This window comes from Synchiropus splendidus, chromosome 1, assembly GCF_027744825.2.
Source record: "Synchiropus splendidus isolate RoL2022-P1 chromosome 1, RoL_Sspl_1.0, whole genome shotgun sequence".
Classification (NCBI taxonomy): Eukaryota; Metazoa; Chordata; class Actinopteri; order Syngnathiformes; family Callionymidae; genus Synchiropus; species Synchiropus splendidus.
In genome coordinates, this window is record NC_071334.1 from 23,576,479 (window position 1) to 23,807,607 (window position 231,129).

Here is a 231,129-nt window from a genome sequence, read left to right on the forward strand (position 1 = left end):
TTCTGACATTCATCTTTCGTTAAATATTCACGTTAATAATTGCAAACTTCTACAACCATGTTTTCTGAGATGCAAGCGTGTTAATGGATTTAACGAGTTGTGTCCTGGTGCATCTAAAAAAACATAACTTTATTGTTGTACTTTCCGACAAAGCGCTTGCACAGATGCACTAGACAACGCCCTCTAGTGGACATTAGCGTGCCCGCGTGGACCGCCACAGAGAAAGCACCTCCCTCAGAGCGCAGCAACAGACGGTGAATGTTTGGGCTCATTTCAGTGCCGCAATAGGTTTTGATCGGTGGCCCGTGTCGCTCTGCCGGCACCAACAAGGCGTTTCATTGGGTTTAATGAAGTGAAGCGGGCCAACAGCCAGAACCTCCCCACGTGCTCGCGAGCACAGAGCCCATCGCGTCGGTGAGGATCCTTTCAGGGTCCTCCGGGTCAAATGACAGGTTTTGTCAAGAATCTGGACCGGCAAAGTTTTGGCACATCGCTGCGAAGTGACAGTTCCAGCTCCTCTCGCCGACTTTAATTAAACCCAAATGAACCGAACAGCTGGAAGTCAGCGAGTCAGTAACGCGTCAACGCATTTGTTGTTGTTTTTATTTATTTATTTTTTTTTTTATTTCAGTGCGTCTATTTCTTATGCGTTCAACTTTTTTCGATGAACACACTTGCAGGCTTCATTTACATAAATAGTTGTTTAGAATGCTCTTTGTTTGTACCAAGTTTTTCCTCGTATTTAAAATCCCGAGCATCGTTGGGCGAAATGATGAATCGTCCTGTTCCACAAATCGAGATTCTGTGTCACAGGAACCAAACCTAAAAGTTCCCCGCCCCCGCCCCCTCACACACACACCCCTTTTCTCCGGATCACTGAGACGCGTCTAATCCCCTTTTGATGAACTTGGTTAATGGACCTCTCTGCGGGAGGTTCTGGCTCCGCTATCGGACCCGCACACGACCCAATCCACGCCCCCTCGGGCCCTCGCACTTAAATGATGCTCCAGAGCTGAGCACTTGGTGACAGGTCCGGTTCATCGGGCGAACAAATGTCTCCTCGCAGAACTCTCTTCACATCCTTCATCACTGCGGGCCGGGACTCGGTACTGGACCGGGTCACTCCGCCTTTACTCCACGAAGACTTGCATGCTCTGTTGCAACGGGACCGACATCGAAAGGAGCCCCCCTTGGGCGGAAGCGACCCTCCGTGCGCGATCGTGGAGCTCCGGCTCAGACCTGCATCCAGGGACGCACTACACTTCCTGCAGCCGGACCAGAGCGCCGTGGAGCGGGCACAGCGGCGACGGAGACTCGCAGCAAACGCCCGTGAACGAAGACGAATGCTGGGCCTGAATGTGGCCTTCGACCGACTACGGAGTGTCATCCCGAACCTGGAGAGCGACAAGAAGCTGTCCAAGTCCGAGACCCTACAGATGGCGCTGATATACATCGCTACGCTGAGCGACATTCTGCGGACGCCAACAGACTCTGACCCCGCAGAGAAGACTGGAGCATCGGAGAGTCAGGAGGAAAGCAGGGGGTTAGGGCAGGACGTGTGGGAGAGAAGAAGCGGCATCAAGTGATCGCCTTCCTCCAGATCTGCCAACGCTGATGAACATTTTAATGTGAAAACACCTTACTGAAGCCTGTGTTTCAATGTTTCATACCGATATATTTAAAATAAAACGTCATTTAAAATGTCACATTTTCTTCCAAAGACATCAATTGTGTCCTGACTTTTTCATGACGAATTATTATGAATCAGTTGTTGTATTTTAACTATTTAAACAAAACCATCAAGACACCAGACTTTTTCAAGATGGAAACCTGCAACAGATCCAAACTTTAAGGTACTAAACTATAGACCTCAGAGGTCAAATTTGACACCTTTACGCGGGTTGTAGGAGACTACTGGCCAAGACATGAATTTGTTTCTGCATCGCTGTAGCACGTTGGACAGCAAGTAAGAATGAGGTGAAATATTTAGTCAAAGTATCAATTTTTATTATCTTAAAAGTATTTACAAGTAACAAAGACATAAACGTACAAAGTTTCTCTGCAGGATCACCAGATTCAGTCCAACGAACTCCGGGCCACTTACAAAATGAAAAATAGATTCAGAAAAGCTTACGTGTCTAAGAGTCAACAGAACCCCACTGATCCCACCCAAAGAACACTCTGTCCTCTGCTGCTCCCTCCCCAAGATCAGCTCCAAATTCATATACAACTCTGTACAAAAATTCAACCCATCACTCTAACCATGTTGGATAAAGCTGTAAACTTTGACCAGGTGAGTGAGTGTGCGTGCGTTGCCTAACGTCAGCGCAAGGAAGAAACCGAAACTGCCATATCTTATTTATAGGTTGTTGGTTTAACTTCTCAATAAATTAATTTAGTTTCTGCGGACAAAGTAATACAAGTGATTTAAAGAGTGTGTGTGTGTGTGTGTGTGGGCTCTAGCAGTGCTCCAGGTAGTCGATGACCCGTGAGATGGACTTCTGCCCAGCTGAGCCAATATCACACTGCGGAAACACCAGAGGCCAAAGGTCAGATGATTCATTTCTCTACAGAACCCAATCCTTCAGTTTCGATCGTGGACTGGAGAGTCCAACTCACCGTCAGGTTCATGAAATTGAGGAACTTCTTGAGCATCTCCGTCATGACGGAGAAATCTCCATCCGGCAGGTTGTCCCTGACAGTCTCCACGATCCCCTGTAGGATGAGAACACAAGGATATCACAACATTGTGGGGTGAGGGAGCCAAAAGGTTGTGAAGGGAAGCCTTTGTATCTCTGAACTGACCGGGCTTCCCTGGCAGAGGCTGCCCAGCAGCAGTGCCGTGTAGGATGCCACCATGCTGTCCTCCATGTGCTTCCCTGCGTGCTGCAGAGCTGCAAAGGAACGAAGAGGACCATGAAAACCAACAGCAACATCAGCTTGCGGCTGTTGTACCTTTGTTCAGGTCCAGCTCCTCGTGCTCCTCTTCCTTCTCGTTCTTCTTGGACTCCTCCTGTTTCTCGGAGACGTCCTTGGCCACCCACTGGATCTCGCCCCCTGTCTCCTGCCACTCACCGCTCTGGTCTAAGGCAGGTTTCGGCGGCTCCTTAATGAGGTCATCAGTCTGCGCCTCTGCAAGGACGGCGGCTCGCTCCCGTTGGACGAACAACTGCAGACACACACGCGCTACGTTTAATTCAAGTGCTCATTCACGTTCATGAGAACGAGCCTATTGCTCAAGGAAAGCAGACTATTAAAAAAAAGAAGCATGAGCAACTACTTTTACCCCTCTTAACATTTAACTCAGTATTAAATTAATTTGGTGTATGCAAAACCCCAAATAAATAATATCCTACCAAAAATTCACATGTACTAGTAAGTTGGGTGTGTATCTACCGTCAAAGATCCAACAACATGTGTGTGTTCTAATGTGGCCATGACTGGGGCTGCAGTTGTGCAGGTGCATCGTGGGTAGTGCCTGGAGCCTTGTCCATGATGTGCTTGTGCCAAATGAGCACTGTAGTGTGGCTAATGCCTTCTTTGGCCCAAGTCATATGATCTAAATGTTGTGAGATTTCCCCTGTCTCCTCCTGAGGCCACCGTAGTGAGGGGGGTCACTACTGGAGGCGCGCTGAGGAGCACAGTTCATGACATAATGGTTGAGAGAGTACAACTTGCTGAAGTTGCTGCCCCTGACAGGATAAATATTTAATGTACTGAGTAGATGAACGATGAAAATGACCCAAAATGTAGTTGAAAGTGACTGGCTGCAGGGAATTCATAGTGAAGCAGTTCAACTACATGTTGCTAAGGCTCTGCAACACTTCTCTCACTTAAGAATAACTAAAGACCCAGACCTGTACAAGGGCTGCAATAGCGCAGAGCGGGCCGGTTCTGATCGTGTCATGGTTCTGTGGGTTGGGCAGGATGGTGGAGTCACAAGGACCTTGACCTTCCTCCATCTCCATCTCCATCAAACAATACTTGTTCCTGGCACTGTACTCCACCAGATTGATCAGCAGACCCAGACCCTGGACAACATCAGGTATTTCAGTCCGATTTCTCACAGCCTGAGTTCAGAACTCATTGTTTAAAACCCATGGGTGCTCACCAGGATGCGGATGTCAAACCTCTTCTCCGGAGGAAAGTACTGGGGGACTCTGAAAACACACTGGAGGGCTGTGAAGATCATGTCGGGCTGCTCGCCGGTCTTGGTGCTGCCCCACTCTGGAGAGCACAAAGTTGTCATTACTTCTGTGAATGTCTTTGTGCTTGCATGTGTGTCAGCACTGACCGTTGTCGTGCGTCAGGTTGACCAGGACCATAATGATGGCCCTCATGCTGTTCTCCAACGCTTTACCCACCACAGCTCGATCGGGGTTCTTCTGTGTGCTGTAATGTTGGATCATCTCCTCACACACCTTCAGTGCTCTGGAGGAGGGAATACGAAGAGTCAAAGCAGAACACGGAGATAGACTGTGTAAACCAGCGACCTCAATGTGAAAATAAATAATATGACCTCCACTGAGGATTACTGCGGTTCAGCCCAGACCTGCAGGCTTGTTTCTGATCATTTTCAAAAGACGTTGAATGCAGATCCATCAGATCCCTGTCAAATCCACAGCATGTGCCAGACAACTGAACTCAACTGAATTTTGAACAGAAACAAAGAGATGTGGAGAGGACCAGTGCAAGGGACCTTGAATTTGGACCTAATACTGTGTGTGTGGCCACACACCCCAAATTTAACCCGTAGGTTTCAGGGGTTAATCCAGTTATCGGAGAACAGCTGGAGGTTCAGACTGCGGCTGGTGTTGCTCTGCAACACAGTCTGTCTTTGTTGATCCGTGCTCACTCGACGGGACGACAGTCGGGTCACACAGGAGCAGAATAAATCTAATAATTGGGCTTACTGTGACCTTGTCCTGCTCTTACAGCAAAATCGCTTTCACAAAGTAAAATCCATGGCAACTCTTTTTACTCACAGTGAGAGAAATATTGCTGTGTTGTAATGGAAAACTGTGCCTAACTCTGAGCGACATATAGCTACATCAGAACATGAGCCTAACCTAAATATCACAGTCAAAAACGGTTCTGCGGAGACAAAGACAAGCGCTCAAATAGAGAGAGAGAGATGGGTCACTTTCACAGTGGACAGAACAATCTCTATGTCTCCGTGTTCAGCTGCAGTGCTGGGTCAAAGGTTGCAGCTGTGACTGACAGCAGGAAATTGAAAGATTTGATCGGGAGAATAAGACATGCACACATTAACAACGAATATTGCCTCAGCCTTTCAATCATATGACTCTCTAACAGTGAGCACTAACACTTGGTGAGAACCAGTCGAACCAAAAAGTGTCATTCCAATGACTCACTTGGCACACGACACAATGAGTGAAGAGTCCTTGTAGGCAATCAAGTAGCTCTGATTCTCCGGGTTGTGGACTGTCACCTATTCAAAGAAAATATGGTTTGCATTAACATGAATTGACAGACCTTTTCATTTGTGTCAGCACCACGTCACACAAAAGAACCCAGGCAAAGAGAAGCTCTCCATCACACTTACACTCTCCAGAACTCTCAGGCATCTCTCAGCCCCCCACAAGGACGACACCAGCTTCTCTTCACTGTCTGCCCTCTCCAGGTTGTCCACACACTCTTTCACTGAGCAGACAAGCAGTACACGTTAAATCTCACCCTTGATGAGATCTTGTTCTTGTTCACCAAAGAAGAACCAAGCCTGACCTTTGTCAACAATGTGGTCCAGTCCTCCTAGTAGTCGTAGTTCTTCTTTAAACCAGTCTCCTGCTCGTTTGGAGGTCAGAGACAATAACGTCTCCATGGCTAAGTGACCCGTCTGAAGGAGGGATGAAGAACATCATGACATAAAGAACTTCCAAACATTGTTCTCAACTCCTCACAGTCTCAGCAGTCACGTCACTATTTTCAGTCCCTCAACCGAGATCTTCAAACGGACAACATAATGTTCTGGTTCTTGTTACCGTGATGTTCTGCAGGTCCAAGTGCTTGTTGTGCACAGTGTCGCAGAGCTTCCGGATCTTCTCCTTCATCTTAGCAATCTCCCGTGCACTCAGCTGAGAGGCCGAGTCTGTCACCGCTCCGCTGCTCTGGTCCAAGTCCAGCTCCAGTAAGCGGATCATTAAATCCAGACAGGACCGGTCCAGATCCATATTCAACCTATCCCGGCTTAGGATGTACATGAGGGAGGCAGTGCACATTGCCAGGTTCTGAATCAAAGAGAAGATGTCATATTGAATAATTCATTTTTTTCCTAGGAATATGTGGGGAGTTTTTTCCTCAACTGACCGGATGCTGAGGTGCATCGTTGAGCGTTTTAAAGACTTGCGCCACCTTCCCTCGGGCACGGAGGTGCATTCTGAAGCTGGGCATGGCACACCGAGTGGCCAGACTGATAACACTGCACAGAAACAAAAAAGATCTTCAGAAACAAAGTTAGGAATTATTCAATGATGAGAGGTCACGGTGCCTGACCTCAAGCAGCGAGTATTCAATGGCTGACCACTCTTCAGACCAGTAGCCAGATACTCAAAGTCGTCAGTGAACTCCTGGTTCTCGCCGATCTCCACAACATCGTTGAAGTCCTTCACTTGTCGAACTACGGTGTACAGCTGAGGCACAAAAGATAGGTTAGTGGCTCTGGTTCGGGACCTTCAGTGTCAGAATATTAACAAGCACCTCTTTTCGTTTTTTGGGGCACTTGAGAATGGGGGCACTGTCAACCTTGGGGATTTGAGGTGGAGGGGGAGGCGCCTTAAAAACTCCATCATCCTTGTTTTGGTCGACAGGCTCTTCAGTAGACCCCCCGGCCGACGCCGGATCCTGCAGATGTAACAAGTTCAGGTTTAACTGCAGTTCTGAAGCAAAACAACATGCTGCAGATTTACCGTAATCGTCTGAGACCCAGAGGAAAGCGGTGTTGGCGTCTCCTCTTCAGCGACGAGCGTCCAGTGTCTGGCATTGTACACAGCTTTTGTGGGAGACTGTGAAGTAAACAGAGAATGAACTGATCTTAACAGGTTATGCAGCACAAGTGTTAACTGACTAGGTTCACCGGTTAATATAGTGAACTTGCAACAACGCAGTTGCTGACAACACCAAAACACATCAACTACAAAGATCTGGAGAGGAGCAGGAGTTTGTTTCTACAGATCCACCACCTCTGTGGATGCTAGCACAGAAGTCAGCGCTGGACCAACCACCTGAACAATCTCCTCTCTCCTGATAATTACCATCAAAGGTTTCAGTTGCTAATAAGCCAAAAAGTTGTTTTTGCCAGATTTCGTTTCACCAGCTTTATGATGCACAAATATGGCCCTAGGGAGGCATGCATGCACACACGGTCATCCTCTGTTCATCTCCTGTGTACTTTGCCAAACCTGTGGTTGGTGGTTGCCACAGCAATAATAATATGAGACAAAAGAAGAAGCGATTTGGGGGTAGTGGCTTATAGGGCTTGGGGGTGATGCACGGCTGGATTGATCAACAGAAACAAAAGCAGAGTCCTTGGACGAGTCAGCCATCTATGGTCCCCTATGGTTACTGAATACTACAGATGGACAGCAGCTCAGTCCTCCAACAGCTCAGCAGTGTGGGGTGGATTGAAATGAGAGAGGCCTGTGCCAAGCTCAGCACACTTCTTGCCGGGACAAGGAGAGAGGAGCATTGTGGGCAAGCTGTTAAGGGCAAAGTGGCATTTGACCTTGCATCATAACCCGTTATTTGAAGAGGGACGGACGCATGCATGATGGAAAACTGGCAAGTACCTGTCTTTAACAGACTGGAGAGAAGTTACAGTACTATGACAGGATCAGAGAAAGTTAAGACAAACATGTCTTAAACTAGGGCCAAAACAATTCAATAAGTGAAATAGTTGATTCAAGACAGATGTTTCACTCAGACATCACATCTGTTCATAGCGCATTCGCTACCGTCAACAGATTGAGTAAAGGGTGGGGGAAAACTTGTTGCTGTCATGACTTATAAAAATATCACAGTATTCATTGCCACTCATGTGACATCACGTTCCGATGACACAGGGCTCCGTAGTTTGAGTTCAAATACTTGATCTACACGTTCTCTAGATTCTGAAAGATTCACAACATGAACACCTTTTAACTATTCAGTCACAGACTATGCTGCTCCTTTAATCTCAATATCATCCATCCCTTGACTGAACGCTGACTTTGTTAACATGGATGTAACTATGAGTACATCAACTATGAGCATCATGTCAAACGTACAAGTAGATGATGATTAACTTCATAACACTGCATAATACTGAGGTCAAACTATTGTGAGTTTTTTGGTGATGACAAGTAACGGACAGAATAATTGACAGAATACTCAAAAAGTAAAGTAATTGATTGTGCCAGCTTGATGTTAAACACTGTTTACTAAAGACAAAGTGCTACACTTCAGGCTTCATGGTGACTGGATGGAGCAGGTAAAAACTCATGTATAGGCTCAGGCTAAGTCAAGAGAGACCTTTGAGTTGACCGACTCAACTGGACAGAAACTCTGAGTTTGAGTTGTCCACTGATGAGCCCAACAGCAGAACAACCAACGGCCACTCTAGACAGAGGAGTGTCTTCCCAACTTTCCAGACAAACTTGTCATCCTCAATCTGGACCAGTGCCATCCCTCTCGTCTGATATCCCCCAGCGCGCTCACTGTAATTGCATAGCAGTTTCAACAACTGCAGTAGGTCACTAGTGAGGGTTATATTGCTTTTATAATAAAGTGAGTCCAGTCGGAGCTGGCAAGCCGGCACAGATAGCACGTATATTAACGAGACGAGCGGTAGGGAAAAGCAGACAGGAGTCGGCGAGAGACAAATTATTCTGCTGCGAGGAAGAAATGTTTCTGTGAGAGGAAATGAGATGCATTGGCATATTACACTGACACACCCGCAATTATCTGTCAGCAAGCGGGACGCAAACCACCGACTGAAACTGTTCCAGGGCTGATGGTTTGTTATTGTAAAAGTCTGCTGCATCAGGGCTGAACGCTCTCAAAAGTAATGAATGCAGAGGAACAATTAAGCAGCCATTCCAAAACAAGTGCATGTAATTCTGAGTGAGTGAGTGTGCGTGCGAGAGACTTTTTTTTTTATTTGGGGGTACATGGACAGAGAAATGACCAAGATAGTTCCCCATCTGCAGTAAGCTTTAGACAGACTGTTGATGATATATGCGACGTTAACGCCCCCTAGTGGTGCAGTACGATTTGTTACAGAATTTGGTGAATGTTCTCTGTGATGTTGGGCAGTTCGAAAATATAGGATCGCCATGTTTGGAACAGGATAATGAAGGCTTCTGCTTTACTCAACCTAACACTTGTTGACAAAGCGCAAAACACTGTACACACACACCTGAGAAGAGCCCACACTTTCACCAATCAGGTGTCTGACTGACCATTTGATCAGTTGCTTGTTGGGTTGGAACAAAAGCCTGCACCCATAATGGCCCTTTTGTGGATCAGTTTCAGACCTATGGTCTAGACAACAAAAGGCTGCTCGCCACTTAGCAGATCAATACACATATAAATGGACAGGACATTAGTGCTCCAGTGAGGGACCGAGAAACAGGTCCATCTGTCTGTTTGAAAACTCAAAGAGACACACAAAACACAAACACTCATGCACACATTATGTTCCTGTTACCTTCTTATGGGCACTGAAGATCCTCCTGAATGTGTCAGGATTCTTCTCAACTGGCTTGCTCGTGGGCGGCCTTGCGGTGCACCCAGCCAAAACCTTGAGACCCTCTTCTGAGAAGTCCACTACATCTGAGGACAAAGTCATCAGCAGCAGTTCAGAGCAGATGTTGGTATGTGGTAATGATATCTGCCTCATACCTGCTGTCGTCTCTTGTCTCGCCACAGAGTTCTTAGTCTCCTTCGGTCTGGGCGGGTCTGAGTCCTGCAGTCTCTGGAAGCAATCAACTGGCTGGTCAGTGTCTTCAGCTAGCAATTCCTTGGCGGCGGCCGCCATCCTGTCCTTCCTCCTCTGTTTGCAGCGCCCGTCCTTCAGCTGGTCGCCGACTGCAGTATCATCATGGTTCGTGTCGTCAAAACCAAAATATTTGTTCTTATAGGTGGAGGGCCAGTCAGAGTTCCCCTCTGTGTTGCTACATGAGTCTGACTCTTCAAACCCAAACAGGTCGAGTTTACTAGTCTTCCTTGACTGGCTCTCACAGGACCTGGAGGTGAAGCAGAAACAAAGACTAGAATAAGTTCCCAGAGCACCTTATGACTCACTGCCTGAAAAATAATGCTTTTCCTTTTCAGTTTCGGTTACAATTCATACATTGATGCTGACACATCAAAACAAGAGCTGAAATACGCTGTGATTTCTACAGCACTCGCTCTAGTTTCCTGTGAGGCATACACTGCGATTTCTGCGTCGTGCTTCAAGGCTTGGAGTAAGACAATCTGCCTGAGTTACCGAAGCAACCTAAAAGCCACAACCACAAAACCTACATCCCACGGTCAACATGAGGTTACATAATGTATTTCGACTAATAAAGGCCATCTAGTCTAATCTACTAATCACACTTTTGATACCTTTTTTGTTGTTTGTAGGATTATTATGATTTTGATATGCACTTTTGAGATACACTGCAATTTTATAACGATAATGATAACTGATAATTAATATTTTTACACAGCTGATGTCACTGATCAGAAAGAAGTTGGAGCACAATCGGCCACAGCATACTACAGAGCATTGTTTATAACTCTTGCCAATTCCAAAAATAATATAAACCCTTACACCACCTCAGGCACAAACAAGGGAATATCTCAATACAGTCACATGAGCCAACCACACTCTTCAAGCAACAACTCATTAGCTTGAAAAGAGAAATCTACATCTAACATCTAACTTCGACCATCATTTTCAGGGTCACAGCCTCACGGGAGCAGGTGCTCATGCAGCACACGGAGTCACAATGTTCTGAAAACCAATGATGATTTGGAAGTGGAACAATTGCTCGCTCTTAAACGAGTTTTATAACCAAAGGAGTGACTTCAAAGGAGCGTACAAAAATGACATAATGTACTTGAAAAGTGACATTACATCTTAATAATCAGAACGTAATACAAACCACAGGATTATCACTGTTGATCAATTGGTGCTTGTAGAGTGCAGAAATGGAGTTTTGATTTCAATATAAACCTTTGTATCAGGTGATCAGTAAAACCAGAGGAAAGTGTAGATCAAAAACAAGTCTTTAAGCTTAGATCAGTTACTATTAGAAGAGTTTAAAATGTTTGGCTGCTGTTAATGTATGATACAGTATTGAGAAAAAAATGTTAATTCTATTATCATCTCAATAAATACATTGTATACATTTTGGTTGTTTATGATTAAAAAGAAACACTGGCACTGAAATAAACAGTAAGTTATTATTAAAAGGATTCCCACAAATCACTATGGAAAAAAACAGAAGGACCTTTGAACAGCAAGGTTATTTACAGGGGTCTAACATGAGGCATTTCAGATAGCATCTTTGGACCCACCTTTTAAGCTACCTTTGAGAGCTTAAAATGTATTTAGCATTAAGTAGCACGGACTTAAGCTTTACTCAATAACCAGCAGGAATGTGTATTTGAAATCTTGTATTCATTTGATTACTCATGCGCTACAATTTGTAATGCTAAGAATTCAAATTCTTATAATAAATAATTGCTATTTTGGTGACCTAAAGTAGATATGACATAAATGCCATTAATTACATTAATTAACTACAAATCCTGTAATCGATTAGTCCTATCTTAATCGCCTGACAGCACTACTTAAAAGTGCCATAGTTCTACGAAAGCCTTTTACCTTTGATTCTCGTTCTGTTGGTCCGCCTTCTTCCTCTGCCAACTTGACTCCGTAGAACTACCAGAACTTGCAGTGCTGACACTGGAGGGCGCACTCTCATTGGGGAATTCTGTCGAGCTCCGACCCTGAATGGTGACGTTGAACATGGACATCGAAGACGGATGTAGAACAGTACAGTCCCTGGTTCTTCCCTCTGTTGTGTTATTATTGCCCGAGCCAAACATGTCTGCGCTGTTGGCTGAACTGGAGAGGCCGCAAGAGTCTGAAGTCTTGTTCTGCTTGTTGGGCCTCCGGTAAGTCCGGCAGTTAGAATTCCTTACAAGTGAGGTGGAAGAAGATGTCTGAGTAGACTCAGATGTCTCCATATAGTCTAGGTCATTATTAAAGTCCTTATTCTCAATAGGGGTGTGCAGCAGTGAAGGAGAGGGGGACTTCTGAATTTGAGTTGCTACCCGGTCCCAGCTGCTAGATCCAACACTAGCTGAAACCCAGGAGAGAGTGGGGGCTGGGTTGCGGGGTTCCTGGTCAGGAGAGGGTGAACGGAAAGCCATAATAGCATCCCAGGAGTCATAGGTGGACTCTGCTTTGGGCCCAGTCTTCAGGGTAGTGGTCTGGGCCAATGGCTTTTTGTCGCTTTCAGAGGCATTCTGGTACCAAGAGTAGCTGTGTTGGTTCTGAGAGAATGCAGAGGAACTCTGAGTCGGGCCTGTTCAGAACCAGAAGAGTTACATTAGATTTCATTTATTGCAGCGAGAACAAATTTACAAATGAATTGAATGTAACTGCACCAAACGTGTAAACATGTACACAAACAAGCATACATCGATTGGCTTGAGCACCTGTGTGAGCAGAACTACTGGTGAAGAATCGACTGGTGTCTTCAAGAAGCCAAGACTGCTTACGGCCGCTGTCCAACCACGATGGTCCCTCTCTAGAACCTGGGTTGCTGAATCCTCCCTGAAGGTTGGACTTACTCCCTGTGTCTACAGACACAGTCGGCCTCTCCGCCTGTGGAGGCTCTGCCGGCTTGACTGCAGAGGACTTGGCGCGTGAAGACACAGGCTTTGATTCCTCGTCACTGTCGAAGCCAAAAGGGTCATCTGCTCCATCGTCGCAGTGTTGTGGTCTTTTGCAAACCTCCAGGAGCGAGTCATTTTTGGGTGTTCCAGCCCTCTTAGAGCCCACCTTGGCTTTGTATGTGGTGGCTCCCCATTTAGTACTGAGGGTGCCCCTCTTTGAGGACAGGACTTCGTCGAACTTGGATGTGCCCTCGCCTCCTTTTCGGCTATAGGTTTTACCAAATCTGGACGTCATTGTTGCTTCTGGGTCATTTCTCTGGAAGAGGATAACCACAATCAGATGTTTTATTACATGTAATATTTGAAACGACTAGAATAACTTCTATGACTCATCATCAACATGATTGGTCAGATTTCACCCATCAATTTAAGGCATGAATGAAGGAATGAGCATCGATGTAATCACTAAACATTTTTGTTTTTACTTATACACGTCACTGTATTCACTTGTTCCTTTCTAAGGGCCACTGATCAACTCTGACCAATCGCAAAACAAAATATATAAATAAATCAATCTGTTATTTCAGTGTGCAACAAACTGACCCTCATGTATCAACTGACGTCAACATAACAAGCGGACTAAATGACAAATGTTAAACTCACACAAACATTTCATCTGCATTATAATTACAATGTGACGTATCAGACTTTGTCAGAAAGACAAACAAATCTTACATCATCATCACGACTTGCATGATCCAATCATCCAAACACATTGACGGATCTGGGCCTTGTGACCACACAGGGTCTCAGAATGACTATGGGTGGCCACATGAGGTTAATCCCAAATTCCAATGAATATCGTCCAAATAAACATCAAAATTTCCATTCAGACTCAGATACTTAGACAACACATTTTCCCTCAAAGATGCTTCACAAGATTCAATGACTTTGTTGACATTCACTGGGAAAAAGCATGTTTGTGTTTGATCTAAATAGTGTTTATAGTCATTAAAAGTTTCATAACATTCCTTTCTATCATTTCTTCTATCATCCCTATTTCTTCTTATTAATATTTCTTAGTGAAACACATTTTTCTTGGTTGTTTAATTGAGCGACATTACATCCACTCAGACTTAATAAATATTATCATAAAAAATATTTATAGCATACTTCACCCAGATTTCTGTCCTTCACCCTCAATTTAAATATTTTAATATATTTTTCACAGATATGTCATGGCAGCATATGAAGTAAATAGCAATATTCTCCATAAAAATCGTCCTCTCCTGCCATCATGTTTCAACAATTTTCAACTGATAACGTCGCACAGCGTTACAAGAACAGTCCTGAATGCATAACGCACATAATCGTGTCAAGTTATTCCGAATGTGTGAATGAATAAGCGAATGTACGAATGAATAACGGTTTCTGTAAGTGCTTCACGTATTGTGATAAAAGACACCGGGTAAAAGTACGATGCTATGGCTATTATTTCATTGTTATAACTGAACGTAAACGTATCATAAGATGTAACCGTTAATCGCGAAATGTGACTGTCACGATGAGCATCATAATAACATTGCACGGTTCATTTAAGTATCGCTGTATTATTATTTCAACTAAAGGTATTAATGAATGCCATTGTAGTCGCGATAACGTCCGAGCTTTCTTGACAGCAGTAGTTTTCAACAGATTCATTGTCAAAACATAGCTAACAGCTAGCTTACCAAGCATTGCCGAGTTACACTATTACCACAAATTAAAGAAAATCGACAGAATGGCTCAAAGAGAAATTCAAAGAGATTCAGAAAGTGACTAAATTTCGTTAACATCAACGTTCTCGCTTTCATTATTTGGTTAGCTTTAGCACCGTTCGAATCACCGTAGTCCCATTGAGATAGCCGCTAGCCACCAGCTAACAATAACTGGTAGCAACGTTTTAGGAAAGAAAGGCCAACAAATGCTTATAAACCTAAAAAGACACCTACTTGGCGAGATAAAGCGTCGATCCAGACAGAACACGCTCCAGACGAGAAGCAGCGGTTCAAACTCTGGGCCTTGCTCCCCGATTCGAGCTTCCCTTCTCGGTATAAACAAGGCCGCGACGCCGGCTAGTGACAGGGATGGACCAGCGCAGAGAAACCCACCGGTGAGGGTTGTTGTGGGGAGGCGTGGGGAGTTAAGTCAAAACAAACAAGATCTTCTGTTATTTTGACGGTAATTATCATCCAATTGTCTCCTGCGGGCTGCAACGAAGCTCCATTGGACTGAGCACTGTCAAGAGACAGGAGTTCGTTGACAACTGCGGAAACAAGTTACTATGCACTTCAAAGTAAAGTGAAATCGTTTGTCCCAAATTTCTGTAATACAATATCTGCGAGTCTGAAATGGGCCAGATTTTTTTTAATTTTGATTTGACATTATACTATCTAAACGGTACCTTATCGCACAAGTATTTCTGTTGGTCTGAAATTGTATATTTTTGTACAATTTAATCCGGAAATTGCGTTAAGACTACATAAATCAACTTTACATTTCAGATTCATTTACTTGCGCACCAGTGACGTAAGGGCCAGAAATCATAAAAATAAATACTATAGCCAGCCAATCAAACAAAAAGCAACAAATTAAATAACAAAAATAAATTGGTACTTGGTCCGCACCAACGCCAGCACTCAAGAGCATCCTTTGAATAAAGCCAGTAAATAATTAGGTTCTCTGGTCTTGGCAAGTCCTGGTCATGTCATTCAAGTCTCCCTGGCTCAGGTCCTCACATTGACATAGTCCATAAGTGCCTGTCATCTTTAATCCCGCTGTAGTCTTGCCAGAGGAGTGAGTGGAGCAGCAGGAGTCCAGCACCAATGGAACAACAAAGACAAGCGCTTGGACATCCATGCCAAACGCTGCACGGGTCTGGCAGAACCAAGCATTGCTGCGAGGAGCAAACTGGTGCCAGATTTGGCGACAGTGGTTCTCGTCTTTGTGGACAATCAGGCAGAAAGAACAGTTATTATCCAAGCTGCGGGAAGTCCAACAGCCATGTGGTCATGGTGATGCTGTTGCCATGACAACAAGATAAGGGAAATCTCTGCGTAAATGGAAATTTTGGGGTAAATAAGAAATAGGTTAAGCAAAGGATGGCTGTTGTAGATCTTTTAGATCCCCATACTCAGGTGACACTGGTTATTCAGTTGACCAGTAACTTCTGGGCGTTGAAAAAGGTTCGTCACATTGTTACCTCAGCCAGACTGTAATTCTCACATCTCCAATAACAATGACAACATAACAGAGAGAAGGGATATCAGACCATGCAGGTTTACGCGACACTTTCTTGTTTAAAATTACTGCATACATCCCATGGTTAGAAAAGCCCTGTATTTGTTTATGCTACTGTTGAAGAATAGAATACTCATCAGTGTGTGCAATTATCTATAAGTATAATGAAAGTAGTTCAACATAGTTCCCTCTGACTCCAGTGTTGTTTTCTTGCATGGAAATATCATGGAAATATTTGGATCCATTCATCAAGACAGTCTACGTAACGTTTGTAAAGTGATGCGTCGCTTGAATTAGCATACCAGTCAAGTGCGTTCTTGTCTACTAATCGTCAGCCCCTTCGCCTGAAATGCACGAATTACACCGGAAATACTTTTAATTTGAAAGCGCAAACCAGAAGCGTACTTTTACATCGCCACAAAACTTGATGCTTCTGCTTGGCGTCATGGTCTTGGCTTGGACCCCAGCCGAAACCGGACTAAGTAAGTATATCAGCCTCTGTCGATGGTATTGTGCTGTGGGCTAAATATTTAAATATGAATTTGTGATTTAAAAATAGTTTAAGTAGATGTGCCGACGTTGGAAGGCGGAAGTCGCTCGTTGATGAACGATTCACTTTGGCGTCTGTCGAGCTTCATCGTGGAAACGTCGATAAAACTCAAGCTGTGTATCTGTTCTGTTTTTGTAACGTTCCATCGCAATACATTGCTTTGTAGTTTTTGCGTATTTTTGCATCTGGAACCAAGTGTGTCAAACGCAGAAGTTGTCTGAGTGACGCCTCTAATGTTCCAGTGGAATCCTTGGATTGCGTTTGAAATACACTTGTTTTTTTCATTCACCCTTTTGTCCTGCTACGTGTTTGTTCTTGCAGACATGTTAATGCATAAGTCAAAATCAGTATTTAAAAACAATTTCTCATCATCAGCTTTATCTACATGACCACATGCGACAATTATTGAACTGTTGGCTTTTAAAAAAAATATGTATGTTGAGCGAGCTAATGTCTTTAAATGTTAAGATGATTTAAAGTTGACGGTTGTAATTATTGTTCTAATTCAAGAAGATTAGGCTAAAATCATATTTCCTCAAATAGGACCCCTTTGACACCCCCTGGTGGGGAGGACTGGATCACAATGCCGTACGTGGACCGACAGAAACGCACTTGCGGTTTCTTGGATGTAGAGGAAGTTGAAAACAGTGGGAGATTCCTGAGGCGCTACTTCATCCTCAACACACAGGAGGGGGCGCTGATGTGGTTCATGGACAACCCTCAGGTATACTGCTTCTTAACCTCCTTCTCCTTGAAGCCACGGCTCCTGTGTACAGGACCATTGGTCAAACTGGTCAGTCCTACAGTTTTGTCACCATCCCTGTGAAGTCTAATGCTGTCCCATTCTATAATTTGAGCTGATGCTCTCAGGTTCCTCACAGAGGCTTGGCTGGACTTCATACTTGCAGCTGAGCCTTGTGCACAGAATGCCTTCTTATGGTTGTGCTGCCAATATTGTATTCTGATTAAACCCAATTGTCTTCTCTACATTATTACTGTTTAGTGTTACCATCCTTTTTTTCTATGTCTTGTGTTAGAATTCTGAATAAAAATGTTTTTTGGTCAGAATCTTCCTCAAGGCACAGCGCATGTTGGATCACTCAATCTTTCGTACATCTCCATGGTAAGACACATGGACGAACAGCGGAACGCACACCCACACACTTCTCATGGCCTCTGTCGTTCTCCTGCAGGTCAGTGATGCCTCTAAACTGCGGCCAAAAGCAGAGTTCTGTTTTGGTGAGTTTTGGTTCCTCTGACATTTTGAATTCAACTCTCATAAGAACAGTGAGTGTCAGGCCTGAAACAGTGTTGTTGTTTTTGATGCAGAGTTGTCGCCTCCCTGCATCTTCTGTAGTCAATATCGCCTTTGTCTCTGCAGTCATCAATGCAGCTGGGAGGAAGTTCTTTCTCCAAGCAGATGATCAGCAGGACCTTGTGGAATGGATTGCTGTGCTCAACAGTGCTACGAAGATCACGGTGAGCACCAAAGCGTGTGTCCAAACATCTCCTCTCGAGCTGCCCTGCTGATCTACTCATTTCTAATCCTGTCCTTTCTACTCATTCCCAGTGAAAATCTTATCTTTAATTGTAACGCCACGTCTTGACTTAGTGTCAGAGCTAGTGTCACTAAACCATGCATCATAGCAGGTCTCACTCCTGTCCTCAGACTTCACTTTCTCTCTTGCTGCAGCTCTCATGTCACAGATCATCCCATGATGTTGAACATTACACCCTCCAGGTACCAAAAGTGGGCGATGGTGCAGTCGGTGCATCTGAGTCTCAGCAGGATCCAGGATCTGTAATGCAAGGATCCTACAAGACTGAGATAGTCGGCGGAGTCCCCATTACCACCTGCACACAGGTGAGCTTACACATACACACTCTCTCCAGAGCAGTGGACTCGTCTGGACCTGTTGGGGTTGGAATGTCTCAGTTTTGAGATTCTTATACTGAGGTTGTGGTGTGTTTCAGGCGTCAGGAGAGGGCCAGACTGAACCAGCATCGAACAGCTCATGGCGGAACCAGAACCAGTTGCCATACTTTCTTTCCAGAGAAGTTCAGAACCAGTCTATGATTAAGGCTGGCTACTGTGTCAAACAAGGAGCTGTGGTGAGACGTACACACAAAACCATTAACCTGTGCGCATTCGTTTTTTTTAATCTTTTAATGTTTAATCCAACCACTTCAAATGGACAATTTGGGAACAATTCAAATACATTGATCTATTTCTGTGAGTCTGTTATTTCACTGGCAATGAACACTGTTCATCTGTAATAATACTCTCTGTGATTGGTGGAGGTTTGGCAGAGGTAATTCCCCTAAAGGCACATTCAGTCATGTGTCCAGCACTGGTTAAAATAGGCAAAAATGGAACTTCTTCTTTGTCCTTCGTCTTTTTCTGTAACAGGTTGCAACAGGAAGTCAGTTAAAATCTTAATCATCCTCCTTGGTCACGCCTGCCCTCTTCATGAACTTCCAAACCTCTGCATGTGCTGTCTCTGTTCTATACTCGTTTCTAGTCTTGTCCGTCCTAGACACTCCCGATGAAAATGTGACCAACCTTATCTTCTCATCTTCTCGCTCACCTCAGATCACCATCGTATTCCCTAATCTCATCCAGCAGTCTGCCCATAATAATGCGAAACAAGAATGGGCTGAGAGCTGATCCCCAAGCGACACGTACTCTCACCTTGAGGCCCTCCATCACTCTTACAGTACACCTCAATCCCTGTCTTACTGTACATGTCTGATGCGCCTGACTTCCATAGACAATACTACACTTCCTCTCTAGGAACTCTGCGAGGTTTTCTTCACATCCACAAAGGCAGTGAATCTCCTACCAACCTTCTCTGTGCTTCTCTATCAACATCCTGTGGTGATTTTTCTCAGCATGAAACCATACTTCTGCTCACTGATGCTGACTTCTCCTCTGAGCCTGAACTCAGCCACTCTTTCCCACACCTTCATGATGTGACCCGATAACTTGATCCCTCTATAGCTGCTACAGCTCTTTAAAAAAAACTCCAGCATCCCCACAGCTTTCAAGAGTGTGGTCAGAAAGTTCACTGTTCACTCTCCTAACACTTTCACACCTTTGCCTGTGCCAACCGCCTTCCCACTCTTCTTAAAACAGGCAGGAACCAGTCGTATTGATTTAATAAAGAAGACGTGCAATTAAATCAGTCTAATAAATCATCTTTCTTGTGACTATAGTGGCAAAATGTGGATTTATGAACATGGAGAAGTTTTTCTTATTCATTTCGTCCAGAACAGCCTCTTCTTCATTTCTCTAATATGTATGTTATAGGAACTTTGGCGTTGCTGTCATCTGCCGTCAGTTTGAGCTAATTGCACTCTGAATATTTAACACAAAATATAGTTATTAAATATTATTGGTTATTGGTTTAAAAAAATGCAGTGTGTATGCAAATGAGTGGCTTAGTGGAGGTCTGCACCGTCACACAGCCACTTGAGTACTTATGTTGAACATATCAGTCCTTCTCAAATAGTGGAGCGGGCCCCCCTTGGCGGCCGCGGAGCGATGCTGCTGGGGGGGGTGCATGTGACCTTGGAACATACTTTTTTGCCATACTAGAATAAAGTTTAATTGCACATCCACTCATGTTTTTGTTGATGCATTTAAGGTCTTTTTACTTATAATAATTTTTTTAAACAAATGATGCTATTTACAGAGGCAGCGGAGAGTTGGGGGAACGCAACAGAAAATAACTGAGAAGCACTGACTTATATTAAGATCTTATGTGAGTCCAGTAATAGATTAGAAGTCCTTTATTTGTCCCACAGGTGTAGGTCTGTGTGTCTGTTCATGAACTTGTGTGGTAATGAATTGTAAATTAAAACTGTGCATCTGCTGTGCTTTCAGATGAAAACCTGGAAGAGAAGATACTTCGTACTGGAGCAGAACTCTCTCAGTTACTACAAGTCAGACCTGGTCAGCAACCATGTTCTTTCATACTTTTAGCTGAGAAAAAGAAGCTTAGATTGCAGGTCATACAGCTAATCTCAAGGTTTGGGCCTCTAGGAGCGAGAGCCTCTGAGGGTGATCCCGCTGAAGGACGTCCAGAATGTCCAGGAGGGGACACATAGGTCGGTGTTCTGGGCTGCTGGTTTAGAAAGGTGAAGAATATGTAACACTTTCATCCTCCTGCAGTGACAACATGGCGCGGGACAATCTATTTGAACTGGTTACCTCATCCAGAACCTTCTACATCCAGGTCCAAAACATTCCACTCTATGTAATCCTTCATAATCTCCCTTTTGGCATCCATGTTCTTGTTCTTTCAGACGGACAGTCCAGAGGAAACTGCCAAATGGATCAGCTCCATCACTGCAGCGGTTGCAGCTCAAAGAGGTTTGGATTCTGTGAGTACATCACTATTTTACACACAACACTCAGCGATTCTATAAATGTTTTTCATTCTCTTCTGTCTTGACCCTTCTTTTGCCTCTGCCTCTCTCGACAGGAAAACAATGATGTCTCCTACCAGGTCTCTGACGAACTTCATCACTCAGAGTCCTCTGTCAGATCTGGTTCTGGACTTCAGTCCTCCAACTCAGCTGCTCCATCCTCGGCCGTGAGCACTCAAGGCCCTGGAGAGTGTCAGGAAGTCAAAGCACCAGGCAGACACCACAAGGATGATGGTCCGCACCAGGATAGTCCTGACCTGCAGATGACCCTGATGTGATGGGATATTCTTCAGACCCAAAATGTTGTATTGGTTAAAAAGATTCATGGTTTAAAAGCTATGAACCAGTCAGTGTGTTAGCTGAAAAATAGTCTTACAGGTCTGCTCTAAAAATACCTGGACTCTCGAGACGTTGGAGACATGTGACTTCAGGTAAATTGGTTTCGCGCAAAGGAGTTAGCATAGCTTCATCCAAACCACCTCACATTTGATTATTTTCCCCATCGTCGTTCAATATTCCTGTCAGTTGTTACCTCATCAAGTCTGCGTCCTCCACTTTAACCTGTCATGTGCATTTTCCCTGGTCACACCACTCCTTTTCATGTCCTTCTTTATCCATGAACCTCATTGTAGATGCCAAAACTGATTTTTGTCATCAACTTTTTAGCTGTACCGATTATGTTGTTGATTATGAATAATAAGTTCTTTTTTAAATAAACGTCTTTGCTTTTCGCATGATAAACTTGGTTACTTTCTTATGAGGATTTTTTTAATTATATTTTAAAATGTTTGTCTTATTGAGTGCATGAATATTCCTCCATTTATTTTTGTAGCAGTCTAACATTGGGAAACGAGTCTTGAAAAAATGTTTAGAACAGATGCACCTACTTCTCATTTCATTGAAAAAAAAGATGTTATTATTCATACAAAATAATGACGTTGGGGTTGCATGAGTGTAAGTTGGGAAAAGAGGTTGTGCTCCAAGGAAATAAACTATAAGGTTGGATCAAGTGAGAACATTTTGTGGGTTATATTGTTATCTCATACTTATGAGTCATAGTCACACACTGTAAATCACACCTCGACCAGATTAGAGGCACAAGTTAAATTTCCTGTTGAATCACAGAGAAGTTGTCAATAACACATTTTTACGTGAAGGAAACCATGACAAGCCTCTGAAGTTTCTCACTCTCCGGGCTGAACTGTACATGACTGTATTTTGTTTCAGTGTTCTGTCAGCGCCTCCGGACTCCTGAGGTTCATTGAACGGACAGGGTGGAGTCTTGGCCTGAACCTTCTCCAACAGTCATTCTGTCTATGTGAGTAAGGCAGCTCTCACTGGAGTGGGTGCGGGGACTTACAAGGACAATGTAGAGCTGACTCGAGATGCCGACAGCTGGAGTCCCGTAAGCAGGCGACTTGAGATGTTTTCAGTTATCAAGTGATGCCGTAGACTTGCATTCAACAGCAACTCATAGCAAGTAGATGGTCTTACATACGATGGACATGACTGGACGGTTGATAGAATAGACCTAAGCCTGTGACCTAGGCCGAGAGGTCAGTTGACTTCACTATAGTTCTTTACATGACTTAAGTTTGTGAATGGGAGTTCATTATGTGGATGATTCAAGTTTGTTTCCAAAACTTTGACTGTGAGGACAAAACTAAAAAACAGCTTTAAGTAGATCTACGCACTTGAGACCTCTGGATGGAGGTAGCCTTAAATTGTTCGGTGATCAGAGTTTTGTCTATGCTGCAAGCAATTTGATGACTTAGTTTAAGGACGTGAGTTTGTTTGATGACCCTTAAGTCTGTCGAGGACGCGTCTCGGTGGACAGGGCTGGGACAAGACTTCTGCTTTTGGACTCACTTTGGGTCTTTTAAGTAAACCAGGCACTGCTGCAAAGTTGGCCTGACTCAGTGGATGGAGCCCAGCTGGACAGCTTCGAGGCAGTTGAGAGAGCTGCCACGGCTGATTTCCGGCTTCTCCTTGTGAAGCTGCGGTTGCTCAGGATCTTGAGGATCCAACAGTCCAATGGCTACCTCGGTAACCAACAACCAACAACCAAATAGGACACGCACCTAACACTTTATGCTCGGCACTCTGAGTTAGTGCTGTTTGCTGCGCTCCCTTAGGGCAGGTCCTGATGCCTGAGTGGCGCACACCACACCCAGGCATGTCGATAACATGTTTCTGCTTCAGCTGGACCAAAGGATTGTCAGGGTGCATCAATAGGTGACCTGATGACGTCACAGATATAGAGTGATGATCGTCAATACTTTCAGTGAGAAGATCGATCACACCAGCAAGCAACTCCAGAGAACTGAAGTGGCAGATGTGGTTCTGACCCAAATGTACAGGTCATCATCAAAACTGTTACCTCATCAATTACATAATTGTAAAGTTATTCCTCCCATCAGTGACGTCACTCTCCCCCTCCAATCGGCACAATGTCCTGCAGCTCTTAAACCTCCAGGCTCATTCAGTTTCTCCTCAAACTTTCTTCCTGCAGCTTTTGCCATCATCCAGTCGGATCCACGAGCGCACTATGATCAGGTTTTTCCTGCTGACCCTACTGGTCTGTCTCGGCCCGAGTGATGGCCGGGTCACCAAGCGCGCTGCCATCGGGTGTCCAGAGAGGTGCGACAAGTCCGAGTGTGCTCCGGTACCGGATGATTGTATGTCCGGTGAGGTTCTGGACCGCTGCGACTGCTGTTCGGTCTGCGCGTCTGCTGAAGGGGAACCCTGTGGTGGTCCCGAAGACCAGGAGTGTGGGGAGGGACTGGACTGTATGGTGACCACAGGGGTGGAAGCTTCGGCCACGGTCCGCAGAAGAAGCAGCGCAGGAGTGTGCGTGTGTAGCGGAACCGAGCCTGTATGCGGGAGCGACGGAGTCTCTTACCGGAACATCTGCGAATTAAAGTTGGCCAGCAACAGAGGCAGTAAAGTTCTGAAGCCGCCGGTGATTCTGATCCAGAAAGGAGAGTGCGGGAAAGGTGCGTGCGCACGGAACTCTGAAATTGACTCTACTGACCCGAACAACTTATACACGCAATGGATACAGACGCGGGCTGCGAAGGTTCCGTTAGACCCACTGGAATTCAAATGTGCGTCACACAATAAAAAAGATCAGAGTGTTACTAGATTCCACTACCTGATTCAGTGCCGTCTAAGGCCCATTTAAGTGATAGAGTCACCTGAGTGTAGCTAGAGCGGCAACATAGCAGAAGTGCAATGGATGCAGTTGGGCTATGTTAAGTGGGTGCTGATGGAGCTCATGAACCGCCAAAGCTCACATACTTGAGGTGCTGATGTCACAGCTAGGAAGAAGCCACCTGAGAAATGCCCTTAGTTGAGACAGTAGTTACGATGATGATGCTGGAGTTCTTTTGTAGCTCATGTTCTCTTTAAAACCAACGGAGTTGGTTCAGATGTCAAAACAGTTTTTTTTTTAAGCTTGGTAACTATGTTGCAAAACGGAATGACCCACAGATGTTCTTCTGGGTCCTGGTTTCCCCAGAGGGGCGCTGGGGCCAAGCCACAGATGCTGTCGCAGCTGCCTGAATATTCTGCATCTGGATTACATAACAACATTTCAAAATCCGGCTCACACACAAACACAAGAACACTTAACACTCATTGACCCTAAATACAGTGTTTAATCTCTGCCACCTAGCCATGTGTGTGCCTGTGTTTTTGTTGGTTGTTGTGGATGATGATGATATTGTGTGTTCATGTGTATGCGGGACTGCAGGGGCATAACATACTGACATATTGTGTGTCCAACAGCCCAGCAGAATCCTGAGAGTCTTCGCTACAAGTTCAACTTTATCGCAGATGTTGTGGAGAAAATCGCTCCTGCTGTTGTCCACATTGAACTTTTCCGCAAGTAAGAAACTGATGACTCTACCAAGCTCTGCCTATTAATGCTGTATTTTACCCATTTAGAGCTACCGACTATCTACAGTACAACTGACTATAAAGCATCCATGAGTGTCCCTGATCATCCTGGCCCTCAGCTAACCATCTATTAATACTGACAATCCATTGTTGGTGCTGTCACTGTCTATGACTTTTGAGGAACATCTGCAACTGCCCTTGACTGTCTACTAGTATGGAGTCTTGTCCTTAATTCTGTCAATCTTTAAACTCTTGCTAACTTCCTATGAATGTCAGTGGACCTTCTACGACTGTATGTATCTAATGTCATGTTGTGTGTATGGCTGTGTTCAGGATGATGTTCTCTAAGCGGGAGGTTGCGGTTGCTAGCGGTTCTGGCTTCGTGGTCTCAGAAGATGGCCTGATTGTGACAAATGCTCATGTGGTGGTGAACAAACATCGTATCAAGGTATCTGAACATCCGTACGCTTAGTTTTGATGCAGGAAAATCATTGACCCTGCTGCCGTATTGTTTTTCTTTAGGTGGAGCTGAAGAGTGGAGCAACGTACGACGCCAAGGTCAAAGACGTGGACGAGAAGTCCGACATTGCACTGATCAAGATCGATACGACGGTGAGACATGACATTGAGAAGAGAAAAACATTTTGTTTGTGCGGCAACATCATTTACCACTAGGGAGGGAGATGGAATATAATTGTCAAAGAATAATGCAAATTATTCCGAGTGCCATTGTTCGAGTCCGAACCTGAACTCCAGAGCCTCCTCCTCGCCCCTCCTTCCTCCATCTTTTCTTTACACAACTTGAAAAAGTGGGTCATGTGATTCTCATTAGCTAACAGCGGAAATGTGTTGCATCTGGGATGAAGTAGGTCATTGGACGATCTTGTTATATGTTTGAGTCTTTACTCAACAGCAAAATGTTGCGCAACAGCTGGAGAAGATCCAGAACCTCAGGTGGTTCTCGCTCCTCATTTCCTGCAGGATGTAACTGCTGAATGCGAACATTATCATTGACAACAAATTGCAACCAACTGTGCTGTGGCTGACTGGAGAACTGCAGTGCCACTCACACTTGAGTATGAGCTAGAGCCTGTGTTAAACAGGCTCTAAATGTTATACACAAAGGTTTCAACCAGAATTTCTTTCTCTGTTTTGGATCAGACCAAGTTGCCGGTTCTGATGCTTGGACGTTCATCTGACCTTCGGCCCGGTGAGTTTGTTGTTGCCATCGGAAGCCCATTCTCCCTCCAGAACACAGTCACCACAGGCATAGTCAGCACGACCCAGAGGGGTGGAAAGGAGCTGGGCCTCCGTAACTCTGATATGGACTACATCCAGACTGATGCCATCATCAACGTGAGATTCAGAGAAGCTAGCTTGCAAGCTACCAATGTTAATTTTCTGTTACATTCACTATTTTGTTTGTTCTCAGTATGGAAATTCTGGAGGACCGCTGGTCAACCTGGTGAGTGGACGAAGGTCACATGACTCTCACTGATCTCTCATGTAACAGATGATACCCCTTCAGGGGTGGCCACAGCGGATCATCTTCCTCCATCTCACCCTGTCCTCTGCTTCTTCTTCTCTCAGACCTACAAACCTAATGTCCTCCTTCACCATGTCCATAAATCTCCTCTTTTTTTGGCTAAAATATGCAAATCAGAATCTTGAGAGAGACATTAATGTTCTGGTTAAGATTGTTTCATGTCCTGGAAACTTCTTCCACAGCTGATTCTCATTATTCTGTTTTCATCCTCTGCGAGATCCGGGAACAGGACCAGAACCTGGCTAAAGAAACAAGAAACTTTAGAAGAAATAGAACACTTGAGCCTCTTAAGTGCTAAAGTGTGCAGTTTATATTTTGAGAGGAGACAACATAGGACAGTTTTATTGTTGTAACTATTGAGCAACCACAAGCTCTACATGAATGTGTGCGTGTGTGTGTCTGTGACCTGTAGGATGGAGACGTCATCGGCATCAACACCCTGAAAGTGACTGCAGGAATTTCTTTTGCAATTCCATCAGATAAGATACGGAAGTTTCTGGCTGAGTCATATGGGCGACAAGCTAAAGGTTCGCTGACACATGCTCACAATCACATGCAAAATATGATACTTAGAATATTCAATGCTTTAGCTGTATTTAAGTATGTTTTCTGCTATTTAAGCGTGTCATAATCTTAAAATTCAGCTGCGTTCCTTCCTGTGACTATATTCATGCCGTCATGGCAAAAGAACAGAAGAAACAGAATCTAAAATTTACTCTATTTGTGGCATTAATAGAGTAAAAGAGGAAAAGTGAACCATGCTATGGCATTATATGTTCATTAGCCTGTTCTTCAATTACATGTTACGTCATTTCATATGAAGATTCTAAATATAATCATCAATATCTTGGTGACAGAAAGCTGTGTAAAACGTGGAGTGATAATTGTGATTTTAGAAGACCCTTTATTCCAAGTTTTTTTTTCAGAGTGTATTCATTGTTTATATTTATTTGAGGGAATAAATTAGTCTTTAAAGAGCATTATATATTACAAGAATCTAATTCAGGAAGAAAAAAGAAAGGAAGAAGTTTATAAACCATTGAGAAAAAAATATATATATTAAAAAAAAATGTAATTTCAGCTCAAACCTCATCAGGGTCACATGAATGCAAATAAAGGGCTGTGTGCTTTTCAGTGTTAGGGTTGAATTAGCATTGAAAAGATTAAAAAAAGTTATTCTCTTATTCTTTTCTTCTTTCAAGACTAAAACCCATAGCAGTGAGAGCAGTGCTTTCTTGAGAGCAAAACATCATCCAATAAATAACCCATTGTTATACACAATTGGACTGTTGAAGACTTTGCTCCTCTTCTAAGAATGAGAATGTTATGCATTCTCTTCCATGCAGTTTGACACTGGCGCTACCGAATGCTGCCGTGCTTGTCATTAGATCAATAATATATGTGCAAATATTTTCAGTCTCATGACATGACCAGTGTTTCTTCACGTCACAGGTGAGACTTCGATGAAAAGGAAATACATCGGCGTGAGGATGATGAGTCTGACTCCCTCGTAAGTTCTCTTATTTATATATATATATATGAAGGAGCACAAATAAAGTCATCAGCTGATGATGCGTTTGCAGGCTGGCAAAGGAGCTGAAGGAACGTCAGTCAGATTTTCCCGATGTCACCTCAGGAGCGTACGTGATAGAGGTCATCAGTCACACTCCAGCTGAAGTGTGAGTCAACGTCTTGGATCATATAACCGCCAATGATTCTTGCTTGCTGTTTGTCTGTAAATTCAAACAACTGTCTCTGCTTCAGTGCTGGCCTGCGCGAGAGCGATGTCATCATCAGCATCAACGGCGAGAGAATTACCTCAGCCAACGACGTAAGCACTGCCATCAGAGCAGGAGAGCCGCTACAGACGGTGGTGAGACGAGGAAACGAGGATGTGATCCTGACCATCACACCTGAGGAAATCGACCCTTGACCTCTTGGTTAGCAAATCATGAACTGTTTAAACATTTGTGTGGACATCAGGGAACTTGACTAAACACACATACACATTTGTGGCTCGGTACCAGTTTGTAGATTCAGTTTTTACGCGGGTAGTCTGTTAATCTTGCCTTCAACACTTTTTTGTAAAGATATGTGCACTACAACTCATGACTTTGCGTCACATATGTGTCGCTCACACCGACAGATCCTGCTGTTTGTTCTGGCTTTCACTTTAAAATAGAAATTAAATCCATTTTCAATTTGGAAAATGAGGGGGATTTTATCCAGTTTCAAAAGAATGTTTTTTTTTAATGACTTTTTTTATTTCTCTAGATTTCAGTGTTCATATTTTCTTCTCAAGTTTATTAATACAATGGGTTTTTTGTTTGGGATTTTTGTTAATACAGTCTCGTAAGTCCACGGGCAGCTTGTGGTGGTGGCTCCTCCTCTGCTGACTCAGCAATTCCTCTGTAGTGAAGCGGACCTGAACATCAGGTTCTGATTAGTCCTAACTCTTTCCTGCTGACTGGTCGGGCAGCTCCACAATGTTCTATGATTAAAATGAAACTAAACACAGACAGCTTGTGATAAATAGTCTTTAGCTTGTTAAAATGTGTTTTACAATCTCATTGCAAACATTTCCAGAAAACTGGACCATACCAGAACTGGTGATAGATGAGATGTAACAGCACAGTAACAACCGAGTTAATGTGGGTCAATTCAGGACATGTTTAAATCACCTTCTGGAGGAAAACAATAAGAGGTCCAGTCCAGAACTGTAAGCAGCAACTGAGCCTTACAACAAGGTTATTCAGCCAAGTCTATTTAGCTCTGGATCAATAAACCATGATCCAAACAACTAACCGTATCAGCTCCCAAAGCTGGATTGGTGTTAGTTTCCACAGGCAAGATGAAACACGCATAGCCTCCGGGTCCGTATCAGGTTGGTATCTCTGCCTTTTGATCAGACGTTCTGTCGGCTCCTTCTCCAGCTGCTGACATTGGACCAGTTTGGTTGTGCAGTAGATTCTTCACCGCCACTTCCAGTTTGTGCTCTATAGCATCCAGACGTCGGTCCATGTGGTCCCGCAGCCTCTTCTCCATCTCTTCCAGGCGGCGCTCCATCACCACATCAGACCTAAACATCAGAACCATGAAGTAAACGACAATGACAAACTCAGAGTCTGCTTCACACATCACACCAAAACAAATAAATAAATTTGAGAAAACACATAATTACAGAAAACTCCTTGGCAGTGAAGTAGCAGGCCCAGAAGTCAATGACTAGCCGTGGGTCTAAAGAATGTCGACTGGTTCAGACGGTTCTGGAGAACAGAACCGCCGTTGTTTCCCAGCTCAGCCCACCATGATGGTACAATGACCGAACAGAGACGTGACTGACTGTTTGTTCACAAACTTTGATCCAAAAGTCATTAAAAATGACATTCAGTTTGAAATGAGAGCTGAAAATTTTGAAACAATTAATTTTATCAAGATGAATACGCTGTCAACAACTTACAACAGTATGACAGTTTGTAGGGGAAGTTTGATGTTAATAAATCATGTCTGTATTTCAAAGAGAAGCCAACTTCCATCCACATCAATTCAGTGTGAATATTGAATCTGTTCACAAAAGGCATCCCTAGCTGGAGGTTTTGTCAGTCTTTGCCATTTGGCATATTTTTTGGGGAATATTTATATTTATATAGAGAATATCTTTGGAATATTCTCTTCAGAATGTGCTTATTCAGGACAATCTCTTCCTGACCTTAAGCATAGGTGTGGTTATGTCAAGTACCAAATTGGAAAATCCAAATGTCACCCACTGCAAAAGTAAAGTGTAGCCTTTTCCACAGAGTGATGCTTGTGTGGGAGAAACACACTGCCATGTCTACTTCCATCTGTGGTGAGTGTGTGTAAAACTCACCATGAGCCGTCCGTCCTGACACTGTTCTGGGCTTCGCCCAGTCGCAGTTGCGTCACATGACCACAGATGCTCTGTAGAAGCTCCGCCCCCTCTGACCCTCTCACAAAATGTGACATTATCTCTGACCACTGGCTGGGGCTTCCACTGCTAGCTGCTGACATGGGTGACACTGATTAGCTAACGACACGTAGACAACTCACATGATTGTGGCGCACAGCATTTGGTACCTGAGATGTCAGAGTGAGGCTCCTCAGGTGGAGAGACAGAGTCAGAGGCTGGTGATGTCACTCCATTCTGAGACGGAGGAAGGTGGTGTGTCAGGGTGGCCAGGTCTCTCAGATTCTGCCGGCATAAATGTATATATCTCCAAAACACAGCAAAGCAAAGGCTCAATAATAGTACAAAGCCTTACTTGAACAGATTGTTCCACGTTTGTGTCAGCAGGTAAGCCACCTCCTCGTGTCAAAGCCGATAAGACCCCTCCTCTCATCATAAGAGGAAGAAATCCGCCAAGGGTTGATGTCTGGTTCTACGAAGACACACAGAAATGATTTCACATTTGTTCCTGCAGGAGGAAGTGTCACAGTACACGCGCTTACCTGCTGCTGGAAGTGGATCATGTCCAGAAGGTTCTGGGCTCCAGGTGATAGACTAGCTCCCATCTCTTCTACCATAGTTTGGACCTGCTCCAGGTCAATACCGGGTGGACGATCCAGGGGGTTTGAGGGTGGAGGGAGAAGACCCACGGTCATTTGATGGACAAGCACACTGCTGCGCCCCCCCAAAGAGAGCAGCTGTAGTGCATCATCAAACAGAGATGTTACCGGTGAAGCTGTGGGTGTATAATCACAATGTGTGTAATAAACAATAGGCAGCGCTCACTTTGATGTCACATGATGATACTGGACTTGGAATAATCAACTGTTTTCTGTAGAATGGTCCACGATCAGACCTGAGAAAGCAAAATAATAGCATATCCCTGTAATACACCAATAGATGATGGACAATTAAAATGGCAAAAAAAAAAAAAAAGTGTCACATTTACACACGTACTACTATTATGATAGCAACATTATAACATTAACATAATTAACAGACTAATAAAAAGTGCAATAACAAACCTAGAGGTCTGTACTTCACACCTTTTCACATGTACTTGCGTGTCTGCTTCCCCCCTCACCGTCCCACAGTACTCCCCATGTTGATCATAGACTTCTAATGTACGAGCTTCGCTGACCAACATCAGCCGACCGATGATGGCTGGTGAGTCAGTGCTACTGCGCAAGGTCAGGACACACGGTGACCCTTCCTTCCGCTGCTCCAACATAACTGGGCTGCAAAAGGGGACAAATGAGGTAGAGTTAAGCTAGTTTTTCCAGGCAGTGACCAAGGAAACTGATCTAGGTGATTCTGACCCATGTGATATGTCTGAGTCCGGCAGTTCTTCTCCTTCATTTTTGAGTTGAACCAAAACAAGGATGTCGGACAGTTGACTGGCAGTTTCACATACCCAGGCCTCTCCACTCTTAACAGAAATCTCCACCATGATTTTGGACAGGTCAGCTGAGTCAGGCTGAAAGATCAGAAGCTATAAATACATTTCCTTAGTCAGGTTACCACCATCTATCACAAAGTAAAAAAAAAAAAATCTCACTGAGACAGAAAAGTTGACTAGATGAAGAATGCAAGGAATATACTCCCATAAATAAAATAATATAAGAAATAACTTATTTATAACGGACATAAAGCACACTGTTGTTGATAGCTGTTTTTTCTCACACAAGGCATTACTATCTGAACTACTGACCTTGCAATACACCACCGGTTCTGTCCAAATACGAAACGAATCTCAACATTACGAGGTTGAGTAACACAACGGTCATTTTAACACACGAATCTCTCAGAAACGTCGCCGCGCAATAAATGACTCTGTCATGTTCTCCGACAACGTGTCCAAAATATCAGCGACTAACGCAAACAGAAATCCGAATTTTTACTCCAGATAATGAGTAAACTGACACAACGGAGCCGAATCACATAGGTCCACACAGTTTTTCTTCTTTATAATAGTTTCAGTCAAGTATGTGCAACAGTGCCACCTGGAGTTCAGGAGACCAGATTTTTGATGATATTTGTCACGCCAGTATATGTAATAAACCGCAATGTAGAGCCTGGCCTGGTTGGAATCACACCAAAATAAAATTTTTCCATTGATGCTGGAAGAATGAAAGTAACTTTCAAGAAACTGTGAAGGCGATATGGAACAGATTCTCCAAAGTGTAGTGACTGCTTCAGTCGATAGAGGCACCATGTAGCATCGCAGTTTTTCTCATCTCAGAAGAAGACGCGTAGACACCGAAAACAGAATTTGAAGTTACGTGGAAGGCGGGGATGTAGTGGTTACCAGGGATGGATTTTACCGAGTGTTACCAAGACACCGTGTCTAGTGTAGCAGCAGCGGCTCGCTCTGGCAACCGCGCCCACCTGCAGCAGTTGATCCGGCGGGGGTTCAGTGTGGAAACCCGTGACAACAGGGGTTGGAGTCCGTTGCACGAAGCTGCTGCCGCCGGGAGCATCATCTGCGTCCGGGATATTCTGTCTGCTGCTGCTGGTGAGGCTCCGGAGGGAAATACATTAGGAAACCGAGGGAAAAAAATCATTAAACGTGTGTTAACGAAATTAAAACAAGAAGATGAATTGTTCTAATGCTGTGTTCTTGAGTTGCAGAAGTTATATTTTATAAGTCAAATCAATAGATATTATGTGTAACAGGTGACACAGCAACTCCCCCGCGACACTTCGTGAATTCTCAGACGCACGAGGGCGAGTCTGCGTGTTTCCTGGCAGCGAGGCATGGCCATGTGGACGTGGTCAAACTACTCTTGAGGGCTCAGTCTGACATTGACCAGCTGACCAATGACCTCTCCTGCCCTCTTTACACTGGTACAGACACAGACTCACCACTGCCATCATCGCCATCATCATGACAAACTGATGGTTTTGTTTTCAGCTGTGGACTCCGGACATCTGAACGTGGTGAGGCTGTTGATAAGACGAGGAGCTCAGGTGAACAGAACCCATACGGAGTCCTGCTGGACCTGCTTGCACCAGGCTGTTTACAAGGTGCATAGACCCATGACACACATCTACACAAGATCCATCATGATGAAAATGCCACATTGTCAAAGAAGCAGAAATCCCGAGTTGTGTTCGTAAAAATCATTTGTATGAATAACCTTGCAAATAATGCTATAGTGATGTGTTTCTCAGATAAAATAGTGATATTTAATGCTAGAATTGAGTTTGTGTTGAACGATGACAAACTGAGTAGTTAGCACATCTGAGTAAGGTGTTAAAGGAATGAATTTTGTGACAAAGCAGGTGGCTATTACAAAAACAGTGATGCATTGGTCCAATGGATTACTTAAAGGGTCATCTGCATTTGCACATCAAGGTATAAGATAAAAGATGTTTGAATTGCATTGGCCTTGGTGCCTTAAAAAGTGTTCTCTACTATTTGCTCACTTTTATTTGTTTTTGAGAGAAGTCTGCCAGAAATAAACCAGTCTGACAGTCTCAGTTGAAACTGTGTTGTTGTGTTTTAGGGTCACAGTGGAATTGTGAGACTGCTGGTGAAAGTCTGCAACCTGGAAGCTCGTGACGACCACGAAATCACTCCTTTGTTTGTGGCGGCTCAGTATGGGAGACAGGAATGTTTGGAAATCCTCATTAAATCAGGTGAAGACTTAGTTGTTTATTTGTAACCGTCTAAACTGATGCCATATTGAAGACGTGACAGGCAGATGAAAATGGTGTTCAAATTGCGGTTGGTATACCGCTCAAATACCTATTGTGGAACTGTCAGCGAGGGTATCAGAGGTTTTGGTAATGTCATTATTATTATAATAATAATGTAATCATGAATACTTCACTTCCAGGTGCCGATGTAAACGCTCAGGCTGCTGACCTTGCCACCCCACTGATGATCGCCTCTCAGGAGGGTCACAGTGCCTGTGTGGACCTTCTTTTGGATCAAGGAGCTGACCCAAATCTGGCTTGTAGTCTGGACTGGCCTCAGTTACCCATTCATGTTGCGGCTCAGTGTGGACACCACAGGTAAAGACACTCAAGTGTTCAGACCACAAATAGCTTGGACACCAAAGCTATTGAAATTTTATTCAAAGACTCTCACGGCTAAGTCTTAAATGGACCTGAACATTTGTTAGAGAACAAAAGGGAACGTTTTTTATCAAGTGGTCAGGATGGCAGTTACTGCAGTTTAAAATTGAGTTGGGCTAATTGTCATAAGAATAATAGAACTTAAATTTTTATTTTTAGAATCCTCAGTAGACTCGTCACCCTCACTGACCGGGCCTGCGATCATGGCACTGGTCAGGTGAGTCCACTGTACATGGCGGTCCACAAAAATGAGAGTGTCTGTGTGGAGCTTCTTCTGAAAAAAGGTTTTAGTCCTAACGCTCAAGACTGCACCGCGACTCTGGGCTTCCGGTCTCCACTGTCCCTTGCCCTCATTTGGACCTCACCTCTCAGGTTAGTGAGGACCTTGGAACACCAGATTGAGTTAGTATTCAGAAATTCTGACTGAGAGTCTGAGTTACAGTGCGTGCGTGAAGCTGCTAGTGGCGGCAGGAGCCACTTTCCAGGAAGAGGACTGGTCCTTTGCACTGGGTACGGAGGATATGGACCTCCTGAAGCTGGTTTTACACCACAGGTGGATCCCAACTCCTCCTTGTGCTAGTGTACACCCGGGTCCGCATCCCGTTGGTAAAATAGCACTGATGCCAGCAGAGGTGGAGTCGTTGATCCATGAGGGTCAGAGACAAGTGGCGTTTGCCTCCAGGTGGCTTCCTCTGGTTTTGCAGGCTGGTCTAGACCCTTCACTGTTGCTCCTGCCAGATGTGTGAGTGTCCATCCACACTATTACTTTTTTTTTCACTTCTGATATGCTCATTTGCTTTCCATCTGCTCCATTGTTGCAGACTAAAACAGGTGGATGGGGAAGTGCTGAATCTATTACTAGAGTTTGTCAACTGGTCTACCATGTCAGCACATCTGACGCACATTCTGAATGAGAGGCGGCAGGAACAGAGCTGGACACCTTCTCCATATTATGGTATAATGGCCTAACAGAATTAGAGCAGTGTTGACATGCTTATAGTCACAACAGTATTGGAAAAAATATCTCTAAAAATGCTACTTCAGTACTTCTTCAAATAAAGTTTTCACCTATTTTTCTAAACATTCTTTTCTCAGACTCCCCACCACCTCTCCTCCACCTCTGCCGGCTTCAACTAAGAGCAGTATTTGGAGCCAGCATTCTGATGAGGAGCAGCGTTGTCCAGCAGCTACCTGTCCCCTCACTACTGCATTCGTACTTGCAGTTCAATGACATTCTATCCTCGTTCCCATCTCCTCTTACCCCCTCCACTCACTTGTGACAATGAGTCCTGGCGAAGAACAAGATACCTGAAGGAAATCCATACAGCACCTGTAGCACAATAACGATTGTTGTGTTTTTACTAAAATAAGGCACTAGTTCTGATCTACACTGCTGACTCAAACCAATTATTCTGTTTAAAAGTATTTGACAGATCCAGTATAAAGGAGTGTTTAAAATTTTACAAATAAACAATTGTCAACACACAATTGTCTGACTTCTTGACAAACACCAGGTGGCGCGCTTGGCGATAACATCCGACCACAGAAGAAGTCCTGAAGTCACTGCTGGTCAAACCCGAATTCTGCTAGGAAGAAAACCGCAAGGAAATGAAATTTTATTTTTATCTCCGGCGGGAACAATATGCGTGAATGAATTTTATACGTGAGTTTTCTCAACGTCTATTTTTTTGCTGAAAAGGTTTCGTTTTAATGAGCTAATGCTGCTAGCGAACTGCTAATGACTTGTAAATAATATTCCCCTCATGCTCAGACAAAACATGTGTTTGCTTTTTATGGTGAACGATGTATCCCCTTGCAGTCGCGGTCATTTCTAAAACGTCGAGATGCGTGAAACTCGTGATATTCTAGTGAAAGTGATGTAAACACAGCAGGTAACCACAGAGGCTAACGCTTTAGTGGAGGTAAACAGGTGAGCCCTGGACCAGGACCTGTCACGAATACAAGATTGAGCCTGAATCGCATGTCCAGCTGAACCGCTCTGGGTGTTTTTCGGGGTGACATTTTCGGGCTCTTTTTGCAGCTGATTGCGGTAGGAGAGAGGAGACCGCCGGTCCAGACCGGGTCCAGATGAGGAATGCAGTGAGCATGCATCTGCCCAGGGCCAGCAGAGACGCCGGGATCTGGACCCAGACCCGCAGTCTGCTTCACAAGAACCTGCTGATCAAATGGAGAACCAAGCAACAGAGTTTACAGGTCAACTTTGAGCCTTAAAAATAGTTGAATTTTTATTGTTAAAAATCTACGGAAACTGTCTCTTTTGACCTCATTTTAACATTCACGTTTCCTGTCGGTTGACATGTCATTTTTCCTTGACAAGTTTGTCTCATCAGATGATCTCTTTTGTTTTCCAAACTTCACTTCACCTGTTTCTTTGATTGATTTTAATCTGTTAACATGGGTTAGGGTTACAAGAAAACACTTTTCTAGTGACTGTATATCACATGAATGCTGCTTGTTTGCCGTGTTAGTGTAGTATTGTCCTGTAATTTAATCTGCTTCTTTGACCATTGTCATCTTTATCATAGGAGGTGGTGCTTCCCCTGATGCTCCTGACTCTTCTCATCCTCATCAGCTCCCTAAACCCTCATGTCTACTATGGTCCCATCAGCACTGTGGAGCTAGAACCTGATGACCACTTCCTCTTTCGCGGTCTTGGCTACACTCCCATCACAAATGTTACCAACCACATCATGGAGGAGGTTGCGCAGCAGATGCGTAAGGATGTTAAATCTTGAAGCCTGTCTCATTTGACTCTAAAGTAAAAAAGAGTATTATGTTTTCATCGATGGTGTACTTTTCTCTCAATTTTACTGAAAAAAAAATTCAATTCAGATTCAATCATATCAACTGCAATTCACTTTCAGACCTGCAGGACCATCTGGAGATGTTTGCCAGTGAAGAAGACTTGGAGAATGCCAGTCTCTATGAACCCTCCAGCTATGTGGGAGTGGTCTTCACTGACAGCTCTGCCATGTCTTACCGGCTACGATTTCCCTACAATCAAGTGCCACTGCCTAGTGACTTCACTGAGTCCATTGGTAAAGTTGATTAGCATTTTTCTCCCATGCTGGAGGTTTCTGATGGAGTTTCTTTGCTGCCTGCAGCAAGCTGCTTTTCGGGCTCCATTAATTGTCAAGCTGCAGACTACTGGTACTCTGGATTCATCCGCCTGCAGAGACTGATTGACGCTGCAATAATCCAGGTGAGGCTAGGAGACTCTCACCTGCCTTGTGATATATTTTGGCTGTGTTGTGACTCATTCACAGCTAATTCTGTGTTTTTGTTATTATCGTTGTATGTTGTATCGTATTATGATGACTTTCTTAACATCACAACTTAATTTTGAAATGTGGAAAAAATGTGGCTTCAGTCTTGTTTGCATGAAGTTGCCAAAGGTTTTGGCACCTTTTCTCATTGTTTGTGTTTGACTTCATCTTGGTGAAAATGTTAAGTCTTTAAAAAAAAATCCAATCTGGCATTGTACATAACGGAAGTCCAGGAACGTGGAATGTTTTAAGTTTGTATGGTGTCATCCCTGTTGTTTTTTTTCCTTTTTACCAATTTTATATTTGAGTGAGTGAAACTGTAATCAAGTGATATGATAAACTGACAGCAAATTAAGCAAAGCCTCGTCACATACCAATAATTGCATAATGACTCATTATATTATCGAGCCGCCTAAAGCAGCTTATTCACTCACAAGAAGTCTTGGTACCTTTTAAATGAAAGTAAGCTTACTATCACATTTCTAGCCTGTGCATATGTTTTTGTCCTGTTTCGTTTATCACTGAACAATCTCTGTTTTCGGGTCCCTCAGATGCAGACTAAACGTTCTGTGAGGAGCGAATTGGATCTGAAGGTGGTAATGATGGGGCAGCCTGGTTCCGTGGAGGTCCAGAAGTTCTCCCATGCTCTCATTTCCATCTACCTTGTTCTGGCCTTTACACCCTTTGTCACCTTCCTCATCGTCAACGTGGCTGCAGAGAAAGAGCAACGACTCAAAGATACCATGACAATGATGGGTCTCTATGACTCCGCCTTCTGGTGAGGAGTGGAACAACGCCTGTTAAAAGCCTACTGTTTACCATTGCTGACGTTGTGTGCTCAGGTTGTCTTGGGGTCTCCTCTACGCTGCCCTGGTAACCACCATGGCCCTGTTGATGTCGGTCATTGCCACTTGCACCGCCCTGTTTCCTAACAGCAACTTCTTTGTGATCTTCTTCCTCATCTCGCTTTATGGAATATCGACAGTGAGTGTATGACCGAAAATCTCTGCTTGTTGGGTTTTGGAGAGGATTAACTGTGTGTGTATGTCCCTGCAGATCTCATTCTCTTTTCTGATGACCCCGTTGTTTAAGAAGCCAAAGTTTGCAAGCTCTGTGGGCTCTATGCTGACAGTTCTTCTAGGTTGCCTGTCCCTGTTCACAGTCCTGATGAAAGACTTCCCTCAGCCACTGGTCTGGCTCCTGTGCCTGTTTTCTCCCAGTGCCTTCTCCATTGGCATTGCCCAGGTGAGACCCATATTTTCCTGGTGCATGGATCCCTGGCTCACCATTGTGTGTTTCAGGTGGTGTACCTGGAGGCTCAAGGTGAAGGTGCTGTGGTCTCCTCTCTCACAAGTGGACCTCATCCTCTTTATGTCCCTCTGATCATGCTTCCATTGGACTGTGTGCTTTACTTATTGCTTGCCCTTTACCTGGACCAGGTGCTGCCAGGTGTGTGTATACGCATGCACACTTGATCTTTTCACTGTATGTTTTGCACACACAAATATGCCTCAACTACTTAGGGTTTGTACCAGTCATTGAATGGCACTTATGCTCATATCAGTGACATATTTTTGCTTTTTTTTGCTTGTTGCTTTCAAGAAAATATGATTCTGTATTAGATTTTCCTTGCTGCTTGCCAAGCATTCTTCTCCTGTCTTTTTAATAACCTGTGGTTCTGTCTATTTTGCACAGGTGAATTTGGATTGAGGCGGTCAATGCTGTACTTCCTTAAACCATCGTACTGGTCCAGACAACGTGAGAACTACGTAGAAGTGACTTCAGTGTATGACATAGAGGTGAACGGCGCCCCCGCTGGTGGAGACGAATCAGTGGAACCGGTGTCACCGGAATTCAGGGGGAAGGAAGCGATCCGGTAAAATGCCCATCATACCCTGAAACGTAGACATTTTTGTCATTGTATCTGACACATATGTTGTGGTAAATGTTGTAGCATCAACAACATCAGCAAAGTGTACTCTGATAAAGATGACAAGGTGGAGGCGCTGAGAGGTAGAAAATCACACACATACACACAAATCAAGCAATTCATTTATAAATAATGTTTGTCATTGTAACTTTCTTCAGTCTCCTGTAAAATGAACTAATTGAGACTTCATTCTTGTCTAAACTCACCCCAACCAGGCTTGACCTTTGACATCTACGAGGGTCAGATTATGGCTTTGCTGGGCCACAGCGGCGCTGGAAAGTCCACTCTGATGAACATCCTGTGTGGGATTTGTCCACCTAGTGGTGGTTCAGCCACAATCTATGGCTCTTTAGTGTCAGACATGGTGGATGGCGTGGATTTGAAGCAGCTGGTGGGGATTTGTCCCCAGTTCAATATTGTCTTTGATGTCCTCACCGTCCAGGAACACCTGAACATTTTTGCGGCCATCAAGGGGATTCCCCCAAACCAGGTTGAGGCACAGGTATGGATGTCCTGAAAGCAGACACACCGTACCATACCATACCATACCATACCATACCATATTTATTTATATGAAATACAACAAAACAAAATTGTCACTAATAACAAGATAAAACAATAATAATAATTAATAATAATTAATAATAAATACAGACATATATTGAGTTAGAGAGAAATAGAATTAAGACATAAAAGGCAGCAGAACTGTTGAGACTAAAAACTGCAGAGATAAAATTACTAACAAGATCAGCTGCGTGGTTGTACAAAAGCCAACGAGTAGAAGTGCGTTTTAAGAAATGTTTTAAAAATGGACAGTGATGGTGCCTGTCTAACATGAGGAGGGAGGGCATTCCATAGCCGGGGGCCACAGACTGAGAAAAGACCAGTCTCCTCTCACACGAGCCAGTAACGTTGAAGGTGCCCTCCTTCATTTGTGAAACGATACTGAGAGTCCTGTGTATGATTTGTTAAAAAATATTCTGGTCTAATAGGTTAGTAAAGTTCTGAAGGACTTGGACCTGGAAAAGATAATGGACGCTCAGGCCAAGAACTTAAGTGGTGGTCAAAAGAGGAAGCTTGCAGTTGGCATTGCCATCCTGGGAGACCCCAAGGTACTTGTCTAACCCTTACAATCTCTTAGCAAAAGCTGTCTCCGATTCTGGACTGCTGTGCATGTGTTGGGTCAGATTCTACTTCTGGACGAGCCCACTGCAGGAATGGATCCCTGCTCCCGACATCAGGTGTGGACGCTGCTGAAGAGCATCCGAGCTGGTCGTGTCATCGTTCTCAGCACACACTTCATGGACGAAGCAGACATATTGGCTGGTACCCACCCTCAGGAACCCTCTCTCTGTCACTTTTGCATACAATTTCACTCTTATAACCACAAGACTGTCTATCACACTAACCAACCAAGCTTATCCTCACGTGCACAGTAGATGCTCAATAGTTTCACATGTTTTATCAACTAATTTTTTTCTAATCTGGTCCACAGATCGGAAAGCAGTGATCTCCAATGGGACACTCAAGTGTTTGGGCTCTTCTATGTACCTTAAGACCAAGTGTGGAGTTGGTTATCACCTGAGGTCAGGACTGAATCTTGATTGAATCATCTGTCCTCTTTTTGTTCATCCACGCAGTCACCTATTGACTAATTCATCTATCCATCAAACTATAATTTGTTTCTATATTGTTTATCCCTTTTTTCCTTCTCATTGTATTATGGATCTATTGTTTTATCCATCACTCATCCATGCATTCAAAGTATTTGTTCAGCATGTTTTTCATTAGTTAATGATTTCTCATCTCCAATAAAAGTATTTTACAATCCAGCCATCTATGCATTCTGCTAGCATGCACTTACCTTACAGTCATTCTTCCCTTCATTTATCGCATCATGTCCGCACCAGTCTTGATCCTGTTGACAATATGTTGAACAAAGCAGCTTTGTCTTTTCTCTGACAATTGTGTGATAAAACCTTTTTTTGTAAATGATTATTGACACACAAGTGGTGAAGGTTAAAATTATTATTCTTTGTGCCTCCAGGATGTCCATCAATAAGCACTGTGATCCAGACCAGATCTCCTCTATGGTCCAGACTCACGTTCCCAAGTCCAAGTTATCAAGGCAGCACGAGTCTGAGTTGACCTTCACTCTACCCTTTGAGGGTGTTAACACATTTCCAGGTTGGCAGACGAGTGAAACAAAATATTTTATTCTATTGCCAGAATTTATTGGCACTAACTCATTCCCCCCACATAAAAGAGAAGAAAACTGATTTTCTTGTCCTACAGGTTTGTTCACACAATTTGATACTCAACCTCAGCTTGGAATCGTCAGCTATGGTGTTTCCTTGACAACACTCGAGGATGTGTTTCTGCGCCTGGAGTCAGAGACAGGCGTTGACCAATCGGGTGAGAGACTGATCATAAATGTAACAGTAAAAAATGAAGTCTAGTGATGTTGAACAGTAATATGGTCAAATGTGTCTCCAGACTATAGCGTGTTTAACCGGCCTGAGGTGGAAGAGGACTGTGAGAGTGTGTCTGTGGATGACACTGATCAGCGGCTGTTGACGTTCACCGACAGCAGGTCGGACTTAGTGTCTGGCCAAGCTCTGTGGCGGCAACAGTTCAGCACCATTGTGTGGCTGCATATGCTGAACATGCTGCGGGAGAGAAAGGCCTTCATCTACACGTAAGGGGGGAAACCAATGTTCAGTTGATCTGAAATTATCGTTCCTTTGCCCTGAACCCAGTCTCTCTCTAGATTCTGCTTGTTCCTGGTCTTCCTGACTGCTGTCCTCGTATTGTCTCTGGTTACTGGAAACATTCATATCCACTCCCCGGACCTGCAGTTCCGACCTATGTACCTGCTGCGCAGAAACCAGCAACCCCACCGATATGCCACAAGCCTGCTGGTGCAGAACTCTACTGGTAGGTCTGCATTCGTACTAAAAGTTCATTGGATCTGCAAGTGTTTGACTTCCCTGTCTGTGGTCTTCTGCAGGCTCTGACATTTCAGACTTGATCCACCAGCTGGAAGCCCAGGACCTGAAGGTGGAACTGATGAAGCAGAACGACTACATGTCTGCTGCTCCTCACAGCGCTGCCATCAACGTGACTGGATCTGCCAAGGTGCTGCTCATTCTGCTCATCACTAAGTCCTCTGTTTTCCTCACATTTCACCCCTATTTTACTGACCTTCAACCTCCTACTCACAGTTTTCTCACCTTCATAATTATCATCTTCTATGAGGTTTTCCCACCTCTAACAAACAGTGCAGATTTTGGTAGCTATTTGCAATTCTACTTCATCAACTCCCTTTTTTCTGTCTCTTCCCCACTTCCTTTCTTTTTGTTTCTTTCCTTTCCTCTACGTATCTTTATTCTCATTCTTCATACTCTAATCTTCTTTGTTCCCCAAAGGTCATTTCACTTGTCTCTTGTTCACTCTTGCCCCTCTCTTTTTTTAGGACTTGAGCTTCATTGTAGCATTCAACAGTACAATGATTCACTCACTGCCGATGGTTGTCAATGTTCTGTCAAATGCGCTTCTGAGAGGACTTAATGGTTCTGGACTTATTCGGACCTGGACCAAACCATTTGACCATGTGAGTGGAAAATTCATTTTATTTTGTATAGGAATTCTTGAATGTCAGAACAGTAACTGAAATTTGCTTTGGTACCATTTCCTCAGCAAATCTCAGACTCTTCGACCAATGACATGATCTCCATCGAGGCAATAAATCTGGGGATGCTAGCAGCAGGGATGCCAGCTTACTTTGCCATGGACCACACTCGAGACCGTGAGGTAAATGTTACGTGTGATGTTAAGATCAGGTTCTAATGTTTTCAATCAGCTGTAGGTCAGTCTTATGTTTCCTTATTCAAAATCATCATGACAGTTTAAAAAAAGTGATGTAGACAAACTTCTGAACCCTGACTTGGCTCCAAATGTGGCTTTGTTCTTCAGATCAAAAGTCGCTCATCTCTGCGGATCTCTGGTTTGTTCCCGTCAGCATACTGGTGTGGTCTTGCCAGCGTGGACATACCCTTCTTCTATCTGATTCTGACCTGCATGACCACCGTCCTGTTCTCCTTCCACTCTGGAGACCTGATGACCACCAGTAACCTTGTAGCTGTGGTGCATATTCATTTTAATCATCTCAATTTGGATAAATTCAAATGTGTTGTGTTTATTGTGATATGGTAAATAGTTACTGTATGTATGGTTACCGTAAACCCATTCTGATCCTACAGTTTCTCCTGAAGTGTCCAGATGTCTGGACCTCATGCTCTTATATGAATTGTAATCGGGTGTCCTTCCGATTGTTCTCTGCCTTTAAAGACCGCAAACTGGTTCTGTTGTTCAGGTTCTGTGCATAGTGGGCTTCGGTCCGGCTGTGATCCTCTTCACCTACGTGTTCTCTTTCGGCTTTGCCGGGGTTCAGAGCAACAGAGATTTCTTCTCTGTCATCTGTATGATGGTGAGTCAGGTCACATGAGCACAGCGAGTTCAGAGATCAGGGTCTGGACTTACCCGTTTGTTCGGCAGGTGTGTGTGGTGTCGTCTTTTCTGGTCCAGTTGTTTGGTGATGATGCTGTGAGCCGTTACCTCCACAACATCTTGTGCTGCATAAACCCGCTGTACCCGCTGATGGGATGTCTGACATGCATCACCAAGGTACCAAGAACCTGGCAGTGTTTGTTTATTTATAAGTAATGTCAGAAATGTGCAAACATAAAAGACATATGCTTGTGATGTGTCTAATGCAATGTAAGCTAATGTAAGTGCTTGAGAGAAAGTTGTTGAATCAACCAATGTCTCGTCCTCAGGCCATGTTCCTCTCACCTTCTAGTGAGGAAACCTTCAACTGGGGCAATCTACTGTTTGCAATCATTGCTGTGAGTTTTCTGAACAGTTGTTGCCATTACAATTTCAGCACAATTGTAAAAATTACGTTGCGTTTTTGTGTGTGTCAGCCGTACTTCCAGTGTGCTGTGCTGATTTTTCTCCTACGGTTGCTGGAGCGACGTTATGGGGGTCGTACAATGAAGACGGACCAATTCTGCAGGTGAACAACTAGAACAGTGTGTTTTCTCTAGTGTTGCACAAGCATACTTTTTTAAAGTCTTAAGTATTGCTCTTTTTTTTTCTTTTTTCCTGATATTCTGTTATTTGACTTTTATATTCACTCACATTTGTATTTGATTTAATACAGAATTTCCTATGATTCCAAACCAAACCTGGAGAAGGTCCTGGATGAGGGTGAGAATGAAGATGAAGACGTTAGAATGGAGCGAGCCCGTGTGAAGGAGGCGCTCACATGTCAGTCCTGTCAGCAGGTGCGTGCAGGGGGCAAAACATCTCTTAAAGTGCAGTTGTGCATTTTTTGGTAGCAATTACATTCCAAAAACTAGAGCAAGAAGTCACAAGCATTTTCCACTTTTCTATTGTCGCGCTGATTGTCTGTTCCTAATGTTTCTTTGGTGACTGATCATCTGCTGTATGGAGCAGAAACCTCTGATCGTGGTGGACAACGTGAGGAAACGGCACGAAGGAGGAGGTGATGGTTTCTCTGTCAACAAAAACAAGAAAGAAGCTGTCAGCAACGTCTGTTTCTGTGTCCGCAAAGGTGAGAAACACCTTTCTAGGTGCAACACTTCCTTTTGACATGACCAACTCTTAGTCTGAAAAGTATATCAAAAATTAAGGGAGACATTGTTAGAAGTATGTTCTATAATTTTCTGGTAAATGCACATGAACGCCCCACAACCAAAGCATTATCTTGCCTTAATTCCTCAGGTGAAGTTTTCGGACTGCTGGGTCCTAACGGATCAGGGAAAAGTACCATCATGCACATGCTGGCGGGAGACTTGGAACCCTCCGCTGGACAGGTATCTTGGTTTCTTAAATCAGCGTTTTTTCAACCGGGGTGAGAGAGTGTCAAGTGTGCCATGGGAAAATGATCCAGTTTCACCTCATTTGTCTGGATGACATTAAATCGTGACAATTAGAATGTGCTAACCAGCTACCAACGTGAGGAGATCGCATGGACTCGCTGACAATCTTTCTATACACTATACTGTAGAGCTACAGTGCAGTCAGTCAAAGTAGCGCTGCTGTGGTGCACGACGCTCCTCTTCCCACACACTCACAGCGAAAAAGCAGGTCAAATGCGGAACTTCCAGCTGTTTATAAACCTGTGCCTCCAATTTGACCACACACACCTTCACAGCTGAACGATGGAGGGAGGGATCCTAGTCAGACCCGCAACGCCAAAGATTGTCTGCACTGCTTTCGCTCTGCAGTCAAAACTTTATTGATACTCCTAGACTGAGGTTTGCTTTGTGGTTCAAAAGTTGCCGAAAAACTAAACACATAACAAAATAAATGTGCTCCAAAATGTGAAGAGAGAAAGAATAATTCTTTTTATGAAGCATGTTCAGGAAAAGAATGCTAAGGATTTCTCTGGAAACTCAAAACTACAATAAAATCCTGCAAAAGAGAAGTGATAAAATCTTATTTAAAGTAAGTAAATAAATAATTCATGATATATTTTGCCACCCCATTCTGGAGACATTTGACAGAAATACATTTTGTGCAGTATGTTTCTGCCAATAGCATGGCAAAGTAACAACTGAGTGTCAATAGCTACAGTTTTTCATTTCCATTTTCGATAGGACTTTAAGCACAAGTGCACTTTGGGCGAAGTTCTTTTGGTGGTGTGCCTCTGGATTTTTTTTTTCAATGAACTAAGTGTGCGGTGGCTTGGATAAGGTTGAAAAACACTGATCTAGGGAAGCACAGAATATTCAATATTCACTTTTGAGCCATTTTCGACTGATTAGAGACTATTACCACCAAACAACAAAATCGGATGTTTTGGTGACACAAGCAAAACCACGGCCAAAACGCTATTGCCTGGCTACAGCTAACTGGTCTGCAGAGTGAAGGTATTTCTGAGAAAGACAGACAAACAGTGATATAGAAGATGTGTGAAGCTGAAATTGGGGGCACATCTGCATCTACAAATCTACAAATGCTGGAAATCCTCTGTGTGCTTCATTCACTGCTGGTGAGCTCTTGGCAACATTCACAAAAGTGGGTCTTACTTGAGAACTAGGGATAGTTTTGACATATTCATGTTCAACTGTTCTTTTTACTTTGTGTGTCACAGCACGCATCCCACCACAATGTACATATTTTCTAGATCTACAGTATCTAGACTAAACTAAACTGGACTGGAGCTGGAGAAAAACGTACTGTCAGTCTTATGTTGTGCTGCTGTTCCCAGGTTCTGATGGGGGACTATAGCGCTGAGTTTGGACCACAGGACACCAATCTGGACCATGTGGGCTATTGTCCTCAGGTAAACCCACTATGGCCCAGAGTCACTCTGCAGGAACACCTGGAGATCTACGCTGCCATCAAAGGGCTGCGAGGGGACGATGTCCCGGGGATCATTGAGAGGTCAGTCATCATGACTTCATTCATTCAATTCCGCTTATCGATTCTCAATTAGTTTAGGAGTTGTTTGAAATCAGGTAGTCAGTCAGTCACAGTTATGCTTTAATGTTGAACATCAAACATTTAAGTCTCCACAACTGTCAACATAGTTTACCCATGTTAGTTCACATGGTGACGATAATGAAAGGAAAATAGTGGAATAGGGCTGAGTGATATGATCTCTCCATCTGAAATGGTCCTGGACACTCTTAAGTGCCATTTGGAACCCATCAGAAGGTTATAAGTACTGTCACTACGTCTTCCACTTGCTGTCACCCCAAACTTCTGCATGATTCTGTATGTGCACAAACATCTATCAGTTGTGAATCATTTGTATTTGAGTCAACACTTATTTTCCTTTAAGTATTCGTCATGGCTTCATAGCCGTAAAAACAATTGACTATAGACTAATATCTATGCTGGTCAGGGTTGTGGGCGCTTTGGAGCTGAAGGACCACCTGAACAAACGGACCAAGACCCTGTCAGGTGGACTCAAGAGGAAGGTAAGAGACATCTGCTCATGATGTCACAATGATCTGCTCCCACATCTGTCATTGCTATTGTTTACAGTTATGCTTTGCTCTGAGCATGATCGGCAACCCCGAGATGATTCTGCTGGATGAACCGTCGTCAGGGATGGACCCAAAGTCCAAACAACGCACGTGGTGAGTGGTGGTCATGTGACTGATGTCGTGAGTGATTTGATAGGAGACCAAGAAATTCTAATCTTCATTCTGCACAGTAGGTCATGAAGTGGGTTCTGAAGCTGTGGATCTTGGCTCTGAACTCTATTTCCTTCATTTCTTTTGGGCCAAATTGACACATTTTTTGTGAACATTAATCCTGACTACAGTTGTCCAGGTTATGCGTATGACAGGCTGTCTATATCCCCACTGTGGTTCCGAACCTTGTTGGTTTTGAACTCTGGTTTTGGTTATTTGTCTAGATTCTGGACTGGGGTTCAAGAATGTGATATCACATTTTCGTTGCTAAACATTTCCTGTGCCCAAGTTTGGGACTGTGAATCAGCAGTGGAGCTGTTGTGACGGTCTTATTGGAGTTTGTGTCTGGGAAACGTTTCTAACTCCATGAGATGCTCTGCTGTTACAGGAGAGCCCTCCGATCTGCCATCAACAGTGGTCAGCGCAGTGCTGTACTGACCACCCACTATATGGAGGAGGCCGAGGCAGTGTGTGACCGGGTTGCCATCTTGGTGTCAGGTCGACTAAGGTCAGTGCTCATGACAACGTGATCATGTTGTTTTGAAGAAATTACAATAAATGGCCTTTATTCTTACTTGTCTTTGTCACTGATAAAACATGAACCTTTCTCAATTGTGCTGTGTCGGTATTTTATCTCCATTGATTGCTTTCATTGTTGTGTCATGGCTCAGGTGTATTGGATCCATCCAGCACCTCAAATCCAAGTTTGGCCGCGGCTACTGCCTGGAGATTAAGCTGCAGGAGACGGCAACGAGTCATCAGGTGGAGCAGTTGCACGATGAGATTCTGAAGATGTTCCCCCATGCTGCCCGACAAGATAGGTGTGTGTACGTGTGTACGTGTGTACGTGTGTGCGTGTGTGCGTGTGTGCGTGTGTGTGTGTGTGTGTGTGTGTCAAAAGGAAGTATTAACTACTCTCTCTGTCTCTGAAGCTTCATGACTTTGATGGTCTACAAGATTCCTAGTGAAGATGTGACAAGTTTATCCAAGTGTTTCTGTGACCTAGAGACTGGTGAGACACACTTGCTCTTCACGCAGCTACTCAAATGAACTAGAGCACACATCACAGCCTTGTTTGTTTTTCAGCCAAAAACAGTTTCCAGTTTGAGGATTACAACTTCTCTCAGTCTACACTTGAGCAGGTTTGTCCAGAACTGTCCAGAAGTCACGTGGTTGTCTGGCTCTCCCACTCTCTAACCCTGTGCCCTCATGCTGTTACTGCAGGTCTTTCTGGAATTTGCTAAAGAGCAGGAGCATGAGGACCAAGAGGTGGGTTCGCTCAGCACCACCTTCCAGTGGCAGAGGCTCGACTCAGATGGCACCGGTCATCGTACGAATGACAGCATTGTGCACCAGCTTTGAGACTGGATTGGTACCAGGATCAGTCTGCCCAGAGCTCCCAACTGCACTTGTCTACTTTGGATTGGACCTGGATAGCAATGACCCACTTTGAACTGACCATAAGTGTGCCTGTATCCAAGCGTGTGATGGGCTCTGAACTGGCTTGTGTGTGTGCTGACACTCTGGTGCTCCAGGTTTTTCACCTCACTCCTGCTACTTCCTCTTTCATCTGTGTTCTGGACATCCTTGAACACTCAAATCATCAATTGCCTTTTCCAAAACTAGCTGGAACTAAAACGCAAGGCTTTTTCAAAACTTCAGTGGTTTTGACACACAACGTTCACACACCAACTGTGTACAGCAGATTTGAGCCTGTTGAGTCTGTTTTTTGGAAAGTCTGGAAAGGAAGGGATAGAAGGACAGACATTTGATAAATGTTTATCTGTTTATGTCGGCAGTTGGATATCCAGAGGAAATTGGTTAAATGAGTGATGTGGAGGTTTCTCTCTCGTACCCAAGGCAGGGCCTTTTATTTTTCTTTCATTCATCTAATTTTCAAGTAATGAGTTTTAAAAATGTTACTCTTGCTAACGTGACGTTTTAAGAGGTAAATAACTTCCACGCGGTGGTAAGAACAGAGTTATGGAATCTTCATTTTAAAATGTTTTTATCAGATGACGGCTGTCGCCTTCAGGCCCGGACTTTGTTTTGTCTCTGAGACCTTAACTTAAGCCAGCAGTTGTAACATAATCCACTGGGTTATAAAGTGCTACCGTGACCTCCTGGAATTCATGATGAATTATCATGTCATTATTTGTCCTGTAGAAAAAATGTAAACAGAAAACACAATGTCTTAATGATAAAAATGTTCATAACTATACCAAATCAGTTAACGAAATAGTGTTTCTTTTGTTTTTATTTGTTATTGTTATTTGAAATGTTTGGAACGAAATACAAACTTAACAGCTTAATTTAAGTTATGAGCAATGATGGTCCTTCTACACGGGTACTGTACTGGAGATATTTGTCATAGACAGAAAGTGACATGCCTTTTGTTTTTATTTTTTCAGTGGTTTTTCCGAGACGTCTCACAGGCAGCTGTTCTAATTCACATTGTGTTTTTGAGACTTTTTTCACTCTATGTTGTGTCTTCGTGTGAACAAATGGAACTTGTAACTGCGCTTCGTGGGTGAGCGGAATCAGGGGTGTGTATATTGTTTAACTGTATTCTTTCTGGTGCAATGATTGGAAGTTTTGTGGCAGTTTCAGTGGCATGTAGCTTCAACCATTTTCACATCAAGAAAAACCAAAATTCTGCTGTAGGTTTTGGGAGTGTTTTGGTGTCGAAGAAGGTCCAGTTTGTTGGTGGCGGAAACTTGCACTATTTTGGGGAATTTTAGATTAGTTTCTTTAATATGCAAATTCATCCAAAAACTGAATTTATTTTTTACTGTGTGTTGTTTTTCGCATTAACCGATTATTTCTTGAATAAATGTTAACAAAAAAGCTTTGCGTTTCATTTTAGTTGTAGCTCTGTCACAGGACTCACAACCAGGCATTTCCATGGCAAAATGTACCCATCGTCAAATGTATCATCTTCTTTGCACTGCAGAATAAATCTACAAAGTAACCACTTTTTTCTCTTAGACGAAATTAAGAAAAGCAACATTAGACTCGATAAGGCTGAACAAATGTCACATTTGCCATGTATGGATTAACAAACACATGTCCCTGAAAATGTATAACGTAATTTTCAGCGTATAGTTTGCTGTTTTTGTTGATAGACCATTTGTACAAATGAAATCTAAATGTTTAAAAACAAAGCTATTTGAAATATTCGTCAACACGCCAACTAAACCGGTACCGCCCAGCTTGTCCGTGTTCGGCCTCCGTCCTTCTGTCTGCGGGCGTGGAGCTTGCGCCTGCCGAGTACCAGAAACGCTTTCGTCTCCTAAATCTTGTGGTTCGGGTCGCCGGCTCGGCTGTGATGCTGGGTCAAGATGGGAAACTTGTTCGGGAAAAAGAAGCAGAGCCGAGTGACAGTGCAGGACAAGGCCATTCTGGTGGGTGACGTCACGGTGCTAACAACATTAGCTGTGTTGCTAACGGTTACAGCCCCGTCCTGAAAAAAAAGACAAGTTCGGCTCAAACTACGTCTAAAAATGATGACACTGCTGTCAGACAGCACAAATCGACGATTATTAAAGTATTTGTCAATCATCTTCTTGTTGTGATTTTTTTTTTCAATTGGAATCTCCAAATGTACATAGTTGGGTCTGAAAGTGTTTATTAAACTTATATCTGTATTGATTAACCGCAGTAGTTTGATGTTTTTGGCAACAAATAATCTGACCAAAGTTTAAAGAACACATTGTTTTCGTAATGTTCACATGAGTATTTACATTTTAATTCTATTTGTACGGCCATATGTGATTAACATTGTATTTTGATAAAACGTTGATATGTGTTAATTTGTTAGTTAATGTATGATTTTGTTTCTACAGCAACTGAAGCAACAGAGAGATAAACTCCGCCAGTATCAGAAGAAGATCAACCTTCGACTGGAGACAGACCGACAACTGGCCAGGCAGCTGCTACGTGAAGGAAAGAAGGAGTGAGTACACGGTCATGGAATATAATATGCTGTATATATGTATAACACATAGAGGGTTGCCTGATATTTTCCTCTTGTAAAATGTGTGTGATTGAATAGAAAAGCGCTGCTGCTGCTGAAGAAGAAACGCTACCAGGAAAATCTTCTGGACAAAACAGACAACCAGATCAGCAACCTTGAGACAATGGTGAGGAAAACCTACTGACCAGGTGGTGAACACATAAAAACACAATAAGGAGTCACTGAAGAGCCATTTGATGACAAACACACCACGTCCAATGTGACTGAATGACAAAGACAAGCTCTGCTCCCTCTTAGGTGCAAGACCTGGAGTTTGCTCAGATCGAGATGAAAGTTCTGGATGGCTTGAAAGTTGGAAACGAATGTCTGAAGAAAATGCATGAGGTAAACAAAGACAAGCTCTACATCTCTGCTGGTCAGAAACTATGACATCATCACTCACTCTTTCCTCTTCCAAGATCATGTCCATTGAGGAAGTAGAGCGAATCATGGATGAAACTCAGGATGCTATTGAGTACCAGCGGGTGAGGCGTCTTTTGTTGTTTTCCATCTTTCCCTCTAATAAATACCAATGTGTGTGTGAATGAAAATAACATTGTTTTGGACAACATAAAACCAGTTGGTTTAAAGTACAATTAAATACAGTATTTAGTTTCGAGACATGCTCAAACTCACCTCACATGTCCTGTTTCTCAGCAAATCGATGACATTCTAGCCGGGTCCTTGTCTCAGGACGACGAAGATGCTGTCCTGGCCGAGCTGGAGGCCATCACACAGGTCAGTCACGTGACCATCAGGCTCACCTCGCCGTCCTGTCAGAGTCTCATCTCCTGTCTTTTGCAGGGAGACGTTGAACTTCCAGACGTTCCCAAAGAACAGCTTCCCGAGGTTCCGGAGCATCCAGAGCAGGAACCAGGTTTGTTGCATTATCGTCTTTGATCACATGACCTGTTTAGACTTTCAAATCTCAGTCTCTTGATGCAGCTAAAATTATTCCCAAATGAAATGTATTCTCATGTGAAAGAAAGTGTCAGAAAGTGGCTGCTTTTGTTAATGTGCAATTTTGTCTCAGCACGAGAACGTCGAAAGAAGAAACCGGAGCGAGAACTCCTTGCAGCGTAGAACAGCCAGACCTCAGAGGCTCCGTCTACCACTGTACCACAAACATCTCCTGTTGGATGAGTCACATGACTGTGCCTGATGATTTGCAAAACATGAACTTTATATGGTTATTTTTTGTCTTAATGTTTTAAGTGTGCCTGCACCCTCGTGGCTAAGAACCAGTCCAAGAAGAGATGAAATCATATTTGTTCTTTTACTATTAAAGTGTTTTTAATCAACATACTCTTGTGTATTAACTATAGACAGCCACTATGTGGCAGTGCATGATCACAAGTCAGAGGAAAACCAGTGTAGGTGGAACAAAGGAACTTGAGCAAGTAGAAAATGGGGTCATACCCTGGGGCGGATCATGAACTTTGCGTGTTAAGGTAGCGATCATAAAGAGAAGTAGAGTCACAGCCGAAACTTGTTTCACTCCCGAATCAGGTTTGTTATTCTTCATTTTATTGTTCGTGTCATCACATCAAGGAAGTGTTCGGTTGTTTCTGTGCATCTCCGTGACTCGGCAAACATCAACTCTCTTTCTATACATAAAAACATGTCACACTGCTTCGCTCAGGTGACTGGGGACTTCAGTCCATGCCTAGTTGAAGTTGTCACATACAAATGATTGACAGCTTTATTTAATCGGTGACTCAGACTTGTCAAAGATATTGTGACATATTTGTGCATCAGAATTAGACACATAATTTACACTTCACCTCCAAAACCTGGAGAATTTAAATTAAGTGCAAAGAGAAGAGTCGCAGAGTCCCAGTTCCACTTGGCCCGTGTCTGCAAAACTGTCACGCAGAACATTAAGCACCCTATAATTCATCCATCACAGGTACGAGACCGTTTCCTTAATTCGGAGACCAGGATTACTCGGAATAATCCAGCTGGGCTCAAGTGGAAGTTCCTCGACCAGCCTCCAAGAGGCGCTGTGGTCACACTAGCGTGTCACTGTGACGACATATCAATCACATTTATGTACAGAGTAAACACAACGGTCATCTCTGACCTCACGGGTAATAATGATGTCATCAACTGTACATTCCCATTGAGATTGAATATATTCCGATTAAATATGTGGCGACGAACATGCAGCAGGGACGACGTTCCAGACGGCGATGTCACAGATCAAGAAGCAGGTGTGCCAACAGTGAGTGACGCAGAAGTGCTGGCGTCTCTTCACACCGTGGAAATCAGTTTTCCTTCTGGGGAACTGTGTGTGAAGGAGAACATTCTCAAGTCACCAAAAAGCTGCCAAGTGTGGTCTCACATGAAGCCACACACTGCACACAAATGTCTTTACCTGGATGGAAAATGAGATTCGTACTCGTCGCTTCCCGGCTGATGAAAACATGAAAACACAAGATTAACTCTCAGATTGACAATCTGGGAGAGATAATATCTTTTTAAGTGGTCTCACCTGGGAGAAACCAGGCACGGCGACACTGTACGGCCTCTGCTGCTGTCTTCCACCAGCGTGTGGCGCTGTCATACGCAGGTTATAGTCGGGATCAGGAAGCTCTTCCCGGTCCAGAAGGTTGCCGGTGCTGCTGCTTCTCCCATGCTGAAGGCTGAACCACACAGAGTCTGTGACTCTCTGCGACTCTCACAGTAGAAGCAATCATGTGCTGACCCACTTTTTTTTTTTTCTGGACTTGCACTTGGCAGGTATTTACAGCTTTAATTGATTTCTACTGCCCCCATCTGGTTGTCATTTGGAGCAACCTTTGATCTTGCTGCCAATAACTGGATCACAGCAAACTTACTTGTGCACTCTGAGCTGCTTGCTGGACTCATCCTGAACATCAGTGAGGACGCGGGTGTAGGAGAAGGGGAACCAGCCGCGCCTGAATTGGGGAAACCACACACGTATGTGAAGAGGAGCTGTGACCAGATCTAGACATGATGAGTCGAACCTACATCCGCGTTTTCTCGCTTTCCCCGTAATGCCAACCATCCCTCGCCTCCGGCACCAGTAGCACTACGATGTCGCCCTCATTAAAGCTAAGCAGCGTGCTGTTGTCTCCAGCTGCATGAGAGAAGACGGCCTGGACACGGGTGCGGCCATTCCGCTCCAATCCAGCAGCCATGGAGCTGGACCGGGGAAGGGTCCTGGTCTCAGCTGGAAGACACACGATTCCAGTGTCAGGTGCAGAACCATAACAACAACACATCGGGCTTCTTTCATCATTCATTTCCATTTGGATAAAAAATATAACTTAATATATGTTTTTTTTAGATGTTTCTCCCCCCCTCCCACCCCAAAATTTATTTATGTTTATGTAGTCATATTGAAATGTCACACCTAATTGGATTGTTTTTTACAATGTTTCATGTTCCTCAAAATTAGTAAGTAAAATAAATAAGTAAATAAAAGACATTTCATCATAAGAAATTTCACCATAACGCATATATATATATATACCATATAGTGTTTTTTTTTAAATTATTGTTATGATTGTTTTTGACAGCACAAAGCACTTTCCTAGTAGGTGGGCAGCTAGTCAGCTAATGTGAGAGTGAAAACCAAGGGCAGAACTGAAACATTTTCTCCATCGAGTCAAACGCTGAAACTTGAGTAGAAAACCATTCTTACTCAGTGTGGCTTTGGTCTTGGCTGGTGCCACCTTGCGGACAGGAAGTGTGTTGGAGTAAACTTCGCTGGCGTGTCTCTGGCTCTGCGATGAGACTTTGGCATCAGTCCACTCGCGATAATCTTCCGCTCCATGAATTGTTCCGTTAACCGCTGGCATACCGCCGTCTGCAACTGCCATGAGCCGCTGCTAGACAGTAAGTCAGAAGATGCCAGCGTTACAAACTATGACCACATCTAATGAAGTCAAAAAGATCTAGGAATCTGTCCAGTCCTGCTTTTTTTAACTTCGTTTAACTAAGTTACTAAAAGAGGAAGAACAAAGATGTTTCTTCGTATAATTCGAAAAAATGCAAGGTAGTTACTGTAGTCGTCTCAAATGCAGCTGTGAAATGAATGCCCCATCATGATGGATATATTGTTGATGCCACCGAAAGCCATTAAATCTAGAGGCGTGCGCGAAGACTTTTCGACAGAGGAGCAACTGACATAAATAAGCAAACAAAAGTAGTAGATCTTCCACAGGTGTGTTTTCTACCCTCAGCCTCTGCGTTTAACATATTACGTTTCAATTTCAGTTGTTTCATTAGTGTTGTAAGAAGAACAGCGGGACAAAGTTCTGAGGTCTCCCAGACTAGAACCCACCTGCTGACCAAGACCTCCACTCGACCTCAGACCGGTCATTTCAGAGGCACCAGGTAGTGCTTTGGCACCGAGCTGAGGGCCAGCGGCTCCCGACGTCATCTGTGGGGCCAGGAACATTGCCCGGTCTGCGAGCTTGTTTTGCTCCGCGCAGGCCTGCTGCCAAACTGGGATCTTCTGGGCCAAAAGTTCTTTGCTCTGAAATGGAAATCCAGAAACACAGTTGGCAACAACTCATTTTGGGACAAGTGAGGAGCGAAAGCCGGTATTATATGTCGTCACTCGACAGTCATTAAACCACGGTGTCAGAGATCTGCCGGGTCCAGTTCTGACCAGAGGGAGAGTGGGTGGAACCTTCACGAGCAGAGACACTCACACGCGTTAAGGAGGACGGCTCGTGGTTGACGGGGCGGTGTGGGGGACGGTGTGAGGCAGAACTGAACTGTTGCTATTGACCTACATCTCCAGAACTGAGGTCCAGAGGCAGCGTGGGAGTGAGAGAACGACAGTGAGTCAATAGAGTCTTGGATAACCATGAGTCAGCGAGAGGCTGACACAGTGACATCGCCAGCCTTAAGCTGTCAGTCTTCTCAGATTCACTCTGGAGGACTGAGGCGCATCAACGACTCAAAGTGAATCCAAGGGTGGACTCATCATCGCACCACTCTGAGTGTCACGTTGAAAACGATTCTAAAGAATCACTCCTTGAGCCAGTCGCATTCTCACCTTGCCATGGTACTGGCTGGAGCTCCGGGCAGCCGCACACTGACGGTCCACCAGGAAGCAGAACCGTCTTCGTTCCTCAGACAGCGCGTTCTTATATCCTTCAGCGATGTAGTCGTCTAGCTCTCCCTGCTGGTTACTGATGGCCTCCACATACTGAGGAGACAAGACCAGTTAGTGTCCATATGCAGTGCTCCCACTGGATCAGAGCATAAACAACGCGGTCTTTTTCCATTGAACTGTTCAACCTCTGTTTATAGAAGACAAAGTCACAGGGCTCGTCATTGTTTGCTGAAGCTGGATACTGTCACTTTAATAATCTGCAGTGGTGATAGACAATTGTTATGTCCCACCCACTTTGCAATCAACCAAGGCCTTGAATATAGGCGTAACACCTGCACACACCCACTCAGATGAAAGACATCTCTCTGTTTATCTATCTCTAATGAGATACATTTGTACTTCATAACTACTGCATAAATAACTCATTTACAATTAGCAATTACATCTTGGTCCATGAAAATGGTGAACATTGATTTATGGTGTCACGAAGGGCAAAATTCCCGCTGTCACAGCTTCCCCAACAAAATATGAATGATTTCAGACATATTCATATTCATTTTCTTGGCGAAGCTAAAATTTCACCAACCTGCATTTCTTTGTCCCCGAACTTCACCGGCGGTTTTCCTCCCTGACTTTTCCTCCGCAGCTTCTTCAAATCGGAGCGACTTTTCTCCAAACCCTCGTGCTTACTCTTGTGTTCCATCTGGTACTTCTTAAGAGCAGCCTGCAGGGGGCGCAGACGGAAGCAACTAAGATTTGCGGTTGTTTTCGCCTCAAATAAATGTGTCACATTTATTAGTAAGCAGAAATAGTGACTCAGTTTGTGCCAACACAGTCAGCACAAACATGGGCAGGCTGCTCCATGGACGTGGCACCAACATTGCCATGTTAAGACGTCTCACAAGTCAGTACTTGAGGTGCCACATGTGCTCAAGTGCAGTGAAAGAACCAGAGGGCAAGTGTGCACCGCTAAAGAGGTCAGTGCAAGTGAAAACTCACGTTGAGATAGCGTGCGTCCAGCTCCACCTTCTTCTCCAGCTCTGTCAGCAGCTCATTATGGAACGACCTTAGCTGAGGACACAAAGACATCACTGTTGACATTCTGCTCGATCGCTCTCAGCGCTGATCAAGACCGGTTCTGCTCTATGATGGCAACTGTTCACTGCCATCCAGCAGCTTCATCATTGGTCCATCACCCGCTGACATCACTGAAAGATTCGACTCTCACAGACAGTGTTCATCATTGAGATTGTTTTGTCCATATGTCTATTGGTTCTGCCACCGGTTCTGTGTTGTACCAAAAACATGTCACGGTTGGTCATTATTTCACCGTGAGGTTCTCAGTTAATGGGTTTCGTGACGGACTGATAGAAGATCCAGCTGAGTCTCACCATCTCCTCCAGCTGGATCTGAATCTGACGATGGACCTCAGCCATCTGGAACAGAACCTCCCCTGCAGAGTGGAGAAAAACGAGAGGAGAATAGGACTCTTGAGTTGATCCTCACCTTCTGTCAGCGTTTCACACTATCTGTTACTAAAACAAACAGGAACATGCAGTGACAAGGAGGAGACAGGAGAGTAGGAGGAATAAAGTTGAGAAGTTGTGCCTGACTGGACATTTATGAGGAGGAAAGGAAGCAGAAAAGGGAATGGAACGAGAGATGTGAGGGGGAATCGGGTCGTCGGGGTGGGCGAGGAGGTGGTGAGGAGATGGCTGGGATGTAAGGAAAGGAGCAGGGGATGGGATTCTTCCATCGTCTGAGATTAAAATACAAACAATCAAAACAAATGAGGCAGAAAAACAAACCAAAATCCGCAGAGACATAAATAATCGTGAATTTCTGTCCAGGTTATTGGAGGGAAAAGGTTTTCCATGTCATTAAAAAAAACAATCGTTTCATGTTTTATGGTTTCGCATCAGTTTTACAGCTGAGCTGAAGTAGAAATAATTTCAGGCTCAGTAGAACGCTCAAATGCAAATTAGCTGAAGCACAAGCCTCACATCAGCGCTAAGATGGTTGACTTCATGGGAACACAAACCCAAATGGTGAAAGTTGCTGTAGTCAGATGCTGAAGCATCAAAAACTTCTGTCTTTGAAGAGTTGCAAGTGTCGTTTTGTGCGAGTGCTCTCTGTGTGGCCTGTATTACGGTATTTCTAACGCTCAAATGGCAGTAGTGTACATTATTCACATACAATATACTATGTGTAACAAAGGCTTTGAAATTCTGCCCAAGTACTAATGTAGCTAAGGTGCAGTGACATCAAATCATACGAATCATGTGCTGTCATGGTGATGGATACAATATGACTTACTGACAACAAGGGTTTGACTGTTGGAGCCTTCCTCAGATTTTTGTTATTTTTCTGATCAGGAAAATCCAGCTGTGATGTTTCAAACCGTCATTTTCAGCAAACCTTGTTTGTTGTTCTGAGCACAAACCCTGATCTCTTTTCTACGACCTTCTGGTTAAGAGTTTTCTCTTCCTGGAAGGCAAAACCAGTCGTCTTGGGGCATCATTATTAGTCGAGAGCAGCGAAACACGGGTAAAGATTTTGTGATCATATGACAATGATCTTATCATGTGACCATGCTGTGACCATACTGTGAAGATGAGTAATCACGAACTTGATCATGTGACTCATGCAAGAAGTGAGAGGTACATACACGCTGCTTCTTCTGGGAAAGCAAAGGAAAAAAACAAGTTGTGTTTAAGAAAAGACGATAAAGAAACGGGAACCTTTTGCGAGAACATGACAACGCCAACATGTTTTCTAACCAAACGTCACCGCCCATAGCCCTGTCGCCTCCAACTCGGCCTCGCTATTTAAGATTTTCAGCAGGAGAACTCTTCATGTACCACTTCCTGTTTTAGCCCGAGGTTGTGGTGGAACACTATCTGACAGGTGTGCAGCAGAAGCGGGAAAACGGAGTTACTGACGGATCACCAGGACGTCACCGGCAGAATGGCTTCCACACTGACATGCAAATCAAAATCTAATTTCAGAACTTAGTCTATGTCCCAAAGTCTGATCCGAATACCTTGACCTTGTTAAGCAGAACAGCTGCTATTGTTTCAAGTGGCTCTGAGGTTTAGTCCAGGAACAAAGATGCTTCAAGAACCAGGCAGGAGCTTCTGTTCAAAACTCATCCATTGATGAACTAACTCAATGTGAATCAGGAGCCACTTTCTGGAAACAGGACTTTATGACACTTAAATATGAAAGACGTGAAAATGGAACATAAATAAACACAAGAAGATGCTACTAAATGTAGATATTTTTAGGTTAATTTCACTCCTTTTCATTACAACCATGAGATGTTTATTCTTTCTCATCATCATTATTCTCCCTCCATCCTCCATTACGATTTAGGTCAGCGATAAAAGTGAGTTCTAGCGCCCTCTATTGCTCCATCAGTTGAAATAACAGCAGTCGCTTCCTGTGGTACCCTTTTTTGGCAGCGGCAGGGAGAGCAGCGTGATGACATCACCACCCACACGACCATGTTTGGACTGTGAGCCGAGAAGATTACCGGCTCTATATTTAGACGCCAGAGAGAGAGAGCTCTCCCAGAGCTCACACTCGACTGCGGAGGGCGCCGCAGACACTCCAGGATGAAAGAGTGAGTGGGAGTGGGAGGCAGCAGGAAGTGATGAAAGAGGCGAGAGGCATCACCCCAGTTTTCAGCTGATCATGATGTGTCTGACAGCAGATCTAACCATGAGAAGACTCACAGCAAGAGTCCACTCAGACTTTTTATTTGTTACATTTGTATAGTACATACTGTGCAACTAATCCTGATCATTAACTAACAGGACTCATCGTCACTGACATGAAAAACATAGCTGGATAAATTCAGTACACTAATGGTTGTACATTTGCAAATAAACATGGACATAGAAACCTGAGCTTAGCCACTGGGTACCATAGTAATAATCACAGTTTTTTTTTAGTAAAAAAAATCCAGATGACGAGGACGACGAGGAGCGCAAGTTCGAACCATTTGTTTTCAGTGCACAAAGGGAGGGAAGGATAAGTTTAGAATGTGAATGACCACATGAAGTACTGCACTATGAGTGCCCTCCTAATGGACTACATAGACCAAGCTATTTCAAGCCTAAAACAAGTCACAATAAATAAGTAATAGCATTGAAGTAGTTTGAACTTCTTGTTAGTATTTTTGGGTTACAAGAACCCAATAACTCCAGAGATGTGTGGGAGGTGAGTCAGCTCAATGTTTCACCTTGCGATGTCACACTTTGTGACAGTTTTGTCAAGTTCCACTTGAAACTGACAATAAATCTCCAGCGTCAGAGACAGAGGAGGTTTGAGTGACAGGTGATAACAAACCGGTTTTGTGGTCAGCTCAGTGTCAACTCGTGGTTCAGCTCCTTAAGAAATGAACGTCTCTCTCCGCCCCTGACCAGCAACCTCCGCACCACCTGGGACTCACCCACATCCTTAGAGCCACGACTTTCGCTCGCCATCTCGCCCATCCGCACCAGAGCGTCGAAGTAGCCCTTAGCAGCGTGAGTGACACCTGCAAACATGAAGCAGGTGGGGTCAGATGTGAGACCAGGCAGCGCCCCACCCACACTGCTATCCCAGCCCAGTGACAGGCGGAAATGGAGGCAGGAAAGAGGAAGCTCTTCGGAGTCGGGAGACAGGAAGCCAAGAAGCAGCTGCCGGTTCCATCACAGATCCAGCTCACCAACCAAAGAAGGTGAGCGCCGTAAGCCAAACATCTCATCACAATGTGGCAACATGACAAATGTGTGCTAACACAACAGTTAGCAGTCAAGCATGCTAGCTTCTCCATCAGCAGCAAAGCACGCCAACCTCTCAGCCAGTAGCCAAGCATGCTAACTTTTCATTTGGCAGCTAACCATGCTTGAATCTCAGTTAGCATTGAAGCGAATAAACAGTGCAAGATTAAACTCACAATTTCACATTGTGATCATTTCAGTGGCAATTCTGTGTGCATTGATTGTCGTGGGCTAATGTGAATTCTTAAAAGAAAGTCACACTGATCCACAAACGGTACACAAGCAGTGAGCTAACATGGTGAACAACGGATGTGTTACAGCTGTGAAATTAGGTGCTACAACCAGCTAATTCTTGTCTGTTAGCAGAGGCTAAGTAAGTTTTTTTTTGTTAGTTTTAGTGATGCATTTTGTGCTATTCCGCCACTTATCATGAGGATGAAAGGGTCAAGGATAGCATTTTTTCCGTTAAAAGCAGCATGTTGTTGTCGGCAGTAACAGCAGAAATAAATGAACCACTCTCGTCATTGGGGGTAAAAGGTTAGGGTAACATCACTGACAATTTAGGCAGGTGTCAAACTGGTGTTGAATATTTCCAACACTGTCCAGGTTGCAGGCCAAATACGAAAATAGATAAATAAATGAAATATTAAACAGCCTGTATACTGCATTTTTAGTTAGGTTAAACACAATCTATGGCAATCAGTGTCCATTTTAAAAATTGTAGACAAATTTTAACACAAAGCTTCAAAAGTCGTCCTCCACCACTGACTCACAACACACGCATTGAAGCACACGCATTCGTCAGCTTTCCCATCTGTTTCAACGAATTCCATTTATCTCCGGCAGTTTGTCGGAAATTTCCAGGACATTTCTTGACTTTTATAATGACTTTGGCAGCTTTTTAAAAATGATTACGGACCAATAATGAACAAATCGGTATGTTTCTGTTCACACAAAACTCTATCATTTCAAATATTTACATAAAATAATGTGCATAATCCCCACCCATCGCAAACGCTTTGTTCCCAAGTGGCTGTGATTGGTCAGGAGGAAGCCTTCAGCCTGCGTCTGCGGGAGAGTGTGTGTCCATGCGCACACACGACACGTGTTCATTAATATCATTACAATGTGAAACGCTGTGCTAACTAACTGAAAACACCATCACATCTCTGATCTGATGCGCAGCGGACACGTCTCTGCCACGGCTCGGTCTAATAAGGAGGTGGACGGGTTCAAGGCTGCACTGGAGGCACAGTCAAGCCCACTGTGACATAATAATGCGCTTGACTCTCATAACCTCTCCTTCCCAGACATTTCACACAGGGGAGAAGTTTATAAAGCAATAACCTGAAAAGCATCTATCTGACAAGGGACCGACTGCATCACGGAGAGGAAGACTTTCCCGTGTAAAACATGTACCTGAGTCAGGAAAGTTTGGTGCTCTATAAATCACAGCTACACCTACACCCTGACTAACTTTGATTTATACGTGCAAACTTTTGTTGTTCAAGCTTTAAAAACTGGACATAAATTTATGATTGTTTTATAGCATACTCTTGAGGCACTCAATAATGCGTTTAACATTTGTATAGTGGCTCATACTGCCACCGTCTGGACATCGTTGTTATTTAAAATTACACCACCATCCACCTTCACTGCGTGTATTTGGAACCCATTTCACTCCAATTAGTACTTGCTCTGGTTTTTCCCGGGGCCCAGTGGGACAACTCATGTTCTGCTCCAGTTTACGTATCGTCTTTGTAACAGAGGCTTGATGGGACAGTGAGATTCGAAAGAAACCACAAAAATGTTGAACAAAAACTTTTGTGTGGGACAGACAGCTAAAGTTTTAGATGCTGAGTCGTACAAGAACCAGAAGCAGGAAGACAAAGTTGGCCAGACACAGGAAGGAGAGGACAGAGCCGGGACACCAGGTACTCACTGGTCAGCGCCTTCTCATAGCTTTTCCCCATTGCGATGAAATTACGAAGGCAAGGATTGAACTGCTCCATGATGGACTGAGGAAAGAAGAGAAGAGCTGGTGAGTGGGATACACTGAGGCACACCGAACAGTTGATTCATTAGTGCTCTGCAGGAAGATAAAAAAAAAAAAAAACATATTTCATTTGGCATCATTATGGGGATGCATGAAAACAACAAAAACTGGCTCAGCTCTTTTTCAGGTGCATTAATGGTCTGCTCAAGTTTGGCTGTTCACCTACAGTTTATCTTTCAGACAATGGAGCAGACAGTTCAAAGTGCTTCTATTGATAACTGGGAAGGTACAGATTTACAAATACCTCGTCCTCCTCCGGACTAGGTGTGTTCAGCTGACTGGATTTTGTAAATGGGGCGGGATTCTGGTACTTCTTGTTGGAGGGCAGCCTCCACCCTGTTCTGACACACCTTTGGCACCATGCCAGACATCCTTCTATCAACCTCATGGCCATCACACCTGGCTTAAGCCTACAATCTGAACCTTTCCTGAGACCGACCTCATCCGTTCTTTGCCTTTGTGCAGTTTTCTCAGCTCCACTCTGACCTGTACCGCGCTCATTAGATGTTGAATTGAGACAATGAGCAGAAGGCATCAGCTCCATTCTGAGGACGCTCTGTCTGCTCTGAGGATTTTCTCAGAGCAATAGAAAGAAAGCTCGTGTCGAGCGTCTTTGTTCAGTTTCGGGGACAATCGCGTCTATTTTTACTTCGGTCTCCTCGTGTCCCACATATGAGATTGCATAAGCCCAGACCAGGACCGACAACCACTCTGCCTGTCTAATTAAACTGAGAAGAGTTATGCAACTGGACCAGTTTTGCTTCATGACTCACATTCTTCTGCACTGTCACCTGAGAGTTACCCACACAATCACTCCTGCACAGACAAACTCTCTTTCATCCTATATCTATCACATTTTAAAGAAAAGCTAAATGTGCAACCAGGCATCCCTATGAAATGAGTGGACCAGTTAAGTTAGTACGCACACATGTCCTGAGCTTTTTAGGAAACTCTGTATTATTTCAATTCACGTTCCCTACATTCTCTAAACACAAGTCATTTTGCAGGTGTGATCTAGTTTGTGTGGCAGTCACAGCCCGAAAGCTTGTCCACCAAATTCGAAGCAAACATGACGCACATTTCTGTCTAAAGATATTTCAGCTAACCAAACTGAACCGACTCAGAACGATAGTTGCGTGTGTAGTTGTCAATACGCTGCTGACAGACACACTTGCATAGATACGCCAGGTGAGTGAAGCGACGATGCCACAAAAATGTGACTGACTAGAAGCAGTTGCAGCCAACAATAGTTCTAAAAAATGAAATTTAGTGCACTTAAGTTAGCAGTATTGCTAATAATAACTAGTTTAAGTCAACGACTGAGTCACGACAGCTGTGTCGCTGTTTGCGTTCTCCCTCCATGACTTCGCCCACCTGATAACATCCTGGAAAACATGGCTGACCCCTGGCAGCAGCCCAGCTTTTCAGGTTAGGCCAATTCATTTGCACCACAGCGGGATAGGAGGATGACGCTGTGTGTGAGTGTTCACACAAGGTCGCACAGTTCCTGCACGGTCTTGTCTGCTGACGTATCGACAATGATGTCGTTGAGAATTTGCCTACATGTGTAGATGGAGTGTGGATGTGTGAGCTGTTTTTGGTATTTATGCGCATTATTTTGTGCCCTGCTTGTCTTTTCTTAGATGCTCTGGTTATAGTTTGGTTTGTGTTTTTTAGTGATTTCAGTGTGTGTGTTCTTTCATGCGTTAGTGTGACATCTTGAATTTTGGAAGGTCACCAACACCCTTAGTATGATTTACACGTCATCAGGGAAACAGTTGGGATTTGACCACCACTGATGTGTTTGGTCAAGGTGATCTCACCCGCTGTGTGTGCGATCTTGTACTCCTATCTTTGTGAGGACGTGAGAAGTTTTTAATAGAGTCAGGACATTTTACACTGAAAACAAGATCCAACGTTTGAACTTAGTTTTCCACACACACAAAAAAAAACAAGTGACAACTGACATTGAAGGAGAAACTGAACATACCAGTTTTGCTATTGTTATCGCTAATACACGGTTGCTCTTGTAATTTGAAGCTGTGTATCTTGAGTTTTTGTTATCATGATCATCACATAAGCACAATTATTAATCGCAGTGTTGTCTACAGTGAGTTTAATGTTCAACCAACAATGAGTTCTTCAGCAACTGCCCTTATTTGCTAAATGTTGACACAATTGTAGCGACAATTGTAGGATCATAGAAGCAGTCAACTACTTACTATGGATAACATGGAACAGCTAGAGTGTCTGCTATAATGCAATTTGGTGTTTTTTGGGAGCATAAAATGCAAATGAACATACATCCTAATGTGTGTCCTCTGCTATCAGGTAGTGGATGTACATGCCAATTGTATCTGCCAGCATCACGCAGGCAGCAAGGACTCATGGTTTCACTTCCACACATTCTAGGTTTGGTGCAAGAAAAACAAGTCTGTCTTCAACGATACTCTACTAGCTCATAATCATCCTTCTTGTCTGCCATGGTATCCTTTGTTTTGCTTTACCTGACAAACTTACCAGGATCAACAATCCTGGGGAGCGCAGGATCTCACAGCGATAGCAGAATGTGAGCAAAATTGCTTAACAGGGATCAAAACTGTTTGAATGAATGAGTGTTTGAAGTTGTGAAAGTTCAGAAAACCATCACAGATGATACAACTATGTGCGAATCTTGCATACATATATGAAAGCAGATGAACAAAACTGTAGACTCGATAACTCGTAGTAATAGAAAGAATCATTCTAAAAATCTGTTGTTGTTTTTGGGATTAGTCAGGGTCAGTCGAGTAAAACAGCTGCCCAGGAAACTGCATCTGAAAGTGTTACTGTGGCAACAGCTTCTGACTCCCTCTCTGCTAACGTTTTTTGACTTATGCGTTTGTTGTTTATCGAGCAATTTTTGTACAAATAGTGTTTGTGCTAATGTTTACAGCTTTTTTTTTTACAAAGCAAGTTTTTGCGTTTAGGAATGGCTTGGGGGTGGGGTTATAGGCTGGGGGCGTGGCTTTGGACACCCTGTTTCAAAGTCCAAGCTAAAAGCCTGCTCGATACCTTATTGCTTAATATATTAGCAAGTTGCCAAGGCCTTCACTAATACCAACGTCATCAACATGTCCTGTGCTCCAACACACTTTGATTTATACGTGCAAACAGGGCGATTAGAAAATAGAAAAAAGAAAGGTAAAATGACTCGCAAGTGGATTTAAGGAATTATAGTCGCGTTACTATTAAAACAATTTCCTCGTCATTTATTGTCTTTTTTTGGCTTCAACCGTCTGTGTCATGAGTGTTTGTTTGTAGAAGGTCACGGCAGAAGTCTGATTCCAAACAGTCAAGGTTCCATGAGCCGTTCGGAGGGAGATGAATGAATTATTCACATGTCTATGATCTGCCATTATTGGTGGGAATGTCGTGGGCTGCGGTGTAGGTGGGGACGGTACAGTCAAAACCTGAATATATTAAACAAGGTTTTCATATTCATGAGGTGAGTCGACTTGAGAACAGAAACCTCCCTGCTGCATGTGACACTGCTGGCGTCTGCGAGTGTTGTGGTTAGATAACCCTCCTCAGTACAGCAGAGGCAGCACCCCCATTCTGCAGCTTTTGCTTCCTGAGACAATAATAAAATGGGGGAGGTAGATGCTATGACTTGGACTTCCTTCACCATATATGGATATGCTGGAATCCCCCCCCCCCTTTTGTTATCATGCCAGGACACACCATCTTTATTCACCTCACACTGCACAACACAAGAAAACAGGAGGGAGGTGGGGGTCTCACAGTGACGCATCAGATTCGGATACACCAATCAATTACCCTTGAAAACACCATCCTGATGACAATAGCGTGTGTTGCATGTGTTTGTGTGTGTGCACCTGCATGCACGTTGTGTATTCTTGCACATCTGTTTATGATTGTGCCTCTCCTCACACAAGCTTGATTCGTCTCATCGTCTCACTGACTCACTGCCCTGCCTCCATCAAGTTAGATAACACTGCAGCGCGCACACACACACACACACACACACATCTGTGTTGATATAATCTTGATCCTGAGGGGGGCGTTGCTGCGTCTTGCACCTGCAGCACCATCTGGAAATGGTCTTTACATCCAGCTGATTCAACACTGCTCACTGAGGGACTCCAACCCACAACCTTGCACATGCACGTGTGGCTAGAAATGCGTGAAGAGGGTCTTAATCCTCTGATGTAACATCATCATCCTCGCTTCACCGGACAGACCCAAGATGCAGAGCTCACATGAGCATCATTCAAGAGCATTCCGGGCTCAGCGTGACTTAATTAACATGATCCTCCAGGTCCAGGCCCCTCACCACAGAACAAAACCCTCAGGACTCTAGATGAATTGCTTTTGAGAGACTCAATACACAGTCAAGGACGTGACCAGGTTTTCTGCAAGATTCATCACTGATCATGCAAGGACATTCAATCCGACTTCTCAAAGGCTGCCAAGCTTATAATGTGGACGCAGAAACTTCCATGGAACAGAACTGCTACAGTTTAACAAAAAATAAAAATAAAATGTATGGTCATTTCATCTTTGGTTCTATAGACTTTTGAAATGTAGCACACCGACTGACCTTTTCTTACATGTGTCCTTGTGTACACATCTGTACAGGTAAAGCCTGACGTCACAGGACACACTCAACCAGACACCGACGCGCACACAGTCACCCACACACACCAGGGTTGGCACCGTCACCTTCATTAAAACTGAATGCAGCACAGGACTCCAACACCCACTGTGACTGGAACATTTCCCTGACATTTGCTTTTACACTTCACAAAGTGATTCTCTGGGAAGTAAGTTACAATCCTCAGAGTTACAAAATAATATCTGTAAATGTTGGACTCAGATTTACAAAATAAATCATCACATAAGACAGAGATGTCACAGCACCACATAACAGTGTTATCAAACTATACTGTAGTTCCTGAAACTGAAAATGATGTTGGGGAGGAGATTCACGCTTCACCTGTTCTGAGATCACACTGGGTTTTTTTTAAACTCTCTCTTCAGTTGTTCCTGAAATGACACTGTATATGATTTAGCTGCTCCATCTACCAACATAACCGAGAGTCTGGACAGCACCACCTTCTGGCAAGGGACAACATGCCAAGAACAAAGTCGACGCTAAGTCTCTTTGTTGAAATGACTCCAGCACTACTGTAGAATCACACCAACATTCCCCAAGGTTCCAAATTCAAGCAGGGGAGGGAAGGCACTCCAGAAAAATTGGTGAGAACTTGACTTTTTTTTTTTAAACCTTATCTGTTGTTTGTGTGTTACAACATAATCGTTGAAGTTGGAACACTGGTTTGAAAAGTGTCGGGTCTCTGCTCGGTCTTCGAACCAGACTTTGAACCCGTTGACCCAGCTGCAGTCGCCCTTAAAATCAGTGTCATAGCTGAACCTGCCAAATGTAGTGGATGTCGGCACAAAAGACTCGATGATCTCCTCAGAGGTCACAGTTCACACGCACCTGTCCCTCGCAATCACAGGCGGGCTCACCTTGTACACGTTCTCCGTGATGCGGTGCACCTCGTCGGTCCGGGACATCCTGGTCGGCGCGTGGCTTCCAACCATACAATAGAAAAGGGTCCAGAGAATGAATGCAGGCGGTCCGGGGTGTTGGTGTTCCTCACTGTGCGGAACCTCCGGGACTGCCGAGGATCTCCGGAACTCTGGCACAATCGGCTGTTTGAGAAGGTGACACTTCTTTAGGGGCGGATCTCAAGGTCCAGATGCGTCCTCTGAGTCGGATGCTTTTCTTTGGTCTATGATGGTTCTTTCAGTCAGGATCGATGTTCAAGGTTTGGGGGGGAATTGGTGACCGATCTTCAGTGAGTGCAGTGACAGTTATCCGGTCCGTGGCGGTCCTCGTGGCAGGATCTGAGATTCACAGAAGAGACTTCTATAGAGCCTGTGAGCGTGAGAATACCTGCTCCACCGTCAGCCACCAAGCTTTATAGAAGCGGCTCCCCCGCAGACCTGCAGCCCCGGTCTGAGGGCGGTGACGCGTTTTCGGAGGATAGGAAATCATGCTGCTGCAGCTCCCGCCAAAAGAGCGAAGAACTGAAAAGGCACATTTTCAATCATAAATCCGCAGTTTTAGTCAATAAAATCCGAAATTGTTGTTTTTTATGTTTACATCATATAAAGCAACGTTGTAGATATGTGATTATTTACAGAACGTATTGTAAATTGACACACCCCTTTCAATGAAGTCTGTATCAATAATGTTTATAATGCGACATCAGAGTTTTTATAATTTGTTCGTCACGATTGAAAAGCGAATCATTAAAAAAACCGATTGTTCATGAACGTTACACACACGCCTCCTGGAGTCGTTTTCAGATTCAGTTTATCAAACATTATTTGTGTTATAACGTCAGAGTGTGAGAACAAAATGATGTTAAAGCTTTTACCAAATGTATTTAGAGATTTGTTAAACATTATATATATATATATATATATATATATATATATATATATATATACATATATATATATATATGTAACAAACGAATTAGCACATTATATATATATATATATATATATATATATATATATATATATATATATATATATATATATATATATATATATATATATATATATATATATATATATATATATATATATATATACATATATTCACAGAATGTGATAAGTGGATTGTATTTCTACAGTATCTGGCTTTAAATAGTAAAACGATGTTTGTCTGTCAATTTGAAATAAATGGGTCAACCTGAAGTTGCTCTATTTTTATTTTTTAAATATTCCTCATGAAATGTAGTTATTGTCATCTAAGAACACTGAAAAAAGAAACTGTGATGGCCATGGATGTGCCCACTGTTTTTAAAAAGACATGACCTAGAGAAGATGAAACATCTGGGACAATAGACACTTTTTATCCAGCAGCCTTGATAAATTTAGAGCTTTGGATGTGTAGGCGCACGCGCACACACACATACACCTACTCGTCTTCTGATCCACATACGTGATTCATCAATTCTCCCACGTTACCGTGGTGATGGCTCCTCTTCATTGAGAGAATCTCCACATTTCTGACTCATGAATCCTGAACCTCTGCGTGGAGAAGATGGAGGTGGAGGAAGAGGAGGAGAAAGAGGATGAGAGGAGAGTAGGAGGAAGAGGTGTATCGGGTTCACTGTTTGTTATACACTGCCTCAAGGTGGCGCATTATCTGCCTTACCAAATTCTCAGTCTCGGACAAAAAATTCAGAGTCAGTGGAATTGTGAGCCACCGCTCTTCCCTCATGAGAAAATGACAAACCAATACTTTTCCTCATTTTGAAGCTCCGCTGGCTTTATCAGGGCTCAGGTGGAAGTTACTAGTATGGGCAGTCAGGGTATGAAGTAAATCTTGTAGTCACTGTACATGGGTCACTGACATGAAGGTTGAGATTGTTGCTTTTTAACTTTGTTTATACAAGGTATCAATTTTGATGGTATTTGACTTTCAATTGACAACGCAGACAAGAATAACAGACCTGACAAAAAACTACAGAGAACTGTGCTGAATGATTTAGGTGAGGAAATGGAACAAACATCTCATTAAAACAGATTTAATTTTGACACAAAACACATCTTCAGAATTGGATGTAGTCCTTCATATCTTTTTCAGGCTTGTGGTAACCGGGTCGTATGCAGCAATGCATTGACCGAACCAATGTCAGACAATCACCGTCCTAAAATGACATCAGTCTGCAACAAGACTTTAGTGTTCTCACGTGTGAATGTCTGGGTACTGGTGTCACAAACCACAAGCCTCTAAGTGTCACAACTGAACCCTGGCCTGTCCCAACAAGAGGAGAAAAAGAGGAAGCGGTAGCACTTCTCGAGATTTGTTCTGGGTTTTATTCGGCGCAGTGTCTTGCAGGGGTGAAACTATTTGCTTGATCCTGACATGACAACTCTGTGGGCCAACTTCAATCAGAAGGTGAGATGTCTCAGTCTTCCCCGCTCCCTGCCGAACAAAGATAAATGTCAAATTAATTCTCATTTGAGGTGCTATTATTTATTTGATGCCAAAAACATGGAGGCTGACCTCCTACTGAGTCCAGATCGGAATCGGACACAGGTGTGATGGAGAACCGGGAAACGCTTGTGGGTGAGATGGTGAAACGGGAGAACTGCAAAACTGTTTTCGCTTTGGTGGCAGTGCCAAGGGCACAGTGGTCATTGGGGGCCACTTCCAATGGCATCAATGGAAACATGTCCCCCCACACCAAGCCTGACATGAACAATAAAGTTAAGAACTTCTGTTTAGTCAGTTGGGTCAGCGAGAGAACAAATACATACCATCAACAAAGTCAAGGTCTGAGTCTGGTGTTTCGGAGGGGGTGACATCAAAAGGAGATACATGCATCACAGGTTTAGGCTCCTTCGTGGGCTTAACATTCAATTCCACCCCTGAACCTTAAAACCAAGGACAGTAGTTTTGGCTAAAATATGCGATGACCTAGACTGCTGACTTTTTGAATGAGTGGACTTACTCTCCTCAGACATGAGCTCATCTGAACTGTCGTCACTAATGTTGACTCCGTCCAGTGAACTTTGAGTCTTGGTGACTGAAGACAAACTTTGCTTCGTCAGCTCCTTGGTGGGGATTTCCTGCAAGACAAGAATCTAGAGTGTAAACAGACCTGGGAGTCGTCTTATGTTAGCTGTGAGGGGTCGTTGCTCTCACCCGATCAAACAGATACACTGTCACATCATCATAAAATGACACCGACTTCTTGCAATTGAACTTCTCATTGTGGCCATCACTCACGAGAAGAGGAGGAACCTTGAGGAGACTTCGTAGATTGTTGGCTTGGCTATTGCTAAGAATGATGGGCACCCGACAGTTGCCACTGTCCTCCATGTCTCTTTGTTTTGGCTCCATTAGCAGTTCCTCGTCTGAGTCACTGGTGTCGCTGTCATCCATCTGAGAAATGGTTGCATCCTTCTTAGGAAGTGAGGTAGGAGAAGTGGAAGGTGAGGGTGTCAGAAAGGAGGAGAAGCGGCGAGTGTTGGACATGCGCAAAAGTGCCACCTCATCCTTGGGCAAGGTGTGAACCGCATCAGATGTCTCTGTCAGCTTGCTGTGGCTCATTTTGACCGCCAGCTCGACAGAGCTCCCCGAGTCTTTTATTGTCTCACCGTCGGCCACTGCTTGGATTTTAGGATCTCCATTGTGGACCCCAAGTGCCTCCTCCACGGCATCCACTGCTTCGACTTTCTTGTCACACAGGGAAGAGGTCTCCCGAGGAGACCATTTATCCATTATCACCTTGGAGAGAGGGAACCCTGGGGCCTCTTCCTGTGCACAAACCACCATCTCTGGGACACCAGATAAGTCCTTCTCAAAATCTTTCAATCGCGTCTCCACCTTTACCTCCCCCATAGGGGACTCCTCACCTTCATGCTCATTTTTATATTCCGGGAAAAACACAGAGGCCTTGTATGAAGTTTTTTCGCTGAGCGGCAAAATTATGTTGTTGCAGGGATTTGCGGATTCGAAAGACATATTGGATGACGGGGAGGATCATTCTCTGCTAGAACCACAAGAGACCGCTCTTCGTCCACAATATTTAAAGAGAAAATATCATGCATGCATTACATTCCTGAGGACAAAAGATAATAAATCAAGAGTTAACAATCATCATACGCGGGAAGACTTGTCTAGACAGATACCTAGGCCACTTATATCACTAAAAAAGCATGAAATGTGATGGGACCAATGCATGAGCTCATATCTAAAACAAGCTCACAGAAATGTAGCAAGCTAGCTAGGCTATATAAGGTTACCGTAATGCCATTTGGAGCTGTGCTGCCTCACGATCAGCACGTTAGACTTCATATTTTATTTGTATTTGGCAGGCTCCCCCGTTGGTGAACACATGTGCTGCCTGCTTGTGTTTACAAAGCAGGGAACGTCCAGGGGAGTCAGCCTTGAGCCTCAGTAAAGCGGTGAGTTTTCCTTCCCCTACCTTCAGAGAGAAAACAGGCTAATCCAGGGAATCACGTCGGGTGACTAGTGTTTGACGCAGGAATGTTTAACTCCAAAATGGCTTTATCGTCAATTAAAATGAGGATTCTGGCACACGCCGCCACCTTCTACAAGGTCTCCGCATGTGAATATCTCCAGCTAGTCGCGATCATTGATACTTATATAGCCTCTTACTTGATTGTTCATCATGTCTTTGTTGCATCAACTGTGTCTCCATAGTGACTATAACTGTCCATCATCATATACCGGACCGTCTACTCTAGTTGTTTATTTATTTTTGTTCTAGTTTTAAAATTAACTTGAAGTTTTGACCTTTTAGTGTAATAAGCTGCCAGTGACCTAATGTCAGCCCATTGATTCTTTTATTTTATCACATTTGGAGCCCTTCATTATTCTCCATATATGCGGATGCTTTGGGGTAGTAAAAGTCTCCCCGATCACGATACCCTGCAACAGACGTGCGCAGGTGTGTGGCTTAGATCTTTGGTGCTGTGGCTCAGATCTTCTGTGAGGCAAACTTTTTTTTACAAGGGTTTCTGGACTTTGATGACCCCTGTGATGATCTAGTAACTGTAAATATTCTAGAAAAATATTTTCAGATGATTGCATTTGTTTACTTGGTGAATCTCACACAGCATTTGTTACATAACATTACATTTAAAATGTCACATCAAGAAGCATCTCGACCCAACAGCCAGGAGATGCTTAGCCACCTGCGCCAGTCAGAAACACAGGATGAGAGAAGGACCATTCCAGAGTGGCTGATAGGGCCCACTTCATCCAGCCCTCATAATTCTTGTATTTCCCCTACAGATGTGCAGCGTATGCACCCGACCGTACCAGCAGCAAGCCCCATACAAAAGGTGCCGTGCCATCATGGCACAAATTCATTTTAACCACTAGAATCGTGTTCTGTATCCGTTGTTGCCCAGCAGTCCCCCTATTCTACGATGAGACCAGTGACTTGAGAGAACGCACCATCAATCATAATGCACTGATCTAAGGAGACGTGATCTCATTGATTCAGGTCCACAAATATCCAGCGTTGCACATACTGGTGGCACCATCCCTCACTAAAAGCTCATCCAACATTTCTCCAGAAGTTGCTGGAGGTCTGTGACCCTCATCACAGTGACCATCCTAAAGGTTTTGGGCGCAGACTTGGTAAATCAGTTGTCCCAGATTCTGGATACTGGTCCTCTGTCCCTTTGCTCCTCTGTCCCTACGCTGGCTGGGAATTTGGCCGAAAGCAGCCTGCGGCCTGACGCTCCTCCATCAAGTGAAGGGTAGCCATGCACAATGGTACACAGCCCTGCTGCAGGTGGGAGGCACGGCAAGTGAGAAAAACATGATATTGTGGGCACTGCAGTGTACACTGGCCAGAAAATTAAAATCCCGTAGGCATTAGAAATGGAACTGCTCTGCATGATTACAGCAGGTACGAGAGGAAGTCCTACGCTGCAGAGATTGAGGGACAAATCTTTCCATGACAGTGAGACCACACACTGGCATTCACCAAGTTGCCTCTGATTTACATGGAGTTTCCAGGTGCCTGGAGGAAAGCAAACAAAGACACCTGTCCAAATATGTCATGCAACAGTGAGGTAAATAATCCTTAAAATGAGCTAAGATTGTACAATGTTTTTCTTAATATTTATAACTTCATTAACAAAGAAAAAAATTGTAGCCCGCTTTATTTGGCACTTATTTTTTCGGCTGAAAATATGCAAAGCATTCTGGGTAGTCTGTGTAGTCCAGCAAATTTCCTCGATCAGCATCAAAATCTTTCCTCAATCTTGCTCCTCAATTTAACTTCCTGAGAATCGGAACAGCCCCTGCACATTTTTTATGTTGAGGACTGAGGTTAAGGATTAAGGAAGGAACTGAAATCTTACTTTTATGTCGTGGCCTTTTGGCTATCTTCTTCTTCTGAAGTGTCACTTTTACGTAATGCCGAGCCCCACATTCTGAGGACAAACCTGCACTGTCCACACACAGCCATTAAGGCTCGCTTTTGATGGATAACGTTGAGGGTTAAGATTGAGGATTGGGCACTAAAGGGGGAATTGGAATTCAATTTCCAGGCTCAAGTTCACCCTCAGTGGCAATATATCAGAAAAATGGTGACACAGATGAGGCTTGCTAGAGTCATCCAATCACGTAAGAGATCATATGCTTCTTCCGTTGTGATTGCAGCAAAGAACCCTGCGTCACTGAGGCTGTGTTTCAACTTTGGGAAACTAGACCCCCATTTTCGAAGGCCTGGGACAAGCCATTTGAAATTAAAACTTCAACCCTAACCAGGTCAGGATACCTAATAGCTATCAGTTACAAGCATAGATCCACATTTCCATTGTCATATTAGTTTGAGGTGTAAATCTGGAACGGAACGGTGACAGTAACTGCTCACGCCCGATTTGGTGGATGCAATTTCGAGATGCATGCAACTTATGGGGAAAAGCCATTGCAGCAATAGAGAGATGTGGAGCTTTTATGTGATAAAAAAAAAAAAAAGATAAAATTGTTGGGGTTGCAGAAGTATATCGCTGAAATCTCAGAAGTGTAAAACAGACTTTATTGTTTGAAGAAACAGAAAATTTGACAGACCATGTGACTCAACCTCTATAACAACCTTTGCCTCTAACCCAGAAAACAACATTTCTGTGGCAACTATAAATCAAACTTTCCAACAGTTATTGTTGTCTTTCTGGCGCTGTGAAGCAACTTCAGTCACCTCGGACGTCAAAAACCATTTGACACTGACAGACTCATCTACTTGTCCCAACATAATTTATATCATATCAGAGACAACGCAGCGTCCAAAGCTTAGTGACATCCAGAACACGCATGAGCATTTTTGTATTTAGAAAATCGATAAAATCTTTCTAAGTTTCTTTTTTTTTATAAATGAGTGAGGTTTGTTCTTTCAGATGAGAAAACACCAGCAATGAAAAGCGTGAATCTTTAAAGCTCATGTACAGCTGCCAAATGAACCCTCTTCCTGGTTTACAAAATGGTTTACAGCATCGGAGCCGATCGTACTCTGATGCTTTTGTAGAAAAGTTTGATCTGATCCGATTAAGTTTTAGGCAACAATAACGTTTCACTAAAATTGAGATGCCTAATTCTCTCTCTGAGGCATGAAATTAATCGTTGTAACCAGAGATCATGCAGACGTCTGCCGACGAAGCTTGTAGTGTTCATGTTCCTGAAAAGTCACAACTATCCTGTGTTGTAATAGGGTCATTTTTAAAAGCACTATCTGCCGTCTTGGCCAAGGTTTAGGACCACGCCACTGATGATGCCGCGTTTTCACCTCATTCCTTGGATGTCACAGTGATGTTACCAGCGGACACTGTAAACTGTCCTGCATTGACAGACCAGTATATATGCATTGCCCAAAGATGTGAAACGGATGACTGAAAATCGACATGATCAAGTGCTGGTTCTGACCCATGTCTCATCCTTATTCAAATGTTATTTTCAAGGGGCAAACAAATTACAGATTAGACAATGATATGCTGCTAATACTCATGTAGATCTCACTCATACCATGTCTCCTGTATAACTCCAGTTGTCGGAGGTCAGACTGAGGATCCTGACGTGATAATAGGCATCAGGCTAAGTGTCCATCACCTGCTAGCCTGCTGTTCCTAGAAAAAGCACACATGGTGGGACTCAAATGGAAATCAAAGTCTGAAAAGTCCTATAATTTAAAATCCATAAAAGACGACTGGATCTTGCAAGTGAGGAGAATCGTAGTTGAACAAGGTGATAGCAAACAACAATCCACCTGTGTAAATGCTAAACCTTGGGCCAAGACTGATGACTTAATTTAAGTAAATAAATATCCTATTTATGCATATTTTTGAATTAATAACTTAAAAATCTTCAATCAATTTTCACATTTGCCATGAATTTTAACAGTCATTCACAATATATAAATGAATAAATTAGTAAATAAAATCTTAAATAAACGGCCGTGCATCCTCCGTCCAGTTCTTCCCCGGGATCCACTGTAAACAGGATTACAAAATCCCTTGTCGCAGTAAACTCGGAACTTCCGTCAAATCTTTTGAATGTTTGGCAAGTACCAGTTCTGCTGCAAACATCCATTATTACTTGTGTGATTGGAAAATACATAGAATTCCACAAACAAGATTCCCTGGATTTAAAAATCTTTAAATATATCTATATATTTATATAGAGTAATATTTTATATAACATTTCAATTCTTTGTGAGTGTTTTTGATCAGCTTATTTCTGTTGTGAAGTGTTCATGCCCAAAAACTGAAGCAGAAGTTCAGCTTTGAATCTCCCACTGGTTAGTTTTTGTCTCCGTCCTCACTGCTTCCTGCAAAACAAATCCAAAATGCATCACGCAAAAGTCAGGCCTGTACAAGTAGTGATGTGATAAACAGAAAAAATTGAATATTTATTAAGCTTCGCCGCACAATAAAATTCTGTGAATTCGGCAAAAGGTGGCTGACTCACCGTCCACACAGTCTGCGTCTGTGATTTGAGTGATGGAAAAGCGCGACACACTGGAGGGGGAGACAGTGAAGCGGGAAAACCTCTCTGCTGGTTTCGGGTCTTGATTTCTAGAGGTGGAACGATGTGGAGGTGAGAAGTCGCTGGATGTTGGTAATGGCAGCAGCGAGAAATCATCCTCCCACTCGTACCCTGCGCCTGGAAAAGACACATACGTAGCCTTAAACACTGGTGATGATTATGCTTTTTTCATCTCAAGGCAATTTTGTACTCAAACATAATGGATGGAAGGTGAAACCTGAGCTGCGACTGCAAAGTGACGTCTCGATTGTAGTGTCATCTGATACTGCATGATTGAGAGTTGCTCTCACTTTAGAACTGTCAATCCCATTCGGGTTCTCCAGCTGTCCCTCGGGATTGAAGTTCAATCGAGCCTCCAGCCCTTGTAGTTGCAGTCCTCTACACAGTTTCATGATTGTTTACGGTATCGAGCACTATTCTGTGTTTGGCGCAGCATGACACAGGCAAGACTGACTTTGGCAGCACATGGAACGCCTAGAAAGTCCACTTGAAAATAATGGCCTTTTGAGTGAGAATGTGTTGCTCAAGAGCCCAGCAACTTCTGGGGATAATGAAATCTAATGGTCGCACTGAGGTCACTCCCGTTTCAAGAGCGGTTCAGCCTTTCACACTCACTCAGGCTCCTAAACACATCTGTACATGTGTGATAGTAGTTTTCAGTTTCTATGTTAAAGTTGATTTTTAGGCGGATCAATACCACAATTGTTGCTACATACGCAGTTTGTTGAGATGTTTTTTTTTTTTTTTTTAAGTTAGTAGCGGAAAAACCTCCAGTTACAGTTGAGATTGTAGATGGCTGATCGATGAGACCCCAAGAGTTTTGTTAACTTACTCTCTTCTGAAATATTCCCATCTGAGGAGTCGTCTGACGTGTTAGCCTTCACCTGGACTTTACTCTGGGCGCTTTCATGCTCAGTTCCCAACAGGAACTTGTGCTCCACCAGCTCTTTAGTTGGACTTTCCTGTAGAGATACAAAATGGTGGTTTAAATACAGTATCTTGGCTCAACTTGTAGACGCAACAAATGTGGGATGAAAAAGATGGTCCTAGAGGCAAGATATCATTTCATCAAACCTGCACCACCACTTGAACCATGGCAATTCAAAATCTATGCTTGGAAGGAAAACTCACCTGATCAAATAGGTACATGGTGACGTCATCAAAAAAAGACACTGTCTTAAGTGTCCTGGGCTCCAACCCGTCCTCCAGGTTCTCCATATTCAGCAATGTCGGGATCTTCAAGAGGCTTCTCAGCTGGTGCGCTTCACTGTTGTCGCTGACCACAATGGGCACAGGGTAGCTCTCTTCCTCACTCTCCTCACATTCACTGGGCTCCTGTAAGCTGTAGCTCCTCAGCTCCTCATCTGATTCGTCACTGTCATCAGTTTCCTCATCCTCATCTCCATCACTGTGAGACAGTCTGCGCTCCGTAGAATGGTTTTTAACAGCAGGGGGGGACTGTGGGGGCGGAGAGGATGAAGAGAACCGGTGGGTACCACACATGTGCTGCAAGGCTACCTCGTCTTTGGGAAAAGTGTTACAGATCTCTGGTTTATTCTCTGACAGATTGGGGTTCTCCTGGGCTGTTGGCTCTCCAGGATTCTCCAAGTCCTCTGGATCCTGTATTGTATGGTCCACATTCAGGGCACCTAGAGCCTCCTCCATGGCTCCCACCACTTCTGCTGCCCAGTCCCCAAGAGATGAGTTCTCCTCTTGGGATGGCCATTCATCCAGTGCATCCACAGACAGCGTGGCTTCTAATGGAAGGCCAGACTCTGTTGCACAGTACCCTTGTCCTGTATGCTCTTTTATTCCATCCTCATCAGTACTGTGTCTGTCTTCATCTTCATCCTCCTCTATTGTTGTCTCAGGCACTTGGGCACTTTCATCCCTGACTCGTTCATTCTCTTGGTCAGAAAAGTATGCAGAGTCCCGATGAGGAGTCTGTTCACTTAGAGGCTGGAGAACGCTTTCGCACGATTGGGAGGTTTTCAACGACGCGTTTTCTTCCTTTGTAGGTGTCTCCTCAGCTTTAAGCTGCTCTTCCACCTTGAGACCGATGTCAAGAATCAACTTTCCTGGACTCTGATCTCTGGATTCATGGGGTTCTTTGGGGACAAACTCTGGGCTCTCGTGGTTTTCAGTATCGTAGCCGCTGTCCATGGCTTTGGGTGAGCAGGAAGGCTGCGACGCCGGACTGAGGCCGTCACAAAACGCAGCAGCGGATGGCAGATCTATGGAGTCCACGGAGTCTGGAGTTCCTACCTGCTTCTGAAGTGACTTGAAGGCTGAGGAAGCAGTCGCCTCACTGGACTCATCAGCAAAGATCCCAGAAGTTACATCAGTGATGTCATCCGTAATGTCCTCATCATCCTCATCGTCATCGCTGCAGTCCAGAATGTCCACAAGACTGATGGTGGAGTCGCCCGGGTCCATACCACTGTCAACCATGTGGCTCACTTCTGACTGTGAATCGGTGTGGGCCACCATGACATGCATGTTGTCAGAGGGAGGTGGAGCCGCGTTGTACTGTGTCATCCTAAAATCCTCTGCTTTTGGCTCAGCGCAACTTTGCAATATAAGATTATCCTTCACCTTATTTGCCTTCTTCTCTTTAAATGGCGACTCATTAATCATGAGATCAACATATTGCTCTCCACTGGTCTCTGGCCAGATCTTGACTGGCTTGGCCACAATGGGACCACCAGGAGCTGGAGACAGATTGAGCATCTCTTCACATCCTTGTGTGTCTGTAGCCTTATCTCTCATGTAGTGTTGAGGACTAAAGTTATAGCCGTAGCTGCTGTTCTGGACGAGCAGACCTGTAAGAGGTTCCATAAAATTTGAATGGTAACACTCTCCTGATGGGGGCACCTGAGTCTCTGCATCCTGGCACAGGTAGATGTACGTGTTGCAGTTGTCTGCTGGAACTAGTGGGTGATGTTTTGTCAGGCCCAAGCACGCACTATTGTCACTGACCTGGTGGGTTTCCAAGTAGTCAAATGTTTTGGGAAGAGTGTGGAAGCTGTGTTTCTCTGGCCAAGAATCTTCAATGTCAGTACTTGGCATGGTGTAGTTAAAATCTACGTAGGCATCTTGCCTGCAACTGTGGCTTGCACGTCTGTGATGACTTGCATTGCCGTGTCGGTGTTTTGAGGGCCAAGTATTACAATTCTGTCTCTCCACAAATATGTCCACATCTTCATCCTCTGTGTCACTTTCCCTGCGTGCGATGAAAAGTGGCCCCTCTGTCTCCATGCTGATATTGACAGAGGTACTGTCATGCACTGTATGGCTTGGCATGGTCTTCCTCAAGGACCCCATCATGTCGTAGTAGCCTCCAGTCATGTGATTGCCAATGATGGAAGTCTGACCAGTGTCCAAATATGTCTCTCTATATCCCTGTTGTGGTGGACCGGAGGCAGTCGGGGATCTCCCAAGAGGGTTGTCGAGCTCACCCAGTGCCTGTCGAAGGCTCCTAGATCCCCAGCTTTCATGGCGGTGTTGACTAAAGAGCTGCTCTCTCAGCGAATAGTGATCCAATTGTGTTGGTGACGAATGCTCGTAGTAGTAACCACCATCCCGGTCCTTGTAGGACACATAGTGACTGGATTCCCAAGGCCTGAGGGGGCTGCTGTCGGTTCCTTGACCCAAAAGAGGCTCCATCGTCAAGGAGATAGCCGGACTTGAGTCATTAGAATCATAAAGCTCTGACTTATGGACGTCTGCAGCCCAGTAGGGTGCGATGTTCTTCGCAATGCACTCGCCAGAGTCGACACTACCCGTCAAGAAGCTTCCGCTGCTGTCCTGCAAGTCTGGACTGTAGGTGCACATTGTATAGTCTGGGTCAATGTTGCTGTCAACTGGCTCTTCAATGCGGATGTAGTACTCACTGCTCACTGAGGGACTGTGGGCACTAAGGACAGGAAGGACCCCAGGAGCATGCAGGTGGTTTGTCTGATAGTAAGAAGGAGACACTCCATGGGTGGGACAGCCACCTACGATACCACCTGGTGGGTAAAACGCTTCTTGACAGTGATGATCGACTTGTCCTAAAGTGTTAGAGGAGACTGGGCTTCCAAAAGACTGCTCTGCCTTTGCTTGCTCCCATTTATACTCAAAGTTAAGGCCATGGCTGGTCTCTGTAATGGTGAGGACGTCATCACCAGACTCAGAATGGTATCCCTCTGTCCCTGAAAACTGCTCAAGCAGCGGGAAGGATGAGGAGTTTGTCGAGTGCTGATCCAGTGAAGTTACAGAAGCAACACAGTGGCTGCTGTGTCCAGGATTTGGACACATGGAATTCCAGCGGCTCTCAAAATCCTCCTCGGCTTCACTGGCCCCTTTGGCACATAGATAGCTAAGAAGCAGGTGGACTTCTTCAGCAGTTGGTCTTTGATCTGGTTGAAGCCAGCAGAACTGCATCACTTCGTACCTGTGGTGAGAAGACAGAAATGTCAAGTGTGACCCATGGAAAATAATGACATTTTTAGGAGGGGTTTCCAACACTTTCTCACCAGCGCTCAGCTAGCGGCACCTTGAGCAGAGGTTTGGGAAGTCGCAACTGCTGGTCCCTCACAGCGTAGGTCAGGACTTGTCTGTCGGAGTAGTGACGGTACGGCTGGTTCCCCAATTCGAACAACTCCCAGATTGTCACACCCAGAGTCCTGCAAAGTAGGAAAATGAAATCGCCATGAGAGTTGATAAGACAGATGTTTTCTGCAAGTTTATTTCTTGTACTGAGCCAGAGTGAATCACCAGATGTTGCTTTGCTGCGTCTGACTGCCCACTAGAAGATTCCCATGCATTTCATCGAGCAGCTCGGGTGCAGTCCATCGCAGTGGAATCAACGTCTGATCTGACATCATCATATAATCGTCCTGAAGGCAGAAGGAGACAATTGGCTAACAATATATTGGACCCTGGTGTGTTTTCGTTATGTTTCAGAGCTATTCCAACCTTGTATTTGGTGCGGGAGAGACCGTAATCGCCGATCTTCACAGTGACGTCAGCAGTCAGCAGACAGTTCCTCAGCGCAAGATCACTGTGTACATACAATAGCAGAAAAAAAAGTTCTTGGTCTCAAACCAAACTTGGTGGCGATGACCAACACACCTACAGAGTTAAAAATCTGTCAGAAAGTTTTGTTTACATTTAAAAACAAAAGGTCAATTGATTTTATTAATAAAAGATTAGCTGGTTCTCCAGGAGTGAAATAGTGAACATCTGTCCAGGTGAACAGGAATTGAAGTCATGTTTGTTGCCATTGGCGACCGCCTGCAACAAAATCACTGATGCTGGAGTCGACCTGAACCACTCGGGCAGCACCAGGATATTGTTGCAGGAGGAGAGCCCAGAAGGAACCAAGAAACAAAACAGTTAATGTAGTGGTAGATTGAGAGCGCCACCTGAGGGTGAAGTTGTGTTGGTGCAGGTGAAGCAGTCCAGCGGCAATGTCGCACGCCATCCTCTGGAGGACCAGTGGCTCCGGGGTCAGGGTGTCAGCTGACCTGCAGCTCCTGAGATAACCTTTGACATCACCCTGATTGAAAGGTCAATGGTCAGAATTGTTCATAAACTGAATTACACACACATGAAATTAAAACAAAAATTCATTCCATAAATGTTGCCAATGTTTAATGCACAAACGTAAAATAACACTACACAAAGCTCTTGGTTTTACACAATTTGTTCACTGACAGAATTTTTTTTGGCCCCTAAGGGCTGCGCTACGAAGGCTCTGTGGATTACATTTGTTTTTAAGATCGTGGCAGCAGAATGGTTCGACTGAACTCTCCCACTGAACTTGTTGCTCTTTCTGTTTTTTTTTCAGAGTTTTGGAGCGAGGCGGCCATTTTGTGTACTTAAACTATAACTTTGTAAATACAAGCATTTACATTTTAACCGAATGCAAATGTACTTTGCACGTTTGTGGCTTTCAATTACTGAAGAAAAAGGCACTGTCGGGCCCCTTTGAAAATCTGAACAAAACATTTCTTTACCCTAAAACACACTACAGGTATCTCTCATTTTGCCATTTTGTCTTACACCTCCTTTAATTCAAACGGACATCGATAAACTAGAACGTAAAAAACCCAAATGTACTTGTTGGATGTTTCATTTGTGGTGATTTATGCAGCAGGTGACGCCAATGTGCATCTTACCAGTGGACAGAACTCCATGACCAGCAGGTAAGGGGTCACATCCGTGCACTGTGACAGACACCGGAGCAGAGATGAATGCTGCAGCACACTGAAGGAAAAAGGTCGTGTTACTGTATGTTTTCTGTCCTTACTGCAGATTGAAGTCGACACATTGTACTTCAAATTCACACGTTTCACTTTCAATGTTAGTTACTTACACCTTCGCAAGCTATACTTTTAGCTATCAATGCATTTTCATGTGTTGCATTACACATTAATGTATTTAGTCATTCATTCACCTTCTCATAAAATAAATGAAAATTCAAACTGTTTAATATCAATAAAATGTAAATCTCTGAAACAACAGTAAAGTTCCATCCTTATCCCGTGGAAGGCATGTGCGTGTCTGAACCACCAGGTGGCGCCCTTATACGATGCTAACATTTTTCCAAAAACCTCAAACTCCAACGTGTGAGGAACATGACATTAAAGAGAGCAATGCATTTTTGGGTAAATGTAAAATGGAGCTCCGCGTGTTCTGCTGGTCGCTCAGAGGGCTGGATAGGGCAAACAACTGGGACCGTAAAGCAGCCACTTGGTTCTAACAGGTTTTTGTCTTTGATGAACACACTGATGTATAAATGAATCAGAAAGCGTTCCAAAACTGCGTCCGTACCGGAAAGGTTGAGCTTCTTCCAGGAAATGGATCTGGTCCAGAATGCTAGCGCTGGACTTCAGCTCCTTCACCACAACCTGAGAAGTTCTGAGACCCTGGTTGACCTCAGCCAGCAGAACCTGAACCAGAACACCGGGATACACACAAAGATATATTCAGCTTTGATGCTGTCATTTACTCACAAAGATCATGATTTAAAAAAGGCACGTACATATGACCACGGGTGCACATGACCATGAACAGACACACAGGCAGATAGAAATGAAATTCAAAAAAACAGGCCAGACAAGTACACACAAATGAAACACGAGTTAATACATTGTGAATGACAACACGTACCAATGAGGAAGAGGATGGTGATGAGTGACGTGTATGAGCAAAGACACACAAATGCAAGAACTTGTTAGCTACATAAATTAAGGAGCAACATCATCAGTAACAGAAACATTCATGTGACTTTTGTGACCCCGCTGAAGATCGCTGAGACCCACCTTTCCAAACCAGCCACTGCCAATTTCCTTCAGGTAGAGAAGATCATGACGAGTCACGTCTGATGATTTGGTCAGCTCCACTGGAGAACCCGGAGAAGATCGTCAAGTTTAACAAGCTTACGAACAAAGCGGTGAAATAACTAAACAATCATCAGCTTCTTCGAGACAAGAGTCCGAATAAGTGCTTCCCACACGACCCGACAGAACTGTCATGGCTAAGATCCAATCTATCCCCTCCCACCTCCTTAAGACCCCACAAGCTCATATATGAGTTGGACTCTTCTCCTCTGTCATTCCTGACGCCCACTCTGGCCCCCTTAGGCAGAATCAGCCCCATTGTCTGCTGGACATGAACCAGTCAAGACCAGTTAGTTCAACACACTGGGACCATTATCCTGCGTGACATCAGCACCAGGATGGCGACAACTTGACAACAACCTTTTGGTTTTTACTTGAGATACACAGCTGAATGCATGGATCGCTAATATCCAACGCTGACTTTAGTTCAGATCACACAAATGGTACGGAAGCGTTGAACGAGAATTCGTACGGTACTAGTTCTCAAAATGCCATTATTGCTGGTGCATGTATGTTTAGCTGCTAATATTCAGATGTGTTCCGGAGTGGTGTAGGCCAGTGATTCTTAACCAGAGGGCTGGGGCTCATGGTTGGGCCGCGAGCGCCCACTAGAGGGCCGCTTAAAGTTTTTTGTTTCACACATTTGGGCTGTGAGGCCCGGGAGATGCTCAGTTCTAATACATCAGCCACGTATGATGGAAGTAGAGTGTCACTGAATTGACTTGACTGCTGCAAATCTGTGATAGTTGACAACAATGGAGGAGTTCTTGAAAAGAAAAATTGACGAAGAAAGTGATGCTGCTGGCCCCAACAGTAAAAACTGTTCATAAAAGAAAAATTAGAACATTTTATGACAGTTTTCCAATTTCTTTCAACAGTTTTCATCAAGTATATATTTTTTTTCTTTAGCAAATTTGATGAATATTACTAGCCCCTGGTTCTGCTGCTGGATGGACTTTTTGATGACAAATATCTTTGTGACGATCACATGGTTTCATGTCATTTCACAAGGTTTTGTTTTTTTACATGTAAGTTGAATGAATATGGTTAAAATGAATATGGTTAAAATGAAATCAAGAGTAATGAATCAGTTCTATTGAATGGGTCCCGTCCCATTTGTTCTGTGAAAAAACAATGAAAAAAAGTATAAAAATACATATATAAATATATATGTAGCTGATTATTATACAAAAGAAATATTTCCCCAAAGCATGTTGATTTCTTCCAAAAGAAGTGGTTTCTATGTTGTAATTCATACTGATATCACCATAAATAAATCCTTTGTGGCCTCAGTTCTAAATCTGATCCTGATCATGTTGTGTAAGACTATGACCCCATTTTACAGAATAGTGAGAGTAACATGGTTGTTAGATTGATGATCTTGTTTTGCTCCTGTTGTACGTGTTTCCCCCGACGGTTGTTTGTATTGTTGCTGAGTGCCCGGCAGCCGTAACCTGAAACCAGACTTTGGGCTGCTGCGTGGTCCGTGTGGACAGGAAGTCTGAAAGCATTCCAGATCACTCAGACACAGTAATGGAATTCCCATCATCCACTTAGGAATATGATGTTCCAGCTCCTGTGTATCTTTACAGTCATCAACGCTGCATCAGGCTTGAGCATATGCGAGCTCAGTGTTTGCAAAGAACAGCTGTGTTAGCGGGTCAGGTCTCCAGAGACTCCAGAGACCTTCGCTGGTTACGATCAGCTGACGAGGTAGAAGACTAGCAGGGGTGGCAGGACTGACTGAGCCTTTAGACATCAGGGATGACTGGGTTTACTGATGGAAGTCAGTGCAGCAGGGATCACTCAGTCAGCTAGAAACAACCTTTTCAGATGACTAAAATAATAAAAAAAATAGTAAGCATTTATGGTTGACTTGAACTGTGGTTGTCAAGCGCCTCCAGCCAAATCCCATCAGGTTATGCGTATAATAGCTCTCAAAAAGAGGACATGCTGAAGTGGGTTAGACTGAAGACAAAAGAGTTGACTCCAGGTGTCTGACTCCAAAACATTTCATGAGAGGGAGATTCTTATCTAAAATCTATTAGACCTGGTTAAATACAGTTTGCTTATTGTAGATGGTCAACAGACGCATGGTGTGATATTGACAGTCATTGCCTGAATTTGTTGTGATCATGTGACTCCAAATGGTATTTGGGTGCTCGAAGTTTCACATACTGTTTGTAATCCGACAATTTCTGAAACCATAAGACTCACCTGACCGGGTTGGTTGCTTGGCAACTGGAAGCGACACCTCGGTGAGTGGCAGGATGTAAACATCTGGACCGCCAAGCGACACAGGTGAGGAGGACACATCCACGTGGAAGTCGTCCACATTGCGAAATTCCTGGAATAGAGTGGCAAAAATATGTCAGTCAAAGAGATAAATGTTATTACGTTGAGACGCACAGGGCTACGAGATAGAGAGGAAGAAGAAGGCGAGCACAGGGTGGGAAAAATGGATAAGACAAGTAAATATAAAATAGGAAGGAAGCAAAGGACAAAGCATGAAGATTACAGTGAAATATATGGTGATGGAAAGAGACAAAAGAGGAGGAGCTGGATGGCAAGGATGAGACTGGAGAGACTGTAGTATTAGGAAGAAAATAAGAGAATGAAGACGAAGATAGAAGTCAGTCAAGGGACGAGTTACAGGAAGCAGGAAGGTCATGTGATACATAGAAAAAGAGGAAGAAAAGAATATTCTAAGATTAATAAGAGCACAGATTAAGGTTGAGTCAGTAGGAAAAAAAGGAGGAATATGAGGAAAATAAAAAGGAAGGATGAGGCACAGGACTGCGACTGCCAGACCGGATGTCAATGAAACTGTCTTCGTCTCTTTAGTGGAAAAATGCGACCCATGACACCCCCAGCATGCAAGCGCACACACACACACGCATTCTGAGTGAGTGAAACCACATGTTCAATGAGGGTGAAAGGATCATGTGAAGACTTGTGTGTGCGTGCGTGCATGTGCATTAGTGCGTGTGAGAATTTTTGTGCCCTAAAATGCAAATGACAGATTAAGAGCTGAAAAGAAAAGCATGTTTAATCTCTCACCGTCACTTGAATCTCCTCAAATGTTCAAAAATGATCCAGACACCGAACTCTCAACAACAAAGTCCATGTCAAAAAGAGTAGAAACGCTTGCGATATTTTAGTTCTAACTGAAGGTGAATTTTGTGATATTTAACGCCAAAAACGTAATAACTCAGCGTTGGACCTCTGAGGCCTCCCTCAGGAGGGCGCTGCATCCCCCACTTACCTTCCCTGATCAGGTGAGTTGATGGAGGACACAGAGAATCACCTCCTCCTGCGGGCACCAAAGGGCCCCCCCCACCGCCCCTGCGCCCCCACAACATGAGTACAAGCTCGGAAGTCTACATCCTGAAGACTGATGGAGTCCAGAGAGGAGCAGAGGCTTTGTAGTGGGGGGGGCAGGGTGGTGTGGAGGTGAGGGGGGAAGAGCTCACACAGAAATGTGAGGGAGAAAAACCCCAGTGAGAACGGAGGGTGCAGGAGGGGTCACATAGTGAAGCTGTGACATCACTTGATCTGGAGCAACTTCTCAACATCTGCAGGGCCTCGCCCCACACACACACGTATGCACACCCCAAATACACACTTGTATGAGATACACTAAACGTGGAACACACATGTGCGTGCCTCGCTCACATGTACACGGACATGTACCTTCATATGGACACAATTAATCAACGCATACTCACACACACACTTTCACATTGACACTATCTCACACAGAAAGTCTCCCAGTTTTTGTTTTGTTTCAGACAAGGAAATATTTGACAACAATTCAGAGTAGGTCCGAGTAGGACGAAGAATTACGACAGATTCTGTCAAAAATGGCCATTTTCAAAGCTGCCTTCATTTTCGGTTCCATTTTAATGCCACGCTATGTATTTGCATTCCGGTGAAAGGCCTATGCCGTTTGCAGCATGTCCATCACGGCGCTGCTGGATAGTAAACTCCATCATAAGAGATGTTCCAGTTACCATGTCGTGTTGCTCTGCAGGAGGACTACAACTTTCTGGTTTCCTCAGTACTGCAGCTGTGACTGGCCAGATCCTTCCACTCACCATGAAATGAGTTCTGCTACACTGCCCTGCCACGACCGATGATTGACGTTAATGTGAAAAAGCGTAACTGGGTGCACAAAGCAAGAGTTTGCCAGCTACTGAAACAAAGTGGTGCAATGTGGCATTGTAATTGCATAATAATGGAAGAAACCACTGCCAACTGTGCTGGCTCGCCCCAGTAGTGCTGCCTGACTCTGCTCGTACCCCAGTCTACTAACAACGCTCCAACGCTGAGGTCCGGTCCAATGTCATCTGAAGTTGACAGGAAGTTGCTTCACTGTCAGATACACAAAGCTGCTTCTCTCTCTTGTTGTTTTTCCCTCAAATTCCATCATCCTGCTCTGGGAGTGCCCGGCTTCAGTTCCAGATGGAGGCCGGATGCACTAAGGCCTCATGGGTAAACCCCCCTCCGACCCCTCCTCCTCCTCACATCGGTCGTCGGACACACCCCGACAAGTCTGACCCAGACCACTGATCCGATCCACATGGATGCCATTAACATGAACATGGTACGGACCCAGGTACTCCATGTGAGTTAGTCTGTGACATCATCACCTTGAATCCTCGTCGTTGCTTCCTCTTGCAGCAGATGCAAGCCAGCGTGAGGAACACCAGGGAAAAGAGACCAGCCAATGAGACTGCCACCACAGCCAGGGAGGAGGACCAGGAGAGGTCACTGAGATGAGCCCCATCTGCAGGACACACAGAATCACAGCAAGTCATAAAAAAGACTGGCTTTGTCCGCACCACGCACTAAATACCGAGTATTGCTTATTGAAGATGAGTTAGCCATGAAAACCAAAAGACATGCAATGAATTGAGGCAGAATACAAGACAAAAGATGTCTATGACAACAAGACACACAAGCCATAACGCAACCAAACAAGACACTTTGCAACCAAACAAAAATATTTACAAGACATAATACGAAAATGACAAAACAAAGCACAAGAAAACAAGGTCAAGATACAAGTCACAACCTCACAAGGGATGTCAGGATGAGACAGAAGAGCAGGACAAGGTAGACATGGGACAACAACAGACATACAGTGGAAAGCTAGATCACAGCAGCTATTATTAAAAGAATAACACGTACAGGACACAATAGTGTACATAAATGCAAGAAAAGGCACAAACATAATTGGTTCTGGTTTGGTGATGGTTACTAGTTTCACAGTTTCACATTGTAAAAGTTTCACATTGTAAAGAGTTTTCCATTATTGAGAAGCACCTGCTGTAATTATCATCAAATATTCATGTTGTTTATTTAGAGACCCCAGCGATGTTTTTCTCCAGGCGGTTGCTTTTCCAAAGTCTCGACTCACTCGCAGAGGAGTGAATTCTCTGAAATTGATTTACTGACATAAATCAACATCAACATATATATATATAGTTTTTTGTCCACATCTAAGTGGAGACTTAAAATGGTGTCTATGATGCTATGAAGCATGTCCTCTGTTGAAACTGAGGCTATGCTAGCCCCTCTAACAGTCATTCTAACTTTAACTAACTGTGAGATCCAACTGGAGGCTTTAATAGGCAACATGTTGATGACTGAGTGTTTTATCAAAGCTAGGCAAAGACAAATCTAGACCAAAATGGATCAACACAGGAATACCTGGCCCTAGCAGCACAGGTTGGAGTGACCTTGACCACAATCCAAATATAATCCAGATCCACAAATAATCCTGACTTTGTTCTGGACAGAATATTTGACTGCTGCTGCCGCGGATGTTGTTGCCATGGAAACCATCTGAGTGACAGTTGCTAAGCAACTGATGCTAGGATGTCCGTCTACACTACTAAAATGTAAAAATACGAGAAAAAAAACTTTTTTTTCAATGCGTTCTCTTCCACTCCAGTGAGTGTGCGTGCAATATATATATATATATATATATATATATATATATATATAGAGAGAGAGAGAGAGAGAGAGAGAGAGAGAGACAGAGAGAGAGAGATACGCATACAACTGGGGTGAAGGGTGAACATATATATTGTTATGCAATCCTCCAGTGGTTCGCCAAACACGAATTTTGACATCAGGTTTTACTAAAATACGAATTCGTATCTGACACTCTCTGTTTTTGAATGTGGTTCTAACCATTAATCGACGCTTTACATGAATAGCCGCCACTTCATTTGTAGATGTGGACGTCGATATATTTCATTTCCAGACTCAAGTTTCACAGTCAAAATATTTGTTCCAAAAACCTCTGACACGGCGGCTGTTGGCGATGACGTCATCGATCATGACTAATTACGGGACATTAATTGAATCGTGATTCACAGATTGATCTGTGCATCTTTCGAGACTCACCCGAGTTAAAATGAGAATTGAGGGCGAACCCCGGTCCGATCATCAGAAGCAGCAGCAGCAGAAGCAGCAACAGTATCTGCATCTCCATATTCATCCTCATCTTCATCAGCAGGAGAGAAAAACTGCCTCTAGACCTCGGTGTGTCCTGACATCCTCCTCCTCCTCCTCTTCCTCCGGGTCCGGGTTCCGTCTGAGGACAGTGGAGAGACACGGGCCTGCGGAATCTCCTGGCGCTTGAGTTCCGGTACTAGACTCCATGGGTCTGCGGGACGGTTTGAGGCAGAACTGTCCGAGGTGCTGCCGACAACTGCGCCATCTTGCTGCGTGAAGAGATGGAGGCGATTTCTGCAGAGGGGGGAGGAGGGGGGCGTGAGAAGGAGGAGGCGGAGGAGGTGGTGGGAGACGACGAGCGTGAGTGGGGGGCGAGGTGAGGAGAAGAGCAGGAGTCGAAGGAGGAGGAGGACGGGAAACGTCTGGAGGGTTTGGAGCAGACAGGCGGTCAGCTGACCTGAACCCAGGTGGAATGCAACGCTTGTGTGCACGTGACTGTGGTTGGGTAGGTCCCGCTTGAGGACATCTGCCAGGAGACTGAATGTTAAGGAGTCCAGTCTGGGTCACGGGACCACAGACGCACCACTACATCCAAGTGTTGGAACATCTGGCGCTGCGTACTGCACCACCACTACTATACAGGAGCTCAGCTCCTATAGTACCTGCAAACAGCAACACTGCCTCTGCTGGCCTGAAGAATGGCTTCTGTTTGGTTTCTGTGACATCGACTAAACAAGTATTTCCTCCGTTCCACAGCTGTCATGTGACTTGTGGCAGTCACATGTCTGCTCTTGGTCTCCCTTGTCCATCTCTTCTTCTATCTGACCTTCCCCATCTGTCCCCTTTTCCTGAACTCATCCTCTTTCTGATCAGTCATCCACTTCCTTTTCCCTGAGGAAATACTCATCTCCTTCCGACTGAGCATCATGTCAGCCTCCTCTTCAACCTTTCTTCCTCCTGACTCTTCCTCCTTCACGCATCCTGTCTCCTCCTCCTCCTCACTACTCTCTTCCCCATTCTGTCTGTCTAACTCCTGCTTCTTCCTCCTTCTCAGAAGCTTTGGCATGGTGTTTCCATGGCAACAGCAGCCCATGCAGAGGGAGGGGTCCAAGCACTATTTACATGGGAATATTATAGGTTAACATCACAACAAATGATGCTTGTCCCACGATGCTTTATTTACAGCTAGGTGTAAATGTACAGGCAAACACACGGATGACGCCATCGTTACATGAGCGACGTGTTTGACGTGGAGGTTTGTCAATCTTCATTATAAGATATAGCACCACGTCTGCCTTCAGCCTTCAGTCATAAAAATGATTTCAATAAACAATAATGACGCATTTTAAACAAACACATAACCAAAACCCACAACAATAATTATATCATTATAAATCCGAAAAAAGCTCTAATTCAATGCGCTGGAAGTCAACATAAATCATGACACACCATCAACCAAAGTACAATTAAGACACTAGAAAAATACAGCACAAAGGCGATTTAATAATGTCTAGTGTCCACAAGAGGGCGGTATCACACAGTCCGGAGTCACCGCGTAAATGGCAACCATTTAAGAAGAGCGCTTTCTCTTGTTTGGAGGGTCAGAATGCTGGATTAAATTGTGAAAGGGTGTTATAAATAGAAGATATCCAACTACATGAAATAGTTGGATATCTTTCTGTCTACAATTTTGCAAGGGGATTTTTTTTTAATAAATGAGCGCAGTGAGGTAGTTTCACCAGCAGATGGGGCCATTTCTCCCCTCTGACGATGGAACGGCATTCCAACTAAGAGGATACTCTCTCCATGGGGAAGAGGTTGGATACAGGGGGACTGTGGCCAAGCTGTTATCCATGATGACCAACCGGTCTCACCCTGACGGCACTGGACAGCACCTTCAGTGGCACTAGTATCTACTTATACCTAAGTTATTATTTATATAATTATCATTATCTATGTATGTTCTATTTACTTGTGTTTTATTTGTTTTATCATGATATTTGATTATATATTATGGGTTTTTATTGTTTCATAGCTTGTGACTTCACTTTTTTTTTTTTTGCTGAAGCTTTGTGGACGTCTCTGTTTGTGCATCTTTGATATGTGTCAGTGTCATTATTGTCATTGGCTGCTGTGACATGTTGAAGTCCCACTGTTGGACTAATAAAGTCAATCTAATCTCATCCACAGATAACAGACTGAGAAATCATAAACGTGATTGAGACGACCTACTAAAAGGGAAAGTTTCGAGTGTGCAGAGGAAAACGTTCAAAAGATTTTGGATTAAGGCGCCTTGGCTTTGAGAAATATAAGAATTGGCGGGCAAAAGTGTTGAAAAATGCTCCACTTCTCTTGGTTGTGGAATGAGGTGTGTCGACGTTCTTGGATGCGTTCCGATGACTGAGCTCCTCTCTTTGTATCTGATCATTACGGTCGGAAAAATATCAAGGTTGTTTACTCTCAGTCTTCTTAACACCACTAGGGCAATCATTTATCGACTTTGAATACTGCTGGTAAATAACACACGGATTTCCTAAAAATAAAAAAATAAAAAAATTTAAAAAACATTACAAATATTAAATTAGACAAAATACCAAGTCTTTGTGGGTGAAACCTGATTTTTGACAGTTGACAGAACGTAATTATTCTTCCCCATGTTGGTGGTCAAAAACATTGTTTCAAGTTAAACATTAATACCAGTAAAACCAAATGGAGTGAAGGTGCTCCAGCCTCTTAGCAGGCGCTATTACCTCTTAGCATGTCAAACAGCAAGAGATCTCACAATTCAATTAAAAACAAATAATACAAATGACCACAATTGTCTTTATTGTGAGGATGAAAACGCCTAGAGCAAAACGAATCTTTAACTCACAGTTCAAGTGAAGATGTTTTATTTCAAGAAACAAAATTGCACTGTAACCACTGACCTCAGCGATTATTCACAAAGTTAAGACAGACAGCGTTCCCTGATGAAAATGTGGCCGTGGGTCGGTTCTGGTGAGCAGCGCCACCAGAGATCAAGTGATACAAAAATAAACATTCATTCATCTCTTCAATTAGAACTAGAAACATTTGCGTGAGAATGGAAATTGACTGCATGATCGCGGCGCTCACATGACCTAAAGGCACATCCAGGATGCATCAAAGCTCATTCGGAGGAGATTGTCAATAGCATAGTCAATCCTACACATGCGTGGAGTGTATCTGGGCTGGGTGTTGGCACCGTGGCCTGAAGAATGACTGAACCTCAACCTGCTGTACCAGTCACTCAGGTTCAAAAGAACATTCTGTCGGCTCTGGATGTCAGCAGTTGTCTATGATAAGATGTATGACGCTTCAAACACAGACTGGGGCTGATGAGTCCAAAGTGCTGCTCAGTCAGAGCTCTGACGTTGAACTTGAGCGTCCATTCAAGTAACCAAGAGATATGTTTCAAGACGAAGTGGCTCGAAAGTCAGCCCGGAAGCAGCAGAACAACGACTTCATTCGGAAAATGGGCAGAGTCTTCCAAGAGACTCGCCCCAGAGGTCAGTTTGTGGTGGAGGCGAGAGGTTCGGCACAAAATCACTGGAGCCTTGTCAGAAGCAAAGTACGAAGTAATAAATATTTATGTATAAAATTTACAATCATAAGTATTCAAATGATTTTAAATTAAAACAGAAAGAAGAGGAAAAAAATCATAAATACTTGATTTAATAAATAAAGAGGTTGAGAAAGATCTGATCTGACAAAGTACTATGTGGAACTGTGCCGACAGGGCTCCAGCAGTACAGTAATGTTAGATGTGGTTTTCTCAAGTTCCCAAAACCTGTCAGCTCCAGGTTAGGACTGGTGCCAGCCACAGCATCATTTCCCTGTGTAGAGGTGAATGAGTCCAGCCTCGTTCAGCTGCTGCCACAGAACCATTTCCAGCTTCAGGTCGTGGTTGGCGAAGAATCCCACCTTGTGGAAGTTTCGGTCGTAGTAGTGGTCTGAGTAATTCCCATAGTTGGAGGTCATGAAGCCGTAAGCCGACACCTAGGACACACACACACACACACAAAAAGAACAACTTATCGATGTGTATTTGAATGTTTGTAAATATCATAACAATACAGCGATATTGTGTGGAAATTCCAAAACTCAGAGGCAGCGACCAGGTGGGTGCGATCATGACAACATCAAATGAATCTTACCTGGTCACAGGTGTGAAGCGCGGCAAGCAGCATGGTGGCGCCGGTGGACGGACGATAAATGTTCCGGTACCTACCCTTTAGGATTCTGGAGCGCAGAAACCTATCGGGAGTGAAGAGTTAGAACCAGGACCTGAGGTGAAGCACTCATTCACGCACCTGTTCCTGATGTAGCGCACAAAGTCAGGGTGAAACATCTTCAACTTCTTCTTGGAAACATCGTTGCCAAAGAGTTTCTTTGGACTACAGAGGAATCAGAGAGTGAAAGGGAGGACTAAGAAGAGGTGAGTGAATGAATGAATGAATTCTTTGCACTCACTCTCTCCCACGATCACGTCCTCGCGACACTAAAGTTTTAGTGGCGGCCGCTTTCATCAGAAGATAATCACGATCATGGTCTGGTAGAAAAACATAGCGAGTTTCCTGTCGGGGAACAAACAGCATTTCAGTGGGGAAAAAATCTGTCTAAAATGCAATGGTTGAAACATGGTTTTCCTGCAGACCTCAGAAATGGGGGGCCCTCGGAAGCCGACCCGCGAGTACGTGGCCATGGAGTTACGCAGCGTATTGGTGGAAAAGATGTAGTGAGTCGTGCGAGAGCCAACATCACTCTCAAAACCTTTGGTGATGGCGCCATTGGTCCTGAAAACAGACGTAGATGTTGAGATGTCCGGCCGCTAAGGGGATGGCTCACCAGGAGATGTAGCTGGTTGGTGTCATGATATGTCATTTAAAATCCAAAACCATGAAAAAGTCTCCAATGTAAAAAAAAAAAAAAAGCATTCATCCAACAATATTGGTGTGACGTGAGGAAAGTGGCAAAAATAAGCCAAGGCTTGTATTCAGAAATTTAAAAAAAAGTTCTTATAAAGTTCTTATTCTTAGTTATAGGCAAACACAGATATCAGGCCCTGAGACGCTGGAACAGCTGCTTGTGAGCAACACTTCAACTAAGTACGCTGAAACTATGATTCCACCAGGAAAGCACAAGACATGCACAAACCAAGCCAGACCCACATTAAAAAGGCTAAAGCTAAATATTAGAATTGTTACAACTATAACTCCACAGTGCTGTGAACACAGTATATTGCTGTAATTTTTGACTCCCTACTGAAATTGATAATATTCCTCAACAACATGTGGGGAATTCTATCAAATCTAGTCCAAAAGTCTTTTAAAGTCATGAGAAATTTGAGATGAGAAGCCACGTTTCCCATGGGAAATTGTGAAACGTAAATTGGTCCATCGTCCCCTGGCACAAAGTTTGTCAGTCTAAAGTGACGTGTTTGTTTCACAAAATCACTTTTATGATACGAGTGAAGAGGCCCTCAATTTAGACTAAGAATTCAGGAAAGTCCATCCTCAAGCTTCTCAGATTTTCTTTTCTGGCTTAAAAATCACCACCCCGTCCACGGCCCAGATCCTATGGTGCTTTTCATTCAGAGGCACTGAAATGGCTTATAAAGGCGTCGCAGAACTGGAGCAAACCTGAACACATAGTCATGTCGATCGATCTCGGATCCTTTCCCGGAGCCCTTGAGAATCCCTCCGTTCCCGACCACAGCACAGCGGATGCACTGGGATCGGTTGCGACGTTCTTGCCAGTCGTCGAACATTTGCGAGTTTGCGGTGGAGTTGAGGAACGAGAGGGTGCTGTTCAGATCTGCACAGAGCAGAACACTGTCAGAACCCTGAGTGGCCTGGTCCGGTCTGGTACTCACCCTCAAAGCTGATCCCTCCCCAGCCGTGCGTTCCAGGGTACTGCCGCAGGCGTTGATGCAGCTCCAGGGACACATGTTTGGCCCACTGTAGGACTGGAATCCTGTCCAGAAACCGTGCTCCAAACTCTGTGGCTGATATTCGACTTCTGATTCTGTTGCTGCAGTTCTGCACGAGCAGAGAATGTGTGAGAGAGGAAGTGATGAACCATGATATGAACTTTTTTCCACTGATTTTTTTTCTTCTTCTAACTTTTGGGAACCGGTGGGAATGGGCTTCCATAAACCATTCACAGAAAGTTGCCCAAGAAAAATATTTTTGCAGATGTTAATCTCAAAAGGAATTTGAGGAACACGAATACATATTAAAGGGAAAAAAAACCCCTCACTGTTTGTGTCGGAAGATCCTCGCTCATGTATGAGTCTCCGATAAATGGAGGCTCAGTGAGAACGGGCGGCTGCGGCTTTGGTCTGTCCTTCCGTGGGGTCACTGTCGTTGTGGTCCGGTTCATTCTTGACAGAGCACTCAGGTGAGTGGGAGGAGGCATCGGAACCTTTGAGTCTAGCGTCACGCTGAGAGACAGGCAGAAGGCTTTGTTTGAGCTAATGTGAATTCAAGCTTCAATAATCTGGGTGTGGGTCATCTTTCCTCTGGTGCGTGAAACTGTATTTCCAACCTTAACACAGTTGAACGAATAGATGAGAAATGCAAAACTGAGGAGTTGTATGTCCACAGCAGGTGCGCGCGCTCGACAAACACGGTGACCACACCTTGCACGCTGTTAATCTCCAACAGGGGTCAAAGGGCGATCATTACACGTGTCACAACCGTGAGATGAAGAGAAGGGAAAAAAGTGTTTTCACTCAGTCTTTCCGTCTTTGTTTTCTGTAGCTGAAACCTTCACCCCATTCAATACAAGACACAAAGGAAACTCACCTGAGTGTACCGCTTGTCCGTAGTCCGACTAGTGTCCAGGACGAGGTGGCTTTCCTGTACGTGATGTAGACCCCAAACACGGAGCAGACAGTCAGCACAACCAGCACCAACTTCAGCGACGGTGCCATCCTTCGTCACATAGGCTCGGACACAAGTTCTCCTGGGGTCTTAAAGACCAGGTTAGGGGTCATGAGTCTTTTGGTTCGGACTGCAGGATGAGTGGAGAGACGTGGCCTCAGTTATTGTGAGCATCGAGCGCTCGCTCCTGTGAGGTGCCTCCTTCACTGCTGGTGTCCCCTGGATCCAGGACCAGGACCCGCTGCAGGAAGAAGGAAACAGGATGGGGCAAAGACTGGGCTCAAATCAGGATTCAGACCAGGATGCAGGCATGAATAGGCACCAGGACGAGATCTCACAAGGAAAGCAAATACGGTAAGAAAACGTCTTCAGTGGAAGACGAACAGCAAGTAGAGAGTAAAAACTGTCAGGCTCAGTGGACACGAGGAGGAAACGCTAGAACAGGAAGTGCAGACTTGTCACAGTTTCGCTTGAGTGCTGAAAAAGCAACAACATAGTTTCGATATTTATCAAACGATGGTCTTTCACATAACATTTTTAATTTGCGATTCCAAAAAGACATTTTTGAAAATCAAAAATATTCTCCAAATAAGCTGATGAATCAGAGCAATGTAAGTAAAATATGACTTGAACCAAAATAAATATTAGCATTTACAGTGAGTCCTGAGACGTTTGGTTTGAAATCATTGCTTACAAAGGGCCTCAGTTCACAGCCCTCTATTGTCAAGGCGGTGGCCCTCAGGGGTCCTCCTTTGTGAGGGCCCCGCAGCCTCAGGCAATGCACTCGTTTCTCATGTTGCTAATTGTTTTCAAATGAGTCGCCACTTTCTGATATTGACTGTTTTTGATGGATGAATGTGAAGTGGGTGAAGTGTACATACGTGCAGGGCTTGCTCTGAATGTACAGTCACATATTGTAAATCACTTGTTATTAAGTGATTTATTTTTTAAGTTTACGTTTTTTCTTTTTTTTTTCAATGGCAGTGAGTCGTCAGTTTAACATGACTTGCTATGTTACATGTTTTGAGGAGAACCACTCAGGCCCAGTCAAAGATGTGAACTGCCATGTCAGAATGTGTGCCGACAAGAATGAGGGACAAACATATGACCTGAGGGTGAAAGAGAACATCTCCACCCACTAACAGCAAGAGCGCTCCTCTTATCAGTGTGTGAGGCGTGGTGTCTTATGTCTTACTTATATCTCACCAGTATGACACTTGAGTCAATATTACCAGAAACACACTGGTCTGGTTGAGCTGCTGCAAGTGCTCCGGTGATTGGCATTTGTCATCTTCTGAAAGCAGCGGCCCATGGACACAGCGTGTCGCCTGTTTGTGTAGTCCTTTGGCGATCATTCAACATAAACATAGTGTTTGGAGCGAGGCAGCCATTTTGCAAATGTGAACTTTTTATGACTTAAAGAAGCTCAATACAAACATTGAAAATGTTACTTTAATTTGAAGCTACTCCATTAGACGTGATTACAGACTGAAGAAGGACAATTGGTCTTGTTTACATGGCTGGAGTTCTAACCTTTAATTATTGGCCCTCATGATTTGAGCATTTGATCACTTGGTCCATCCTCATCTTCCAGGCTAGTTAGATCCCTTAACTTAAACTGGTGTGATATAACTTGTTATTTCAGATATCCAAATCTGTTTATTAAACACTTCCATTTGGAACAGCACGGTGGTGTAGTGGTTAGTGCTCTGCAGCAGAGAGATGGTGGTGCGTTTGATTCCAGCTTAAGGCATTTATTAGGGTGCATGTGCGTCCTTGTGTTTGCTTGGGATTCCTCCCACAGGACAAAATAAAACATACATGACTCAATTGCTGTGTCTTATCCAATGTGCTCAGAGACAAGCCAAGTGGCCCCTGCTCCTGACCCTGACCCTGAGGCTCACTGTCCCCAGAATAATATGAATTATTATTTTCTATTGGCAAAAATCCAGGTTAGTTAGTTGTTTGCAAACCCTGAAGTACTTCTTGAAGATGAGAAGTTTTTGACAATTGTAAAAGGTTATCTTAGCTTTAATCTGTTTATATATTCACAACACTCCATGAAAGTGGAGTATGACCAAAAAAGGGTCCATTGGTCAATTAAAGACTATGTTTGTTATTTCTTCTTCAAGTTAGGTGTTAGTCGAGTTCAGCAGCTATTGTGTTTAAACATGTCTGTCACTCTTTCTCTCTCCCACACACACTTATACACTCACACACAGAGGGAGAGACACAGTTTTGGTGGAACACAAAGGGGGATAAAGAAACTTGTTCTTACAGTTCAGCGCCTCCTCTTGTTCCTCCTCCCACCTCCTCTCGTGACCACCACTCTTCACGTCCTTCTGTCGTCAGGGCGACTTGTTCCTCATCTGGTTAGTGGAGCTCTGGCGGCGTGTGAGATTGCTGCCAGGCGTCAGGCGCAGAAGGAGGAGCAGAAGGAGTGGTCTCACAAGAATGAGCAACAGCTGCTGGCAATAGGTGCCCCTGTCCCTCTCCACACCCCCCTGCTGCTCCTCCCTCCTCCCACTGACATAGTCACTACGGGGGAGGAAGTCGACGGCTGTAAAGTCACAGACATGAGCAGGCAGAGCAGAAATGCTCAGAATGTGGAGCACCAATACTCGCCACCTGAACTGTCCCCATGCTGAGCTTATTTCATCGCCGGAACAAGTGATGAAGGGGAACCACAGCTTTATGACCGAGCCCTCGCTTTAAGACTGTGTTTAGACTGTGTGACCAGCTCACACAGTCTAAACACAAGGAGGACAGAGAAACAACAAGAGGATTCTGCCTCAAAACTGTTCAGGACATTGCACAACGGGTACTTCCTAGAACATCATTCTGTTGGGCAAATGGAAATGTTGCATGTAAGAGAACAAAAGGATCTTTATTATTCGTCGAGCTTTCTACAGAAGTTAGTGCCAAAGATCAAAGAGAATCTCCTATTCCCATGGACCAAGGTAAACTGACACCCGGGGAGACATGGACTCTCATGGCTACTCACTCCACTTGCACTGGGCTGGTCATCTGCCCTACATCGGGCCGGCACTAGTTAGCAACATTAGATAAGAGCATTTTCCCCTGACTGGCTGATTCACAGCAGACTAGTGGCAAGAATCCACCGCAGGTTCTCTGCTGATAATCTGAGTCGTTGGTCTCTCAATGCTCTGTTGCGACTCATCTCTAATACTGCTGGGTAAGTCCAGTTGGGGCAACCCTGGGGCCCTGCCAGTCGAACCTGGCAGGTGGGATCATGTGTGGTTAAAGGCTAGTCGGTGAAGAAAGATGACCGAAACGTGCCCCAACGGGCCTCTGGTGTTAAAGGACACATGGAGTTTTTGGCATCTACTCGGAACAGCTGAAGTGACGGAAGTGAACACTGTCAGATCAGTTAAGGAGAAAAGTCCTGCTGGCTTCAGGATGAGCTCAAGGAAGTTTGATCAGGGAGAGGTGTTGGATCACAAAACACAACAGTGTTCACACATTTCTTTTATTTCCTCCTCAGACCAAGTCGCGCTGGCCACATGTCATGTGATCAGAATATTCCCATCAGAAAGTCTGACTGACGTTACACCTCCATCGATATGGAATACAAAAACATTAGCAAAACAAAACATGGCAATAAAAGTAATTCAATGAAAGAAATGGAACTTTCTTTAACAATTTCCAGTTAGGAGACAGCAATCCAGCCTAAATTACTTCAAGCATGGCGGCAACACCCTGACAGGATACCAGCATGACACCACACTTTTTTTCTGACAGGACAAGCATTAAATGTCCCAAGGAAACCGGAAAATTGGCAGCTTTGCCCGTTTTAAAAAATGCTTGGACGAGACTACTGTTTTGGAGTTTTGGCACACTCAACAGCATCGGATGTTATGTACATGTAGTTAGAACCTTGGTGAGTCTAGCTGACCTCCATGTGTTCTTTTAAATAATTTAACCAATTTTTCAGGAAACAGCTGTGGGACATGGTGCAGCTGTTTTACCCCGACAGTATACTGAAGTCCCAATAAGTTAAACCTCAAATCACTACAAACTTTTCATTGATTACAAACATTTGACCTCATCCTGTCGGTTTTGGACACCAGGTTATGCTGTAACAGGTCTCCACCCTCCAACCAGCTTCTCTGTAACTGCAGCATGGAATGATTTGTTAGTTGTTATATGTCCAGCCTGTCATGGACCAGGCAGCTGGACAGACCATGGGGCGTTTTCACCAACCCTCTGACTCAAACTGATGAGATCACATGTGACTTAGAAACACTTCAGTGGATCTGTTTCAGCGCTAGATCCTAACTAAGCAAAAGTTCTAGGGAAAATGTTTCTACAGCCTGATATTGAATTTCGCCAGCTGCCTCCACTGAAACCTGAACCACTGCAGAAGCCTGTGTTTCACTTCAGAGAAGACATCGGAAGAATAAGAGGAAAAAGTGTGAGATTTGCACTGGCACTCGGCCTGTCGACTCCTAGAGTTCCCGCTCTTCTACATCTGTTACACGTTACTTTACCTGCTCACACGTCACCAAATCTTCCCTCCATCAGCTCATTTGTTACATCACTTCTTGCAATTCCTTCTTAGCATATCAGGGCTCTCTCATATCCTCCATCAGGTCCTTCTTCACATCCCTCTCACCTCTTTGTCACATCCTCTACAGTTCAATCTCAAGTCTCTACTCAGTGTCAGTTACCTCTAAGGTTCACTGGAGCGGGTCCTCTGGGTCCAGAATCTCAGACGGGGGGGTGGCGGGGGAGAAGAAAAGGGCTGGCCCACATTTTTGTGTGTTAAAGTGGAACTCAGCAGCTTGTGGTTTATGCAACATCTGGAAATGTTCACTTTCCTCTGGAGGGGAGTGCAGTCACATGATCCTTCTGTCGGAGTTTTATTATGCTCAGTCCTTCCTGCAGCACACAGGTACAAAGTCCACTGCCTTAGACCCGGTCCCAGCCCTGGTCTTGGTGCTGGACCTGGACCTTCACTTCTTCAGCAGCTGCCTTCTTTGCTGGTCCCACAGCGCCTCCAGGTGGTCGGCCCTCTTTTCAGCAGCCTGCAATTGAAGGGATTCATCAACAGGACTCCCCAACATGCTTTATCAAGACCTACTTTTCTACTTTTTATTATTATTATTTTTATCAAGGTTCTACATCTCACTCACCTCTTGCTGCTTCCGAAGATTGTTGACAGCCTCTTCTTTTTTTAAGATGGCCGACTTCACTCTGGGGAAAAAAAAGAGACAGGAAAAATGATTAAAGGGAATCATATCGCTTCACAAAAACAGAGCGTCTGACTACCAATGTTAACATAATCGACTCATCTGAAAATAAATTTAAATCAAGTATTTCATGTCATGGCGGCTGACAGTTAGTATGATCCGCTCATCTGAAACTTCTCTGCTTCTCTTGGTCTTTCATAAATCTGTGTCCAACTTTTGTTTCGTACATGCATGCTGAGGCACCAAGACACATCGGTGCAGTGGCGTGGCAGAGTGAAGCGCTGACCTTTGGTGGACTTGTGCCAGCTCCTCCTCCTTCTCCCTGGTGACTCGCTCTACCTCCATCTTTAGTCTCGCTCGCACCTCTGAAACTTCCAGCTTCATCCTGTGGTTCTCTTCTTCAGTCGCCACCAACCGGTCTGCAAACTCCTGTCGGATCACCTCGGCCAGGTTGCTGCGCTCGCTCATGAGCTGGTCCCGGGCCTGAGTGGACCGTTAACAAAACAGATTTAATTTCGGGGAACTCCAGCTTCGAGTTTTCAACAAGTTTCAAAAGTCACCTGAGAGACTTGATCCAGGTCCTGCTCCTTCTGTCTGAGCTGGTTCTGAAGTCGGATGAGTTCTCCCTCCGTCTGCAGCTGCAGCTTCCTCAGCTCTTGTAATCGCTCCACGGTCTCCTTCTCAGACAGCTCCATCTCCTTCAGTTCAGCCTCGTATTTCTCTCGCACCCGCTTCACCCTGAGGAGATACTGACGCGTTGGTGAGGATGCTCAGGTGCAGGTCCAGTACACCACTTGCAGTGAAAAGGCATCGCACTTGAAGAACCCAGCAGATGATTGTGGTCACCTTTTGTCAGCAGCTCGCTCACACTCGTCCTTGTCTCGACTTGTCTCTTCCTCCAGTGTCCAGATTGCTAACTCTATTTCTTTGTCTCGCTCTCGCCGCAGCTCCTCTCGTAACTCTCGCTCGCGATTCAGAAGCCAGGTTTCCTGTGCAGAAGTTCACCAAGAGTTTAACAAACCACTACTGCTCTTACTCTTTTTTGTGACGTTTTCATTTTACTTGTGAGATTGATTCATTGGCATTGGCTGAACAAACCTCTTTCTTCTTGTAGTTTTCTTCCCATGTTTGCTTGTGTATCTCCAAACGTTCCTGCAGCGTCTTCATTTCAGCCTGGAGGTCAAACGTGGTCATGTCAGTCTGCTGGTAAATTCACTGGTCCAAATGCAAACTAGGACTCTGCTCATCACCTGGTGTCTCCTCTCCAGCTCTTCCCGGTTCTTGTCCAGCTCCTCTCTCAGAACTCTTCCTGAGACAGAACTGCTCTCCTCCAGCTGCCGACGCAGCTGTTCCAGCTCAGCACGTTGCCTGAGGCACACGGGAGAGAGCTTGAACTGGCAACCCCAAACAACAATCATAAGACATCATGTTTGAAGCCTCATCCCTTTCACAGTGACCATCGAAACACTCTTGGGAATTGCTAAAGACAACCAGGGTAGAGACCTCAATGTTGCCAGACCTCTATGGGAAGGTTGTGATCTTTGACCTCACCTTCCAGCCAGCTGAGCCAGTCGTTCCTTCTCCTCTGACACTTCCTTGTAGAGGCGCCTCCTCTGCTGCTGGAAGGAAAGCTCCTCCTCCTGAAGCTGCTTCTCAAATCTGTCAATATAAATACTGGTGAGCAACAGAAGCAAAAATGACAAGCATCAAAACACCATAACAGGAGGAAAACATCACAGAGGTGAACATGATTATTGTGATTTTCCGCATATCTTTAACAAAAAAAAAATCCCAAAAGAAACATAATAACTGAAGTTCAATGCTTGTGGAACTGCAGTCACACATTGCAATGGACACTGGCAGAAAATACTGATACTGATGTATCCAACACACAAGCACATAGTCATTTAGAAGGTGTTGACCTCTGCTTGATCGTGTCTCTCTCCCTCTGCAGCAGCACTTCCTTCTCTTCCTGCATCTCTCGTCTCAGGTCCTCACACTGCTGGAGGCAGCGCTGTGCTGCTCGCTCATCGGCCTGCAGCAGCTCTGACTCATGCAGAGTACGAAGGTTCTTCACTTCCTGTTTGTGCTTCAAGATCAGCTTCTGGATCTCTGGCTCCAGACCTGAGAGAAGGAATGGAAAAAGGTTTAGGGAAACTAGGTTTAGCAAATCCTTGTTTGAAAAGACAGTTCTGCTGAACTTGGGATGTCCAGCACCTTTGACTGTGATCTCCTTGATCTTTTTAGTCTTCTCATCAATCCACTTTTCTCTGCGGATCTTCTCGCTGGCACTCATGAGGTCTTTCAGCTTCTTGATCTCCTGTTGAGAGAACCAAAAGGTCAGACTATTTCTTGACATGACTGAAACCTCCAACACTCTCCATGTCTGCAAGAGAAAAAAGGGGGATAGGCAGATAAAAAGACGGCTGGATTGACAGGTGCGTGGATGAACAGGTCGATGTTTGATGGATGAAACAAAAAGGGAGGGACAATTCAATTCAAATTCAAGGACAATGGAGATTGTAGCAGTACTGTAGCTGGTGCTGGTGACCTCTGACCCTGTTTAGCAAATCGAAATGTTAATGTAAACTGAATGAATGAGTGACATGTTGTCTGACACACCTGAAAGGTAGAGACACAGAGGAAAAAAAAGGCCAGATGGGGACAGTGAGAAGCAGAGGAAGGGTTACCTCACAGAGTGGTCCCAAAATTTGCCAGACCTGAAGCCGGACAGAGCCGGAGACAGGAGAGAAGGAGGAGCAGACAATTAGAACAGAGGGGCAGATGGTAAACAGAAGGGTCTGGAGGATCCTCACCATGTCATGCTGCTCCTGCATGTGGGAGATCTTCTTGGTGTACTTTTGGTCCACCTGCTTAAGCTCCGCCATCACAGCCTCACAGCGCTCACTCAGCACTTTCTTATCACTGATCAGCTGTGAACAGACGCCGTCATGTGAGATTCTTCATGATAAGGACCTTTGAGGCCACAAGACTTACCTGGTCGATGAAGGACAGGTGTCTCTGGATGGTGGACTCGTACTGTTTTTTCTGGACGAGAAAGCTTCTGTTCAGTTCTTTCTCCGTCTCCTTCACATGTCGACTCGTTAGCTCCCTCTGTTGAGCCTGAGTGGTAGCGACAAGACCAGATCAGTGCAGCAGCAGCAGCAGCAGCAGCAATGAGAGCAGAGGTGAGCTCAAAGTTTGTGTGAGCCTGTCAGCCTTGTCCCAGCAGGCCAGTCAGAAAAATATCAGTGTCTACAGTTAGGTGGAGGGGGACAGATTTTAACCAGCTTCAGAACAGCCTGAAATCTTGTCGACAACATTCGGACATCAATTTGCTGCACACGAGCGTCACAAACTGCTAATGCAGTTCATGAAAGCAAATATATTTTATGGACTACGCTCCAGTTAGTCTTTATGTTTGAGCGTTTGTATGCGCATATGTGTGTGTTAGAGTGGCGTGGCCTCACCAGTGCCCCCTGCAGCATGTTAACTGCACGTTTCTTTTCCTCCAGTTCTAATTTGATTCTTGTCATGGAGCTGCTGAGCTCGGCAGCAGTGGCAGAAGCAAGTTCTGGGCAGACCAGGTCTTCCTCAGACATGACCCCCTAAAAACACACAGGCAACACTGTCAATAATATTTGTCAGAGCAAGGTGATGTTAGAAACAAACAAGAAAGGCTGCATGAGGAAACAACCTCACAGCCATTCCGTTCCCCTTGTAGATATCTTTTAGATCAGTGGAGCAGGAAACTGTTCATTAAACAAGGTTAAAAATCCCTTTCATAAATTTGGTGTGTCAGACAGATAGACAGCATGGTCAACTGGTTGGATAAAAAAACCCAAACAGTCAAACTTGCATAAGTTTTTCACTTAATTTATTAAAAATGCAATCAAATTTAAAACAGATTTCACTTGAAGGATGCTCTGACCTCTCGTTGCGACCCTGAGGTGACCGAGCGTGGTCGCTCCTGCTCCGACTTCTCCATCTCATCCAGGAAACTCATGATGCTTTGCAGCTTTGCCTCTGAGAGCAGAGCGCCACCATCAGACAGAACCAGTGCGCGACTGAGCTGACCATGGCGTTCGAGGTTATCAGTGGTCAGGGAGTTGGACTCTCCATCCTTTGGTGAAATAGATGGAACATCAGAGACCGTCTCAGTCGCAGCAGGAGATGATACACCTACCTGGTCAATCCAAGAGTACTTATCCTCTTGAGGACTTTTCTTTGACTCCACCGGGTGCTGGGGTACCTCCTCCAGCAGTTTCAAGGTCTCCAGCAGATCGTGAAGAGTCGTTTTTGGCGACTCAACTTGTGGCTTCTCTTCCACACCAGCAGATCTCTGAAGCAAAACAGTCAGACACTGAGAGAAGTGTCGCCAGATGGGACATTCAATTGTGTCTGGGTGTGTACCTGGGAACACTGGGAGCCTCTGTGATTGGACAGTGCAGGGGAAACAGCTCTGAAGTCCAAGAGTTCACTCACCTCACCTTTTGCTCGAGAGTCTGGCAAAAACACACCTGGGTTAAGATTGTCTATTATTGTCTTAAACACTGCTTATCGAACAGCCGTCATCATCATGATCATGGTGGTCAATTGACGAACCATTGTTTTTGCCTTTCATTTCAGCCGACGACATCATGCTATTGTTGCTCGGGGATGCAGGACCTTGGCTGATCGGAGAGAACCGTGGCGTTCTGAGGTGAACCAGTGAACTGTGCCTCAGGTTCTCCACCTCCGTCTCTGACGCCCCAAGTTGGACTCTTTGCTGCTGCAGCTCCTGCATGCCACAAGTGGAGGGAGACTTGGATAAGATTACTACACTTAAAATGAAAGATCAATACAGTCATATAATTAGATTTTTTTTTCCAACCACCGTCCAATTTTCTGAAAAACAGTGACATCAGTTCAGTGCAAAAGTATACCACTACTGTACTGTCATCTTTCAACACACAATCTACTTAGCATATGGTTCATGACAAGTGACCATGAACACTGCGCAGCTAGCTTTGAGCGATTCGGCAATACATTTACAGTATCTTAACATCCCATGGCCTTAAATGTGTACACTACTTTTTTGATGTATTTGGAAATAAGCAGTTTTGATACTTCCACTTCAGATTTCCTTAAAGCTTCTCACACAAAATCCGTCTCATAATTTAAGACATTATGAGAGACCAAATCGTTGAAAAATATGAATTTTGACTGTGGATATAACAAATTCCGCTACAGTCTTACCTGGGACGCAGTGAGTGGGGAAAGACGTGTTTTTTCTTTCCGCGTCAGTATTCCGTCTGATTCCTGATGTGGGCACCCACTAAAATCTTCTGCATTGTCAGTCGGCTCCTTCAAAAAGATAAAAAAAAAGGTTGCTAAACTGAAGTACAGCTGATCGATTTGCACCTTTGTGGGTGGGTATTTACCCGAGAACCCTGAGAGCCAAGGTGATTTGATAGTGCAGGCGATACGGCTCTGAACCCCAAGAGCTCACTAGACACAACATTCAGCTGGAAATCTAAAGAAAATGAATTCCAGTCAAACAAACATTCAGGTTTAGTTGATCATTTACTTTAAGCATTAAAAGAACACATTTCTGTCTACATACAATTTTCACTGTGTAATGTGTTTTACGTTGATTTCTATTCATGTAAAATGCTACATTTTTTAATGAATTGAAATCAACTGGTGAAGTGAATAGAGACATGACTGAGTAGACTTCAGTGCTTTCACACCAGACTAAAAGTACAAATATAATGAATACTGGCCAGGAAGCCACTTTTACTTCTTTGCATGACAACTATTCAATCTATCGGAACAACACTGACCTGTGTTCTTAGCTTTGTGGTCTGGGGACACAGGACTGTTGTTAGCAGAAAACAGCGGACTTCTAATGGTGGGCGAGACCCTGGGAGGCTTTCTAGTGCTGGAGAAAGCCAGAGGACTCTGATTTCCCAGCTCCAACTCGGCTGACTGGTCCAGGACAGACCGGTTCTGCTGCAGCTCCTGTCACAACAATAGGGGGAGACAGAGTCACTGAGATTGAGACCTTAGTTACCAATTCGACCAGAATGCACCTTCAACGTGGAATTTAAAACAAAATGCATATTCTGCTGCTTCATAACAACGTTGTTTCACCTGAATGGCCGAAAGGCGGGCCAGACGAGCCTTCTCCTCACGGATCTGCTTCCTGTCGTCATCCTTCTTTTTCTGATGCAGCAGCGGCTCAAGAGGGGCGGCGCTTTGTGCCTGCTGCTCCCAGTCCTGCAGGGATGTCCTCCATTAATACAACAGAATCACGGATTTTCTCTAATGCCAAGCTCAGCAGATTCTGTAGGCATTACCTGTCTGGTAGTGGCAATGCTGCGTCTCAGTCGCTTCTGAGTTTGATGTCGGTACCAACACTGGATGGTGACTGCGGCCCTGTTCACTTGCTGAATATACCTATGGAGAGAAGATTCAGAACTAAGAATTGCATTGTTCTGTTAACATCGTCGCCTTCTTCATCTGCACAGACTCCTAACCTCTCTGCCTCCTCTTCAGAGACCTCTCGTCTCTGTGGGAGGACTGGGCTGCTGGCCTGGGCCGAAACGGAACTCCTATTGTTGGAAGAAGAGGAGAAGTTCTTCTGGTACTTGGTGAGCGAGCCATGGTCCAATGAGACATCATCGTTAGCCGATGCCTTCAGGAGATTACTGCAGCAAAAAAGAGTGTTGTTTATTGAGCTATTCATCCAACCACTGAACCGATGCAACAGTAAAAGATATCTTAGTCACAGGCATTTAGAAGTTGGCTTCCACGTTTTAGATTTCGTGAAGCCATGAACAGCCTGGTGTTCTGAAATGTGTTTTAGTACGGCTTATAGGTGTGTACAATGGCTTTGTATATAGCCAGTCTTTCCGTCTTTGTATCTCTGGGCATGAATTTTCAGAATCTCTATGTCACCACTTCTATTCTTCAATTCTGTCAATCTCATAGCTAATGTAAACTGCTCCTGTTAAACAACTGAGAAATTCTTAAACTCAGTCATTGCACCTATAAGATAAGAAAGTCCTTTATGCCAATGGGGAAACTCTAGTAAATAATATAGATAATACCAACAACAGCATTGTTTGTTGACTAGAACTCACTTGAAAGTGGGCTTCTGGTTGGAACTTTTAGGTGTCAGAGGCTTTTCAGAGTAGTTATTGTGGAGGATGGTGGTGACCGAGTTCCCCACTGCTCCTTTGTTGCTCCTGGACAGGAAAGAACCAGAACAAGGCACAGATTGGTGTTAACACTTTACCCAACTTTGGTTACTGACCAAATTTCCACTTTGCAACCAGTCTTATGCAAATTTAGCCAATGCAACTTGCCACAGTAAATAGAGTCTGAAGAAGCACGAGATGAGCAGGTGCGAGGGTGCAGGGCTAACTCACCTGTTGTTAGCAGTGAAGCTAGCAGCCAGAGAGATTCCCACCTCTCGTCTCTTCTGGCTGGTTGGAGAGTCCACACTGCTGTGAGAACTGCTGTGTGGGTGAAGCACCTGTGGCTGATCATCCTAACAGATGGGACTCGTTCAGAACACATTTCAATAACATTTGCAGGCTGGTCCTAAAATACCAAGATGTTCCAGGTGGTTCTGTCGTGCGATGTTTTGCTGAGTCTTGAGACGTCAGGGCTGTGGTCTAACACAGTCAGGTAGTCTCCATTCTGGTCCAGACTGAAACACAATTTCATCTCTTTAATGCAGACCAGAGGATTCAAAGCAACAACAGGTAGAACAATGACAATGTAGCACTGAACAGCACTGCTCTTCACTAGAGTTTAATGTTGAGCTTTAGAGTTGAGAAAATAAACTGCCATCTGAACAGTGGAAGAATTTGCGATGGGCAAACCCACACACTACATTAACTGCAGACCAGCTGACCAGATTTTAAGAACATCTGCCTTGCCTCACTGTGACCTCTGACCTTCATGGATATCTGTGTCTGTGCAGGCGTGTGTTCGGACAAAAGCAATCTGACACTATTCAAGCAGCACATTCCTCTGCTTGTTCACATGAGTAACGGAGTGTGTGGGGGAGTGGTCTGCTGACAGAAGTGTGGGCATCTGGGGGTTAGGACTTTTTAAATTTAAAAGTCGGGGCTATTGTGTGAGCGGGTGTGTAACATGACCTCAGCTCCAGCCTCCCCCTCCAACTTGGGAACAAAGACTACCCTGCACCCAGCAGGAGCACGGCAGCTATTGTCCACAGATGCAACAGGACCAACAGCTGCTGATCATTCAGTGAGTCCGCACACATTCATGGGGATTCTATCCAGTCTGAGCGCTCATCTTAGTCTGTCTGCGTTCAACACACAACAGGCTGCTTACATGAGACTGAATGCGCACTATGAACCATAATGGGTTTTGTGTTTACCTCGAGGCAACATTGGTTGGCTGGTTCACCTGGGTGGTGCTGTTAGACCGTCTCAGGTTCTTTATGGAGCGAGATCCACTGAAACTGCTGTCGCTCTGTCGAGACAAAATTTGACAGCAAGTCGTCAAGCCACTCATCCTTTATGTATTCAACAACACACAAATATAACACATTATAGGCATACCTTCAGTCAGAGTGAAAATGAATATTTAAGTGGGATTTATTTACATTACTCACTAAAATGATAACCGTGACTTATATTGGGTTATAACGTGTATTTCTCACACTTAAATTGATTTGAACCAAACACACCTGTTGTCCACTGTGTAAGTCAATACTTCTAAATCATAATAAAGGAAGAGGAGATTCACCAGTGTATTGCGTTTCCCTCGTCCGTCGGTGGCCACAGACACGGACCGGGAGAAATACTTTCCAGGCGAGGCACTGCTCGGACGTTTGGACATAGCGAGCGAAGTTCCAGTCAAACTGAGGTCCAAAACCCCCCCAGGAGGAGCCGAGGGAATGGATGAGGGGCTGCGGGTCGCATGCATCATTTGAAAACCTGCCAGATGGTAAAAGCAGAGATGAAGACAAAAGGCCGCAGCTATCGCTTCCCACTGGGAGTTCAACTGATGTGGGAGGAACGGACACTTTCACTTAGGCTGACGGTCGCCCACGGCTACCAAAAACACTGTCCTCACAGCTGACTGGTCTGGACTACAACGAACAGCACACATGCATGAAATCGTAATGGGGGAAAAATGACACGCATTTCACCAGATATGCTTTCTTACTTCATAACAAACCAAGTTTCGTAACTGGTACTAGCAACGCTGTCATGTCAAACGACTAAATATACTCAAAATTCGAAACACAATTTGGGGCTGACGTTTTCAAACGCGACTTATCAAATGAAACTTCGATGTCTGAATCCGCTTTCAAAAGTGTCAGCAACCCGTAAGATAAGATAGAAGTTTGAAAACGTTCGGAACGACGTGACAACGTCGGAGCTCGTGTAAACCCGCTATGTTGTGGCAGGTGTTTGTTAGCGCATAATGCTAATATACATCGAACACCAAAAAGAATCCGTAGAAGACGATGAGCGGTTATATTCACTGGAGCAACATTGACCGTATTAATGTGAAAATCATCGTTAACGACCTAAGTCTGTTATTGCTAGTTTCCCGCAGTGAAACCAACACATCATAATTCGCGCAGGAAAAATCGGTAAATCTTCAAGACAAATACTGGCAAATGATTTCGACATAACTCGCGGCTGACGCTTTTATCAAACTGTAGGCGTCTCAGGACATAAACAAATCCACAGTGGTTCAGCAAACGCGGCGCAGTCCTGTATTTCAGCACCTCGCTAGCTAGCTACTGCGGCCAAATCATCCGCATGCAATGGGTGGACAACAACAAATTTACACGAATACTCACGTTCAATTCACAGCTGCATCGTAGGCGATAGGATCCAGCTGTTCACTTGTCCACAGTAACAGCAGTTAATCTCCAGATCGAGTGAATCCCTGCCTCAGTCAGTGCCTCTTAGGTTAGAGCGAATGCAGGAGAGCCAGTCATTGCCCCGCCCCTTAACATGCACGACTGGTGGAAAGACAGCAGGAAGAGGACACACGCGCTGCCGATAGGACGAACGAAAAGTCTGTCAACGTCTGAAGTGCAAGTGGGTGTGGCCACAAGAGTTCACGCTCTGGACCAGAGGTGGGCAAAGTGAGGTCCGGTGGCCACATGGGGCCCTTTGCCAGTATTCATGTGGCCCTCCTCAGGTTAGAGTAAAAGTAAAATTACTTTCTGAATTAGATTCTCTTCCACAGGCAACGCTCATTTTTACAGCATTTTTGACCCTTAAAATGAATAAATACAGAAGAAAACACCTTGAATAAAGTGTCTTCACTAAATCATATTCACATCTTCACCACTTACGATATATATTGACTAGTATTTAAAGAAAATGAAATAATATGCGATGACATAATATATTTCATATTTAAGCATACATTTTATAAAAGTTTTATTTAAGATTATTTTTGAGTTGATGTGAAATACCCTGGAACACAACATAGGATTTGCTATATATTTCTGCATATTTAAATTAAATACAGTTAAACAAAAGCGACAGCAAATGTTTAATGACTAAAATTCTCTTTATTCAACAGGAATGTTCCCTCCAACAAGCTAAATAAAATAAAAATCACACACATTTTGAATGCAGGTTTAATTACTGTGGTCAGCTAAGCTTTGATTTCAGCACATGACGATCAAAAATGGGTCCATCACTTTAAGACTCGACAAGGACCCAGCCCGTAATTTACTTAATCCTAAAGTCCACAGCTGTTCTCCACACATCGGTCCCTTGCCCCAACAAAATCTCCTGAGGAAACGACTCCAGTCCCAACAGGGGCGAGTGGTCCTTCTGCTCCAGATGTACCTCCATGGTTGACTTGATGCTGGAGACCAGAAAGAGAAGACAAGTTTAGCGTCTTTGACTGGCAGCTGCTGCAGACCAGCAGATGGAGAGGTCATGGTGTGGTTCAGGAGTCAAGTCTGTGATAAGCCGGAGTCAGCCCAATGTGAGACCCGCATATCTCAGAGTTGGATTAACACAGATAACTTCACAGTCACAGTGGTTCCAAAAATAGACACACTTTGTGCGTGAAAAAAAGGTACTAAGTATATTTGCTTGAGTCCTTTAGATGCGGCCCAGAACAATGTGCTACTCTATACAGCAATATCAATATATATTACATTTTTATTTCCTGAAAAAAAACCGACCATAGTATAGGAATAGATAAAAAAAACACTCATAAACACACTTTTGAGGAGAAAAAGCTGTGAAAAAAATAATGTCCAATACACATTTAAGGCAGAAAATGCGACGACCAATATCCTACATGCCTCAAATGTAATGTAAATACGGATCTAAGAACCAACATAGAGCACTTACTCCCAGTGCGGTTGGTACTGCTGGTCTGGATCCATGTTGTTGGTCTTCAGCAGCAGAATCTCATGAAGCTCTAAACAGAATGTTTCTACGTCTGTGAGACCAAGAAATGCCTTGAGCTGCTTCCTCTGATCCCCTTTCAGCTTCTGCTGGAACTCTTTAGGAATTCTTTGAAACGGATCCTACAATAGTTGTGGAGAAGAATTGGTATCAAAACAAGCAGAAGCAAAACAATGTGAAGAGTGGATGTAACATGTGTCCAGTGTACATGCACAGTATAAACCCGTCTGATTTCGATCACAGTCAGTGTCTAAAGCCACAATGTTGGAGTTGATGATATAATTTTGACTCCCTGTAATTTTACAACACAATAATAAAATGTGGCGAAACAGGTGCAGCACAGAAGAGATATGAGTGAGGGCATAAGTTCTATCAATTCGGGATGAAACTAGTTTCCTTAGGAAACCTTAAGAAACCAACACTGACCTGATGAGGTTTTGAGCGAAAACACAAGCATAGACATGAAACATTAGAAGTCGGTAACCTGCTGCTACAGAGCTGCTGGAATTCCTGCACAATCCAGGCAAATTTATCAAAATCTTTTTATTTTTCCAACTACACCATCGTAATTAACACATGTATGCGTATGAAAAATAGATAATCAAGATAATAAAATATGCCTAAAATGAAGGTACACCAAAGCCATGTTCCGATTCACACCATTGTTAATTATTTGTGGTTTTAATTTGAAGCAATACCATAGCAACAAACAATAAACTCTTCTAAATTCTCTTAAATCTGAATATTCATCATTTAGATAGGATGTGATCTGAATGTGAGTGAAAACATTCTTACTCCCGAATTTATAGATTTAAATTTGAGATCCTTGGATCAGAGCTGTCAATAGCAAAACATGTGCAACTCAAAAATGTACACGTAACATCTACATTTCATGCCACTGGCATAAATAAATGAGTGAAAATATTTCATGTAATAAAAATCTTTGGTTTGTTGAAGTAAAACTCTGACCTGATCCCTGCTCAGCATGAGCTCAGACTTCCAGCAGGTGAGCAGTTGCCAGGTGAAGATGCTGTGTTGCAGTCGGCTCGCTCTCAAACTCTAAAAAAGATTGTGCCGCAAGTTCAACATCGCAAATGAAATGTTGTAATGTAGGACAGTTAGGTCCCTGTTGCCATGGATAAAGGTACTTGTTGTTTACCTCTGCAACAGGCGTGGAGATTTGAGCTCTCATCTGCAGCGAATCGGCCAAGAAGGTTTTAAGCCCAAGTTCCCGGTCGCCGTCTGTTTTGGCGAGGAAGCGCAACCCAATCTCCAGCAGGTGGACGGCCTCACACACGTCCGTATAGGAACGCAGAATTTTCCTCACAGAAGCACTGACAGAACCCTTCAAAGGCTCTTGCGGCACTTTCTTTCTGACTTCTGTCAGAACCAGGGAGAAGTCTTGCTGGTGTCTGTTCTGGAACCGAGCTGGGTCCTGGAGAAAGGGCAACAATGAATAGGGACATTCAATAAGATTCAACATTTGTCTGCTGTGGCTTTACCGCTTTGATCAATGGCTTCCCGGCAAAGAAGCGACGAATCATTTGGTTCTGGATCGACTGAAGGTCATAGACGATGTCCATCTCACCACCCTTCTTCAGCATGTAGTGACAATTAGCCAACACAAGGGGCAGCAGTTCACGCTCAGGCTGACACAGGGTCAGCTGCGTCTCTGAGATCCTGTCCAGAGCAACGCTGAAGTCGCTGAAAGAAATGGTTGGATCAGGCTTGTTTCACATTTGAAACTCAGGCAAGGAGAAATGTTCTTGCTTATTTCATCTTCAAAGAGTTTTGCCCTGCTGTATATACCAATTTCAGACACATAATAATTGAACCAACCTGTTGTCGTTTTGACTCGTCTTCCGCGACTCTCTCACCAGGCTGTTATGAGTCTCAGACAGGAAGTCCACCAGAATTCGGAGACATGAACCAGGTCCAGTGCGGCTTGGTGTCAGAAACTCACTTGAACTTTTCATCGTTAGTTCACTGTCGCACAGTCGAACCTCCAAACCCAATTCTGGTGCTGCTCACACACACATACACACACATTTGTGTTCAATAATAAGCTCAATGAACTCAATAGCTCACAGTTGAGCAAAGCAGCGAGTGCACAGTGGTATTGCAACACTTGTAGTGTCCATTAACATACATTAGCTGAACACATGCCAAATGATGTAGGACACAGAAGTATGCTCACTAGTGGAAAGATTTATTCTTGCCATACCGTTGTTCACCAGATCAGATCGTAAGAAGTTCCATGCACTCAGGAATCTCTCCACCGTCTCCTGTAGCTTCTTCCGCAGGGGCCCTAAAACACGATTAAAACCATCATAGAAGAACCAAGGCTAACAGTCTTTTGTGTCCAGGAACACAAACACACACACACATGCTTGTACCTGCTGGTATCTTCTGAATCTTCTGAATGACAGTATGTGGAGTGGAGTCCAATGAGGGCGGAAACAACCGGATCAGGTCCGAATGAAGAGCAGCAAACGCTGGAAGGTGATGTAGCTGTCTGACACACTTGATCTGTCACACACATGCATAGTCGCACACACACACACACACACATGGAAAGATGGAGATGAGGACACTAATGACGATGGCGAAGACAAATAAAGACGATGACGTGGTCAGATCATCACCTTCCTCAGGAAGAGGATCAGCAGAGGGAACATATTGCGTCCGTCACCTTCATCCACCAGTTGACAGAACTTCTCAATTGTCAGAGTTTCAGGAAGAGTCCAAAAAGTTGAACTCTGCGTGGGGCCGTCGGAGGGCAGGGACAACATTTCCGCAGGGTCACCAAAGATTACTGTCATCAATGGACTCCTGCATACACTGTCGTCCGCTGTGATCACCTGCTGAGCTTCTAGCAACCGCTGTTGCTTCTGACAACAGGAGATAGACTGAAGCCACTGTCCAAGATTTCCAACATGCACACATCAGTGCCCAAAAACACACCTGAGAAAGAACGGGGTTGATGGCAGCTCTACAGACCAGTTCCTCCCAGTTTTCACGGCCACTTCGGGTAGACAGATCCTGTTGGCCTCGGCCTGAATTTGAGCACAAACCTTGAGTCTCCTACTGATCTGAGAGGACAACAGCGACCCAGCGAGCAAAGCCTCACCTCCAGTAGATTCGCGAGCAGCACTGAGGATCAAGTGGACAACCAGGGCTGTGTAATCTTGGTTCTGATCCAGACTTTTCCCCAAAACTGCCAAGTCTGTCTCCAAGTGACTCCATAAGAAGCTGACAACATGTTGTGGCTCAGGATGAATCAGTTGGCCCATGTCCTGTGGTCAGTGATACAAGAGTAACAAAACTGTGACATCACACTCAGAAGTATCTTGGTAAACTCCTCCTGACCTGATGGTTTTTGGTGGCGCCTTGCATCATGGCGAGGTGCAGCAACATGCGCAAGACACACGACTGGACGTATGTGAGCTTGCGCTCCGGAGCCTCTGACCTGCCCGCTGCTGCCCCCAGAATGTGGCCAGTCCGAGTCTGGTCTCTGCAGTGCAACAAATGGTCAGCGCTCTACACATTTGGTGGTGAAAACAACTCACATACCCGCGTGTGTTCTCAGTGAATCCTACAACTGGTGTGTGATTTGTTCCACCAACTGGAGCTTTGCAGTCCGGACATCGAGATAGCACCATAGGTTTTCCACACTGGAGCAGATAAAATATGTTTGTGAAAATGAAAAAAAAGCTTTTCCAAGACATACACCGTCATACATCTTTTCTGGATCACATTTTTTCGGATATAATTTATACACGTTGACAACGGCCATAAAAAGGCTATGGTTTTTTTTTAAAGGAAATCTATAAAATTATATTAACATCTAGTTATGCAATAATTAGTTACACAAAACCAATATACACAGAATGACACAGAAGATCCTTTGGATGAATTTTGTAGATTCTATTGCTTGTCCAAGCAGTTACATGCTACAAAAGGCCATGTGTTTTTATCAACTTTCCCCAAAAATAAACTGAGAAAACAATTGATGCAATGGGAAGCAAAACCTCAGTAGAACGGGTTCTTACCTCCCCAACAAAGCACGGGTGATCGTTGACACAATCTGGAAGAAACAAGGAAGGTTCCAGGCACGTGTCTAAAGCAGCAAAATTCTCAGCAATTAAAAGTCATAAAACAAAAACTTACAGAATGTGCGGAGGCTTCCCCTTTCTCCCAGCCATTGGCGAGCCTCACTAGTCCGGTCCTCTGGCATCGTTGGCAGGAAGAATCTCTGAGAGATGTAGAGAAGAGTTTTGGTATGCGCTCCATTTCACAACACTCTCAGATAAAAGTTGAAGTGAAGACAGATATTACTGTGGGGAAAATGTAAAGTTTACAAATTGTTATTACTAAAATAACCACAATAATAAACAGAACTGAAATGTTAAAGTCTCTTTAATAATGAACAAATGAATGCATTCATAGTCATAAAATTCTATTTAAACTTTGGTGCGGTCCTAAGAATAAAAAAAAAAAAATCGAATTGACCACGCACCGTCATTAACTGTTGATAAATGTGATGGATTGTCCATTTACATGCAAAGGTACAGTGTAGAAATAAATATATTCAAACTTGGTGAGGGAGATAGAATGTTTAGCATTTTTATCTTTATTATCCCTCTGACTTTGAGAAACTGGTTGGCACATGCTTCAGCAAAAACAGTTGCAAGAGATAAGATGTGCGTTTGGTGACTGATGTCCAGTAGTCACCAGTGCTGTAAGTCAAAGCCAAGATAAATAAAGATAAATAAATGTGTTTTTCACAAACCACAGTGCCTGTTTTAATCATTCCAAGGGGAAAACAATTCCTGTTACAGACACCATACTTGGAAACAAGGGGCCATTTTAGCAGCTTCAAACATGGAACCTCTCGTTCACTAGAGCAGCTCTGACATGTTACCTCACCTGCTATGTCACACCAAGACAGATCTCCATCCACCACAGCTCATTGAGAGTAAAAGTATCAAGTGATTAACTTGCTTTTTCACATTAACACAGACAGCCCTGCGTAATTCATTCATTTGAAAGTCAAAATACAAATATTCATTAATAAAAGGAGTCACAGAAAAGATACTCACGGTGGCGCTGTTGGTCTGGAAGGCAATCAACCTCAGAGGATCCAGCAAAGAGTTCCTACTGAGCAGAACTGAGTCCAGGTGGACTAGCAACTCCAGCAGCTTCAGTCTCTGAGAAGAGAGACTTGGCTCCACTCGCAGACTTGAGCTCCGTCCACCCAGGCTGTTGTCCAGCAGCGATGAGCAGAACTCTATAACCTGGTCTGCTTTGACACGCTTCAGCAAACGGTTCAGTCTGGACACTTCCTGTGGATCCACTCTCAAGGTCAAGCAAGCCACTGCGTATGTATGAGCGCTTGACGACTCACCTCTGGTGAAGGATGCACTTTAACATCAGCAGACCTGAAGCGACTCGTGATCCGACTGAACAGAACCAAAACCAGCAGGCCTATCCTCGGACCCGTCAGGTTCTTTACAAGAATAAAATGCATTGATGTAAGTGTGGATGAGCTTGTAAATCTGAGCAAACAATCTGTGCCTAAACAATGATGTGTGATGAAGCCAGGAGGTACAACGCATGGTGATTAGATCAGATGTTCCTGTCAACAATCTGACCTGGATCTCCATCAGGAACCGGTCTGATGGCCTTTGTAAGAGAACCAGGTCAAGAGCATCTCTCAGAGTCCGGTACTGTGGCCCGCAGCAGAGGAATAGGTCCATCTTAAAGGCGGACGACGATTTCTGATAACACAGACATTGATGTATAAAAAGTGCAGTCACATGATAATCTATTTTCCATCCTGGGCACCTGCAATCGTAGCAGATGAGGCGGGAAGATCCACCTCCGGTGGGGTTCGTTCATCAGGGTCAGTACTAGGTCCTGGCTGGCGCACTGGTATAGAGCTCTCAGTAGGTAGATCCTGTTCCAATCGTTCAGTCCAGACTCACACAGTGCCTTCACTTGGTGGAGGAACTGCATCGCTTCACCTCCATTCACTATGAAGCACCAGAGGAGGACCATTGTCATATATTTGCTTTTTATCTCCCACATCCGCACATCTCCCTCAACTCCTTGTCTGTTCTACCTAACCGCTGTGTCATGTCCTTGCACATACACCCAATCCATCCCATTGATTCCTTAGCTGTGTCTCCTCTGTCTTTCAACCACCTTGTAGCCTCATAATAACATCAGGAAATTGTGACCAAATATGTGCTGCTGTGTTGTAAAACATCAGCATTGGTCAACATTTATCTCCTTTGTTGCTTCTCTTTACCTTCATCTTCGCTTTGCTCTTTCAGGATCTCAGCAGCTGAGTTCAGACAGATCTTCAGTCTTGCAATATTAAGTAGGAACTCAGCTGGATCCTGGTGCCTGTCTGCAGTCTGCTTCCGGATTAGTCTGCTGAGGAACATGGTATCGGACCTCAGCTTTTCTTTCAAACTAGGGGGCTGGCCTCTGGCACTGGAACACACCAGTGAGTCCTGAAAAAAGAAGTAGTTGTTGAAGCATTTACATCGTCACCCCAACCTAAGACACGGTCACTCAGATACTTGGAAGCAGTTGGCGAAGAGCAGGTAGAGTTTTGTGTGGTCGTCTGGGTTCAGCAGGTTCTCTCTCAGGTTCTTCAGGTACTTCTGGATGTGGATCTTCGCCTCGTCAAAGCTAGTGGACAAAAAAAATGTTCATTCCGTGGTTGCTGCGACAGACATGTAGTGAACAAGATTTGTCTAAAAGAAGTGTTGAAAGGAGAAACCACCTTTTGACCCTGTGGTGGTCAAAAGCCCTCAAATTGACTGACATTCATTAGCAGGGACGTAGTAGTCTTACCTGTGTTGGAGCAGCAGCTTCGGCAGAACAGAACGGACCACTGGACTGGTGTCAACACACCCCAGGAATGGTGTGAGCTGCCGGGTCTTGTAGACACCACCTGAAAGTGAAGGAGAGGGAGTGACAGGAGGAGGCAGGGACGCAGCAGGTGCCTATTTATGATGCAAATTCCACTCAGAAAATCAAATTACTCAAGTTGGGATTAACGATAGTATAATTTGCTTTAGTTGAGGGCTGTCGTAGTACACCTGTATTCACAACATAAAACAGAAAAAAATTCGGTGTCAAATATTGTGTAAAAAATGTGTGCAAAAATTGTGTAAACGACATTGACTCCCATGTCTTTTTGTTGTGGATGCAGTGCTTATTTTACACTGGTTCTGGTGCCATCGTGCTCACTCCCTGCCAGTGCGAGCCTCGATCTTCTACTCAAAGTTTTATTTCCTCATCTATGATCAGCTTCTGAACACTCCTCATCACCAGCACGACACCCACCAGTGAGTGAAAGCTCGTTCGGATGACAGAAAACCTGATGTGCGGCGGCAACTGTGTCATTTATTCATGCTACATCATCCACAACTCATGAGAGTCAAACAAGGAAGTGACTCTGTGTCTTCAGTTCCTGAGTCACAGGCCAGCCGTGCCAACTTCAGACCAGAGGCAGCTTTGGAGCAAGGTGGAACGTTGGTCTGTTACAACTGAACAGTCGGCGGCAGTTCCATTCTATAATCTGATTCAATTCAAATGGAGGTGAGCACATCTCTTGTGGCTCAGAATATAACCAATCAAATCCAATTTAACTCCAAATCAAAATAAAAAGATAGGCAAAGGAGACTTTGGGAAAAAAAAATGAACTGAAGACGAAGAAAAGAATTTAAATCAGATCAGAGGAATAAATTGAGAACTGATGTCAGGAAAGGAGAGCAGGAGGGAGTGTTAGTTCAATTGGGACATACCATCAACTGAGACTAAAATGGAGAAGAGCTCCTCAATCACGCCCTCTGCTGGAGTCTGTCCGTCACATAACCAGAACCTTGACACCACATCCAGGAAGAATCGGTTGCAGACCCCTCTGACGTCCGATAGTTGTTTCAGCGACATTCTGGCAGCAGAAAAGAAATGTGAAAATTGAGTGAGATAGTTTGCGTCCGACTGTTGTTTATATACATTGGTCCCGATGTATTACATCACCCTAGTCTTGAGGCCCATCCAGACAGTTGCACTCGGTTTTTTAAAAGCTCAAACTGCGGAATTTCAATTCTAGAATGTTCACTTTGTTTATGCAGATGTGAAACATGTTTCTGACTGCAGCTGTCCAGCGTTGGGCACAAGCTTGCTGAGCATTCACTTGGATTGTTAACATAACACGTAAGGGCTCCTACACAACTATGCCAGTGTTATCATGAGATTACCAAACAAGACCGCGACCAAGGATAAGACTCACTGGACACTGGGGTTTATGGTCGGCTTGAAGTCATTTGGCAGCTCCTTTCGACACGTTGGACAGGAGAGCCTCTGTTGTCGGACAGATTCTTGGACACATGACAGACAGACAGTGTGTCCGCATGGGAGAACAGACGGGTCTCTGAGCTCCAACAGACAGACAGCACAGGATGTGCCAAACCTGCGTGAAGAAGAATGGCGAAAAAAATGTCACTTTTCATCTTAAATTGTCTCAATATACTATGTTTCTCCACAAATGTTGTCTGACCTTAGATTCCGGCTGACGGACTCGTCATGAAAAGAATTGAGGATGCGGATCAGCTGGCAAAGTGCGTCCACGCTGTGGAGGTCAGGCGACCCCCGTGAGAGCTAACAGGAGAACAATGTGGTCAGTATAAAACCTGTGGTTTCCACCATAACACGATGCACAGAGGACGCACAAAAACCGCAAAACACCAGCAGGTGAAGACGGGCTGATGACGTTCATGGAGCTGTGTTGTCATTTCACTTTAAGTGGACTCTGACTTTGTTAAACCTCCGGATGTGTGCTGACTGTTGGTGTGTTCACCCAACTCTTTCACGCGCAACACAAAGTGTGTGATCTTCTTTGGTCTTCCAGAGTGACACTTCCTTCTTGTTTATGAACAGTGTTTGTCGCAGATGTTTCCATGGAAGGCAGGAATTTAGCCTGACATTCTCTGATAAGGAAGTGACGTCACTTACACCGAGGAGTAGGCAGCAGTGTTTGAGTGACAGCTCCTTCAGCTTCTCTCCATGGTCTTTCACGTTAAATACCACGTTCTGGATGAAGGAAGCCACCAAGAGGAGACTGGACCACAAGGACCTGCCGGGGATATGATACATTAAAATCTAACATTGCTCCATAAATAATCCCAGCAGACTGACCGGAGGGAGTCCAGGCGCTGAAGGCTGGCAGGTCCACAGAGAGCGCGGTACTGCTGAGCAAAGGCTTGGTCCAGACAAGGCTGCAAGAGGTCCACTCGGCTGATAAATTCCTCGCACTCATCCAGTGATTGCACTGTCAACAGTTTGGCTTGTTCCACACTGATGCCCAGAGCCACGATGTCCTCCATCTTACAGACAAGAAGACATCATGCAGAGGAAACACTTATGGAGCCAAAACACACATTAAACTCCAGTTCAACTAACCACAGGGTAACTGGAGCTGAAGTCAGAACATAAATACACACCAACTGGTGAATGAGTAAAGATAGAGCAATAGTTCTTCAGTGTTGACACTGACACAGTCACTAACCAGGTATTCAGGTTCCACCTTTGTTGAGCTTTGCAGAGTCACCGCTGCTGCCACGGACGGCTGCAGGGCCATCAGTTGGCACAGAGAGTCCAGTCGAGGAGCGAAATGTTTGGCAGCTGCTGTGATCCAAGCAGGGGAGAAATCGGCAGCGACACCATGCGAGTGCTGGAGCTCAGAAACACAACCCAGCACTGCTGTGGAGAGCACCTGCAAGTGAGCATGAGGAACCGTGGTCAGAGGGGAGTCTGCAGGGAATATCGCCACATGGGATCACCTGGGCCTCCTCATGAGAGTTGAGCTTCATTGAGAGCAGCAAGAAATCCTTCAGAAAGCGAGCAAAGAAATCACGCTGCTCCTCATCAGAGAGCTTTTGTAGGTGCTGACTCAGCATGCTGCTACGAAAACTGCTCATGAAGCGCAGAACACGCTGATCGGTACCGTCGGTGACTAAAATGGGAATGATGGGAAAGAGCAATTACAACTTTAAAACACAAGTTGTAATGTGCTGACGCAGTTCTATCACGACTGTTTAATTTTGTGACTTGTAAGTAGGAAAGCAGACCCAAGTTTGGAATGAAATCCGACTCCTCCCACAAGGTTTCCAGCTGCAATTTGATGAGCCAGCTGAAGGGGGCAGCACATCGTTCCTCCACACCTGACAATATGAAATAGTGCTGCACCAGCACCTCTTGATCTGTGCCACTGCACCAAAAGAAAATGATACAACACACTTCTGTCATGCAACACGTCATCACAAAAACACAGGAGACTGATGTCACCTCAGATTTGGGGAAGGAGTTAGATCCAGGCTATGTGAGTCTCCAAGGAGGTCCAACCACATGACCACCAGTCCGGAACTATTGTTCTCTTCAAAGAGATGGTCCAGGTTAGCATAGCGGTCGATGACCTCCAGGATGTTAGTCAGGATTGGTGTGATCATGGACTGAAGGTGGCGCCACAGCGTGCGTCTAGAGACAAAGACAATGACTCTCAACTAGCCAGACTTTCAACATTTATGCTCATTCACTTTGGTTTCAGTCAACAAGACGTTCAATTAATCGAAGGATAAATAGTACAATACCTGAGGGTCCCCCCCTCCTGAAGCGCCTGTCGTTTCTTAGCTTGGTTGCTGACCCAATGTTCTGGAGCCTGCATTCTTTCTTCCAGTAGTTTGAGCTGAGTAGACAGACGCTCTAACAGTAATCGCTGGAAGCGATCTAGACCAAAGTCAAAGGACATAAGTAAGACAAACAAGACAAAGACCAATTTCAAAGCTTCGTTTGATGCAGTCCAACCTGTTGAAATAAATCGAGTCCATTACCTGCTGTGCTTCCTTGACCAGGACTCAGGAGCTTCAGAAGAATGTGCATTCTCTGCATGCTCCGAGAGGAGACATTGTCCGGGTCCCTCAGCAAACCCACTGCCTTCTGAACACACGACCGAACTAGAGACAGGCTGTCGAGGTGGGGGCTCCCATGCTGGGATAAAATACCACCAGTTTGTTAGATTCCTGCAAACTAATTTGATCAGGGACTAGAAGTATTAGTTGGAATGTACCTTTTTAGTCAGTGCTCCAGTAGCTTCCTGGTTCTCTGTAAAAGGTCGACATATATGTCAAGTCTTGACTGCATCCACAGAAAGAGTGCACTACCTGATGGTGATGTGCTGAGCAGGTCACTGATCAAAGTCCCACAGTAAACCAGAAGGTTTGGGCTCATGTCCTTTGAGTCCTTCAGGTCGTCAATGTGCACAGAGTGCCAGACACCTTTGGGAAAACAGTTTCTTTATTGTTAACTTCCCCAAAGGGATAATACAGAAATGACCAAATATTTTTTAGATAGTTGAAACTTTGTCACTGGGGACAAATAGTTGCACAGTAGATCAAACCGAAGCCTTCAGGGGAGCTTCATCTTCTTACGAACCTCCTTGAAAGCCGATGTATTGGGACTGACTTGTGATTCTGGAAACTTTGACGATGAAAATCACCCAACACGTACAGTTCTGCAGAGTCATCACGTGATTCATGGTGCAATATCTGCAAGGCGACATATTGATTTCAATGGAACATTTTACAAAGTGCTACAGCACTGACACACGGTTTATGCAGAGTTTCCCTACTTTGCTGTTGCTATGAGCTCACTGCTGCAGTGAGACTCCTCAAGGTCCACCTGGATCAAAAGGACATTATGGCAGTTGACGCTGTCCGACAAGAAGCCCCTTGAACACAAATTGCATGGTTAAAAGTGAATTGAAAAACCGTGACACTTCTTTAAGATACCTGATTTTGGTGCGGAAAGACACCTCTGTGTCAAACTGATGGAGGGACAGCAGTAGAATATTGTCTATTTCCAAACCCAACAATTGAGCAATCGCTTTTATGTCTGCTGAGGTCAACACGCTGGAGAACGTTGTTATCTGTTTAAAACACAAGCACATCAGGTGAAGTCAAAAAAACAAGGTTGGCAAAGAATATGGGACATGTCTGTAGTTACCTCCAGGAACTTTGTGGACGAAAGATTGTGGTCTTTAAAGTCCTGCAGGAAGTCTCGAAGAGAGTGCTGATGATGCTGCTCAAAGTACATTCTTTGGAGTTTTCCCCTCTCTGACTCTGTAAGACCTGAAAACTTGAGTCTCATCACAGCGTCAGGAGAAGAAGTGTTGAGCAGGAACATTTTGGCTGATTGGAAAACTTGGGCTTCCAGGTCTTCCTCTGCTGATCCGTCTGTTGGTTTGTTTTCTAATTCTTCTTCACCATATTGTTGTGAGGAACTGTCCTCAGCTTTTTGATATGACGCCGGTTCAACCGCCATGTCTGTCACTTCTGTGGTAGAACTTTTGTCTTTTTTCTCTTTATTTTCTTGCATTTTCTTTTCCAGAGCCTGGAGGAGGGCACTTGCACAAGCATCTCCATGAAATCCAACAAAAACATCAGACAGTTGGAAATCCTCCAGCGAAGCACACGTGAACTCCTTCACCCACTCTGTGAGTTTGTGAAGGACTCTGCGTTGCCATGGCTGCAGATCTGTGCTGCGGTCTACCTTGTGTTTCTCAAGTCTGTTAATGAGAGGAACTGGAAAGTGCTCGTAGACCTTCTTCTGATCCTCCACAACAATCAGTCTGAAGTTTGTGTGGACTCGACATTTGACTCTGTGGGAGCCGAGACCCAGATCAACGTACTGCTGCTTGCCGAGGTAGACGTAGTACTGGTTCAAGGCATCGTAGAGGCTTTCGTAGAGATTTTGCATATTAAGTAGGACAACGGTTCGTCCAGTCTCCATGCAAGTTTTCACTCGGTTCACATTGTGGCAGATGTGGGCATATTCCTGGTCTTTTGCAAATCCGGAGCCGAAAATGATTTCAGGCTGAACACGGTCTCCCTTGGAGAAGATTTGCTGCTGGAGAGTATGAAGGGCCGCGCTGTTTGTAGTGAGCAAAAGCAGGTAGCGGCTTTCCTGCTCAGGTTCATGCTCAAGATTCTTCTTCACCATTTGCAAAGTGCTGGGCCTTTGAATTTCATTTTGACTTTGGAGGACCTCATGAAAAAAACTGACTGGATCAAAGCCCTCAGGCTGCCCACTGAAGTTTCTCAGGATTGCCTCCACCAACTGGCTGTCATTTGGCTCCTGTTGTGAGGACTTCACTGCGGTGAAGATCATCTTGATGAGGCTGTAATAATCGCGGAGACCAAAGAACTGGTTCTTTGAGGTTTTCTCACAAATCGCCAGAAAAGCTTTTGCCAAACTTGGGAAGAGGTGTTTTATTTTGAGAAGAATTTGTCTGGATGACGAACAGATGCCCTTGGCTGTTTCTACAAGCTCATCCTCGCTGGGATCCCATCTGGACACAAATATTCCTCTGTTCATTTTTGCTGGGTCCAAAGCCCAGTTGGAAATTCCGACAAAACCAACCTTCATGTGTGGGTCAGGTTGGTCGTCAATACTTCCGTCCTCTAAAAGAGGATGAAGAGTCTTCAGGGGCATCTGAGGTGAGTCTTCTGCTAGTCCAATCTCATCAAGCACCACGACAGAAACGTACTCATCCATGTTTTTGTCTTTCTGGAACCGGGCACAGTTTCTGAATGTTGCAATGATGCCCTCAGGACTTGAGTGAGGACTGCACTGGAAGGACACCATGTGAACCTGTTTCAGTTTCTTGAAGAGTTTGCAGTGAGAATTCTGGCCCTGCATGGCGTCAGCTACCACCGTTTTAGCGAGGGACTTTGAACTGCCTGGTTTTCCAACCAGGAAGAGTGGAATTCTGAGCTCAATGCAAACCACCATGAGAAAGACATTCTCCTTGAGGGCAACATTTTTGGCAATGGTCTCCCTGGTTCTAATGTTTTTAAGGAAGAAGTCTTGACAGTTGGAAATTTCTTCCTGCAGTGATACTGAGGAAGAGAAGGCGACTGGAAAGAACCGGCAGATTGTGGTGAGATACTCCTCTTTAGCTACAAGGGACGGATAATAGCAGACCCCAACAGCAAGAATCAGACACTTCAGAGTTTTGTCACCGTTGGTCAGATGGGAGTGGTTGTGAAAGAAGTCCTGGCTGTGCTTGTAGAACCACACCAGCACCTTCATGGACCTTTCCACATCCCTCAAACTCACAAAACTGCACTCGTCTTTCCGGCTCCTCATGTATTTCTGTGAGGCTGACAGAACCTTTGACACTACGTCCCAGCAGTCAACAGGTAACTGATGGTCTCTCATGGCCCTCAAAACAATCTGTTGGATGTAGGAGTACTCAGTGGAGTCACTGAGCTGGCCAAAGTCCCAAACCAAAGCAGCCATGCTGGGTGGTAGAGGGTGGACCCTGTAGACCAGTTGTCTCAGGGGGACGTTACCAATGCGATCAGCTGTTTCTTCTGCTTTAACTCTGTAGCCTAATCCTGCAAGTTCCAAACGTTCTACCATTTCTGGTGAATGCTTTCTGTACGGGTTGCAAGCAGCTATGATCTTCAAACCGCTCATCTTTAGTGGGTTGCCTCGGACTGAGCGATCACACAGGACTTCTTTGATGGCGAAAATATCTTCGGTGGTATTTGCCTCATCAAAGAATAAAATGGTGTCAATTTTATGGATGCGGGTGTTTTGCTCAGCAAGCAGCTCAGCCTCTTGCACCTTTCTGTAGATCATCTCTGCTGTGGTTCCGCCATGGACCTTGACAAGTACCATGTTCTGTGTGGGTCGGTTATGCCTCTGCAGTGCACAGAGAAAGCGTACTAACCGGGTTTTGCCACAGCCAGTCTCTCCCATGATGACTACTGGAATTCCGCAACGCAATCTCATGTGAATGGCGAGCATCTTCATCACATTGTCAGCTGTCAGTTCATACGTAGGATCTGGATCAAAGTCTTGGTCTGTCTTCTCTGCACGGACAACGCACGAAATACGCCTCAGTTTGTCTGGACGTGGCAACTGGTCAAAGTCCTCCGTCAGACAAATTCTTTGCCGCTGTAAGTCCTGGAAGAGCTTCTGTGACATCACGTTCACGAGAAGAACATTTTTGCTGCGGGGATCAACAGCGCAGAGTGAGGTTTGTCCTCTCGGAACCATCACATGGAAGCCCAGAAAAGACATAGATATTCCATCAGCATTGAAGAAAATGTAGGGGTGGGACTCAGTCTCCCAGCGTTTACGGAGCGTCAGGCCAGCAAGAACCTCCTCCTCGAGACCTTCATCGATTTGTAGCCGGGAACTTTGGTCTGATGAGTTCAGAGAAGGTGAGGCAAAATCTCTTGCCATCAAAATCATGAACTTGACAACGAAGCCTTTGAACCCTGCCATCTGGCCGGCTAGAAAGTCGGGATCGCAGTAAACTGAGTTCTCACAGTCTTTCAGTTGAACATTAAGGAAGCGAGAAAAGTTCTTCAGCTCAGACCAGGAAGGATCTTTCATGCCACAGTGTTGGAGAAGGTGTGTGAGGCAGTCGACATGACTTCCTCTTGTGACTCCTTCCTGATAGTTGAAACGGTCTAAGTTCTGGTTTTGTCTGTACATTTTCAAATACTGGTATGGTCTTTGAATACCCTCACTGCTGAACTCTGTCCCATCAATCAAACGATGGGACCCCATTTGTTGGTTCCCTGTGGTCAACAACTGCTCCACCTCTTTCGGAGCTTGACATTTGACAGTTGGTAGAACATCCAGGAGAGTCCCATTGGTCTACAGGAGATAATACCAACAATACTCAACAGCTGTCCATCAAAATCAATGACGTCAATGACATTGGGAAATTTTGATGGTGGCAGAAAGTTAAGGGACATGAAGGGTTGTCTGTTAGTTTTCAAATGCTTCAAATCAAGGAAAAACATTACAATAAGGCTGAAACATTTTTACTGTACTTTACTTTTTTTCTATGCTATTGAAGAACTAAGGTTAGAAAACAGTGACATCTGAAAGTCAGCTTTGGAGTTTGTTGACAAAAACACAAATATAGGTTGAAAAGGATTCTAAGAAGCTTTGTACCTGAGAGGAGTCAGACCTCCTGTGGGGTCTCATGACCTCGATGATAATCAGGTGTGCTGGGTTTTTCCTCCAAAGCATCCCGTATCTGTCGCTCAAACATCCCAGTACCAACAATTGGAACACGACCTCCTCTAGTCCAGAACGGACCTGAAATGAAACAGATGAGGAAAAACCCTCTCTTTCTTTGTTTATTTTCCTTTCTCCGTTTGAAACCACTATGAGTTCAGTGCTCACTCTCCTAAACACTTCCACACCCCAGTTGGGATGTACCATGGGTAGAGTACTCTCCCAGGAATAAGGTAAAATAATCCTTTGTTCGCCCGACAAAGAGGACTTTTTGAAAGACATGTATAGAAAATGAACATTTGGTGGATAGAAGCCCTTGTACTTACCACTGCCGTGTCAATGTGTAGCAAAACAGGATCCTGTTCCCTCGACACAGTCAGCTGTCCCAAAAGCATTTGGACAAATGAGTCAACGCTGATGTTTGGTTCTGTGAGTCTGATGGTGATGAGTTTCGCCCTGGGACGTTCCAGCAGTTCTTTCTCTGCCAACCGTTTCACATAAAGAGATTTTCCTGGGGACAGACAGGACACCTCCACATGAAAACACTGATGTCAAAAGTGAAAAGGGAATCCATCACATTAAAAGGAGAGCTTCATCAGAAACACTGCACCTATTAACCACACATATCAAAGAGAAATGAAGGAAGACATAACCAAATGATCAACCGCACGTAAGAACAAATGGGCTCTCTGCGGCCAGCTGGGTCTCACCTACGGCAGGACGAGTAGATGACACCACCAGGACTGAGAGGCGGTCCATCGACACTGGTTGGACCGACCTCTGGGAGAAATGATGTAGCAGATACCTGTGGACCTCAGCGGCAGATGGATTGATACCCATCTGAACCTTGTCACTGCTGAAGAATGAGGGTACGTAACGGTACTGGTGGTCCACTGGGCTGACGATAACCAGCCGGTACTGTGTTCCAGCTCTCTGCTCCAACTCTTCATAGAGTTGACCCAGAACAAAACCCACGTCATAACACAGCAGCCCTGGATTGACAAGGCAGTAGATCTTCTTCCAATTCTTCCCAGAAGCTGGGCCCAGGGCTCGTCTGAGGAATAACTCCACCTCCTCAGCTGTTGTGTCCTCACTGCAGAGCATAACCTCATCAGACGAGGGCAGCGGCTGGTCTGCACTAAAAGCAAACAGGGTCAGGACCGTGGTCAGAACGTCTGTTTTGGCACAGAGTACAAGATTTGGTTTTCCCTCCTGCAAGACTGCTGGAAATCTCCTGAAGGCCTGTAGCTGATTCTGGTCAGCCAGGCAGGACAGGAAGTGCGCCAGAGTACGAAGGTCCAGGTACTCTCTCAGGAGTAGTGGCATGTTGGCTTTGAACCTTCCCCAGAACTCCTCAAGTGTTTCGCCCTTCTCACTTATGACCATTGATGAATTGCCTGGGTCTTCATCTTCTGAGGAGAACTCCATCAAGTCCTCCTGTCCAGACATTTTGACATCTTCCTGGTCAGCCTTTAGCCGGGAGACAAGACTCTCTGCGCAACTATAAGCATACCTCAGGTCTGCAAGGTTGCACTGAGGTTTGACAGGATGTAGCAAGAACCAGAGCTGCTGTGGTGCCGGGCTCTGCTGAAAACAGACCCGGTATAACCAGTGACTAAGATAGACCAGTTGCTGACAGGTGAAGTGGTTCATCAGATGGAACCGTGATCGCATTAGCTGGATGTAGGAAGTCCAGTCCTTGTGGCAGAGTTCCAGAGTTTGGGCAAGTTGCTGAATGCAGCCCATCGTGGTTCCAGAGTAATGGAACTCCCGGCGAGTTGAAGGGCTGAACACAATCCTGATTTGAAGGAGAAGTTCTGGACTGCATTGGACTTGCATCTTGCATTCCCGAAACAGAAAATTGCCAGATATTTGCATCTGGTAGAGGATGGAGGCGAGACGCTGGACTCCCTCGAAGACCTACAGACAACAAGACCAGCCGTGAAACTCACCACTGTGAGCTGATATTATATGTTTTAGGTTCCTTCAAGTATCTTTGTTGTTTTTTGACATATTCATGCCATAACGTCTTTGAAACACCAAGTGAGTCCATGACTTACCTCAGAGAAGGTGTCGACCTGATGGTGGTGGCGTTCGCCTCGTGATGACATCAGCATGAGTTTGTTCTGGAGCTCCAGCAGTTCATCCAGTCTCAGAGTCTTCACCTCCTGATCCCGGGTGAGTATGAGGCGAACCATGTTTTGTAGTCTCTGCTGTAAATACAAGAGAAAGAAGTCAGCAACTCTGTGATCAGTCCTAGTTATGATCGCCACACATTTAGACCTTCTGTGTGTTTTGGTCTGAACAGCAGATGTGGAAGACACCACGATCAATGATGGCCGCCACAAGCGACAACGACGACTCCTCCACCGACCCATGAGTTTCCTTCAGAGATTTCAACCAGTCAAGCCAGCGGGTCGATTCAACCTGTTGACCAAAACCGATGTTACTTTCTTACACTTTCAATCTACATCGATGTCACAAAACTCGTACCAGTTTGTCCGCAAGTTTGTCGTCACGTCGCTGCATCTCCCAAACTCTTGCGGCCATCGACAGGAACTGGTCCAGTCCAGTGTTGGGAGGAAGGGAGTAGATGAGCGGTCCGTAACCAAGGACAGCGTCATGGAAACTTACTACCCGGTCAATCTCAACACCGTTGTCTCCAGCTGAGATACATGCTAGTTCCACAAATACTTTCACATGACTCTGGTCTGATGGAAAATGAGAATGAGGGTCAGACGTTGCTTATTTTCTATCAATCATTATTTTTTTGTGTAGTGAGGAAGTCGAACATCTCACTCTCCAAGTTCCTTTTAACCCAGTGGACCAGAACCAGACTGGACGCGAACGCCTCCAGACAGAACCGCTGCTGTTCAGACATGCCAGCAAGTGGTTTTTGGGCTTGGATGAGGTGGTCACCGATGGAGCCCAGCGCCACTTTCTGAAAACGATCTTCTCTCTGTTAATACAGGCAGGTTTTTCTTACTCCATGGTGCCAATGGATCAGGTTTTTCAGTGAAAACGTTCAGGGATGGAGAGAGAACTATACCACTTGTCGTAGTGATTGGATTTCGGAGAAGTCTCCAGAGAGCCGCAGTCCCTCCACGACGGTCAGGATGGCATCAGCGGCAGCTGCTGCATCTCGCAGCACTAGATATTGGTCGATTTGAGCGAGGCGGTCCTTGACCCAGTTCTTGTTCGCATCAAAGTGTGCATTCTCAGAAAGGGATTCTGTCATCATCACCAGCTCTTTACGCAGCACCCCACCTTGACCCCTATCACCCGTCTCCAGCAGAACCTGCTGCAGCTGCCCAACAGTGATGTTGGCAGTTGACATGGCAACAGCTAGCTGCAAGAATTCTGACATGATCGGGGTCCAGACATTGTTGCAGATCTGCACAAGAGTAAGTTGGAGTTGCTTTGACCTGGAAGACGAAAGGTCTGAGAACCTTCTGACCCAGGAGGAAAGGACAAGACTGCTATCCTTCAGTTTGAGCATTTCTGTGGCCATCTTCAGTGTACTGATGCTGGTGTTGTACCACAAAACCTGGGACGGACCTCCCATTGTCCTTTGTTTGCCTTCCTTGTCAAAAGAGTGGATCAAAACCAGGTTGTTGACGGGCATAGAAGAGATATCTGCACTGTGCTGCTCGTCCAGGGCCTGGAGGTCAGGAACTGAGAAAGAGTTGTGTCATCAGTCAACACTGCCCTCTTCAAACAGAACCACCAGGAGTAATGAGTCCGGTCCTCCTCACCTGAAACACAGTCCGACACCTTTGCTATCATCTTTATCAGCACGTCCATCTGCTGCTGTCGCTGCTGGAATGAGTTCAATTCCCTCTGCCTCTGAGCTAGAACCAGGTCCAGATCCACCGAACTCATAGCAGGTGAGTTCTTCTTGTCTGTGAATCATATGCGCAGATTATGAAATTGTTTCCACTGAATTTTTTATTATTTTTCATCAAGTGTTGTTTTTTTGTCCACACTACACTTTTGTTTTGAAATGTCACATAAAGGTCATGATGTAAGTTGGAGTTTATACACAGCTGGTGGAGTCTCCTTAGCTCCTCTGAGTACTTCAGGCATGTGAGGAGGTCTTTCAGGGTGACATGGCCCTGCAGCAGTGAGTCCAGCAGAGATCCAAGTGTGTTCACACCACGATGGACTACTGCTTCTGCTGCGTCATCCACAGGGAGGGACCGCCAGTCATCTGAGGACAGAGGTTCAAGATCATGTGACCAAGTGTTGGATGACTACACAGACTCTTTTTGGGATTTTTAAGTGACATCCAATTCCATTGACTACAAAGTACCAAGAGCAAGACATACACACAGTTAAAGCTAGAAACATGGGATTGTGGTTCAGTACCGGTGGTAGTCAGCAATACATGAAGAACAGACTGTCCATCTAGCAGCCAAGTGACAGAGTCGTGCATGAATCTCTTAGTAGACTGGATGAGCAGTTCAGACACGACAAACTGGGAGACATTCTTCACTTTGGAGTTCAAGGTTTGCATCAGGTTGCCTTCTTGTGCCCTCTGGAGAAGCACAGACATGAAGTCGACTTGCAATCTGCAATTCTTGGTAGTTTATGTAGCATTAGCTAGTGAGGGCAGATCAAGCTTCATACCTGGCATATGGCAGCGATGGCAGTGCGACATGACTCATAGAAACAGGACTGAACCCTGTCATGACTCATCTGGATGGTCTTCAAGGACGGGAGACAGCAGAGCAAGACCTGCTCTTGATCACTGACCTGCAGAGTGCATGCTCTTAGTCCACAGTAACAAACAAGAGAGAAGAATGAAAAGTAGATGCTGCTGACTTGAGAAATCCTCTTCATCAGGTCCTCACTCCAGTCGTGCCTCCACTCAGATGTAACTTCGTCTAATGTACATTCGATCTTCATCAGGGAGTCCCAAATCTGAAGACATGCAAAGCTTGAACACATCATTGCTACTCATTGATGAATTCTCAACTTCCTCTACATGCTGATGAAAGGTGCCTGGGAGGCTATTTTGGGGAGAGTTGCTGTCAATGTCACACTTAAGATTCAGGAACATATACAGTACATAGCCATTAAAAAAACTACTTATTCTTATCAGCATATTAGTCAGTCATTAGTCATTATTAAGCACTTGCTAACTTAAAAAAAACAATCAGTTTCATGTAAAGACTTACCTTTTTCCTATACTCATTTGTTTAGGGAAATAAAAGTGTAAATAGAAATTTCTCATGAAAACCATTCGTCACCTGGATTTCTTCGGGGTAAGTGAACTCCCCTGATGATGTCAGCAGCTTTTTCTTCAGCAGGTCTAGTCTCCAGTTTCGAATCAGCTGTTGCACCTGACTCAGGTCCTTCTTGAGCTGCCCAGGCGCCAGGTCTTCATTGGAGGTCTGAAGAAACGAATGTGGTGAAACATTCTCAACAAATATGCAACAACATCCTTATTTTCACTAACACTAACACCACTAACTCATTGTTTACTATGGGGAAAGGTATGAACATCTCTAAGATCAGATTGAGTAGTGAGTACAAGTCAATTGAGGAATGTCTAGAGTCCAAGAACAGGACGGAATCCTTACTGACACTATTCCATTTGACCCAGCGACAGATTATTGGTGGACAGAGAAAGAGGGAAGATATGAGAGTTTGGATCTGCTTCAAAAAGGGTCAAAACAGGAACCCAGACCTCCTCCTCAGTCACAGCACAGATCTCTGCAGTTCTCAGCACCAACTGGTAGCAGCAGACGACAGCAGTGTACATCGGAACCAGGCGTGCAGTGGCACAGGCGGACTGGAGCAAACTGACGGTGCTCTTGAAGACATGGTTTATGTTTCCATATAGTCTGTAGAAAGACAGAAAGTGTGAGACAAGATGGAAGGTGACAGCAGGATCATGACAACAGATCATTTCCTGGGCTACTCACAGTCCACTGTGGAAATAAATAATCACCATTCCTGCATAACTTCGACTGATCCTCATCTCAACTCTCACCCCTCTCATCGTCTGCCCCAAACTCCTGCCGTTACCACCACCTCTGGATCACCAAGTAACCTGCTTCACCATCACCCGTGCAAACTCCACTCACATCTGCATTCAACACCAGAATTACATTTATGACCAAACCTGCACACGTGACAATCACGCCTGTTGTCCAGCTTCAGCAAGATCTGGTCAACAGTTCTCTTCGTGTCCTGGAATGGCAGGTTGGTTCAGAGGATCAGAATTAAAACCAAGAGTCCTTTCACAAGTGTTCTGGAACTTTGTAAACTATTTTTCACACAATGCAAGATAGCTAGTTAAACTGTTCAGCATAACTGGTTTGAAGCTAAAACAGCTATGTAATTTAAAGAAAACAGTTCAATTATTTGCTGGTGGCGGTGGGAGCTGGAGACTTTCCCAGAGAGGAAGCACCTTGACAAGTGTTTGGATGGTGATGGGAGACCTGCAGGACCTAGTCCCATGAAAATTCAGCCTTTATTTGTTCACCTGGGAGAATTTTCCCTCCAACCTTTAAGATCAAAGGAACTATTCCTTGACTTTGTGATAATTTCAATTATTTCAGGGGAGAAGGGTTTACGCTCTCAAATGTCACTTGAACTTCAGGGATTGTTGCTTGCCTTTAGATTCTCCTCAACCTGCTTGAGAACTGTTTCCTCCCGACATCTTCGCAGTCGGTACATCAGGCCTTGTATCAGATGTTCGACTTGGATCCCTGTCAGTTTGGCGTATGCAGGAAGATCCGGGAACGGGACCAGGGCAGAGCAGCTGATAAGGAGTAGCTGCTGGGGTTCATTCACATTGGACACCAGAGTTTGGATCAGGCGCAGAACCCTCCTGCGGGATAAAAAAAAATTCTGACAAATCCAACAGATGCAGTTGACTGTGGTACAACAATGATTTCACTTAATCTACAAAACAACACATTTAAAACCACATACGATCGTTTATCTGGATGGTGCCGAATAAGGTCTCTGAATCTGTAAAAGTCAACTCCCTCCAGCCCACACCAATTCTTCTCCTCCACAATGGGTCCGAGCATGGCGGCGTGAGCGTCCGCCTGTCTCACAGCCAACAGCAGGCGCAGCAGAAGCACCACCTCAGGCACAGCCAGTTGTATGCAGCGATTGATGAGAGCGAGAACCAGGCTGAAGGAGGCAGTGGCAGAGGGGTCAGTCTCACGTTGACACAGTTTATAGCAATACCTGGAAAAAGACGGCTCAGTTTGGAACGTTAAACAGGAATCATTCCACTCACACATATCAGTGCTAGTCTCTAATGTGTTTTATCTAACAGTATATTTACTAACAGCAGGGTGCTATGTTGACAACAGCTAATGGCCTGACAGTGACTCTGTGAAATGTGCTAACGTTACAATCAATGCTCACTGTGGGGTGATGATGCCATAATAGCGCAGAAGCTCCTCCAGCATTTTGGGGTGTGAAGCCTCTTCTGATGACATCCGAACACAAAGTTCTGCAAAACCAATGATGCCAAGTGAGAACTGGAATTGTGTTGTCACCCGGAACACCTGGCAGCCCAGGATAAGTGGATTTGAGTTGCTGAAGATTCTTGGGTATTTGTCAAGTTGCTCTCCTTTCAGGATCTGGACCAGACACTTCGAAACCAACTCATCCACCTAAAAGCAAACAGCATTGACAATTGGTCAGATTCACGGATGAGGGGGCTGTTTCTACATGATCTGTGACCTGGTGGTTGGTTGACATAAAGGCTGTAGTGACTAGTAACTACAACTAAAGTTTGCTTTTCAACTTGACTCCATTCATCTCTAAGAAACATTTGCTTCCTAAATTGTGAACCTCAGCTTAAAACGCCATCTGGCTCACCTTTATCACTGGGGATGAGTCGTGGGGGTACGTCACTCGGTCCGGTGCTGAGCCCAGATCCCTTAAGAAGTATTGCAGGTGGCTGTAAAGTGTCTTTGTGCTCTCTGGGTCAGATGGGATCCATTTCTCAAAGATGGTGTCCAGAAGGAGTGCAGCAGACGACTGCCAGCATTCAAAGAGTTCTTCTGCCCGAGGCCCGATGAGGCTTAACATGCTCATCACACTGCTGAAGTAGTTTACTGAGCGACCGATGAATCCTTCATATATGTGCAAGTCTGACATGACAACAGTTGAGGTCAGCGGAGGAAGACTTTAAAATGGTTATGTTAACGTACCACTGATGTTGGTGTTATATGGAAGGAAAAATCCTCGTGTTGCACTTTCGTGAAATTCCCTCTGATGCCGCCTGACTCTGTAATGGTAGATGAATCTTGGTCCTCTCGTCAGGTGGCGTTCTTCCACAGAGAAACTCGCTTGGATCACAATGCTTTTGTCTTTCTGAAAACTTAACGTCATACATTAGAAGTTGAGCGCATTCAGTGCATGAATAAAGACAAGGACCTCAACCACCATGTTAAGCCCAATTTGCCACTCCTAAACTGTGATAACCTGCCTTTACATGCTGGTATTCATTTTTCTATGTTTATATATTTCACATTGACCTCACAAAGGTCAATATACTTTGTCCAGCTCTCTTTTATGTATCGTTTGGTTTTTGTCTCTCTACATTTTTTAACCTAAAGACCTTTTATTTAAACTATTCTTTACACACAAATGTGTAACACCTTTAAATCAAAATGCAAATTTTTCCAGTTTTTGGTCAAAATTGTGACAAAAAATACACAAGAAACAACCAATGGCCAATTTTTTAAGTGCTAAATAGATGACCCTATAATGTGGCTCCTTTGAGGAATTATTTTCCGACCCGATTTGAAACTTTGCGATAGGCTTTAAAATGTCACGTGCCTCTCATGACCACACTCACCATGAACTCTCCAATGACACTGAATAGGCTTGGCCCTCGGTGTAAAACACCAGTGAGTCTTCGTCCGGATTGAAATTGAACTTCTTGTCCAGAAGTGCGTACAGGTGAATACGGATCGTGGAGCCACTGAGGGGCACCATCTCAGCGCTGCGATGCCTGAACAGTAAGCAATAGTTTGTCACCTTCAGTTCAAAAACGAGACGACCTGAATGTAGATTCCTCCTATGAATTTGTGTCATTTTTCTTACGATTTTTGGTTGGATGTTTTCTCTAAGTCATGTGATGGACTCTTCAACCCTCCTGACACAGCTCTGGCATATGACACCGGTCCTCCATGCTTATCTTGAGGTAGTGAAGTGGGGCTGGGCCCGGAGGGATTTCTCTGAGCAGGCTTTGCTTCAGCTGGATCCTGCAGTGACCTTGGCGCCACCCCGTGGTCACCAGCAGAACTACCGGAGTCTGGTGGATTCTGGGTAGAGTCTTCACTTTTCACATCTGTTGATGTTTCTCCAACATCAGTTTGTGTCTCCTGGGTCTTTTGGACCAAGACTGGTGTCTGAGTTTCTTCGTGACGCACTTTGAGGTTCAGGGTCTGTGTTTGAGCTGTGACCAGTCCACCCCCTGCTGGTCCAGACGAGTCGACCTGTCTCGGACAAGTGTCCTCCGTCTGGCAACTCAATGACTGCACATTGCGTGGTCCTGCATCCTGACCCACAGTGGCATTAGAGCCTGCTTTATTCTTCCTTCTCCGGGTCCTTCTCTTTCTGGTTGTCTCCCTCTGATTCGTCACACCGGGACTCCCCAACCTTTGAGCCTGAAAAAGATTTAGTCTCTCAAAAAGTAGGTTCTTTGTTGGTAAATAAATGTTTTTTGGACACATTTTCATTAGAATAGGTTCGGCCTTTGTCTATAACGTGATCATGAGTTGAGGTAGCTGATAGTCTTTATGATCCTAGTCCAGACCAGGTCAAGCACAAGTCTAGACCAGAGTCTTAGTGTACATGGTGTAGCTTCACTCCAAACACGAATGCCATTTTTGGCTGCATGAAAGATCCCCAGATCCCACTCTTGCTGGCCACACCCCATCCCCATTTCTTAGTCCTTCTGGAGTTGTCACAGTGGCACACAGCTGTAGCTCAGCACCGACCCAATGCCATGTAGATGATAAACATAGCAGCGATCCAGAATTATTAATTTTTTTTTTTTTATGTAGCTCTTGGCGCCTCCTAACTGCCACTGCGTGGTGGCCAGAGGGTGGCCAAAGCCATCCATGGCCACCATGTTGTGCCGCCACTGCCTTCAGCCCTGAATGTCTCAGGCTTGTTCATGTTATTGTTTGTTCACGATGTGCTTCAGCCATGACTAGTTGACTTGTGCTCATTTAAGTACTGGTCCTGCCTTTTTCTCGACACCCAAAGATACTCAGTCATGAACCACAGGACATAAAGTCTGATCATTTTTACCTGGTTTCGCCTTCTTTTGTTGGCAACACCTTCTGTTTTCCCTGAAGTTGCAGATTCCTGATCCATCTCCAGGGTTGGAGTTTTCCATAGGAAAACCCCTGACTGCCTTGTTAGCGGTCAAAAATAGGGAAAATAATTAGTTTGTAGTAGCTAGCTTAAATGCTTAACGTCCCTGAGAAAGCTTAATTTTCATACAAACTACATTTCAGACAAAAATAAACTTCTTTGTCTCTACTTTTCTGCGCTTATTGTGACGTATTTATTATCATGTTTATAATAGTACTTATTTCAGTTTAGAAGAAAGCATTTATTTATTGTCTTGGGAAGTTATCAAAGAGTCTTCTGTCACAGAGGGAAATAAACAGACATAAATTATGTAACCGTTCGATAGCACTTATAGGGAAGAGCTGCTGAGGACATGACACACAATGTAACTAAACTGCTATCTTCTGTAAGAAATAAATCAATTCAAACCAAGTATCAGTATAACACAACCACTAGCTGCTAGCGGCAAAATATAACACAGTTTGTTCTGCAGTTGTGACCCAGAGTCCATGGTTAAAATACAATGTTTTTTGTCAAAACACTATTGTGATGTATCATCATAATGCAAGGTAATACACCGCGCAATAAAACACAGATTCCTCTATGTTTTTGCCTTATTAACAATTCATCAACAATCCAAAACCTTGTACTGGGAACAAAAAACACCATGCATGTTAATTCAAAACGTTTCAAAAGTGAAGTGAAGTTAACTTTTATGTATAATTGACAGACATGTGGCAAAACGTACATTTATCGAACTGATGTTCTAAAGAGTTCATGACCAGTTACATTTATACTTGTCTAACATTTAAACGCCTTGGCGAATGCTTTAAATAGCAATTCAGTTGTATTTTAATGCCAATAATGAAAAACACATCATAATATTTGCTCACCTTTTGTTCGCACTTCTCACTGTCGAGCTACAACCAGGAATGGATGGAGGCATAACTTCAAGCTAAGTCAACGCCTCTCGATTAAGGGATCACTAACAAGTGGCGTGAAACTGAAATCAGAAAAATTACCAAATTCTGATAAACCAAACGAATTACCACTAAAAAAAAATATGGTAAATCATAATACAATATGTTAAAGACCAAATCCCTATTATAAAAGTCAGTAGATAAACTAAAGAAATTTTCACATTAATTTCCCCAGGACTGCTTTTTATGACTGTCTCTAACGACAGAAAGGCGACTACTTTCACTTTCGTTTCTCCGTAACTTTAACTAACGCTTTTACTTTCAAAACCCCATAAACGATGATCACATTGTTCCTGCATTGTCATACATTACAATTCTGTTGATAGCATATTTTAATTTTAATACTGAAGACCAGTCATTTCATTCGTAATATAAATTGACGCTCAAATATGCGGTTAAATATAACAAAAATAATTCATTATTGATATGTTATAATAAGTAAGGCGTCTAAAGTTTCCTCAGGGTCTTTAAATGGCACAATCCAGAAATAGTGAGTTGAATTCAAGTCCTCGTTGAAGTCTTTCTGACCCCAAACTCCAACCTCTCTCCCTAATTTTTAAATCGGTCAGTCAGACAAAATAATAATTAAAAAAAATAGAGGATCAAAAACAAAGTTGGGGGACGCAACAAAGACCCGCCCGAAGGAGCAGGTTGGTCACAACACCTTACAGAAAAGACACTTAGGGCATATCTTTTTCACAGGAATTCATTTTTATTCGCTTTTTTAACATCAGGGATCTGACTCTTCTTTATCTCAAGTTTGGCTTCTGGACCCGTCGGATAACGACTCGGGTCCTCCTCACTGTGGGTCGGGCTCCAGCATGGCTCGCACCAGCTCTCGAAGGAGGGTTCCGTCCAGAACGCATGTCGTCCACGAACCCCTCCACCGTATCGAAGTGGGAGGTCATCAGTGCGAGACGTTCCTTCAGGGTGTTGAACTCTTTGTAGAGGTCAGCCAGGGCATCAGACAGGGTTTGGATTCTGGGGAAACGCATGGTCCAGTTAGGATGCTGGAGACCACCGGAGACAGACAAATGGAGGTCCTCACCGTCCATAGTCAGGCAGTACTGTACTGTGGTCGTGCAAAAGCAGGTCCTTCACCTGGGTCAGGATTGCAAACTTCCAGTTGTCCAGAACAAGGGTAAGGTTAGAGCAGCCTCTAGCGGGCGTCCTATCCGCTGCAGCAGTAACATGCAAAGCACATATTGAAATAACTTTACCATGTCAACATGGAAACTCTAAAATATATACGTTGCTTGAGGGGGCATTTTCAGATTATATATTGCAATACAAAACTTGGAAAACTGGGATCAATCTAATCATTAAAAATTCATAGGTTACTAAGGCAGAAATTTGAGAAATCATCAGAAGTGTTTCACTCATTTGGGTAAAAACGCGAAGTTGGAATGCAACTGCATTAGTCAACGTCATGTCTGTAAACCTCTGAAAAAACGACACCCAGTTTCACCCAAGAATGCTGAAGTATGATCAGGCTCTCAAAGTTAGGATTTTTCACGTGTTTTGACATACATTCATTTACCTGCTCAAGATTAAAATGTTAAACTACTGCCCTAAGACTGTGCTTGAACACGTTAAATAACATGGAACCCAACTGAATTTGATATTTTTAAAGATGTGGTCCAGGATCAGGAAACAATTACATCCTACCGTCATATTTTTCGCTCCATTCGGTCCTTGAACCAAAACATTCCTTTTGAGTTGCATACAAAGTCCACATGACGATCAGAACCACCGTTGTCCTCATCATGGAAGCAGAACTTCGTTCAGTGTTTTCACACAGCACAATGCCAGCTCCAGATTGAGCTTGGGGACGAGAGCCAGCAGGATGATATAATGATGTTTTATGGTGGACCTGCACATTCCGGGTCTTCAGCTGGCATTGATTTGTTTCGGCTGGACTCCACCTTCCCTGCGTGTTTGTGGGTGTACATCAACTCCATCAAGGGAATCTTATCTACCCTTGACATCAGCTTGAACATGGGTGAAGAAAATAAAACCACATCAGAATGTTTTCCTCTTGAGTTTATTTCTCTTAAATCCATGTTGTACAACTCTCAGGTTGCCGGTTAAAATCCCGGAGGAGACCTGTGCCGGTGAAGGAGCATGCTTGCTCAGCAAACTGCTCCTGTGTCAGTACAAAAGGAAAAATGTTACCGCTCAAAGTCAGATCTGTTCTTCTGCCGTGAAGGCGCACACTCACAGCGGAGGTGAGGTGCGAGGCTGAGTGATGCCAGCGAGAGAGGAAAACACATCAATCTTTATTATTTTCAATCTTTTTTTCTTCTACAACTAAAAATAAATTCTCACTCCAATGGAATTATTCTCACACGTCTCATAAATAGAGTCCAGGGCCCGACCCACCCACCCCCTCACTGTCCTGACTGTCCCTCCTTCACCTAATGGGCTTGATTAATGTGCCAGTGGAGAAAAAAAAACAGTCCCAGTTAGATTCCCAATACTCTCAGCAAGGATTAGGATTCTTTAGTTAACCAACCAAAACGCTTCAAATCTACTTTTTTGGTCCTAATTCGGTGTGAAGTCAAATTTGAAGTGGCAGAGTTTCAGTCACATATCGCCCAGACTCAAATTTAGCTGTACAACTGGAAGCCTTGGTAAAACCTGCTTGGAGGCAGATAAGGTATTAATGATCTCTTGATCCTCACACAAGCACATCCCATACAGCTCTGCCGCTCTAGAAGGGAGCAATGGGACCAATGGGGGCAGCCCAAAGCAGCATCTGGCCGATCTGACTAATGACAGAAGTTGCTTCTTTGACAAACTGATATTAAAGGGAAGGTTCAAGCCATCGAAACCTGAACACCAGGAGTAGATCAAATGGACCAATCTAGTCAAAGTGCCTTATCAAAACAAACCACAAACTGTGTTGAGATTCCATCTCAGATGTTCAACCACCCGTCTTTTAGTTAGATTACAGAACAGCCAGTGGGGGCCCTGAAATACTCGGTGAAAAACAGACAGTGGAGGGGCTTCTGACAAAAAAAGTGCTTGTAGCGACTGCTGCACTCCGGAGTCACCAGGAGGAGGAAGCAGAAAACACACAGTCTGATCTTGTTCATGTAAACGAGCTTGTCGCCTCGCAGCAGCGCGTCGCCTCCTGATGATGTCACGGTGAGGAGATGAGGGGGCAGGGCCACAGAAGAGTGGGGGGAGAGGGGCTTTAACTGCGAGGCAGGCTGCACATTTCGCAGTGCTCAGTGCCGTGCTGGTTCATGTAGGTGCAGTGGAGACACGACCACATGGCCGAAGAGGAAGGGGGCGCAGACACATCACTCATGGCGCCGTAGCCCAGAGAGCTGGAGGGCTGACCCCCCACCGTACCTGGAAAAGTGTGACAGAGAGTTACCACATGAGAGGGGAGCCTGACTGAAGCGTTTGAGGTGATGGACTCACTGCAGAGCTGCTCGATTGTTGCCCACTGTTCTGACTTCTTCCAGGTCTGAGCAAGGTCCTCATTAGATGTTCTCACAGCGTCCAGCAGCAGCCCGATGCTGTCCTGAAGATACCAATGTGAAGGACGGCTATTGTCATATCATACAGCTGAGAAACAATGCTAGTAGCCCCAGTAACAGTGTAGGAGCTATTGAGTAAAGCAAGAGGTAATCATCTTACTCCCAATTTACATGAAGACGGAGGCGCGACGGTAGAAATGCGTGGAGTTAATAGAAAAGAATGAATTGTGTTCATTCTGTCAATTGATCCGCCCGAAACTGGCAACAGTTATATTTTTCCCATTCAGCCAACGTGACTCACAAAGCTTGGAGTGCTTCAGACAACATGGATGATGAGGCTTTCATATCAGAAGTCGTGTCTCGGCCGATTTATGACACACAAAAAAACTACAAAGATGTCAGAAAAGAAAAGAGCCTGGGCCGAAATTTCCCAAATGGGAGGGACTGACAGTGGGTATCAACTTTTTCTGTCCATGAAATGTTTTCTAGTAAGCCCATGACTGAACATTCTCAAATGTAATAACATTGTACGTAAAATACAATACGTGATTGAGAGGAAGCACGTCGCGCACGGGTCGTATTGAAATGGGGTACAGCAGGACTGACAATTCTCATGAGACAGAGTGAAGAGCAACCTGCCCCGCCTCCATTCCTGGTGTAAATTGGGGTTACTCTCAAGGCTCAGAACTCGATAGTGCAAGCTTGGTTTTTAGGGCATAATGGTTTATCAGAACAGACAGACTCCATCTTCAGACAGACTACTATGGCCAGCCTCAAGAATAATTGCTCTGGCTGAAGTTGTTAAAAATTAAATAAAAATTCCACTGAATATTCTTGTGATGACAAGTTATGAACTGCTGATGAATGCCATAAAGAGTGAAAACCAGATGTGGACTCACTCTGAGCGGCATGACTTCATTGGTGACGAGAAAGAGGAGGAGATGGAAGTCGGACACGATGTTCAAGAAGGTGGTGGGGGAACACTGGGAAAGGTAGGATGCTAAACTGTGGAAATCCTGTGGAGAAAAGGAGAAGACTTTTAAATTGAATAGTGGGAGCTTTTCCCGTCAGATTTCGACACCTGCAATTGTTCATAAGAAAAAATCAACTTGCCTTATTCAGTTTGCATCATTGTATCAGTACCACACCATCATGAGATGGATCTGGACAACAAGTTTGGCTACACTGTCTGTACAATGTTTAAACCTCCTCAGACAATTCATCAAGATGCCCACTGAACAGAAACCTTACGTCTTCTGATTCAATAGCTGTTCAAAAGCTTAAGAGAAAATCACTTGTGTTTCTCCGAGGACGTCCCGGTTCTCTATGGGGAAGCGTTGGGTGGAGCAGAATGTGTACTGGGGGTCTTTTGGGAACGTTGTGGTGATCTGCAGTTGACAAAAAGATTCAGTCAGATTAAATTTAACCTTTGACGGGAGGCATGGTGTCATCAAACCAGTGTTTCTTTTTCTTACGTCTATGATGAGATACTCGACAGGAAGAGGCCGGGCCAGAAATGTGACGTCATTCCCAAATTTATCCTTGTCCTAGTTGGGGAGGAAAAACAGAATTCATTATGCTGCATCAACAAGTTTACATTCAACCAGGTTGTATACCCCTCCTGGCCCTGAATGTTGTGGAACAAAGAAAGCCAAATACCACTTCTACATGAACGAACAAACAAGTGATAACTCAAGTATTCATGTGTAGCAATTACAGCAGAATAACGACTGGCTGCTTCATCTAGTTTAGTGACCAACAAGCCGAACAAGCAGCAGATGTGGGAAGGCTCCATAATTGGAAGGAAACAGGACTGCATGGAGATGACTCTTCAAAAATTATGAACACCATGTCCAACCCCCAACAGTCAGCACTGAATGCCTCCGACATTCCTTTGAGCCAAATGCCATTTGACTAGGACAGTGTTGGCATTCCTAAGTACATGAAGTCTTCTACAACACATCAGTAAGATGCCATTAAATATCACTGTTTACATCATATGCGACACTTCTTTCTCCAACAACAGTATTTCTTTGCAAGAGGATCTATAAAGTGCATTCATATGACCAACAGTCTAAATACCTCTGTGACCAAAGAAAGTTATGCAAATCAAGTCTGCTCGGCGTTAGAGATGAGCGAACCTTGAAGAAGACATCAGGCACATACTGCTCCGGACTAGACTCTTTGGCATATCCGAGTTCTGGAGCATCTTTGCACGGGAGAAGACATTCATCTCGGACCAGAGCCATACACTGGTTGGACACCTGGTAGCCCTCAAAGTGGACTTGGTTGTCTGGACCGCCTGTGAACAGATGACAATTTTTTGTTTAGAGGGGCCCAACTTGATTCAAAATAAATAGAAAATATTAGCATTTCCCAAGTTATATTTAGTTTAAGTTTACAAAATGGAAGTGTCATGGATAATATAATTTTCATTATTCACTTGAACATCCTTGCACAAAAAGGGAAAATTCACAGGAGGGAGGGGACGGACCCAGCAGCTGTGAGTGTGTTGAGGGACATGCTTCGTTGAGTGATCAATTATGAAGAAATTAGATGACGTGTCACTGCACTGTCTTACTCAGATCCGCACATCATCAAATAAAAAAGATGAAGCAGGTCATAGATCAGGAGATCAGAGGACCGTGTCTGCAGTATCACCTGACAGAAACACAAGTAGATCTAATCTAATCTTTCTATCATATCAAAAGTACAATTGAAACTTTGATCATGAACTACAGTCATCCACACTCTCATAGCCAGGTTCTGTGCTTGGTTTCGGTATCATACATCGCAGAGCTGCAGCCCATGTTGTGATTCCCCTTTTGCTCTCAAGGCAAATAACGTCAACACAACACGTTTTACTGAAAAAAATTGCCAGATTCACGTCACACATTTCCTGTGTGTACGTTCCTCTCCGGTCGAACATGGTGCCACGCATAGCACAGCTAGAAATAGAATCCCTGCTGATTTGTAGTGGTGGAGCAGTGCATCAGTAGCCTGCAGTAGTGCAGGCAGCATTTGGTTAACACTTTGTTCAAACACATCAAGTCAGTAATTCCACTTGAAGTCATTTTCGCCTTTTACTCAAAGCATGACCAGTGCCATCCCACAGCATGAATGAATGAATGAGATGGTTAATACTTAAACACGTAACGGTCAATAACCAAAGGCAAAGAATCGGGACCATAAAAGTTGGAATGGTACATCCCTATTCACCACAAAGTGCGGCAGAATCAGTATCTTGCACTGAAACCAGATGTCTTTCAGGGTCTCATTAGAGATCAGACCAGAAGGTTCTTGTAATATTTAGTCATGGAATTTAACAGTGCACGCTATGTGTGTAATGAACAGCTGCAACTCATGTTACATTTAATTTGACTGAGGAAAAATGCGTGCAACAGCTCATTCTTCAAATAAAAATAAAAAATAGAAAATGACAAGAAAATTGAGATCAACATACCAGTCGCCACCACGCTTACAAACTTGGACCCAAAGTGTCCATCTCTAGAAAGCCTGCAAGGGTTTGAATGTTGGTTCTGGAAGAACCCAGCCGTGATGCACTCTTCTGCACTCAGGTAGTAAGAATCCTGTGATAGAGGTCATGATCAGAACCTTATGAGGGAGAAGCCCTTTTGTTGGTGCTCGAAGGATTCCTCACCTGGTTCCTGGAGTAGCGGACAGTGCCTATTCGTGTGTCCTCTGAGATTAGGTCTGTAAAGATCCACCCCACCTGCACACAAACAAAGAAAACACAGACTATATAATTTTACATCCAGAGGTCCATGTCTCCAGAATACAAATAGCCATTTCTGTTCTCATGAACTAAGGAGACATTCAGGGAACATCCAACTACATAGGATCATCTTTGTTTTCCTCTTTGTTTTCCTCCTCCCTCAAAAAGACATTCATCATTCCAGATCAGTGACAACTAATGCCATTGCTTGATTTTTTTATCATATTCATTTCATAATGTTATTTCAAATGATTAGTTTGAATCACTTTGGTGTCATTTGGACTGGCACCAATGTGCACCTCATATACTTCATGTTTCACTTTTCCACGTTATTTTGTTTCAGGGTTTCCCACAGTGCTATATATATTACAGGCAGTCGCCTTGACAACAATGACGACAGATCTTATTGTCCATAAGAAATAAGATCTGATGTCCCACAGGTTATAGGCTTTACTGGAAGGAAGCACTTGATGAATGGTGTCGATGTCAAAACTTGTCACTTGATACACCCATCAACAGACCTACCTTGCGTAGCCCAAGTTTTGCAGCAATCTCATCCACAGCAGTAGCTTTAGGGTCATCCAGCAGCTCCAGACTATTCTGAGTGGCATTCTGAAAAATGTCAGGCAAAAAACAGTTGGTTTCCTTTCATTCTCACATGAAGTTATATGATGGCCAAGAACACTAAAATGCTCAAAGAAGATTCGAGTAATGATCTGATTTTGTCTCAATCTTAAATAAATTGTAGAACTGAATACATTTTGTACTCATTTTCATTTGCTCATTCACAGTGCTCACTGTTGAGTGTTGTTCTATGCCTGAATGATTTAATATTTTTCCAGATCTCCAGTCCATAAGTAAAAACATGAAGCTGAAACAGCAAGAAAGGTACTGGAGCAGCACGCACCTCTGCTATGGCACTCAATGTCTCTCAAACTGTGATTTAGATATTGCCATACCTGCATTTTAACTACACAATTCATGCTAAATAGGCTGAGTGCAATATGCGCTAACGGACAGCAGGTGGCAGTAATCTGAAGGCGTTCCATCAACACGTACTGCTAACAGTCAAAATTTCCAGCCCGTTTAAATCACCCAAGCCATTCAAATGACCAAGTAGTCGATGTGAATTTAGAAATGCCAAACTAATCAAGGGAAGAGCTCCAAAATGTAATCACTTGCTCCAAATCACATTTCTGACATGTTCTGAAAATAAAAATCTGTTCATAACTTTCTGAGGTATGTCGCACACAAACAAAGTATGAAAACATAACCTTATCCAAGGCAATGGATTGCAGAAACAGGCAGATAATGGACAACCTGCAGGGTCTTACTCACCTGAGGGGGCTCATAAATGGCTGCTACCTCAGCCCGAATGCCTAAAGGAATGTCTTTGTGCTCTGTATAGCGTCCATATAGGTACCCCATCCTCTGACTGCCCGTCTTCCTCCAAAAGTCCAAGAACCGATCAGCAATCGTGTGATTCTCAAACATGATGTTGTCCACATGTCTGTATTTCTAAGAAGAGATGACATTCACTTAGCTCATGTGGTACGGTTGACAAGGGTCAGGGTCTGGCACCTGTCTGTTAAGAGTGATAGCGCTGGGCTGACACTTGGTACAGATGCCCTCGGGCCAAGGAGGATGACCTTCACAGCCATTCTTGATCTTACAGCTGATGTTCTCTAGTGCAGCAAACTTTCCCCTGTAAAGCAAGCCAGGGTAAGAAACACAACCATAATAACCTCTTCTTCTACTATGCTCTAAACCCACTTGTCAGCACCGCCTGTCAGCTTTCGCAGATAGGCATGGAATGACATGTGTTTGACCGGTGGGTCTAGATGGTTCAGGTAGTCTTCGTCAAAAGGCTGAAAGAGAAGTGCAGTTCCAAGTCAGTTGCATTGACCCTTCACATTCCGAGTCATCAGGCCACTCACCTCTAGTGGTACACAGTGCACACATTTGCCGAGGGCTCCGTGGCGACACCTGTAACATCATGACAACAATCAGGACTTGGATAATCCTTTACAGGAAGTATCAAAAAAGCAGATTCTTACAGCTGAGGGTCTCTGTTCCTGTAGATCTTCCCATCCTGTTTTGTAAGATACTGATCAATGTCATCCTCTTCCACCTGAGGCGTTGATGATGAACGTGGGATGGCGAAAGAGGATGAGGCCGATGATGTTGAGGGGATGGACGGTAGAGATGAGGAGGAGTGAGGGCTGGCTGTATCCATCACCTCACCAGGCAAAGAGGACGATGACGGGTAAAGAAAGAGCATGTCCCCATGTCTGCGGGTAGATCAGGAGATCAACACATTGTCATGAAAGCTACACATTACTATTGGAAAGAAGTCAGTATTAACAGTCTTATAAGTTATTGCATTTCTGATAACCACTTCAAGTACTCAGTCAAAAGTGGAACATTTCAGATCTTGATAAGGTTCCTTGTGTAACGACAAAATTTGTCATCTTTAGATGTTTAAGTTTGCTTTTGATTTCTAACAATGAATTGCATTCAGCAGTGACTAACACCTCCACTCACCAAGAGGGGAGGTAGAATAAAGGAGCAGATTCTCAAGGGAGGATCAAATTTCGGATGGAGGTATCAGTTATAATAGAAGCACACCTTGGAACACAGAGGATGACAGACAGAAATTGGAATGGCGAAGAAGTGGCACGTGAGCTATCACACAGAAAGTTAAACATTCATTCAATTCAACATTCAATTCAATATATTTGCTAAGAAGCTGCGTTGTGGCTCTTGACAAAGTCAGGCTTAAACAAACACCAGTGGTTCATTAACACAGGATGAATTGCTTAAAAAAAAGGGAAAAAAAAGTGACAAGGTAGACTCATGTACGGATGAACAGGTACTGAGCCTGTTCGTGTGATGTTTGGTGACTGGTGTAGTGGCAAGTCAAAGTGAATATTGTCGAACTAATACATGTAGGCATGAGGGCTGTTACAAGAACCAATAGTTTAGTGCGAATACAGTAGCAACACACACAAAAAAAAAAATCAGCCCGTTTCGGCACAGTCAGTACACTAGCTTCTGCTTACTGATATACTACTAAACCAGTTACTTTTGTTAGTGGAGCTACTTTGATGATAGCGGAACTGTTATTAACTCACAAAGATTGATATGCAAAAGGTGGAATCACTTTGAACCTGACGAAACACCTGAAGATGGTCATGAAGATGGAATTCAGGTGAGCGAGTTTCAGATTACTGTCACTTAACATCATATAACACAAACGCACGTTCCATTGTTTAGGCGAGAGTGCACGCCACACTGAGTCACAGGCTTCAAATACGTTGATTGATGGTAACCGTACTGGGAGGTCAGTGTCATGCAACGATACAGTTTTGTAAGGATACAGTGTTGTCATGAGGCATTTTCCAAATTCGACACATTGCTGCCTCTACCCCTTGTTTGGAGGCACCCTCCATGAAGAGGAAAAAAAATTCTGGGTACAAACCTGGAAAACTATTAGGGTTTCAAATCAAACTACTGACTTACTTGATCTTGAGAAGACTCAGGGTTTTGTTCTGTGAGAGGATTTGCCCAGTTTTATTTCTGTTCAGGTAAACGGAAAAACCGTTGGAGTTGAACCCAAATTCCTGGGCCACCTGTTCAAAAAAAAAAAGCAATTTGAGTGGATCAACAAACTATATTACATTACATTGGTGAACATGTGCAACAACCAGCAGGTTTAGGAATAAAAGTGTAAAGAAGTTAATTACTTAACAGAGATCACACAGACAAACCACATACAAAATTTCTTGAGCTGACCGATAGCTTAACCTATGTGCAATTTAGGATAGGAATTAATAAGGAGTAATAACTGAACTGAACTTTTTTGAACAATAAGTAATTTTTGCAAAACACATTGTCCATGTCTCTGGACAATTATTATTAACAATGCTACTATTATTGACAATACCACGATAACAAAACACGTCAGATTCCCAAGGCATATGAAGCTGGTGAGTTTGTACATTCAGGGATGCAATGGTATGAATGTTTGTCACGTTTATCAGTATCACAGTATTGTTCTAAATATTTTTTTTAAGTACCTCAATATACTGAAAAAAAGAACTCTACGTAATATACAAGAGTATGACGTGGTTTGCGTCACTATCGAGGATGAAGAAGCAGCTCCCAGCATCACTGCGTCTGATACTGCAAGTGACGTTATGACATTGTCATTATTGTTTCAACCACAGAGTTGTGGATGTTCCCAACTAAAAACTGCACAATGTAGTACGGAGGACTCCAGAACATTAGTGAAGTCTCTTTATGCTCTGATCACGTGGATGTGAGCAAAATAAGTCAATAGTTCACATATGTTGTGGAACTGTGGTGAAGAGCAATTGTCTTGATGTGCTTGTTTGTTCAAATGTTAATCAACACGGACTACATTTCTGATGATTCAACATCGTATATTTGACCAAATTATAGATGAAAACACATGCCGACAGTGACTGCGGTGGCTCAGAACAGTCTGCAAACATCAGCTCCAAATCAGCACGGAGAGTCTGGAGAACGCAGCATCACCTTAATGAACAACCAACAGCAGACTCTCTCAGATATTAGCTTGTCTGTGAATTGGCTTCTTAATCTGCATGTGTACAACAGTTATAATACATGCAGCTGGCGTTCACAGCGCTGCTATCAGCCCCCTGACATCACACATGATGCGAGGCAGGTTCCAATGATCAACCCAATGTAAACACTCCTCAGGCAGTCAGAAGTCACGGTAAGTTGTTGGTAAAGTGAGATAGATGGTTTGACGGGAATTTCCAAAAGACGTAGTATCATGTCAGTAACTGTTAGATCCATATTACATTTACGATTCGGACTTCTTGAATGATTAACTGTGTTGCACAAATTGCTGTTCTATTACAATTAAATTGAGCTGCAGGACACTATACATACAGGACATTTCTCTACATCAGTGTAAAAACAAGCACAGTAGTACTGAAAATCTGATATTCATGACATTAAAAACAAATCAATCGCCTCTGACTACAACGGTTAGCTCTGTGCTACATGCTAGCTAGCTAGCTGTTAGCTCAATGGTGTCCGACGTCACAGATTCAACACGAACACTTTTATCATGATACCACGACGTTGAAGTGGCTGACTCATCCTTAAAGGGCACATCATCTTTGTAAACAAAACAAAGCCACACTTTTGAACATTTTACGATCCATCACCACTCCACTGGGAACATGATGAGCTGTGGTGAACCAGAGACTGTGACGAAGGCGGCAGCAAGTGAAAAGTCAAACCTAATAGAAGTTAACACCATTCCAGAGAACTGGACAGTCTCTTACTGCTTTTGAATAGCATCCGGTTGTCAATGCCAATCCCTCAGCCCATGTGTGTTTACACAAACGTGAATCATCAACGCACCGCATTTGGTGTCAACAAATTTTTGTTGTCCACATTATTGATGACATCGACTAATCATTGCAACCTTACCATAAGTAAGGTCTTTCGCAGCTTGTTTTGAAATAAAAATGCAATCCTGTTATTAAATGATGGAACACGAGCAAAGAATAATTTAAGCCCTTTCAGTGAGGCAGCAGAAATATGAGCAACTTCAGTGGCTTTCTTTTTTTCCTGTAGTCTCTGTCAAGAAAACTGACTCCTTCATTGATCCTGCAGCCAAATCCATCTCCATCCACAAATACATATGAATTCTTAATCAGGCGCTGCTGCAGTGAGAGCGGTCTGCTGCTTTTGATCTCTGCTGGAACTAAACAGAAGAATAATTCCGCCCTGCAGTCGACAGCAGGCTCCAGCCTCATGGTCAGAAACAGAATTGATCTGCCTCATCCGTGAGTGAGCAGAATGGCAGTGGAAAAGCAAATGATGAGGAAGAAAAACCTCTTACTGTGAGTTGAAAGCACCTTGTCAGCCACATATTTATTCTCATTACACCAATTTAACTTCAAAGATTAAAAATGTAATTTAGCAGCATGAACGAATTCCATTGTTGCGGTAAATTGCTTTTGCCAAACAAAAGCTGACGTTCGCAGACTTCACATTGTGATGACAGGACAGATCAATGTAGAGGAACATTCCTGATACCAGAAGCGACCGAGGCAAATAACATGCATGTGACGCAGGCAAGTTTAAGTCTATAACCCACAAAGGGATCAATCATTATTTGATTCAACTGTAGTCCATTGCTCAGCATTCTGCGGAGCAAATAGCAGGTTATATTTAGATGCAGGAAAACAGGTATAAAAAGTGAAAATAAATACCTTCTTGAGAAAAGCAGCAGCAGTTTCTCTTTTGGTTGAGGGAATTTTCTTCATTCCCTCAGGAGACTGAACTCTGATGATCTGCAACAGAAAAAAGGGACTTTGAACAAACAGAATTTAGTTTGGGATATCAATACAATTGTTGTCTCACTGTTGAAATGCTGCACAATTGTGTAAACGCAACAGCAGAGCGCAAACCCGTATCCATCTAGCCACTGATCTAGCTGTCATTACGCTCATGTCTATCTCACTTGCCAGAACACATAGTTGGAATACAATAGACCATAAAAACAAAAGGCATGCCTTTATTGGTCCAAGTTCACGCCATCAAGCTGACTAACACGAATCATGTCCACATCCCTCAGTTCCAATTATAACGTCACTAAATCATCCGTTTTGCTTTGTTTTTTTCTTTTAGATAGAAAGTTAATAGCATTTTGAACAGAACGAATGCACGACGAGACCAAGATGCCGCTCAATATATTGAAGTTATGAATAATATGATCACATAGTCGCTGCGTTATGTTAATCTGAGGACATGATGACAGTGCACAAAAAAAGTCAATGTAGTTTCAGCCCCCGAGTTTAATTGTTCAAAGACACATTAAACGAAGGGACGCATTCAGATAATAAAGACTCCCAATTCAATGTTTTAAAGGAATAATAGGGGAATGAAATTTCACTTTGAATGAATCAACAACATACCGGCTGCTTACAAATGAACAGACTGCTAGCATCAGGCCAAAAAGCCGACAATATGCAATGTCAATGTTTGGTCATCCCGAGGAACAGGGACAAGTTCATCCCTTTTATTAGACGGGCATTATTGGATTGAGGCAGTCGTCGTGTGCTAACCGGTGGCTATTTGGGCCTAGACAGCTACTTAGCAGTCGAGCTAATTCTGCTAACTCATCACTTCGGCTAATAAGCTAGCAGGCGTCAAAACAAGCAAATGTACTCACGATGCTTTCAGCCATGGTGCCACGAGAGCTACGCTGTGTGTGTAGTCGCAGCAGAAAAGCAGAGATGTTAGTAATAATAAAGTTCGGGAAAGCGCAGTCGATATATCAACGAAACTCCATCACACAAACTCTACTTCTGCTACTGGTGTTGCTGTCGCTCAGTGCTCTTGTTTTGACAGAACTGGAGGTACAGTTTGCAGCGCAAGTGTTCACTAGCGCCGCCACAGATCGGAGTGCGGACAATCAGCGTCACGGTCGTTCTTAATGTGCCCTGTGCTCGTCGCAACTAAGAATGATCTGTTATTTCGATAAAAGCATCCGTTTATCCTTTATCCTTTACAATCCTTTGCTGCATCGCAAATGACAATATGACAGTATGAAGCATTCCAATATCTACATAACAATGCTGTCTCAATGCCTAAGTATTGTAGTCTGCTTATTCCAATCAGCGGCCAGGTGTCCATATATATATATATATATATATATATATATATATATATATATATAGACTGTTGAATTCGTGAACAGCCTTGTTGTTATTTAATTTAATTTATTTATTTATTTTTGTTTTACTTTATTTTATTTTATTTTATTATTTATTTACTTTTTGACTGCACGTTATTCCAAAACACTTTCCTAGTTAGTGGGCTCCCCACTGACCATGGCAATAAATTTGATTGTGATTCTGATTGTGATTCTGATATATATATATATATATATATATATATATATATATATATATATATATATATATATATATATATATATATATATGCACTCATCCTCAAATTCTTCATACCATTGCAAATTCTTTTGATTTTTTATTTTGTGATGAAATGAACGATTTTTTTCAAATTTGTGTGTCAGTTATATGTGGCCAACAATTGGCAGAAAGACAAATATATATATATGTTTCTGGTGTATTTTATTTCTGGCGTCCCCAAAAATGCCATGTTCAAAATTATCCATACCCCTGACAATCTTTCAACAAAAATGTGCCAAATGTGGTAAGTTTTGTCTAGTACTGACTTCAAGATGTCACAATGAAGTAAACATTGTTGGCCAAATGTTAAAGTGAAAAAAGACATCTTTCCAGAACAGTATAAATAGGGGGAAAGTGTTCAGGTCATTCTAAATTTCTGGTCATCATGGTCAAGAAGAAGGAGCTCAGCGAGGACCTGTGTCAGCGTCTTGTTCGTAACCACAGTGAAGGAAAAGGTTACACAAGACTATTTCCAAGCAGTACGAAATCATTCATTTCATCACAAAATAAAAAATCACAAGAATTAACAAGGGTATGAATAATTTTGAGGACGAGTGTATGTATATATATATATATATATATATATATATATATATATATATATATATATATATATATATATTGTTGCATGTCTGCTGTTGCATGTCTGGAACACCGACAGAGGTTGGAAATAACACAACTGAAACCGGAAACAATGTATTTTAAACGGACAAAAGAAATCAGAAAATACATTTCTTGTCAATTTACTTTATTTCTTACCATCTTGATAGAACATGATGAGTCTAACTAAAGAAGATAATCATGAATGATCATTTAAAAAACAATCTGGTGAACAGAACTGCTATGGTTCTGTCTATTGTAGTCTATTATAAAACATCACTTAAAACAGGCATACCTTGAAAATTAAAAATGCTCAAAATGACATTAAGAAACTGACTTCCAAAGTTGGGGATAAGACAACTGTTATAGGAATGTGTTGACTCACTGCAATATGTTGAAATTACTGGTACAAAATGCAACAATACTATAATAATAATATAATAATATCTGTCAAAAGAATCGCTATCAAGCGCTTAAAGTGTGCACCAGGTTATATTGGAACCTGGCAATGTGGCAGTCAGCATCATTGATGAATAGATGACAGGCCAAAAAAACAACTTTGTTTCAGGATGACTTCCTTCTTTTACTCCAGCCACAATTTGTAACCTTGAAAGATCTCAGACAGAGGATGAATGGGGGTTCACATGGCAGGTTCAGATAATGCCATACTGAGCCAGTTCGTGTAGTTCCAGGTGGTTGAAGGCCTCCCAGGGACAGATCACAGTGATGTCTGTAAAACATATCATAAACAATTGGCACTGCCATTGTTTTACTGTAATTCTGTCAACATTTCTATCTATTTACAATGTTTTAAATATGAATACTTAGAATCACCTAATTGTGAAAGAAAAATCTTTCAGTGAAAAACCCATAAAACATATCTTACCTGTGCCTAATCCCTCCATCCCGGGTATGTCATCACCAAACCTAAAGAAAAAGTAATATAACAATGTGATTTTAAAATCTACATGCCACAAAAATGCTTCAACATTAGTCAAACATCTTTGTCTTCACTTAAAAAGTCCTGAGAGATGAAATCAGTGTCTGCAGTATGATGTTATGGTTAGCAGAGCGATCACATGGCTTATGACAACATGCTGGATAGAATCAATGTGTCCTACCCCTGGACGCCCTTCTTGGGAGGTTTGCTCTTGAATTGACGTGTCTGTCGCTGTTTAAACTTGGGTGGTCCCTTGCGGGGAGTGGCAGGTCCACCGCTGACCCGGGTGGCCGACTTGATCTCGCCTTTGGGTGGTTCCAGATTCATGATGGGGTCAAGAGGACTAGATCTAAAATTGCAAGAAAAGAGATTGCAGAAAAACCTGGAGTGCACACTTCCTGAAGCTGAGATCAGATTAAATTAAGGTGCTTATGAATATTTGAAATACTCTCTTTTGTCATTCATTTGTACATATTTTGCGGAGGGAGAGCCTGACCTTTAGTCTTCCTTAAATGCTACAGAAACACATTGAAAGACATTGTTTTGAACTCTTGTCCTTCAAGACAGAAAGACGCGTACATTCAATGGCTGCCAGAAAATGTTTAAATTGGAGGATGAACGAATGAGAAAATTTGTTAGGATCAAGTCAAAAGTCAGTCCATTCTTCTCAACTTATGAAATCCGGGTCATGATGGAGAAATCTACATCATAGAATGAAGGAGATGTATGGCCTGCAGTTTTTAAGTTTTTAAGAAAAGAGAATATGTCATAGCCATGGATGAAGACAAGGCACAATGTGAATTTTGGAAAAACCTTGGTGGTGACAATATCGGCTAACAACATCGCCAACATCAATATTTCCAACTCCTCCAAATGGTCAATCTCAGATTAACTTAGTAGCGTCTTCACAGTGACACACACATCTTCATCCTGTGCCTGGTGTGGTCAGCAACTGCAGGATTACTCTTCCATCAGATTGACCACTGTTCAGAGAGGGTGACCCATTTCACATTATCCCAGCTCCTGTTAATCTGTAATCTCACTGTTTCTGTATAATCAGGTTACAAGAAGGACACACATGTGCCAAGTCAGCAAATCCAATGTGTGACAACAAAGACTGGATTACATGTTTGATAATGGTTGACAGCAATTTAATGTGGATTCAAAGTGAATCCATTTACATATGGTGTGCAATTAGTTTGGGTTTCAGCCTTCATAAAGACTTGAGGCAGGTGAAGTAACAATGGTGAAACACAGTTTACACAGGGGTGGATTAAAGGGAGGTGGTGATGGTTGTGACGGTGTCAGGATGAAGTGGTGACAAAGACAAGCTGGTGTGTATAGGCAAGCTAGTTATGAAAGACTTATGAGATTGTAGTTCATCACATTGAAGAAGTGACTTTCATGTTGTGAAAGACTATGTATATAACAGTGCATTAAGTACAACAATTGGCGCTAGTCAATACGAAAGAATGAGGTGGTGAATATAAAGGCACTCTTAAAATGGGTTTGGTGCCCTGTTCAATTCATGATGACATTGTAAAAGAATGACACGTCGATAACAAATGAACTGAGGATGAAGGAGTGAATAAAGGTGTGATGGTCGGTAAGGTTACTTACCAGCTGTCAGGTTAAAGGGAAGTTCTTCAATGAGCCGCCAGTGGACGAGTTAGTGTCTCACTCTAGGGGTCACTCTCTTATACTTATCAAGCAAGGATTAAGAAGCCCCGCCCTGTCGCCATGTCAAGACTGTGAGAAGAAAGTATGAAGTACATATCAACTAAGTGGATTGTTAAAAAACGAAAGTGTCAAGATGTTTGTTGCTGATGGAAACAGTTGACCAGAAGCCTTTTGATGGCCGAGAGTGTCACATCTCTCCTTCTGCTTTCATCTAATCTACTTTTTGAAGTGGAGGAAGTAATAATCCAATCAGATTCCAGATTACATACCAACGTGAATGCGTTTGAGAACATCAAAACATTGACATCGAGTTCCACTTTGTGGTGGCCAGCTTGATGGCATCAGAGCTTAACAAGCTCAGCATTGAGAAATGGAGTTGTGAAATAGCTACAATGAATTTATTTCCGTCATGCATTTCTGCAATACTTCAAGTTATACATAATTATTATTAATTCCCTTTCGGCAGTTATTAATATAATTTCCAGATTTCCTGAAACAGTCATGGTTTGTTAATCATAAATATGTAATATTTATATTATAGGCCAGTTAGAAAGTCTGTAAAATTGTGATATATTAACATACTTGCTGCTCGTATTTACTTCGCATTTTGAATTTTCACTCCCTCTGCTGATCAGCACTTCTGCTGGGGGTTGAAATAGACACAAGAAACACAACCGCCTATTTTAAAGTTATTTTAATCCCCCATAAACAAGCAAATAAATAAAAATAACAATTACATATGTGTAATGTGCAAATATTGGATCAGTTTGCACATGCTTGACTTCGCCACTCTTAAAATCAATTTCTAAAAGCATGAAGAACACGTAAATAACTTAAAAGAGTGATGACATAAATGAGTGATGACCCTAAATGGTGCTGCCGTTCACTGAAGGCATCATCTTGTCTGGGTCTTTAACAGCCTGATTTCCATCTTTAAATATGTCTTCAAGTTCTCATCTAGGACATTCTCCTCGATTGCGGCAAGTGCTTTGTCACATCCGTCACTATAATACTTAAGGAGCTGCTCGGCATGTTCAATCCAAACGCAGTTGTGGCAACCACTCATGCAGCAGTGGGTGGGGGCGGGTGGTGGACCATCCAGATGCGTCTGGGCAACGCTACTGTCTGAGTGTCCTCCATCTGCTGTTGCAGGATCACCTGCAGAGTCTTGTCCAGATAAGGACCTTGTGTTGGTCCCACTGTGGAGATGCACCCTTGTTTGGCGACAGCAGAGCAGCATGGGAGTTTGACAGACTGCAGACAGCTGGAAAAACAACAGAAGAATTTGGTGTGAAAGGAAGGTAAATTCTCACTTTTGCAAGGACCTTGCAAGGGCCATGCAAACATCCACAATCTTCTCTTTATTTACCAAATTATTGTTCAGTGACAAGGTTTGTACTGTACCCTCATGGCAGGATGGCCGTTATTATCATATAATTAACATGTCGCCATCGTGCACAAGTGGTATTTAGTTGACATCAGACTTTGAAGGCGAGAACAAATCAGAGTTGGCCTCCACGGTTCGGAACATTAGCCGAGCTACTCACCTTCGGAGACATCGATGACCTTAACGCAATACCGGCTAAACAAAACATTGTTCACATGAGTGATGTTGCGGGTCACAATTAAAATATTCATTCACATCATGTCTAATGTTATTTGACAAATTCTAAAAAGAAACACATCACATCTGAAAGCTAAGTGGCGTCATGTGTCCCGGATATGGAACCCCGATAACGAGCATCGTAATTGGTAGACAGAGACAGTCCTGGCCTATCAGCTGCCGTGCAGATATGATATCAGCCAATCAGCATTGACAAGGATCTAAGAAGGCGGGAACCATGTCAGGACCGCACTACCAGTCCTTTTCAGAGGGTGTCGCTTTGGTACGACTAACTCTTGACGATTACAGTCACAAGAAATTACAAGAAGTTTTAAGAACGAATATCGTAAGAATGTAATTTACATTTAGAATTTCAGAGAAGATTGATATAAACGTTCAATATGTATACATAATTGGAAATTAATAAACATGATCAACCCTTGACAAAACTTAAAAATGACACCACGTTTTACATTGAGCGTTTCCATAGCTCCTAGTCTGTAATCGATGCTATTCATCTGAAGCCTCCAGTTCGCCACGAAGTTTGACGGGAAGCTGGTTTTAACGGAGTGACTTCGACGAGAAGAACTAAGAAGATCGGACTTTATCTGTGTAATTTGTCTCCAGCCATCTATCTATGTCTGTCCGCCCCTGTCGTCTTGGACCTCCCAGCATCTCTGGTCCTCCGGCTTCATCCTCAGTTACTCCTGTCCTTATCGCCACAGTTGCGCCCCCAGGTGGTGGATTGATTTGAGGCGCGATCTTGGGCGCTCAGGTGTGTTCTCCCACAGCAGCGTCTTTGTGTTAGCGGTACAAAGAACCCAGTGTTCTGTTGCCGTGCCGACCACAGAACCAGCGACCGCCTCAAGACCCAGACACACAAGTACGAGAAGAAAACAAAGTAAACCAACTCAAACTCACTACCAACAACTTGTCTTCTAACTTAACATTTGTCCATTACATTTGCCTGATGACTCCTGATGGAGAAACGTAAATTCTATTTAGAATCACAGCTATTCTGCTTTTGCTAATCTTGCATAGCCAATGGAGTCTGCCAGAGACAATAAATGCTCATTTAACGGTTGTTTTTCTTCAATAACTGAATGACAGATATATAATGATGATATAGAATAAGCACAGAACAGAAGAGACTCGCAACATTGGTGTTCATGTGCTTAGGTTTTGTCAGAGCTGTGAACCAAACCCAGGGAGGAGAGTGAATAAGAATACAAGCAGGGAGGAGGATGAAGAATGTGGGATACCAGGTGAAATGGAGGGAGGATAATGGCTAACTAGGTGGATGTATGGAGTGGCATGACATACAACTCCTGGTGGGAAATGAAGGAGAAGGAGAAGAACCCAACTTTTCGGATGACTTCTGGGAGCAGGTTTGGGTGCCAGTAGTGCCAGACGTAGCATTTTAAGTACCTCACAGACGTCATCATAGCAACTTCAAATGGTCAAAACCTTGCCTGAGCATCGATGACGCCAAGTGCGGTCAATGCTCTGAGAATCTATATGACTGTGAATGTAAGAATTAATGAAAGAATCTAAAAGTTACACCGGAGAGCAATTTCAGCGACAATGTCCAGCTGAAGACATATTTGTTTAAACTCTCTGGTGATGCCTGACTGCTCGCTGGCTGTGTTTACACTGTCGCCTTCTTTGGTAAATGATTAAGTTCCTGGGTGAGGCCACCAGAAGGTCCCAATGGTTGAGCAGAAACACACGATGGTCCCTGAAAGCATCGTGTGTTCACTAAAACTCTGTGCGTGACTGACACTTTCTCCGCTAATGATCAACTTGAAGGTAGAACACTGCAGCGTCTCAAGAGCTGGCTCGGTCACTGGATGTTTTCAAAAACAAACTTGTTGCCCAAAGGAGATACAGTAAGTTAATCACACACCAGAAAATATTTTTTTCACAAACACCAAACCCTAAAAACAAGCATCCAAAGCAGAAATCTCAACAAAAGAGACAAAATCCAAGAATAGATGAAACTGAAATGGCAGTGTTGAAAAGGGAAAACAGAACCTTCATCTTCTCATTTTACCATTGCCTTGGTGTCTCCCTCATGTCTGCTGACATAACAATTGAGTCCATGAAATCTGAAGCAAGATGCGGCAATGTCAGACTAAAATAGATCTGGAGACATTGGACACGGGCTTATCTGGGGCTGCAGCTGCAGTACAGATAGAGACCACAGAGAAGGTCTGCTGGAGACAGGAGGAGAAGGAGGAGGGGCTGAGATGAGGAGAGACACTGAGACTGTTTTTTCATGAAAGACGTTTAACAACAATTATGAAACAAATGGCAATTTATTCTAAAAGGTCAATAGTATAATACATAATAAAATAAAGAAAATCAGATGTACAATTTTATCTAAAATAAAAACATCCCAAAAATATATAAGACTGATTCAACTTTAAATTAAACATCACATAAACATCCTGAAAAAGCACTCATTCAAATGTCATAAAAACGTGTCTCTCCAGTCCGTTTACACCCACCAACATCTTGATAATCACCATCCATATTGAGACTTTCATTGTGATTAGGAAGCACAGTGCTCAGACCAGTGATTGACAGCAACCATCACAAATGTCATAGACGAAACAATGTGAAACTTTTTAAGATGCTGCTTCTAAGTGACTTTATGACAAAACACTTCAGAACTTTCAGTGAATTAAATATTTTTCAAGCATTAATTAAAAGTTATTTACAGTTCATTTCCTTCAACCTGGTCCACCCCAGGCCAGGCCAGACTTGGCGGATAGTTCTGCTGCTGAATCCAAACTCTGTAACATCCATGACTGATGGAAAACAGTGGCGTCCCTAGTGACTTGGCCCCCTTGAGCACTTCTGAACATCCCCAGAGGACGTTTTAGGAAGAGCACTCTGATCACCACTCAGCGTTCCCATGTCGACCGTTGCCCTGCTGACAGAGAGAAGCTGTTGAAGATACTGAGAATGAAACTGACAACCACAGTCTTTCAATCTGTCAGAACCACATGTGAAATAATAGCTTTTTCCTGTGTCTGATTGTACTTGTAAGTTATGCCTCACTTTTCTCATACCGCTTCTCCAAAAGGCTTTATATTTGTGCGTGTTCTGTTTATGATTTATATGAACAACATCACTTTTTCATTCAGAAAAAGGGAAATGACCGGGTTGGTATTGTGAATAGCAAGTATCAGCTTGTTAGATGATAAAACAAGAAACAACATTGAAAATACAACAAAGAAAACAACATAACTGCTGTGGTGTGTGTTTTTTTCATGCCTCTGATTTTTGTTAGTGGAAGACACAATGTTTCAACGCAAAAACCTTTTCACTGATTACCTGCATTGATGTTACCCGCAAATACCTCCTTGTTTGAATGTGGTTTCTGTTCCATTGACATCTCACAATGTACTACCACGGACTGTTCTGCTAGACAACATCCATAAATCTCTAAGCAATTTTAGATTGTTATAGAATATCGTCATTGTATATTGAGTCTTTAGATCAAAGTAAGTACTAATAATTTTCTTCGAATATGGCAGGCTAAGTTGGTTTAGTGAAGAGTGTGATGTCATCCCTGAGAAGACAAGGTAAACAACAACAAACTCAACAAACTGGCAGCAAAAGCTCATTGATCTTCGACCTACATCATTTCCATTCATGTATGCTGTACTCTGGTTCTCCACGCCGGCGCTGTCAGGTGTGGTGTTGGCACTCGCTCTGGGAATCATTGTGTCATGGGTCGGTTCTGCTGGGTTCTGGAAGGAGTCATAGATGAGAGTTACAGAATAAATGATCATATTAAGTAAGTAATAAACCACGCTTTTCTGACTATGTGTCTCACATTGGCCGCTGCTTTACTGATGAGAGCCAGTTCAGTGGGCTGGTAGACGGAACTTCTCAACTGACCCGTGTAGCCGCTGTATGGAGAGATGGGTTTGGAGGCTGAGGACGAGAAAAATAAGATGATTTCATTTTACATATGTGGGTGAAAAAGTAGTTTTTATGTGACAATTAATTACAAAATCTGTTTTACCAGTAAGATGTACTTATTTTCTTTTAGAAATTTCAATTTAGAAATTGCTTTGTAGCCATGATCCATGGCTAGCAATCTTCATGAGATGTATCATTAAGGAACAATGGCTTATTGTATGATTATATTGAATACACAAGTATTGTTTATTTTAATAAGCATAATTAATAATAATTTCAAAACATTGTTTTAACTTAGATTTCAACTTTTAGCTTTAGATTTAACCTTGTATATGTCTTAAGGATACACATTTGTTCTGTCCATTCAATTGTTGTTGTACTTTTCATTTTGTTTTAAAACAAACACAAATATTCTGCTCCACTCAATAGTCAAATTATGATTTTTCTTCGTTGTGCATCACAAGGTTACACATTTGTTCATGAGATTATCAGTCATGGTAAGGATAGTAAAACACCTTTATACAACCATCAAGCCATTTGACATTCACCTGTTTGTTTCTAGGTGTGTCTTTAAGCAAGGGATTTCCCGTTAGAGTGGACTGAATGTTGACAGCTGGGAAAGATCGCTTCGGCTTCCTTGTCACACAAGTCTCTCTAGACTGTTGCTGCTTACCCTGGTTGCCACGGTGACAGAGGAAAGGAAGTCAATTCCCTCATCGTATTAAGATGCTACCTGTACAGCGTTCACTGATAGATACCGAACAAGCAAATGAGGAAAATTCAAACATGATACACCGTGGATATAGAATGACACGCACACCCTGTCCATAGGGACGGATGTTCAGTTTGTCATCTGAACCAATTCTGGTCGAGTGATACAGAACAGTGCATTCTGTAGAATCATCACTTCTGTGCAGGGAAATGTAATTTTAGCTCAACCTTTGTCTACAGAAGAGAGTCCTCACCTTGACACACCTCAGAAACAGCATTCCATTAGAAGAGGGTCAATTTCATGAGAGACAATGAAGCTCACTGCTACATACCTTTGCTGGGCTCGTCCATGCTGAAGGCCTTGTTTTCCATGAAGATGCTCTGGGCACTCGTTTCTTTCAGGATGGTCTCGTAACCAACCCCTCTGTTTGCGAATGAATCCTCTCCGAAGCTTGGCTGACTCTCATCGTCGCCTGCTAAACTGCACAGTCGCGGGATTGTGTGGAAAACCACAAACACCCAGGCGTTGACCACCAAAGCTATGGCCATGGTTGGATCGTCCATTATCACACCACCAGTCTGCTCATTGCCGTCAAGGTACATGACAATCCATGCCACCCAAATGCAGACAGACAAAAAGGTGGTCACAGCGATAAAAGCTGCTTCTGTCTTCCATCGATTGTACTTTCCTGCCATGACAGTCAGACTGGACACCAGGGTGGTCAACAGCAGAGTCATTACGTAGATCAGACCAATGACAAAATCATGTTTCGTAATGTTGCATGGTGTTGATGTCTCTCGACCTTCGTGGACTCCACCAAGGGGTTCGAGTGGGTATCGGACCACCGTGATGATGAGCCACTCCGTGTTGATGATGACTTGAACCAGCCATAGACCCAAGGCCCCCAAACACAGGACCCAGGCACGTGGGGAGACGTTCTTCTGAGCCAGGATGTTCAGCCTCACAGTCTGCATCAACATGCAGGAAAAGCAGCCAGCAAACAGCACGCCAAAAAGGAACCTCCTGGAGGCACATGTGGAGAAGTCCTTCCCCACAATAAAGGCAAAGGTCAGACCGAAGAGCCCAGCCGTGCAGACCAAAAAGCCAAAGTGAAGAGCCAAGGAGCTCCGGCAGTTCCGGTCTTGGACAAATGGCAAACTGGCGAGCAGAGCGATGAAGAGAACGATGCAGACGGCAACACCGGCGGCGACAAAGGCTTCAACCGTGATGCCCCAGGCCGCGCTGAGGTCACACAGGTTGTAGTAGAGAGAGTCCACATTAGGGCCGCAGCCATTAGGCGTGGAGTTCGTCGCCATTGTAAGACAGATTGGACTGGTTCCTGGACACAGAGGGAATGAGTGAAAAGTCTGGGAGGTAGGATTTTTAAATAAATGACGCTCCCACTTAGGCAAACATTTGTACCATGATATCACATGCCAAGCCCATACTTACCACAAGAATTCACTGTTTATACAAGAATGATTTTTATCAAAGAGATTTAAGTGCTCTTCACATGAGTTGATGTCTAAAGAGCCAGGAACCTGTAGCTCATTAACCACAGCACAAACACACCGAGGGGAGAGTTCAGAGGGTGTCAAACTCACAACCTTTCCTACTGCATGATACCAAATGCTTACCAAACAAAATAACCAACTGCCAATCACTGGGAATTAAAAAAGAGATATATACACTGAAAAAAGCGCACATACCACATGGTTGAAAAACAGCTACTTCATAATGAACACTGAGCAATCTAGTGTGGAAATACATTTACAAAAAAAAGGTGACGTTCATTACAATCCTTTGAAAATACTACATATTCAATCAATGCCAATTCAGTTCTGAGGAAGTGTTTAACCAAGATAGTTATGTAACTGAAATGTTCTTTAACTGAAGAAACAAAAGTGGTGATATAAGAAGGACCAGCCACTCAACATTCGAGATTTAAACAAAAAAGGCACCACCCCACCCAGCATTTATTATCAGTGTCTACATCACTCTTATGCTGGTATGATAACACCACTTGAGTAAATACCAACATTTACAACACGTTCATAAAAGAAATAAAATCAACTAGAACAAAGTAACATGTGACAGAGCCAGTTCAGAAAAATGCTACAATGTCCTTTCACACAGAAACCAGAGATTATTGTCATGATTTAGGATGGAATATGTGTAAGACAGTGGCAACCCAAACAGAGGTCAGACATTCACGTATCAAGGATGATGACTAAAGCGTTAGTTGGTAGGTACTAGAGGTAGGACTTTGAAAATGCGTTAAAATATTTAATTTAATTTAATTTAATTTAAACAATTTGCTCTCCAGACAACACGGAACGTTTGTAAGTTAAGTTTGTAAGTTGAGTTCCTTGTCCACTGATCACACTGATGCACAAGGCACATCACAACTAGGATGAGCATTCCTCCAAACATGGAGGAATCTGCTGAGAATACGTTACTTGGACTAATGGGGGGCAAGTTTCATTTGAAGACAAATATTTTCAAGACATTAAAAGAGCTTTAGTTTAAAGCTTACACTACTGAGAAGCAACAGAGCCTCGGCTTTGGACAGCCCAACAGCTAACTCTTAATAACAAGCATATTTATGGGCCGTCCCGCAAAGAAGAGTTCACCACTTCTGTCATTGTCCACACAAATAAACTCTGAGTTTGAATATGGCCCACACAGATGAGCACCTCACCTGCTCTTCTCTCCTGAACATCCCTGACGTAGCTCATTTCTTGTCACACTTCATTTCAATGTTATACGTAGAGTCAGCCAGACGCCGGGTCAGGAGATGTGTAACTCGAGAACCCAAAAGAAAACATTTCTCAATCTTGAGACCCAAATATTTTCACTTACTCCCAAAATATTTCAGAAGTTATAGACTTTTTGGTTTTTGTCTTTCCAGAAACGTTTAGGTTAGGTACACTAAAGTGTGACTCCTTATTCCTACAAAAGCAACAACCGGAACAACAACAGCATTTACATTTTTCCCTCTTGATTTTCATTCTCCACACATATTGCAACAAATCACCTTGACCTTTTTCCTGTCAAAAAGAGGAGGAAAAGGGTCAAGTTAAACCTTTTGACAAAAAGATGGGACACTTTATTTTAAAGGACCAAACAATGAATATTGAAGCGAATAATCTCTGATGCACTTAAAATTGTCTTGCAAGAAATGTCACGTTTCAGAAGACAACACAAAAAATCAGAAATGAAAACTTGAATTCACGAGGAATTAAAGGGAGAAACTGGACATGGGCATTATAGAAAGAGTCTTGTTTAAAACAAATATAGTGATTTTGTGGCGTGTGTTCATGATGGATTAACTACGCTGATGTATACACAATGGATAAACGTGAGATTAGATTAGTTCGATGGCCTTAGATCGAGGTTAACTTGCTTCTATCGAGCTTTTATTTTGAAATAAACAGCTCGGTGATACGGTCATTGCAGAACAAATATCTGACTAAAAAGCCTCACCTGCGTCTTTTCACCTGCTGCCACTGTCCTATGTCCAATCACAGAACAAGAATCCCGCACAAAAACAGTGTAAGAGAAAGCTCCCTACACAGACACTCACCGGAAACTGGAGGGGAAAACAAAAGGGCGAATCTCGATCAGGACCTGGCGCTGAAGCTGGTGACCCCCACCTTGTCCCCTGACGGAGAGACTCCCGCTCACACGCACAGAAACACCTGATTCATGTATGGGGCGCCCTCTGGTGGTCAGATAGACGATTGAGGTCTCCAGATTTTCCCCTGACGTTTTAAAAAAAACGTCATCAACGACCATCTGATACTCTTCAGAAAATTAGCTTTAGTTTGTGAAAACAAATTTCCAATTTCAAAATAAAAACAAAACCTCCTTGTCATATAAAGACGAACTTGTTAACTGAGTGCAAAGAAAACACAAACTGTTCTGAATAACATGTTGCATGTTCAATTGTATCAAGGTAAACTCGTACTTATGGTTCACGACTTTATATAGAAATACACTCAAATCAATCATGGCCGCAGAAGTCACAGGAGGAGGAGACAATGGGGAAGATCAAGGAGTGTCAGTATCTGCAGTCAGTAGTTTCAGGTGTTACATAAGGTTCTATAATTCTGGTTCTGACATCAGAGTAGACCCAGGTCACCTGGTGGCTGAAACTGTGTGGACTCCTGTGAGGACCGATGTTTTGTTTTGGAAGGGCTCTCATGTTGCTAGGTGCCTTCAGAGATTTAAAGGGCCAGACGCTGCTTTTGAATCATCTCCAGACCTCCAGAGTGTTGTAGGTTACAGTGTAACGCACACACACTTATCTGCCAGTCAGACTCGCCACCTGCTGGTCAGAGCCGCTGCCTCATTCAGAGACTAAACACTGGACAGGTGGACAATAAGTTACCACCCCACCTCATCCTTCATGGCCCACATACTTACCTCACCACTCAGCTCAACAGCTACATCCGCCTGGCCTCCCCAAACCTCCTCCTCGGGTTTAATCCCACACATTTGCTTTATCCCCAATCGTCCCCCGACCAAACCTTCTGTTGAAGTTTGTCAGCGGAGCTTCCATGGTGTTCTTGTCATATAGAGATCTAAACCTCTGCTTCTCTGATCTCATCTGGTCTCTGTGGGCCTCTGGACCCCTGCTGGATGAGGGGGTCTGAGAAGGGTCCACATCTGGATTCTGACCGAACTGACTCCCAGGAACTGGTCCTGCATTTGTGTGAGGCTGACTTGTTATACACCAAGATAAGAAGACTTGTTATACACCAAGATAAGAAACAAAAGAAAACCTGCAGGTTGTTTTTGACAGGTTGCAAACATCTGCAGAAATCAAACAATTGATCACTGCGCGTTTTTCTGTCATCACTTCCTCCTCATGTGTTGAAGGAAATATGGAAGAGTGGAAATTTACCAGCTGATGAGGTTGTGTACGTGACAGTTCATCTGTTTGTGCAGCAGGGGAGTTGTGTGATTTGTGTATTTGTGCAGCAAGCTAATGTGCGTGTGGTGTATGTGTGAACGTCTTTGTCTTTAAGTGGTGCAGTGACCTGGTGTGTGTTTGGTCACAACCTCCGACCGTCCGTTAAAATGAGTTGAAGCAGAAGATTTTAAAAGAAAGTGCGGTCAGCAGCAGAAAAGAGGATTCTCATGTTTCATAAGTCAGATGCTGACAATGCTGCAGATTCACTCAAGGCTGGGCAGGAAATGATCAAATCCTTTTCGTAACGCTAAACGGTGAACTGGGTCAAATGCGAGTGTTTATGGGGTTATCATTATGAATGAGTCACTGTGACCGCTGAGGCGTGATCAGAACTACCAGTTTTTATTTGCACGGCTCCCTTCTCACATGCTAGCATCCCTCAACGGTGCTCCTCAGTTACATGTGACAGGACTCCTGTAGGTCAGAGCCAGTGACATAATATTTGGATGCAGATGTGTGTCTAGTTATTGTCAGTGTTATGAAACACACTTAACACCGGCCACATTACTGGAACAAAGTGTACTGCAACAATTGAAGAGCGGTGTTGCGTGTTTGAAGGTCAAAATCATATCATAGTTTATCTAAGCCAAACGTCCTCACAAGCACGATCAAGACCCTGACATGTGGTGGCTCTGCACCAAGCTTCAATGTGGCATGCATGAATCTCAAAATAAGTCTTTACAAAAATATAATCTCTAGGCAAGAAAACACTAGACTTCACTTTTGTAATAAATAAATATAACGTGGCTATTCATCATCAGTTTATACATAACAAATTAATTTGAAGGGAAAAAATACATTTTAAAAAAACAAGTCTTCCCTTCCAGGGGGAAGTCTGATTTTTTTTGTTTTTTTTTTAAATTACACGATTCTGTGTTGTCTGTCCCGAGTTCTGAAGATTCATGCCAGTATGTTTGGCATGCCTCTTTTTTCTCCTTCTTTTTTCAAAGCGTTAACATGACATCACCAAGACAGTGCCTTCTGATGACCACCCAGGTGAAAAGATGCAGAGAACTTGATTAAAATGAGTCTGCACAACCCTGACACTAAAAATAATTAAAAAATAATACGAAATATACACAGTTTTTTATTCACTGATGAATAAACAACAACAAATCAACTTCATAAACTGTCAGTTTTCATCCAAACTGACTAAGTTGTATATTCTTGACAGAAATTACCAGTCAGACTCACAAAGATTTCCGGTCATTCAACGGCGTGAGCGCAACAGAGTCTCGGCGCCAGCCTTTGTTGTTGACGCTGTATAAAGAGGAGACAGAGGCGTTTGCAGCTGGTGCTGGCTGTGCCATGGTGCGGTGAGGAAACCTTGGACCGCCCCGAAGCAGCAGAACGTCCCGCACGGTGACACGGAACGGTTTACTGACAAAACAGTAGAGAAAGAAGTTCACCGCGGTGTTGAGCATCGCTAGCATGTTGGACAGGTCAAAGGCTAAGTGGACTCTCCAGTCCCGGTGTACTGAAGACACGTACAGATGGTAGATGACCACCATGGTCCTCGGTGCCCACAGAATCGCAAAAACAGAGGTGATCGCAAGAAGCATGGCGGTGGTCTTCCCAAGGTGACGGGGTGGGGTAGACTTGTGCTCTCCCTGGCCTGGACGCTGGTGCTGTCTCACCCTCAGATGGTGGATGATCAGTGAGTTCAGAACCAGGAAGATGCTGCAGGGCAGGAAGTAGATGATCGTAACGTGGGTCCAGATGAGGGTGGCATCCAGCGCCGTAGGGGGGCGGCTGTTCCGCCACACGTCCGACCACCAGAAAAATGGAATGCCGGAAACCAGCGACAGCACGAGGACGGCTGCAATGATCTTCCGGGCACGAGCTGGATAGCTGATCTGTCTGTGTAGCAACGGGTGACACAGGGCCACATAGCGGTCTACGGTCAGTGGCACGGTGGACCAGATGGAAGCGTGGTTGGCTGCGAACTCGGCGGCACTAACAGAGTGCAGCAGCAACTCAGGGACCTCACGGTGGAAAACCGCAGTCTCCAGCAGGAAACCAACGAAGATAATGAAGAGCTGCGAGAGGATATCGGAGCATGTCACTGCCAGCAAGTAGCAGTAAAGAGCTCTTTTGGTGCGACATGCCAGTCGGGTCAGCGCCACGGCCGTGAGAATGTTCACTACAATGCCAAGGGAAAGAGAAGGTTACATCTTGTGAATGACTGTGCCTCTCATGTTTTTACTTTTCTCTTTATTCAATTGTGTGATAAAGATTAAGGTAATGATTTTCGCATTTTGGCATTCTGCCTTAACTCAACCAGTCATGGAGGCTAGTGAATCAGAGGTGTTTGCAAACATAACTCAGAAACAGACAAACACATTTTTGAGTTTTCATTTAGTGATATCAATCTGAAGGATATCTCTAGGACTGGTGGCTTGTCAGGACGTGGTACTGACTAAGTATGGCAAAACATGCCCACACAAATGCACACGTTTGTATTTCTATCCTTGTGGGGACATTCTGAGGGTTCTCATTGCGATAATGGTTTACCCAGCTTCTCAACCTAAACCTAACCATACAAAATAAATGGACAAATTTAAACCCAATTATAATGACCCGGTTATTTTGTTTTAATTTAAGTTTTAATCCACCGATTTTGACTCCACGTTGTTCGGACGAGCAAAATGGTCCAAACTAAGCCAAATGTGTTTCTCCCCAAATTGGTCTTAACAAGAATAGATAAACCATGCACACTCACATGTTTGTTTTGCTATCTTTGTGAGGACTTCTCATTGAACTAAGCCTCTCACCCTTAATTTAACCATCCACAACACATGGCTAACGTTAACCAGGACTCTGAACCAAACTTACACCCAGCAACTTAATAATCAGCAACTTTAACTGATGTTTTCAGAACCTTGTAAGGACAGGCCAATCTGTCCTCACAAAGCAAAATGTCCTCACAAGAAGGTGGCTTGTCAAGACTTGGTACTCACAAGTATGGCAAAACATGGTTTGTCGCACCATGATTGTGGGGTCCATAATGCTTTCCCCATCCTCTCACACTAAACTTAACCAACCATTCATAAACCCAATTTTATTGATCCAGTTATTTTGACGTATAAACCCTCAAATTTAGGCTTAACCTTGCTCGGACCGGGAAAATCCTACCTAAGCCAAATGTCTTTGAAGGTGTTTTTCCAAGAATTGGTCCTCGCTAGGGAAGTTCAAACAGACACACACACACACACACACACACACACACACACACACACACACACACACACACACACACACACACACACACACACACACACACACACACCGACCCCGGGAGTCATTATGGAGCTGACCTCGAGGTCACATGAAGCTGTGAATCTGGTGATCAATATCTCATCACTGTTAATTTGCAAACCTGGACATACATCACCCAACATTCAAGGATAATGGTCTTGTTCTATTGATGCGAAAAGACATTTAAAGGAGCAATTAATAATTGAGAGTAAAGTCAGAAGCAGCTGATTGGTTCATATGCCTAACATATTATTCATTTGGCAAGGAAATGGGAACTCCCTTCATTATCATGTCCTCACAGATTTACACAGTTATCTCATAAAGTCATAACTTTCAATCAGTAATCCATCTTGTGTCTTTCTAAAACAGAAAGATCACTTTTTCAAACCACACATCAAACTCTTTCAAACCACACTTTCAAACCACTGAAAATTTTGCTTTAACATGAGCCTCTACCTGGGACCCCCACACAGAGCAGTATGCTGTAATAGATGACAGGGATGAAGCCCAAGACACACGGGGACCTCTGCAGCTCCTCTGGTTCCAGGTCCAGATCCCGGTGGCCCCACTCCGTCACATTGGGCCACTCGATCATGACCCAGGTGTTGAACCTGTAGGAAACACAGATTTAAAGTTTGGTCAAATATGCGTGGACATCTTCACTGTAATGGACCGGTTCTGGTTCCATGGTGATGAGAAACTCCTTCACATATTAGACTGTGGGTCAACAGCCACAGATGTGCCTTCAGTGACCCCTGGCCCTGCTTAGTCTCCTCCATCCTGTTTTCCTCTTGACTTGGTCGGTTCACTCAGGAAAGTGTGTTTGGATTCTCTGACACTGAACCAACACCACGTCAGACGCATCACTGGACTCAGCTCTCTGAGCTGAGTTGCCAACTATTGTTCCTCTAATGTCCCTAACATAATGGTTTTCACTTCAAACACAACATGGCTTTTTGTCTGTTTATTTAAATTATTTACCACGTTCAACTGGTTCAACTTTATCTGCCAACTATTGAATACGTTTTTGATGCTAGTAAACATAAATAAACTGTTCTACAGCAGTGAAATAACAGTAAGATGAATGAAATAATTATGCTGTCAGATGATTTATCTTATTAGTTGTGCAAAAAAATTCATGCACAAATGAGTCTACATAATATGTGGTACTAGCTGCTTTGCAAACACTACAGAAACTATCTAGGAGTGGTGGCAGTTCTAAAATAATGTGAAGACAGCTTCAGTGGAGCCATTCTTCTGCCAGCACAGCACTAAAATCCTGAATGCTAACTGGTCAGTCACCTGATGAGAGAATTGGTAGTAAAAGTGAGAGATGAGGAACAGACTTCTCTTCTAGCAGATCGGATCAGAATCCCTCAACAACAACCGTGTCAAATTACCTGTCGTTCATTGTCTAGGATGGGCGGCTGGAGGCGGAGCTTCACGTGACAGGTGTAAATCCAGGTGAAGCGGCAAAAACTAGCTTGCAACACCAGACCTCAGAAACAAACATGGTTCTGATGCGCTGGCTGGATCTGAGGATTTTAGCGCAGGAGGTGGGTTTGTGGGGGGTTTGGAACCCGGGAAGCAGAATTCTATATCTGCTGCTGAGTATTTAATTATTCATCCGGACGCTGCAGCTGAAACAACAACCGGCACCAAGTGCAGGCTGGAGCCAGAATGTTTTCATCACCGACAGCCCACACTTGAACTTCAAGTGGTGCTGTCGTCTTAAATGCGAGCGATCGCAGGTTTGTAAGAAGTTGCCCAGCAATGAAACACATGAGCGGCTAATTCCAAGCCCAAACATAGAAGCGCTGATGTTGTAGAGGTGCAGTTGTCTCCCTCCAGACGGAAGCGTACAAAGATCTTTTGATTCATTTCTTTCCAATTTAGTACCACTTCCCCTCGATATATTGTCATGACATTATGGTACTGTCATGGCACTGCCTTTTATATTTGTATAGTCTTTTGTTCACAAAAAAACTCATACCCAAAACACAAAAAGTTACTTGATGAACAAAATTAGATGTAGTGGAACATATTTTCAAGTAAATTAAAAATATTTCTAAAATTCAAGAGTAATTATCCAGTGTATAAAAACATTCTGTTACCACGAGGGTTGAATGTAAAATACTGATATATGTACATATATTTCTGCATCTGAAATGTTTAAAAAGCTTCTAAAAGGTTTAGCAACTTAAAGACGTTCAAATGAACATTTAAAGTTCAGAAGTCAATGTGACAACTGCCTTCTGGCTCTGTCAGGCATGCAAAAGAGACTCAGCTCACAAGTGAAATGTTTGAGACAACACCAGAAATCGCGATCACATACTACAGTAATGTTGAAGCGATCCAAAGCGATCTCAAAATACCAACATACCAGAGTGTGACCCTCAGTGAGTGGTGATTCCGGGTCAGAGCAGTTGACTAGAGAGAACCCAGAACAGGTTTTTGGTATAAAATATTTTCTGGTTCTACAGATGACAAATGTTCTGGACCAGGACGAAGCCCAGACTCCTCCAGATCAGAACCGCAAACATCTGAAGTCAGTGAAGTGGATCGCCGCTGATTAGGAATCATCTTTGACCATGGTGAAGTCCTGCCTTTTACCTCCTGGTCCGGTTGTCAGGTCGATGGTCCCTCCTGATGACTGGGCTGCATCATCTGCGGCTGACCTCCATCTCTGCTGACCCTGAGAGGTGAAGATTCGGTGAGGAGTCCAGGAGATCAGGAGGGCATCACTGCAAAGACTCAGAAAGAGAGAGAGAGACGGACAGAGAGCAGGGGACGGAGGGAGAGTGGGAGGGACGAGGAGGGGAGGGCGAGATGGGGAGGGAGGGGAATGATGGAAGAAATCATATTTTTAACACGCACACACAGGGAGTTAACAGCAAACATTTATTCTCCACAAAGGTGACCAGCAAGAGTAATTGGACTCTGGAGTGAAGCTAAGCAATGGTATCATATCTGTCTCATGCTTTCCGGTCAGTCACCATGGAAACGCTGCGCATGAAACTGGCGTCACATGCAGACTGACCATCAAACATTGGTTTATAAATGAATGCTTTTAACACCACGCTGCTTTTTATTGGTCCCGTTGATCATTGGCCCGTATGAACTCAGTCAGTCAGTCGGGTCTGAGTCGGGAACTGAACTCTCTTATTGACCTGATCACACTCCTGAGGAATATGACACGTTCATGAGTCGGTTGATGGAAGGACTCAAATGGTCTCGTCATGAAGTTCATTATGTGTCTTCGTCTACAACTAATGTGTCAAAGCTGGCGGAAGCATCAAGGACAGTTCAGCACACACACACAATCGCTCTCATCACAATATCAAACACACGATGACGTCGGTGACGTCTGAGAGGTTGCGACCTTGTGATCATTAAGAGTCTCTGAGCAGCTTTTATACAATTAAAGACAGAAACCAGACACCGTTGGCCAGACGCTCACTCTTGATGACATCATCTCCTACTGATCATCAGAGTTGGCTTAAAACCAGAATAAAGCTCTTGTTGTTGTTTTTTTGCACCTTTTGTTTCATATTGGAATTTAACTTTCTGTAGACAAAGACCTCCGTCCCTGTTGGATTACAGAGGAGGCCAGTGACTGCCGGTGTTGAGTCTGCTGGAGTGACGGGATGCAGACCACGGACGAACATCAGTGCACGGTGACACAAGTGCACCAGAAAGTGTGTTGACATCATGACGTCAGGGCCTGCTGGAGGCCGGGTAAGAGTAGTAACTTCGGATAAGTTGATTATTCAACATGTACCATAACCGTGGGAAGTAATACTAAGAACAAAATATTTGAGTTTTAGCTCTTATGTAGACACGTACTTGACCATGCATGCATGTGTGTGTGTGTATATATATACATATATACACACACATAGAGAGAGAGAGATAAACGGAATGTTATAATAATAATAGTATAATATAAGTATATGTATTGATATTATTAATAATAAAAATAATAATATATATAAAACCAATAATGGATCGACTAGTAACATTTAATAGGAATATAAACAAAATGGGTACCCTAAATTCTAAATAAAGAAAAAAAGAAAAGAAAAAAAAAAAGAAAACAAGTCCCACTAAAGGGTGACATCAAATGAAAAATGAAAAACTTCATCCACAACAATGTGAAGAATTAAGGAGATCCCTAAATGAAAGATCTAAGGGAAATAAGAAAATTCTGGATAAAGATGGATATAAGTGTACCGTTATGTGGTGTGAGGAAGCAAATAGATGGCAGAAAGGAAAAAATTTAAAAGAAATAAAAAAAAACTAACAAATGAAAAAAGATCAGACTGAACCAAAAGGCATCAGTTAGATGATTCCCCATATATGGATAGTTATATTGTTCAACAACAAGATCCATCTTTTTTTTTTTTTTTTTTTTTTTTTTTGGCTGAGCTGCATGACACAGTAATACAGCAACCTGATACTTCAGGTGAAACTTTTGCTCCTCCATAGCTTCACAGGGAGTCAAAAGACAAAACACTCCCATGATGACAGTATCATGATCGTTCAGATGGTCCTCTGGCAGAAGAAAACCATGGATGATGGGGTTGGCAGTGTTGTGTGGAGGATGGAGTGGGAGATTTAGTTACAGGCAAATTTCAGGACACCCTTAATAAGACGCCCATGTGTAGTTCAGTTTCAGAAAATGGAAGAACTGTATGGAGTTTACAAATCCTGTTTGTGACCCTGAACCTTATATTGACACAATTTCTTTTAGCTCCATACCGAAACACTATTTTTTTTTTCTCTACGTCTTTTTGTCATCGGGAGGGCAAGGAGTATGATGATGAATACCACAGGCCCAGCGTAGACAGGATACACTCGCTAAGACAAATGGGACTATTTTTTTGATCTTTTCATTGCTAGTTGCTACTCTGCTCAAGTTGCTACAGTTGAGCGAGGGTTATCGCTCGCTAAGCTTCATTTAGAGGCGGACTTTTGACAAACCTCAATCGAGAAAAAGCATGAATAGCATGAATAAATGAACGATGGTTTGAAAGAGTTTTCAAACATCACAAGTATGCCATCTAGTGGACGTAAACTGAACACCCCAAAAATTAATAAGATAAAATAAAACACCTCATTTAAAGTTAACAGAAAGCGTACTCATAACAAATGGGTCGAGTAAAGCCTTAGCCATTTGTTCTGTTGGCCCAATTTTTTTAGACGCCTCAGCACATGCGCAACAGCCTCACCGCCGTGTTTTATGATTTGGTCGATGTTCCGTTATTAAAAAAAAATGTTTATATTATTGCTGCTGTGTGTGTGTGAGTTAAAAGTCGTTTAAAGCGTACGCGATTTAGGTGAGAATTGAAATATTCATATTTCATCATGAAAAAAAAGGTTTCACATCCTTTTCTGTCTAAACTAGGTCAAACGTTACGCGACACATATATCAGGTCAGACTCGACATTATTGCGGTCTGTTAAAAATGTAACGAGGATTTAAAATCATTGAAAGAGGTTATTGATAGTGGGAGTTCCCCCTCAAGCAAGAAATGATCGGCGGGATGGTGTCACGCATCCAAACAGACACAGTAACATTGTAAAGTCAAACACATCAGGCGCAGTCATCATGGAAGTTCGGGTGAAAGAGCAAAGACAGAAAAGCGACGAAGCAAACACGCTTTGTCATGTGCTTCATATGTTAAATTGTTTTATCATTCGTTTAGAATTTAGCAAACATGATGAAATGTAGGGTAAGAAAATGAACAGTACCAGACATCATCAAAAGACAAAAGTTATTTGGATGAACTTTATTTATGGAGTGTTTTAAATAGTGTTGGATCTCAAACCTTGAAAACCTGAGGAGATGCATACTCCCACTGATGTCAGGGCACAAGAGGATGGATGTCAGGGTAACAACCTCTTATGCATTGATGATCTGTGAGCTTGGCGGGGCGGAAGTTGGGAGCAAAACCGCTGTCCCACATTTCATTGACAACCTCCCAGCCCCCTGTTTAGTCCACCACTTTCTGCAAACCGAGAGTTGGCACAGACACGAGATGACGAGAAGAGACGAATGCTTTGGTCATCTCCTGGTCAGGATGCTGGTTCTGGTTCTGATGCTGCAGCTGGGATTTGCATCCGCAGGTCAGTCAAACTGAACTTAACTTTTTTCTCGCTTGTTTTTTTGTTCTTGTTTGTTTTTGACAGTAGTATTAGAAGAATCCTTGGTATCAATATTTAAGTTTGTCTTTTTTTAATTTCTTAAATGTATTTATTTATTTTACAAATGTGTAGTTTAAAACAGCGTCATAGTCGTAGAAGCATGGCATGAAAGTGTAATTACCAAATGAATGGATGATAATTACTGCAGCTGAAGAGAAGAGCTGCTGTACTGACACTTACCAGTGGACGCTTCCTCGAATTACTGCAGTATTGCTGGTGTATGGTGGAATGTTTCCGAGAAATTACTTATGAAAATAGCTCCAAAAAAAGATGAAGCAGTTCGGGATTTGAGTTGGAGTGGCCCAATTTGTTGCTCTGTTCAGTGAGACTCTGAAGTTTCTGACAAATCTGTAAGATTCTCGCGTTTCACAGGCGTCTGTTGTGGTTTGGGAGTTTGGGAGTTTAAATTGAAGATCGTCATTTATGTTGCAGTGTAATTTGTGTAATTATGTCCAGCTGTGTCGATGAAATGTCCTGTGAGGTCACGAGTGACTTTTAATTAAACGTGACCCACAATCCCTGATTATCCAGACTCTCGTGCACAAAAAACAATCGATGCCATGGATCCAGATGAGACTGACCTCATTAATATTCACCCTGGGTGGAGAACTAGCAGTGTGACACCTAGTGGCCATCTGGAGGTGGAGGTTTTGCACACCAAGTGTAAGATACCATTATTACCTGAGATAACTGTATCACAGAACTGAACCCAGGTGGCAATAAAATCTTCCCTGCTGCCGATATTGCTGCAGCAATTTTAGAGTGCTGATGGCTGTGGTTAAATTACAAAGATACTTCCCCTTCTAACTACGGAAGTGGCTTTCTAGAGAATTTCAATGATCACTGCGTGTGCTGTCTTCCACAGGCTCCATGATGGGTGAAGGCGGTCTGGATGGCAACGGTCCAGCCGACACCATAAGTCATTCTCTGATGCTGGTTCAACGCCTAGAGGCCTTGCTGCTTCAGGGTAATAGCAGCGATGTGTCCCTGAGGGTTGAGACCCCAAACACAGATGATGTGAAAGTGATTGCGGCCCACTCGCTGGTTCTGTCCCTGCACAGTCCTGTGTTTGAGGAGATGTTGCTGCTCCGCAACAGCAGCACATTGATTCTGAAGGAAAGTTCAGAGTGTGCTGCTGTTTTTGACAAGTTCCTCAGGTGGGAATGATCACAGTCAATGACTACTGGTTTCCTATGAGAGATAAATGATACCTGACCTGTTGGTGTGGCTGTGAGACTGACCCCTGCCTTCCCTTCTGCAGGTATCTCTACTGTGGTGAACTATCTGTTCGTCTGGAGCAGGCCATCCCTCTACATAAACTGGCCACCAAGTACCAGGTTGTCGGTCTTCAGCAGGGAATCACCCAGTATATGACCTTGAACTTGGCCCGGGACTCTCCCTCTGGTCATGTAGCCGGTTGGTATGAGTATGCGGTGCAGGTAGGTGATGTGATCTTGAAGGAGAACTGTCTGCAATACCTGGCCTGGAATCTGACGTCGGTGCTGCAGAGCGGGGAGTGGGCAACGATCAGTAGCCAGCTGCTCATGTCACTGATGCAGCGGTCGGACCTGGTTCTACAGAGCGAGATGGAACTCTTTGCAGCTCTTGAGGCTTGGATTGTCCAGAACGATCCGGATGGACTGACGGCAGAGAACGCTCTTCGAGCTGTACGCTATGCCATGATGCCTCCTCGGGAGCTCTTCCGTCTCCAGACCCAGTCCTCAATACTGGCGCGTTACCAGGAGTCAGTTCGGGATCTGCTCTATATGTCATACCAGTTTCACTCAGCATCTCCGATGCACATGGCCAAATACTTTGATGTGAACTGCAGCCTTTTCGTGCCACGGAACTACCTCTCACAACTCTGGGGGGCGTCATGGGTCATCAGCAACCCCACAAGAGATGACCGCAGTACCAGCTTCCAGACCCAGCTCGGACCCAGCGGCCATGACTCCAGCAAACGTGTCACGTGGAATGCTCTGTTCTCACCCAGATGGTTACCACTCAGCATGAGGTCCATGTACACAGAGACGGGGGCCATGCAGCCAACCAGGGTAGATGGCGGGCGCCCACGCATTATCATAACGCCGGCGACCTCCAGTGCAGATTTTGCAGGCGTCAGCTTCCAAAAGACAGTGCTTGTGATGGCGCAGCAAAAGGGGAAGATGGTTGTCAAACATGTCTACAACTTTCACCAGAGCACAGAGGAGAATGGCAATTTCTTGGCGGAAGCAGACCTGTACCGGCGTACTTCCGACTACCTCATTGACAGCTCCCTCTACCTTCACATTGTGGTTAAGCCGATGTACCAATCCCTTGTTACTACCAAGAATTGACCCAGTCGTCTAGGCAATTTCATGAAAATTATTACATCATCAAGTCAGATCCCCTGCGTCTGCTCCCGACTGTCTTCGCCCGAAAACCTGGTTTGATTCCACCTAGCTATCCATATGTTAAATCTTCAACAGTTCCACTAGATTCGCTTAATGTTGTGCTTCATTCTGTGCTCCTTGACACGGAACCATCTCTAGATGATGTCATATCTAGATAGTATGTCAGTCATTTGCAAAATTTTCTAGTGAAATATTGGTGCTACTCTGTTCTGCTTTGCTTTTTTTCTGCTGTCATCATTTCATCAGTCACTTGCTTTCATGTTTTGCGTGTCTCACTGATTGTTCCTCAACAGTTGTGAGGATGTAACTAATGAGACGTATTACATCCTCTCAATAACAGCTTCAATTTCTTTGTAAAATAATGCCTTTGAATGAAACCCATAGTGTCCCAAACTTAATGTTTGAGAATTTACCTACATTCATTGTTTTTGGTTTCGTAAATGTTTTACTTTAGTCAGTTGATTAAAGATTGTAAAAATGGCAACCAATACCAGAGACTGCTACTGTTTCCTACCTCTACACCCCTTTGACACATCACCTGAATAGTAACTGAATAGATTGATTTGAATTTAACATATAATAAATGGTTTCTTCCGTTTCAACCATAACAAGAGTGTCTAGTATTTAGTGAAAGCAAAATCCTTCAAACTTAGAGAAATCAATAAATCCTATTTAAACAATAAAATAAGAAAGATTTATGAAATATTATTTGCTGAATGTCCTTCTTTATGGTTCTATTCAGCAATTATTTGAGTGTTTTTACTTCGATCTATAGTTTGCTTGGGTTAAAGCCAAAATACTACTTTCATCATCGTCGAAAAAAAAAAAGACATCCGCGTTATTCAAGTGTTTATTTGTGTGATATCAATCAACAACGCTTTCGGTTCAGTACTCGCACTCGTTTGAGATCAAATGCATGGTTTGGGATTTTTCAAAAATATATTTTCAGTTAATATAATGTAAATATCTTAAATATCATAAATATTCGTTTATGTCGGATCTTGGCTCCAAAGCTCAGAATCGGCGTTGGACTCCATTTCCCAGCAGCACCCGCGCCAGAGCAGGAAGAACGTTTCCTTAGAGTCTCAACGCTCCAAGTTTAGGATCCGTCTGTCAGCCTCCAGCTGGGCCCAACATGTAGCTGCTGCGGACCTTCCCTGCAGGACTGCACCGTCCATTGACGCCCGCGGGGGCCGTGCAATCGCCCCGCTACGGCCCGCGCCCCGACGCACGCGCATCACGCCAAAGGGCTCCGTGTGCATGAAGATCGAGGCTCGAATTTGTGCACCTTTTGTTGCAAAACGAGCCGCTGACGCTCCAGTGCAATGGAGGGAGGGAGCGAGAGGGGAGGGTCGTCCCCTCCCCCCCATCGAAGCCGAGGCGAGCGGAGCCAGCAGAAGGGAGGTAAGTGCGTGAGAGTGGGCTCACCCACCCACGGTGCTTGTACACGGTGGCGAAGGGTCAGATGCATTTCCTGTTCGACCCCCCCTGCAGCCCCCTGTTCATGTTTGCATGCACACAGTTCCTGGTAAGACGATGCACTGTATTGACGCTATTAGTGGCGCACAGAGATCCAAGAATAGTCACGAGATTTCCACTCCAACTCTTTTCACTCAGTGGGGGCTCGTTATGCAGGAAGACTCGGATCTGCAGCTGGACCTGCTGCTGCTGCAAGTAGTACAGTCAGACCTGGAAGTGGTGATTTCCTGCACATCATGCAGCTGAGCATGCAGACACACACACAGGTCCCAGTCCAGCTGCAGAACCACTGCGAGGTCCAGCTGCAGGCCAAGCTGCTGTTCATCAGCTCCTCCTGCAACTGGTTCTCTGCAGCTGCAGCACAAGCTGAAGAAGCAGCTGCAGGTTTTTGCTCTCTGGCTTTCAAGTGGTTCTGCAAATGGATCCAGAGTTGGACCTGCAACTTTGCGCGAGTATATCTGTTTTGTGTTCTGCAATACCTGTACTTCTTCTACTATAAACCAGCAGCATGACCTTAACACAACTGGACCTGCAGCTGGTTCTGCCACTCTCAGATATTTGTCTGCAGTTGTTCTGAATGGACCTGGCAGGAGTCTCCATCCTGTTTGTGTTTGCATCTATGTGGCCTCTGAGGGGCCGTGACTTATTTTAGACCTCTTCATCTAGTGTTTCTAGTTGCACCAGCGCACCCGCACACAGTGTTGCTGATGTGAGGTATGGGACCGAAGACAGAGTCCTCTTGTCTCTCTGATGCTCCCTCAGGGCTACAGTATTAACCGCACCAGTTTTGTGAGTTTGTGAGTAAAAACCTGTTTCAACTCAGTTGCCATCACCATCATCTCTTCTGCACTATAGGGGCTCCAAACCACAAATAGTCGTGAACCTCCTGACCATTGTGGAAGTGAAGTCTGGTAATGACCATTGTGCCAGTACTTTGTGAATTCCAATCAGGAATAAGTGGGATTTTTGAAATTCCAGCGACGGTACTCGTGAGTGGGTGCAGCTTCCTGGTTGCTGCTGTGAGACTTGCTGCAGCAGCCGACTGTTGCAGCAGATAAGTTATTCTCTGGTGTCAGACCACGCTTGTTCCGCTCCACACACTGGCAGTTACTCACAGTTCAACACTGGAACTGTGGCACCGCTCAACTTCATTGTACACATTCTGAGCCATGTTCAAGGTTCCTTGTTGGTTTGACGCGTCGGACTTGAAGTTGTAGCTGATGAAGCAGAACGATTATTTTTATATAAGATATAATTCATACAAATTTGTATATTATGTTTTACTCATTCTAAGCAATCATAACTATTGAAAAATGTTTATTTTTGGATAGTATTCTCTAAGGATATGCATTTATTTCATGAGTAGTTTCTAAAATGTCTGAACTATTTAACTGCAGTCATGCATCGTATTTAAAATATTTGAACGTAGTATTTGATCTAAAAAATTTTTTCTTAAATCTTTTTTTTTTCAACAACGTATGCAGCTGACATAAAAAAGTAAAGGCAAAGACCGTGAACAATCCTCACTGACCCGCCCCAAAAATCACCTGTATACCCCTCCCAGGGACTATGTTGTTATCACAATATTGTGGTAACGATTGTACACCATAAATTACTGTCATTTTCAGTCAATAAAATGAATCTGCATCATGTTATCAACTACATATTCAGCATGAATCATTTTGGCTCTCTGTGGATGTTTGCAGCCAAGAAGAAACCAGTGCTGAGGCTTCCTAAAGAGGTTTTTGAGCAGCCAGCTCCTGCTGCCGTGTAAGATGAAAAGACTAAATCAAAATGGTCACATTTTGGCAGCTCTTGTTCTGATTCCTGGTCCTCTTCATGCTGTGGTCGTTGTGTTCCAGTGCACCCAGAGATCTGGACTCCAAAGCCTGTGTGACCATCGGCGAGAAGGTGTTTCCTTACACCAGCTGTTGCTGTGGTGATAGAAACGCAAGTCCTTAACATCTTTTCTTCTCCTGTTTGTGTTGAGTGTAGAATTTTGAGGTGAAGGCAGATGACCTGGATGAGATCTGTGAGCTGGGGCGAGGTGCCTATGGCGTGGTGCACAAGATGAGACACGTGCCCAGTGGACTCATCATGGCAGTGAAGGTGCGTGAAGAGCCCCGGTAATGATGGGTTGGAGTGGATCATGATGAATATATCCTGCCTGACAGAGGATCCGGGCCACAGTCAACACACAGGAGCAGAAGCGTCTGTTAATGGACCTGGACATCTCCATGAGGACAGTCGACTGTTTCTACACCGTCACTTTCTATGGAGCTTTGTTTAGAGAGGTGACCACAGTTTTTATCTGTGTATATGTGTGTGTGTGAGTGGACATGTTTTGCCACACTTGCGAGTACCAGGTCTTGACAACCCACCTTCTTTTGAGAATGTTTTGCTTTGTCAGGACTTTTTGGTCCGTCCTCTCAAAGTTTTGAGGGTTAAAACATCAGTAAAAGTAGTTATTATAATTGGGCGCAAGTTTGGTTCAATGTCCTGGCTAAGTTTCGACATTTGCTTTGGATGGTTTGGTTAGAGGTGAGAAAGCATGAAAGTCAGTGAGAGGTCCTCACAAAAATAGTAAAACAAACATATGTGTGTGTATGTCCGCGTGTACTTGTATAGCTATCATTGACTTATTCTTGGAAACACACCTACTTGTGGGGTCCCCACAAATCCGGGCCTCAATCAGAGGTTAAAAACTTCAAAGTAACGAAATCATTTTTAAGTTTAAGTTTATTTCAGAGTCCTGGTTAAGGTTAGCCAAGTGTTTTAGATGGTTAGGTTTAAGGTGAGAGGCTGGGGAAAGCAATATGGCAATGGCAGGTCCCCACAAGGATAGAGATACAAACATGTGTCTGTGGGCATGCGGGTCTGGTAACATGTATGAGGGTTCTTTCCCATCATAGTTGGAGTCTCTGATCGAGGGGTGGGACCAGCTATGTGATGTGTTTTGAAGACGGGGAACACAAAAGCAAAGTGCGTTGTGCATCCTTCACAGCCCTCTTTAAGTCAGTGCTCCCTCAGTCCTCTACTAGACGTCCTTCTGCTTGAAGAGATTCTTCAATTGTGTTGATATGAGAAACGGCACCTTACAGTGGTGATTCTGCAAACTACAGCCCTGTGAGTCTGCAACTCCTGACAGGGCTGAGACAATATGCTTTGGTCCATATTCAAATTTATCTTGTGTGGCCACAGAGTTGATATCGTAGTTCTCATTTATTGCTTTTCTACCAATGGTACTCTTTCATTTAGTTTGGTTATCTTAAAACAAAAGGTGAATCATACGCATCAAGAAGTAATGCATTGCACTGTGTGTGCTCATGACAGGACTATCAAATATTATTGTGATGATGTCATGGTTTAGTTGTTATTTGTTTTTGTTAAGTTTTGAGCACATTCTCTGTTATTCAAATCGGCTAATGCAATAACATGGGGCTAGCACACCTTCTGTCAGTAATAACTTGGGGCTAAGTTGTGTCACTGATTGACTGCCTGCATGACCAGACACCACTGTTTGGAGAAGGAAACATGGCTGGATCTGTATTAGCATCACGTCACAATAAAAATAATGAATTATTTTGAGTCCATGGAGAAATTTCCACATTTAGTATCGTCACATAAAATGTGCTATATACAGTACCTGACTCCCTGCTTGATAGTGAAAATAATCACCAGGTTCAATTCAAGACCAGGGTGTGTATATGCTCAGTTGACGGTGAGGATCACCAGGATGTAACAAGTCTTCCATGCCAGGGTGACGTGTGGATCTGCATGGAGCTGATGGACACATCCCTGGACAAGTTCTACAAGCAGGTCATCGAGAAAGGTCTGAAGATTCCCGAGGACATTCTGGGGAAGATCGCAGTCTCGGTGTGTGTCATGTGACCAGGAGTGCGTTGCTGCTGTTCTTTCTTTTCCTAACACTTCTTGTATGATTGCAGATAGTCAAAGCTCTGGAACATCTTCACAGTCATCTGCAGGTCATCCACAGAGGTTGGAGTAGACACACACACACACACACACACACTCTATGTAGACATGTCTCATGCACTTTTACTGATTAAGCTCATGACTTTCAAATACCAAGGACCAGGAGCCTGATTTAGGGACGTAGTTGCACCAGCGTGCAGAGACTTTGAGGACACAAAACCAAGTGGAGTCCACAACCAATGTGGGGAGTGGGACCGAGACTGGGATTAAAATTAATACAGAATTATGCGTCTATTACTACTACTACACACACATTTATTTCTTATTGAAAAAAAAACATTTTTTTCCCCATAATAAATCAAGAACTGAATCATTGGACCAAATTTGTAGTTTGTTCTGTATTCAGTTTGGTCTCTGTATGCTCTGGTCTCTGTATGCTCTGGTCTCAGGTTTGGTGGCCTTGACTACGACAAAAGGAAGCGTGGCACATGGAGGCACATTCATATTTTGGTTCATTCTCATCTGGTTTGTTTTCAGATGTGAAACCGTCAAACGTTCTGATCAACACTCGGGGTCAGGTGAAAATGTGTGACTTTGGCATCAGCGGGTACCTGGTCGACTCGGTTGCCAAGACCATGGATGCTGGCTGTAAACCCTACATGGCGGTAAGACGGACTCAGACCAGACTGTACAATATCATCATCTGACCCTCTGGCTCTCTGGCCCACAGCCTGAACGGATCAATCCTGAGACCAATCAGAAAGGATACAATGTCAAGTCAGATATCTGGAGTTTGGGAATCACCATGGTAACACATTGTTTGTGTGTGTTTAATACATGTACTGTATATGTGTGTGTGTGTCCATCTCCTTACTGAGCATCTTGCAGATTGAACTGGCCATCCTGCGTTTCCCGTACGACTCATGGGGGACGCCGTTCCAGCAGCTGAAGCAGGTGGTAGAGGAGCCCTCACCCCAGCTTCCATCAGAGCACTTCTCACCGGAGTTTGTGGACTTCAGCTCCCTGTGGTGCGTCTGAGCTTTCCACCCGTGGGTCGTGGGCTTGACACAACTTTCCATTGCAGAATGTCACAGAATGATGATCATTGCTTCTAATATGAAACAAACGCTTTGTTTTGTTGACAGTTTGAAGAAAGTCTCCAAAGATCGTCCAACTTACACAGAGCTCATGGTGAGTGTTTTCATCTGAATGTTATAGGGGATTAATAAATACAGAGCAGCAGGTTACTTTCATGTCTGCCTGACTGAATGTACTTTGGTAGGCCACACGGGGGCGCTGCATCACCACCGTAGCTAGTGCCCTCAGCTAAGCCCCAGATCGTCCTCACCTCTGGTTTGTTCTCCACAGCAACATCCGTTCTTCATGTGTCATGAGGCCAAAGAGACCGATGTCGCGACCTTTGTGAAGGTCATTTTAGGGGACTAAGATCACAGCTGCACGTGAGGCCGGGGGTCCAGTCACCCCGAAATGGACCCTAATGGAGTGATGGGCGCTTACTTGCAACTAATGTCACTTGATAATGGAAGAAGTGGGCGGAGCCATGAGTCAGAACCGTCTGACATCACTGAGAGCCCTCTCACCTGTATTCTGGATTAATCTGAAAAAGTATGCAAAAGAAACTGCAGACAATTCTCACCGTGGATCCTATATTTCATGGTGACGGCCTGGAAGAAAGTCGCAGATTATATTTCAAATATTATCGTCGAAATCTATTCTATATGTTTGCAATCTGAACATTGTAATCTAAGTGGTCACAAACAGACTGTTTTAATCCAAGTGTTTGCAATCTGTTTGTTAAATCTCAGTCTACGCTATCTGAACGTACTAATCCAAGTGTTTGCAAGCCGTGCGTTTTGATCTGTGTTTGTGAACGGAACATTTTAATCTATGGGATGGCAAGATAGAGATGTAATCTAACTGTGTGTATCATAAATGTTTAATTCTTTGTGTTTGTGACCCAAACATTTTAATCTGAAGGATTGCAAGTTCTAAATATTTTTGCGATCAGAACATGTGCGATCTGCACATTTCAGTGTGCGAGTTCACCGGATGAACACTTTGATCGAACCGATGGTAATGGGTGTTTTAATTTAAGGGATTAATCTAAATATGTGTGTAGATGTGCCTGTTTGTGTGTGTGTGTGTGTTTGTGTGTGTGTGTGCGTGCGCGTGCGCGTGCGTGCGTGTGGAGAGTATGACCCAATCAGAACCCACCTAAATCAGAGCAGGATTATCACTCTGGTAATGAATAATATCAAGATCTGTCGTGCGTGTTTTGCAGTTTTTTATTTATTGCAACAAATGTGTTTTATCTGAACTTTTGGCTTGAACTGTAATCATCTTTGTGCCTCTTTGTCATCCCCTGACACAATTAATATTTAAATGCTGCCTTGGTCTCTGAAGGTTCCTCAATATTGCGTCACCTTTAATGTCATGCTGACCGTCACGTGCCATGGCACAAATGATTGCTGGTGTCCTGTTCACCTTTTGTTGCCGCTCTAAAAGTCGGGCCATCTCTTTCCCCTGCTGCCCTAAATATCGCCAGGATGTCGGATGACGTTTTCTTTGTTTTTCTGAGACTTAATTGCCGACTCAGCATATCTGTGTCTGGTACGGTCAGCGGGACGTCCGGGTGGAAACTGGAATTTCTCATCAATTTCTGTTCTTTGGTGCGGTGGGGTTTGTATATTTTAAACGGCAAGAGAGGGGAGTTAAATTCGGAGAAAGGGGCTGGCCGAGAAAAAGTAAGGAAAAAAAAAAACATCCAACATTTTTAGCGCTGCAACGGTACATTTGGTTGTCAACAAGTTAGCCTCTGTTTTAGATTTGACACTCTGAGATCCTTTATAACAGAAGTGTTTAACCACCAAAAAGTAGTTTTGTAAAGAGCTTTTCTGTCTGCTGTAGTTGATGTTGTGTTCTGGACACGACGTGTTTTTGAGTGTGAGATGAGCAACTGCAGGAATGCAGGAGTCATTTGGAAACCGAAGTTGTCTGACTGACGACTGTTTTTCTACAACAATTGTGAAAAACTGGCTGTGTGCGAATGTACGAGTAAATAAATGAAAAATGATATTTTTACACAAAATAACTATTTTTTTTGTCCAACTGCTGTAATGCAGACGTCCCACCCTACACAGTAGACTCTACATCATTGCTCATCTATTGCAGCGACAGACTGACACGTCCATGCGCCTGCCTGCCTTGGTGAGACTTCATCATCACCATTCTACTCCATTATTGTGGACCATGTATACAGCATTTATTTCACCCAAGACAATCATACGTGTTGAATTTCAGTTACTGTAGTAATGGATACATCTACAAAACGATACAAAGTTTCTTTTTTAGAGTCTGATGTTTTTTGCTGCTCTGAAGACGATCATATCATAACTAATCCTTATTTTGAGTTGAGTTTCAATACTATTGTTGACCAGGCAAAATCAATATTGTGTTTAGAGAGTGAGATTATTTTACTTCTATTCCAATAAATTCACAATATATAGAATATTACACAATTACATTTGAACATTTCACTTATTCTAGTTTCATTATTTTTCATCTCGCAGTGTATTTTTTTCTGCCTACTATTGATCCAATTATTATTATTATTATTATTATTATTATTATTATTAATAATAAATACATCTTTTGAAAATAGGTCACCAGATTTGGGTGATATGTTTTGTCAATTGTCAAATGATACCTGGAAAGACAAGATTACAAGGACCAAATCCTGACTTTGGTGTTGTCCTGGACTCATGAAAAATGTCTCAAACTTTCAATCTTGTGGACCCACTGAACCTCCGGAGTATATTTGTGTCTTATACAATGAAACGCTGAATCCTTTGAGGTGAGGGAGCTGTTGCTCCCAAAAGTCCAAACAAAGCGGTGATGCAAGCATGTGATCCACAGCTCTTTCTCACCACCTGATGAAGCTTTTGACGCACATCCCTTCATCCGCCGCAGACACTGCTGCACTTTTCAACTATTTTTAGTTTTCCGCTTCCTTCCTTTCACCAGCGTCTTCCCGACCTTCATGGGTTGAAGGTCAAACTCACTTAGTCTGTCAGTTGAAGGGACAGAACTTTAATTGTGACGAGAGACACATTCAGACTTCAGCCAGACTGTGACCCGGCCAAACTGCTGGCCTGCCTCAGTCCTGGAACTGCTGAGGTGCCATTTTCTTCGGGCTCAGTACAGTGGCAGAAAAAAGTTTGCTGAAGCCGGTAAATTTTGTCACAGTGTTATATTTTCAAGAAAAAGACGTGAAAAATCTTCTTTGTGTTTCAAGAGGCATGAATGCATGATGCAAACACAAACAAATGCAAATGATATATATTTATGGTTCACTGTTTACAAGAAAAACAAACTAACTAAATTCTGAGTTCGCAACATTGCCGGTATCAAAGTCAACACACAACAGAAAAAATAAGTAAACCATCCCATCATCAAACTGATATTTAGTAGTCCTTCCATCAGTACACAGTAGAATGCATGTTTTTTTCCCCCACCACTGTACATTAAATTAGAGTAATAAAAGTGCCAGATTCATATTAATATTGTCAATCAAAATAGAGAAAAGTGACATTTTAATTAATTATTTATAAGTAGTGACTTTTATTTAAAAACAAAAATACATAAAAAAAATAACAGGGATGACGCATAGATAACTCTGGTAAGGATACTTTAATTTAAATGGGCACAACACATAATATTGACATATATTTTTCAGAAAAGAGTCTTTCACTCCTCACAACAGATCACGAGACATGTGGGGAATATGCACAGTAAAAGCATCAGTCTTTAGTAATTGATAACAATAATAATGACACCAACAGGACTGTTTTAATATCACAACAGAAACTTTTCTGTACTGTTGGTTTCAGTTTCCCCTCTTTAGGGCCAGATGAATACGGGAGAAAGCTTGTATGTGACCCGCAGGCTGCTCTTTGAACTTTAAGTGAAAGACTTTTCATTTAAAGTTTTTCATGTCCGCATGTCGCCACAAACATGTCTAAACTAAACCATGACTCTGAACCAAACTTACTCCTGTTTATAATGACCCATTTATTTTGACATCTACATCCTAAAACTGCCCAATTGCCAAACGGTCCCCACAGAGACATAATGTCCCCACAAGGGGGTGTTTTGTCAAGAATTGGTCCCCAATAGGAGGGATAAAGCAGGTACACTCACACATACACTCAAACAGAAAGAGCTTTTGGCTTCATGCTCTGACAGCTGATGATGTCATGGAAACTCTGCACTTTATGATTTATAATTGAGTCCAGCCTCATGGTTCCCATTGGGTGGGCAAGTTTTGAGGATTTGAAGCAGTAAGTTGGTGTTTTGGGGCGTTACTCTTCAATAATTGTCAGATATCGACACAGAAAACCTTTTAAAAAAGACAGTCACCCAACTTCTTAGCGGAGGTCAAAGGTCATGTCTGAGATGCAGCTCAGGTTAACAGGGGGATCAAACCACAACATGAATAGGTTTGAGCTGCTGTTGTCATTGTGCTGGGAGATGTCATCAGAGGGCAGAGTGCACCTGTGCCTCTGGAGCTGCATGGGAAACGGGAAGAAAACAGGAAGTTAATCCCAACAACATCCTGCATCCCTTGACTTGACTCACACACACGCATACACAGAAATGCACACACACAGAAAATAGATGAGTCAGCTTGTGCCAAAATCAGTGATTCAAAAAGGAAATAAAGAGAATCCCAGAATGATACTTAAAGGTTCTGGTAATGCCACACACACACACACACAGTAGCACAATACACATGCACTTAAAACGGATGCAGATACAGAAGAAGGGAGAAGTGAAAATGTACAGTCTTGCAACATCAGACCGAAGTAGCCAAGAAGTGTCAATGACGAGAATTATGACGGTAAGAAAAGCATCTTCACCGTTGTCTTTTCAAAAATGAGGTTGAATCAGAGCTTACCGACAGCATTACTACAACTACAAATAGATAGAAAAATGATTACGTAGTGTAATAGAACAAAACTGAATACATTGAAATAATAATAATAATAATAACAATAATAATACTAATAATAATAAATTAGACAAAAATAAATGCATGTGGCGTTAACCACTTTCAACAGTTATTGAAGTGAATGTGCCATTTTGGAAGACGTCCATATAAAAAGGTAGCGTGAGAAACTGAAGATAAATTAATTGTCATAAATAAAAATTCATTGAAGTGATCATAGTTAATGAACGAATTATTCTAATTAATGAAGAAAAGCAGTTTGTGTTTGAGTCCTATTCAACAGTAATGCAAAATTACAGGACTGCTTTGAAGAGACATTATCTATCTTCACATGAAGCAATGAATAGTCCACTGTTTTCATCACAAACTGTAGGAAATGAGTTTCAGAGGAAAGGGGAAGCAGAAGTGTAAAAGTTATTAGTGGAGTGGGAGCGGTGCGCTCAGGGACATCCGGTGCCCAACAACACCTTCCTGCTCCACCACAAACAGACGGATGACTAGAGGAGGTCAGTATAGACTCGGGCGGGTCAGTGGAGGGAAACCGACACTTGAAACTACAACACAGGTGCTTTTGCAAAATTTGTCAAAACTTCTTATGTCACCACGTTTGTGCAGATGACAGGTCCATCTGGGAGCTGAGACAATCTCGGCCGAGTCTTGACTCCATTTTTAGATTTTTAAAGTTAACATGTTTCTCCAATTTTGTGGGTGTCGATGGGGAAAAGTCGAGGTTCAAAGTTTGAAGAGTCAGCAACAGCTTTGACTCAGCATCTGTTTGCAGACATTTATAGGTATCAGTCCTCCACAACAAGGTGCTTGTCATTGGGCCAACAACATCTGAGTTATGGTCACAGCCCTGACTGAGGCCCCACATCAGAAGTCGGTCAGAACCTCTCATCAGATGAGAAGTAAATGAGCACCATGACCTCTAACGGTCACGTGTCTAAACGGGTCTCCCACATCGACCAACACTCTTCTTTTGGAAGCATGACGACGCCTCGACCGACCTCTGTGGCAGCTTCCTTATAAACACTGAGCAGGTCTCTGCATCTAATCCCTGCTTACACCGTCACGTTTACCCTTGACAGGTGAAGAACAGGGTTTACACACACATCTGCTAACATAAATCAGCACTTTGTCAGGGGATTTAAACAGGTTTTAAATAAGATCAGAAACCGATATGAGACAGACAGTTTTTGTGGAGAAGACTGGAGACAAAGTTGGGGAGCATCAGCTGGTTTGAACACGTGGAGATGAGATACAGTAATCATGTTGGACCAGGAATTTTGGAGATAGATGTACCAGGTAAAACCATAGGAGAGAATAGGTGTGACCATGGAGGATGACTGACAGACAAAGAAGAAGAATGAGTCTGCTCAAATGGCAGAATTGATTTGGATGAGGAAACTCAAACTAAAGCTACCTTTAATGATCCGAACCAGGCTCGCAGATCCGCCTCTGTTGGTCCCAAGTCTCTCCAGGTCTCCCCAGTTAGCTCCTCCTGCTCTCTGTAATCTGAATCCCACCATCAAAGTTTCATTTCTGACAGGAGGGGTTCTCCACTTTGACCACTCACGTGTGCTGAAAATCCAGGCTCAGGTTCTCAAATAGTTCAGTTTCCTCTTGTTGAGCTCAGATTTTAAATTTAGAATATTTACACAGTAACGTGAGATGGCAGCATCTGCTGGGTCGTAAGTGTATTTGTGTTTAAATAGTCTTGTTAATCTCCACAAAACCAGGATCCAGTTCCTCAATTAGGCCTTGAAGAAATGCCCAAATATCTGGGCCAGTATGTCGGGTTCACTGGGACTTGGATTTTCTTTTTTTTTTTTTTTTAATTTCCATTTTAGTCTTTTCAAACTACAAGATGTCAGTCAAATTTTGGACACTTGCACATTTTAATGGAAAAGGAGGCCCAGACCTGACCCTAGATCAGTCAACCATACCTGGACTTCACCCTGTGCTCGTCCTGAGTTTTGCACCTAACTATAGACTGGCAGATTTAAAAGTTGCTGGGGCTTTGAGGTTATTTTGATCACTGCTCTCAACGTAAGTGGTCAGACCATCAGCTCCCTCTAAACAGGTTGCCTCACAGTCAAGGTCTAGTGTGAAAGTTTCACAGTCTGGCCATGTAAAGCCTGCTCAAAACCCCACACCGTCAGCTAACTTGACAAGAATGAGTTCATTCTCTGCTGTGTCCGATCACTACTTTACGTAGTAGTATCTTTAATATTCAGCACACGCTGAAATTCAGGAACAAAACTGGTAGAAAGATGTTTAAGGTTAGGTGCTTGCCTGACGTTTCAGCTCCTCAGTCAGATCTGAGATCCAAACATGTGTTGTTATTTCTCATGTGCATTCCCCAAACAGATGCAATGGTTCACACGTGAAAATCTTTGCTTTGCCTTAGATACCAAAAAGCTCCAGGCACTTCATTCAGGCCAGTCTACAGACCTGGACCTTACTCATTGACTTATAAAATCCATACAGAGGTGTTTGGTCTTTACTCTACCTGAAACAAAATATTATCAGCGTTATTCAGCAAAAGAATGTGGCCAATTTTATTTGCCCTCCTTTGTTCTTGGTCCACGTCAGGCCATCTATCCACAGTCTCGAGCCCCTCTCAAGGATTCTCCAGGCTTCTGTGGTCAGGACCATAAACACCTCCGGGATTGACGTGACATTTTCTCCGCTATTTCCCTTCTCTGACCTTTGTCCAATCAGATGCTGCAGTGAAGATGTCAACTGCCGCAGAAAACCAGGACCAGTATTCCAAGGCTTCTTGATGGCGCGTTAATGACAGAAGAGCGTAACTGGAGCTGGCGTGCCGCTCACTGTTTTAGAAACAACCCTTGGACCACGTTTACCTGACGGTCATGTGGACAGCTGCACAGACGGTCAACAAACATACAGGTCACCAGGAGGACGAGGAAACATTGGACGAGGAGGAGTGATGTTCCTGCCAGAACTGGAACAGGAGAAAGAACCAGTACAAGAGGAACGGTAGCATGCCCCACAGAAGTATACAACAGTACACACACATTTACTTGCAAATGTGCTAACTCTTGATCATAAGGCCGACTTAACTCTGCAACACCCCCATATTTTCTGAGCACAGTTTTGGAGGGTAGAGCCAGGGCCTTGGGAGTGCTCCCATCCTTAGATGTGGCTATTTGTCTTGATAGTTTATTTCATTACTGGCACTGCTCTCATCATAGTTTTAAGTGTCTTAAGGAAAGTGTTAAGGAAAAGCCAATGATCACACTCCGTGCTGAGCCAATCACATGTCAGGGTTTAAGCCACAACATTGTTTAAAGTGATAAGGATGGGTTTGACTGCCCACTGATGTGCATCGATTTGAGCATATGGGTGGTGTAATTGACAAAAATGAATCAAGTGTTTCCATGATATGAGATATTCGAGACCTCCTCAGTACATTACACCAGGGCTACTAGCTAATGACCATTTTGATGGTCGACTAGTCACTCACTGTCCTAACAATGAATCAACTCGTCGGCATATACCATGCACAGGTTGATGAACGTGCCGACACATTTAATTGTACTGTTGTAAATCGGAATAAAAAACAAGGAAAAAAAACATGAACATTTCTGTTAAAACTTGTTTCGTATTAAATTGTTGTTGGGAACATTGCAGTTTCTCAAGATGTGCTTTAACAGGCATGTTTGGCAGACCTCTCACTTTGATGTGTCCCTTGTGAAATCTTCCCATATTGGATCATTTGGGTCGCTGTGGTCCTGTTGCCTCGGCCATTTCTCCATGTGTGTGAAAGAGAGCCATGACTTCACAACTCTTATTCAACAGTTAGGAGGTGACTACACTGTGGCCTTTCAGCCGACAATAAACTCACCAAATCCTCTTAAACCGGTGCTCCATCTCACCCAAACGATTCGTTCAACAGGGACCAGTAAAGCAAAGCCAGACTAGGCCGAGGAGAAACAGTCACAACTGGACCTGACTGTGGATCACCTGATCACACTACACATGGACTAGATTCCCCAGTTCATGTCAAGTAGACGTGGACGTGGACAAGTAGATCCACCAATCAATTCTTTACAGACCAAAACTATAAAATATATAGATGATGAGACATGAATGAATGATCTGAAAAGCATAATGATGGATGAGAAACTAAATAAATATATTGCTGACTGCTTGGTTGATTTGTTTTTGAAGGGAATCAATGACAAATGGAAAAAACGGGACCACAGAGGTCTTGTTGTATATCGCCAGTTAAGATGGATCATTTATTTTTCCTATGAAGAAAGAGTTTTACGTTTTTGTTATTATGGCTTTTAAATGTTTATATAAATCCATGCAAATTTCCATCAGCAATGATGTAAAATGGCATTGATTGTATCTTTTTCAATAATATGAAAAAACCAAAAGCCGTTTGTGTGGGACAGCTGTGATCTAAAAATACTTAGGAGCTTCCTGACTTAAGGAAAAACCTTCCAAAATCTTCCTGCCAACACACACTATGCACGAGGGTCAAACACATCTCGACGGTGTTTCCTTTGTGTCACTTTCTTAGACCTTTGTTTAGAAGGTTATTGGATCACTATTTAGCAATTGAACTTGCATTTCTCCTGAATATCCAGCATAATAGATGAAAGAGTGAATGCCTCTTTAATTTGATTTTTTTCTTTCATTTAGACTCACAGGAGGTCCAAAAATAATTCTTATTATACTGCATGATACGAAAGCATTTTCCAAATTACTTTCTATTTCATTCCTATAAAAAAGGAAAAACTATTTTTAATCACGGATGCGCAGTGAATATGACTCAAGGCAGACAACTGAATTATAAGAAAAAAAAAAAAAACAACTTATTTCCTGCTAATAAAAGCCTTCAGTGTCAGTGGAGGAGCCTGACCCAGCGCAGATCCTGATTAAAGGGATTTAATATTACTAAGTCTGACGCAAAAAGATTCCGCTCATTACATCCAGGAGCTGAAGTGGGAAGCTGAGCTGGGAATTCCCAGAGTTCCATGAGCCTCCAACCTCTCGCCCTCGTGCAGCAGTTGTCATTGCTCGGGTGTGAAACAGCTGTGCGAACGGAAAAAGGGCGTGACTGTAAAGGACAATAACTGTCTGCCATTTTTAGACCCGTATCCAGTGTCTGGTTAGATTCCAGAGGAGCATGAGTGAAAATCCGGACAACTGCCCAGAAACTCGACACTGCCGCAACAAGATACCCCAAAATAAATCTTGACCTCTCGTGATGTGAGTTTTTAATATTGTGGGTACTCATGGGCAGCACTTCCTGCCATCGTCTCTTGCCACGTTTCCATGAGTCAGCAATAAATCCCTGTGCTACATTAAAACGTCTGAATCAAGTTATCTTCAAGAGAATGGCCTTGAGCCATGCATGAAACATGATCTAACATTTTCACCAGACTTTCGGTATCATTTAAATAACAATTCTGAAGAATTGTGGAGAAAAAAAACACGACTTTATAAATACATCTAACATAAAAGTCTAGTCCAGTTCACTCGGCCTGACGTTAGATGTTAGCTATCCTTCATTAGTCCCAGTGGGGACTTTGTGTAGTTTGAGTTTGTTACCCAGAGTCGTGATATTTATGACAGATTGTGGGACTGCCGGGTTACATCAAAGGTCATCTTTGTTTGCAGCTTCCCGGATGTTTCTCAGTTTCTTCCTTTCATCTGGAGACGAATTTGAAACCTGTTATTTCCTCAGGCAGCGTTGCAAGCACTCAAACTGCAGGAGAAAGCAGGTGTCTCCTGGAAAGCAGCGAAGGAAAATATTTAGGTTCCATCACTCCAATGAGCAGAACACTCTTGAGGAGCTCACCAAATAATAACAGAACGGAAGTGAAATAGCTCTACACAAACATAATGAACTTAGCGTAATAATCGCTGACTCCGTAAATAATTTTGCCTTATTATTGTGTTTCATCAACAATGTTTAATCCAAATTAATACCATACAAAAATGCAATAACAGTATGTTGATGTTTATTAACATGAAGGTGACAAAAGCATCTCATCCAAATGGATTCAGAAACAAATTTACTATTTATTGTCCAACTGCCTTCACCCCAAAAAGAATGCAAAGGCTCCCTCTGAGCCAATGAAGGGAGTCAGTGAAAGAATGCAAAAAGTTAAAAAAAAAAAAAAAACAAGCAAACAACAAAACAAACAAATAAATGCCATCAATCCATGCATAGAAAACAAAACAGAAATAAAATCAACTTCATTGAACAAAATCAACATCTAGCATCATTAAATTAAGAGCTAATCAAGACTCGCTTGTTTACTGACACTCACTGCTATGGAAACCAGAGTGCTGCCATGCAAGTCTGCAGACCACTGGATGAACGCGCACACATGGATGCACGGCCATTAGTGTCCATAAAAAGCAGAGCTTGTCAGCATTAATCACCAGCAACTTGTTATTGTGAAGTCTTCAGCAGGACATTGGACATCACGTTTTTTCCCCGACTTCATTATCATCAGCATCATCCCGTTGCCTGGCTCTATCCAGAATCCCCTCTGCCCCTTGCCGGGAAGGTTTAGCTGGGAAAAGTCCAGACTTGACTGCTACGGGATTTTTTCTTTTTAAACAGCAGCTGCTGAGCTGTGAAGCACAGGCTACCACCGACGCTTACCGATTTCAGTGAAGGGTTTACTCTAACTAAGCTCTCCCTCATACATTATGGGTTTTGAATTCCCCACATCGATCGAATACATTTATTTCCCACATTGAACATAGAAGCAACAAGTCCTCTCTTTCAACTTATCCGATAAAGAGAACCTTATGTCTGGGGTAAAATGGTCCCGATAATAGGCTCCGAAAACTGTTTTGGCAAACAATAGTAAATTTCAGATGAAAAATCTTCATGTGTGTCTTATTAATAATAATAATAAGAAGAAGAAGAAGAATAAACGATTATTATTATGATTATTGTTGTTGTTGTTTTACTTTACATCTTGTACTTACTAATACAAAATAAAAGCAAATCATGACACTTACCTTGTTATGTCTAAAAGGCGTTTTTCATAAATAAATATGTATAATAATATAATAACAATAATAACAATATATGATAATAATAATAATAATATAACAACAATAATATTACTATTATTATTATTATACATCTTTATGTGTCTAAAAGGCGTTTTTCGAAAATATAGATGTATAATAATAATAATAATAATAATAATAATAATAATAATAGTTTTATTGTTGTTATTATACATCTTTATTTATGAGAAACACCTTTTAACACAACAAGGTAAGTGCACAGATGTAAATGACAAAGCCAGTAAGAGAAGCACATAAAAGCCAATCTGTAAAAATGTGTTTTTAAAAGTGCTTTACAAGAAGGCACAACCAGTCTTATTTCCTCAGGCAGGCTGTTCCATAGTCCAGGTGCTCTGACAGAATTTGCTAGATCCCCTTTGATTTCAGCTTTGATTTTCCAACACCTAAAAGAGCGGTCTGAAGAGTTTTCAGACTGCGAGCTGGCTCACAGGCTGTCAGCATATCTAGCTAAACCATGACAGGTCGCTCCGGGGTGCCAGTGAACAGTCAGGATTTTTGGCTACAACAGCCTCCCATACTTCAGTAAATGTCCACTTGGCGGTACCATAGAGCTAATGAAGCACTCTGTGAAGCATCAACCAATGTGCCAGACCAAAGCTTCACGAAGCTTCATCACCCCATATAAACAAGTAGAAGTGACGTGGAGAGTCAGTGTTGCAGAGCTAGAAATATTAAAAGTCATAAGCGCTGATACCTCTCTATGAAATACTGAATTTAATAGTTGCTTTCCCTGCAAACCTAATTATACATCAAGTAATTCAGTTAGTAAACAAGTTATGTTTTCAACGCAGCCAACATTGCAGACAAAGGAACATGAGAATCGTCTGTGTCCTGAGGTGGAGATTTTAGATTCATTCTGGTTTATCACTGGATCAGGGGGCTGCATCTCATTTGGCCAGAAGACTCTGGTCAGACCTTCCCTTCTGGTTTTAGTCTGATCTCCTAGTCTCTCTTTGGTCTGCTGGGACTGAGGAGCAACAGCTGACATGCTCTGTTGTTAAAGACTCCAGCCTCAGTCACCATGACGACACAAGGAGCAGTGAGGTGAGAGGAGGACCTGCAGCTCTGGACCAGCACCTGTTTCCAGAGATGTTTATCCCTGAGGCCATTGTCCTCACACATTCAAATATGACTGACTGCTACATTCCTGCTATGGCCACAGTTATGATGGATGGGTCTGGAGCCAAGACACCCGCAGCTTCTGCAGACCTGCAACCATCAGACATTATGCAACATGATTTAGCCGCTCAGCTGCTGCATCCTGTCCAGAGTAGCACACCAGATTTAGGGCCCAAACACTGGACGGGATAAATAGTTGGAGCTAACGTATGAGACACCATATCAAGATTATGGCTCGAGTCTGCGCCACGATCGAGCATTTCGGGTGACATACCATCCAGGACTTGTATTGGGCCTTCCCAGGGAATATTGAAATTAATGTAGGTTAATAATATTTTTCCAGAGCTTCCAGTTGCTAAGCCTGTTCTGGTGTGATCCATTTGCAATCCATAAAGGTGCAGTAGGCATGACTATTTTTGTTTTCATCATTGAATAATTTCATAATGATATAAAGAAATTCAAGTCACTTGTGGAATGTGCAACTCTATAAAAACACCCACCCATTTGAAATGATTGTATGGAGATATGTCTATCAAATTTAAATGTGACTCATCCCGACCTTTCCCCTCCCCTCGCTGATGTTTCAGTCACACTGTAATAACCATGAGAAAATGTTAACAAACCAATGATGCAGAGCTCTGGAGGCACGACTTCTATGGAGAGTCTGAGGGAAATTCAAGTCAATTGTTTTTTATGTATTTTGAGACAGATCACGGACCCTACCTTTAACAGCTGGTTTTTAGTACCAGGATATAAAGTTAGCTCTGGTCCACTTTGCCATTCAGATGATCGCCTGATTTATGAACAGATTCAATTAACAGCGTGTTTCAGTCATGGATTTCGATAACCAAGCAGCTGCAACCTCATAGGCCATGTTGGTTCGAGGGAAAATCCAAGCAGAACCACAGCCTTCCATTCAGTTTGTGCTGTTGTTATCCACAAAAGGTCAAATGACACACATGTCTCGCATTCTCAGGCGTTTTATGCCAAGTGGACATTCTGGCAGGGTTCAGCAGAAGACAATAGATGGATCATGTTTGGAATTTTGTTGGACAAACTCGCTTTGACTCTGGAGCTTTTATCGTAAATGCGGATTCCAGAGTCAGAATCTGTAAAATTCCATTCAACACTGTTTGAATGACAGAAGGTGTTTCATTTTCCATATCACTTGTGAGTGAGGACCCATATATCCCATCTTGCACTGCTGCAGTAGCAAATCAAGTCAGTCAATAATCGGCAAAAAAAAATCCAAGTTAAATTTCAATGACTTTGCACTGTAAATTTACAACTTCTGATCTACTTCAGGAGGTATCTGGGACTGCTGTCTTCTTCACAGAGGAATTCTCAGACACTCCTGAGTCGTAAGAAGACAGCATCTCTCCAACTTGTCCCTAACAAATCCCTGCCCTAGCTTCTTTATAGGTGAAGCAGGAGCAGCTATTTCCCTGCTCTGGAGGATTCTGTAGCTAAGCCTTGTGCCAGTTCTCTCTTATGCCAGTCCAGACCCCAGCAAAGTCACTCCACATTTTGAGAAACAGTGTAGAGTGTTGTTCAGGCTGGTTTGGGTCTGTTGCCTCAATATATGCACAGAGGGCCGGTAGCACTGCAACACTGTTCCTCCAGGTCAGTGGAATTTGCACATCTCGAATATGGTTACTGCAAAGAACCTCACTGCGATGAGGATGTTTGAACAAACAGAATTACCCCAGCGGGAGAAGGTGCAGTCATTTCTGTTTCCATCAGGGGCAAAAGAGCTTTCTGTGATTCCCCCATGCAACTCCATTTAGAAAATTAGTCAAATGATTAGAGCTTTAATAAGGGTTTAAGGTAAGTTTATCCCATTTGATGGGAAAGATCAAATTTTAGTTATTGTAGTTTAGTTGTCGTTTCTATGGTCAAGTATTTTTTTTCACTGCAATCTAATTCAGTCTCTTTCATCCGTGTAAAGTGAAAAACCTAACTGCATATTTTCAATGAGATGTATTTACAACATTTTCCAGGTAGATTTAGACCAGCTTGTGTGCACAAATATAAAATGTAGCGCAACATATTTAGCGCAGTGAAGAAGGAGAAGCTACGTGGGGCCAGTGACCTGACTGCTCTTTCATCTCTCTATCGGGGTCTGGATGAGGCGGTGGTCCATGTGAAGCAGGAAGACCTTAGCGAGGATCACAGGTCTGAACCAGATCTGGGTCCGGTGGGTTCCCAGCAGGTTCTACTCAAACTCCATTGTTGTTGCTGTTCACTTGTTTGTGAGTGACGAAGAGAAATAATCAAAGCTGTGAAACTTATAACCTCAGATTCCCCGATTGTGTGTGTGTGTATGTTTACAGTGCATACACTTGTATTGTGTCCCACAGCTACACTTCCTCCCTAGCAGCATGTGACCCCTGCTTTTCCCGCCTCAGCAGAAACAGTACATAAAAATTAAAAAAAGAAAAAAAAAAAATTCTAACATTTTAGGAAATATCAACAACTGGTGAGGAGGGAAAACATTTGTGTTTATTTTCAGGACTTCCCTGAGCTTTTTACTTGGGCCGTGACTGTGTAGGTGTGTGATGATGCCTGTGTGTTTTATGACACTGCAATGGTGGTTTTTTTTGGTGTGTGTGCATATGCATCAGTGCTCATGCCTGTTGACATATGAGTGCGAGGAGATTCATGTTTGTTTCGTGTTTTTAGATGTCTTATCGTTGAGATTGCTACTAGTTATTGCAGGATTCACTTCAAACAATCTGATGGAATTGCTCATGATCCGTAACAAACACCTGGTGAATCTGCAGTCATGAACTTTCTGACTTTCATTTTCCGATGATCTGCTAAGACATGTTGATGACATGTTGACCAGCTATTGATATAAATCTTCCACACGTGATCCTATGAAAGCGGGTTAGGGCCAGTGAAGAAAAAAAATGGCAGAATTCTGACTTTAAAGTGAGAATTCTGACTTTTTTCTGACTTTAAACAGCAGTCTGACATTTCACACCCCACAATTCATTGCCCAACGTCACAAAGTTAGAATTCTGAGATTCTCACTTTAAAGTCAGGGAAAAAAGTCACAATTCTCACTTAAAAGGCAGAATTCTCAGATTAAAGTCAAGAACTCTGCCTTTTTTTTTTTCTTCACTGATCCTAATCCTCTTCCGTATGATCCAGTTGGCCCGAGTCATAACTATTGAATTCTGTTGAATATTCTCGTACCAAATTCAAAATCAAATTGAATAAGTTAATATTTGATGGGATCAACTGACAATCTTTATTGTGTGTGATTTTTCTATAGCTGAAGTAAAACTGTGAAGGTTAGCTGAAACCTCTATTATTTTTTTGTTATTCCTTAACTTACAAAATTTATAAACTTGGTTATTTGCATAATATATTTTTTCCCCAACTCTTTTAAACAAACATTCCAATATTTGCCAAAAAGCACTTTTGATCATTGGTTGACTTTTTATTGAAAAACAATCATGTACAATAATATTAACAGCTGTAAAAAACATTTATACATTCCGTCAAACACTTGGAAGACTGAGAGCGAATATTTGCAACAAAGAATTTACACACCAAATATGTTCTGGTCCAGACACAACACTGGTTTCTGCACAAGTTATGAAGAAGTTACTTTCTTTGTGACTGTTCAAGCTTTATTGGAGGAGTCGTATGGACATGGGACATTTCATATTAAAACCCTCTTGCTGACAATATTACAATAAAACAGGACTTTCTTAATCGCCCATAGTTGGTGGTTAAAAAAACAAAAACCTAGCAAAAGCTTTTGTGAGAAATCAAATGTTTCAGGAGTTTCAGGTGTAAAGATGCTGAGATTGTAACAATCCAGGTAAGAAGTTGGGACAAAATGTAGAAGATAAATCAGAGTGATTATTTCAGGTGAAACATAGAGATGGACATGGAGGCCATTTTTTATGACTACTGTTAAGTAGGTTTGCTAAAGGACATTGTTATTTGGGCATCAAGAGGGTCTTCACCTATTCATTTATTTCCTTTATCTACTTCTGTGAACACGGTTATTCATAGAAGTACAGTACATAGACAAAGTTTGGGAGGCCAGATTCACCTGGTCACATGGGGAGGTGATGTTAGACAAGGATGCAGATGGAATTACCAGGTACAGTACGAGAAGAAGAGGAAGACAAGCATGCAGATGGATGCTACAGTATACCAAGGTTGAAAAAGCTAACTTTCTGATGGGGGGGCTCGAGAGAACAACAAAAAATAGAGATGCTGGGACAGTTTTTCGGACAAATGTAGATGGCATTGGTTGATGTATTTTTTAAAAATTAAAACCAAATTGCTGAGGTGAACAGACTCCAAATGTGACAAGCCCCAAACTAATGTTTATTAATGCAACAAGTCGCAAGACGTTGCAGGAAAATATTTGATGTTGAGTCGTCTCTCACTCAAATGTCATGAACGTAAAAAGGTGTGTAAAGACTTTCCTTACAACATAGTGTTCGCACTCATTAAAAACAAAACCATGTCAGTCCCCTATTAGGTACCAAATCACCAGGCGCCGTTCAAACTATGATAATAGAACTCTGGCTTTTTTCAAATCATTCATCAAAGTTAAAGGCAACATGTTAGCAGCACTTTTAAGAACATACATTCTCACGTTCCAACAATCTTGGTTTTTACTGCTGAAAATCTTCCGAATATGCAAAAAAAACAAAACAGCGTAGTGGTCTTGTTGTACTGTAACAAAGTGATGCGCAAAAGGTTGGAAGATTACCGAGACAATTGTTTCCTCACATTTCTTTCAAGGACTTATGAAGATGAAAATGACTAGGAATTGTGCAGAGCTCCGACTGTTTAGATCTTATGCAAAACATTCGAGGGTTTTGGTCGATAGACAATTATTTGTTATTTGCAGATAAACGAGAACATTTCTGTCCTTGACATTTCACCAGTTGTCGAATCCTTCAGACCAGCAAAAATCAATGTCTGAGTGAGGCCAGCTCGTGAACAAATTGTCCTGTTGTACCTTTGTTCCAGACTATTTGCCAAAAATCAGCAGATTTGTTTCATAACAGTTTCTTGGTGGACAGAGAAACTGAGTCAAGGCAGGATATTAGCATTAAAGCGTCCCATCACGACTTCAGCTTCGTGTTTCAGTCATTGGTGCTGTCTCTCAAAGTCTGGACAGTCTACAGCGGTGGATAAAAGTTTTCCGACACCCCATTCTCCTCAATATTAATGTGATGATGTCTTTTTTGTTCATAGTTATATAGTTATATTTATTTGTCTGTGTATAATGCAGATGCACCTTTTGAAAGACAAAATTTGTTTTTCAAGATATTACTTGAGATTGTGCCAAATTTTAAGGGTGTCTGAAAACTTTTTCTGCCGCTGTAACAGCAGTACCGTTGGCTGGTCCTCTGGCCCGACCAGGCTCCATCAGGACCGCTAAAGTGATTCTTGACCTTGAAGGTCTCAGTCATATTTCAGACTCTCGTCTCAGAGTGCGGGGCTCTGGTGGCACTGGGCCTTGGCTTTGCTCATTCTCTGAGATATTGTCTGTCTGGGTTCCGTCCGGCCCGACGCTGCCACCGTTGCCTTCATCGGTGTCCTCTCTGCTCTCGAGAGCCAACTCGTTTTCGTAGCAGAAGGAGTTGGAGTTTGAAAGGATGTATTTTTTTTCAGCCAGATCTCTGGCGCTGCACAGAGGTGTGCTCGGCACCTCATAAGTCTTGTGGAAGCGGGAGTAGTCCACCTTGTAGTAGTTTTTCTCCTCAAAGAGCACTGGCTCAAAGCGCTGCCCCCAGAGGATCTCTCCAGCCACATAGGAGCTCCGGCACTGCGTGGTCATGGCGGTGGCCTCCACCATGCCCTCCAGGATCACCACAATTTCAAACTCAGAGTTCTCCAGGTCTTGCTTGCTCATGTCATAGAAGGGACTCTCCTCATTGATCACATGGACAATCGTAATGGGGGAGACCAGGAAGATGCGGTCTACCCCACTATCAAAGCCCACGTCAATGTCCATCTGGTCCAGAGGGATATACTCCCCCTCTGGTGTCATCCGTGACTTCAGGAGTTGAGCCCGCACATGTGCTTCCACCAAATGGCTTTTTCTTAAGTTGCCTACCCGCCACATCAAGCAAAGCTTGTTGTCCCTCATGGCCACTGTGGCATTGTGGCTAAATACCAAAGTCTCATTTCGCTTCTTGGGCTTTGCCATCTTTGCCATGACAGCACCAATGATGAAGGCATCAATAATGCAACCCACTATGCTTTGGAAGACCACCATGAAGACTGCAGCGGGGCATTCGTCGGTCACATATCTGTAGCCGTAGCCAATGGTGGTCTGAGTCTCAATGGAGAAGAGAAAAGCTGCAGTAAAGCTGCTCACATTGGAAACACACTTCTTTCCATTGTTCTCCAGGTCACCGTGGAAAATGGCCACCAGCCAGAAGAAACAGCCAAAAAATAACCAGGACAGGAGAAAGGCTAGGCAGAAAATGAGGAACATGTACCTCCAGCGGATGTCCACGCAGGTCGTAAAGATGTCCGCTAAATACCTCTGGCCTTTCTCGCTTACGTTCACAAACTGAACATTGCAGTGGCCATCTTTCTTCACAAAGCGGCTTTGGGGTTGGTGGCGGGTGTGCACCTTGCTCTTGCCGTTGCCATAACCATTAGGAACTGCCATGGTGGCGAGCTTCATGCCGTCCTCCTCTGATGACACAATGCTGTAGCGGCTAGCTCGCACACTTCCCATCACCTCAGTCGGGGATGGCCGAGCTACGTCTGCTTTAGGAAACAGTCTAAGTTTCTGGAAAAAGCGTTGGAGAAACAGTTTTAAAATGCTCCCGGAACAAACTAGGGGAAAAAAAAGTGTGGTCTGAAGAAGCCCAAAGAGCTTCAGTCTGGATCTGGAGCAGCAGGTAGAAGAATGTCTTAGTTCTCGCTCATCACCGTCTGCAAAAAACACAGGAGTAACCATTACTTTTCTAAAAGCAAAACTTTCAACATGCTCTCTTCACAGTCTGAGAAAATGCTTCTAAAGGTCTGGAGGGGCCAGCTGTGCCAACAATATCTCATATAGTTATGACAATCAACGACACTGATGTTTAACTCAGATCATTTCAGCTGTCACTCTGAGGCCGTCCAGTCATCGCAGGTTATTTCCCACTTTTAACACTGTTTTTCTTGGCTGCGCTCACAGTTTCTTGCCGGGTTGTGGGTCCCAGTGTTCAGCAGGAATCTCATGAACCGTTTGGTTTGTTTAATTGACGTCTGACATTAGTGCTGAAAACGCTATTTCTTCTTTCTACATTATGTTCATCATGAACCAACTTGAGCTGTATTTACAATTAAAAGTAAAAACATTATGCTGTTTACAGAGGACCTTGACATAAGAGATGTCAGATTACAATGATAAAGCTAATAAATGTTCTTTCAACAGAATTTTATGGTTTAAGGTGTGTGGCCGAGAACTGAAAAAAAAAAATTTGGATGAATGTCCGAAAAACAAGCCTATTACTGGAGAACGGTCGAGAAGAGAATTAGTAAAAATACACTCCTATTTCTATCAAGATAGAGACATGTTTGCAAGTCAGTTGCTCACGTAACCTGTCCCATCGTGTGACAACAGCGGATAACTGAGGCTCCAGGATTAACGTCCCGGAACATCACCAAAATGTAACCCTGTTTCATTGCCAACATTTCCTGAAACATACTTTGAAATCCATGCATGTTTTTGTCAGTCATTTTGCTAACTGATAGCCAAACAGTGGGATACAACATAAACTTGACGGGGGCCAACAATCTAAGTGTCTCGGCTTTTGCACACTTGCTCGCCACACAAATGTATTTTCGAACACGGGCTACATGTTCTTTCACTGCTTCAATTTCAAAGTACATCAACCAGGGTGAGATGACGATCTCATGATCCAACTCGCTGCCGCTCTTGGGATTTGGGCTCTCGGTTGCCATGATGGTTGAGTCCTGCGAGGATTCACGGCACCATTGGGGTTGCTTCATAGCAACCTGTGCCTCAATAGTGTTATTCTGCTTTTGAGTTCAAGAGGTGTTGAATCGAGCGCAGGACTATCGATAAAATTGATTCCTATCTTTTCATTTGCTGATGACATCATGACAGTTTCACTCTCATAAACAGCATACAATAGAAAGAGCATGATAGTATAAAGGATGATAGAATAAAGTAGCAGTGAGTATAGAGGGAATTTCATATTCTCAAAGTAAACTACGACTTTGATAACAGTAACAAACATGGCTGGTTTTTAAAATTTTATGTGTACACCAACAATGTTATTCCTTTAGTATTTTAATAATTTTTCAGAGAAGCCTTATAGTTTGGACCAGTCATTTATCAGTATTTTTTCATTAGTATGTGAGATTCCTTGTGAAGTATACACGATAAATGAAAGGATTCTTTACTGCTGGATGAACATACATACCTCGACTGTTCAACCGTTTTAAGGTATTGTTTGGAGCCCATAAAATAGCAGACAGTAACACAGTACAAGTGCGAAACTACTGCAAATAAACCATAATGCAATCGCACTAAGGTCAGACTATAGTTTATGAGTTTACATAATAGTTGGTGGAGCACCCCTTAACAAGTGTGAGGCTTTGTAACAGGGGTTGTCTGTAGTGAATCACATTCCATCGACAAATGGTGACAGGTGATAACAGACACATGTGAGCACACGCGCACCACCTCCGGAATTGAAAAGATACTGTCAAATGAAAGTAAGAAAGAAATGAAAAACACATGTTTGCGTGTGTGAGTGTGTGTGTGAATTTCCAGTACCTATGGCTGTGTGTATTTGGCTCAGTTCGGTGAATATAATCCAGACATCAAAGCTTTGAATCGCCCACCATGTCCAAGCTTCGCTGTCCCGGACCACCTGAGAGCGAGTCCCAGCTCGTGGAAAAGGTCGTAGCTGGCTCTGCTTCTGGCCGAGCAGGACCGTGGCATCAGTGACACCGGAAGCTCCAGGCTCGACGAACCGCACTCACATGCCGGATCTCGCTCTAGTGCTAAGGCGCGAGCCCCTTTGCCTTTACTTAAAAGAGCTGCACCGGCGAAGTCCCGCCGCTCGCGCAGCAGGCAGCCAATGAGAGGAGAGCAGGGGCGCGTGGGTTTGCGTGACTATGATGTACAGTCTCAGCAATAACAACAATAATTCTTCTAGCGTTAATTCTTCAACTTAAAACTTTTTTTTCCTCTAGAGAAATTGCACTTTTCTCATCAACCTTATAACTACTATTATTACTATTATTACGACTATAATACAGTAATAATATTAACTATTACTATTATTATTGGTAGTGGCACTTGTGTATTATTTGTACTATTATACATACCTGTCCACGGCTGAGGACAACACCAGCTGGACGTTGGATATTTTGATGCATAGTAATCCCCTCGCTTTACGTTTATTTTATTTATTTATATATTTATTTCGTTGATTCGAGATGTGTTGACCACTGCAAACTACAAATACAAACATTCTCGACAACAATTATAATGCATACAAATCTTCAATAAAATAAAATGAATTTATTATGAGTATATAAGTGCTGTATAGTATAATTAAGGGCATGGTTACAGTTTGACCCCATTTCAGCATTTTGGTAAATATAGGAATCTGCTGTTAATGGCAGTGATTTTTAATAAAGTTTTAATGGTTCAAATGGAAAAATGAGTGTGTGGAAACAATGACTCACTTTTCACACTGTCGGAGGCAATCGACTGGAAGTTTGACTTTGATAAATTTAGAGTGGGTTCATTCTTCCAACTCTCAAAGTTATTTTTTTTCCTGCATCTATTTTAAACTGCGGCTTATTTTAGGAGTGCATTTAGTCACCTGAGCCCTCGACCCACCCGTGTTTGTTTTCCACGCACGATTTCCCGCATCCAGAATCAGGACACATGCAGGCAGCTGCTGCCGAGCGCCACCCTGTGGAGAAGGAAGGTGGCTGTACAGTACAGCCCTAGAAAACGGAAGTATGTAAACATCTATAGATAGTTTTTAGCTTCCCACTTAAAACTTGTCAATTAAGCCCCAACACAAAGCAATGTATGTGTCTTTGGTTAAGCAAGGAACCTAGTAATAACATACACTAAGAACAGTACCTGGAGGTGGGTTAACACAGAGCACAGGGGAAATAAGTACCTTTTTATTGGCAGGAATTGTCATTTCAACAAAAAATAAAACCACATATTGATGTATCATCCATTTAAGAAAGTGTATTTATTATTGTTACTATTATTATATACAGCAAATACAATATTTATGGCAATATAAATAAGGAGGTTTTCATATAAACTTTGAAAGAAACATCATGGTAACGTTTCATAATTGAAATTACAGCAAATACACCCGTTTTTTTCTAAAACGCATCTCTAGTTTGGGACCAAATCATAGTCAGGTATCAATAAAGACGCTAAAGAGATCGATAAGAAAGGTCACGTGATTAACATTTCTATATAAAGGGGGATCCGTGTGCTGAGCATGTAGTTTCTCTGTTCAGTTTGAAGCCCAGCATCGACTGTACTCACTGACGACCTCTGAATTGGTCCCGGTGGACTGGCCTCTGGTCCCTCCCTCAGTGTGGATCAGGTGATCCTACTCCTCACATGTTGACGCTGAAAACCGAACTCCAGTCCTGAAGCTGCAACAATAAACCTTTGACAGTGGAGGACATGTAATGTCTTACATTTCAGGCTTAGTTGGATTCTCAGGCAAAGTCAACTTGTTTTTTGACTGATCCGCTTCAGATGACGTTGCATTGGCGTCAGTGTCGTTGACCAGTTCTACGGTCACAGTTGGTGGCTTCAGGTGTGGATCTGTGCGTGGGGACCTTGGTGAGTGTCGGGGTGAGGGTCGGGGTGAGTGCCTTGGCGAGGTTCTGGGTGAATGTCTGGGTGAATGTCTGGGTGACGGCTGAAGTAGCTTCTTACGTTCATACTCCTCCGCACTGACCTCTGGCACCAGGACCTTTGCTGTCTGGTTGAACAGGTTATAGTCAACTCGGTAGTGCCTCCTACTGACCCGGATCATCTCTTGAAATAGCTGACCCCACAGGATCTCAGCCGGAGAATAGGAGGTGCGGGTCTGGTGCAACATTCCTGTGGAGTCATCCGTGTACGTGAATGAAACCACGAGCTCAAAGTCGGACTTTCGCAAGTCTGCCAGGCTCATGTGGTATAATGGGCTGCCATGTTCAATCCGGTGACAGATAGTAATCGGGGTCACCAGGACAATTTCACTCTGCTGGATTAACAAGTCTTCATAGGTAACGTCGAGTTTCCCGCTGGCGTAGACGGTGGAACGCACAATCTGAGCTCGAGCGGTTCCTTCCACCAGGTGATTCCGACGGAAGTCGCCGACCCTCCAGGAGAGCGTCAGGTGACTGTCTCGAAGGTTGATGACAGCACAGTTGCTGAAGCCGATTGTCTGCGCCCTTTTCCTGGCTGATGCCATTTTAGCCACAACAATGCCGATGACAAACGTGTCGATGAAACAGCTGATGACGTCTTGGATGGTGACGATGATGATGGCAACCATGCAGTTCTCCGACATGCCTCTGAAGCCGTACCCAATTGTAGTCTGAGTCTCCAGTGAGAAAAGAAAGGCAGCAGTGAAGCTACGGACTTCGTACACACACGGTTCATTTTTAAGGTCCTGGAGATCCCCGTGAGCCAGCGCTATGACCCAGAAGAGGATTCCGAAGAAGAGCCAGGAGAGGATGTATGACAGAGCAAAGATGAGAAACATCACCCTCCAGCGAATTTCCACCAGTGTGGTGAAGATGTCGGTCACAAACAGCAGCCATTCTTCAGGAACATGCCGGAAAACCACATTACAGTGCCCTTCTTTTCGGATGTAGCGGTGCCTCTTCTGCTCAGGTCCATTTGCCATCTTCACGTCGGCTATTTGGACGGACTGATATTGGTTAGGCATCGTCTTCAATCTGGAAGGAACAAACACACCTTTGAAAATTATTTTTTTGGAACGACTGTGTTTTTACTACGTAGTTATTATCATGCATCGCTCAGTCACCAGGTAACTGAAGTTAAACCTTTAAATATCTCTTCATTCGGCCCCCAATGAGCCTTTTGTCACATTTATCACTCACTGCTTGGTCTCCATATGAGTGAAATTTTGAACATTTGCCCACCACTAAATCAAGAGCAAGGCTTGAAAGATTGAAACCTATAAATAGTTTAAGAATCCTAAACAAAAACTTTAAACTTTAAACAAAAGCCAAACTTTAATGGCCAACGAACACCGGCCAATATAATCCTCCATAGATGGAACCAATGAGCCCAATGGCTTTGTCAGTATGTTTAAAAAATGCCCACTTGTATTACATTAGAAAGAAAAATCACATAATCCCACCATAGCAAGATTATTATGCTCCTTCAAATGATCCAAAGTTCCGACAATTAATTCCTTAAAAGTTCCAGTCCACTCATTGTTCCCAGTCTTCATGGTGTTTTTCCCCAGCTGCTATGACGCAGCCTGAGATGACTAATTCAGAATAATTTTGCTTTAACAGTGGTTATTTTAAGATTAATGAGATGAGTACATCAACAACAAAATTGTCATTTCAAAGGCTAATTAAAGAATAAAATAAAACCAAAACCCAAGATGAATAACACAAATACGCTAAAATAGTACAATTATCAGATGAAAAAAAATGGAGAACATTTTGTCAAAGAAATTGCCGTAATCTTATTGTTGATGAAGTCAATAACATTAACATGAGAAAAAGATTTTAAAGAGATAACAAAAGTGAATTTGGTACATTCATGATTTTTTAAAATGGAACATAAAAGTAGTCCTGGAACTACTTTAGTATTCTGAAAGAATAATTTGGTGGGAATCTTTCTCCTGGAAGGTCCAGGTAGCTATTAAACAAAAACTGCAACTGTTCCATAAGAATCTTTGGTCCCCCTCCAGATCAGAAGCTCTTTTTTGAATTTGGGTGGAGTTCTGACAATTCTCTCAGGTCCAATAATGGAAGTTGAACTGGACCGTTCCAGTCTCAGAGACTCAGGGAGGAAAAACAAATGTGGAAGCTGGAATTGTTTCAGTGCAGATGAGAGGAAGCGTCAGTCACAGCCAAACCACCAGAGCAGTTCTCTGCTCCCAGAACCATGGTGATCAGACTCAGGTCATTGACAGCGAGACTGTCCGTATGGAAGATTCCCTTCACATACAGTAAAACGCAAATGCAAAAGCTTTAAGTGCTGGAAAAGTTTTAATTCTGGTGTGTATCTTCAAACCTTCACAGAAACTTGATGTATTATTTTTATAAATTTGTTCATCCTGTGAGGTAGTAGTAGTTGGCACACTAGTTTAAAGACTCTGGCCTCTCTTTAATCAAATTAAATTAATTAATTAATTAAAAAGAAATAATAACAACCATTGTTTTGTTTCATCTACAGTTTGACATCATAAATGAACTGTTTGAGCACCATCTGCTGAGTCACCATTTATAAGATTTTCACTGGAAACATCCACCTGGGTACAAAACACCTACTGACATTTAAAACCACAGGCCTCCTCCTGAACTACTTTGACATTGGTCAACATTCGTGTTCTGAGTGATCCGACTCTGGAAACAACTTCCTGTCTGCTCACTTACAAGCCCATTACACGCTCACTTGCTGCAAATGACATGGCGACACGGTCTGTGCTTCACTGGGTCAGAACCGTGTACACGGGTGGCCGGGGTTTTGGCCTTGAATGACCTTCAGATCTGGGAAAATTCTAGGACATAACCCTATGTCTTCAAATATTTAAAAATTGTCATGCACAGCCATGTTGAGGTTTAAAAAAACACAGCTTCAGCTGAAAATGAAGCCAAAACTCCTTAAACGTAAATTCCACTTGTGTGTCCTGAAGGTTAAACGGCTGCTTGGTCAAAAACCTCAATGGACCAGAACATGTCTTACAAGTAAGTCATTGCAGTTGTTTCTGATTCATCATAAGTTCAGTTGAGGCAGAAATGTGAAGAGAAAAACAATCACCAGAAGAATTGGGAAACCCTCAACAACTCAGTCCTTGTTGTTAATACTTAATTTTTTCTTTATTTATTGTTTGTTATTGGGAACTTAAAATCTGTTGCTTTTATGATGATCATTTTTGGGTTTAGCAGAAGAATTTCCCCACTCCTCAGTTTGGCTATTTTTATAAACATACTACTGGTTCATCTTTGTTAACATATTGCAGCACAGTTTGATAATGATTTGTCTACATTTACTTTCTTCTTATTCAAAAGAGATATGCAAGTTTTTCCGCGGCACGTGCTGACCTTTCGTCGTGTGCTGCTTGCTTGTTGCAAGGATCAATATTAAGTATTTATGAAACAGACTTGGACTTGTTGTGTCAGCAATGTCCACATCTGAGTTCAGGTGAAACTGGAGCAGAGACTCTTATCACGGCGACTAAATCTTCAGAGCGTCTCGCACTTTGTTACAGTCAAGATTCTGGTTCTCTTATTACAGTTGGACCAGTATTCTTTGCCAGCGACCTCAGATCAGCCTTTTTAAAATGAAAATTGTTACATAGGCCTTAATTGTGATCAGTAATCTTTGGTAGTGTGGCCCAACAGAAACATCAATTATGTTGCTTAATAAAAAAAAAAAGTGACAGAAATTCTGCCCTTTTAATTATCATTCAGAAGTGGTGTGAGTTACTGTACTACCAGCAGAGAACTTATAATACCACCTGGTAAAAACTGTTCTACATGCATGAGGTTTGTATTATAGAACTGTTTGAAACACCTTCTGTTGCATTAATGTGACACAAAAGCTTGTTTTGACACCTGAAGATGTTTAACTTTTATCTCATCTTGGACTACATCGCACACTCTAACTCAGAGAACTATCTTCTTCAAGTCCACTAAAGACAAAAGTCATAATGAAATTGGATATTTGGATACAAAGAAACGGTATATCCCCAATATTACGTCTATTGGATGATGATAAATCCACCACCCGCAACATAAATTAAGGCTAAAGCAAATTTTAATCCAATGAAAAAAGCTTTTAAAGTAGAAAAGAATTCTGATCTCATGTAAAACAGTAAGTGGTTTAGAAAGGCAAACATTAGTCAGAAGAGTCGTACCTGAGTTGTGAGCAGGCAATGTTGTACAGTGGCTCAGGTCTCACCTGCTGGAAGGAGCCTCACTGTTGTCAAACCACAAAAACTAAAGATTAACGCCTCCCTGCTGTGTCACATGGACTCTCCCTTTCTCTCTCTCGCACACACACACCCTCATTCACAGGTACTCACAGGCTTGTTAACATTCATTATTTTCATGCATCTTTTAAATTCACTTCTTCATTTCAAATAGTTGAGCTTGACTCTGAAATAAACCCTTTTAAACGCTGGTCGGAATTAATTTCAAATGTGATCAGTTACTCAATGCAAAGCATCTAGTACTAGTAGTAGTTGACATACTCTGCGCAGTTATTGCTACAGAAGTAGTTGATGCATCAGAACACATAAAACAAGTCATAATGATAAATGTACATGTTGAAACTCAGAAATAGTAACTGCAGTAGTGGTTGTGGAGATAGACCAATCGGCTTGAGGATTGACAGTAGTTGTGTAGTGGCACCGGTACCTGCAAAGGTAAGAGTGGAAGGATAAGAATCAACAGTAGCAGGTGGAGGTGCAGTAATAGTGACTGTACTGTAGTATGACTAGTAGCGTTAGCAGTGATAGTAAATTCTAACTCTTCTAACATAGATGTGGCACTAATAGCAGTATCAAAATAAGTAGTAGAAGCGATATAAACAGCAGTTGTGGCGGTAGCAATAGTAACATTGTTGCACTAGCAGAGGAAGTGATATCAGTAGAACTGGTCATTGCAGAAAAAGTTTCATGAACAGCTTCAATAAAAGTATAATAGTAGTTGCAGCATTCATCTGATCACTAGAAGCAGTAGCAGATGCAGTAACAGCTGTTGCGGCAGCAGTAGAAGCAGATGAAATGGCAGTATTTGTGTCCGTGTCAATAAAATAAGTAGTACAGTAGTTGCAGCAGCGGTAACAGTGTTTGCAGTAGCAATATTAGAAGAAGTTGTAGCGATAAAGAAACACCATTAGCAGCTGTAAAGAGTAGAAATAGCAGAAGTACATAGTATAATAGTACTGGCAGTCGTATGAGTACTAAATGTTGTCACCTTCTAATATTTGCACCTGTAAGAGAGACAGTCACATTGACCTGTCCTGGATCTGGTTTCAGTGGCCCGGATCTGTTTGTCACTCGACAATAAAACAGCAAATGTTTTCACAATATGTTCGACACTACCCATTCTCCGACAGCCAATCAGAAGGAAGGACTGAAATTTGAGTCATCAGAGGAAGAATAGCTGTGGAGTAGTATTGTACAGACAATATCTGGCATTTGGGTCTAGGGTCTGGCAGGGTGGAGGGAAAGAGTGGAGCTGCAACCTTCCCAAAAGTTCAGTTTCAGTGTCCTGACTCCATGACTTTAAATGGAGCACACACACACACTCAAGAGGCCAGAGAGCAGAGCAGTGATGACTCCTTCATTTTCTAGAAGAAAGAAATTATTTGTTCCTAATAAAAATACAAACATTCTGCAATGTCTGGTGGTGAAGCCATTAAGTGAGAAACCCCCTAGTGAGAAGCTGGCAGTGAATCCCTAAGGATTATTGCTTTGTACACCTCAACCCCTTCAAACTGAAGATGAACTGAATGAACAGAAAAGTGCACTACATAGACAGCAGCAAAATGATTTGATGTTGGACAGAGGAGGCATGGTTGAGTCATGTACAGTATCAATACAGACGAGGGCACAACACGATTCTCAACACACGCTGTCTGTTGGGGATCCAACTGGTTGTGTGAGGATATTGGGATCACACTGTCCCAACCGAATGCTGTGAAGGCGTCTGGTCCAAGCCAAAGTCAACTGGAGATGGACGCAGTGCCATAATAACTCTATTATATGACTGGACTCCTTGAAATCTGACTTGTCAGAAGTCAGCGTTTGCTCTGAAAGGTGTTTCAGGCATTCACCATCAATTTCACTGCAAATCCCCACTTTTTTTTTTAACCGAAATCTCCACCAGGGAGACCAGTAAAGAAAGGTGATCAACCTTATCCTCCTGTATGATTGTCATCACAAGGAGCTGTTGGAGGCTTGAAGGCATCTCTGCGGGTTGGTGATGTCTAACCTACAACCCTAGCAATGTATTGGACACTGAAAGCAAGGCTGTGGTGCATTTATTGTTGTTCCTGATGATGGTCTACACAAAGTAAGGACACGGATGATACTTGCATCTCACCCTAGCAGGGTGTTTGTGTTTCATTGTCAAAGTTTGACGGATGTGGCCAATGAAGAGAGAAAAATATATGACAGCGGAGCACTGTTTGTACTGTAAGTTCTCTTCTGTAGAATTTCCTCACCTGGTCATAAAGAGAGGTGAATTGATGTCTAAATTGTTGGTTAGAATAAGTGTGAATGGTTGCCTGTCTATAATTTTCTGTCATGGATTGGTGACCTTATTTACTGGGATTTGCTCAGGATTTTGGTTATTGATGAAAAAAAACATGAACATTCATCCTGATACTGGTCTAAACCAGAATTTTTCTGCGGCCGACTGGCGTTCCGATCCAATCAATTTGCATCTCCAATGACTTTCACACATTTCTGCATCAAAAGAACTTGTAAAGTACATACTTTCAATCATTGTTTAAATGGTTCATAAATTGCGTTTTAGTGCCGGAGTGCTTGGATTCATAAAATCAAGCTGTCTGAAATTCACTAGTAATTACTATTTTGGTGGCATTTGATTGCTGGTTGGAAGAGAAAACTATGAAAACCATCAGGGGGCAATAAAATGACTCTTCAGTTAAAAAATTTGACTAAAACTTCCCCTTTCTGCTCCAGTTCTCTTAAATATCTGCTTTCGATCCTGCAGGATTATGCAATCCCTTAGAATGCCAGGATCTCTGTTTGCATGAAGTCAGTCAACCGCATTCGAAATCTTGAGAATATTTCTGCCGAAACCATTTAGCAGAGCTAAAAATAACCTTAACTCCCAGTGTCGTCCAGAAATTTGGGGGCCAACATAAATAACAATTTCCTTTGGTGTCACTTTTCTTCAACTGTACTTCCACCAAATCTCAGTCAAAGATGTCTTCAACCCTGCCAACCAGCTCATGCTTGGGAAAACCGTGCTGTCAGGCACTGAAACACAGACTCAGTCGGAAGCTTAAAAATAAACCTAAATGCAAAGAACTTACGTTTGCAGGCAGCAGATCCCTGGACATTTCTGAAAGGTTCCACGCAGAAGCTCATTTCCATAGCCGAGCGTCTCATTGTTCATTAAACACCAGGCCAGAAATGACTGACCCAGTTCAAGGACAAAGTCTGTTGGTTTGAACCATTTGTTTTTCCTTATAGGGACATTTGAAGACATTCTCTCCCACATTGAATGTCAATAAAGAATATAGAATAAATGGTCTCCTGTAATAGGCTTTTGGTACTTCAACTGTCTATCCAGTTTTAACTTCAATACACGAATGAGTATAAAACCTAGCCCTGTATTTCAGGGCAGATTTTTGTCTTGATCTAAACATCCCCCCCCATATAAATTGACCATCATATTTCCTTTAATTACTATTGAATGTGTTATCTGTCACCATCAAAACTGCTCTCAGCAGAATTGATTGTATTCTGAACTGTCTGAACGTCACTGCTCACTCCACTGCTCCTGTCTCATGGGATATTTTACTTGATTCGATTTTTAAGTATGGAATCATTTTGGCATTAAAATAAGCAATTTCTTACCAAACCTAACAAAAAAAGTAAGTAGGTGTGTTAAGGTTGGGTTAGAGGATTTTGAGTTAAAAAGAGATGCTGGACTTAAGTCCAGCAAATGCACTAGTCTGTCGAGGGTTCATCTTTGAGACAAGTATTTGCTACTTAGTGCCGGGTGTCTTCACTGGTCTCAGATTTGATTCGATAGTGATTATCCGATTCGATCCAATTCAATATCACGATTCATTACAACAGTTTACATCCTGAATTCTCATGAAAGTATCAGCTGCTGACGTTAGCATCTCTGGGTGAAACGTGGTTTCTTTTTTTAGTTGCCTATTTCCATGTGACATATCGTACACACAGGATGTGTCTTGTCAACTTCCAGCTAGTTTGTAAAATCCAAAAGATGTCTGGATGCCCTCTCTCAGCACAGTAGGGGCTTTTTTTATCAGCTGCCCCTCCACCATTTTCTTTGTTTTTCTTATGCAGTTTGTTGCTTCGGGAGTTGCCATCAGCTGCAGTAAAACTGGGGTACTTGGAATAGGAAGTTGAATTAAAATAAACAAATTAATAATAGCAATAATCAGTCATGTCCCATCATTGCATTGATGCAGAATCGTTCATGTCTGAATCACGATGTCTCGAGAACCCTTCCATTACTATTTGGGCTGGGCTGCGAGGAGAGTGGATGGGCAAGCGAGTAACTGGGAAGTCAAAAAAATTGTAAAATCTTGCAAAATGTTTGAGCGTTTTGCAGTTTAGAACAAATTCTTGGAATGTTCTTGTAGCTTATTTGAGAAGTTGATGTGTTCTGGTCAGTGAATAAGACAAAAGACCTGTGATGTGTAGAAGTCTGTCACGGGTATTATGTCATGGTTCATTCAGCGCCTGAAAACAAGATTTTCCTAATGGACTTGACATTCTGACGGCCGTCCTTCTGTCCCCACAACTAATCTGTCATTTGAAACATGGCGAGGCCTTCGGACATCATAAAGGTTTGAGTACACGTAGCATGAGAAATTCAAATTAAAGATCAACCGCCTTGTGACCCCCCTCCTCCTGAGTCGTTCACTTTGGAAAAATCTCTGGAGTTTATTTGTAGATAGAAAGCGGTGGAGAGTTTGCTTCTAAGTGTTTCCAGCCATTTAGGTTTTTTCCAACGATTTCACTCTAGTGGAGGTTTTTATCCTCATCAGCTGCAATTTCTGAGCCTCTCTCCATCATCCGAACTATTTTGATCCGGGCCGTACGGTCTTTCTGTAGATGGAGAACATTGAGAAGAAGAGTAGCATTGTTTGACCACCTTTACATACTTTTAGAGCAATAAAAAAGTAAGTAGTCCATTAATAGCATCAGTTAGTCACTGCTCTCACACATGCTCACGCAAACAGAAAGTACAACATGTAACAGGATGACACGTACAAAAGAACTAAATCCAGTCGCCATAAACTTTAATGCCAACTTTTTAACATTTTCCTTCTGAATATTTGATATAAAAACAAACACTCCCCGTAACTCTTTACTAAACCTTGTAACTTTAAATTGTACGTCTTTTTCTGCACATTTGAAAAGATTTAACTGTAAATTCCTGCATCTGCCAACAAATATCCTTATCTGTGTCAACGGAGAAATGATAGTCATCTGCAGAAATAGGAAGCACTTCCTCCATGATATGGCCCGGTCCAGCTTCTTTGGACCTTCTCCACCTATGACTGGTGTTGGGCAGGATAAATCCAGTTTCTGTTCTTCAGCTGGAAGACATCCACTGATGCTGTACCCAACAGTTGAAGTTTGGGAATTGCTCTCTGCTCACATTGTGATCTATTCCGTGCTGTGCAGCCTTTTTTTTTTTATAGTTTTCTGCAGGTCGATTGTGGTGGATCACAAATACATTCTTGTCTTTGCATGAAACAAACTCATTAGAATGGCCGTGTTTCCGACTAAAGAATGCGTACTTCTCTTCTCCGTTCATGCTGTTTTCTTTTTTTTGTCTGCAGCCGTGGAACAGGTGGCGATGAAAGACGCATGCAAGATATCATCTGCCAAGATGTCAAGAATAACAGACTTCTCTTTTACAGTTTGCATGACAAAGACACGGTATTCTTTCAGCAAAAGATGTACAAGATTGCTTTAGTGACCGCAATCGAATTACATCATTGAAATAGAGACTTGAAATATGACAACATCATTGCATTACATTCTAGTGTGTATTCAGTTGCCATGCGCTCCCCACGTAAGCACCCAAAAATGTATTTGTCACACCAGGCCTCCTAACTCCATCACTGTCTGGACAACTTCTGATGTGTGCACATCCTAATTGTTGGCTGGTGTCATGAAGCAATTGCAAATCTTGCTCGTGGATATATAGAGAACGAGTAAACTGTGACTCATGGTATCTTTAACATTTACTTTATGATAAAGAAATGTGCTTTATCAGACCTTGTGTCAGACTAAATCAGAAGCGCAAAGGCAGAAAAATGGGACCACACAAGAAAATCTCATTCCTGGATGACAAAAAAGACACCTCATTTAAAATCCTTTCTACAAGTAACATCCAACTTACGACCAGGATCGGTTCCGACCAACCGGTCTTAGGTCAGATTGGACGCAAGTCGAATGCCATTCAAAATAGCCGACGTGAGGGTTATAGGCACTACTGTAGTGGTAGATGGCTGTGTGAGAGAGAGATGCTGGGATACTGTGCGGCCGTAACTGTCGTACGCAATGTCGGGTTGCTACGTGCTGCGGTGCCGGACATTGAATTTTTTTTTTTTTTTTTAAAAGCATCTGCTGGCTGTGGTCGTAAGGACAGGTGGATGTAAGTGAAGCAGGCCGTAACTTACTTGTATTCCCAACTATTGAGCTACGTGTGTGAAATTTTTTTCCTGGACACAAATCTTCAGTCAGACTTCGATCAAAGGATCTGCACTACTGCATCATTCGAGAAAGACGTGGAGGAGTCCAAACTCCTTGGTCCAGTTTTCCATCTTGAATCTCGAGAGTGTCGAGTCACTGGACCGAGAAGAAGGAGGAAGTATCATTTCATTCCTAGCAGGGTTCTGTGCTGTACTCGGACTCAACTCGGCAGAAAATAAAATCTCTAGCAGCCGCAGTGTCTGCAAATTGATCCACCAACTGTTGTCAGAGACTTCTGGCCCAGCTGGACACAGGTCGAACCGAAGTCATCCAGAGATTCCAGATGGATTTGCCTAAATACAACTCACTCCACACACACATCCTTTTTATGTCCCCTCCTTGGTCTCTTTTGGTTTAATGTCGCTCTCTGCCGCACTTTGTGGCAGTCTCCTGCAACTCCAATCATCTTTTATTTCGGGGAGAACAAAATGTATTCCATAGGATTTTAAAGAACGTATCATTTGCGTCAAGAATGTGTGCAACCTTTGCTGTCTTGACTCTTCACAGGAACAAAAAGCTGTGTGGTTATAGAGCATCAGCAGTTTCAGAAAGGCGAGTGATTCTGTCTCCTCACTGCATGGACCTCAGACCAATTCAACTCTTTGATTCCCCACTTCTATCAGATTGTTGTCCAACCGCTGTTCATAAGTTCTGTGTTAAACTTTCTGACATCAAACGACTGATAACCAGCCTGTGCTTGCTAGCTTAGCCGCCATGCTAGCTGTAGTGCAGTGGTGCTTCACCCTTTTGATATTGGGACCCACCCTTTCCAGGACAGATAGACCCGGGGCCTGCACAAATATTAGAACTGGTAATAACACTTTAGATTTAATCGGTATTATACAATTTTCATTTCAAGTCTAAACCTTGCCCAATGACATGAAATCACATACTAAGATATGTGATTTAAACTTAAATTTAAACACCAGAACAGAAGTCAAGTCATGACTATTAAAAAAGTAAACTGTGATAATTATGGGGTAATAAAAGAAACATACTGTGCCAGCACCGTTGGTGGCATCTGTGGACACTTCATTGCACTGGCTGCCTGTCTACTTTAGAATCCCCTCTAAGATTATATTAGTCACTTTTAAAGCCTGACTTGGGCAGGAACCCGATTCCATTATAGAACTGCGGACCCCATACGAGCCATCCAGCACCTCAGATGGACAGGCACAAAAACACATCTGCAAAGCTTGTAAAGCACTTTGAATACAGTCCTGAATATATTTTATATATATTATATATATATATATTGTAGTTGAACTTGTCACCAGCTCTGGGTGAAAAGTACATGACTGCACAAAAGTTTGATAAGGATAAGAGAAGGAAAAGTGGACAAAGGAGGGGGAGAGAGAGAGTCTCGTGGCCTGCCATCGAAAGTTTGTTTCTTGTATCGTTGGTCCACTTGCACACGGAGGCCCTCAGGCCCGGTCACTGCTGGTTCCTGCAGCTGGACCTACAACCTCAGCAGCATCACACTCTCTGCCCCATCTGTGACAATAAACACTTAGATTACCTCCTCCTGTCAGCGGACACGACTTCTTGTTCCTCACCACCGGCCTTGGGACAGAGCCACACAGAGATGGTCGCCTATCCCATGATCTCCCCCGCTAAGCTGACCTGCAGGTCTGGTATACTCCAAAAGTATGTACAGTATAGGATTTGATTCAAGTGTTTTTATGCAATATATTTCAGGATCACATTATTCCATCACCATCCATACGCTGAATATACTCTACAGCAGTAAAGAAGCTAAAAGACTCGCCCCTTGCAGTCGGAACACAAATGTCAGCAGCTGCGTGTGCACGGGACCCATGTGCAATTGATAACCAGTAGCTAAGAGGCTTGACAACGAGAATATAAGTTGACAAATTAATTTATTCATGAAATAAGGACAGAAGGAAGAACCGAGGGCGGGGAGAAAAAAGCAAACATAACTAATGGAAAAATCTGGAAACAGAACAAACAAGAATCAGAACACAAACACAATCGCACAGTGATATCACTTGTAGAGAACAGGTTCATCAACACAAAATACACACAACAGACACAATCGTGGTGATAAAGTCCAGTAAAAAACAAAGTTACGTGGTGGTCAAAAAGTCACGCACGGGGAAGAGGGAGAAATAGAGGACAAACAAAATATGCTCATGCTAAAACACACACACGGCAGAAAACACAGGGAGAACAAAGGAGGAGAAAACAGAATGCACATGGCAGAACAGAAGTGACTCACAGATAAATATGACTATCAAAGTTGAACGATGGAAAATGGACCAGGAATAACCAAGAGTCGGGTGGCCTGCATGGGAGCAGCACTGGAACAGCGGAGCAGACAAGCAGGTGAAGCTTATTGCAGGATCAGACCCAGGTGTGAGCCATTAGTAGATCGAGGTCGCGTGGTCAGAGTGGGGAGAAAACAGGAAATGTACAGGCAAAATAAAAGCAGGCTGTGACATTAAATATAATAAAAGAAGGCTTTACATCTGATTCCCAAACCACATCAGCTCAGACTGAGGCATCCACAATGAAAACATCCCTCCATCTGATTCAGGATCTGCATTCCTAATTCATCCCAGTTGGACTCGTCTGGAAAGCACCCCCCCAAAAAAACTAAAGTAGCCAACGTATATTGTTTAGGTGTGAACTCAACTATTCTACAATGAATTTCTTGGCCTTGATCTGTCACGTCAACGCTGCGTCATGCGGCCCAGGAGATTACGGGAAGGATTCAATCCTGTCTGCGATCTGACCTCACAGTCGTCAGGCGTACGAATTCACCAGCTTGGCTGCAGCCCGTGTTGTCTGCACTCAGCGTCTTGACTGACGGCCGACCCTTCAGCCTCCTGCCCACAAGTCTTGTGCAGCCGGGCCAGCTTGTTATTGTGTGCGTGTGTTTCATCATAACCTATCTCTCATAGTCCAACTACCTGTAACATTTTCCGATTTGCTAATATTTTCCATGATATTTTCCCACCACCACTGGATCGAGACATTATCCAGCTCAATATTTATTCACAATTTTCCAAATGAGTGCTTTCGTTTAATGTCCTTATTAACCTCCGTGAAGCAGACTCTGCTCCGGCTTTAACGAGGAGGTTGAACTTTGGCAGCCGGCAGCTGCTAATCTGCTCGTGCGCAGTTTCAGACGTGCGGCTCGACGCTTTAACGTGTTAATTTAACACTGTATGACAAACTGCTCATTAACACAAGAGGATCACACTTGGTTTTATTGTGCAAATGTGTTAAAACTGGTCTGGCATTGGCGTCAGACTCATTCACTATCAAAGGATTTGTTTTCGACCCATAGACTTGACAGACAGACCACTCCGCACCTTGAAGTCAGGAGCAGCAAGTTACTGACGAAAGCAGAACCAACAAAACTGTGCATTAAGCTCCTTCTCCGATGACGTCAGCGGGTGGTGAGAGGACACCGTGTGCGGGGCAGCAGTGCCAGTGGGTGAAAACATTTCTTCAGGGGGCTGTGCCAGTTCGACATACTGGTAATTCTTAAACAAAAATATGAACAACATATTGTTCTGAATTGGACTGAAAAACGTGACGTTGCAGGTCGGAGGAACAGCAATGCATTGTAGGCTCTGCAGGCCACTGAAGTTTGTCTCCAATGTTTTGCTTGCTTGAAGTTAAAACATGGTGCAAAAGTGCAGTAATAGTATTTTTTTCTCATTTCCACTGTTGAAGCAGAAACAAGGACTATGGATCTCGGAAGCAACAACCACACGGCCTGGATAGCGGCCCAAACACCACTCGACACATTTTGGTGTGTTCAAGGCATTTTCAGACTGGTAAGTTTGAATTGACTTAATCCATAACTAATATTGGAATCAAAGCATTTTATGCTGTGCCATGTACAGTGCAAGCTGAGCTACAGTAACTGAGGGAAGCAAACAAATGCAAAGAAGTTAATCTTTATTCATGCACACAGTAGATCAATTCTGATTCAAAACACGTCATGCTGTTTCATAACACACATCGAACGCCAAAGCAGTCCTTGCTACTACTTTTGAGTCGGTGTCATAGCGCAGCTCATTTTAAAAGTTCTTAAGGTCTTAGCATTCCAACATTCCTCACCAGTGTAGTAACTCACTCCATTGTCCAGACAGAGGACATGCTCAGTTTTGGACAATTCCACCAGATTTTTAAGGTACACCGTATATGATAATAATCTGTCAGGAAGAATGTGAAAGCAATGAAGACAGTTAAATAATTATTAGCAATAACTGGATGCAAAAGAAGAGTTTTTTTGTATGTTGTAATTTGCAGTTAAAGATGTCTGATGTCCCCATCCATCACTGAACTTGGGGCACTGGAGAAATTGCCCCTCAGGCACCAGATTCTAGATTGGTGGTTGGCCGGATTGCTGTGCTGAAAGGGCGCTTGACTTAAATCCCCTTGACAGAAAGCCTCCTTTAAACACTCCTTTCTCAAAGTAGATCTTAATCTTTTGTATTGTGTTTCACTGAAAGATAACTTCCTTTGACTCAGCTGTAATTCACCTTGTACAGAAACTCTTTGACTATAGAAGTGGATCAGTGAAGTCTTATATACCACCCCAGCTCCTGACTGGGCATAAAACACCACCAGGAAGGAAATACAGTAGCTTTTACATGAACTTGCTGTACTCTCTAAGTAACTGAGAAGGCTGGATAAAGTCCAGATGCTTTACATCATCTGTGGTCTACTACTGGCATGAAGCAGACTCGGGTGGGAGC

The 231,129-nt window shown here is 43.4% G+C and overlaps 22 protein-coding genes across 37 annotated transcripts; 8 read left to right on the plus strand and 14 right to left on the minus strand.

Moving 5' to 3' along the window:
- Window positions 1-1,040: 1,040 nt before the first annotated feature.
- Window positions 1,041-1,697, plus strand: atoh1c (atonal bHLH transcription factor 1c). Its single transcript, XM_053881115.1, has one exon. The coding sequence runs from the start codon at window positions 1,053-1,055 to the stop codon at window positions 1,584-1,586; it is 534 nt and encodes a 177-aa protein (XP_053737090.1). The 5' UTR covers window positions 1,041-1,052; the 3' UTR covers window positions 1,587-1,697.
- Window positions 1,698-1,876: 179 nt separating this feature from the next.
- On the minus strand, window positions 1,877-15,201 carry LOC128768297 (wings apart-like protein homolog). Of its 2 annotated transcripts, none has more exons than XM_053881079.1 (20): window positions 15,042-15,201; window positions 12,712-13,207; window positions 11,873-12,578; window positions 9,898-10,241; window positions 9,704-9,828; window positions 6,927-7,022; window positions 6,718-6,861; window positions 6,514-6,650; window positions 6,328-6,439; window positions 6,003-6,248; window positions 5,746-5,857; window positions 5,567-5,664; window positions 5,376-5,452; window positions 4,295-4,431; window positions 4,112-4,227; window positions 3,858-4,031; window positions 2,956-3,169; window positions 2,806-2,894; window positions 2,620-2,715; window positions 1,877-2,525 (listed from the first exon to the last, which is right to left on the minus strand). In XM_053881079.1, the coding sequence occupies exons 1-20, from the start codon at window positions 15,120-15,122 to the stop codon at window positions 2,460-2,462; spliced, it is 3,666 nt and encodes a 1,221-aa protein (XP_053737054.1). In that variant the 5' UTR covers window positions 15,123-15,201; the 3' UTR covers window positions 1,877-2,459. The 2 variants fall into 2 exon arrangements, with proteins under 2 accessions (XP_053737054.1, XP_053737063.1); XM_053881088.1 differs by having other exon boundaries at window positions 1,879-2,525; window positions 14,883-15,186.
- Window positions 15,202-16,085: 884 nt separating this feature from the next.
- LOC128768304 (pleckstrin homology domain-containing family A member 1-like) lies at window positions 16,086-21,892 on the plus strand. The gene is made up of 12 exons (XM_053881103.1): window positions 16,086-16,652; window positions 17,264-17,444; window positions 17,787-17,843; window positions 17,914-17,959; window positions 18,102-18,199; window positions 18,462-18,584; window positions 18,695-18,832; window positions 20,607-20,675; window positions 20,766-20,830; window positions 20,895-20,958; window positions 21,029-21,106; window positions 21,208-21,892. The coding sequence occupies exons 2-12, from the start codon at window positions 17,304-17,306 to the stop codon at window positions 21,427-21,429; spliced, it is 1,101 nt and encodes a 366-aa protein (XP_053737078.1). The 5' UTR covers window positions 16,086-16,652; window positions 17,264-17,303; the 3' UTR covers window positions 21,430-21,892.
- A 1,733-nt stretch (window positions 21,893-23,625) lies between these two features.
- LOC128757683 (serine protease HTRA1B-like) lies at window positions 23,626-29,114 on the plus strand. The gene is made up of 10 exons (XM_053863167.1): window positions 23,626-24,147; window positions 24,941-25,040; window positions 25,385-25,499; window positions 25,574-25,663; window positions 26,213-26,407; window positions 26,484-26,516; window positions 27,010-27,124; window positions 28,050-28,107; window positions 28,181-28,276; window positions 28,362-29,114. Exons 1-10 carry the CDS (start codon window positions 23,700-23,702, stop codon window positions 28,528-28,530), a joined length of 1,419 nt encoding a protein of 472 aa, XP_053719142.1. The 5' UTR covers window positions 23,626-23,699; the 3' UTR covers window positions 28,531-29,114.
- On the minus strand, window positions 27,785-32,524 carry c1h10orf88 (chromosome 1 C10orf88 homolog). The gene is made up of 9 exons (XM_053863178.1): window positions 32,273-32,524; window positions 31,881-32,038; window positions 31,587-31,799; window positions 31,348-31,417; window positions 31,065-31,259; window positions 30,878-30,994; window positions 30,693-30,807; window positions 30,466-30,619; window positions 27,785-29,676 (listed from the first exon to the last, which is right to left on the minus strand). The coding sequence occupies exons 2-9, from the start codon at window positions 32,009-32,011 to the stop codon at window positions 29,478-29,480; spliced, it is 1,194 nt and encodes a 397-aa protein (XP_053719153.1). The 5' UTR covers window positions 32,012-32,038; window positions 32,273-32,524; the 3' UTR covers window positions 27,785-29,477.
- LOC128757670 (ankyrin repeat and SOCS box protein 3-like) lies at window positions 31,040-36,112 on the plus strand. Of its 2 annotated transcripts, XM_053863146.1 has the most exons (9): window positions 31,040-33,076; window positions 33,238-33,408; window positions 33,476-33,588; window positions 34,071-34,203; window positions 34,404-34,581; window positions 34,804-35,016; window positions 35,087-35,386; window positions 35,466-35,599; window positions 35,740-36,112. In XM_053863146.1, the coding sequence occupies exons 1-9, from the start codon at window positions 32,875-32,877 to the stop codon at window positions 35,922-35,924; spliced, it is 1,629 nt and encodes a 542-aa protein (XP_053719121.1). In that variant the 5' UTR covers window positions 31,040-32,874; the 3' UTR covers window positions 35,925-36,112. The 2 variants fall into 2 exon arrangements, with proteins under 2 accessions (XP_053719121.1, XP_053719130.1); XM_053863155.1 differs by lacking the exons at window positions 34,804-35,016; window positions 35,087-35,386 and having other exon boundaries at window positions 31,600-33,076; window positions 35,740-36,111.
- Window positions 36,113-36,157: 45 nt separating this feature from the next.
- Window positions 36,158-50,951, plus strand: abca5 (ATP-binding cassette, sub-family A (ABC1), member 5). The gene is made up of 38 exons (XM_053863135.1): window positions 36,158-36,307; window positions 36,686-36,858; window positions 37,191-37,380; window positions 37,530-37,703; window positions 37,770-37,867; window positions 38,483-38,709; window positions 38,774-38,915; window positions 38,988-39,176; window positions 39,233-39,380; window positions 39,627-39,807; window positions 39,886-39,944; window positions 40,077-40,363; window positions 40,854-40,973; window positions 41,049-41,187; window positions 41,357-41,447; window positions 41,909-42,048; window positions 42,157-42,276; window positions 42,358-42,559; window positions 42,632-42,798; window positions 42,872-42,999; window positions 43,337-43,474; window positions 43,561-43,674; window positions 43,837-44,007; window positions 44,237-44,350; window positions 44,419-44,547; window positions 44,700-44,768; window positions 44,847-44,938; window positions 45,086-45,209; window positions 45,382-45,499; window positions 45,670-45,761; window positions 47,162-47,337; window positions 47,801-47,876; window positions 47,944-48,038; window positions 48,484-48,603; window positions 48,767-48,916; window positions 49,028-49,107; window positions 49,182-49,237; window positions 49,320-50,951. Exons 1-38 carry the CDS (start codon window positions 36,295-36,297, stop codon window positions 49,455-49,457), a joined length of 5,040 nt encoding a protein of 1,679 aa, XP_053719110.1. The 5' UTR covers window positions 36,158-36,294; the 3' UTR covers window positions 49,458-50,951.
- A 371-nt stretch (window positions 50,952-51,322) lies between these two features.
- Window positions 51,323-53,394, plus strand: chmp6b (charged multivesicular body protein 6b). The gene is made up of 8 exons (XM_053872067.1): window positions 51,323-51,499; window positions 51,941-52,050; window positions 52,150-52,237; window positions 52,369-52,455; window positions 52,530-52,595; window positions 52,768-52,848; window positions 52,915-52,987; window positions 53,144-53,394. The coding sequence occupies exons 1-8, from the start codon at window positions 51,437-51,439 to the stop codon at window positions 53,191-53,193; spliced, it is 618 nt and encodes a 205-aa protein (XP_053728042.1). The 5' UTR covers window positions 51,323-51,436; the 3' UTR covers window positions 53,194-53,394.
- Window positions 53,395-53,455: 61 nt separating this feature from the next.
- On the minus strand, window positions 53,456-70,008 carry baiap2b (BAR/IMD domain containing adaptor protein 2b). Of its 3 annotated transcripts, none has more exons than XM_053871894.1 (14): window positions 69,566-70,008; window positions 63,917-63,992; window positions 61,662-61,748; window positions 58,597-58,658; window positions 58,205-58,276; window positions 57,792-57,929; window positions 57,146-57,298; window positions 56,423-56,617; window positions 55,781-55,964; window positions 55,105-55,306; window positions 54,951-55,031; window positions 54,605-54,755; window positions 54,488-54,525; window positions 53,456-54,397 (listed from the first exon to the last, which is right to left on the minus strand). In XM_053871894.1, the coding sequence occupies exons 1-14, from the start codon at window positions 69,638-69,640 to the stop codon at window positions 54,364-54,366; spliced, it is 1,548 nt and encodes a 515-aa protein (XP_053727869.1). In that variant the 5' UTR covers window positions 69,641-70,008; the 3' UTR covers window positions 53,456-54,363. The 3 variants fall into 3 exon arrangements, with proteins under 3 accessions (XP_053727869.1, XP_053727861.1, XP_053727878.1); XM_053871886.1 differs by having other exon boundaries at window positions 55,781-55,967; XM_053871903.1 differs by lacking the exon at window positions 61,662-61,748 and having other exon boundaries at window positions 53,457-54,397; window positions 55,781-55,967.
- Window positions 70,009-71,642: 1,634 nt separating this feature from the next.
- Window positions 71,643-74,233, minus strand: LOC128763151 (serine/threonine-protein kinase LMTK1-like). The gene is made up of 6 exons (XM_053871990.1): window positions 74,056-74,233; window positions 72,771-73,689; window positions 72,577-72,694; window positions 72,383-72,499; window positions 72,129-72,314; window positions 71,643-72,047 (listed from the first exon to the last, which is right to left on the minus strand). Exons 2-6 carry the CDS (start codon window positions 73,590-73,592, stop codon window positions 72,031-72,033), a joined length of 1,260 nt encoding a protein of 419 aa, XP_053727965.1. The 5' UTR covers window positions 73,593-73,689; window positions 74,056-74,233; the 3' UTR covers window positions 71,643-72,030.
- A 2,137-nt stretch (window positions 74,234-76,370) lies between these two features.
- Window positions 76,371-92,888, minus strand: aatkb (apoptosis-associated tyrosine kinase b). The gene is made up of 14 exons (XM_053871462.1): window positions 92,453-92,888; window positions 90,688-90,824; window positions 88,253-88,382; window positions 85,958-86,037; window positions 85,467-85,585; window positions 84,812-84,899; window positions 84,056-84,189; window positions 83,607-83,691; window positions 83,406-83,527; window positions 83,165-83,314; window positions 79,779-83,082; window positions 79,480-79,609; window positions 78,570-78,764; window positions 76,371-78,429 (listed from the first exon to the last, which is right to left on the minus strand). The coding sequence occupies exons 1-14, from the start codon at window positions 92,556-92,558 to the stop codon at window positions 78,401-78,403; spliced, it is 4,809 nt and encodes a 1,602-aa protein (XP_053727437.1). The 5' UTR covers window positions 92,559-92,888; the 3' UTR covers window positions 76,371-78,400.
- A 2,443-nt stretch (window positions 92,889-95,331) lies between these two features.
- st6galnac (ST6 (alpha-N-acetyl-neuraminyl-2,3-beta-galactosyl-1,3)-N-acetylgalactosaminide alpha-2,6-sialyltransferase) lies at window positions 95,332-101,812 on the minus strand. The gene is made up of 10 exons (XM_053872004.1): window positions 101,687-101,812; window positions 99,331-99,649; window positions 98,783-98,966; window positions 98,397-98,562; window positions 98,164-98,338; window positions 97,179-97,317; window positions 96,995-97,098; window positions 96,835-96,918; window positions 96,679-96,778; window positions 95,332-96,520 (listed from the first exon to the last, which is right to left on the minus strand). Exons 2-10 carry the CDS (start codon window positions 99,456-99,458, stop codon window positions 96,350-96,352), a joined length of 1,251 nt encoding a protein of 416 aa, XP_053727979.1. The 5' UTR covers window positions 99,459-99,649; window positions 101,687-101,812; the 3' UTR covers window positions 95,332-96,349.
- Window positions 101,813-102,583: 771 nt separating this feature from the next.
- cep131 (centrosomal protein 131) lies at window positions 102,584-114,596 on the minus strand. 3 transcript variants are annotated; one of them, XM_053871482.1, is made up of 30 exons: window positions 114,460-114,596; window positions 113,391-113,581; window positions 113,020-113,114; window positions 112,221-112,320; window positions 112,037-112,158; window positions 111,749-111,853; window positions 111,143-111,313; window positions 110,963-111,062; window positions 110,757-110,882; window positions 110,447-110,624; window positions 110,045-110,136; window positions 109,860-109,967; window positions 109,227-109,401; window positions 109,035-109,126; window positions 108,808-108,963; window positions 108,553-108,744; window positions 108,092-108,229; window positions 107,619-107,744; window positions 107,438-107,554; window positions 107,312-107,341; window positions 106,839-106,941; window positions 106,544-106,745; window positions 106,173-106,280; window positions 105,872-105,989; window positions 105,720-105,794; window positions 105,468-105,610; window positions 105,182-105,359; window positions 104,908-105,104; window positions 104,565-104,625; window positions 102,585-104,456 (listed from the first exon to the last, which is right to left on the minus strand). In XM_053871482.1, the coding sequence occupies exons 2-30, from the start codon at window positions 113,571-113,573 to the stop codon at window positions 104,385-104,387; spliced, it is 3,663 nt and encodes a 1,220-aa protein (XP_053727457.1). In that variant the 5' UTR covers window positions 113,574-113,581; window positions 114,460-114,596; the 3' UTR covers window positions 102,585-104,384. The 3 variants fall into 3 exon arrangements, with proteins under 3 accessions (XP_053727449.1, XP_053727457.1, XP_053727465.1); XM_053871474.1 differs by having other exon boundaries at window positions 102,584-104,456; window positions 107,312-107,554; XM_053871490.1 differs by lacking the exon at window positions 107,312-107,341.
- A 569-nt stretch (window positions 114,597-115,165) lies between these two features.
- Window positions 115,166-143,449, minus strand: rnf213b (ring finger protein 213b). Of its 6 annotated transcripts, none has more exons than XM_053871430.1 (64): window positions 143,398-143,449; window positions 142,460-142,565; window positions 141,245-141,810; window positions 140,997-141,152; window positions 140,347-140,516; window positions 140,012-140,286; window positions 139,553-139,803; window positions 139,106-139,312; window positions 138,785-139,001; window positions 138,291-138,358; window positions 137,853-138,009; window positions 137,413-137,556; window positions 136,985-137,083; window positions 136,790-136,915; window positions 136,529-136,697; window positions 136,203-136,370; window positions 135,916-136,062; window positions 135,210-135,835; window positions 134,960-135,119; window positions 134,654-134,871; window positions 134,444-134,587; window positions 134,221-134,373; window positions 132,871-134,080; window positions 132,487-132,671; window positions 132,095-132,241; window positions 128,120-131,791; window positions 127,906-128,042; window positions 127,746-127,844; window positions 127,550-127,662; window positions 127,279-127,392; window positions 127,185-127,219; window positions 126,949-127,105; window positions 126,709-126,844; window positions 126,407-126,595; window positions 126,190-126,329; window positions 125,902-126,074; window positions 125,628-125,834; window positions 125,258-125,445; window positions 125,075-125,195; window positions 124,620-124,720; window positions 124,353-124,532; window positions 123,865-124,010; window positions 122,909-123,008; window positions 122,632-122,743; window positions 122,355-122,562; window positions 121,889-122,076; window positions 121,696-121,821; window positions 121,449-121,550; window positions 121,144-121,386; window positions 120,212-120,296; window positions 120,094-120,128; window positions 119,615-119,715; window positions 119,411-119,555; window positions 119,172-119,337; window positions 119,006-119,097; window positions 118,687-118,932; window positions 118,438-118,570; window positions 118,266-118,349; window positions 117,881-118,064; window positions 117,544-117,745; window positions 117,201-117,476; window positions 117,011-117,100; window positions 115,985-116,163; window positions 115,166-115,487 (listed from the first exon to the last, which is right to left on the minus strand). In XM_053871430.1, the coding sequence occupies exons 2-64, from the start codon at window positions 142,523-142,525 to the stop codon at window positions 115,349-115,351; spliced, it is 14,973 nt and encodes a 4,990-aa protein (XP_053727405.1). In that variant the 5' UTR covers window positions 142,526-142,565; window positions 143,398-143,449; the 3' UTR covers window positions 115,166-115,348. The 6 variants fall into 6 exon arrangements, with proteins under 6 accessions (XP_053727405.1, XP_053727397.1, XP_053727389.1 ...); XM_053871422.1 differs by having other exon boundaries at window positions 134,221-134,370; window positions 139,106-139,369; XM_053871414.1 differs by having other exon boundaries at window positions 139,106-139,369.
- A 2,070-nt stretch (window positions 143,450-145,519) lies between these two features.
- nploc4 (NPL4 homolog, ubiquitin recognition factor) lies at window positions 145,520-158,224 on the minus strand. The gene is made up of 17 exons (XM_053871748.1): window positions 157,952-158,224; window positions 156,990-157,070; window positions 154,234-154,343; window positions 152,769-153,002; window positions 152,649-152,697; window positions 152,485-152,579; window positions 152,293-152,416; window positions 152,050-152,229; window positions 151,237-151,323; window positions 150,637-150,708; window positions 150,439-150,565; window positions 149,117-149,277; window positions 148,451-148,522; window positions 148,271-148,363; window positions 147,875-147,991; window positions 146,917-147,019; window positions 145,520-146,844 (listed from the first exon to the last, which is right to left on the minus strand). The coding sequence occupies exons 1-17, from the start codon at window positions 157,964-157,966 to the stop codon at window positions 146,684-146,686; spliced, it is 1,881 nt and encodes a 626-aa protein (XP_053727723.1). The 5' UTR covers window positions 157,967-158,224; the 3' UTR covers window positions 145,520-146,683.
- Window positions 158,225-159,445: 1,221 nt separating this feature from the next.
- pde6gb (phosphodiesterase 6G, cGMP-specific, rod, gamma, paralog b) lies at window positions 159,446-162,003 on the minus strand. The gene is made up of 4 exons (XM_053872140.1): window positions 161,875-162,003; window positions 160,436-160,603; window positions 160,201-160,241; window positions 159,446-160,044 (listed from the first exon to the last, which is right to left on the minus strand). The coding sequence occupies exons 2-4, from the start codon at window positions 160,579-160,581 to the stop codon at window positions 159,968-159,970; spliced, it is 264 nt and encodes an 87-aa protein (XP_053728115.1). The 5' UTR covers window positions 160,582-160,603; window positions 161,875-162,003; the 3' UTR covers window positions 159,446-159,967.
- Window positions 162,004-165,692: 3,689 nt separating this feature from the next.
- gprc5c (G protein-coupled receptor, class C, group 5, member C) lies at window positions 165,693-171,850 on the minus strand. Of its 3 annotated transcripts, none has more exons than XM_053872007.1 (5): window positions 171,772-171,850; window positions 168,517-169,524; window positions 167,385-167,485; window positions 167,188-167,298; window positions 165,693-166,475 (listed from the first exon to the last, which is right to left on the minus strand). In XM_053872007.1, the coding sequence occupies exons 2-5, from the start codon at window positions 169,499-169,501 to the stop codon at window positions 166,440-166,442; spliced, it is 1,233 nt and encodes a 410-aa protein (XP_053727982.1). In that variant the 5' UTR covers window positions 169,502-169,524; window positions 171,772-171,850; the 3' UTR covers window positions 165,693-166,439. The 3 variants fall into 3 exon arrangements, with proteins under 3 accessions (XP_053727982.1, XP_053727981.1, XP_053727983.1); XM_053872006.1 differs by having other exon boundaries at window positions 171,672-171,802; XM_053872008.1 differs by having other exon boundaries at window positions 165,697-166,472; window positions 171,672-171,802.
- Window positions 171,851-174,353: 2,503 nt separating this feature from the next.
- gpr142 (G protein-coupled receptor 142) lies at window positions 174,354-179,173 on the minus strand. The gene is made up of 3 exons (XM_053863118.1): window positions 179,035-179,173; window positions 176,878-177,032; window positions 174,354-175,306 (listed from the first exon to the last, which is right to left on the minus strand). The coding sequence occupies exons 2-3, from the start codon at window positions 177,014-177,016 to the stop codon at window positions 174,354-174,356; spliced, it is 1,092 nt and encodes a 363-aa protein (XP_053719093.1). The 5' UTR covers window positions 177,017-177,032; window positions 179,035-179,173.
- Window positions 179,174-179,943: 770 nt separating this feature from the next.
- btbd17a (BTB (POZ) domain containing 17a) lies at window positions 179,944-185,623 on the plus strand. 3 transcript variants are annotated; one of them, XM_053871782.1, is made up of 4 exons: window positions 179,944-180,159; window positions 182,409-182,549; window positions 183,493-183,784; window positions 183,889-185,623. In XM_053871782.1, exons 2-4 carry the CDS (start codon window positions 182,462-182,464, stop codon window positions 184,961-184,963), a joined length of 1,455 nt encoding a protein of 484 aa, XP_053727757.1. In that variant the 5' UTR covers window positions 179,944-180,159; window positions 182,409-182,461; the 3' UTR covers window positions 184,964-185,623. The 3 variants fall into 3 exon arrangements, with proteins under 3 accessions (XP_053727757.1, XP_053727748.1, XP_053727766.1); XM_053871773.1 differs by having other exon boundaries at window positions 179,944-182,549; XM_053871791.1 differs by lacking the exon at window positions 182,409-182,549.
- A 470-nt stretch (window positions 185,624-186,093) lies between these two features.
- On the plus strand, window positions 186,094-193,505 carry map2k6 (mitogen-activated protein kinase kinase 6). Its single transcript, XM_053872016.1, has 12 exons — window positions 186,094-186,424; window positions 188,206-188,269; window positions 188,362-188,410; window positions 188,495-188,608; window positions 188,674-188,793; window positions 190,259-190,375; window positions 190,447-190,498; window positions 190,973-191,100; window positions 191,166-191,243; window positions 191,324-191,463; window positions 191,581-191,626; window positions 191,804-193,505. Exons 1-12 carry the CDS (start codon window positions 186,346-186,348, stop codon window positions 191,879-191,881), a joined length of 1,065 nt encoding a protein of 354 aa, XP_053727991.1. The 5' UTR covers window positions 186,094-186,345; the 3' UTR covers window positions 191,882-193,505.
- A 14,617-nt stretch (window positions 193,506-208,122) lies between these two features.
- On the minus strand, window positions 208,123-213,686 carry kcnj2a (potassium inwardly rectifying channel subfamily J member 2a). The gene is made up of 2 exons (XM_053871976.1): window positions 213,469-213,686; window positions 208,123-211,610 (listed from the first exon to the last, which is right to left on the minus strand). Exon 2 carries the CDS (start codon window positions 211,408-211,410, stop codon window positions 210,127-210,129), a length of 1,284 nt encoding a protein of 427 aa, XP_053727951.1. The 5' UTR covers window positions 211,411-211,610; window positions 213,469-213,686; the 3' UTR covers window positions 208,123-210,126.
- A 1,210-nt stretch (window positions 213,687-214,896) lies between these two features.
- On the minus strand, window positions 214,897-219,870 carry kcnj16a (potassium inwardly rectifying channel subfamily J member 16a). Its single transcript, XM_053872005.1, has 2 exons — window positions 219,803-219,870; window positions 214,897-216,638 (listed from the first exon to the last, which is right to left on the minus strand). The coding sequence occupies exon 2, from the start codon at window positions 216,626-216,628 to the stop codon at window positions 215,378-215,380; it is 1,251 nt and encodes a 416-aa protein (XP_053727980.1). The 5' UTR covers window positions 216,629-216,638; window positions 219,803-219,870; the 3' UTR covers window positions 214,897-215,377.
- Between the last annotated feature and the right edge of the window lie 11,259 nt (window positions 219,871-231,129).

What these genes read in the sequence shown, in the direction of transcription:
- atoh1c (XM_053881115.1), top strand. Translation starts at nt 1,053, where the DNA reads ATGTCTCCTCGCAGAACTCTCTTCACATCCTTCATCACTGCGGGCCGG.
- LOC128768297 (XM_053881079.1), bottom strand. Translation starts at nt 15,122, where the DNA reads ATGATAATTACCGTCAAAATAACAGAAGATCTTGTTTGTTTTGACTTA. An exon ending in GCCCCAAAAAACGAAAAGAG is followed by an intron (nt 6,651 to 6,717) that starts GTGCTTGTTAAT and finishes TTTGTGCCTCAG; the next exon opens with CTGTACACCGTAGTTCGACA. An exon ending in TCAATTTCATGAACCTGACG is followed by an intron (nt 2,526 to 2,619) that starts GTGAGTTGGACT and finishes GTGTTTCCGCAG; the next exon opens with TGTGATATTGGCTCAGCTGG.
- LOC128768304 (XM_053881103.1), top strand. Translation starts at nt 17,304, where the DNA reads ATGCCGTACGTGGACCGACAGAAACGCACTTGCGGTTTCTTGGATGTA. An exon ending in GGTTCATGGACAACCCTCAG is followed by an intron (nt 17,445 to 17,786) that starts GTATACTGCTTC and finishes TTTTTTGGTCAG; the next exon opens with AATCTTCCTCAAGGCACAGC. An exon ending in GTTACTACAAGTCAGACCTG is followed by an intron (nt 20,676 to 20,765) that starts GTCAGCAACCAT and finishes TTGGGCCTCTAG; the next exon opens with GAGCGAGAGCCTCTGAGGGT.
- LOC128757683 (XM_053863167.1), top strand. Translation starts at nt 23,700, where the DNA reads ATGATCAGGTTTTTCCTGCTGACCCTACTGGTCTGTCTCGGCCCGAGT. An exon ending in CACATTGAACTTTTCCGCAA is followed by an intron (nt 25,041 to 25,384) that starts GTAAGAAACTGA and finishes GGCTGTGTTCAG; the next exon opens with GATGATGTTCTCTAAGCGGG. An exon ending in AGTCACACTCCAGCTGAAGT is followed by an intron (nt 28,277 to 28,361) that starts GTGAGTCAACGT and finishes TCTCTGCTTCAG; the next exon opens with TGCTGGCCTGCGCGAGAGCG.
- c1h10orf88 (XM_053863178.1), bottom strand. Translation starts at nt 32,011, where the DNA reads ATGGTGGAGATTTCTGTTAAGAGTGGAGAGGCCTGGGTATGTGAAACT. An exon ending in GACTCAGACATATCACATGG is followed by an intron (nt 31,800 to 31,880) that starts GTCAGAATCACC and finishes CCCCTTTTGCAG; the next exon opens with CCCAGTTATGTTGGAGCAGC. An exon ending in TGATCCACTTCCAGCAGCAG is followed by an intron (nt 30,995 to 31,064) that starts GTAAGCGCGTGT and finishes GTGTCTTCGTAG; the next exon opens with AACCAGACATCAACCCTTGG.
- LOC128757670 (XM_053863146.1), top strand. Translation starts at nt 32,875, where the DNA reads ATGGATTTTACCGAGTGTTACCAAGACACCGTGTCTAGTGTAGCAGCA. An exon ending in GCTCAGTGTGGACACCACAG is followed by an intron (nt 34,582 to 34,803) that starts GTAAAGACACTC and finishes TTTTATTTTTAG; the next exon opens with AATCCTCAGTAGACTCGTCA. An exon ending in ATTTGGACCTCACCTCTCAG is followed by an intron (nt 35,017 to 35,086) that starts GTTAGTGAGGAC and finishes TCTGAGTTACAG; the next exon opens with TGCGTGCGTGAAGCTGCTAG.
- abca5 (XM_053863135.1), top strand. An exon ending in TCTCCATTGGCATTGCCCAG is followed by an intron (nt 39,177 to 39,232) that starts GTGAGACCCATA and finishes TGTGTGTTTCAG; the next exon opens with GTGGTGTACCTGGAGGCTCA. An exon ending in CATGTCAGTCCTGTCAGCAG is followed by an intron (nt 45,210 to 45,381) that starts GTGCGTGCAGGG and finishes TGTATGGAGCAG; the next exon opens with AAACCTCTGATCGTGGTGGA.
- chmp6b (XM_053872067.1), top strand. Translation starts at nt 51,437, where the DNA reads ATGGGAAACTTGTTCGGGAAAAAGAAGCAGAGCCGAGTGACAGTGCAG. An exon ending in TGCAGGACAAGGCCATTCTG is followed by an intron (nt 51,500 to 51,940) that starts GTGGGTGACGTC and finishes TTGTTTCTACAG; the next exon opens with CAACTGAAGCAACAGAGAGA. An exon ending in AGCTGGAGGCCATCACACAG is followed by an intron (nt 52,849 to 52,914) that starts GTCAGTCACGTG and finishes TGTCTTTTGCAG; the next exon opens with GGAGACGTTGAACTTCCAGA.
- baiap2b (XM_053871886.1), bottom strand. Translation starts at nt 69,640, where the DNA reads ATGGTTGGAAGCCACGCGCCGACCAGGATGTCCCGGACCGACGAGGTG. An exon ending in CTATGAGAAGGCGCTGACCA is followed by an intron (nt 61,749 to 63,916) that starts GTGAGTACCTGG and finishes TCATGTTTGCAG; the next exon opens with GTGTCACTCACGCTGCTAAG. An exon ending in CAAGACCAAAGCCACACTGA is followed by an intron (nt 55,307 to 55,780) that starts GTAAGAATGGTT and finishes TGTGTCTTCCAG; the next exon opens with CTGAGACCAGGACCCTTCCC.
- LOC128763151 (XM_053871990.1), bottom strand. Translation starts at nt 73,592, where the DNA reads ATGTCTTTCGAATCCGCAAATCCCTGCAACAACATAATTTTGCCGCTC. An exon ending in CAGTGTATCTGTTTGATCGG is followed by an intron (nt 72,695 to 72,770) that starts GTGAGAGCAACG and finishes CTTGTCTTGCAG; the next exon opens with GAAATCCCCACCAAGGAGCT. An exon ending in AGACCTTGACTTTGTTGATG is followed by an intron (nt 72,315 to 72,382) that starts GTATGTATTTGT and finishes TGTTCATGTCAG; the next exon opens with GCTTGGTGTGGGGGGACATG.
- aatkb (XM_053871462.1), bottom strand. Translation starts at nt 92,558, where the DNA reads ATGAAGATGAGGATGAATATGGAGATGCAGATACTGTTGCTGCTTCTG. An exon ending in CAAGCAACCAACCCGGTCAG is followed by an intron (nt 86,038 to 88,252) that starts GTGAGTCTTATG and finishes CGGGTTCTCCAG; the next exon opens with TGGAGCTGACCAAATCATCA. An exon ending in GTGCCGCTAGCTGAGCGCTG is followed by an intron (nt 83,083 to 83,164) that starts GTGAGAAAGTGT and finishes TTCTCACCACAG; the next exon opens with GTACGAAGTGATGCAGTTCT.
- st6galnac (XM_053872004.1), bottom strand. Translation starts at nt 99,458, where the DNA reads ATGGCACCGTCGCTGAAGTTGGTGCTGGTTGTGCTGACTGTCTGCTCC. An exon ending in GGACGTGATCGTGGGAGAGA is followed by an intron (nt 96,919 to 96,994) that starts GTGAGTGCAAAG and finishes ATTCCTCTGTAG; the next exon opens with TCCAAAGAAACTCTTTGGCA. An exon ending in CGCTTCACACCTGTGACCAG is followed by an intron (nt 96,521 to 96,678) that starts GTAAGATTCATT and finishes TGTGTGTCCTAG; the next exon opens with GTGTCGGCTTACGGCTTCAT.
- cep131 (XM_053871474.1), bottom strand. Translation starts at nt 113,573, where the DNA reads ATGATGCATGCGACCCGCAGCCCCTCATCCATTCCCTCGGCTCCTCCT. An exon ending in CCAACCAATGTTGCCTCGAG is followed by an intron (nt 112,321 to 113,019) that starts GTAAACACAAAA and finishes ATTGTGTTTCAG; the next exon opens with TCTGGACCAGAATGGAGACT. An exon ending in CTGGCACAAGTCCACCAAAG is followed by an intron (nt 104,626 to 104,907) that starts GTCAGCGCTTCA and finishes TTTTTTCCCCAG; the next exon opens with AGTGAAGTCGGCCATCTTAA.
- rnf213b (XM_053871414.1), bottom strand. Translation starts at nt 142,525, where the DNA reads ATGGATCAGGAATCTGCAACTTCAGGGAAAACAGAAGGTGTTGCCAAC. An exon ending in ACTCATCCCCAGTGATAAAG is followed by an intron (nt 139,804 to 140,011) that starts GTGAGCCAGATG and finishes GTTTGCTTTTAG; the next exon opens with GTGGATGAGTTGGTTTCGAA. An exon ending in GTGCTGTGACTGAGGAGGAG is followed by an intron (nt 137,557 to 137,852) that starts GTCTGGGTTCCT and finishes TCGTTTCTTCAG; the next exon opens with ACCTCCAATGAAGACCTGGC.
- nploc4 (XM_053871748.1), bottom strand. An exon ending in CCATTTATGAGCCCCCTCAG is followed by an intron (nt 151,324 to 152,049) that starts GTGAGTAAGACC and finishes GACATTTTTCAG; the next exon opens with AATGCCACTCAGAATAGTCT. An exon ending in TGCCTGATGTCTTCTTCAAG is followed by an intron (nt 148,523 to 149,116) that starts GTTCGCTCATCT and finishes CTCCCCAACTAG; the next exon opens with GACAAGGATAAATTTGGGAA.
- pde6gb (XM_053872140.1), bottom strand. Translation starts at nt 160,581, where the DNA reads ATGAATCTGGAACCACCCAAAGGCGAGATCAAGTCGGCCACCCGGGTC. An exon ending in CCCAAGAAGGGCGTCCAGGG is followed by an intron (nt 160,242 to 160,435) that starts GTAGGACACATT and finishes CTTTTTCTTTAG; the next exon opens with GTTTGGTGATGACATACCCG. An exon ending in GATGGAGGGATTAGGCACAG is followed by an intron (nt 160,045 to 160,200) that starts GTAAGATATGTT and finishes TATGTTTTACAG; the next exon opens with ACATCACTGTGATCTGTCCC.
- gprc5c (XM_053872007.1), bottom strand. Translation starts at nt 169,501, where the DNA reads ATGGCGACGAACTCCACGCCTAATGGCTGCGGCCCTAATGTGGACTCT. An exon ending in TCAGTAAAGCAGCGGCCAAT is followed by an intron (nt 167,299 to 167,384) that starts GTGAGACACATA and finishes GACTCCTTCCAG; the next exon opens with AACCCAGCAGAACCGACCCA. An exon ending in CATACATGAATGGAAATGAT is followed by an intron (nt 166,476 to 167,187) that starts GTAGGTCGAAGA and finishes TCTCTCTGTCAG; the next exon opens with CAGGGCAACGGTCGACATGG.
- gpr142 (XM_053863118.1), bottom strand. Translation starts at nt 177,016, where the DNA reads ATGATCGAGTGGCCCAATGTGACGGAGTGGGGCCACCGGGATCTGGAC. An exon ending in GCTCTGTGTGGGGGTCCCAG is followed by an intron (nt 175,307 to 176,877) that starts GTAGAGGCTCAT and finishes TTGGCATTGTAG; the next exon opens with TGAACATTCTCACGGCCGTG.
- btbd17a (XM_053871773.1), top strand. Translation starts at nt 182,285, where the DNA reads ATGTCAGGGCACAAGAGGATGGATGTCAGGGTAACAACCTCTTATGCA. An exon ending in GCTGGGATTTGCATCCGCAG is followed by an intron (nt 182,550 to 183,492) that starts GTCAGTCAAACT and finishes TGTCTTCCACAG; the next exon opens with GCTCCATGATGGGTGAAGGC. An exon ending in GTTTTTGACAAGTTCCTCAG is followed by an intron (nt 183,785 to 183,888) that starts GTGGGAATGATC and finishes TCCCTTCTGCAG; the next exon opens with GTATCTCTACTGTGGTGAAC.
- map2k6 (XM_053872016.1), top strand. Translation starts at nt 186,346, where the DNA reads ATGGAGGGAGGGAGCGAGAGGGGAGGGTCGTCCCCTCCCCCCCATCGA. An exon ending in CAGCCAGCTCCTGCTGCCGT is followed by an intron (nt 188,270 to 188,361) that starts GTAAGATGAAAA and finishes GTTGTGTTCCAG; the next exon opens with TGCACCCAGAGATCTGGACT. An exon ending in TGGGGAAGATCGCAGTCTCG is followed by an intron (nt 190,376 to 190,446) that starts GTGTGTGTCATG and finishes GTATGATTGCAG; the next exon opens with ATAGTCAAAGCTCTGGAACA.
- kcnj2a (XM_053871976.1), bottom strand. Translation starts at nt 211,410, where the DNA reads ATGGGAAGTGTGCGAGCTAGCCGCTACAGCATTGTGTCATCAGAGGAG.
- kcnj16a (XM_053872005.1), bottom strand. Translation starts at nt 216,628, where the DNA reads ATGCCTAACCAATATCAGTCCGTCCAAATAGCCGACGTGAAGATGGCA.